The sequence below is a fragment of the Musa acuminata genome, chromosome BXJ2-6, assembly GCF_036884655.1.
Source record: "Musa acuminata AAA Group cultivar baxijiao chromosome BXJ2-6, Cavendish_Baxijiao_AAA, whole genome shotgun sequence".
Classification (NCBI taxonomy): domain Eukaryota; kingdom Viridiplantae; phylum Streptophyta; class Magnoliopsida; order Zingiberales; family Musaceae; genus Musa; species Musa acuminata.
Window position 1 is genome coordinate 39,350,082 of NC_088343.1, and position 282,619 is coordinate 39,632,700.

The following is a 282,619-nucleotide window of genomic DNA, read 5'->3' on the forward strand; positions in this document are numbered from 1 at the left end:
GAAGAACACAACAATATGACAAGGACATGTTTATATTAGTCTTTTACACTTCCATGTGCCTGTATATCTATCTAAGAACCAACAACCATTCAAATTCTCATCCACTTGACATCCCCTTGCAAATGGCAAGCGGGTGTAAGAGAACCAGAAACATGGTATTTGGAGATCAAGTCCTTGTTCTTCTCCATTGGCTAATCCATGGCGTGATCTAGCCGGATATGCCGAGTTTTCCACGCGTTGATGGAAAGAATGCACACAGTAGACCGAGTCCTTCACCCCTTGACTTGCAAGTCAAGATTCCTCCCTGCTACCAACAAGTGAAGAGTTTCAGGAACTAAATCATATTGCAACCAAAAATAGACTACACTGAACAAGATAGTACAAACACGCATTCAGATATAATATCTCTGGACTGGTGATTCTGGCAATTGAACAAGTCCTATTTAGCTAGAAAAATATAATATCTCTGATGGGTAGTCCTTTTTGTAGGAAAGACACCTCTGCAGAACACAAAATGTAAGATGTACCATTCAGATAAGCCAACTGAATTGTTGGTCAGTTCAAATGACAAACCAAGAGGGAGAAAAATGTTGACCAAATGAGCAGGATCCAGTTTTAGTATACTGAGTCCGATGGAAGATTTGGAAAGCCCTGGCTTCAGATCCTTTTGACAGAGGCGAAGGGACTAAAACTTCTCACCGGCAATTAGGTTAACTGGTAGCTCCACTCCTGCCTTCAATTCAAATCTTATAACAGGAAGAGAACTTATGATAGACTAGAACAACAATCACGTGTTAAAAGAAAGTTCACGCAAATTTCCCCTCTTTTATAGCTTATTTATTCCTATTTTCTTATGTCACAGGAATTCCAATTTTCCAGTCTTACCATTATTGGTCACGGCCACTCTATAATTCCTTCCTCATAGACAACCCCAGACTCCAACCCATACTAATTCACACACACGTAAACGTAATTCAACTCAAATTTTAATTTGAGCCCAAAATCTCAAGTTTGTTCAGGGTTTGGATTGGGGATCTCATGACCAAAGTCAAGCTAGGTCGGGTTTGGCCAATCGGTTACCATGGTTGGAATAGGGTTGACGTGCAATGCATTAAAAGGGGATTGAGAGAGATGTGACAAGCAAGAGGCAGTAGTCGAAGAAGAGAGGAATAGGGTTAAGACACCAGAGGGGTCCACACCGACCACTGGCAGACCCACTCAGGAAGGGCAGTGATGGAGATGCAGAGGGCAAGAGCCAATATCGAAGCAGAGAATAAAGTATATTATTAGTCATAGAAGAGGCTACGTAAATAACATGAGGTACAGCGTAATATGCCTGCATTTAGGTTTGATTGGTGGGTATCTGAATGTCAAACCTGATTCAAGTACCTACTTTGCTACCCAATCTTAACCCAAACCCAAATAAACAGCAACCAAACTGGGTCAAACAGGTCAAGTAAGAGTAGGTACTCGAAAAACACTCAATCCAGTGTCATCCCTCGATTAGGGTTAGAAGAGGTGTAGCCTGACCCAACCAACTTGAGTTGATCCCTGATAGACTCCTTCAATTTTTGTTTGTTCATCTCCTCATTCAATAGTATCACTTCTTCTAGGCAATTTAATGGATATTGAATGAATTGAATCTTTATCATGGACCTATCATCAATAAACAACATATTATATCCAATTAGATCAACTAGATGCACCAAAATGACCCTCTCTCTCTCTCTCTCTCTCTCACACACACACACACACACAAAGTTTATTCACATGGATATAAACATAGAACCATGTAACATATAAGGAAAATATAACAAACCATATACATGGTGGTAATATACATGTCTATAATACCTTAAAAATCCAAAAGCAATTGTGGAAGAATCCTCTCCAAATGGGTCGGTTCAATTTTATTTATACCCTCTGCCTCAGCAATTATAGCAGTACGTTCGATAGCCTCTGTAAGGAATGGAAACTTTCTTTACTACTTTGTTAAGACCTAATAAAAAAATGAGTGCACATACCTGTTACAAATAGCCGGAGAAGTTCACAGCTTACCCTTAGAGCACTAGGATTAGCTGCATGGAAAAACATTTGAAAAACAAAATTGTTAGAGATTCATTTTTCTTCAGAAAAGAAGTTATAAAATTATCATATAAATGAACACAGTTGAAGCCTTGAAGGTAAGTTCAAAAAGTCTGTTATTGCAAAAGTACAATCAAAATTGTTATTGTCACTGGTTTAAAAGGTGAATCTGAATTCTGAAGTTCCACTCAAAATTAGATTCGACTTTTTTTATCTTGGTTGTGATACCCATGACAGCTTCAAAGTCACTGTTCCTACCATAATGTATTGTGGTGACTGTAACCCTAGAGTAGGGCATGCACCTTAATTATGAAGTCATAAAGAGGAATACAGGAAGAACTTTTAATTAATTTCCCAAAATGGACTATTTCCAATGAACCTGTCGGAGCCTACTCCTACAGTGTTTAACAACTCTTCATATACTTGGTGCTATGGTAGAGAACACAAGAGGCAAAATTTAATTGTCTTATCTCACTAGAAGAAAAAGATTTAGCACACGTTGCACCACGATCAATCAACTCTTGTTGATTTTGATCAGTTCTAGCAATTTTTAACCATATGTATCATATCAGAATCAGTTGATACCACGATACAACCAATACCAATCAACATTAAAGGGATCTGCTAGGACATTTTAGCTACATCCACCACCAAGGCCCCTGGTGCCCTTTTAAGTTTGAGCCAAGAAACAGCTCAAATAAGAATTATGACATTTTAAGTAATGCACATGTGCAAGTATTTTCTTTTTTTTATAATGAGCTACAGGATAAAATGTTGCTTTAATTACTTGGCAACATTAATGAATATGTTGGTCCATTATATCTTCCTTACTATGCTTGTTTCTAGCCATGGTGCATGCCATTTTACTTATTTTTTCTTTTACTTTAATTGATAATAAGTGTTTTATGCAGTATCCTCCATTGAAACTCATCTAAAGGAGATTGAGGTGAAAATTTAACATTCTAGAATTATGATTGAAATGTCCAATATTAAACAATAGATGACAAGGACTCCATCTAATGCAATATTTGGAAATGTGATGCAAGAAGACTACATATGACATACTGCTGGGTTTTCTTTAGAACTTACAAATTGATATGAACTGTTCATATTTATTCTTTATTTATAAAAATGAATCTACAAATCTTATATTATTTCTGAGATACTCTTGCGACTGTGCCTTCTGCCTAAGCCTTCATGAAGTTGCTACCTAACTGCCTATGCATTTGGACAACTTTGCTGCGTTGCTTCAATGAACTTTTTGTTCTCCAAATGTAAAATTATTTCCAAGAAAAATGTTAGAGTAATCCTCTCTTTTCTCCTCTATTTTTTAACAATAGAAAACACAATAGTTTCCTCATATTCTTTTACTCATCAGGTTACTCTAATCTTATTCTAAGTAATCAGTCAATGAGTCAAAAAAGTGCAAGAAATTTAGCAAGAGTACATATATCTTGCAACTGATTTAATTGCACGATATTTTCCTTTTAGCCTTCTCGATCTCAACTCTCAAGGATAATTTTTTGTAAGATAGAATTAAATAAACTTAAAAAAATTTGTAGCAACAGGAGAAGTCATTGGAACTGCAAATTCTAATGATTGTAACATCTGTGACAAACTAACAAGTACCAAATGGTAACCCTATAAAAGCATGACTTCTACTAGAAATATGTTCTCTCATTTTTAATAAGTTTCTCCCATCTTCCCCAAGTCAAACAAGGATAGTTCATTTTCCAAAGCTAATCACGTCTTTCCTTGCTGTTCTAGAGGGAAGAACTATTCATTCAATAACCCAATGAGAAGCAAAAATTAGGGAAAAGACTGAGGTACTTGTTCATTATAGAAAAGAAAGAACAATTTACTGCAATACATAACAAGTATAGGAAATATGACCAGCTGCAAAACAAAGTAACAAACATAATTCCTATATATATGTACAGAAATGTGCAAGTAGAAAATTAAAGAAAAACACAAACAGGCATCAAGGACATACTTAGGATTGACAAATAATGTCATATGACCAAAAAAAAGACCAAAGATAAAAATACTTGAAAAAGTAATATACAAGCCCAAAAAAGAAAGCTGGACCATCCAAATCATCAATCCCATCAATCTCACATCCCTTGACTGCTGCCACAATTTGTGCTAGATAGGGTGTGTTATTTCAATTTTGTTTCATGGGTTTCGAAGGTGTCACTAATATTGGAATATCTAGACAATGGGTTATATCTAGATGTGAAATTCTCGAAGAAAAGAAGACTCAAGTTATAATTAAAAACAGAGTCTATTTTTATGTGCATATGAATCAATTAAAAATGCAAATATCTTCTCAAAGCAAGCAGCTCTTTGTGTAGACGAGAGGATTTACAGTACCTGTAGTCGGTCGACTTTTCTTGGATGTGCCAGCACCAACCTAACAACTAACATGGAAGTTATTTATAAATCATAATTGTGATAGGAAAACAAACTGTATGTTAGAATTATAACATGCACCAGGTCCAAGCAATGATTTTATAAAGCAGATCATTTACAAAATCAATTGAACTTGAAACATCAGGTACCCCTGGAAGTGTAACAAAATTTATTATGCCTCCATTAGTTTTCATTTGTCTGCAGACGGCGATTGTAATAACATGAACCTTTATGCAATTGCATACGTGGAAATCCAGAAAATGCTTCACACATCTTTCTCTTTTTTATTGTACAATTAATAAATTCACTCAGAAAAGGTAACAAAACAAATAAAAGAAAACAAATTAAGGTTGGGAGCTAGAGACCATTGGAAGTGCATGCACCTAAGGGAGTTTGAATTCAGTGATGCATGTCAAAAGTCTGAAGAACAAAAGATTAAAAAAAAAAAAGAAGGTATGCAAAGACAAGTTAAGAGACTACTTCGATATAACTGGTCACCAATGGGTGAGGAGTTGATGGCTGACTCTTTGTTAGGAGGTGTGGAATAGAGCATCACACTATCATGTATTGCTGCTGCAGCAACAACCATGCAGCGGTATTGCAACTGTTCAACAACGACAATCCTGTTTGTGCAGCAGCCAGACTTTTCAGTTCGTTTAGGTTTTCTTATACTTAGTGAGGCCTGTGGAAGCCTAGAAGTCTCATTTTGCTTAAGGTTTCAGCCTTGTAAGGTTAATGAGCGGAGTTGTCGAGTGGTCATTGCATGGAAGCAAAACCAGGACAAAATAGTTATTTTCTGCATCATTTGCAAGGCATTGGGGTCCAATAGCATGATGTCAAAACATCAGCCATCTTAACCCTCTTAAACCCCCAGGTGGCACAAGACTAGATGGGGTTAGGTGATGTTGACATATTCGGCGAGGTCACTTCCCATTTGTCACTAGTGTTTGGCATGTTTTCAAATTTCAACTATCAGTATTATCTCATAAATGGTAGATTAATAACCTACTTTTCTTGCACTTTATCCACTGGTTACATTACATTCTTTGATTAGGAATAAACAACAAATATTTGTTCTCATCCTACTCTTACTCATCTTAAATTGTTGTTTACATTTTCTCACTCATATTTGTTTGTTTGCAGAACCATTTGATCATTTAGTATGAGATACAAGAAAAAAGATGAACAGAAAGTATATTCAGCAGACCAATGTGTATAGAATTCTTTTTTTTTATGCAAAGGGTAAATGACGAAGGTGGGATTTGAGGCTAGGACCTTACAATGTACTGTCAAAGTTTTTACCGGCTACACTAACCGATACCTTCATGTGTACAGAATTTCATAAACATTGTTAACAAAAAGATGACTCTGTTGTATAACCCTAAATCTATTTAGTTTTTTTTCTCTCTCTCTATGTGTATGCTATGCCCATTGATTCACATGAACAATCAGTTATACCCAAATACAGGGGAGATTCAGATAAATGTTTCCAAATGCTTGTCCAGTGGTATCCTAAAACTTCAATTAAGGCATAGCATCTTTGGATCCCAAAACTAACATACACAAAGGCTTGCATGAGAAGAAGACAACACCTCCACGGTCAATCATCAACTTAATAAACTTTTAGTGATCCTTTTCACAAGAAACCTAATACAACTATAGTTCACTTTCGAACATAGGAATCCGTACCCTGTTAAAAGGCCTACGAAATTAGTAGGAAGGAACGGCCTCCACAGGGTTCCTGTTGTGTTTAGGGCACATCATTGTTCAATTAAGAGAAAAAATACACAGAAATTCTTGCATTACGACTAAAAAAACAGATAATTGGCTTTTTAGCATTCAACTTGATGATAAGGCCCCATTTAGGGTTTTCCTTTCAAGAAAACAAGTAATAACACCATAAGAAGCCATTTTCCGACCTGGGGGTAGCTAACGACAACAAATAAGTGAGGCTGATCGGCAGACAAGAACACAGAAAGACATAGAGACACACCTCAACGTCGACAACATCGATCTCTTCGTTCCGCTCGGCTCTTCTGCTCCAGACCATCTTGAAGATGGCGTGAATAAGATCCTGAGGACAAACAAAAGAGCAATGCTTGGCGATCAGGAGCGAAAGGAATCGAGAATCAGAGGCGGCAGGCGAAGGGGCTTAGGGCTCACGGGATCGAAGGTGGCGTCCATCTCGAACCGAGGAGGAAAGCGAGAAACAGGGAGGCAGGGGGTGGAAAACAAAAACCATAAGTTTTCCTTAAGATTCGTGCTACATCGTCGTATCAATAATCACACGGCTCACAAATTCCAAAATTTATTAAAAGAAACTCTTTATTAATTTATGAAAAATGGAGAAACACGTTTTGCACAAATCAAAGTTAATATGAATTCAAATCTTGTAAATCCAAGTAATCCTATTATTAATTCTCTGGATTCATCATATCCTCTCCAGCTTTTCTTTCTGGACGACGGGGTTCGCCTTGGCGAGCGCAGCACGGCCGAGCGTCTTATGGTCGAACGAGCAGTCGTGCGTCTCCGACAGCCGGTGCGCGGCGCAGAACGCCCTCCCGCAACGGCACTCGAACCTCGCGCTCAGCCTCACCTTCTTGTGGCACCGCCCGCACCGCTCCACCACCTTCGCCGGCGCCTCGCCCGAGGAGAGCGACGGGTTCGCCACAGAAGACGCCGCGCCCGCCGCAACTTTCCGGATCTCGGCCTCGACCTCCACGTCGGCAACCGACGGCGCCAACGTCTCGGGCAACTCCTTGAGGCAGAGGTCTCGGTAGCACTTGGAGCAGAGGCCGCGCGTGGCGGAGTTTCCGAAGAAGCCGCAGCCATTGGCGCAGAGCGGCGGGCTATGGCAGAGCTCCCTCGATTCCATAGCGACTGACAGCTGAGGTCTCTCCTACTTTAAAGCATTGCGAAGAGTGAGAAAAACGAGAGAAGAACATTAGCAGCTTACAAGCAAGATCTTCAATGTATGCCTGTGAGGAGAAGGAAGAAGCAGCAGCAATATCTGTAGAGGTTTTACCAGTAGTCCGTAGTAGATTAGAATTCAGTCGGATGAAAGTTCCTTTCCTTTTCTGTGCATGTCCAAAAGACCTACTCCAACTCGGAATCAACAGCTCGAATCTAAACCAAATCTAGTCCAGGATTTCAGCAACTAAATACGTTCTAAATCTTGTCGGACTTGGATTGGGAGGGAGCAAAAACCTTGATACCAACTGTTGGGAACGAATGTGCCGAGGTTGAGCAGTCATCGTGGCTACGTTCACCGGTCAATGTCGGGAGCTTTTTATGGATGATTCGAGCTCTCAGGAAGGAGTGCTGGTTGGCGTTGATCGGGATCAAGGCTGATTGGTGATCCATTGGTGTCGGGCAAGTCGCGCTCCCGTGTCGAGTCCCTCACCGTCAATGAATGATCGCCCTCCTGCAAAATGACTTTCGTCGGGTGATACCCGATCATAGCCCCTTCGACGAACAAGTTAGTAACGAGAGGGATTGCTCTTTTCCTTTTTTTTTTCCTCTCTAACCGGAGGTCAGCCAGGGATTTTATATTGTGGCGCGAGGGCTAATGGTGCGTCAGACAATACCGTCCTGAGTTCCCGAGACGGGATGAGACGTGTGGCGCAGGATTCTGACTTGACGTGCTATGTCGACTGTAATGTGTTCAGGCTACTAAAATATATCATATCACCAACTACAAGCTTGATCCATATTGACAACATAATCTTATGAATTTAAAAGATACAAAGTTATAGTTATGAGCTTATCGACTCAACACAATTATAAGTTTGATTAATCTATATTCTTAACAACAATAACAAACTCATAAATTCCTAAGCCACTCCTCTAGTATCATTACGACCTTCTGATCAATAAATGATTCTTATCATTTAAATTTTTATTTTTTAATCTTTGTTGTCTCTCCTTATATTATTAATATTTTATTTTTTTTATTAAAGTTAGATTGAATTATCCATAAATAAAAAAAATTTCCTATCATTTCTAATAATTATGTTCTTCCATCTTAGTCTTCTTAGTTGTAGCTTAACCACCTGACATTTAGATTCATAAATCATCTCACAACGGTCATATAGATTTATTTATTTAGGAGATACATTATGATAGCACAAATTAATCCAATGCCTGATATGTTGACTTGGATAATCTCTTAGAAACTATAACTACACCGACCAAATGTATCTCTTGAATCAATCTCCTTTACGTATGAGAAAAAGTAGGAATTTGTTTCCTCTAACTTTCAGTGAAAACAGTGAGACTATGTGTTGGGTGTTTTTAATTATCTTCTTCCTCCCATGCTTTAGAAAATGTCATTCGTCATGATTGCCATGCTTTTCATGAATAATTTATATCATTCTTATCATTTATTTAGATAAAAATGACCATATCCACTGCGAATTGCCTCCACACACACACACATCGGATTGAAGTTAATTTCCTAAAAGAAGGTAAAAGAAAAATGAAGAAGAAAATAGAAAAATAGAAAAAGGCAATTTCGAGCTCGCAAATAAATAGGCGTCCCCGAATCACCGCCCCGAGTCTCTCACAGGCCAGACTCGTGGGCCCCAGAGCCCTCTCCACTCATTCGCGAGCCTAACGCGCGGGACCCACGCGGGAGGCCACGTCGGACATGTCGTGCGAGCGGCTCTTGACTACATCTGCAGCGATTTGACGTGAACTCTCCGCATCTCCTCCTCGCCTGCTCCCGAGGAAGCCGGACTCCTCCCGATCCCTCCTCCGTTCCCACTCCTCCTCCTCCGCCTGCCCTCCCCGTCGCCGATCGTCGCGAGGTACTTTTCTCCTCTCCCCACCGGCGCCCCCCCCCCCTCGGCTTCCCCTCTGCTCGTCCCCTCCTTGTCTCCTTCCTCCCTTCCCCTTCCCTCCGTCGCCTGTAGCAGCAATTAGAACAATAAGGGCTCTGTCGGAGGGGAAACCTTGACTATTAGAATTAGAAATCGGTTGGGTGACAAAGGATCTGCGTGCTTGGTTCGGATCTGCTCCAATTACCTTGGACTGGAATACTCCAGGAAACCGGTTTTGCATCGGAGCTTCGCCGATGCGATGATTGTGTTTTTGTTTTATTTGTCTTCTATTATTATTACTGTTACTACTATTACTGCTACTATTTCCTTTTAATTTGCAGACTACTGTGGCTAAATAATAGCTTTCTATGAACGTGGCATGTATGAGGACTGATCTCGTAGAAGTACCAACCCGAACGATGGATGATTGAAAACATTAATCGAAAAAGCCTTTCTTTTCTCCAAATATATATAGATGCGGGCCTCTTGTTCTAGGACGAACATGATAACTCGATATAGTTGTGTATGAAGAACTTACAAAGACCATAACTTGCGAACCCTGGTCTCATATTAACAGTATGCATTTTCATAGAACGTTCCAATGACTGTATATGTATGCATCACTTTTGATAAGGAGAAGTTTCCAATTTTCTGTGACTTGTAATGTTTAATTTTCTTACCAGGTGATAACTAGGCTAGGCTAGGCTTTTAAGTCATGTGATTTTAAATGCTTCATAGGGCAGCTTCAGTTGACGAAAGATTTATCATCAGTTTAAAGAATCAATATTCTGTTGTAAGCTGAAAGATCAGAAAGATGAAGAGGGTGTTAGCTGCAAAAATATAAAATAAGATGCTACAAGAAGGGTGTTTATTTTATATGGAATGAATAACTCAAGGTTTTGTTTTGAAACGGATGCCCTAGTTGTACCACGAAATTGTAATGCTCCCCTTGTACAACTTGTCCTCTTCATTGTACCGAGTCGAACTAGGGATATCTGTTTCAAGACACTGTTTGCTTTTGCATTTTTGCTTGATTAGTTTGTTGATAAACCCTGCTTATTGTATTTTGGTTATTATCTTTATCTCTGCTAAGCATTCTGAGAACAATCTCCTAAATTTTTAATCCTACCAAAAAGTTGCTTCTTTTTATCTCCTTAGCTATCTCCAAATCAGGCCTTGGGACTTCCCATATTGCCACTAATAATTTTATTCTTTTTTATGGGTATTTTTAGTTAACCTTAAATTTGTGCAGATTAGCAGTTACTGCATTTAGATTGTCATAAAAGTTTTATTTATGTTTAATTTTCAATGTAATATTTGTTTGATGTAATTACCATGCCGTGTAATGTTATTTTGATGTACTTAACAAGTTCTGTTATTATTCTTCGAATATTATGATTGATGATGATTAGCTTATTTGCTGGCCATGCTATGCTTTGATTTTAGTACTTGCTATATGATACATGTTCATCTTGTTTGATCATATTTGTTTTGATTGTTTAAGCCACTGGTTTTCATTTATTTTGGAACCTGTCATCCAACAACTCCCTTCCAATGGTTGTTGCTGATATTGCTGGCCCAGATATAGTACATATGGCATTAATGGGGTTGGAATAAAAGGGTAAAATTGGTAGTACACATCATGCCCAACACAATTTTATTCATTTGTAATTAGTGAACTTTTCCCTGATTTTATTAGTCCTCCATCTCTCTACGTCACTTGCTATTTCAGTGTAATATGATTTTTCAAAATTTGCTGTTCTCAACCATTACTGTAATACAGTATGAATCGACATCTGACATTCTTGCATTTTCCAGTCCTCTACCAAATGATATTGACTCTGATTTTTAAGTCCATTTAAGAAATATGAGTAAGTGTATGTTCCGTGATGTTTCTTGCATATTTTAATGCTTCTGTGTTGTTTCACTCAGTTAGTTTTTGTTATGCTGATTGAGTACAATATATGCTGTCAAAATTAACAGCAGGAATGTTCAGATAACAGACTAAATTATGGGTTGGCTGAGCAAAATTTTTAAAGGCTCGAGCCACAGAATTTCAGAAGGGCAATATCATGAAAAATACAGGGATGATGGAGTCTGGAATGAACCATCTAATTCTTTGGTAATTGCTATGCTTTAGAATTGCTGGTTTCTCTTTTGTTACATTTTCAAGCACTGTCTTTCAGGTTTTCTGTTGCTTCTTAGGAATCATAATTTTGTCACTGCAGTTGTTCCCTGGGTGAAAGATGTATGCAGGATGGAGAAAATAAAAAACAGATGCAAGCAGGAAAATTTAATATAATTCTAACTGCAACATGCCATAAGGAGAAAAGAAATCTACATAGTGGATCACTTAGTATTTATTAAATAGCTGGAAATTGCTATACTTGAGTGTTAGCCTTTTTTGATACTCAGTGTTGCTTCTTGTTATTCTTTGATACCATCAGATGCTAAAAAATAAGACGGTCTGAATGAGCCTGTATTTTGTCGGTGATCTGCTATTACTAGAACTTGTGCTGCTTCTCTGCATTCAGTTTCTTTTCAGTAGAAGAGATATGCTTTGGCTCAATGTGGAAGAGTTACTATATATCATATTCAGTATTAGTTTTTATCAGATCCCACAACTTTTAGCATATTTGTTATAAAAAGACTCTCTGATCTCTGTGCTAGCTGTATAAACATTGCTTGCACTACTTTATCAAAGAGTTATATCATGTATTACATTCTTTTCTCGTGCATATTTTATTTGTTACTTTTGTCTCTCTTGGTGTAAATTTGCCAAATTTATTAAATGTGGAGCTACAGACAATAATCTCCACTTCATGCTGGCCTTTCACTTTTGCAAATGCTATTTTATATAATCAATGTACCACTGCAAGTGTTTGACATGCAATTTATGCTATTTAATTCATTTCTTAACTAAGTGTGTATAAGTACATGAAAACAGAGTATGCTTCATTTCTAAATTGGTGATGAAAGACATGAATTCTCTGATGATGTAGAAATTTCTACTGAAAAATAAGCAGCTACTCATGTCCCGCCAATTGAAAATGAATCATGATATATCACAACCCTTTTGCATTTTTTATTGTATTTAGTGATATAGCAATATCATCTTAATTTTTTTATGTAATGTATGATAGACATCACAATAACATAACAGTGGTTTCAAGTTGCTAGAAAAATGTATTTTCTCAGTTTCACATTCTTTGATGATGTTAAATGTCAACACTTCCTATTTTATTCCACAATTGAAAAAATTAGCTAAGACAATTTCTTATATCCTGACTGCAGGATACACTATCAGAGTATGAAAACGACGACATAGACCATGCCATTGCACTTTCCCTCTCAGAAGAAGAACAAAAAAAAGCAAAGGCTATTGGTTAGATCTATGCTATTCCCAAGTGCAGATGATAACATATTTTTCTAGAAAATAATTCATTAACATCTTTCTTAAATAATTATTCATGATGCTGTTCCTAGATGCAAATTTTTTTATTTGTGTACCTCTCTCTCTCTCTCTCTCTCCTCTCTAAACAAAAGCAAGCCAGTATAAATCCCATGTTCTTTTGCAGTTTTGCTTAATGGCTTTCTACAATGTAATGACTTACTCTGTATCAAGCCTTTGATTTTTCTTTCCACAATCTTTGGCTTACTCTGTATTTCAACCTGCTTGATTTGACAGGAATGCTTTTCTTAGGATTAGAATGCTTGAGCATTCTTACTTCCATGATTTTTTAAAGTTATCTTGTTGTGATTATGTTTTAGAACAATGATCTCTTTGGTAGTTTTTAAATTGCTTCTTTGAAAGATTCTTAGTTTTATCAAATTATTGATTATGCATGGGATCTGGCTGATCAATTGTTGCCTTATATTAGAAAATGCATCTACCTTGGAGGAAGATGAGCTACTTGCGAGAGCTCTGCAAGAAAGTCTTAATGCAGATTCCCCTCCTCGAGAAAATGGCCATGCTTATCAACCAGTGCCATTTCTCTTCTCATCAGGGTTCAGGTGATTTTTCCTTTAAAAGAATTTTGCTTATCTATTTTATTAAATGCCCAAGAAAAATTATTCATCATATTTTATATTTGTATCATCTTGTTGATTTTTCTCAAGGAATATTGCATGAGGAAGTCTCAAATGTATTAAAAACAAGAACATTAAGGGCTTCACTGTGTTTCACATGCAAGAGCTGTAATTTCATGAACATGTAGTGATTTGAACCATTCATGGACTTTCCCATAGGATCTATATACCTCAGTGGCATCATCTAAAACTTGTTGACCACATAAAATTAGTTGGTTGGCTTTTGATGTTTCTAGGTCAATATAACTTATGTTTTTAATTAATTATCCATAGAAATAGTTTTGCATTATACACAACAACAACAAGCCGTAATGTCCTAATAGCCGAAATAATTTGGCATTATAATAAACTAAATTGTTTCTATTAGCAAAAACATCACTATATTGTAGCCCTAATGCTTCTTTTTCTTGGCTGATAAAATGCTGGCAGCAGTAGTTCAGAAGATCGGTCGCTTAACATATCATACCTTTACCATAAAGTTAAATAATCTTGCAATGACGAAATGCTGCAACAGTTCCTAGACTTCTTGGCTGTAAACTTTGTTGATTCAAACTTTGAAATGGAGCTATTAAGATCAATGATCCTATGTTGAATTAGGTGGATAAGAATTGTAGAAATTGGCTATCGGGAATTATGGTTCTGTTATGACTCAGGTATGTTTGAATTTATGACCTATCAAGTAGGTTTCAAGGAGGGGGAAAAACCCGTAGTTGCATGGTTACCACATGTTTATATGTGAACAAACTTGGTGTTACTCTCTTATTGAATATTATCCAAATTCCATGATAAAAGAATGTCATCTAGTAAATCTGCTGCAATGGTGCTGAATGGTGTTTTATTCAGATTGAACCATGTATTATGGTTTAAGGGAGAAGCTATTATTATCTCGATTCTTTGTACTTATGGTTATGATTTCTTTGTTAAGAACTTTCCTGCTTTTGCTGTAGGATATGTGCTGGATGTAATACTGAGATTGGACATGGGCGTTTTCTTAGTTGCATGGATGCTTATTGGCATCCAGAATGTTTTCGTTGTCATGCCTGTAATCAACCAATATCAGATTATGAGGTAAAGAAATAAACATTTATCATCTTTGTAAAAAATTGTCAACTCTGAGACTTGTACTCTTCTCGATACAGTTCTCCATGTCTGGGAATTACCCATACCATAAATCTTGTTACAAGGAGCTTTACCACCCAAAATGTGATGTCTGCAAGCAATTTGTGAGTACTTATCTTGTTAAAAGATTATATATCAAAGTAATTTCATTTTGTTTTGGACTGCCATCAAATTGCCTGAAATTTGAATGACTTACTGATGAATTGTTGATGGACATCAGATCATTATTTATTGCTTGTAGTGCTTTCTAGAAATCAAGAAAAACTTAATGGGGTCATGTGATTAACCATTATGAATTGGAAAACATTTCCAGTGATGTATTTATTGTATGCCTTACCATGACAAAGGACTTTTTCTGACTTCTTATATGATATAAGATATTGACAAAATTTTAATTATACAATAACAACAACAATAAGGCCATAAGGTCCTAACTGCTTAGGGTTGGCCATATGAATCTTTCGCTGCAATTGAGCTCTATAAAAATCATATTCTTAATTAAATTAAGAGTATTTAAATCTTTATTCCTCTATCATTTCTCGTATCACTAATATTAATAGTTTTAAAACAACTACAGGTCTCTTTATCACATGTCCATTCTGTTTACAACATCTATAAATTGATATTTTGATTATGTAGTAGTCAAATGATTCTGACTTGTTATTCTACTTCAGTTTTTAGTAGATATTGCTAAGTGAGACTACCTTGTCCAATGAAACATCAGCAAAGCAATATGCTCTCTTGATGTTGAAAATTTTTAATTGCTTATCATCGAAATTCAGGTTTAGTAATGTTTGAAGTTTATGATTTTGTGACTTAGAACCTGTTTAAAGTTCAACTTGTACAATTTTCGTATGAATCAAGAGAGATACCAATTATAGTTTTTGTTCACGTTGTAACAACTGTATGGTGACTCAGGAATTATAAAAAATAGTTCCCTTTTAATCTAGAGGTTTTACCTGATCAACGTTATATGGTTGGATTTTTTTTCTTCGAAAAATCACCATGAAACAACTTCTGGAACATTATAGTTGGATTACATTTAGGGCGTCATAAGGGCTGTATGCAACTTAAGAGAAAAATTTGCATTTGGACACTTGAAACTCGATCTTGGTTAGATGTTAGAATAAACTCGGAAATTGGTTCAATTCAGGTTGCCTTACCTGGGTATGTGAAGTCGATACTAGTGTCTTAGTTTTTGCAGTATGAGTGCTATACAATGACCTGCTGGTCTATTGCACAGGAATGAAGTGTAGATGTTCACCACCTAAACAGATGAATGTATATTTTTTTAATAGATTTTTTAACAAGCGAAAAACCTGGCTTTTGGAATTAAAAGAAAATTCTGAATTTAACAATGTTTATTAATGAAATACTTGAAATTTATTCAGCTTATAAATGTCCTTAATGATTACTCTTTTTCTGAACATCTGACCCATGTTTGATTTATCATCATGAACTCTTTTTCAGATTCCAACAAATATGAATGGCCTTATTGAGTACAGGGCACATCCTTTCTGGATGCAAAAGTACTGTCCTTCACATGAAATGGATGGTACACCAAGGTGCTGCAGTTGTGAACGAATGGAGGTTGGTTTAAATACTTAAAGATGAGCCTATAGGTCTTAGAAAGTTGGTTCACATCCATTATGCTTGACTCTAGTGCAGGTCATTGGCTCTCCATGTGATTTAGGATAACTTTTTATTTCTTAATGAATTATGTGATTCAATTTTTTAGTCAGTGGTGATGCTTTTTTGCCTGATTTTCTGCAAATTTCCAGCCCAGAGACATAAAGTATGTCACTTTAGATGATGGGAGGAAGCTCTGCCTGGAGTGTCTAGACTCTGCAATAATGGATACAAATGAATGCCAACCACTATACCTTGATATCCAGGAATTTTATGAAGGCTTAAATATGAAAATTGAACAGCAGGTTCCCTTGCTTCTTGTTGAGAGACAAGCTCTAAATGAGGCCATGGAAGGAGAGAAGAATGTGAGCCAAACGCATGGAAAGTTTTATCATTCACACTTCATTTTTGCTAGTGATTTGGTAACTTGTTTTTTCTTGGGTGTAGGGGCATCATCATCTCCCAGAAACGAGAGGCCTTTGCCTATCTGAGGAGCAGACTGTTAGCACGGTGAAAATCTACATAATATAAATTAATTTGAATTGTCATGTTTGTTAAGATTCTCTTTCTTTTTCATGGCTTGAACTATTGATCTAAACAGTTTTGAATTACCAAACCTAGATCTTAAGGAGGCCAAGGATTGGTGCTGGAAACAAAATCATGAACATGATCACAGAGCCATATAGACTTACTCGCCGATGTGAAGTAACTGCAATTCTCATTTTGTATGGCCTCCCAAGGTATTGTTTAACTATTGACTTTTTCTTAAATTAGAAATGATTTTAATTCCAATTAAAAATTTCTACATTTTACAATACACCTGAAAACTTTTAATGCCAAACATTGATGTACTTCTAGCAAAAAGCTTGTCATTAATGCTCAGATATTTATCAACTCTTTGAGTTCTATATGTTTTGCAATCATTTTTTTATACATTTTTGAATTCTTGTCTGTACAGACTGCTCACAGGGTCTATATTAGCCCATGAGATGATGCATGCGTGGCTCCGGCTTAAAGGTACATATCTAAATTCAGAGGTCGTTAATCTTTATTGCCGTGTTGTCCTCAGTTGTCTATTGTTGTCCTCATTTTTATGTATAGGTCATCGATTTGGTGTATGATCATATCTGTAGTTTTTTTTTCAAATTTCTCCTTCTTGGTTTTCTGTTGAATGAGCATGAGAGCACTTAAGATAAGTAGCTAGCATCTAAATTCATGTATTAGTATGGGAACAATATCGTTGCAGCATCTCAAACTCCAAAAATTGATTTTTTTAGGTTTATTGCTTTCCTGTCCTTGCCATGATTATTAGTCTGACAGATAACGACCATCTCATAATTGATTTCGAGTGATTGTTAGAACATTTCATAGAGACACTTGACCAGGCTTTGTCTTAAGGTTGATCTGACATAGGTTGGTGGGTGTAAATAAAACGGACCATGAGTTCTTAAGTACAAAGTTTCATAATTCAAGGGTCACATTCTTTAGTACAAAATATCTCTTGTTTGTTTCATGACTAGTTCACAACATAATGCATACAGAGACTACTGGTGCATCGGTTGAATTTTGCTCTACTCTTCTGGTTGTCTTTCAGGCTATCGTTCTCTTAGTCAAGAAGTTGAAGAGGGCATCTGCCAGGTTCTAGCACATATGTGGTTGGACTCCGAGATTATCTCTGGGTCTGGCAGTAATGTCGCATCCACCTCTTCATCCTTTTCAGCATCAACATCATCAAAAAAAGGTTCAAGGTCTCAGTTTGAGAGAAAACTGGGAGATTTTTTTAAGCACCAGATTGAATCAGACACATCACCGGCATATGGAGATGGATTCAGAGCCGGTAACCAGGCAGTTCTTCGGTACGGCCTCCGACCTACTCTTGATCATATCAAATTGACAGGGACATTCCCGTGCTGAACATGGCATGATCTTTTATTATATTAATACACGATTTATAACTCAGCCCTCAGAGTAGATTTCAGGGGATGAAGCCTTTGAAGAAATTATGCTGATAAAACCAAAAGAAACTTTTAGATCTGATATTTGTAAGCTTCATCCACTAATGATTATTCTTTTTTTGTGTACACTTGTTGTTGACTATACCGAATAAGTTTGATCAATTGTGCAATTTCAGAGTAAATACTCAAAAAGTATGGCTGTACTGCTTTGACTTGATGATATGACTGTAGTTTCATTGTTGTCTTGTGAAAAAAGAAAGGAAAGAGAATTTGCTGCCCACAGGACAAAAAAACAGAGCAGAGAACATTAAGCAGTTACTATCAGTTGAAGGTGATGGGATTCTGAGACAAGAAAACAAGAAAGAATGCTACATAGAGAAGATTTGGTATGAAGATAAATAAAATAAATTGAAGAACAAGGTGTGTGTGTCAATGTTTTCTCTCACTCGTGCTTGATTCGAAATATTACATAAAGCAGAGGAATGTTCTATGAGTATTTCCAATGATTCATTCATTATACATACTGTTTTACATTATGGCCTTTGGTTGCTCCTAAATGGGTTACTTATGTAGTCTACCCGTAGAGTTCACTGTACATGATCTAAATATCTACATGCAGGAAAAGTAAGTCAAAATTGGATTTAGATATTGCTTTTATGCATTGCGTCTTCAGCTTCCAACCTCTCCACCAAGGCATGTTCCTTGCTCTGTTTGCTTCAACCTCTGTGGACCGCGATTGCAATTACAAGTATCAAGTTGTAGATGAAAAAGATGGAGTATTTGCATTACGCATCAGATAGCATACATAAAACTAATTGTAGGTGTTTTTAATTGCAAGCATCCAAAACAAGTGTTGTTTTGGGTCTGGCAGTTCATAAATGTCATGGTAATTGGAACCAATTTTTTGACAGTATCGATCCATAGGTATTGTTTGGTAGAACTAGGGATGCTAATGGGCCCTCCTCTTTATCCTATTCCTTATTTAGATGGGACAAATGTGGCGAGAAACTCGTGTGTTTTTCATATTCTTTTAATTAGTTTAAATTAATCAATAGTTATAAATAATAATTTTATATTTTTTTCAATTAATTTAAATTAATTAATAATTATAAATAATAATAATAATAATAATAATAATAATAATAATAATAATAATAATAATAATAATAATAATAATAATAATAATAATAATAATAATTGAATGTTAAATTTATTTATTTTGACATAATAAATAGGCTGTGGGAGAGCGAGAGTGTTATTGTTGAATATTAATATTATTTTATTTGATTTAATTAAATCAAATAATTTATAATTGATGTACAATCGAGAATCCAGTCTGACCTGAATAAGGTGAGTCAGATGTTCGGCTCTGATATTTGGATTTATATATTGATGGGACAAAAACTATTACTATTGGAGAGTGCTTTATTTTGTCCTATCCAACATCAACATAAATAATGAAAAGAAATCGCTATCCGCGTTCTCGACCACGTTTTCTCTTGAGAATCTACTCGGACATTTGTCCAATTGGTTTCTGGATGCGGTCGTAGTCACAGGTGGATTTAGTAGTAGACGGATCCGCATAGACCATGAGTCAACGGTCAACGCAGGTCGGAGTCTTACATCGCCAAGGACGCGCAATGTAGTATACGAATCGATCAACGCAGCTACGGAGGTTGAAGTAGCTTGGATTCGCTTACGGTTCGTGCCTTGAAGTGCCCGGAAATCTTCCTTGCTCGATCGTGCCGCGTTTCCCTGCTTTTCCTCACTTCTCGACTTCATCTCAGCAGCTCGAAGCAGCCTTTCCGCATGGCCCTGATCGCCGTCGTCGCCCCCGCTCTCTACGTCGTTGCTGTAGTTGGTGTCCTCTTCGTCGTCAACATCTACCACCGTGGAGATCCAGATGAAGATATCGAGGCGGTGATCACCAGAGCCGACGATAAAGCTGCCGACTCCGGCGAGAGTGAGCTGCAGGTTGGCGGCGATGGCCAAGTGGGTTGCAGAACCAAAACCTTCTTGTTCTCGTCGTTTCTACAGGTACCAAGGCACTTCTTTGTTTGCTTGCAGGAGAGCGGGGTGGAGACTCATGTCAAGACTATGCCGGAAAAGGTCGTGGAAGCCGGCAACCCCGAGGGCCGGGAGGAGCACCATCGACTGCCGGATGCAGGGGCGGCTCTCGTCGCCCAAAGGCAGGAGCAACGGATGGGTAGGAACGGCTCTCGCGGCAGTGGAGAAGTATACAATCTCTTTACCCCTACTTCGTCTTCCATTCCAATGACGTGTATGAGAAATAAAAGGTTTCTTGTTCTTTCTGTATAGTTGGAGAAATTTCAGATCACTTCTGCTGAATCTGATGAAGCAAGATTGGGGAAAGGAGCAGATTCTGAAGCAAGGGTATGCATGCATGTTTCTCATTCTCGTCACGTTCAATCGTCTCGAAATCCATGAATTGACCTGCTATTGATAGATTTTGTGGATTTTGATGAGGGGTTCTGCCCTTTGATCTCTCATTACTATCGATTATGCCCTCTTCTTGCTTTTTCCCAAGTCCAACAAGTTGTCTACATATCGGAGCTGCAGGAGCATGAAAAATCCATAGAACAAATGCCAACATCTAATGTTGTTGTTTTAGAATGGTTCATTGCGCATATAAATCGATTGAATTGGACCGAAAGATGGGTTGGATATTCACTATGAATGAACAGAAAGCAAACAATTATTTGACTTTCTAAATGGTTTATGTAAATTGTTTGTTCACATCAACCACTTGTGATCTCATTTTCTTGCATGGCATACACAGAGATCTTTTAACCTTATCATATGTTTCTTGGAGTAACATTTCCGAAAAGGAAGTCTTCATGCTTTCTTTCAGCAGCACATAAATGCAAATGCTAAACCAGCTTGTGGGAGTGATGATGAGAGCCCCAGAGGTCCTCTGCAACAAAAAGTCCATGGGAAACCGAGTCAGAAGCATGATCAAGTGAACAGTGTGTCATTGGATCGACTGGCTGAGGTAAACAATATGCTTGTCGCCCCCTTTACTAACCCAACGATCATCCTTGTAGTCTAGAGATGAAATTCCTGAAAAGAACTACATTGAAACAGCATCTCCAAACAACTTTGGGAGCTTCAGGTGTGATCCAACCAGCTAATGTTGAGACGGCTATCGACGTGCAAACACTGTTGGTACGGCAACTCTGTAACTCTATGAAATAGCAAATGCCATCCATTTTCTCTTCATCGTATCTGTTAGAAGATGACTACTCTGCCATCGACTATTATCCCAGAAATAGGATATATTTTCTAAATAATCTTTCGATTAACAGTGTTATTGAGAGACGTATAAATTTGTTTCTTTGTTCAGTTTTCATGTAATTAAACAATAAACAAACCAAACAAAAGCTAAATGTGCATATGCATTACTTTAAATGTCATATTAATTAAAATTATGATACTACCATCGGTATGCTAATCTTGGCCTATGGTGATTATAACTCAGATCTCTTAAGTATTCATTTCGCAACCAAGTGTATCGGTTGCTGGTAGTGTCAGAAACACTGGTGGTTTCTCCATATATAAGAAAGTGAAGTGACCAAGTCCTCGTCTCTTAAATGTACACAAATGTGAATTGATGTGACATGGAAGCAACGATGTTCCTAATGGTTATGGTGTTTGAGAGAGTTTTGTTGGCCATAAGATTCAAAACTTATACAGGACAACTAGCAAGAAGTAGATCTTTTGATATTCTGAAATTAGATGATTTTTTAATGTATAAGTTGAAAGATCATTGATGCAGTTAATGATCCCAAGATAATATTTAGGAATGCTCCTTTGCGTGGACATTCACAGGAAACAAAGAACATTAGACTCAAAAATGTCATGCAGAAAACATCTTTCAGTGGCATGACAGTGAGCTTCTGGAATTGAAATATAATTTGAAAAAATGAGCTAGCTATCTTAGTTGATAAAGAAGATCACTGTAAGGTTCTTCGATCAAAACTCGATGTTCATCACTTATCCTTTGTTAAAAAAACAAAACTAGAAGGTTGTATATTATGATATCGTTGGCAGAATACTTATTAACTTGGTTACTGATGATCTGCTAAATTTTCATGACGTTTCTATGAGCATGGAAGCAGTGGATGTTATTTAAAGATTTATTGTATCTTGGCTGAATCTAAGATGGATAAGATGATGGCATGGATTTGTCTGGATGGTTGTTTGGTAATTGAGGATCTGTAAAAAAATGGTACTTATAGAAGCTTGAAGACTGCGTCTTAGAATTTCTATTGATCTAAAATCTTTGAGGTACTTGATTGTTGTGTTCATATCTGCACAGCGAGATGTTTGGTACTGAACATAGTTTCAGTTTAGTTCCTCGAGAAAAATTTTAATTTTGACAGTTTTGAATATTCTGATCATGCTTTTGCATATCGGGCTAATCTGAATTCATAACAAATTGTATGAATTCGAAATAAACTTGTAATTTCATATGCTCATCAGACAGCTGAAATAAGCTGATGGGAACTTGTTTGAATTTTTACTTTTGTTTACGAGCACATCGTTTAGCTTATCGATAACCAGATATTTGTTTATATTGTCTTTCAAATTGATAGTGTAGGTGTTGATGTAGAAACCTATTACAAAAATTGGTAATGACAGAGAGTGTGTTGACAAAACATTGTCGACCTTCTCATTACACGTTATCTTTAATTTTTAGCATACATGGACCTCATTTTGTGTAAATGTCAAATAAATTGAAATTGACAGCCCCTCTGGTTTTGCTTATGGCAGAATCAACCGACGGATGAAAGAGTAGTGCTGCACAGTCGCAGAGAAGAAGTGATAAAAAGTGCCATGAAGTTTTCATACATGTCAATCGGCATTTCTGGTGGTGCATTGGTAACTATCTTCTTTGGATACTACGTAAACCAATGGGGGCGGATCCATAGTTTTCAGCTCAAGATCTGCACCTTGATCATGCTCGCATCCTTTGTTTCTGGAGTCAGCATCCCGCTGCTTAATTTTCTCCAACACCACATCAGTGTCTCTCTACGACTCTTCAGAAGCCTCAAGTGCACAGCCTTTGCACTACTTGTCCTGGCACTGCTCGACGTCTCCATTCTTTTTATGAAGATACTTGCACTGTTTGCGTTCGTCCCAACAATCGCCGTGGTTGTGATCGTCTATGTGATTGCATTCCGTGAGGCGCCGACGACGAGTGATGACCATCATCAGCAACGCACGACTTGAGTATAGATATATGGTAACTGTTCTTAATTCATTATCATGAATTGTTTTATTTATTACGATTTAAATATTTTAATTTTTTATTCATTGTAAATGAATCGTTATTATTAAATATTTTATTTAATATCATTAAAATTTTTTATTATGGTTCAAACGTTACAAATTTGAATTACTTCTTGAACATTACGAAGTTGGTAATAATAAATGTTCGAGAACATCTATATAAACGAGGATTTTGGTCTTCGAGCTCAACATCTCTTTAAAGGTTTAAGGATTTTTTACAGCATCTAAAGCGAGAGTTCTGAACCGAAAAGTGCCAAAATTCAAGAAGAAATCGTTGCTGAAATTCTTAACAACAATGACCGGAGGTATGTAATTTTGTTTTCACATTAGTTTTTCTTGTATTTCTATTATAATAGTTTAGAAACACATTTTGATATTAAAATTTCTAACATATATATATATATATATATATATATATATATATATATATATATATATATATATATATATATATATATATATATATATATATATATATATATATATATATATATATATATATATGATAGTCAAGAACCTCTGATACCATACATCTTTTTTGTACTCTAATTTTAGAAAGATGACCTGATTCAGTTGGATTAAATCAGTTAGACATTGCGGGATGCGGACACAATCACTTTGTATGTTTAAATTGTAATGTTGATGTTGTTAACACTTGTTTAGATGGATTTGGTTACACTCTTGGTTGGATTATTTTCGGGGTTACATATTTTTCTTGTCATTCTCCTTATACTGCTTGCTTAAATTTGTTTTTGTTTGTTGGATTATTTTCGGGGTTAATGATTCAGTTGGATTAAAATTATTTTTGTTTGTTAATTTACAATATCATAATGCTCTCATCAAATTAAGAATCTGATTATGGTGAAACATACGAAGGACGTTAGGGTACATTACGGATGGCATTTATTGGTCCGATGTGTGTCGTTCGATATATGCACAAGTGGTAAGTCTACCGAACGATCGATGATCCATCTTTAACATCTTTAAACTAGCAGAATCTTTTTTCCTTTTTCCCTTCTTTACTCTTCTTGTCACACACCCTTCTCTTACTCTCATTGCACTCTAAATGTCATTGCACTCTAAATGTCTTCCAAAGTTTTATCAATTCTTTTATAATCATTCGAAAATTCATAGGGGAGGGTTTTTTTTTCTCAAGAAAAAAATTCAAGTTGAATTCTCTATTTTGATCTTAATCTCTAAGCTTAATCTCTAAGCTAATTTCATGCATTTATATCTATAGCTTACTATTCACAACCTCCTTTCTATTGACAACCCCTACAAAAATAATAAAATATAATTATACTATCAACATACCCTTAATTACCAATCATATCCTTATTCCCATAACCCTTTATTTCATCTACTAGTCAATCATTCTTGTGAGCACTAATATCAAAACCCTAGTTACTGTCACTTGTCGTCCAATGCTGCTTGTCACTAAACACTGCTTGACGAAGAGGAAGATGCCACTCACCACTAGTCATTGCTCCACATCGGTTGTTGCTTGACATTGTTCGATGCCAATAGTTATCGAACATCACTTGCCACTCATTGTCGTTCATCATTGGATGTCGCTTGCTTGTCGTTGGACGTCAATAGTTATCGAACATCACTTGCCACTCACCACTCCTCTAGCATGATGTCATTGATACCTTGACATCATGTGATCGATAACTTGACACCATATGACTAGCACGGTATCATTTCTCACAAGATTAGTTTTTTGTGCTCATAAATTGATTTTATTATCAAAATATGAGATTTAATTAATTTTTATCTTTTTATGAAAGACTCTACTTGTCTTGATGGCAGAAGATTTAATCATGGGTATAATGAATATAAAAAATTACATTAAATTCAAGAGATATTAAATGGAACATAACTCTACAAGAATCACATAAAAGTTTGTAATTATAGCATCGATTCATAGATTCTCTCCCATTGTCATCAGCAAAATCATTGCTAAAAGGGAGAACACAATGATCAAAATCATCATCATAATTCATCTCCAGTAAAAGGTTCAAAAATAACAAGAACAAGTTATGAAACATTGTTAATGTACAAGTCATAAATACCCATGATTAATAAGAAAAACAAGTCATAAATAATATTTCCTACTTAAATCCCTGATTCAATTCCTAGTCCTAATTCTTCGAGTAGTTCGAATCTATTTAGAACTTCTAAAATACCTACCATTACACCAAAATTGATTAGGTGACAAGCGAGCGTGCATGGGATCAAGGTCTCGCAGTGTTAACAATCATGAGCTCTCGGTGTAGTAATGCTTGGATTCTTTTTCTTAGTCTAAAAAGTCCCAACATGTCAGGTTTCTTCGTTGGATCCTCACATGCAATACGCTCTTCTTCTCTAAGCCCTGTCAACAGTATCATCAGAGAGAGAAAGAGAAAGAGATGTGTTTAGTAAACAGTCTTAGACAAATTCCAATTCCGGTAGTATCAGCACACCTTCACTTGCTGCCTCTAAAACCAAATGGACCTTTTTCCCCTTACAACCAGAATGGCCGAAGACTAACAGGTAGAGATTGGCATCGTGAGCTAATCATGTAGTACATGAACAAAAATAAATGAGAAACACTATATATATATATATAGTCTGCATTGCTTTGAGCTGGTCATGGTGGTCGGGGTTCAATAATGAGATCCTTTCTTGCATGGGAGAGTGCTGGCTGGTGGGGACGGTGATGGTATTGACTACAAAGGACGACTTGTCGCCCAAGCTCAAAGCCTTCTTCGTGTGGCTCGACCCTCACTATGGCTAGTCAAGAACGCAAAAGTTGACCCTCACTAGTCAACATAAAAAACAACAAGAGCACTAAATGCGCTTTAACCCCACCCACCATATACAAGAGTTTTTTAGTGACAAGAATAGTCCTAAACCTAACAGGGTGAAATCGACCAATTCTAATTTTTAGATGTAACTCAACATCCTTCGTATCTCACTCCCTTGATAGCAGAATCCAACTAAACTACATTGAGAATATGCTCAATGAGGCTCTTGGATATACCTATCTCAAAGGAACACTAACTTGATGGATAGTGACTAATGAGAATATGCTCAATGAGGCACTAAATGTAACTCAACATCCTTCGTATCTCACTCAGAAAGTCTTTGGCTCATCTTTAAGCACACTATCATCTAATTCGAGATATATAGTGATGTCAATGTTCAAAGAGAATTAGACTCATTTTTTTTCTCTCTTTTTATTCTTTACAAATCACTATGATCGATGGATTTAGGGATAAAGGGGGTATGAGAAAAGATATATGATTTCTCAGTGAATAGTTCATGTGATGGGAAGATGAAAGAAAATATATAATCTCTCAATCATGTCACATATCCACGCATTCGTATATCCGCGTATCCAATTATTATGTATTGTATTATTTTAAGTCCCTAAAAAATTTTATTTATTTATAAATTGAGAGTAAAGGTTTTAAGATAAACAATTAGGAGAGTCTCTTCCATCACATCTTTTAAGAAATCCTATCGACTTCCTTTCCATCAATCGATAACCATGATCAGAATTCAATCATATTCATAATATATCTTACTTAATTAGATAAAATCATATAAGTATTTCGAATAATCAATTATGTATAAATAATTATACATATTGTTTTCTGTCATTAATCTGAATATCTACATGTGGGAAAAGTAAGTCAAAATTGGATTTAGAAATTGCTTTTATGCATTGCGTCTTCAGTTTCCAACCTCTCCACCAAGGCATGTTCCTTCGCATCAACCTCGATTGCAATTACAAGTATCTAAGTTTAGATGAAAAGATGGGGGTTTGCATTGCATTATTGGCATCAAAAGGCATACACTATCGACAGTTCGTATAAAACTATGTCGATCGTAGAAGTTTATTATCTGTAAAGTAATTGTAGGTATTTTGAATCGCAAGCAACCAAACACTTTCAAGTATTGTTTGGGTCCAGCGGTTCATAAATGTCATGATAATTGGAACCAAAGCTTCAATTTTAAGTGTATCGATCTATAGGTACTGTTTGTCTCATCTTCCTCCCTCATTTCTTGTCTTCCTTCTATTCCCCCGTTTAGATGGGGCAACGGTGGAACGGGAATCTCCGATGGGAGGCAATAAACTTATCGGTTTCTCGTGTTCTCTCAATTAATTATCATCATCCTAGTGCATGATAAAACTTATGAGCGTTCTATCTAATAGGGTATATTTTGGGTCCCTGTCACGTTACAATCAATGTCACGTCACGGTACAGTCAAGGGGAGCACCCTCACGCGCCGAGTCAGAATCTGTATCAATGCATTGTTCGATATGTCCTGTCATGAAAGCTCGAGATGGTGTCATCTGACGTCGTTTTCGGGTGTCCCAAGACGACAAAGATACCATTTCACTCCTCGAGGATCGACCGTCACACCAAATCCACGTACGACTGACCCTCGTACAATTGTATAAAAACCCATGGCCGGCATCCGGCCAAGGGAGGACAAAAAAAAAGGAGAGAAAAACATCTACTGACTTGCTCGTCGGAGGGGCCAAAGTCGGGAATTACTCGACGAAGGTCATTTTTGTAGGAAAGTGACTACCCTCGAGCCGCAAATGTCTCAACCTGGGGATTGCTAACCAGCGAACTAAGGCAAGCTACCAACCAACCTGGAGACCGAGAAATGCTGATCAACACCCCCTTGCGAGAGCCCAACCTACCTTGACATCCAGCTCAACCGACAAAAGACTCACAATATTAACCCGTGGATCAAACCATGCTGACTCACCTATGTGCAATATTATACCTATGTGCATACTAAAAAATATCAACCCTTCGACCAATATTATGCTGACTCACATATTAACCGGTGGACCAATATTATACGTATGTGCATACTCACATATGCCGACTCACATATTATAGCTATGTTGACTCATACCTATGTTGACTCACATATGCTGACTCACATATTATACCTATGTTGACTCATACCTATGTGCATACTCACATATGCTGACTCACACCTATGCTGACTCACTTATTAACCCGTGGACCAATATTATACCTATGTGCATACTAAAAAATATCATCATCCGAGTTCTTATCCCCATTTATTATCTCAATCCTCAGCCCATTAAGGGTGAAAACAGTTTTCTCGATGATCTACTTGCCCTGTATTCAACTGGTGGCTGGATACGGCAGTAGATACGGAAGATGATGTTGATGATCAAGAAAGAGAACCCGCGTAGACCGTGAGTCAACGGTGGACGCCGGTCGGAGTCTCACATCGCCAAGAACGCAGCTACGGAGGTTAAAGTCAGCTTGGATTCGCTTACCGTTCGTGCCATCTAAGTGCCCGGGAACCTTCCTTGCTCGCTTGTGCCGCTTTTCCATCTGTGTTCGTCGCTGTTTCCCTGCTTCTCCTCACTTCTCGACTTCATCTCGTTAGCTCGAAGCAGCCTTGCCGCATGGCTTTGCTCCCCGCCCTCGCCGCTTTCCACGTCCTTGCTGTCCTCGCCGTCGCCTACGCCGACCGCGGCGGAGCTCCAGATGAAGATATCGAGGCGGTGATCACCAGAGCCGACAATAAAGCTGCCGACTCCGGCGAGAGTGAGCTGCAGGTTGGCGGCGGCCATGGCCAAGTGGGTTGCAGAACCAAAACCTCCTTGTTTCTGTTCTCGTCTTTTCTACGTGTACCGAGGCACTTCTTTGTTTGCTTGCAGGAGAGCGGGGTGGACACTCGTGTCAAGACTTTGCCGGACAAGATCGTGGTAGCCGGCAACCCCGAGGGCCGGGAGGTGCACCTTCTACTGCCGGGCGCAGGGGCGGCTCTCGTCGCCCATAGGCAAGCGCAACGGAGGGGTAGGAACGGCTCTCGCGGCAGTGGAGACGTATACGATCTCTTTACCCCTATTTTCCTCTTCCATACCAATAACCTATGAGAAAGAAAAGCTTACTTGTTCTTTTTGTATAGTTGGAGAAATTTCAGATCACTTCTGCTGAATCTGATGAAGCGAGATTGGGGAAAGGAGCAGATTGTGAAGCAAGGGTATGCATGTTTCTCATTCTCGTCATGTTCAATCGTCTCGGAATCCATGAATTGACTTGGTATTGACAGATTTTGTGGCTTTCGATGAGGGGTTCTGCCCTTTGATCTCTCAATACTATCAATTATGTCCCCTTCTTGCTTTCTCCCAAGTCCAACAAGTTGTCTATATATTCATAGAACAAATGCCAACATCTAATGTTGTTGTTTTAGAATGGTTCATTGCACATATAAATCGATTGAATTGGACCAAAAGATGGGTTGGATATTCACTATGAATGAACAGAAAGCAAACGATTATTTGACTTGCTAAATAGTTTATGTAAATTGTTTGTTCACATCAACCACTTGTGATCTCATTTTCTTGCATGGCATACGCCCAGATCTTTTAACCTTATCATATGTTTGTTGGAGTAACATTTCCGAAAGGGAAATCTTCATGCTTTCTTTCAGCAGCCCATATATGCACATGCTAAACCAGCTTGTGGGAGAGATGATGAGAGCCCCAGAAGTCCTCTGCAACAAAAAGTCCATGGGGAACCGAGTCAGAAGCATGATCAAGTGAACAGTGTGTCATTGGATCGAATGCCTGAGGTATACAATATGTTCGTTGCCCCCTTTGCTAACCGAACAGTCATACTCGTAGTCTAGAGATGAAATTCCTGAAGAGAACTACATTGAAACAGCATCTCCACACAACTTTGGGAGTTTCAGGTGTGACCCAACCATCTAATGGCGAGACGGCTATCCAAGTGCAAACACTGTTGGTACGGCAACTCTGTAACTCTATGAAATAGCAAATGCCATCCATTTTCTCTTCATCGTATCTGTTAGAAGATGACTACTCTGCCATTGACTATTATCCCACAAATAGGATATATTTTCTAAATAATCTTTCGATTAACAGTGTTATTGAGAGACGTACAAATTTGTTTCTTTGTTCAGTTTTCATGTAATTAAACAATAAACAAACGGAACAAAAGCTAAATGTGCATATGCATTACTTTAAATGTCATATTAATTAAAATTATGATACTGCCATCAGTATGCTATGAATTTATCTTGGCCTATGGTGATTATAACTCAGATCTCTTATGTATTCATTTCTCAACCAAGTGTATCAGTTGCTGGTAGTGTCAGAAACACTGGTGGTTTCTCCATATATAAAAAAGTGAAGTGACCATGTCCTTGTCCCTTATATATACACAAATGTGAATTGATGTGACATGGAAGCAATGATGTTCTTAATGGTTATGGTGTTTGAGAGAGTTTTGTTGGCCATAAGATTCAAAACTTATACTGGACAACTAGCAAGAAGTAGAACTTTTGATATTCTGAAATTAGACGATTTAATGTATGAGTTGAAAGATCAATGATGCAGTTAATGATCCCTAGATAATATTTAGGAATGCTCCTTTGTGTGGACATTCACAGGAAACAAAGAACATTAGACTAAAAAATGTCATGCACAAAACATCTTTCAGTGGCATAACAGTGAGCTTTTGGAATTGAAATATAATTTTAAAAAATATGCTAGCTAGCTTGGTTGATAAAGAAAATCACCGCAAGGTTCTTCGATCAAAACTCGACCTTTATCACTTATCCTTTGTAAAAAAATAAAATTAGAAGGTTGTATATTATGATATCGATGGCAGAATATTTATTAGCTTGGTTACTGATGATCTGTCAAATTCTAATGGCGTTTCTATGAGCATGGAATCAGTGGATGTTATGCAAAGATTTCTTGTATCTTGGCCGAATATAAGATGGATAATATGATGGCATGGATTTGTTTGGATGATCGTTTGGTAATTGAGGACCCATGAAAAAATGGCACTTATAGAAACTTGAAGACTGCATCTTAGAATTTCTTTTGATCTAAAATTTTTAAGGTACTTGATAGCTGTGTTCATATCTGCACAGCGAGATGTTTCGTACTGAATATAGTTTCAGTTTTGTTCCGTGAGCAAAGTTTTAATTTTTTTTTACAGTTTTGACGGTTCTGATCATGCTTTTGCATATCTAGCTAATCTGAATTCATATCAAATTGTATGAATTCGAAATAAACTTGTAATGTCATATGCTCAGCAGACAGCTGAAAGAAACTGATGGGAACTTGTTTGAATGTCTGCTTTTGTTTATGAGCACATCGTTTAGCTTCTTGATAACCGGATATTTGTTTAGATTGTCTTTCAAATTGATAGTGTAGGCGTTGTTGTAGAAACCTATTACAAAAATTGGTAATGACATAGAGCGTGTTGACAAAACAATGTCAACCTATTCATTACACATTATCTTTCATTTTTAGCATACATGGATCTCATTTTGTGTAAATGTCAAATAAATTGAAATTGACAACCCCTCTGGTTTTGCTTATGGCAGAATCAACCGATGGATGAAAGAGTAGTGCTGCACAATAGCAGAGAAGTGGTGATAAAAAGTGCCATGAAGTTTTCTTACATGTCAATCGGCATTTCTGGTGGTGCATTGGTAACTATCTTCTTTGGATACTACGTAACCCAATCGGGACACAGCAACAATTTTCACCTCAAGATCTGCACCTTGATTATGCTCGCATCCTTTGTTTTTGGAGTCAGCATTCCGCTGCTTAATTTTCTCCAACACCACATCAGGGTCTCTCTACAAGTCTTCAGAAGCCTCAAGTGCACAACCTTTGCACTACTTGTCCTGACACTGCTCGATGTGTCCATTCTTTTTATGAAGATACTTGCACTGTTTGCGTTCGTCCCAACAATTGCCGTGGTTGTGATTGCCTGTGTGATTGCATTCGATGAGGCACCATCGACAAGTGATGACCATCATCAGCAATAGCCTCTCTTGTAATATGCTGATGCTGAATAATATATGATAGGATGCACAACTTGAGTATAGATATATATGATAGCCAAGAACCTCTGAAACCATACATCTCTTTTGTACTCTAATTTTAGGAAGATGACCTGATTCAGTTGGATTAAATCAGTTAGACATCTACGGGATGCGGCACAATCACTTTGTATGTTTAAATTGTAATGCTGATGTTGTTAACACATGTTTAGATGGATTTGGTTACACTCGGGTTGGATTATTTTCAGGGTTACATATTTTTCTTGTCATTCTCCTTGTACTGCTTGCTTCTGTCCATGGAGAAGAAGATGCTGTTCGAGGCAAGATTAAAATTGTTTTTGTTTGTTAATTTACAATATCAATCTGATTATGGTGAAATGTATGAAAGACTTTGGAGTATATTATGGATGGCATTTATCGGTGGTCTGATGTGTATCATGCACGGGTGGTAAGTTTACCTAACGGTGACCCAATCATTAAAACCTTTAACCCAGCTGAATCTTTTTCCTTATCGCTTCTTTACTCTTCTTGTCACACACCCTTCTCTTACTCTAATTGCACTCTAAATGTCTTCTAAAATTTTCTCAATTCTTTGGGAATCATTCAAAAACATGTAGGGTATGGTTTTTTTTTTTCAAGAAGAAAATTCAAGCCCAATGCTCAATTTGATTTCTATTTTAATCAAGGTAAATCTAATCTTAATCTCTAAGCTAATTTCTGCAATTATATCTAAAGCTTACTATTCGCAACCTCCTTTCTATTGACAACCCCTACAAAAATAATAAAATATAATTATACTATCAACATACCCTTAATTACCAATCATATCCTTATTCCCATAATTACTATTAATTAATTAATAGTATCTTACTCCCTTGATAGCAAACTCTTCATTAGTTGATGGATCCAATAAAACTACACCAAGAATGTGCTTAATAAGGCTCTTGTGATACACCTATCTAGAGGAAACACTAACTTTGACAATTGTGCAATGTCTTAATCAAATCAAATGACCTATTTGTAATTAATAAATTTTCATGGACTTAAATATTTATTAGAATATATTTTTTAAAGATGTTTTCTATCAACACCAACCTAATCTTTTACCACCTCATCATCATAAACAATAAGATTTGGATAATAAAAGAGTAGTTGAAGAAAGAGAACGAGAAGAAGGAAAGAAAAAAAGAAAAAGAGGGAAAGGAAAAAAGAAATAAGTAGATTTTCTAATTTATTTTTTTTATATTAATTAATAGTTTTATTAGTCTTTAAATCTATTAATCTAATGAATTAATTAATTAATTAAGATGATTAAAACTAGCCCAAGTCTATGGGCTCGTAAGCCTCACATTTTGTCCATGAGCATAAGCCCATAGGCCAGCCCATGACATAACATAGCTAGTCGACGAGCATATAGGCCAAGGTGGGTGCTTAAGAGAAGTCATTCTTTTACGGGCTATTGAATCTAATTCTCTCGGGTATTAGTGAAAATATTTTGTTTAAGATATCATGTTGATTCGATATTGAGGTGGTGGTCACCATACTGATTGGGTAGGTTTAAATGGCGCAATATCGTGATTATACTAATTGGCTTCCATAGCTAATTAGGTGACATATATCATATACCAATTGGTTATCTATGTTTTGATAGAATTTTGTTACGAGTCAAATTTTGATTATTTGTTAATTTAGCAATATAATTTGCTTCTCTATAGGGAAAGAAATCTTATTTATGCCAAATCACTATGTTAAGCTCAAGAACTCAATAGTGATTATATGTATCAATAAATTATTAAATAATATCTACTCGACGTAGAGAATATCAGGCATAAGAGACACACGATAGCATTTGGTCATATGACTTAAACTGCACATATAGAGAGTAACAAAGGAAGAACATATGCATGGGCCTTAAGGCATCTCAACTTCAACTTCTCATGTAGGGATTTTTAAATGGAGGAGACATGAGATCGGGATTATGGCATATTGACTTAAACTACTCATGTAGGGATGGTGACTTGAATTGCTTGTGTTATATATTTCAATCGTATGAGACATATGAGGGATAAAAACTTGTCACTTGAAATATCCATGTAGTGAGTATCAAACACAAGAGATGTATGAAGATACCAAGATATGCTTACTTGAATTACCCATGTAGAGAGTATCGGATCCATGAGGGAATTAGAACATATCATGTATAGAGAGTGTTAGACTCAAAAGACGCATGAGGCCATTAGGACATACTAACTTAAACAACTTATGTCAGGAATGTTAAACATTAAAGATGCAAGAAGGTATTGTTGTATACTGACTTGAACTACTAATATAAGAAATCATAGGAGATGTGTAAAGACATTGAGATGTGCCAACTTAGATTGCTTAGGTAGATAGTGCAAAATATGGAGACGTGCATGAGTGTTGTCGCATAACAACTTGAACTACCCACATATGACATGTTGGAAGTAGGTTTCATGTAAGGGTGTCAGAATATGTTGACTTGAACTACTTATAAGGAGAGTTCAAATACAAAAAGATGTGTTCGACAAGGGTGATTGTTCGTTCGTTTCTCACTCCCTTAATAGCAAACTCTTCAAGAGTTGAGAGATCTAACATAACCATGCCAATGATGCACTCTGACAACTCTCCTCTGATAAATATGCCCCAGACGGACACTAGTGTAAGTTTCTAGCTTTACAATTGTCCTACGTCCTCAATCAAATCAAAAGACCTATTTGGAATTAATAATTTTTCAAAAACTAAAAAGTAAAATTACATTTAGAAATGTTTTCTATCAAAACTAACCTAATTTTTTACTACCTCATCACCTTCTATATAAAGACCTCACTACCACTGAATAGACAACAACATTCGGATAATAATAGAGAAGAAAATAAAGAAGAGACGAATACTAATAGAGAAGAAAATAAAGAAGAGAGAGAAACGAAAGAAATGAAAAGAAAAAAAGAAAGAGAGAGAAATGAAAAGAGGAAATAAGTAGATTTTCTGATTTCTTTTCTTGTTATTTAATTATTATTATTATATTTATTAATATGTTTATTAATTTTAAATTAGTTAATCTAATAAATAAATAAATTAATTAAAATAATTAAGACCAACATAAGTCCAAAAGCTTGTAGCCACATGCTTAGTCTACTAGTATGAGCTCATGAAGCACATTAACATAGATAGCCCACGAGTATGTATGCTAAATTGGGTACATAACTAGATAAATTGGGTACATAACTAGAGAGACTCTCCTTTTATAGGTCATAGAATCTAATCACTTATTTTAGATGTTATGTCGATTGGATACACTAAAGCGATGTCATGTTGTCACCACATTGATTAGGTAGGCTTAAATGACACCATATCATTATTATGCAAGGTGGCCTCCATGGTTAATTAGGTTATGTCAAGCACTTATTAGTTATTTATGTTTTGATTGAAGTTTGTTATAAGTTAAGATTTGATTATTTATTAATTTAGCGATAGCATTTGCTCCTCAGGTAGAAATATCTTATCTATGCCAAATCACATTGTCAAGCTCAGGAACTCAATATTAATTACTTGCATTTAGAAATGATTAAGCAAAGTTTACTTACTCAAATGTAGAGAGACTTGCGAGCACTAGGGTGCGTCGACTTGGACTTTCTACGTGGAGATATATAAAAATGTTAGAGCATATTGATTTTAACTATTGTACAGGTATAAGAGACACGATAGCATTGGTGCATCTAGAATTACACACGTGCATGAGGGAATCAAGAAGGTATCTCTATTTTAACCTGCTATGCTGGGAGTGTTAAACAGATGAGACAAGAGATAGGGTTGCAGTATGCTGAATTAAGTAATATCCAGGTAGAAATGTTGAATCGAAAGATCCATGTCCGGAGGTTCGTGACTGGAAGTTGCCGGGAACCTTCTTGCTCGCTCGGGCCGCCTTTCCCTCGCTGTTCGTCGCTATTTCCCTACTTCTCCTCACTTCTCGACTTCAGCTCGAAGCAACCTTTCCGCATGGCTCTGATCGACGTCGTCGCCCTCGTTCTCTACTTCGTCGTTGTTGTTGGTGTCCTCTTCGTCGTCGGCGCCATCAGATTCCGCCCCCGTCGAGATCCAGCTAAAGATATCGAGGCGGTGATCACCATTCGATAGAAAACATCTTTAAAAAAAATATAATTTAATATTTTAATCCATGAAAAATTACTAATTACAAATAGATTCCCTGATTTGATTATGGCATTGGACAATTATCAAGTTAGTAGTGTTCCTTTGAGATAGGTATATCCAAGAGCCTCATTGAGCATATTCTCGATGTAGTTTTGTTGGATTTTGCTATCAAGGGAGTGAGATACGAACTAAGAATTCTATAGGTCAATTTCAAGCGCATTTAGTGCTCTTGTTTTTTTTTATGTTGACTAGTGAGGGTCGACTTTTGCGCTCTTGACTAGCCATATGAGATAAGGGAAGGAAGAGCATTGTCGAGCCACACGAAGAAGAAGGCTTTGAGCTTGGGCGACAAGTCGTCCTTTGTAGTCAATACCATCACCGTCCCGACCAGCCAGCATTCTTCCGTGCAAGAAAGGATCTCGCTATTGAACCCCGACCACCATGAGCAACTCAAAGCAATGCAGACTACATATATATATATATAGTGTTTCTCATTTATTTTTTGTTCATGTACTACATGATTAGCTCACGATGCCAATCTCTACCTGTTAATCTTCAGCCACTCGGGTTGTAAGGGGAAAAAGGTCCATTTGGTTTTAGAGGCAGCAAGTGAAGGTGTGTTGATACTACCGGAATTGGAATTTGTCTAAGACTGTTTACTAAACACATCTCTTTCTCTTTCTCTCTCTGATGATACTGTTGACAGGGTTTAGAGAAGACGAGCGTATTGCATGTGAGGATCCAACGAAGAAACCTGGCATGTCGGACTTTTTAGACTGCCAAAAGAATCCAAGCATTACTACACAGAGAGCTTATGATTGTTAACACTGCAAGAACTTGATCCCAGGCACGCTCGCTTGTCACCTAATCAATTTTGGTAATGGTAGGTATTTTAGAAGTTCTAAATAGATTCAAACTACTCGAAGAATTAGGACTAGGAATTGAATCAGGGATTTAAGTAGGAAATAATATTTATGACTTGTTTTTCTTGTGACTCATTGGTATTTATGACTTGTGTATTAACAATGTTTCATAACTTGATCTTGTTATTTTTGAACCTTTTATTGGAGATGAATTATGATGATGATTTTGATCATTGTGTTCTCCTTTTTAGCAATGATTTTGCTGATGACAATGGAAGAGAATCTATGAATCAATGCTATAATTACAAACTTTTATGTGATTCTTGTAGAGTTATGTTCCATTTAATATCTCTTGAATTTAATGTAATTTGATATTCATGATACCTACCCATGATTAAATCTTATGCCATCAAGACAAGTAGAGTCTTTCATCAAAAAGATAAAAATTAATTAAATCTCATATTTTGATTATAAAATTAATTTATGAGCATAAAAAACTAATCTCGTGGGAAATGATACCGTGCTAGTCATATGGTGTTAAGCTATCGATCACATGATGTCGGGATATCAATGACATCATGCTAGACGAGTGGTTAGTGGCAAGTGATGTTTGATAACTATTGGCGTCCAACGATAAGCAAGCGACGTCCGATGATGAACGACGATGAGTGGCAAGTGATGTTCGATAACTATTGGCATCAAACAATGTCAAGCGACAACCGATGTGGAGCAATGACGAGTGGTGAGTGGCATCTTCCTCTTCGTCAAGTAGCGTTTAGCGACGAGCAGCATTGGACGACAAGTGACAAGTGACGTAACTAGGGTTTTGATATTAGTGCTAATAAGAATGATTGACTAGTAGATGAAATAATTATGGGAATAAGGATATGATCAGTAATTAAGGGTATGTTGATAGTATAATTATATTTTATTATTTTTGTAGGGGTTGTCAATAGAAAGAGGTTGTGAATAGTATGCTATAGATATAAATGCATGAAATTAGCTTAGAGATTAAGATTTGATTTACCTCGATTAAAATAGAAATCAGATCGAGACTTCGGCTTGAATCTTCCTCTTGAGAAAAAAAAAACCCTCCCCTACGAGTTTTCGAATGATTATGAAAGAATTGACAAAACTTTGGAAGACATATATCGAATGACACACATCGGACCAATAAATGCCATCCGTAATGTACCCCAACGTCCTTCGTTTCACCACAATCAGATTCTTAATTTGATGAGAGCATTACGATATTGTAAATTAATAAACAAAAACAATTTTAATCTTGGCCTCAAACAGCATCTTCTTCTTCTTCTTCTTCGTGGACGGAAGCACGCAGTACAAAGAGAATGACAAGAAAAATATGTAACCCCGAAAATAATCCAACAAGAGTGTAACCAAATCCATCTAAACATGTGTTAACAACATCAATAATACAATTTAAACATACAAAGTGATTGTGTCAACATCAACAATCAGGTCATCTTCCTAAAATTAGAGTACAAAAAAGATGTATGGTTTCAAGGGTTATTGACTATCATATATATGTTAGAAATTTTGATATCAAAATGTGTTTCTAAATTATTATAATAGAAACACAAGAAAACTTAATGTGAAAACAAAATTACATACCTCCGGTCAAGAATTTCAACAATAATTTTTTTTTAATTTTGATATTTTTCGATTCAGAACTCTCGTTTTAGATGGTGTAAAAAATCCTTTAGACTTTAAAGAGATATTTAGACCGAAGACCAAAATCCTCTAGATGTTCTCCCATCAAGAACATTTATTATTACCAACTTCGTTTAAGAAGAAATTCAAATTTGTAACGTTTGAATCATAATTAAGAATTTTAATGATACTAAATAAAATATTTAATAATAACAGTTTTATTTATAATGAATAAAAAATTAAAATATTTAAATCATACTAAATAAAAAAATTCATGATAATGAATTACAATATATCTATACTATCATATATTATTCAGCATCAGCATATTACAAGAGAGACTATTGCTGATGATGGCCATCACTCGTCGACGGCGCCTCATCGAATGCAATCACATAGACAATCACAACCACGGCAATTGTTGGGACGAACGCAAACAGTGCAAGTATCTTCATAAAAAGAAAGGACACATCGAGCAGCGCTAGGACAAATAGTGCAAAGGCTGTGCACTTGAGGCTTCCGAAGAGTTGTAGAGAGACACTGATGTGGTGTTGGAGATAATTAAGCAGCGGAATGCTGACTCCAGAAACAAAGGATGCGAGCATGATCAAGGTGCAGATCTTGAGGTGAAAAATGTGGCTCTGCTCCCATTGGTTTACGTAGTTTCCAAAGAAGATAGTTACCAATGCACCACCAGAAATGCCGATTGACATGTATGAAAACTTCATGGCACTTTTTATCACTTCTTCTCTGCGACTGTGCAGCACTACTCTTTCATCCGTCGGTTGAATCTGCCATAAGCAAAACCAGAGGGGTTGTCAATTCTAATTTATTTGATATTTACACAAAATGAGGTCCATGTATGCTAAAAATTAAAGATAATGTGTAATGAGAAGGTTGACAATGTTTTGTCAACATGCTGCTCTATGTCATTACCATTTTTTGCAGTAGGTTTATACATCAACACGTGCACTATCAATCTGAAAGACAATCTAAACAAATATCTGGTTATCGATAAGCTAAATGATGTGCTCGTAAACAAAAGTAGACATTCAAACAAGTTCCCATCAGCTTATTTCAGCTGTCTGAAGAGCATATGAAATTACAAGTTTATTTCGAATTCATACAATTTGTTATGAATTCAGATTAGCTAGATATGCAAAAGCATGATCAGAATATTCAAAACTGTCAAAAAAAATAAAAAAATTTTCACGGAACTAAACTGAAACTATATTCAGTACTAAACATCTCGCTGTGCAGATATGAACACAGCTATCAAGAATTTTAGATCAATATAAATTCTAAGATGCAGTCTTCAAGTTTCTATAAGTGCCATTTTTTCACGGGTCCTCAATTACCAAACGATCATCCAAACAAATCCATGCCATCATGTTATCCATCTTACATTCGGCCAAGATACAAGAAATCTTTGCATAACATCCACTGATTCCAAGCTCATAGAAATGCCATGAGAATTTAACAGATCACCAGTAACCAAGTTAATAAATATTCTGCCATGGATATCATAATATACAACCTTCTAAACTTTTTTTTTTTTTTGCAAAGGATAAGTGATAAAGGTCGAGTTTTGATCGAAGAACCTTGCGGTGATTTTCTTTATAAACTAAGCTAGCTAGCACATTTTTTAAAATTATAATTCAATTCCAAAAGCTCACTGTTATGCCACTGAAAGATGTTTTGTGCATGACATTTTTGAGTCTAATGTTCTTTGTTTCCTGTGAATGTCCACACAAAGGAGCATTCCTAAATATTATCTTGGGATCATTAACTGCATCATTGATCTTTCGTCTCATACATTAAATCGTCTAATTTCAGAACATCAAAAGATCTACTTCTTGCTAGTTGTCCGGTATAAGTTTTGAATCTTATGGCCAACAAAACTCTCTCAAACACCATAACCATTAGGAACATCATTGCTTCCATGTCACATCAATTCACATTTGTGTACATTTAAGAGACAAGGACTTGGTCACTTCACTTTCTTATATATGGAGAAACCACCAGTGTTTCTGACACTACCAGCAACTGATACACTTGGTTGAGAAATGAGTACATAAGAGATCTGAGTTATAATCACCATAGGCCAAGATAAATTCATAGCATACTGATGGTAGTATCATAATTTTAATTAATATGACATTTAAAGTAATGCATATGCACATTTAGCTTTTGTTCGGTTTGTTTATTGTTTAATTACATGAAAACTGAACAAAGAAACAAATTTGTACGTCTCTCAATAACACTGTTAATAGAAAGATTATTTAGAAAATATATCCTGTTTGTGGGATAATAGTCAATGGCAGAGTAGTCATCTTCTAACAGATACGATGAAGAGAAAATGGATGGCATTTGCTATTTCATAGAGTTACAGAGTTGCCGTACCAACAGTGTTTGCACTTGAATAGCCGTCTCGCCATTAGATGGTTGGGTCACACCTGAAACTCCCAAAGTTGTGTGGAGATGCTGTTTCAATGTAGTTTTCTTCAGGAATTTCATCTCTAGACTACGAGTATGACTGTTCGGTTAGTAAGGGGGCAACGAACATATTGTATACCTCAGGCATTCGATCCAATGACACACTGTTCACTTGATCATGCTTCTGACTCGGTTCCCCATGGACTTTTTGTTGCAGAGGACTTCTGGGGCTTTCATCATCTCTCCCACAAGCTGGTTTAGAATGTGCATATATGGGCTGCCGAAAGAAAGCATGAAGATTTCCCTTTCGGAAATGTTACTCCAACAAACATATGATAAGGTTAAAAGATCTGGGTGTATGCCATGCAAGAAAATGAGATCACAAGTGGTTGATGTGAACAAACAATTTACATAAACTATTTAGCAAGTCAAATAATCGTTTGCTTTCTGTTCATTCATAGTGAATATCCAACCCATCTTTTGGTCCAATTCAATCGATTTATATGTGCAATGAACCATTCTAAAACAACAACATTAGATGTTGGCATTTGTTCTATGGATTTTTCATGCTCCTGCAGCTCCGATATGTAGACAACTTGTTGGACTTGGGAAAAAGCAGGAAGGGAACATAATCGATAGTATTGAGAGATCAAAGGGCAGAACCCCTCATCAAAATCCACAAAATCTATCAATAGCAAGTCAATTCATGGATTTCGAGTCGATTGAACGTGACGAGAATGAGAAACATGCATACCCTTGCTTCAGAATCTGCTCCTTTCCCCAATCTCGCTTCATCAGATTCAGCAGAAGTGATCTGAAATTTCTGCAACTATACAAAAAGAACAAGAAACCTTTTATTTCTCATACACGTCATTGGAATGGAAGAAGAAGTAGGGGTAAAGAGATTGTATACTTCTCCACTGCCGCGAGAGCCGTTCCTACCCATCCGTTGCTCCTGCCTATGGGCGACGAGAGCCGCCCCTGCATCCGGCAGTCGATGGTGCCCCTCCCGGCCCTCGGGGTTGCCGGCTTCCACGACCTTTTCCGGCATAGGCTTGACATGAGTCTCCAACCCGCTCTCCTGCAAGCAAACAAAGAAGTGCCTTGGTACCTGTAGAAACGACGAGAACAAGAACAAGAAGGTTTTGGTTCTGCAACCCACTTGGCCATCGCCGCCAACCTGCAGTTCACTCTCGCCGGAGTCGGCAGCTTCATCGTCGGCTCAACCAACCTAATATTTTATCGCCTCATCACATTGTATATAATGACCTCCCTACCCTTTAATAAACAATAAGATTTGGATAATAAAAAAAAGGAGAAGAAAAAAAAAGGAAGAGAAAAAAAAAAAAGGGAAGGAGGAAAGAAAAAAAAAAAAAGAGAGGAAAAGTAAAATTTACGATACATACATTTCGATATTGCTCAGTCTTTGGCTCATCATTCACCACACTATCATCGAATTCGAGATATATATAGTGATATCAATATTCAACAAAAACTAGACTCACTTTTTTTTTTCTCTTTTTATTCTTTACAAATCACTGTGATCAATAGATTTAGAGATAAAGGGGGTATGAAAAAAGATATACGATCTCTAGATAGTTCACGTGACGAGAAGATGAGAGAAATATATAATATCTCGATCATGTCACATATCCACACATCCGTGTATCAACATATCCAATTATTGTGTGTTGTATTATTTTGAGTCCCTAAGAAAGATAAACAATTAGGAGAGTTTCTTCCATCACATCTTTTAAGAAATCCTATCGATTTCCTTTTTATTAATCGATAACCATGATCAGAATCCAATCATATTCATAATATATCTTACTTAATTAGATAAAATCATATAAGTATTTCGAATGATCAATTGTGTATAAATAATTATACATATTGTTTTACATCAAGGCCTTTGGTTGCTTGTCTATCTTCATCCCTCATTTCTTGTCTTCCTTCTATTCCCCGTTTAGATGGGGCAATGGTGAAATGGGGAATCTCCGATGGGAGGCAATAAACTTATGGGTTTCTCATATTCTCTCAATTAATTATCATCATCCTAGTGCATGATAAAACTTATGAGCGTTCTATCTGATAGGGTATATTTTGGGTCCAGGTCACGTTACAATCAATATCATGCCACGGTACAGTCAAGCCAGCAAGGGGAGCACCCCCACGCACCGAGTCAGAATCTGTATCAAGGCGTTGTTCGATATGTCCCGTCCTGAAAGCTTGTGACGGCATCGTCTGACATCGTTTTCGGACGTCCCAGGACGACAAAGATACCATTTCACTCCTCGAGGATCGACCGTCACGCCAAACCCACGTACGACTGACTCTCATACAGTTGTATAAAAACCCATGATCGGCATCCGGCCAAGGGAGGACAAAAAAAAAAAGAGAAAAACATCTACTGACTTGCTCGTCGGAGAGACCAAAGTCGAGAATCACTCGACGAAGGTCATTTTTGCAGGAAAGCGACCACCCTCGAGCCGCAAGTGTCTCAACCTGGGGATTGCCAACCAGCGAACTAAGACAAGCTGCCAACCAACCTGGAGACCGAGAAACGCTGATCAACACCCTCTCGCGAGAGCCCAGCCTAACTCGGCATCCAGCTCAGCCGACAAAAGACTCCTAATATTAACCCGTGGACCAAGCCATACTGACTCACCAGCCACGACATATTCGTTCACCAACCCTATCTGTCCCATCTTATACCTATGTGCATACTAAAAAATATCATTATCCGAGTTCTTATCCCCATTTATTATCTCAATCCTCAGCCCATTAAGGGTGAAAACAGTTTTCTCGATGATCTACTTGTCCTGTATTCAACTGGTGGCTGGATACGGCCGTAGATATGGAAGATGATGTTGATGATCAAGAAAATGGATCCGCATAGACCGTCAGTCAACGGTCGGAGTCGTACATCGCCAAGGACGCGCAATGTAGAACGAATCGATCGACGCAGCTTCGGAGGTTACAGTCAGCTTGGATTCGCTTGCCGTTCGTGCCATCTAAGTGCCCGGGAACCTTCCTTGCTCGCTTGTGCCGCTTTTCCATCTGTGTTCGTCGCTGTTTCCCTGCTTCTCCTCACTTCTCGACTTCATCTCGTTAGCTCGAAGCAGCCTCGCCGCATGGCTTTGCTCCCCGCCCCCGCCGCTTTCCACGTCCTTGCTGTCCTCGCCGTCGCCTACGCCGACCGCGGCGGAGCTCCAGATGAAGATATCGAGGCGGTGATCACCAGAGCCGACAATAAAGCTGCCGACTCCGGCGAGAGTGAGCTGCAGGTAGGCGGCGGCCATGGCCAAGTGGGTTGCAGAACCAAAACCTCCTTGTTTTTGTTCTCGTCTTTTCTACGTGTACCGAGGCACTTCTTTGTTTGCTTGCAGGAGAGCGGGGTGGACACTCGTGTCAATACTTTGCCGGACAAGATCGTGGTAGCCGGCAACCCCGAGGGCCGGGAGGTGCACCTTCTACTGCCGGGCGCAGGGGCGGCTCTCGTCGCCCAAAGGCAGGCGCAACGGAGGGGTAGGAACGGCTCTCGCGGCAGTGGAGACGTATACGATCTCTTTACCCCTATTTCCTCTTCCATACCAATAACCTATGAGAAAGAAAAGCTTACTTGTTCTTTTTGTATAGTTGGAGAAATTTCAGATCACTTCTGCTGAATCTGATGAAGCGAGATTGGGGAAAGGAGCAGATTGTGAAGCAAGGGTATGCATGTTTCTCATTCTCGTCATGTTCGATCGTCTCGGAATCCATGAATTGACTTGCTATTGATAGATTTTGTGGCTTTCGATGAGGGGTTCTGCCCTTTGATCTCTCAATACTATCAATTATGTCCCCTTCTTGCTTTTTCCCAAGTCCAACAAGTTGTCTATATATTCATAGAACAAATGCCAACATCTAATGTTGTTGTTTTAGAATGGTTCATTGCACATATAAATCGATTGAATTGGACCAAAAGATGGGTTGGATATTCACTATGAATGAACAGAAAGCAAACAATTATTTAACTCTCTAAATAGTTTATGTAAATTGTTTGTTCACATCAACCACTTGTGATCTCATTTTCTTGCATGGCATACACCCAGATCTTTTAACCTTATCATATGTTTGTTGGAGTAACATTTCCGAAAGGGAAATCTTCATGCTTTCTTTCAGCAGCCCATATATGCACATGCTAAACCAGCTTGTGGGAGAGATGATGAGAGCCCCAGAAGTCCTCTGCAACAAAAAGTCCATGGGGAACCGAGTCAGAAGCATGATCAAGTGAACAGTGTGTCATTGGATCGAATGCCTGAGGTATACAATATGTTCATTGCCCCCTTTACTAACCGAACAGTCATACTCGTAGTCTAGAGATGAAATTCCTGACGAGAACTACATTGAAACAGCATCTCCACACAACTTTGGGAGCTTCAGGTGTGATCCAACCATCTAATGGCGAGACGGCTATCCAAGTGCAAACACTGTTGGTATGGCAACTCTGTAACTCTATGAAATAACAAATGCCATCCATTTTCTCTTCATCGTATCTGTCAGAAGATGACTACTCTGCCATTGACTATTATCCCACAAATAGGATATATTTTCTAAATAATCTTTCTATTAACAGTGTTATTGAGAGATGTACAAATTTGTTTCTTTGTTCAGTTTTCATGTAATTAAACAATAAACAAACCGAACAAAAGCTAAATGTGCATATGCATTACTTTAAATGTCATATTAATTAAAATTATGATACTGCCATCAGTATGCTATGAATTTATCTTGGCCTATGGTGATTATAACTCAGATCTCTTATGTATTCATTTCTCAACCAAGTGTATCAGTTGCTGGTAGTGTCAGAAACACTGGTGGTTTCTCCATATATAAAAAAGTGAAGTGACCATGTCCTTGTCTCTTAAATGTACACAAATGTGAATTGATGTGACATGGAAGCAATGATGTTCTTAATGGTTATGGTGTTTGAGAGAGTTTTGTTAGCCATAAGATTCAAAACTTATACTGGACAACTAGCAAGAAGTAGAACTTTTGATATTCTGAAATTAGACGATTTAATGTATGAGTTGAAAGATCAATGATGCAGTTAATGATCCCTAGATAATATTTAGGAATGCTCCTTTGTGTGGACATTCACAGGAAACAAAGAACATTAGACTAAAAAATGTCATGCACAAAACATCTTTCAGTGGCATAACAGTGAGCTTTTGGAATTGAAATATAATTTTAAAAAATATGCTAGCTAGCTTAGTTGATAAAGAAAATCACCGCAAGGTTCTTCGATCAAAACTCGACCTTTATCACTTATCCTTTGTAAAAAAAAAAAAATTAGAAGGTTGTATATTATGATATCAATGGCAGAATATTTATTAACTTGGTTACTGATGATCTGTCAAATTCTAATGGCGTTTCTATGAGCATGGAATCAGTGGATGTTATGCAAAGATTTCTTGTATCTTGGCCGAATATAAGATGGATAACATGATGGCATGGATTTGTTTGGATGATCGTTTGGTAATTGAGGACCCATGAAAAAATGGCACTTATAGAAACTTGAAGACTGCATCTTAGAATTTCTTTTGATCTAAAATTTTTAAGGTACTTGATAGCTGTGTTCATATCTGCACAGCGAGATGTTTCGTACTGAATATAGTTTCAGTTTAGTTCCGTGAGCAAAGTTTTAATTTTTTTTTTACAGTTTTGACGGTTCTGATCATGCTTTTGCATATCTAGCTAATCTGAATTCGTATCAAATTGTATGAATTCGAAATAAACTTGTAATTTCATATGCTCAGCAGACAGCTGAAAGAAACGGATGGGAACTTGTTTGAATGTCTGCTTTTTGTTTATGAGCACATCGTTTAGCTTCTTGATAACCGGATATTTGTTTAGATTGTCTTTCAAATTGATAGTGTAGGCGTTGTTGTAGAAACCTATTACAAAAATTGGTAATGACATAGAGCGTGTTGACAAAACAATGTCAACCTATTCATTACACATTATCTTTCATTTTTAGCATACATGGATCTCATTTTGTGTAAATGTCAAATAAATTGAAATTGACAACCCCTCTGGTTTTGCTTATGGCAGAATCAACCGATGGATGAAAGAGTAGTGCTGCACAGTAGCAGAGAAGTGGTGATAAAAAGTGCCATGAAGTTTTCATACATGTCAATCGGCATTTCTGGTGGTGCATTGGTAACTATCTTCTTTGGATACTACGTAACCCAATCGGGAGACAGCCACAATTTTCACCTCAAGATCTGCACCTTGATCATGCTCGCATCCTTTGTTTCTGGAGTCAGCATTCCGCTGCTTAATTTTCTCCAACACCACATCAGGGTCTCTCTACAAGTCTTCAGAAGCCTCAAGTGCACAACCTTTGCACTACTTGTCCTGGCACTGCTCGATGTGTCCATTCTTTTTATGAAGATACTTGCACTGTTTGCGTTCGTCCCAACAATTGCCGTGGTTGTGATTGCCTGTGTGATTGCATTCAATGAGGCACCATCGACAAGTGATGACCATCATCAGCAATAGCCTCTCTTGTAATATGCTGATGCTGAATAATATATGATAGCATGCACAACTTGAGTATAGATATATATATGATAGCCAAGAACCCCTGAAACCATACATCTTTTTTGTACTCTAATTTTAGTAAGATGACCTGATTCAGTTGGATTAAATCAGTTAGACATCTGCGGGATGCGACACATTCACTTTGTATGTATAAATTGTAATGCTGATGTTGTTAACACATGTTTAGATGGATTTGGTTACACTCTTGCTTGGATTATTTTCAGGGTTACATATTTTTCTTGTCATTCTCCTTGTACGTCTTACTTCCGTCAGACGAAGAAGAAGATGCTGTTTGAGGCCAAGATTAAAATTGTTTTTGTTTGTTAATTTACAATATCAATCTGACTGTGGTGAAATGTATGAAAGACATTGGAGGATATTATGGATGGCATTTATCGGTCCGATGTGTATCGTTCGATACATGCACGGGTGGTTCGATACATGCACGGGTGGTAAGTCTACCCGACGGTGACCCAATCTTTAACACCTTTAAACTAGTTTAATCTTTTTTCCTTTTCCCTTCTTTACTCTTCTTGTCACCTTTCTCTTACTCTAATTGTCCTCTAAATATCTTCTTAAAATTTGTCAATTCTTTCATAATCATTTAAAAACATGTATAGGATGATTTTTTTTTTCAAGAAGAAAATTTAAGCCAAAGGCTCAATCTGATTTCTATTTTAATCAAGGTAAATCTAATCTTAATCTCTAAGCTAATTTTTACAATTATATCTAAAGCTTACTATTCGCAACCTCCTTTCTATTGACGACCCCTACAAAAATAATAAAATATAATTATACTATCAACATACCCTTAATTACCAATCATATCCTTATACCGTTAATTACTATTAATTAATTAAATTAATTAATAGTATCTTACTCCATTGATAGCGAACTAGTTGATGGATCCAATAAAACTACATCAAGAATGTGCTTAATAAGGCTCCTGTGATATACCTATCTAGAGGAAACACAAACTTTGACAATTGTGCAATGTCTTAATCAAATTAAAGGATCTATTTGTAATTAATAAATTTTCATGGACTTAAATATTTATTAGAATATTTTTCTAAAAATATTTTCTATCAGCACCAACCTAATCTTTTACCACCTCATCACCTTGTATTTAATGACCTCGCTACCCCTCAATAAACAATAAGATTTGGATAATAAAAGAGTAGAAGAAGAAAGAGAAAGAGAAGAAGGAAAGAAAAAAGAAAAAGAGGGAGAGGAAAAAAAGAAATAAGTAGATTTTTTAATTTATTTTTTTATTATTTAATTTTTTATATTAATTAATAGTTTTATTAGTCTTTAAATATATTAATATAATAAATTAATTAATTAATTAAGATGATTAAAACTAGCCCAAGTTTATGAGCTCGTAAGCCTCACATTTTGTCCATGAGCATAAGCCCATAGGCTAGCCCATGACATAACATAGTTAGCCAACGAGCATATAGGCCGAGGTGGGTGCTTAAGAGAGGTCATTTTTTTACGGGCTGTTGAATCTAATTCCCTCGAGCATTAGTGAAAATATTTTGTTTAAGATATCATATTGATTGGATACTGAGGTAGTGGTTACCATACTGATGGGTAATTTTAAATGGTGCCATATCATGATTATGCTAATTGGCATCCATAGCTAATTAGGTGACATATGTCATATACCAATTGGTTATCTATGTTTTGATATAATTTTGTTACGAGTTAAGTTTTGATTATTTGTTGACACACGATAGCATTAGGTCATGTGACTTGAATTGCACATATAGAGAGTAACAAAGGAATGACATATGCATGGGCCTCCATCTCAACTTCAACTTCTCATATAGGGATTTTTAAATGGAGGAGACATGAGATAGGATTATGGCATATTGACTTAAATTACCTATGTAAGGATGGTGACTTGAATTGCTTATGTTATATATTTCAATTGTATCAGACATATGAGAGATAAAAGCATGTCACTTGAACTATCCATGTAGGGAGTATCAAACACAGGAGATGCATAAAGATATCAAGATATGCTTACTTGAATTACCCATGTAGGAAGTATTGGATGCATGAGGGAATTAGAACATATCCTGAGAGTGTTAGACTTAAGAGACGCATGAAGCCATAAGGACAAACTAACTTAAACAACTTATATCGTGAATGTTAGGCATTAAAGATGCAAGAGAGTATTGTTATATGCTGACTTGAACTACTCATATAAAAAATCATAGGAGATGTGTAAAGACATTGAGATGTGCCAACTCAGATTGCTTAGGTAGATAGTGTAGAATATGGAGACGTGCATGAGTGTTGTCACATAACAACTTAAACTACCCACATATGACATGTTGGAAGTAGGTGACATGCAAGGGTGTCAGAATATGTTGACTTGAACTACTTATAAGGGGAGTTCAAACACAAAAAGATGTGTTCGACAAGGGTGATTGCTTCTTCGTTTCTCACTCCCTTAATAGCAAACTCTTCAAGAGCTGAGAGATCTAACCTAACCATGCTAATGATGCACTCGACAACTCTTCTCTGATAAATATGTCCCAGAGGGATACTAGTGTAAGTTTCTAGCTTTACAATTGTCCTACATCCTCAATCAAATCAAAAGACCTATTTGGAATTAGTAATTTTTTAAAAACTAAAATACAAAATTACACTTAGAAATGTTCTCTATCAAAACCAACCTAATCTTTTACTACCTCATCACCTTCTATATAAAAACCTCCCTTCCACTTAACAAACTCTCTACCACTCAACAAACAATAAAATTTGGATAATAACGGAGAAGAAAAGAAAGAAGAGAGAAAAAGGAAAGAAGGAAAGAGAAAAAAAGAAAGAGAGAGAAATGAAAAGAGGAAATAAGTAGGTTTTCTGATTTCTTTTCTTGTTATTTAATTATTATTATTATATTTATTAATATATTTATTAATTTTAAAATAGTTAATCTAATGAATGAATAAATTAATTAAAATAATTAAGACTAACATAAGTCCAAAGGCTTGTAGCCCCATGCTTAGTTTACTAGTATGAGCCCATGAAGCACATTAGCATAGATAGCCTAGGAGCATGCATGCCAAGTTGGGTACATAACTAGAGAGGCTCTCCTTTTATAGGCCATAAAATCTAATCCCTTATTTTAGATGTTATGTTGATTGGATACACTAAAGCGGTGTCATGTTGTCACCACACTGATTATGTAGGCTTAAATGACACTATATCATTATTATGCAAGGTGGCCTCCATGGTTAATCAGGTTACATATCAAGCACTTATTAGTTGTTTATGTTTTGATTGAAGTTTGTTATAAGTCAAGGTTTGATTATTTGTTAATTTAGCGATAACATTTGCTCCTCTATCAGGAAAAATCTTATATATGCCAAATCACAATGTCAGAACTTAATATTAATTACTTGCATCAAGAAATGGTTCAGCAACATCCATTCAAATATAGAGACACTTGGGAGCACTTAGGTGTGTCGACTTAGACTTTTCATATAAAGTATTGAATGTACGAGATACATAAGAATGTCAGAGCATATTGATTTTAACTATTGCATAGGGAATAAGAGACACAAGATAGCATTAGGGCATGCACCTTGAATTACACATGTAGGGAGTGTTAAATGGAGGAGACATGAGATAGAGTTGCAGTATGCTGACTTGAAATATCCATGTAGGAAAGTTGACTTGAATTACATATAAGACATATGTGGGCATTGGAGCATACCAATTGGAACTATTTATGCAAGGAGCATCGAACATAAGAGATACGTGAGGACATCAGAACATGCTCACTTGAATTTTCCATGTAGAGAATATTTTATACATGGGATGCATAAGGGAATTGGAACATGTGGAATTGAATTACTTACCTAGGGAGAGAGTTAGACTCAAGAAACATACGAGTTCACTAAGAGACCTGAACAACCCATGTTGGGAGTGTTATATATTAGAGATATAAAAGGATATTGATGTATGCTGACTTGAACCACTAATATAGGAAATTGTAGGAGATGCGTGCGAACACCGAGATGTGCCAACTTAGAATGCTTATATAAGGAGCGTCGAATATGGAGACATGCATAAATGTTACGACATAACAACTTAAACTTTCCCATGTTAGGCACGTATTAGATACAAGAGACATACAAGTGTGTCAGAACATATTGACTTGAACTACTAGCAAGGGGAAGTATAGAATGTTAAATGATGTGCTTGGCAAAGCTAACTACACCTTCGAATCTCACTCCCTCGATAGCGAACTCTTTATAAGTTGATGAATCCAATAAAATTATGTCAAGGATGTGCTCGACAAGGCTTCGATGATATTTGTCACAGAGGGACACTAATGTAAAATTCTAACTTGACAATTGTCCAATGTCCTTAATCAAATTGAAGGACCTATTTGTAATTAGTAAAATTTCAGAGAATAAAATGCTGAATTATGTATTTTGAAAATGTCTTCTATCAAAACCAATCTAATCTTTTACCTCCTCATCATCTTCTATATAAAGACCTCCCTACCGCTTAATGAAAAACAAGGTTTGGATAATAAAGGAGAAGAAAAAGAAGAATAGACATAAGGGGAAGAAAGAAAAGAAAAAGAAAGAGAGAGAGAAAGGAAAAGAGGAAATAAGTAGGTTTTCTAATTTATTTAATTATTATTATGTTAATTAATATTTTTATTAATATTTAAATTATTTAATCTAATAAATTAGTTATTTAATTAACTAAGATGATTAAGACTAGCCCAAGTTCATAGGCTCACAGGCCCCACATTTAATCCACAAGCATAGGCCCATAGGCCAGCCTATAAACAACAATAACATAGATAGCCCACAAACATACAGGTCAAGGTGATTCCATAACTAGAGAGGTCCTCCTTTTATAGGTCATGGTATCCAATCTTATATGGTACCAGTGGGAATATTTCATTTATGTGATGTCATGTTGTTGTCATATTGATTGGGTAGGTTCAAATGACACCATATCATTATTATACTAGCTAATTTCTATGGCTAATTAGGTGGCATATGTCAAACACCGATTAGTTATATGTCTTAATTGAATTTTGCTATGAGTCAAGTCTCGATTGTTTATTACTTTGGCGATATCATTTGCTCCTCCATTGGGAAAAAATTTATCTATGTTGAATCATAATGTCAAGCTTAGGGACTTAAAAGGTGATTACTTGTATCAAGAAATAGTTAAGTCCACTCGATATATAGACACTTGCGAGCACTAAGATGTGACGACTTAGACTTTCTTTATAGAGAGTGTTGAATGTAGGAGATGCATAAGAACATTATGACATTTTAATTTTAACTGGTGTATAGGAAATATCATGCATGAGAAACACATGATAGTGTTGGGGCATGCACCTTAAACTATATACATAGAGTGTGATAGATGAAGGACATGTGCGAGGGTATCAAGACATCTCAATTTCAACTTACTATGTAGGGAGTGTTAAATGTAAGAGACATAAGAGGGAGTTATGATATACTGTCTTAAACTTCCCATATAGGGATGCTGACTTAAATTGCATGTGCTATAAGTTTCAATCACAAGATATATATGAGTCCGTTGTCGACTTAAACTATCTATATAAAAAACATCGGACATAGGAGATATATGTGGATATCCAAATATACTCACTTGAATTACTTATGAATGAAGTGTTGGAGACATAAGATGCATGAAGGAATTGGAACATGTCAACTTAAATTACTTGTATAGGGAGTGTCAGACTCAAGCGATACATGAGGTCATTAGAACATTCTAACTTGAACATCCAATGTTGGGAATGTTGGACTTTAAATATGCACAAGGATATTGATGTGTGCTCACTTGAATTACCCATGTAGGAAGTCATAGGAGATAAGTGCTAACACCGAGATGCACTAACCTAGATTGCTTAAGTAGATAGCGCAAAATATGAAGATATGCATGAGTGTTATGGTATAACAACTTAAACTACTCATATAAAACATATTGGGTACAAGAGACACGTGAGAGTATCAAAACATGTTGACTTGAACTACTCATGAGGGGAATTCGAATGCAAAAGAGCATGCTCGACAAGAGTTATTGCTCATTCATATCTAGACTCCCTTAATGGCAAACTTCAAGAGTCAACGGATCCAAAATAATTGCATCAAGGATGTGCCTGACAAGATTCTTCTGATGCATTTGTCTCAGAGGGACACCAGTGTAAAATTTTAACTTGCCAATTATCCCACGTTCTCAATCAAATCTAGGGACCTATTTATAAATAATAATTTTCTAAAGAAAAAAAAATACAAATATACTCTTTCTAAAAATATTTTCTAGTTAAATCAATCTAATATTTTATCAGCTCGTCACCTTCTATATATAAAGACTTTCCTGCTCCATAAATAAACAACTAGATTTGAATAACAAATAAAAAAAAAAAAAAAGAGAGAGAAAGGAAAGAAGGAAAGAAAGAAAAGGTAAGAGAAAAGGGAAAGGAAAAAAAAGGAAATAAACAGATGTTCTAATTTCTTTTCTTGCTATTTAATTATTATTATGTTAATTAATAGTTTTATTTAATATGATGAATTGATTATTTAATCAATTAAGATGATTAAGAGTAACCTAAGTTCATAGGCTTGTAGGCCTCATATTTAATCCACGAGTAAGAGCTCATAGGCGAGTCCACGAACCACGAGACTCTTTTTTTTATAGATCATAAAATCTAATCCCCTAGGATATCGGTGGAGATATTTTCTTTTAGATGTCATGTTGACCGGAGACGATACAATGTTATCACCATATTAATTAGGTAAGTTTAAATAGTTTCATATCATTATTATACGATCTATCCTGGCTAATTAGATGACATATGTCGAGCACTAATTGGTAGTCTATGTTTAGATTGAATTTGACTGTCTTCTTCAATTAGTATGTAAGCAAATCAGGACACAGCTACGGTTTTCACCCCAAGATCTGCACTGTGATCGTGCTGGTGTGCTTGGTTTCAAGAGTCAACATTCTACTGCTTAATTTTCTAGAACATCACAACAGTGTCGCCTTATAAATCTTGATGGACCTAAGTACCCAACCTTTAATCATCCATCGCATAGGTGCTTAATTGGTTTCTCTCATTTTTGTTGATATTTTAAGAGCTTTTATAGTCTAATTTAGTCCATTTTCATCTTAGTTTTATACTGAATGTAGCACAGATCATTTACCAAACTTTCACGATAAAAGAAAACATGATATAAATAATTATTCTATTATTTTTTTCTTTTTAAAGTAATATTAGGGATTTTTAATTTCGATTTTGCAACTGATGAACTGATTCGCTTCATATAAGCTGAATTATCTAAACTATTTTTAATTATATAAAATTATGAATCAATATTGTCGACTTGAATTGACTATATTGTTATTTTTTGTCTCAAATAATAATATTCATTGTGTCATATATTTGATAAGATGAGGAAAGGAATCAGATAATACAACGCACATCAAGCAAGTGTTGGAGTAGATGACTGCACGGAGGGGCCAATCATGCTCGTGAGGCTCACGTGACATCGTCGTGTCATGGCCAATCGAGCCACCAAACGCCGAGGAGTCATCGTCTCAAAGATTCCAGCTGTTCGAGCTCCCATCCAAATGCTCACATGGTGGGTTCCCATGCACATCAACTTCATCCCATCAACACCAACTACGTGAGATTGAAACCCCAACGGGTCGGATGGATAAGTACTCAAACTACCCAATACATCATAAACCTAATTGAAATATGCATCTACAACTCCATTAATGGGTTGGATAGACATCTACAACTCCATTAATCGTTCTCTTATATTTGATAGGTAGAGTATGTACGAGTAATTGCTCAATTGTCATTCTGATGTGATTTTGCCAGAGGAATCAAAATTGGAGTGGTGTTTATCATTTGGTGCGACGTGCAAAAAGAAATAAAACAAAAACATAAACGAAAGTAAAAACAAAGTCCCCTAATTCCAAATTAGGTGTTGACCCACCACACATCACATCAGGATTCGGGAATCACGGTCCAGATCCTCCGAGTTGACTTTTGGTACATCATGTTAGAAATAGGAGGGGTGCCGCAGCACCAGCTGCGAGATTAGAGGTGCTTTAACCGAGGAGAAAGTGGTTATGACTCTGATACCATGTTAGAAATAAAATACAAAAAAGATGTTATAGAGTTTGATATGATACTCCTTATTTATACACGTTAGGAGGAAGGATTTTTCTCAACAAAACTATGATATTTTCTCGTGTAGTTGAAAAAATTATGACTATTGTTAAAGCTGTTTATCAAGGAAGATCTTAGTTGCTATCACTTCGGAAGGAAGCTTATCATGAAGTAATTAAGTCTCTAAATTTTGGAAGGTCTCTTCCTTTCAACCGTTTTTAGAATTACTAATTACTCAGCTTTTATCATAGTATAATAGAACTAAACATAACTTGTCATCGTAGCTGATCATGTGTTCAAAATATATGTACAATATCTTCGCCTTGTTTGGATTAATACTATGCATTTGGGTTTGATTCCTCATGTCAAACATAATCCAACTTTTAAGCTTTTGAAATTATTATTGAGTCAATAAAGTTTTTACTTTACAAGGATATATCTTTCAATTGCAAGCTTCCTTCTCCCTTCGGTATTGTTTGATATATAATAAACTCATGTACATGTCATGAGAGAGAGATAGAGAAAGAGGCCAATTGTGCTGACAAGTATGACTTTACTTAAATATATATCTTAGTGTTAAGGTTCTGTTTAATTAATAGGTAAGAGGGAAGAGACAAAGGAAAGTGGTCACTTCATCTTACAATTGTATTCTTCTTAATTCTCTTGAACTTGGTTGCATTCAACTGAGAGAATCTACTACTATTTTTTTTATATCTCCCTCTTATAATTATTTAACTATTGAGATTGGCATGTAACTATGAATTACTTTTCATTTATGGTAAATTTTACTTGGTTATTTATCTTATGATGATGGTAAGACACCAGGATAGATCCGGCCAAGTTCTTCCACTGCTGACCTACCTTGGGAGTTAATGTGTGTGTTCAGGCAGTGAGTCAAATGCTGGGATGAAAATGACAATCTCCATGCTGCATGTGGTAGCATTCAATAGGACTATTGGGAAGTTTTGGTGGTTGGCATGGAACAGAAACGTCAAAATAAGGTTGATGAGGGGAACAAGGAAGCATGAAATGGGATACAGGCCTTGCAGTGTCGGTCTTAACAATCATAAGTTCTTGGTGTGATAATGTTTGGAATCTTACTGCAGTCTCAAAAGTCCAACATGTCAGCCTCATCCGTCGGATCCTCACATGCAGTATGGTCCTCTTCTCCAAGTCCCATCGATAGTTTCATCACACAAAGAGAGAGAGAGAGAGAGAGGTGTTGAATAGGCATTCTTAGACAAATCCCAAGTCAAGTAGTATCAACACATCTGCACAGGCTGCCTCTGAAACCAGATGGGGTTTTCCACTTTGAACCCAAGTGGTTCACAGATTAACAGGCAGAGGTTGGTATCGTAATGGCTAACCATGCAGTACGTGAAAGAAGAGAAATGAGCAACGATAAGAGAATAAATATATATAGATATATATATCGGCATCGCTTTGAGCTGCTTGTGGTGGTCGAGGTTCAACAGCGGGATCCCTTCTTGCACGAGAGAACGCCGGCAGAGACGGTGATGGTCCCGACGAGAGACGACGACCTGGCCCCCAAGCTCGACGCCTTCGCGTAGCTCGACGAAGCTCCGGCCCCGGACGGCGTGAAGAAGGCTCCGTTCAGCATCTGGTCCCCTTCCGACCTCCAGTTCCACTTCTTCCACTCGCTCTCCTGTGCGTCCTCGCGTTTAGTCACCTGCACATCCATCGTGCTGCTTAGAAGTCGTTTCACAGGCCTTATTCTTTCTACTACGTACGTTTACTTGCAGCAGTGTCGAAGTACTTGCTTTGCTACCTTGTACTCTAAATTATCACCTTATGCATATATATATAGGGAAAAAGGGTAAAAGGTAAAAAGGATAATGTAATCTGCTGCACCTTTATGCTGCACTTGCAAGAACACCATGATGAGACAGCTTTATATGACCTACCTTTTCTCTTTCTTCCTTTCTTAAGGATTAAGATGAAGACAGAGATAAATATATACACCGTACTGACCAATATTATTAGAAGAAATAGTAGTTATAGTTGTCGGTGATAAATGAAGGTCCCATGAACGCACTCACCTCTTTTGCAAACCGATCATTGGGCGCAAGAAATCTGTTGCCTTGGCTGTTTATAGTGGGAGCAGCACTCCCACCAATTGCGTACATCTCCCAGTGGGTGTAGTCATTGTTCACCACGTGGAAATAGCCATGCCGACACCTGCATCCTTGGTTAGATGTGAATTCCACCATGGATTTGCTGATGATTACCTCTATTCATAAGAACGGTGGGTCGGTGCTCACCTTGGCATCCTCTGAACCAGGTCTTCCCCGAAGTGGTTGAAGGCTATGGTGACCTGCATGCTCTTGTCGGACGTCAACTCGTCGCTGTGACCCAGCAGCATGACCTTGTCATGGTGGCTCAAGTAGTTGTTGGAAATGGTGATCGCGGTGGATCCATGAATGGCGTCGATGAGGCCGTCGTGGCAGTTGGACAGCGTGCAGTGGTCGACCCAGACGTGGCTGCCGCCGAAGATGGACACCCCGTCGCCGTCCGACACCGTGCGCCACCCGTAGTGCCCTGGGGAGTCGCGCACGTACGCGTTCCCGCCCTGCTTGCAGTCGTGGATGTGGACGCCGTGGATGATGATGTTGGTGACGTACTGGATGGTGATGCACGGCCCGCCGGAGATGTGGACGCTGGCGCCCCGGCCGTCGATGGTCTTGTGGGAGTTCATGATGAGCTCCTCCTTCAGCTGGATGACCATGTCGCGCTTGAAGATGATCCACAGCGGCTCCTCCTGGATGACGGCGTACCGGAGCGTGCCCGGCTTCGGATTGACGGGGTCGTCGTCGCCACTGTCGGTCACCACGTATATCTCGCCGTCCCTGCCCCCAATCGCGTTCTTCCCGAACCCGATGGCGCAGTCCGCGAGCCGCTGCCGGTTGTCAGCCCAGTCAGGGTCGCACCGCCAGCAGTCGTCGATCGGATTGCCGGTGCCGCATGACAAGTAGCCCAGTCGCCGCCGCGACACGTTCAAGCTTCTGTGACAACAGCGGCGTCGAGTTAGAATGCATGCATCAACAGCGCTACATCATGTGAAAAAGTTGACCGAACCTGCATGGATACTCTACCTTTGTACTTCCTGTACTACTAATTCAGGGTCGCGGACAGCTGCCGACGTTAAGGGTGCACGAGAAGAGTAGATGGGGGCAGTGAAGGCTGCGATGGTGAGGAAGAACAAGAATGCTGCCATTTTTGTTCTCCGGTAAGTTGAGAGTTGTGAGTAATGGGAAGAGGAACGAAGGGATTTAAAGGCAGAGGATGCTATGGATGAGAGACGGAAGAGAGAGGAAGTCGTGTGAACAATCTATGCCGGTGGGGTCCAAAAAGGTACGTGATTTGGGGAATCTTAGAAGCTAAAGATAATGGGAAACGTGACGCACCTTTGTCCACACATACTCTGTTCCTCTCCGTTCATCTTTTGGTAGATTTGACTGCCAAACCACCATGCCCTCAAGAACAAAACACTGAGAGAATAATTATTCACATGCATATATACATTACCTCCCATTGCCATGTCTGTTCTATTGTCTTCTTAACAACCAGAGACATGATACTACAGTAAGCTTTGGTAGCACAACATCAGAGAAGACTCTGTCTCGGGGCTGAAAGAGGGCATGGAGGCGAATTGAATTGCCCAGAGTATTAATGAATGAGAACCCTAAGTTATCGAGGAACGGAGAACAGTTATTGCTGCTGGTGTCTCAACTTTAGCCCTCACATGGCGAGTGTCAGGCAGAGTTGAAAACCCCCAGAATGGATTGTGAACGCAGACAGTGCAGCGAAAGATTGAACTGCTGGCGTTTGCGCATTCCAACCACTGCCTTGTTCCAGAGAGAAGAGCAGGTTGGTGCTGTGGCTCAATCTGGTCCCGTAGCATTGATGAAGTCCCAAGAGTCTCTAGGCAACTTAGCATCCAATTCACGGTTATTACTCTGCTAGCAAAGGTGAACGGGGGTAATTGCCATGACCAATACCTGGGATCTCGGCACGCTCATCAATGCGTCCTCTTTGGGTACACCAAACTCGTCCATGATGCAGGAGCTCCATGGATTCGGAGTCATGATCTTGTTACTGTGACGACACATGCCAAGGAAGAAAGGGATACAATAGGGGTGTTCACGGCACTGCACAGCACATGGGATGGCTTTCAGCCGCAGAGCGCGGCCTGACTTGTATCGATCGAGCCCGCTGCGATTGTGCCATGTCAGCGGGTGGGCTTCCACTCGTCTCTGTTGATGATGAAGATGAGGTGGGCGGCAGCGCATGTTTCTCCCACGTGAGCTTCCCACCATTCCCGTCGCGGCGTGGGCCCCGTCGGTCGATCTCGGGGGAGTACGTGGGCCGTCGATCACGACATTAGGACGATCCCGTCCGTCCGCGACGCGATGGGGGAGGGAAGCAGAGGTCTCTTTTCGCGGCCCACATGGCCTTTTTGATGCCCACCCTCTAATTGTGTTGGATAGTGTGATCGCTCCTCCCCAACTGTCATCTCTCTCTCTCTCTCTCTAGCTTTCCATGGTCACAGGGCAAAACCCATTCAAAGAGCTTGACAGTCTACCATCGTGTTATAGCTCTTACAAGTTGCATCCAACTTGCAGTATGCAGCATATCACGCCATTGATGTGCTAAGCGTCAACAAATGAATTCAAAGTCAAAGCGTGCACTTTTCTTCCCTTGAGATTTATAGTACAATGTGATTGAAAGCCATGGAAACAGTTTTCAGAGGTAGATATGCATATCATGTGGTAATGTCGCATTAAGTAGCCCTGCCTTCTTAGGAACAATCCCAAATCCTTTACTTGAAGCTTGAGGAGAAGCTGAAGAAGTAAATAGCTGCTAGCTTCTTGTTGACAATATTATCTTTTGCTGCAACTAACAACTGGTGTAGTGTTCTGCTGGTTTTGAGTCTAATTATATATCTTCGGATAAATTTATGAGAAATCATGTTCTAGTTGTTCAATGAAAGTATTGATTTAGCCATATCATTCTGCATGATTGAGACAAATAGGCAAGAATAAGTACATTCTGTCTGCTGCTGAGAGGATCAAGAGCAGCCTATCTTGATCAAAAGTAATGCATGTCAGCTGCTTGTTCTAATGTCATCATATTGTAGATAAAGAGTCTTGTGTTTCATCAAACACCAAGGTTAAATCCTGCATATCTATCTTTATCATGCACTACAACTTGTTCTATCGAAATGTCGATATCCCATTACAATGTCACTGCTTGAATGAATCTTTAAAGACTATAGATAGTGTCATCAGCAACATAAGCAAAAAAAAACAGTGATAATGATAGTGAACAAAGGGACATTGTAGCTTCTATTGTAGCTTTGTCATACATCCAATTCCCTTTCACCACTTGCACAAAATTATTGTGATGAGACCCTTAGAGAGCACCAATTTGCTCTGATCTCTTGGTCAGAGTGACCAACACTGAAGCCTATGATATTGGTGCTAATAGAAGCATTACTATCAGTAATGCACTACTACTATAGGAACAATTGTAAACACCCTGAATCTTAGTTGCTTAGATCCTTGGGTCTAAAACTTAATTATATTAGGATTGATAATCCACACAATAAAAAATAGCAACAAATGACCACAGAGTGAAGAAAACAGAGAATGGAGAGAATTTGATGTCTTATGTCTAGGAGCAAATATGAAGATAATGCACTATATCAAAAGATTAGAAGTACTAGAGGATTATCACACACAACCATATATAATCATCAGTACCATCGAAAGACGTCTTGAATTTTCTTGAATTCGATTTATCATATGAATACTTCAATCCCTTCTTATAATTGCTTCACTACAAGTCCTGTTTTTGAACTTGAGAGATCAACCATCCCTTTGTTCTTGAGGCAACAAATGTACTTCCTTTGCCTTTTAATTGCTTGAAGTCTTTACATTCTTTGGTAAACAATGTTCTCTATGCAAGACTAACTGGTTCTTTTCAATCGCCATTTTTCTCTCTAGATCACTCGATAGAATTTGTTGATGCTTAGAAGGCTATGAAGGTTCTTAATGCAACTCAAGAACAGGAGATACCTGTGCAAGTTATGTCATGTCAGCATCCATGGTCATAGGGAAAAATCCAAGCAATTAGCTCTGGCCACAAGTTACATCAAACTTGCATCATGCAAATTTGAAGAGGTTCCAATTTGGATGCTTTCTTCCCGTAAAAGCAATCTCATGTTGTCAGCTTGCCCTATATTTGTCTTAGGTAATGTTGCTTATATTGGTGTAGCACAACTGGGCGATATACACAGTTCTATACAGGTTTTTTTCCTTTCCTTGTCGACATATTCAAAAGCTTAAGCCGATAGATAATTCACAATTTTGTTGCCTAACAGTGTCAATGGATCAAGCCTAACATGCACAACTTGAATTAAATGGAGATAAAACTCAAACACATTGCATTGAAGAGCTCTAAGCCACTGAAGACTTTATCAGCAAGAAGCATTTAAGCTGGTTCCCTGATCCTGCTACATGAGTTCTGTGATATGGCCTCAATTGTTTGCCCGAAGCACATCAGTGAAACACATCAGGTGCAGTGTGGAGATTATGCAAGCATCATTGTCGTGCAAGTCACCTTCTTCTGTGTGAATGGTTGAGACATATAGAGCAAACGAAGGCAAGAAAAATAGAGGAGATACTGCTGTGTCTGCTGCTGAGGGGTCGAGTCAGTGACCCATCTTGATCATAACCAAAGCATGTGATCTGCTTGCTCTGATGCTCTTCTTTTCCTTAATGCATTTGATGTTCCACTCACCATGAATGTCAGTATCATCTCCTCTCTGATCATCTTTTCGATCGAGATGTATAACCGATAAATTAACTAATCCAAAGGATCTCAACTGCAAAGTTTGATCATAATGATAGTACAATTAATGACACTACAGCTGATTTCTATGGCCTTCTTAGCATTTCTGCACAAAACAGCATTTGAAAGAACATTCAACTGCAAAGTATCATCATTTGCTGTTAGATCATCATAGATTTCTTAGCCAATTAAAGTGAGAATAAAGGGAAGTTCCTAAGCTTGATATGTCTTCCATTCTTTCTAGGAGTTGCTTATCCAGGAGTCCTGTTTTGAGACTTCAAAGACCTGGCAGCATTTGTTCTTGCAAAAACAACTGTACTTTCTTCAATTCCTAGTTTTCCATCAGTACCAGTTATTTTTTTTACTTTTGAGGTATTTCCTTGACTAAGAAAGCATCATATTAGCAAGTAAAGATTCAAGACAGTTGAGACTTACTTTGGTCAATGCAGGTTGAGAATCTAGTCCATAATCACTGAAACAAAAAAGACATGTCTGCAAGCAGAAGAATGTTGATAATTATTTGAAAGAAAGAAGGAACAAAGATTACTGATAATTTAACTCCCACATCCAAAAAAGCAGATGAAGTTGTGTTAAAGAGGTGCTTGCAGCTTTGATTCTCTTCTCACCAAGCATGTAACTTCATGTCTTGGTGCCATATTTGCTTAGAGAAGAGAAGTCAATCAAGTAGTTAGCTTCTTTTTTCAGATGTGGGAAGGGCTTGATGACTTTAGATTAGATTGCTAAGCCTTTCCCCTTGGCACTGCAGAGTTTTAGTGAAAGACACAGAATATTTCATCAAAAAGAAAGCCATTGAGACTTTTTCTCTGATCAAGACATGATACACAATGTCTGCTATAGCAAATACGACTCTCAAACTCTCCACAACCAGGTATGCAACTGCTGTGTGTATAGGTGAATGGATGCATTGCTTGTGCATACATCTTTTGTTCTAAATGTATGTGTGTTTATATGTACCAATACATATGCCATGTTGCTTAGTTTGAATCATAATCATATATATGCATACATGTAGACTTGCTTTTTTTCATATTCTTATGTGTATAAAAAAGCTTTTATTTATATATGCATGTATGTAGTTTGTGATATAATCATCATAATTCATTTCAAATATTTCTGATTATTTTCATGTTGCTACTACAAAAGCCAAGTACAATTTAATATACAGAAGTTAAAGAATTATGGGACTCAGATGCTTCATTTACTTTCCCACATTAATCTGCAGGCACTGGTGGCATCACAGAATGTGTGTGTTTGGCAGGCATAGTGAGAAGAAGTCCAATTGATGCAGTTTGGTTTGAGAAGTTCCACATCTAATGACATGGCTTTGGCATGAGCATGAGAAGGTTGAGACTCTGAGTTAGCAGATTAAAGACCTAAGCATGTACTATCCATTATAATATACACATTAATCAACCTCATATGAATCATCTATTTGTATGATTCATGCCAAATCTAAAGCTAGCATTCATTGCAGCAACACATTTGAATCTCCTCAAGTGAATTAAGAACATATGAAGAAAGGATGTTGCCAGACCAAGAAAAAAACCATATTACACAAGGATAGAACTCAAGAAAAATCTTGTTTGGTCATGAATCTTAACAACTTGGTATTGTTTTATGACACTGCTCAGATTACTTTTGCTGTGTACAATTTATCTGTAAGTTTTCAGCTGACTATGGTGTTTTGATCCATCCTTCATGTCAACCATCAGTAGAGCATATTCTTCAGTTCATTGCCTCGTTGGTTGCCTGAGAAGGATCCAACCAATGAGGTGATAAGAAAAGTTGGCGTGGGTTCTGAACATGAGGACAGTATCTCTCCTAATGTAATCCTCAGATAAGGTGAGAATCTAACACACATCACCCCATTGGATGCCTGAAATCTAACTTGCCCCACCCACAGCTGCTTCCTCAACATTCTCATCCCACACAGACTCACCTTCTCCCCAACACAAGCCTCATCTCCTCGTCTTCCCTGAGCTCCTCCCACAGCAACATCCATCCATGGCAACCATAGCAACCGTGGCCATGCTCAACGCGAAATGCCCTGCTCCAAACCATCTTCCCTCCTCAAAGTCAGCACCAACGAAGCCAGTCTCGCTCCTCTCACTCCAAAACCTTCCCAAGGGAGTCCATCTTTCCAAACCAATCAACACCAGCAGCCCTTCTTCCTTGAGCGCGGCCGCCATCGCCGGGGCCTTCTTCGCCAGCCTGAGCAGCTCCGACGCGGCCTTTGCGGCTCAGCAGATCGCCGACATCGCCGAAGGCGACAACCGCGGCCTCGCGCTCCTCATTCCCCTCGTCCCAGCCGTCCTCTGGGTGCTGTACAACATCCTCCAACCGGCGCTCAACCAGCTCAACAGGATGCGGAGCGAGAAGGCGGTGATCGTCGGGCTCGGCCTCGGGGTCGGTGGCGGGCTGGTAGCCGCGGGGCTGGCGTCAGCGCCGATCGCATCGGCGGGGGAGCTGATGGCGGTAGCCGACGCCTCCTCCTCGGGCGACAGCAGGGGGTTGCTGCTGCTGTTTGTTGTGGCTCCGGCCATTCTTTGGGTCCTCTACAACATTCTGCAGCCTGCGCTGAACCAGATCAACAAGATGAGGTCTGGGTGATGATCGGCTGCTTGAACCGAAGGCTTCAATCTAATAGCATCTCTTCGATATGTATGCAGAATAGTATGTGCCATATTAACGACGCTGGTCTCCGTTGACGACAGAGATCGTTTTCTATCTGTTCATTTGTGGCATTCACTGTGGTCAATATTGGTCCTGTTTACCAAGAACCAAATCTAAACCATTGGATCACGATGCGACGGTCAAAATTATTTCTATTAGGTCTAAGACCTTTTTTCTTTTCAGATTCATCATTAATTCGCCATATATTTTGATCTAATTTAAAATTTTATTTTTCTTTAATTTGCATATGATAGTTTTAATTAAAATGCACCATTGTTTGTAATACCGTACCGTATCACTCACACTCACAATACATACCGATCCGATATACGATCGATGCAATACTACATGGGTATATATCATGTATCGATATGTTTGACATAATTCGATATATATCATATTAATAATTCGATATGTTTGACATAATTCGATATATACCATATTAATAATTGATCGATACATTCATATGGTAAGATATTTTTGTTTTCATTGGTTTATTTTATTTTAAACTACCAATGACATTTGGAAAACTATTGAAGTTTGTTTCTAATAAGGTGCAACAATTCATCTAATTCCATCAATGAGTTGACCAACAAGCTTTGTTGGTAATGCTTCCAAGGATGTGCAATAATTGAGATACCAAACCAACAATAATAGATTGCATTGTGATGATCACACCACCAAACATGATTGCAGTGACTGTTTCAGGTGTTGTCCTGTGCATGTTGATGCTTAGGTTTCAAATGGCAATGCATTGCTCTTAGATGCATGAAATTTGTTTTAAAAATCTAGATAATTGTATTGTATTTGAATAAAAAATTTAAAGAGGCTGATTCCCCCCAAAAAACAAAAAAATTTCCCTAAGAGGTGCTTCTTTCATATACTATTAAGACAATCAGATGTTATATCCTATGAATCAGTCTATTTTTTTAGTTATAATATTCTTAAATAAACTTATATAGTTTTGATGGAGATGTCAAAAATATTATAATTGGTATAGAAATTTCTTGTTTGATTATTCTTATTCCTAGTTCAATAAGAATATATTTAAAATTTTATTTTTAAATACAAAAAATTTTATCAGCTAAACTAGTCAGTAATTTCTTTTATATAGTATTATGATCCTATTAATTTACTTTTGGAGGATTTTTTTAGAATTATCAGGGAAAAATATTTTCATGCCCTAACAAAATTATGCTGAGTTAAATATCATTATATGATGGAAATAAGATATTTCTCATAAGTTACAATTGGCTCATGTTAAAAAATTGGTATATGTGTCAAGAGTTCTTTATATAATATTTTTTTAATATGACAGCTAGCATAATTGATAAAGATTTTAATAGTATATAAAAAGATTTTGGCTTTGAATCTTATCTTCATCTAGCATACCTAATTTTTCCAAAGTTACTCTTATTCGAATAATATCATAAAATATCTTTCACTAACCTCAATTATATTTTTTTCCATCAGTTACACTGTCTTGATCTATTATAATATTTTAGTCACCATTATAATTGATATTATAATGATTTATGAGTAATGACAACCAAAGAATATCATTTATATTATTTTTTTAATGGTTTTATAGTGGTTTAAGTTATTAAGTGAGTCAAATTGAATTAAAATATACTAGAAATAATTTGATGTAATGATATTTATAATAGTTGAGAACATTACTCAAATAATATTTTAACCATCACGATAAAAACCCTGTAATACCCACTATAAATGACTCAAATGAACTTTTAATATCAATCAAACCAACTACAAGCCTAAAAATATAGTATCGTGATGCTCGCTCTACGAGTTTGATAACTAAAGAAACATAATATGATATTACTTATATTATTTTTAAAATAATTTTATAGTATTCAATTTCTCAATAAAAATACTATAATGTTATTAGAAAACACTATAAATTAACTAAATTGAAAATATCATAACAGTACAAAATTGGTGAAAAAAAAAATAAATGGAATTGGTGAGGAATATTTTGAGCATTATTCAAAACAAAGGGTACCATTTGGAAATAAAAATATCTTTGTAAAAAAAAAAAAGATATTTTTTTCATTTTTAATATAGCCACAACGGTTAATAAAACGACCGACTGTCCTTCCGCCTCCAGTCGTAGCCACCACCTGCTCTCCTGCCGTGTACGGTGCGGTCTTCAGGGAATCCCGCTTGGGAGGAGTTTGGACTGGAAGATACGTCTCGAATGTTCCTTCTTCTTCTTCTTGTTGTGCGTTAGGGTCTGGATTTGGTGCTTCTGGTGTGGTTCGATAGGTTGATTCCGGTGCTGCTGCGGAATCGGGACGATGGAGCCTCCGAAGGGCTTCTGGGCGACTCTTTGGAGTTTCCTTTGCTTCCTGCCCTTCTTCCTTGGGTTGTTGCTTTTGGGCATCGTGAAAGGTGAGTTCTTGCTTCTTGTTCATTTTGCTCTCCCCCTTCCTCTTTACCTCCATCAAGGTCGGGTCTTGCCTCTTCGGAAGGTTCCTATTTACTTGTTCTTCCTGGATTCCTTTTACACGATCTTTTCGGCTTTCTTGCGCTTCTTGCTCTTCTTTTTTCGGTTTTTGTTGCTTCTGGCCATTTCCATAGGTAAGTTCTTTTTGTTCTGTTGGTTCTCTGTTCACTTGTTCTTCCCAGATTATTTTTTCCTTGCTTGTGAGCATCATTAGATCCTTTTATTTCATTTTTCTTTTGTTCTCTCGGTTCCTATTTGATTGTTCTTTCTTGGTTTGTTGCTTCTCAGACACTGCATTAGCGGAAGCCTCAGACATGGGTTGCCCTTTTTTGGCTCAAAATATTAGCACAATTGAATATTATCACCTAAATTACTAACAGGTCATATAATAAAATATGGAAAATGTAGCCAAGGAGGAGAGGTTATTAGTAAAAGGAGGATTGACTGTGTCATTTTGATGTTTAGCAATGATCTTACATCGGATTGACGCACGTAGGTGATCAGCCGAGACCTTTTTCAGATTGGATTAGCTTGCTTCTAGCTCACCATGTTTCAGCAAAACGAAGTACTTTGAGATATACTCTCGTATTCTAGTTGTGTCATCACCTCTTAGATAAGTATTGTTAATTTATCCATGTGGTCAATTTATATGTTAGATTCTAAGACATAATATTAAGAAACTTAAATCTACATTAACTTAGTAGATTCAGGTGACAATCTATTTTCATCAACTCCTCTTTTTCAGGTACTCTGCTCTGCCCATTTGTATGCCTTATTGTGACATTAGGAAATTCTGCAATCATATTGGGTCTCTGGCCAGCACATGCAGTTTGGACTTATTACTGCATAGCGAGGTAAACATTTGTATCCAATTTAGACATGCAAATAATTTTTTCTGTTCATTATAAGTTTATAACATATTAATCATTTTCATTGATTTCTTAAAAGGCAGAACCAAACAGCTTCGGCCTGTTCTGAAGCTTATTCTTGCTGTTGGTGTATCTCTCATCTTAGTTTTGTGGCCACTAGCTGGTATATTTGGAAGCATCCTCGTAGGAGCAGGCTATGGTTTTTTAGCTCCCATCATGGCTACTTTTGATGCTGTTGGAGGAGGAAAGGAAAATAATCTCATACATTGCTTCTTGGTATATCTGATTTCTTTTTTGTTATTAATTATTTTTCATTCTTTTAAGCTGAGTTCTGTTCTCATATTTACAAAAATTAATCTGTGATCCCCAAATAAATACAGGATGGAACTTGGAGCACAATCAATGGAAGTTTTACAGTGGTCAGAGACTTCAAAGATGTTTGCTTTCATTCATATTTCTCGATCATGGATGATCTACGCCTCCATGATCCTCCAAACGGAGAGCCCTATGAGATTAGGTCAGCTACTGTCTTCATTTATTTTGTACTATCTTGTCTATAGTTTATCTGAAAGCTCTTTTAAAATCAATACATATATTTTAAATACTTTTATTATCATGTCACTCATATATCAACCCATAATCCTAGCTTCAACTTGGTGATTGCTGGAAAAAGTAAAGATTTGTCCCTTTGGTTTAGTTTGACTTTCATATCTCATGGTTGACATGTAGTTATATCATGTTGAATTTTTTATTATTTGAAATAGCTCATTCTTATGCTAAGATGATTTGAATTGCTTATGTCCATATTTGATATTGAAATGTTTTCTTTGAACTTAAACAACCTTGGTTGGACTTGGTTGAATATATCTGGTTATTGGACTTCATCAGTTTTGTGTTTCTGAACCTAAACCATGTGTTTATACTAGAAATTTTGTAAATTCAATTATAGCGCATGAGACCCTTTGTTTTTGGCTTATAACATGGTTTGTAAGAGTGTGCAATCATATTTAGCTTGTCAATCTGGATCAAGGATGCTTTGGTCTTGATCCTGATTCTGTCAACAAATTGGGAGCCTCACTGTAAATTTGCTGAAGATTTCTATGAATTCATTGGAGAAATCATTGGTTGATCTCAACAAGATACAACATGCACTTTCATGTGTAGATGAAGAAGATGAGAAAATTATGAGAATGGGAGGAACAACATGAGGGAAGGAGTGTGTACAACGACAAAAAACTTGCAATGGCCACTAGCTGTGCTGCTCTTCAGCTGCTGTTGCTTCTTCAGTGTTGCTTGTAGGATGATGAGGGAATGGTAACATGTGCATTTTCAAGGGAAGGATGCTAGAAGAGGGGAAGGAGAAAGAGAGTGTAGGTGGCAGCTTATACATTCTTGATCTTATGCTCTATGCTGATGTTTTTAACTTGTGTAAGTTATTCTAAGTAGTCAAAACCATGTGTCATATGGCCTAATTTGGATCTTTATACTTCAATATAGGGAAGGCCCAGTGAAGAAATTTCTATAGTAAAGATGTGCTTCTCAACTTTCCATTTGGAATGATAGCTCATTCTACTTAATCCAGAGACTCTCTCAGCGACAAATATTTTTTCGTTTCCAAAAAAAAAGTTATATTACTAAATCAAACACATACAACGAACCCCTCTCCTATTAGAGGCAATCAAAACCTCGGGACAGACATTCCAAAAACTGTCACTTTGGTTAGCCACTAACATTTAGAACAGAAATCAAGTTTTGTGGTTTTTTGCTTGTGTGAAGGTATGTGCTCTAGAAAAACGAGAGGTTCTAGTTTGCTGGTTCAAGAATAAATTCATAAATTAACATAACATGATTAGCAGTGAGGATGATTACAACCAGCTTATCTGAAAATCAAATTTAGCAAATAAATTAATTGATTAAAAATGTCATTTCTCCCTTTCTCTATATGAGCACGTGTTTATGTGCAGATGAGCATGTACCCACATGCATGTGCCAAACCATAGCTTGACGAATAAATCCAAAGGTATTAGAAATTGCATTTCTTGGGGACCAAGGTTCCAATTAAGAGAATATCCTTTGTCAAGAGAAATAAGGCTGCCTTGATTAGCTCATTCTGTATTGGTAAGAGTTGTGAAGTTGATATCACTAGATCATCCTTTTTTTATTTAGTAAAAGATACATTCCATAAGATCTAAAAGGTTTTCTGGTGGATGGAAATTGGATAGACATTTATATTACAGTCTAAGATAATGCAACTTGAAAGCACAACAACCTTGAGGGAAAGCCAACAAAACAAGACATTCAGTGGAATATTGATCTCAAGGCCTAAAGGTTAAATTATAGGACACATCACAAAACACGATTCAATGGTTTTTCACATTGAAAATGAACTAAGTCTTCTTTGAATTTGTCCATGATACTCTATATGTTCAAAAGTCAAAACTATGATGTGAAGTCAAAGAACTGTGTATAAAATTATAAATGCCTTTGCTCTTATGATCTAGACTTGTGTAACTCATGTCGCAACATGTCTTGTTTAATGTCTAGCTCCTTGCTCTATCTTCTGTTGGAAGTACTTCTATGTTTTTTGTAATTATCAGTTTAGTAAAAGACTTGACTTGTAGCATAATAGCTACTTTTCTATGTTACACAGGAAAAACTATGATAGTAGGTAATATTTTTATCAAAATATTTTTAGCATCATATCATTTTTTTCATACTATTGTTGTTGCACATCGCCTTTTGATCTGTTACAATGTGGTTCTCTTAATTTAATTTGAACTGATGGTAAGACTACTGAGAATCTCCATTAATATGTGCCAGATTCCGTGATATTCCGGGTGCCTGTATGATTGGTCTGCTTGGAATTATGGTTGACATGCCAATTATCACATTAATTGCTATTTGCAAGAGCCCATGTATGCTTTTTAAAGGATGGAATCGTTTATTTCATGATCTTATAGGCCGAGAGGGCCCATTTTTGGAGACTGCATGTGTGCCGTTCGCAGGTCTCGCCATTCTTCTCTGGCCATTAGCAGTCGCATCGGCAGTTGCTGCTTCCATAATATCAAGTTTCTTTTTAGGTGCATATGCAGCTGTTATCACATACCAGGTCTGAGTTGGTTTCATTGGCAGATATGATTTTGGAGAAAGTCCTGTTACATGATTTTAGCTACTGCATGACATGAATCATCAGTAATCATCAATATCTAACCAGAATTTCCTTCTCTCTTGACTCTGCAAGTATCAAGTTTGTCTCACATATTAAATGTGTTCCATGAACTTCTCTTGGATTTCTTAGGAGACATCAGTCAAGATGGGGATAGCCTACATCATCTCTTCCTTGTCTATGTTTGATGAATATAGTAACGATGAACTTGGCATGCGACAAGGGTCATGCTTTCCCAGGTAGTATGAACTTCTATTACTTAAGTTAAGCATTGTATTAAAATGCTAAACTTGTTGTTTAATTCAAATTTTCTAGGCATCGGTATCGAAAGAACGAATCACTGCATGCTAGCTCTTTCACCAGGCCTGCCTCTTTTCAACGAGGAAGTCAAGATGGAAAGAACCCTCCTTCACATGCTACCTCATTCAAGAATGGCATTCTTGAATTGAAACCATTGAAGGTAACAAAGTTCTTATGTTATGTCCAGATATTAGCTAATTATATGGGGTATAAGAAAAAGGTTTACTGCTTGGGCTACATGTCTGGGAAATCTGGTTGGTGATGAAAGCAGAGTGATTAGTTTCAGTTCATAGACCCAAATTAACTTTTTCAAACAGCTAACTGAAGTGTTTACAACTCTGCACTATTATGTCTGATAAAATGCCATTACCTTTCAAAATACAGTGATAGGTATAACCTGACCTTCTCTTTCATTATCTTATTTGTAACTTTGATATGAATAGCTTTCCTTTTTCCTTACACCTTTCTCTTCTTTGAGGCTCCTTTGAGGTCTAGAAAACTTGTGAAGGGTGTTTTCTGCATGAACTAGTTGCGCACATTGTTCTTGCCTAAACTTGCCTTCAGTTTAATAGTAAACATGTCTGCAGGGTTATTAACATCAGATTAAGAGCCTGTCATAACCTTTTCTTTTAATCGTGCTGTATAAACAAATATCATGATTGTCGGGACAATATGGCTTGTTGTTATTGTTGTATAAACAAATTTAATATGGTTCAGTAATCAGCCACTCATTTGAGGTTTTCATTATCTAGGGTAGAGGTCTAAAATTTATTTGGTTTATTATTTTCCATGCTGCCCTGATATGATTAGCTGATTTTGGTTTCCAAATTGTAATTGATTGGTAATTGAACTTTGAAATTGGTGAGAGCTGAATGACTATATTTCTTGTGTAGTTATTAGATCACCTATTCTCAGAGTGTAAGCACCATGGTGAGACATTGGTTGCTCAGGGTGTCATACAATATGAAGACATCAAAGAGTCTCAGTCCAGTAAGGGTGGCAGAAGCAGGATCATAAACATTGGTTTGCCGGCATACTCCATACTTCAGGCACTCCTATTTTCTGCAAAGGCCAACTCTGATGGTTTAGTCTTAAGTAAGTAAATAAAAGGTATCAAATCTCTTTCAATTATCAACCAATAAATAGAAGCTTATTTGATTGTTGAATCGTAGTATTTGATGAGTTAGATGGTCGGCATTATAACAGGTGACAACACTGAGATCACGACAGAAAACCGACCCAAGGATAAAATCTTTGGTTGGTTCTTTGATCCTTTGATGATCCTGAAAGAGCAGATTAAAGCCCAAGATTTCTCAGAAGAGGAAGAGCAGTATTTGTCCAAATTGGTGCTGCTACTTGGTGATTCCAGGAGGATCAATAACCTTGACAATCAATCACCACCTCTGGATCAACGAAAACGAGCTGAGATAAATGCGTTTGCTCGCAGGTAACTCAGACTGATCTTTAAAATAAATTTAATAGTAAAAATATATAAATCATGACATTGATAAAAAAAATAAAAAAAGAACTTTTTTCTATGTTGCTTCTTGTGCTAGGTTGCAAGGCATCACCAAATCACTCTCAAGGTACCCAACGGCCAGACGACGTTTTGATGATCTCGTACAATCTCTCTCGGAGGATCTTGAGATGAAGTTAGGGAGCACTCAATCTGCCAATAAAGCTCAAATGCAATATGTAAGAAGTGGCATTATCAGAATTTTCAGCCAGAGGTCATTTAGGACGAGTAAAATCACAAAGAATAGTCGCAGAAGTACAATTGGTTAATAATGTTCTCCAGTTGTATAATTAATGTTTTTGAAGTATTTATATGTTTAGCCAATGTCATTTGATTGCTGCAACATTTTAAGATATACCTGTATTGTCACAAACACATTGTTACAAGGCACACCAGTGCCTCCATATTTGCTTTAAAATGTAATAGCCATCATCTTGGCTTTCCTAATATTTAAGCTGAAGATGGAATGTGAGGATGCGTGTTGTTCCTATATTGTATATAGATGAATATCATAAGAAGTCTTTATTTGAGTGATCCATAGAGTTTTCCTTTTATATGCAATATCTGGAATTCGAGAATACCTAATGATATTATCTTAGGCAGAGTTCACCAAAGGTAAAAGATCTATAAAACTGATCGCAAATAGTCCATTGTATTTACTATTATCTTAGGCAGAGTTCACCAAAGGTAAAAGATCTATAAAACTGATCGCAAATAGTCCATTGTATTTACTATTATTAGATTAATTATCGACATTGATAGCAATGCTCAAGATCTCACGAGGTAACTAGAAGTCTACTTAACAGCATATTCCATGGACACATGAGACTGATAGTTGTATATCCATAAAACCTTGCAAAGAAACATTGAGCTCATACTGTTAGTTTGCTACAGTCGGATTTCAAAAACACCAAAATTGGACAACAAAAATCTGCAGAATCAATCATTTCTAATCATGAAACCATGAAGCACCAGGCAAAATTGTTGGAAGCAGCAATCTTCATGGACAGCCAGTGCCTGTCAAAGAGGGATGAAAAAGGTTTGACCACAATGGCTGCACAAGATTTGTCGATGATCCTGTGTCACCTCCCAATTTAAGCTTTAGAAGTCCAAAAAATCACATGAAAAGCTGCAAACTAGCTGTCGGTCAATCAGATTCCGGCTGCGTTTCCGGTACGACATCTACAGGTTGGCTCTCAGAGTCTTCAGCTTGTGATTGAGAAGCAAGAAACTTGGCCTTTTTGTAGCTGCTCGAAGATCTTAGTATTGTACCCAGTGGCATGCCCTTTCTGGACACACTCAATGATCTGATAAAGATGGAAAAGAGAATGAATGCAATGGATTCAGTGCTAGCAATTAACAATGGAGCAAAGTAGTTATTTATCTGGAGCTATTCCATCATGAACTCATTCAGAAAATAAAGTAATTTAATACAGAACATAACTGTGAAACAGATCACCAGAAAACAGGGAAAGTACAGATGAGTTGTAGAAGCAAAGGAAATTTGCTTTAGAACTGTGAAAAGGTCCATTTTCTGGAGTTTTATATCCCTTCCGCATGTCCTTGTGTTTCAAGATGGATACAGATGCTGAGGTTCTAAAGGCTTGTTGGTCAAGTCCCTTGAGAGGATTTTGATCAAAAAACAGAACTCTAGGCCTCTGCCACTGTCCAGCTACTCTGGAGGGCAGGCTGTATGTCATAGAAATGAAGAAACCACCATCTTTTCATTGTGAAGTACCAAGCATTTTAGCTGTCATGGATAGTCAATGTTCCACAATCTATAAGCGAGTAGAAGTGGAAGAATTCTATGATCCACAAGATCATCTTTTATCTGAGTCACTCTTTATCATAGAAGCTAAGTAGTGCCAAGACAAGAGCAACTAATGTGAGTCTTCAATTTTAATCAGAAGCAGAATATTTATAATAACAAAATCTCATACTACGCTTCTTTTCAATTTTACAGATCATCAAACGATGAGGCTATGCCAAATTACTTAATAGGAACTGGACCCATACAGCTCCTGGCCCAAACTGGTACGGGTCGGAGCCATATTGGCATATTATGTGTAGCTATGTTGGTACATACAGTGATACTTCCAAGGGAGGGAGAGGAGGGGGAAAGAAGAAAGAGAAGGAATAAGAGAAAGAAGATGGAAGAGGAAAAAGGAGATGAAGTGGAGGCAGTGGAGGAAGCGGGGAAGATGTACCGCACCATGCAGCAGGCAGTATGTGCATGGGTGGCAACAGGCGATGGGCACGCGAGCATTGGTGGTGGAAAAGAAATGCTTGTGAGAAGCCACGACTCAAAATGCTTGCGATGGGCATGTGAGTGTTGGTGATCGAAAGCAACCACTACAGTAAGTGGTTACCAGTAGGGGCCGGTTTGGGCTACATTATATACAAATACATAGTGAACCGAACTATCCAGTTTGGCCTACTCCTTGAACCGGTCGACAGTCAGGATCAGTAACTTGTAACCAAACCATGCTAATCAAGTCAGTTTTGCAATCCTTGATCCCAACCACAACATACCATGGTGTTTTCTTACAGTCACCAATTTCGTAGGTGCCTTCAAGAATTAGAAGGCAACAAAAATTTGACATTCTATAATTCCTATTGCATAATTGGCACAAGTGCATTTAACTACATATCTAACAGTCCATGGATATGCTATAACAATAGCAGTTCTCAATAAAATTTCTCATAGGTGTACACTACTGTTAATTGCTGGCTACATCAGAATTCTAATCTTAGCTGGTGCAAGAATGCTCCAAAGGGATTGTAAGAATATTAGACCAGATACCATCAACAACTTTCCAGAGAGAGACTAATATACTCAGACAACTAGAGAGTCTGGTGTTGTACAGTGGAGCAAAGACAACCAAAGGTAGATAGGCAAGGATGTAATTCACCAATAGTTCCCAGCTTTCCATCATGTGGAGCCTTTAACATCTTAGCCATGAGGGACGGTTGGATCAGCTCTTTTAACACTGGAGAGTCAAGATATGCTAGGGTATTCTGGGAATAAGAAATCACAATTGGCATGAAACCAGAGCACAAACGTGATGTATATCGGGTAGTAGATGATAATATGTACAAACACTAGCATGAGCCTATACATATGTACAAGGATTTATCTATGAGTTGTCCTTTCCATTGCCGTCTGCCTTAGATGATTTTAAGAAAAAGATGGTCCACACCAACCTATAAGACTAACTGTATCCATTCATCTACAGTGGGAACATAAAAACATATGACCACACAAGCAATAAAACTGGTACAACTAAAACCAATAATACCAACCTTCGATTATAAATGCCACTGGAAGGCAAAGAACATGGAATCTCATATTTTAGTATTAGATTTCTTGATTAAACTTACTGTGACAAAGTGATGTCTCCATCAGATCCCTCATCTTTACTTCCATATGCTGCAGATTTAGGTCCTGTTACAGAAATTGATGGCACAGTTATTAGCTCACAGAAGATCATTTTGAATAACTCACGAGAAAAATTTCTTGCATAAAGACTTTAACCAGTGAACTTTTGTACAAAACAGGCAAAAGTATAACAAGATTCAGCTGCTTCAGAAGGAAACCATCAGTGAAAAGAAATTCGAACCGATAATTATTAATAAGTAAAGCAAAGAAGGAAAAAAGAAAGCCCTAGAGGTATGTAGGCTGATAATCATGACCATTGAACAACAAAATACAAAAAAAGCAAGTGATGAAGCAAACGGTTTAAACCATCTTGATAGAATACAACCAAGATATGATACTAACAGTTGTTTGTGTTGCAAGCAAACCAAATGGCATAGTACCTATAAGAAATGCATCTCTACAGGTCACACCTTTAAGCGCGTAATCATTCATGGTTTGAGAACTAACTCAGGTGGTGGCAAGCCTCAGACGATGTCTAGATAACCAGTGACTTGTGAGAAAGGAACAAAATATAGTTACAAAAGCATGTAGATGTACTCAGGAAGGAAAATTACACTATTTGATCCAGATGTGAATGGAAAAAAGGTAATAGTCAGATAACTACTATCATGGAGATGTTCCCTGATCTGGCAATAAAAGGGATAAACAGTGTAAAGAAAAAAATGAATAAATGAGTTAATCCTTGAAATTCCATTCATAAAACTATGTTCAAGTTCAATCTTATATATGCATATCATGTAAAGCCAAAGTTTGACCTCCTATCCCTATGACAATGACCTCAAATTCTACCATCAAATCAGTTGCAGAACCAAGTGAAGCAACTGATCACTAAATTAATGCAAAGCCAAAGAAAGTGGTCAAAATACCTGATATCTTTCTGTTCTCAAGGTCACCATCAGAATCAGATGATGAAGCTGAAGAATCAAAGGCCCCTAACTCAGTGACTTCTCTGTTCCTGAACTCAAACTCATCTTCAGAACTATCACTTGTAGCAGCATTAAAAATGGCACCTGGGGTAAATAAAGTGCTCTCTTGTTTATTACTGTTTGAGAACTCCCCAAAATTTTTGCTTGGAACTTTCCTAACTGCAAGTCTATATTGTTTAGCTTGGACTGGTGTATCTTCCTCCGTGCTGTCAGATGATGCTACAGGATCAGCCAGAGTTTCCTTGTGAGAAACTCGAGAAGTCTTAGATGGACTCTGAACTGCATGAGCACCTACATTGACAATTACATTTTTCTCAGGTTGGCAAGTTTCATTTCCTAAGTCAACAGAGGCGTTAGCATGGTGATGGTCAGGAGATTTAGCTGCAGCCTTCGAAGAAGATGCCTTCTCTTTGGAATTATAGACATGTTTGCTTTGCTCATCGTGTGATGACAACCGGAATGTGTCAGGTTTGTTACCTTGAATCTTCTCTTCAACATTGCTATCATGCAACCTTGTTGGAGGCATAAAGTCAGACGTGGCAGCGCCAGCATTCACATCACAATTTGTCGTCCTCTTGGCAGCATCATCATGTGCTTTTCCATTACTGAATCCCTTAGAAGTAGGCTGGCCAATTTGATCAGATAAATCCTGGTTACCAGAATCACATATTAGCTGTCCACTATTTACCATATGATGTTTATCCATTTCTGAAGGGTATACCAAATCACAAGCCGAATCATGCTTGTTTGATTTTCTTTTCTTCTTAGTCTTGCGTTGTTTCTTGGGTTCAGTGTCAACTGGTGTAGAAACATGTGCAGAAACAACAGATTCATGCTGGACAATAATTGGACAGAAAGCATCAACAAAGTTAATTTTGTCATTGTCAAAATCTGGAAGTTCTCTAGACTCATTTGCTTCAATAGCTTTGTCAAAATTTCTATGAGCCATATGCAGTGGAAATTCTTTAACAAGATTAGCAGAAGTGCTGACCAAAGCTCCCTTCAAATTCTCTTCGTTGTCTGTTTTTGCCAAATTGCAGGAAAATTCACATTTATTGGATAAATTATTAAAAGATCCAGTCGAATGCACATTTAATCCATTATCATGAGATGCATTTTGCTCAGTTTTATTTGGAAGAATAACATCATCAGAAGCACCACCAGGATGTCTACTGATGATTGTGGATGTTTTCTCAAAATTCACTTCAGTAATCTGACTTCCTGATGTGTCATGGGACGAATACAATTTTCCTGACTTTCTCTTGCGGCGATGTGTACTTTTACCTTGAGAAATCGAACAAATTGCTGTATCTACTTTTGTAGAGCCTCCAAGTACTGCAGCTTCTCCATTATTAGCTAATGAGTTCGATTCTTTACCTAGTTCTTTATCATGGTTATTCAGTGTTTTCTTGGCCTTCTCTTCAGCAACTTCTCCAACCAGAGCGTGGGCAAAGTTTTGTTGGGTGGATTCGTGATCCTGAAGTTCAACCTTAGCAGATCTTTTCTTTTTTCGTTGTGATTTTGTATCATCAGGGATGGAAGGACACATGGGATCCATAACTGCAGTATTTGGAAGAGACTTAATTTCTGTAGTGACAACCAACTGCTGTGGTTCTTGGCCATCCAATTTCCCTTTGCTGTGCTGTTTGTTTGCTACATTGTCCAAGGAAGAAACAGGTTCATAACTATTAGTCTGGAAATTGGTCAATTCAACTTTCTCAGATTTTCTTCTCCTCTTGCGATGTGGCGTTCCAACATTACCAGCAGAAGGATTTTCAGAATATAACTTTGCAGTATCCTCATGATTGGAAGTTCTTGTATGTGATTCTTTATCAATGCCTCTATGATCTCCATGTTGTTCTTTGGGATTCCCTTCATCAGCACATTCTAAAGAATGACTAGGATCATTGCTACCTGATAATGTTTTGGGTAAGTTCTTCCTGGATCTTTTCTTTCTGCGGACATCAGTTGGAATTTGAGATTCAACTTCTGCAGAATTTCTAAATGGAGCTGCTTCTTTAGTGCTGGGTGCAAAGTTAGACTCTGTGATGCCATCTTTATGGTTATCATCCAAGGGAACTTCATGAGTATCAGCCTCCACTATATTTTTACAGAAGTCCATGTCTGAGATATGATTTATATGTGAACCTTTTGCCATATTCTCACTGCTGAAATCCAAGACATCAATTTTTTTAGAGTAAGTGTCTACTTGCAATGAATCTTCACCAGCAGCATTTTCAGAAGCTTGCTTAGTGGCAGCATCAAACTGTTTGTTCAGATCTTTGTGCTTGTTTACTAATGCTCCTACATGATTGCCTTCTTTAACTTCTGGTCCAAGACCACTGGAATTCTTCCCCAACAAAGGTACGTGTTCAACATATGGTTCTTTAGTATTTTGAGGCAAAGCCATGTCAGGATCATTTGATTGCATATCAGAAGCCGCTTCAGTTTGTTGAGACTTGGAAGAGTGTCTTCTCTTTTTGCTTTTCTTTTTATCATCAGTACGATGTTCTATCAAATTAGGGTCACCATCACGTAGTTTACTGTACAATTCTTCTGGAGACACCAAAATAGCTTTGCCTGCAACCGTATTAACTTCACTAGGAAGTTTTCCCATTGTGGAAGTCGCTTTACCACCAAGAGCTCCTCCAACATTATATGTTGATGTATGCTCCTCAACAGAGTTTGCTTTCCTCTGATTTCCCATTTTGTTCCCTGAAAGAACATGTTCAGAATTCGCATTGATGAAATGATCATTCCGTTCAACATCATTCCTTTTTGTGGATTTACCTTCCGTACCAACAGGAACAGATTCACCATCAAAATCTCCAAGTTCTGGAACTTTGTTTTCTCTGCCCTCCTTATTTGCTTGATCAAAAGACAGACCAGAATTAGGAATAGCAGACAATTTGGTTGCTTCTTTGACCCTACCATCTGATTCATGCACCTGGTTTTCAACGTCAATTTCTGGCCTCTCTAATTGATGAACCTGTGTGGATTGCTCAACATTATGATTATGTGTAGCAAATTGATCACAAGAAGTATTCATGAGACATTCAATCTGGCAACTCCCAGGTTTTTGTTTTGACAAATCAACATGACCAACCAACTCAGCATGCTTCTCGTTCACATTGGACATATCATCAACGGAAATATCCTTTCTACCAGGAAGCCTATCCTCATCCAAGTTCCGGCTAGGATCCACAAGAATTTGATGACTGTCATCTAACTGCTCCATAGTCTGATTTTCAAAATGCTCTGCAGTTCCTTGACATTTCGAGATAGATGTAGGTACAACATCAACATGAAGAAACCAAGTTGCCTTGCTACCATCAAAAGCACTTCTGACAAGCATGGTATTTGATAAATGATAGAATGCACCTCTTCGTTTCACCTATAACGAGCAAATAAATTGTTTAAACTTCAAATGAAATATATCACCTTAAATTAAAGGGGAAAACTGTTAAAATAAGAGAAGGCATTCAAAAGTTCCTACCTTTAATGCCTGGACAGATACTTCGCCAACATCCGGAAAGCATAGTGTGTGTTCGATCCTTATTTTTCCTGTTCAACAAATCAAGATGAACTTCTGTCAAATGATTCTTCCAAGTACGCTTAGGTTTGCCTTTCAAACGTATTCGGGTCTGCTTGCAAACTACAATTCCATGTAACAAGAACCGAACACAAACAGATTCTTGCATTAAGAGAAGTGGAAAAGGCAAGGAAGGGAACAATTTTTACAACCAAATCGAACAAAAAAGAAGCAACCTTGCAACAAAAATATCGAGTGCACTTGACGAAAGTTTGATTGCGATCGAAATCGAGGATTTTAGCCGGAAATAAGAAAAGGGCAGCGGGTTGAAATGATAAAAGATGCTTACTCTTGAGATCGGCGACGGTGTCGTCTGGGGACACGGACATGGCGAGGTTGGTGCCGAGGCTGGAATCGATGAAGACGGGGAAAGCGGTGGCGTGCGGTGGTTGATGCAGAGAGGGGCGATCCATCGCCATGACGAGGCGGCATTTGTGGGAGAAATCACGGTGTTCAAGTACAAAGGCAAGGGTTTTTGGGCGGCCGTGGGACTCCGCTCGAAACTGGGCTCGAACTGGGCTCGACTTGGGTACAACTTGTGCTCAAGGGAAGTGAAGACTAGGACCCACAATCAGAACGCACGAAGATTTCGGGTGAACGAAGCGGGTAAAGAAAATGTCTGCATCATGTGTGGAAACATCATGCACTCATCTTACAGGAGGCTTGAATCGTCCTCACAATTCGATCAGGCGATAGAAGATCGAGTCGTGACCCGCCAACTCACCTTCCTTGCTAATGGACGAGGTGTGGGTCCCAGAGCGAAATAAGCGGTGCGATCACGACGCAGGGAGACGTTTTGGTCAAGATGAGGAATAGAGGTGCGATTTGCATCACGTGTCTAAACATCATGCACTATCTTACAGGAGGCTTGAACGGTTCTCCCAATCCGACCAGGAGAGAGAGAGAGAGAGAGAGAGAAGAGACGTAGCAGTTATGGGATGCGCACCTCCTCCTACTCCGGCAAGGTTTCTCCGAATGTTGCATACCTCTACAAGAAGAGGTAGATCGCTCTGACCACCGAAGCTCCAAATGCCATCAAGCAAAAGCCGAAAAGATGCGCCGCCAAGGCCGCCGGCACGGGTTGGTGAGGACTGCCGCCGTCCTCCCAGCTTTATCCCGCAAGTCGCGAGTGCTGAACCAGCTCGACCACCGTCCCCGCCCCCGCGCCCGCCGGAGTCTTCGCTAAGGTTCCTCGAAGTTATATTAATATCGTCCCTAACTTAATTGAGGTTAGTACCGGTCTATACTCCGGGATACAATTTATGTACGTACATATTTATCTTTGATGAATGATCCTTCACAATTTAAGGAATAAATATAACACTATCATTGACCTTAATTAAGTTAGGGATGATATTAACGATAGTTTTGTTACCCAATAAACTAATGCCATATCGGTATGGTCAGATATCGAAATCATTATTGTCCTAAAGTATGAATATAATCATTTTTTATATATTATATTATATTTAGTGGCTTCGTCAAAATAATATCAATGATTGGTTTAAAATTTGAGTCAATCTATTGAGTTCAGATTTAGGATAATTATATATTATCCCTCTAATATCTCTTTCATATTAACCTTTTAGTATATCGATTCTTATACTTCAAAACAATCTATATTAAAATCATTATAATTATGAAAATAAAGTATTTAATCATATTTATCTAACACAATCGATTTTACTAATGAAAAATATAAATTAGATTAAAATTATATTTTTACCTATCATTTTTGTATCATTCGTAATATCGATAACATCAACCGCTATGTCGTTCTTGCTAATCATCACCATAACAACCACCTATGATATTACTGTCCGTCACCATCATTAAAATTATCTTTTTACCCATTATTTCATATCATTTATGCACGTGTTATTTTGTATTATATTTTTTTTAGTAAAATTAATGATGATAGGATAAATGAGATTAAATATTTTATTTTTATAATTATAAAAATTTTAATATAAAATTTTTAAGTGTATGGAGATACTAAAGAGATCTGACTATAAAGATTTCTATATAAATATTTTAAGTCTAAAATCGAGATATTAAAAAGATCTAACTACAATAAAAACATTTGATTAGCATGTTGGGATTTGTACTAATTTGATTCAGCTGGACCAATGATCAAGCTGGGCCAGCGTACATGCCTTTACACATTCCACAGGCATACAATACTTGGAACACCTACCATTGACTTTGAGAAGCGTGTTACCTATGATATGGACCGTGCAGGATTGCTTGCTCACCAAGAACAATGGCAACTTCTTCCCCAAGGATTCAACGTCCATCCAACAGCATGCACAGTTGCCATGCATGCATTTATATGAGCAACGCCAACATGCTTCGCCCTCGCCACCCGAACTTACCTCCACAAGCCTTCAAGGCAAGCCGAAGAGATGCGTCGCGAGGGCCGCCAACACGGGCTGGTGAGGACTCACATCCTCCTCCCACCTCCTCTCCAATCAAGACACAGACCCAGACCGTTGCACCAGCTCCACGCGCCGCCGACCGCCGGAGTTTTCTCCAAGGTGCCTTCGAAGCCCACCAACCACTCCAAGTTCACCGGCCGCTGCGGCGGCGGCAAGCCGATGTGCGCGGCGCGCCATGCGAAGCCTGCGTGGAAGTCGAAGGGCAAAGCCAAAGGGAGCTCCAAGCTCAGAGATGGGCTGGCCATCCGCCGAGGAGCGTCCGCGACCGAGGCTGTAGGCGTTTTGATGGACGGGATCGATGAAGATGACTGGTTCGGAGGAGATGATGGCATGAAACATGAGGCGTTGGCAGGCGAGGATACTTCACTGAACCAGACAGACTGTGCATCAGGAGATGGAGATTGGTTCTTGGTAGGGGAAGAAGAACAATGAGTGTGTCTCATTGTTGTGGTCTTTGAGTAGACCATGAAGATGGAATCAACTGCATTCTATTGTGATCAAAATAAAGTGAAAAACAGCAAAGAAATTATCAGCCTTGTATCTGAAATCTTATATGTACCCATGTTCTTGGCATTTGACTGAGGAACATATTTTCCAGTAATATTAGTTATTATTATTACAAATGTTCCTTATGAGTAAACTAAGGGTGGATTATTGATTGTTCACAATTCTCTCGGAACATTTGCAGAATTAATTTGATATTTTTCTGAATTCCAGAATAAGTTAATCCCCACCAAAAAATACAGTAAAAGTTTTCCTGTGTATCTAATGAGAATTTTGTCTCACATACAAGGAATGCCAAACTATGATCTATATAGTTAGATAAAATTGGTGTTACATAAAGATATTACATTCTTGCATGTTGTGATATAGCATGTAAAATAAAAAAGAAAATTTTTAGATAAAAAAACCTTTAAAAACGTTTAGATATTTTTAAAAAATAAGGATCAGATGTTTTTTTTTTTTTTTGAATGAAGTCACATTGTTTTTTGATATGATCAAAAAAATAATATAACCCTATTCAAAAATATTATAACTTAGGCCCTAATTTTTATTTTCCATAAAACTTTAGGAAATCTTCTCTAGTAATATTTTCCATAAGTGGTTTCTAACTCAAAGAGAGTGTTAATTTCCCTTAAATTTGATAAAATTTAAAAAGACACAATTTCAATTTTATAAGGGTTGAAAAATAAAAATATTTATTTTAGAATATTAAAAATAAAAAATAATCATTGAAGTCTTTGTAAGTCTTTTCTAGCGTTTCTTTAAAATTTAAAAATTTTATTAAAAAATGATAGGTGAGTCTTATTGTTTTTAAATATAGTTATATTTTTATAGCATAATAAAAAATAAGTGTAACTCATGTCTCTAAAATATTTTTCTCAATATTTCAGAAAACCTTATATGATAATATTCAAGTAGTTTTTGACTCAAATGGTTGTAAATTCGTCTTAAATTGACTAAAATTTAACAAATTACATAATTTCAACCTTTTAATGATTGAAATAAATAAATAATATATTTTAAAGGCTTGTTATTAGAAATTTTGATTATTTAAGCCTTTAAAAATCATATCCAAGATTAAATTTAAAAAAAAAATTTGAAAAAAAGTGAGATGTGAACTACATTATTATTGAAGGGTTATACTCATCAATAAAAACAATGTAATTCAGGTCTCCATTTTATTTTTCCCTCAAAGATTTACAAAACCTTCTCTACTAATATTTTTTAAATGGTTTTTGGCACAAAGTATCAATTCACCTTAAATTGGTAAAATTAAAAATGATATAATTTCAAGTTTTAATTTTACCAATTTAAGGTGAATTGATACTACATGATAATTTGAGCCTTTAAAATTATTTCCTAGGTTTCATGAAAATTTTAAAAATGTTAAAATTAATTGTTAACATTTATTAGTTTATATAATGAATTTGTTGTTATCTATATAAAATATATATATATATATAAATAGTATTATTTTATGTTTTATTTGTATTAAATAATATGATTTTTATTTTTATATCATGATTTTATTTTCATAACACTATTTTAAATTTTAAGATTAATTTTATAATTTTTGTGTTCTCTTAATAATTAAAAATATTTTAATATTATGTGTTTTTGTTGTCTATTATTTATTTAGGACTGGTCTATTGTTGATTTAAACTGGTTGGAAATAAAAAAGACAAATAAGATCTCTTGGTTCATTTGAAACTGACTCAAAATTGAAGGAAAAAAAGATAAATAAATAGGTGTTGGTACTTTTGTTCAACTGAAAAATGTAGGGGCTCTCTACAAGGAAAAAAAAATTTATATTTTTTAGAGAATTTGTCCAAACAAATTTTATATTTTGAACAAAATGAGAAGGTTGTTCTGTAGCTAATTGGTCATTATCAAGACCAGAATCTGTCATCATCATAACATTCTTTAATAAGCTGTGGAATTACCATCATCTTCACCATTAATATAATATATATATATATATATATATTATTTTAATTTATTTATATAGACAATCATAATTTTTATTAAATAGTACTAATAAGAAACTAGAAATAAAATGATGTTGGAGCAATTTTTTTTATTTAAATAAATTTTATTAGTTTAAGTATGTCTTGTATATGTCATAAGTAACTAAATCCTATTGCAAGTTGATCTGATTAAGGTCATATAAAAACTATATTGAGAGCATGTTGGACGAAAAATTCTTCGTTAGTATCGGAATAATAATAAAGGGTTTGGAAGGTTGGAAAACTTAAATAAATTTTAACCTTAAATACGTTAGAGAAATTGAAATTTGAATATATTTTAACCTTAAGGAAAAAAAATTAAAATATAAAATTTTCGATTAGCCTCGATATGATTATATTTTCTTCTCTATACTTTTTTTTCTTCTACTTAGTAGATTACAATGGAAGATCATAAGAGAACGGATCAATAATTAGTTATTTCTCACGTTAGTAATGTTTATTATTTTATGATATGATTTTATCATCGACATATGAGACGTATAAATATTCAAGCTTCAACCTAGATGTTTTCTTCTTGAATCAGAACGGTATGATAATTATCATATTATTTTTATTATTATTTTTTTCCTTCCACTATTGTCAAAAAAAAAATTCATTACTATTCGTCATCACAGAATATATGAACTGTTAAGAGAGATAAACAAAAAAATTCGGATACTGTTCCATTTAATATTGCAGGTAAAGAGTCTTTCAAGAAGATCAGCATGGGTCAATTTATGAGACATTTCAGTAGTCTTTTCTTTTGTTTATTCTTGGTAGATGATTCCATCTGATATGCTAGAATTATTCTATATATGTTTCCATTGAATATATGCAATTAATTCTCTAACAAAAGAAATTTCTTTTTCGTTGATGTTTATTTGGTCAGAAATACTCTTTTTGTTCTACAGATATGCACTGCATATCTGCTCAAGTACATGACATATTGCATTTATTAATCATGTCATGTTTCCTTGCACCTTCTTCTTGCTTGCATCCCTTTCACAAGATACCAGTTTCGTATCAGATCAGCATTGGCTGCATTCTAAAAAGGTTTCTTGCCAGCTTCTCCAATCCACTAGTCTTCGGAAGCTTGAACTGATCAAAGACCACCAACAAAAACATACAAAGAAACGTACGTGAAAAGCCAACCTTTTCAGCAGTTGAAATCCTACAAACCCACTGCGTCTTCCTCCTCCACGAAGCAACAAGATGAAGAGGGAGGGGAGGCAGCATGGCACGGTGAGGAGCTCCGCCATCTTACCTGCGGAATCCGATCCGAGGCCTAATAACGCCAGGGTCCCCAACCACGTCGGCGCCCCTCCGGCCGCCGGGTTCTTTGCTAAGGCGCCGTCGCGGCCGACGAACCACTCCAGGTGCACCGCCAGGTGCCGCAGGGAGAGGTGTAAGGACTGCCATTTCAGTCCCGTGTCCAAGTCCAGGGACAAGGCCAAAGGAGCGCACAAGCTCCGGTCGTGCGATGTGGTGCTCAACCACCGGCTGGTGTTGTGGAGGGTGGTCGATGGCGGAAGATTGCCGAGCTCCAGAAAGATCTCCGCCAGCGAGATCGTTGACCATTTGTACGCTTCTAGTCAGCACGAAGGAGATGATTATGATGACCAGAACATGGAAGAAGGTGCAGGTTATGGCCATGGAGGACCTCTTTTGGAGGCTGTTGATCCAAAGGAGGGACACAGTGGTGCTAAATATGAAGAGACGGGGGAGAGCAGCACTGACAGTGATGAAGACAGTGAAATAGGTTTCCATATGATTGGAGTAACCCGGGAATACTCTGATGGAGAAGACTGGCTTGTGGTGGACGAGATCTGAACCTTCATAGTTTCTATGATCTACTCCATGGATTTCTTATCGTAATTGGACATGTAATCTCCCTGAACAAACAGTATTTGTGTTATATCATCATCTCTGAATAAACTATAATCGCTCTTCAATAAGATTGATTGTTCAGGGAAACTAATCTTCCTATTCAATAGCATTTAATTGTCTGTTGTGTTTGTGTGCGTGTATATATATATATATATATATATATATATATATATATATATATATATATATATATATATATATATATATATATATATATATATATATATATAAGCTGTTATATATGGTTTATGCAGCCGTTATATATATTGTGTGTAGAAGGGGGCGGCATTCATATTCTTCATGTCGAGCTTATCCTCCTTTGCGCATCCCTTGACCTCCATTCTTCAGCAGAAACGCGATTCCAACACGAATCACGATTCCTATAGTCGATCTCGCCCCAGTGCAGACCACCTGCCCGTCGGCGCCAGCACTAGAGCAGTAGAAGACCAAGCCTGCTCCTTGCTTCGCTCCTGTGTCTCCTTCCCCCGCCTCACCCAAATCCATGCCCACTTCGTCCGCCACGCCATTTACTCTAGCAACCTCGTCGCCGCGAAGCTCGTCTCCGCCTGCTTCTCCCTCGACCGCCCGTCCTACGCCGACCGGGTCTTCGCTCATGTCCCCCGCTATGTTGGCCTCGGCCGCCACCGCAATGCCTTGCTCGTTTAACGCCGGATGCTCGACTGCGGTTGCCGCCTGGACAGCTTCTCCTTCACTTCCGCCCTCAAAGCTTGCTCGAATCTTCTCGCCCTCGAGGAAGGGATGGCCCTGCATGGTCATGTCCTGAAGTTGGGCCTGGGCGCCGACATCTACATTGCGACGTCGCTGATGGACCTTTATGGGATGTGTTCTCAAGCACTGGATGCTCGTAAGGTGTTCGATCACATGCCTGATAAAGACGTTGTGGCTTGGAATGTGATGCTCTCTAGCTACGCTTGCTTAGGTATGATGCGGCTCGCAGAACAGTTGTTTGAGGAGATTCCCCTGCGAAATGTTAACTCTTGGACTGCGTTGATCTGTGGGTTCTTGGAATGTGGAGATTTAAGCGAATCAATGATCGCCTTTCACCGAATGCAGCTACATGGTTTGAAGCCTGACAAAGTCATGGTTGTCACAATGTTATCTGCTATTGCTGATCTAGGAATGCTGGATTCAGGTAAGTGGTTTCATGAGTATGTGAAGAAGAATGAGATTGCAATTGATGCTTATGTTGGCAATGCACGCGTAGATATGTATGCTAAATGCGGCAGTATCCAGGATGCCAGACTAGTGTTCGATGAGATAATTCGAAAAAATATTTCATGCTACAATTCTATGATCTTCGGACTGGCTGCTCATGGACTAGGGGAGGAAGCTCTTGAAATATTAACAGATGCTGAGAGAACTGGGATTGGAATAGATGACATTACTATGACTGCGGTTCTAACTGCATGCAGCCACTCTGGCTTGGTCGAGGAAGGTCTGAAGTACTTTAAAACAATGCAAAATGTTTATGGCATTGAGCCTAAGAAGGAACATTATGGATGCATTGTTGATCTTCTGGGAAGAGCTGGAAGATTTGATGAGGCAATGCAGATCATAGAGATCACAGAGGATGATTCTTTCATATTGGGAACATTAGCTGCAGCTTGTAGGACTCATGGAAATCTTGAGTTAGCCAATGAACTAGTAAAAAACATCTCCAAGTTGGATCCAACAAATTGTGGGTTTCTAGTGTTGCAAGCTAATGCTGAAGCAGCTAGTGGGAGGTGGGAAGAGGCTGTAAATGTTAGAAGACTGATAAAGGATACTAGAATCAAGAAGAGGCCTAGTTGCAGTTGGATTGAAGTGGGAAATGAAGTGCACAAGTTTGTTGCTAGTGACAACTCTCATCTAAATTCAGTAAAGAGTGCGAGGTATATATGTTGAATAGTGGCACAGGAAGAATGGTTTAGACATTGAATTTATTGACAAATAAAGCAGTAAGTGTTGATGCTTTGTCTACTGATATGACTCTGTTTTAACTAAGTACAATACTCTAAGCTGTAAGTTTAAAGAGGACAGACAAACAGCTAAATTCTATGCAAAAGAAGATAACAAAACTAACCTATTTAACTAGTCAATCTCGGAGATCTTATCAGCCTACAAATTGCAAGATGAAGATACTTTCCCAACAGAATGAATGAACATAGTTTAGCAATTTGGAAAAGTCTCCTTTAGTCGTCAAGGATAAGCAATGTATGAGATCATGAATAAGCTGCACCAATGATAGCCAAGCATTTGCAGTTGACTTTTCCATCTCAGTTGAAAGTGCACATAGCGTGTAGCAATATGTGATCCTAGTGCATTGGTTCCATAATGGCTGAGGAATGCCACAATTATGAAGCTCATAACTTGCCCAGAGACCTTATGATAAAGGTGGAGATGGGCAGGCTGCTCTGGACTATGGTTTATTTCCCAGAAAAAGTGGTTCTACTTCAATTCAACTGATGCATGAATAGAACTCACTGGATCAAATATGCTAGTTAGCAAAATGCAGCAAGGACCTGAATATCATGCATAATAATGCTAAACTCTATTTCATTTTCAGAATTTATTTTTGATATTTTATTATTCTGAGCTTCATGGTAGTTGATTGAAACACTTATTTGTTAGAATATTGTGATGTTATATCTTGACTGTTCTAGTATGCATCATGAAGCAGGTGCCATTATTTGAGTAGGTAAAAATTTGTATGTATCTTTCTGACCATCACTCGGTGATCTGATCTCATGCATTTATGTTCCTCAAACTGCTCTGTGTATTTTAGTTATGTGCTGTTTCAATTTTGCTTGGACCTGTTGTTTTGATACAATGTTACCTTTGCATGAATATAACATCAAACAATCTCTTCGTTCTTAACACTTTCAGGACCATGTTAACAACACCTCAAAGCGTTAGAACTTAGAAGATTAGCCAAGTGATCTGTGACACTGTTTGCTTCCTCAGGTATGTTCTTTCTTTCTTTTCCCTTTTTGTTCTTATCGTTTCAATGAGAGAGATTATTTTCATGGCTTTAATACCTGACGCTTGCATTGCAAAAGACCAACCTATCTTGCTACAAAACATGAGTTGAATATTAGAAAACCAAAGATTTATTGTAACACCTAGGCATGGTTGTATCACCACACAATGTAATGCAATGCTTATGTGTCTGTCACTTTTATATAATTTTATTGATTAAGCTTGGCAATTGAACACCAATCAAGGAATAATTCTGATAAAAATAATGTTTTCACATAAACTCAGCATCCCTTTGATTTGAATGCTCATGCTTTAAGCTATCTATTTATGAAATAAGGGAGAACATGCTTCAAAACCTATCTTTATGAATAGAATAAAGGAAGAAAAAAAAGGAGAAATCATCAACTAAGCCACATGTAGATCATATGAGTAGCCATGATCACTGCACATCTATGTTCAAAACCTTGCTTGATGGTGAAACCTTTGGGATGATAACATGAAGCACCCCTTCCTTCATCTCTGCCTTAATCTTCTCAGCATCGGCATCATGAGGCAGTGTGAATTTGGCATCATGTTGTCTCTCGGTGTGCCTCCTGTCTTCTTTCTCTTCTGCCTTTTTCTTGGCCTCGACATATAGTATTCTTGCTTCCACCCACACCTTCACATCTTCCTTGGTCACACCTAGCATCTCAAACGTCAACCTATGAAGTCCTCCATCGTCTTCCTCAATCTTCCATCTCTGTTTACTCCGACAACAGTCTACAGTTTCTTTGCTTTGTAGGTCGAGGAATGTAATGCCATTGCAGTAACAAGGATCATGCATGAATTTGTCAGTTGTCTCTAACATCTGTTGCAGTATCCACTTCAACGGGAACAACTCCCATATACCTGAAATCCAAAACATGATAATTATATATGCCTCTGTGATGATTATATTCTGACAGAAACGAAAACTCTGGTTTGAAACTTTGCTTTGTATGTTATTATGCTCAAATGGCAAACAATGTAACTGAGCTTGACATGCTGAAGCTATATTGAGGCATGCAATGATTAATAGGAAATACTTTCTACTTTGATACAGAATTAGTTAAGCTTATGTGATATCCTGACTGAATAAGGATGTAATTATGAACAGAAAGAAGACTAGATGAGACAAAATAAAAGAAGAGGCAGATGTAGATTGGCAAGGATGATGTTACCACCAAGTGATGAAGCCGGTGTTTGTCGCTGCATCGGTGTCTGGTTCATCTTGCTAGGTTTTTGAAGAGGTTCTCCAGAACTCCCTGTGTGCTGGGAAGCCATGGCCTTCATGGCAACGTATCTGGGAGCCCTGAGATGGCATGGAAGGAAACATTGGGTTGTGAAGCAACTGCTTCTGTTGCTGCTGACACCCCTCCTTCGGCTTAAGAGAGAAGAGAAGGTGTTGATGCTTGAAGTAGCCGACGACATTCTCTCCAGTACGTCGAGGTTGACGTCGGGGATCAGAGTTTAGTTTGATCTCAGACGTCTCTCTCTCCCCATAAATAAATAAATATTATATCTCAGGGATAGAATTTGTTGAGGAAAAAAACCTGAAAGATTTATATCCAAAGTTATTGAATTTTGTTGCCGTTTGTGACGTTCTCAGTATAATTTTTTTTGGATAATTTATTTAAAAATTACTAGTAATGAGCTTTTAATCATATTTAGTTTTTATTAAAGGATTTTTTTAGACTTTGATAAAATCATTAAAAGATGATTATCATTTGACTATATTTGATTTGATTTTTTTAAAATGAACTGATTCTTTTGAGATCAAAATTAAAATAAGTTAAGCTCAATTATCTAACTTATTTTAAAATTAATATTTTTTAGATATTTTTAGAATAATTAATTATCAAAACTTTGAGAATTCTACTAAAATATGATTTTAACAAAAATTACAATTTTTATATTTTATGACGAATTTAGAATAAATTTACATAAAAATTAATATATTTTTAATAAGTTTTGTAAGTGAGTGTAACTTGAATGTAAAATATAAAATTATATTTTTTAAAAAAATCCGATCAAATTTGAAGGGATCCGACCCGAAGCGACTTGACTTAAACCGAATCGACTCACGAATTGATTGAACTTAAAACAACTCGGTTCAAAGATATTATCAAAATATGTGGGTGTCATCCAGTAAAAATTTATTACTATGGACTTTTTTTCGATAAATCAGCTTTTTTTTTATTTTCTAGCATGATAATATACATCATGTACCAAAGGAGAACAGAACAAAACTGTAGTATAAGAAAATTTATGGTAAATACATCTAAAATATTGGATTGATGGTAACGAATCAAATCTCTATTTACGGCTTAAAATCTCATCTAACAAATTTACTAAAACACTTAGATTCAAAATATAATTTGATTTTTTATTATAAAATATCAATTAACTTAGTTGGTAAAAATTATTTCACGTATTTGTAAAGACTAATAACAGTACTCATTGATTAGCCAAATTTACTCGGTCTATCAATTTTTTTACCTCCGTGGCTTCTTCATCACTCGATGCCCAAAAGAACAGAAGAGAGGAGAAGGGAGAAGGCTGTCGCTTCCCCTGGCACAAAATAGCTCCCCCTAGTCGGAAACTTACGCCAACTCGGTAAGCTTCCACATCAATCTATCTCTATGGAGGCTGTGTCACAACAGTGGTGGTTTCGTCTTCCGCGACGGCAAGAGAACCCATGGGGATTCACGATCTAGATTTCTGCTGCAGGCCCCAACTCGTTGTCCCCAACATCTACTCCTACAATGGCGTCGACGTGAGCTTTTCGCCTTACGACGGGTGCAGTCGTTCCGCCATGCAAGGGAAGAAGAGACCAGTCTACTACTGCTTGACACCATCGCTCGTTCTTCGTCAGAGTCCTGTCAACCTCAGCCAGGCGATCTTAAGTGCAGGATTGCCCATGGTTAGGGTTGACGAGGATGTCTTCTATGAGTTGGTCATCGAGGAGAACCTACTCGAGCAAGAAGAGCGATGACACTCGTCTCGCCAAAGACAACATCGAGGCAGTTCTCACGGTCCCTCTCTAATCCAAAGAGGCTCCTCTCTTATTGTTGGAACGAAAAGGGGGACTGATGAGGAAAGCTCAAGAAGAAGGAAGGCTGCATTGAGTTCGAAGACCATGACTTCGAGCTCATACTGTTCGAGTCGGGACGAAGGATCTGCCCTGCGCTGAGCTTTAGGCACCCGTCCGATGTCGGACTCCAGACCATTAGGTCCCGCCGAAGGAGACTAAAAGGTGCAATCTCTCTCTCTCTCTCTCTCTCTCTCTCTCTCTCTCTCGTGCAGTGCTTGAAACATGATGGACTTGGGAAGAAACAGAGAGCATGTGAAATCAAGGGAGAAAATTCAGCAGATATTAATGAAAGATGGGTTTCAGTTGGCACCAACACAGAGGAAAGCAAAAGTGCTCTTTTGTTGCAGTTTTAATTGCCTTGTGCAATCATACCACTGACCAATTAACACTACAAACCAAGCTATTTTGTCGACGTTAGAGTTTAATATATATTGAGTTTTTCCTAACAATCTAACTTTTTAAGATTATTAATAGCAAAATATTTATCAACCCTATTGTTTTGCACGATGCTTAATTAATATTTTACCTAATAGCCCTTTTTTGTTTTGACTTTTTTCTAGAGCAGTTGAAAGAAAGAACAGTATCTAAGCGATGACAGCCATACATACCTGCAGTCTTCCAGACAAAGACCTTGATGAGCTAATTTGATTTGCTATTTTATTTAGAACAAGAAGTCTAATGTGACAGTCAAGAAGCTAACGGATCTCAGTTGAGCTATTGAAACAGAAGAAAACGTAAATGATCTGCAAACACATACCTCTTTTCTTTTTGATACTCCAAAGAAGAGACAGTAATATTTCAGCATGTATGATGCTCACAAAATGAGGCCCAAATTTGATGCTCTCCAAAGATGAACATCGTTCAAAGAAGCTGACAGAAGACAAATCTATGAATGTATAATGGTATTTGAATAATGGATCATTACAACACAAATAGTTGCTGTAAACTGAATAAAAAGTGTTGACCGTTTGGCGTACATTTATGTTTGTGAAGTAAGCGAGCTGGCATAGTTGAATGGAGTGCTGCCTCAGTGTCGTAAAAGCACGCATTTATATGCTGCAGTTGGCAGGTATGCCGTCGCATAGATACATGTTGATCCTCGAGAGCAAGGACCAGAAAGTACACTGGGCCATTGCGACAAGATACGCAGCTTCCATTTGATCATTTGGTATGCATTCAAACCCAAACTCTAATATTCTATTAGGGCAGCATCAGTTTCAGAGAGTGGTGCTGCAGAAGGATAAAACATTTAGTGTCACCAACTTGTCGAGCATTTCAGGAGAAATTCTAGTGGGAGGGAGTATTAGCAGCTTTAGTGACCCAAAGTAATCGTTATTGAATGACTAGAGTGCTACATATTAATCACATAGTGACGATGAGCAGCTTATTCTATAAGTTTAAACTACTGTTCCCTATACAAGACCCATATCAAAAGATGCATACTCTAGCAAACCAATGTTAGTGTCAGTGTCACTGTATAATTTAAACAGGAAAAAAAGAAATCTTACTACTAGATGCAAAGATATATAAATGTGTGGATAGCATTTATTGGTGAGAAAAATTTACCAAGCAAGTCCTCATAAGTATCTTGGAAGAATGATGATTCCATTAGCAAAGGAGGTGAGAAGACTTGATCCATAGCATCATCAATATCTGCATATGCTTTTCTTGAATTAAGAAAGGCTGGTTGAATTAAGCCTGTCTGATTCGTGTGTCCATCAAGTCCATATAAATTATTTGATATTGGAACAGAATCTAGCTGGCCCTCAGTATTAATGAGAAAATCTTTAGAACTGCTGGGAACATGAATATCTGGTGGAGAAAGGGCTAATTGTTGTTTTTTCCGAACAGGAGCACTATCTACCACTTTTACCGAAACTCCAGTAGATATAGGCATGAAGAAGTGTTCAGAACTGTCATCTTCGCTACTTTCTAATATCAATTCTGAGTTGTTTGATGGTCTTGTAAGTGCTGCTTCACGAACAGAACGCCTAATACTCTGAACATCATAATCATCATTTTCTGTGTAACAAGGAAAAAGATAATAAATAAAGACCACGATTTGAAAATTACTGTGGTTGACATCAAAAGGCTACAAATGCAAAATCAAGCATAACGGTTGCAGGATATCTATGAATAAATTGAAAGAAGAGGTAAGTTGGCAGACAATTGAAGATGCTAACCTTTTGCTGCACCACCTCTATAATCATTTGTAAACTGTGACTCTGCTGATGTTCCCACTGGCAAAGATTCCTGAATGGATTGAGCAGTTATAGTAGTCAACTTTGGTGTGTGCATACTTTTTGCTGATGAATTGGGAGCCAGGCTGATTAAATGAGGGAGTTTTAGAACAGGGCTTTTGGAAACATTCTCAAGCTGAAGAGATGAGAGTCTGGAATTTAACTTGATGACTTCATCAGCAACAATATCCTGATCAAAAGAAAAGTATTAGTAGACGAAAACAAAAGAAAAACAAATGATGATATAAAACACCCAAACAAACTAAATAATTTCACGGACAAAGACAGGATTCTTACTTGAGGCACTTGGGACTGCATACTTAATATTGATCTGGCATTAAACCCATCCATTGTAGATGACGAAACGCTTTCCACTTCTTCAGTGAGTTCTGCAATAGATTTTTGCATTGCTGGAATGGCTTCCTTTAGTTGACTAATTAGTCCCTGTGTTGCAGAAAGAAGAGTTACAATTAGAAACTAGCCACATAGGTGCTTAAATGGGTTTGGCCACCTAGTCAAACCCAAATTAAGTAGGATAAACTAAAGTCTCTGTTCAACACATTTGACACACAAATAAAGGCTCAATAGAAGATACTTGTCTGTAATAAATTGTCTGATAAGTCAATTTTTATTTTTTAGTATCTTATGATCACACCAACTCTTGAAACTCTTTATTAGCCTTTTGCTTCAACACCTCTTGGATCCAACACCAAAAGATTGAATTGGTAAACTAGCAGAGATTTTGAGCTTATCTTGTATTATTGTAATTTGCATGCAAGGACTTACTGTGCATTGAATGGATTAACTTTAGCTTTATCAACAATAAATTGTTGTGTGATCTTGGAATTAGGGAAATGCGATCATATTTACTATTATATATATATATATATGTATATATATGTATATATGTATATATATGCATATTATATATATATATACATATATATATATACATATACATACATACATACATATATATACAAATACATACATACATACATATATATACATATATACATACATACATATATATACATATATACATACATACATATATATATATATATACATACATACATATATATATATATATATATATATATATATATATATATATATACATACATACATACATATATATATGTGTGTGTGTGTGTATAGTAGTATGTTGCTCATCTTTAATCAACACAGTGACATCACACACTAGGTGATCCCCCAGATTCCCTAAATACAACTTTCCTTTAGGTGAGAACAACCACAGATTGGCAGCCTAGTGAAGGGCAGCCTTTGCTCCAGTCTTGAAGACACAATGAAGTAGAGGAACAATTCAATTACCATGGTGGATAATTTTAATCAATCACATTCTCAAAGAAAGTGCGCAATCAATTCCGCTTAACTATTAGATTCCACATTGTAAAGAAGATAGCAAGTTGATATCAAATTAGTCATAAAACTGGCATCCACTAAACAGAAAAGGCAAGAAAACGATATGTAACAGCAATGGTAAGTGTCAAATTTACCTGTATGCTAACTAAATGTTGGCGATGTTCTGCAAGAGTTGTAGCCAAGAACTCGGCATGCCCACTTGCATCATTTTCAGATGAAGTACGAAGTAGCTCTGGGCCCTCTCCATTGTTAGCCTTGACCTGCAATAGCAAAAGTCAGAAGCAATCACTAGCACACCAATTGTGAAGATTATGGATTAAGCTACAAATAAAATTGCACTCTACCTCTGGTATGCTGAAATAACTTAAATTTGACATTTACCCTGAGTTTCCAAAGATATCTTAGACTCTACATTAAATGAGAAGAGAAAAAGGTTCAGCAAACAAATTGGATGGATTTCCAACCAGCTTCATGCAGAATACACTGTTAGAGGGGGGTACAAGATTTCCAACAAGCTCAGCTGCAATCCTAAGTTATATGAGAAGGAAAAGAGGTCAAGCAGAATTAGTCAATAGATGGATGTTCTGTGAAACTAGTTTAGAGTAGACATGAGATTCCCATCTATCCAGGACAAAGAACAGGAAGATCTATACATCCTAAGAGAATACATCTGATTTTGCTAAAAAGAACTGTTGAATTGGCTTATAATTAGAAACCAGCAAAGTAAGAATGTTTTATTCCTTTTTATGCCTGCTGTTATCAACTCTATGAACCCAGGATTAGGAGATTTCCAGTAAATTGACCCCAGAAAGTCTCTGCTAGATGTCTGTAGTACCTTGATAAATAAAAATATATCAAAATATATTAATCAGCCAACTGGGACTTAGCTTAGGGATTCATGGTGCTTCCTATTTCTGAAGAGGTTACATGATCAATTTTGCAGGCAGGAAGAAGTTTCTTTTTACTTTACCAAGTATTGGGTGATGGAAACACTAGTGACCAAAGTGGTTTGTTAATGAGGAATTCGTTAGCCCAGAAAACACATTTGATTTTAGAGAACTAAAAGTTATTGCCTGTTGTCATTTGAAAATTATGTGCAATTGACACCAAAAGGGACTTTAAAGCAAATAAACTATTTATGGTTTATTATCATGGATAGCACTTACATATGCAAACATGAGTATCAATTGCAGCAGTATAATAGTAGCCATTGAAGAGAAATAAAGTGAAAAGGATATGATCAGGGAGAGGATGAAAAAGAACTCTTAAACAACGTACAGGAGAAAAACATATATCATCCCTTCATTCTTCAATCAAAACTTAATGCAAGTCACTGAACCCTTATTAAATTTGTAACAAAGATCCCAATAATAAAGGAAAGGAAAAAAATAAAGAGCCAGCTGTGTATAAAATAGAGGATGATGCTGAACATATTAACCTCCATGTGAGTTCAAATCTCAGGACTCTAATCTCTCCTGCCTTTCTCTTTGATTGGTAGCTCGTCAAATGAGCATTGTCAACCTGTTTATCTGCTGTCATGATGAATTACCGAGGTTGACAGAACCTAGAACTGGTATGGGCCTTTATAACTCATATTTTATTCTAACCATAGACCATCTAAAATCAAAATCTATAACTTCAAATTAGCATCTTAAATCTGGATTTATCATCTGATCACCACCAAAGAAGGAACCAATGGCATGCACAACCATTGTGCATTAGCAATTCAAATCAGGCACATGGTTCATAGTTCATACCCTTCATTCTGTTAGAGGGACGGGAAAAAAAAAGATGCACAAGAATCAAGGCCATTTCAAAAATCACATAATCAAGTTTCTTCCCTATGGTCTTCCTATAGCAGCACCGATGATGATGGCTCATATCATGAGAAATGTCAAAGACTTAACGGTCTGGTATAAGTTTATGATCAACTATAAACTCATAAGAAAGTGAGAAAATATTTCCCATCAGAACATACAAGTGTGCACTAAGCTGCAGGATCCACACACTACATTTTAAAACTAGGCAATACTGTAGAGATACGTAACTGAAAATCTTTTGCAATATGCATAATATCAACTCTGGAATCAGAATGATAAAAAAATAAATATATGTAATTATCTCACTCGAGTTCAATTGTTATGGCTTAAAATGTTTAATCTGAATTAACTTACCAAATAAAGAGATTGTTTATGAATACGTTGTAAAGCATGAGTCCAACGTCTAAGAATTTCGGCAACATCAAATGTAGGGTAAACTATTCCACCTCTGTCAACCATCTTCGAGAAACTCTCACTTATTCCTTGATTATGAGGTGAATCCATCTGCTCACGGATATCTATAGGCGAAGATATCTCACCAGAAGCAACCGATAGTACATCTGAATGTGGAACCTGTGAGCTTAGACCCATAGTTGCAGCCAAAGATGAACCAGAGATGCGATACCTAGCAACAGAAAGTAAACATCATCTGAGTATCAACTAAATGAAAGTTTATTTTTCTACAAATTATTGAACTTCACCTGTGCTCACGATGGGCTATCAAATCCTCAATTGGGCCAGAAGCTAAAACCTCATGTTGATCTGCATAACAAAGTGTTAAAAGTATGTCAAGAAACCAAAATGAGACAATTATCTATCGCATATTGAAAAGCTTGGAAAATGTTAAACTGACAAAGGAAATAAAGTGCTTAAAATATAAAAACCAATTAAAAAGTAAAATCATTAAAATATCATAGCATTACTTTAAAAAAAAGGAACAATCATCTAAAAGCTCATTGATCTTTCTCCAAGAGTTCCAGTGATAATCTAAATCAAAGAACTGGTCATCTTTAATCTCACTGATATGGGTAATTATTTCTCTAAGTTCTCCAATAAAAATCTAAAAGTTTGACCAAAATTTCAAAGCTGACATGATCTTGTATTGGTTGAAGACCTGCAATATGTAGCTCTGCTGATTTGGGCTAACATTGTATGTTTGTGGAAGCATCTGGAATGCAGTGAATGCTCACTTAAGGATTCTGTATATGGAAAGAAGACAAACATTTCTATGCATTATAGTCCTACCTTTTGACTAGTGATACTGCAAAATTTATTAACTTGTAAATGAATGTCATATGCATCATTAGCCATGTGGTTACTTCTCCGTGGTTTTTCAGATTGGATTCTCATGAATGATTCCTTGATGAAAGAAGAATATTTCAACTTCATGTTGTTACTTGGACCTTTCTTTCATTTGTTGTTAAACAAAAGGTTCTTGCTGCTTGCAGTTCTATCAAGGATGTTCATTTTGGTCCATATATTTATAATGTTTTTGACTGATAGTTATAGAACTACGACATTGAGCATCATTTTTATGTGATTTTGGTTTGATTCTTCAGATGTTGCAAAGTTATCATGAGTATCACATATACAGCATTGTCCATGCTACAGATACTGAGATCCATCCCATGTGTATCAGGCGTGACACCGAGTTAACACCTACCCATGAAAGAACAAAGTTCTATGTCAGAAGCATGCAGTCCCCAGTGCCATGAGAAAACCTTTGCAACTTTTTACCGAGTATTATTTCATGAGCCAATCAGGTCATTTAATAAAATGTAGCAAGGATATGAAAAGTATGTAGGGTAACTGTCCTACATTAAGCTTGGGAAAAAAAGTAGATAAGAAGCTGAACACTTTTATACAAAAGCAGAAATTTTGAGAAGCTATGATGCCAATTTGAGAAGAATTATGATAATATAAATAGTGAAATAAGTATTTCTTCTGCTTACCCCTCCGAGCTAGTAACGTCTCCCAAAGGCAAGTAGCCTTGGCTACCAAGTGCGAGTTCTGCCCAGAAAAACTGGAGACATGATCATCACACAATTCACCTTCCGTTTTAACTTTACTTCTTATGTCCTGCAGTTTTTCCAACTCTTGTTGCAAATAGGCCTAAGCAATTGCCGTTTGAAATAGTAGAATTAGCAATGTTGTCAAAGTAACACATACAAAGAATTTGGAGTGAAAGAAAAAGTCAAATACAGCAATTCTGTGGAAATTATGAACTACCTCTTCAGCACATAGACCACGGAACTCGGCAGTCATTTCATGGGCTAAGTTTGACCAAGTAGTTTGTCTATGAACAGCAGCATTTGCATTTTTCAGAAATCTCTGTCTCTCAAGAGCTATTCTAGCCTGCTCAACACAAGAAGTTTGTTAGGAAAGATAAACTCAGTCCAACAAAGTAAGTCCAATTTGTTAACTATGATGATCACAAATTTTTAAAATATTTTATATTACAAAAGAACATATTCAACGACCCATTTTTCCAAAACATTCACAGAGAGAGCTCTGCAAACAGATGGGCTTCGACCAAATTGTAGCCAGGGTTTCATCCGACCAAGAACTGGTATCGAAACATATAGCTCGATATCGGTATAATATAGTATATATTTTATTATTATTCAATCATACCAGAAGGTATAAGTCAATATGTCGCCTGGTATACTGGTACCATATCTTGTCTAGTGGATTACTGAAATCAGTGTAGGACTGTATTAATTTTGCTTAGGAGAAAGAACTAACTTGAATTTTAACTTTGCATGTTTGTATCAAGTTCAGTCTCTAAGCTCATTAGATCTGAGAAACTTGTGAAGTATATTAGAAAACAACTGCCCAAAATTTGGTTCGTAGTTTAAAGTATAGAGTTAGTAGTCAGGTTTAGATCAATCTAGCAGTTATTCATGTTCATTAACTATTAAATGACAAGTACATGGTCACATTTTGGGCTAGACGAGTAATTAAAAAAGGAAAATGGAGGGGATAATTTGGCAAACAAAAAGAGGAAAGATAAATTTCATAAAAAAGGATGATAATGATAACCAATCAGTGTTAAGTAAAATTGAAACTTAAGTAATATGGTCAAGGACTGTCAAATGGAAGAAGTGATATCTGGATGCAAATGGCCATAATATGGTCAAGGACTGCCAAATGGAAGAAGTGATATCTGGAGGCAAATGGCCATAATAACAGTTTCATTTGTGAGGTAACATCTAGCTTCTTGGGAAGGACCTTCACTCATTTGATACTTGCTCGAGAAATTCTGGGGACTGTTTTTCTAGTTTTCCCTTTTATTTCTAAGAATTGCAGGTGGCAGCCAAAGAATATCCTTGCCAAAAAAAGTTAAATCTCCAAGATAAATTGGATGGTAGATGCAATCACAATAAGTCAAGAAGGTATACTGGAAATTTACAAAATCCTCTAGTGAATGAAAAGACCAATTCATGAGATTACCTTAGTCACTGGAAGCAATGCAGCAGCATGTTGATAAGAAGCATCTGTCAGTGCAGGAGGCAGAGGATTAGAAGCCACATCAGCAGCAAATGTTCGTACATGAACCTCTCGCAAGGCATGCACAGAAAGTTGCCACAGAAGCTCAACAAATCTGCAATTATAGAATCAATAATGCTTTACATGTCATAAAGGTAGCAGCAGCCTACACATAATGGAATGCTGCTAAGTCCAACATCAGAAGACCGGTGTAATGATATTAGCAAAATCATTTTATAACAACCAAAGCATAATCTATTATTTTGGAAGAGCAACAAATATTTCAAGGTGAACATAGACTTCAGAATAACACAAGCAAGCAAGAAGATGCCATTAGCTTGAAGATTCCAGGTTGTGGGGGTGACAAAATTAATAGAATTGCAATGAGATCAGGTGGTACCCATATCTTTCACCAGAAATGCTTAGACAATGATCCTTAAAAAGATTTTCTATTAGTTAGCTCCACCTCAATAACATTGTTCTTAACTGCGGAGTAGTTTCTGTAATTTTTTGTGTGACCTCTTTTACCAAATTTATCACATAGTAAACCAAAATTCTACCATTTGACCTTTACCACTAGACTTAGATCTAAGGATTGTAATTTTGGTATGTACTGGTGTACCGAGCCCTGCTTGGTATGGTACGTACTGACAATACACTCAAAATCATAAAAAAACCTCAAAAAATACTTGAAAAATAGAAACAAAGTTAGATTAGGGTTTTTAAGTTAAAAATAAATATAATTTTAGTATAATTTTAGCAAAAGTAATGTAAATTAAAAAAAAAAGTGTCATATTTTTTTCGAGCTTTGAGAAGTAGCTTTATAGTATGTTCTGAATTATCCTTCCGTTAATATTTGAATTGTTAGATTATTTTTTACACAACTTAAACTTTAAGATTCAAATAAATTAAGTAATCAATCGATTGATATACCTAGTTCTACAACCAAAAAGAATGACGGGACTCCACGGGCGACGGCTCAGGATCCTCGATCCTATGTATCATATATCAATATGATATGTTTGTCAAACTCAATCCTGAAATTGATCTCACGACATAGTGTACTGATATACTATATGCCACTAGTGCATCAATGTGATGATGGTCGTAATCTGATCGTCTTGAACTACATGTCCGAGACAGCTCCTAAGGCAAGGATGAATGTGGCATGTATTGGTGCGAACCATAGAGAATGTCAGAACTTCTACTTTTGCTATCGATCTGCTGCTCCGTATCGTAAGATCGATCATCGTACTGTTACCTAGAGAAATATGACCAACTATTACCGCACTGCTGTTGGCTGTAAGATTCTCCATAATACGATGGTTGTGAATATGACGAAATCAATCTTTGTTTCTAAGCCTTAAACGATCAAATTGACTATTTGAAATAGGGCAATCTCAACCTTTGATCGATTATCAATCGGTACAATCAGTAATTGTCAGATTTCAATCGTTATCGCCTGGTACAGACTCCGTATCGCCCGATACGAGGTCAAGTGACCAGTACTACCTAGTAGAGGGCAATCCGTATACTGAAATCTTATCGGACTGGTATGCACCACCCATACCGGGCAGTATGCATCAGTAAAGCAAACCCTGCTTAGATCCCAACAACTTCAAAAAATTAGGATTTTTTTATTTTTGCTCCAAATCACTCCTAATCAGAATTAGGTGCAAATAGGATAAAATATATGGATGTGTGAAACTATGTGTTAATAATAGCACATGAATATCATGAATCATTCGCTACATGATTTCATAAACAGAAGCACATAGGTAGAGAAACTAGCCATGACACTGAAAATTATTGTTCAGCGACTATGTAATTGCATTTATAACAATAGGCTTTTAGCACCTTAGGTGTTGCATGGATTTATATTAGGCATATTCAAGGTAAACTTCAGACCTGCATATTATTTACTAATGATATTGTCCTGATGATATCTTAGCTGCATTAGTTATAAACTTTAAACTATGAAAATGGATGTTATAGACTACGGGTTTCAGAATAGATAGAACTAATGATGAATATCAAAAAAATGCAATTTTAGTAATATCAAAAGATGAATTGAGAGTTTAACTAAAAATGACAGAGTAAAAAGTTCTCATAAGTAGAATTTTCAGGTATCTGCAATCAGATAATTAGCAGGGAGGACAGATTGATGAAGATATAAGATATAACTCAAAGAGCTTATGTGAAATAATAAAAGTGACAAGGGGCATGAGGATTATTGCATGGTCGTCATATGCTCCTTAAATTAAAATAAAATTTTCCAATGAACATTTATAAGCCCGGCTATTCTTTATGGATCAAAATATTGGGTAATTAGAAATCATCAAAAGTAAGTGTTAGTAAGATAAAATATGTCAAGATGGATCCGTGAAGTTATTAAGAAGATGGAATAAAAAAATACTTGCATTGTAAAGAATTGAGCATTGTTCCAATTTAGGCTAAAATGAGGCTAGAACAATTTTAAATGGCATTTGATTAATGGTGTCAAAAGAGATTAGAATTAATAGTACATGGAGATATAAGGGAAATTAAAAAAAAAAACTACTTTATTGAAAACAACAAAAAGAGATTTGATTGCACTTGATTTGACTTGTGATATTGCCCTCAATAGAGCTTCATGATACAAGAAATGCAGCAAACCAGTATGGTTGGGTTTAAATATTCAGTACCACAAAGTATTAAGATCTCTTAAGCTTCGACAAGAAAAATCAGTTGGAGACCACGTTTCTACATCCATCAGAAACATTGAATTTGTTAAGACTTAGTTATCCTTAGTAAAGAGGAAAAGCTGAAAAGACGATAATACTGAGCATAGGCTCGTACATGAATTTAGCTTTTTAAACTGTTCCGCTGGTGGTGCAGCATTATGGTGATTTGTTAGTCAATGTGGAACTCAAATATCCTAGTTATGAGTAATCCACAGTTCTAGAGCTTTCCATTTCCAAAGTTCTTATAATGACAATGCCTTCTTGAGAAAACTAAATTGCTACATATTTCACCACCAAGAGGATTTTACATGATAAGAGCTGAAAATTTGTATTCTAAGTGGGAGCATAATTACATTTAATGTCGCACATTTATCATGGTGAACACAATAATGAAGCAAAAGTTTTCACATTCCCCAATTACAGGTTCCACAAAACCAAGCAAAGGCAACAAATTGCATATATCAATTTGCAGTAACTTTTCGTACGTACTGAAAAAATATAAAACTTACGGTGTTTTTCCAAGTGGAAAGGAAAATATATTTCTCATTATATTGCATGTCCAAATCGTGATACAAATAAAGATACTCCAATGAGTTTCCTAAACATCGCATTCCAAGAAAAAGCAACACGTATTGCAAGTAAGATCAAGAATTACTAACTTGACAAAAAAGGGACTCTGGGCTCCAATCTTTTGTTACGGGAAACTGAAGTTCGGAATCAGGAGACTAAGAATATAATGCTTGAAAGATGAACGTTTATGCTGACCTTGGCCCACAACAAGTTGCGAGAGATGAAACCCTAGAATTACTCCGCGGCAGCACCCCTTGCGACTCTAGCTCAATAATAATCCCTTGCACGATCTACGAAGAACCGATAGCAACATAATTATCCCTTAAAATATACATAAGGAAGCAAGAAAATTCGCATGAAATCAGCAAGGAACACAAACCTTTCGGAAGTCACGAGATTGGGCAGAATCAAAGATAGGCCAAACCTTATCAAAATCCTACACAACATCAGCAGATCCCGATCAGCTTCGAACAATTAAGGAAACCACTTAATAATCCGAATCAATCCGATCTCGTTGCCTTGGCGGAGCCGCGGAGGGCGCAGAGAAGGAAGTATAGTAGCTGCTCTCCCAACTTTGGATTGGAATGGCGAAAATGCCCCACCCTGGGGCTGCCGGTGCCCATGCCGAGGACGGCCGGATCGAGGCCGAGGAGGAGGCAATTGGTGTACATAGCGCTCTCGAGCTCCGCTTCCCTCTCCTTCTCTCGCTCCGTCGCCATGTCTCCGTCCACCTCTTCGACCCTCTCTCTCTCTCTCTCTCTCTCTCTCTCTCTCTCTCTCTCTCTCTTCGTGTCGTCTCGATCGCTCAAAAGATCTCCATGCGTAGGTCGCTCTCTCTTTTCGCTCGTTATATGTTTCTCCGCTTCGTTGCTTATGTTCAAAGCGTCAGGGGCCGAACCAACGCAGATAGGGCCCGCGACCAGCAAGAGAGCTGATTGCACTGTTTGAAATACCTGGGATGTGGGCACCACCTCAGGGGGGGCTCACATTTTTACGTGGTACCCACCAAAGAAGCCCGATAAGGACGCCATTGGCAGGGTACAATGTGGGGACGTCAAGAGGAGTGCTTCATCCAGACACGGAAAACGTTAGATGGACGATTAAAAACGCTTGGGTGTGTGATAAACATGCACCCTTATATACTTACTCGTCTTCATACCTTCTATGTCAACCGAGGATGAGATGGACCCACAGAGGGATCAAGGTGTCTGGACATCCCCGAATATGATGCTTGTAACATGTTACAATAGTTTGAATCCATAACGCCGTTGGGAGACGTGGAAGCGACGCACTGCGAGGTAGTTAGCTGAACCATCATTTCATATCGTTCCTCTTTGTTAATTTGAATCTCACGTTGTTTGATCTCTCTCAAGCCATGGTCTTCTACCCCCTCTCGCTTCAATATCTCCGTTTCAGATCACTCTCTGTCGTCTTGAATGCGTTCAAGCCATGGTCTTCGACCCCCACTCGCTTCAATATCTCTCCGTTTCAGATCACTCTCTGTCGTCTTGAATGCGCTGCCGCCATCCTGCACATCAAGTAGGGTTTCATTTTTGTTTGGCAAGGATGCCAACCACTAGAGATTGGCGATGCAGAAGTTTCGATATTGTTCAATGAGGCATCTTGATCTGCCTTGTGTGATTAGAGATAGTTTGAGCCTTTTCTGTTTAGGTAAGGCGTTAAAACTGATTTCTAGGTTTGATTTGGTTTTCCTACTTGGATGCATCTTTTCTGTATATATTTTCTTGTCCAATGGACTTTCCAGAATTTGCATTCTTACCACATATGTACATGTTGGTGTGACTGTATGTAGCCCTGTTCTTCGTTCAAAGAATTTAATCTGCATTCTAAATGTTTTCAGCCTAAGCTTTTAGCTGTGCAGGATGAACTTGGTTATGAAATCCGTGATTTTGATGACGCACCAGTCGAAGTTTCTGCTTCAGGTTTTCACTCTTTTCTAATTATGGATAACTACTTATTATCCATTTTTGTGTTGTCGAAGGCCCCTAGACAGACCATGGGGCGGTGTGTTTGGAACAAAGTTGATTGATTTCTGAGAACTCTTCTTGCCGCAACCTTCTTTTCAGTCATGTTATGACGATATTATTTTACAGAAGATATTTTCTGATATTGATCTACTAAAACTCTGAACTGCACAATCACAAACACTAGAAACCCACAAAATGTGGGAGGCAGAAGCAGCGACCCGCAGAGCAACAATGACCAAGGTACATAGTCTGACTGGATTAGTTTTGCATTTGAGGTCCTTCAATGTCGTAGTACGCAACTTGTCTTTCTTCTCTGCTAGTAATCAAAGACACTTTTCCTCTGCCTTTTTGTGTGTTCGTGTGTGTGTGTTTGAGAGAGAGAGAGAGAGAGAGACTCGGTGTTGAATAGACTTGTCTGTTCAGCTTCGTTTTTTATGTTGCTCTGCAGTCTTCTATATGTTTAATGTTCTCCCTTAAAATTTCTTTTTATCTTATATGAAGATCACTTTGCTCAGATTCTCTCTCTGTCTCTCTTATTCTTTCGGTAAGGGGTGACCATTCTGACTTATAAAGCTGAGAGTTTAAGCAGGATTTACAAAAATGACTTGGAACATATTAATATCAGGGGTTCCTTTGGAAGAATGATTATTGATAATTTTTATAGCAAGGACAGAAGTAGCACGATCAAGATAATTAAAGAACTTATTTGCAATGGAACAAAAAAAAGGCTCCAAAGGTAATCAAAATGGTAAAGAGAATAGTTTGTAGAAATGTCTATTGATGACATAAAAAAGAGTTTTAGTATAGAGGGAAATGTTGAAGTTTTTAAAGATTAATATGGAAGGGCTAGAAGTATATAGGACATTGAAATTGTTCAGATGGCACTTATCCATTTTTTAGTGATATGAGATATTGCCTATGATCTAAAATGTTAACTAAAGTTCTATATCTATGTGCTTATTTGTTATTAGATAGTAATAAAGAAAGTTTTAGATGAACGAGTGTTATTATGACTTTTTATAATCTGACAAAAGGTTCTCTTATTTACTTAATTGAATTATTTGCTAGCTATAGATAATTCCTATATTTTAGATTTTGTTTAGTTATTTAGCAGCCACTAGACAGTACTAAAAAGTGGTGAAGCCAATTTCTCAAATTGCATACGAACTGGTAGTTGTTTTAATCTGCATAATTCTAATGGTTGAAAAGAAGTAGCATGTGTGTTAATAGTGATTTGGCTTGGGATCTTACTCTATGTTCAATGATATGCTTTTTCTGTCTACAAAATCTTAAAGATTCATCACCTGTGTCATCTGATGAGATATTTTTACAAAGTTTGTTTAATATCTGTGAAACAAAATCACTTGCACTATTGCACAGTCCAATTAGTTCCTACAACTTCATATCAGTGTGTTGTCTGCTGATTTTTATCATCTGATTCTCATTGCATGTGGTAGTGCTGATACTAATGCTGTGTTTTGCAGAGGTTTGCCATTGATTCAAGTAATTTATGAATAAAAAATCTGTATGTAGTTCCTTTAAGTTGTATCAGGTTTCACATAAATTAACCATCCATGCCTTCTTCAATCTAAAAATAGTGCATTCATGTCTGATAAATGCACAGGATTACTAAAATTTCATAATAGTATTAACTGAACTTTTTTAAAAATACGTAGCTTTTGTCTTTGGTTCTTATAATATTGTATAACGCTTTTAGCATGACAGTCTTGTGGTAAGCCCAGGGTAATGAAGTCATACAATTCTGTGGAAATTAGCCTCGTCTAATAAGTATTGAAATAACTTAGGTGCATGTTGAAGCTCTGATGTATTTTCAATTTTTTCTCAGGTTAAATTTCTTATCTTTGTTATGTTTAATTATCTACTAGTCTTGTTTGATCATATTTTCTACATTCAGTTTCAGAACTGCTCAAGCACAACATCGATCTGCAAATTCATATACTAAAGAAATTTGATATGCCATTCATTACAAACTGTCTTTTTCTATTATATGGATCTTATGTTGATGGAACCATTACATCTGTTACTAGAACAGAACTATAGAGAGGAAAAATCTACTTTGTCCTAGTAACATGTGGAGAACATGCTATATGGGACTGGTTATTTACACACTTAAATGCAAATTTTATGGAGCACTGATGTAGTTCAATAAATTAAATTGAAATTCTTTAGTGAATTAGGATTTATTCCTATAAATATCTTGAGTCTTAAGGTTGTGGTGTAAGGGGGAGGCAAGACACATTGGATGCTTTTGAGAATATTCTCTAGGTTTCTAAAGGGGGTTGAAAGATGAGTTTTTCGAGCTTATGTAAGATGTGTGCAAGGAAATTTGTGCTTAAGTGAAGATAATTCAATAGTCTTATAATTGATATCATATATTGAAGAATTTGATCTTCTCCATGGAGGTAAGCAGGAAATTACCGAACCATGTTACATCATGTGTCGACTTTCTAATATGCTTTGGATTGTTGATCTCTGATAGAATTTTCTTTTGGTTTTGGAATTCTTTCTTCTTCCCCAACACCAAGTAACTTATGCAACATGATTTACCTTGCTTTTGGTTGCAGATCTAAAGCTTGATGGTCCAATTGCAGACGAAGGACCATTATATTGCTCAACTGACCGATTGGATCCTGTTCCTCCTGAACAAGAACCAAAAACAGTGTAGACCATCTCCTGTTTCTGATCCTAAGCCAGCAGCAAAGGAGCCAACCATGTGAAATGTCTTTCCAGGTACCTTTCTGCTTTCATTTTCCTGTTTCTTCCTTTAAAAAATTGAAATGACTTCTCTTCAAGAAAAAGATGAAACATGAGGGGATGTTTTGGACTTCGGAAGGAAAGATGTCATGTTTTCTGTCCATCACTTGCAATAATTAATACAAGCAAAAGATGATGTGCAAGACTGGCTATTTTGATCCTTTGTAGTAGATCTACTGCTGTAAAAATCGAGCACGTTAAAGAGAAGTGGAACAATATACAATTGGCCACAAATGGATTACACAGCTAAATTGGTATTAGTGGTGTCATAGAGAGTGAAGCACTTTGGATGCTGACAACACTGAATGGTGAGCTTCTAATAAGAGCCAATAAGTTTGTTCTTTTCTCGAGGTTTGAGGGATAATCCAGAGTTGACTTTATATGATCTGATGTGCAATGAACATGAGAAATTGTTGGATGAACCCAATCCATGGCTTTTTCAATATGTCAATTCCAATCCCAACACTAAAATATGGTTGATGTGGAAGTCTCATGAGGTGGAAAATATCCCAACAACCCCTTCAGAGGTTGGATTGGACCGGCATCCATGACTTTTCATTACACGTCTCAATCCAAAAGAAAACTGGAAATGTTTGAGATGGCCCGGCATCATCATGCAATAAACTACCAAGTCCGCCCAAAATATTATCATGGGACATAAAGACCCAAATTGGGTTTCCACCCAAAAAAATTAGGTGCATCTTGGAATGGAATTCAAATCCAAGATTTGAGGCTACGCTTGCAGATTCTCATGATAGTTCTGAATAAAATAATATGAGAACTAACATGGTTTAGATGCTGTTTTCTTCATTCCTTGCAGATTGATTGAGGAGAAGTGGAGAAGATTGCAACATCTACGTAGCATTTGAAGACTTCGATACTTGGAGGTTTGTACACATATCAACCACTTGGACTTGTGGCTTTAATTGTGGCAGGGAAAGTAGGCCTAAACTTGACCACCGGAAATTGATGGGCAACTACTGACTCACCTATTCATGGGAGAGCCTCTGCCATTATTTTCATGTCGCCTCCTGTAACTCCATGATTTAAACTACTCTCATTGAAGGAGACATTTAGTGACAATTTTCTTCTCCGCCTAAGATTTGTAGTGCTAAAAATTAAAACATATATAGGGCATGAAAATGTTTATTTTCATTACAGAAATAGCTTCTCTGCTTATAAGGGAACTTCGTATGCTGCAGTATAATTTTTATTTCTTATTTTGTGGTTATTACTTTTAACGAAACAGCATTTTATCATGTTAACTTTTAGTTATCTAAGACTTATCCATCTAAAATAATTTCTGTCAGATTTAGGAATCCTTGCAGTCTACGTTTTATGTTTATTCTTTTTGTTTAACGTGGAAAATTTTTGCTAATATTGTGAGTAGAAGTGGAAAAAATTGGGGTCACCGCATAAAGATTTTTCTTCTTATTCTTCCCTCCCGTCAATCATAAATATGGAAACTAACATTCAATTAATAAATATTAATTACAATGACATACTTATAATGTTCACTTAGTTGGGAGTGTTATATATGGTCATGACAACAGTTGTTACAGTACGATTCCAGTTTGCCTACAACGTCGGACAGGTGGCTACCTTCTCCAGCATTAAAAGTCGGAGCTGTACCCGAATCCGTTAGCTGCGGGTGGTAGGTGGAGCGTCCCATGAGTTGGGTGGCCTGCCCGGCGTACCCGTCTCCAGCCACGAAACAGACCCATTTCAACGGCCGTGATGGAGCGCAACTATCTCGGAACGCACAGCAGCCTTGGGTGGGACCCGCGACCCGGAGGTTTTAGATGTGCGGTGGCGTCACAACCAACCCCACGTGACCACCGGCGCGTCCGAATCGCCATCGGTAAGCGTTTGTTTATTTGGGCCCGCTCTTCCGCGCACTAACTTTCATCTACCCGCCTGTTCTCTTGCGGGTCCCACTTCCACCATGGTTTGCTGAGCTGAAATAATAGTCGGCGGCAGCAGAATTGGAGAACGTTCATATGGCCGCCTACTCATCGCGTAAAAGTTGAGGTAGACCGTTGGGTCAAAGTTTTCTGTCTCCATTCATTTCCTCTTAGTTTGGAATAACCGACTGTGGAGGGGTACATATGTAATTTACTATTCGTAATATTTTCCTTGTCCTTTCAATCCGGTAGTTGGTAAGAGAGAGAGAAAGGGAGGGGTAGGTGGTGGCGAGCACAGGAAGGCGCAGAGCGGCGAGCATAAAAGGGTTGCTGCCCCCATTCGTCCTTCACCGTCTGCAAGACCGCTGCTGGTTAGGTTTGTCCTTGGTCTTTTCTTTCATGATTTCTTCCTATGGTGCTTGTTCTTTCGCCCATGCCATGCGCTTGCTTGATCTTTTGTGGGTCTCTGCCCGTAACTTCCTTTTTCTTGGCGGGGAAACGGGTTCTCTTGAATGAAGAAAGAATTAGGAACCGCTTGTTTTTGGCTTATTTTGCTTCACCGTGGGTCTTCAGCCTTGATGAGACGGTCCTTGATCAAGAATTTTAATCATTGTTCTTGCACGAACGGTGCTTTGCTTAGATTGTGTGGACCTAAGCTCTGCTTAGATTGTAAGGTACTAAGCTACTTCTTGATTCAGTCTGTCGTATCCTGAGACTTATCCGATCGCATAGTTTAGGGCATAAGAGAGTGGCGATGAGCATTCTTTTGGTTGGAAGATTCCTTCTCGACTAGAGATGCATCAAAGCACTTATGGAGGTTAACTGGTCCGTGTGCTACATTAATTCATTCAGTGGCTTTGCAATACGTGGTGATGATGAATGCATATTTATGCTAGAGGGGCTAATAGAAGCCACTGCAGGAACAAGTAAATGCTATGTACCGCATAACATATGATATGATCATAACAGCATACGGTTCTTATTCTGCAAGTGCCTCCAAATGATAACGTTTAGTGATTAATTGCTTATGATCCAGACATCCTTAAGAATATCATGTTTCTGAGACTCAATGTTTATGTCTCTTAATTTTGCAAAGTTCCTTCCGATTTTCAGGTACTTTGAGGAGAGTGATATTAGTAAACTTGTTACATTGTCATGTCTTAGTAGACAAAGATGTGCCACGTAGCAAATTTCATTCCAATTTTTGGGAGCTTTTGAGGATATTGATTTTAGGCAACTTGTTACAGTGTTGTGTCTTAGTATGCATCTTTGAGTCTCAATATCTAGTTGTTTTGTGGTTAATTTTTTACTCACTCTCTCAGAGAGATATAAGTAATGTTTGTGCAATAATATGTGATCCATTCTCAATGTGCAAATGATCATTTTTCTATATAATTATTCAGGTTTCATTCAAAGAAGAACAAAATCATCATACTGCAGTTAGCCATGTCAACTGTGTCAGATACATCTTTGAGAAATGGCTCCTTAGGAAATAACAGTTTTAGGAGTGAATCATTTTCAGAAGAGAAAGACATGGGTCTTGTACGGGAGGCTGGTTGTTTATCCATAATCGTGCTTGGTGCTTCTGGTGACCTTGCCAAGAAGAAAACATTTCCTGCACTCTTTCACCTTTTTCAGCAGGTTCGTGGTGCTTATCTGTTTCATCATATATTGATTGATATGTATTATTTAACTATGTAGTTTTCTTTGATAACTAGAATGTGAAAAATGACCTCGTTATATGGCTTGTTTTTCTAACAAATCATTGTCCTCTTCTCTTGATGAATACTTATGGTTACATGTTGGAAGTTTATTTTTGACTTGTGTTTTATCAAACTTGTCGTTGATGTCTAAGCAAAAGCCTGCTGTTTATAATGTGATTTTTTTTGGCATTAGGTGAACTATTAATCTTCAGTTCTCTATAATTTCTTTTTGTCCTTATCAAGCAATATTTTTCTTGATAATCTCGGCTCATTTAAGTTCTTTGTTTGGTTTTGGGTCAATATGTTTTTGAGTTTAGCTTATTTGTTGGTTAATGCCATGATGAGAATTTCAGATGAATAATCTTGAGAAATTTTACATGGAAAGGAATAAAAGGTAGCTGCTCATTCCGTGTGTTGGCACATTATTTTGCTTTCCATGAATAGTAGTGTTCCTAAGAAAGCTTTGAGTTCTTTAGATTATGGATTGTTTTTTGTTAATTTATGCATATCTCAGTTTGCAAAGGGTTCTTTTGTGTTTTTAGTTGATTCTAGGTTCTTTTTTGGATTAGTGTCTTACAGCTGAGATTCATTTATATTATTATTTTTTACATTAATGTGTATTATTGTACATTTGAATTTACATGTTGAAATGTCAGATAATGTCTGTCTATTTATGCATCATATCAGTTTATGTATGCATAATAAGTTCATGTTTACAGTTGTAACATCTGTAAATTTTCTTTGTGATGTTGCATATTATGATCAATGCCATTCTTTTGAATAAAGATATCATATAGTATATGCAATTTCAGTAATGTACTCATGTTGCTGGAGAAATAAATAGGGATTCTTACAAGAGAATGATGTGCACATATTTGGTTATGCTCGGACAAAGCTTTCAGATGATGATTTAAGAGAACGCATCCGTGGGTAAGACACTATTTTGTCATAAAGCATCTTGATCACTAATGAGCTTCATCAATAATTTTGGCCTTAACCTCACACAAATTGTGAAATATACCGTCTCTGTCATTCCATTTTCCCTTTTGGATCATTTGAGATTTTGATTATGCATTGGATATATTTTGTTAAAATGTATCTAATCTTGGATGGTAGTACTTCCAAGTTCCAACTAATATTACAGTGATGTGATAAATGGGTCAAAACAATATTCAAATTTCAAAATTACTGAAGGAAAAAAAGAAACAAGTTATACGAAGCATGATTGTCCATTATAACAAAAGGGTTGAATCTCACACTTGAATGATCTTTAGTTTCTTCTAGCAGCATGGGGAATCAAATATAGAACATAGGTAGCATGACAACTGGAAATGTTACATCTACTGGTACAAACTGGTTGTGTCATCTGGGACAGTCGCCTAACAAACATCATCTGATAAAATCTTATTAGTTCACTTCCTCATATTTGTTGTTTTTCTGCAAGGATGTTATAATCAGAGCATTGGTAGGATTTGATGGGTCTGATTGTTGTTACAATTCATGTCTAATGAGGTCTACCTTTCTAGTGTGTGTTGTCACCCTCATTGTGAAATATATGATCCGATGTTGTTATTTGATCTGGGCAATTACTTGTGTGTTTCAGACATTCAGTAGATTTTTTTTATTCAGAAATTATGTATTGGTGGAGATTCCATACAATTGGTGGCTCAAGTATGTTTTATACATGGAATCAGGATTAATTTTTAAACAACTGATCCAAATAATTCATATGGACACTACATTTTCTCAAGTTTACTCTTTTTCTATATTTTTGAACTAACTCCATGATCAAAGATAACAATTAGAGAAAATTGAGCTTAAACCAGTGCATCTGATCCTTAGGCTATCAACAATCACGCTAAAGAATGACACTTAAGCAATAACACATGCTGCAGCAGTATTGAGGTCAAAGTCAGTAAAGTGTTTTGGAGAAAAAAGTCAGCAAACTCTTTTGGAAAAAAAGTCAGTAAACTGTGTTCCTCCATGCACTATGATCTTATCTGGATCAAAAAGTCATGAATCTCCACCTATATATAATTGTTTGGACTCTCCTTTTAGTTTCTTGGAAAATGCTAACTTTATTTAGCTAGAAAGGCTCCATCACCCATTTGCCTTATATAGATAGGTCTCTGGTTCATGTTCTCTAGTAGCCCACCCTTATCTACTAGCTTCATTTCACTTTGTTGATGAAATTAATGAGCTCATGCTCATCCTCTTTTCCTCAAAGAAAAATATAAAATAGAATTTGTGCTACAATAATCATGGGCAGAAGTTAATTTTACTTGGCAAGGAGCAATGTGGAGCCACCTGCCCAAAGTACCAAGTTCCTAATTGCAAAGTTCATAAGAGATATTGAAGGTTATATAAACATAGGAACTTTGCAGACAGATGCATGCAAGCATGAAATCTTGACAGCTACATATGCCAAAAAGAAAAATACTGAGTACAATGAGAAGTCATTGATGAGATTTGGAAGCACGTAGTTTAACTGGTGATATCGCACTCAGTGAAGCTCAATGACACAAAGATTCATGCTTCAGTGGATGGATTCCAAGAAAAGAATAAAAAGTTTGCATTGCATATTTTAACTGGTTGATTTCAGATCTTCAAATGAACCTCAGAGAAGCAATAATATTTAAAAATGGACTTTTCATTCCTTTTTGCAAGTACCTTTCCATTTGACATTTGGTTAGATGAAAATGAGCACAATAGAAGAGAACATTTTCACTATTACAGTGAAGATTCTGACCATTTTTTTTACATCTTTAGTTTGTTAGTGTTTTTCTGCAATGCAATTTTAATAATAGAACTGAATTTTGTCAATGTTGTTCAGATACCTTGGCAAAGTTGTGTCAACTGAAAATGTAGAGATTCTATCGAAGTTCTTGCAATTGGTAAACTGATTCTACCTCTCTTACTCTGAACATTTCTGAGTTTAGGAGGTGTAAAATTTATGATTGCTTTGCAGATTAAATATGTCAGTGGCTCATATGACAGTGAGGAAGGTTTTCAACTGTTGGATATGCAAGTTTCAGAGCATGAGACATCAAAAAATTCCCAACCAGGAACCTCTCGCAGGCTATTTTACCTGGCACTTCCTCCATCTGTATATCCTTCTGTCTGCAAAATGATAAGAAGACATTGCATGAACCAGTGTAAGCTTTCCCATAAATTTCATAAGATGTGATAATTAGGTTTGCTAGTATAATGTCACTGATGTCATTTAACATAGAATTTAGCATCTGTATGTACCTTATGAATTTGTATAATTCATGCTTGTTACTATCTAGATGAATGATTCATGATGTCTTCTTCTCTCTCATTCTTGTCAATGAAATGAACCAAATAGAATTTGAAGAAGCCATTGCAATCTTCAGGTTTACCAATGACATTTTTCAGTTACTAGTAGTTTTGGTAAAAATACATTACTAAATGAAAATATTTTCTACTTCAATGGCTGTAATTTTCAAAGTGTATGTTTCCCATGTCACTTTCCTTAAGAATTTTGTTGACTGTTCTTCATCTATTATTTTTCGTAATAAATATGTTACATTATACTTTCCTGCAGACTTTGTTATGGTTGCAGAAAATAATTTCTTTGTTAGTAAAAAGCTTTCAGAGTTAGTGCTGAACATTTGTGAAAAACTGCTTTTCTTTGATGAATTTGTAAACAACCTTTCCCTTTTGTTGCCACAGAGAGAGAGAGAGAGAGAGAGAGAGAGAGAGAGAGAGAGAGAGTAATTAATTATTTTCCTCTCATATATATTTATCTCATTTTCATTTGCTTCTCATTACACATATTTCATGATTATAACATAATAAAAGTGCATAGTTTTCTAACTTTGCCACAAAAGAAATGTTTCTGCAATAGGATTGGAAAGGATAACTATTATAACATTTTAATAATGGTTCGGGAGCTTCTTGAAGTTTCAATCATGTTGTATTGTGATAATGTGGTATTTGCATGGTTCTCATGCCATGCTGAGGGTATGCCAAGACCATTATTTGTTTTTTATTTATATTTGTTGGTAGACCTCATAGTGTTTCTTGTGTTGCACCATTGGCATAGGTCACTTGACAACAATTAAATCCTTGGTTCTAGTAGATGCAATATGTAGTATAAAATCTTGATAAATAAGTACACCAACATCATTCTGCATTAATCATTCACAAAGTACTTTCATATAAGTTTTATATCATTGTGTCAACTTAAGAAACATTCCCTTCTTTGTGTCTGAACTACAAAACATTTATAATATCTCACTTTTCCTCCTAAGAGTGCTAGTTGTAAAGAACATGGGTAGATTCATGAGCGACAATGATAACAGAAGAGTTACATCATGCATACTGTGGAAGGAATCTGTGTTATTATTTTGGCCTTTGTGTCTGAAAGATACAAATTTCTCTTCCTAATTTTACCTTCCTGTGCAACCATCTGTAGTTAGATTCTTACATTGTTTTCTCCTTTTTTTATTAGTCTTTTTCTAAAGAGTTTATAAATAAAATATGTCAACATCATTCTGTATAATTGTTAAGAAAATTTTTTCAATTAGTGCTTTTGGCAACCCACAATTGAAGATTTTGTACTTCCATGAATTGATTTTATGTTTTCATTATATGTTTCCTTCCAAAGGGAAACTTCTTGTTCTTCATATATTACAGGATTACTAGTTACACAAAAATTTTGTTATTTGATATATGATTATATCCAAAGTAATTTCTTATTGGCATCATAATGGGAGTCTTCTTCCTTTTTTATGCCGAATCTTACTAGTTCTTTAAATTAATATTTCTCAGCTGATCTTGGTGGGTGGACACGCATTGTGGTTGAGAAACCTTTCGGAAAAGACTTGGAATCTGCAGAAGATTTAAGTGCCCAGCTTGGAGAGTTATTTGATGAAAAACAACTTTACCGAATTGATCACTACCTGGGAAAGGAGTTGGTTCAAAACTTGGTAATAATGTGTAACTGGAACTGACATGCTTCTTTTTTGAAGGGATAACTGGAAGGGAGGACACCCCACCAGGCTTCTTTAATCTTCCAACTAACAATTAACTGTTTTCCTATGTCTGGTTTAATTTACAGCTGGTGCTTCGTTTTGCAAACCGCTTCTTTATGCCTCTTTGGAATCGTGATAACATCGATAATATACAGGTAATTTTTGCTCCTACAGGAGCTGTAGTTCAAGAAACATGGGTAAATTCATGAGCCAGGAGGATAATTTACAAGTGTCTATCATGCATAATTTTACAAGAAAATATGTTTTCTTTTGGGCTTTTCATCTGAAACATACAAGGCCCCATTTCTAATAATAGCATGCAATGGCTGTGTGGATTTCTTGTTCTCTTTTTTCTGGAAGCCTGAGACTTCCATTTCAGCATCCATAACTCGTTGGCACTAGCTTTTTTGATGTGTTGTTTCCCAAATCCTAACTACTTAATAACATTAATTCATTTTGCATTTTGATTATACACGTATCACGGGAAAAAGGCACTTTATGTACTATATATTATTTTATGGCCATCCAGTCATTGTATTTCATGAGTTTGAGAGGTGCCACCATTATTCTTGCTTCTAGAGTAACAGTTCAATATTTTGATATAACATAAATAATGACATCGTCCTTTGTATAATATTTTTTTGGAAAGCATGTCGAATTGTTACGGTCTTATCATCCAGAATATTCTCATTTCTAACATAGCAATAACTCTGAACCTGCAGATTGTATTCAGGGAGGACTTTGGAACTGAAGGGAGAGGAGGATATTTTGATGAATATGGGTATGTATATTTTATGCATTTTGAGAATTGGACGAAACATACCTTCCAAACTAAGGACCAGATCTTTTTCCTGGCACTGGAATCAGTTCTGAGAACTTTAGCAAAGCTTGATTGGTGGTTGGAAGAATATGCACAGCTCATGGTTTAGACTTTAGAGAACTTCCTAAGAGAAAATTTTGCATGATTTTAGTTAGGATTATGCCTGTGTAGTTCCTATCAGATATTTCCTTACTGGGGTGGAGTCTGTACATTTCTTTAAGATGCTCTGAAATGTACTTTATGTATTAAATTCAGACAACTTCATTAAGTAGAAGTTTTCCATGATAACTTGTTAATATTGTTGGAGGCCACACTGTCTGGTAACTTCCAAGGAGTCCAGTTTTTGCAATAGAGTGGATAGCTTCTTCTTCTTCTTCTTGAAAGAAGCGTAGGGAATCTTGTTTCTCTGTCTTACATTTTGACTGCAAATACTGGTGGTCATATTATATACTATCATACATATAAAATTAAGGTAAATAATCTTTGTTAACACTGTTTTGGTATATTAAATATTAAACTTTTTGAAGGCTAACCACATTTATCATTTTGCAGAATCATTCGTGATATCATTCAAAATCATTTGCTACAGGTAATGGAAAGTAAAGTATTGTTGTTTGTTTGACAGATTAAATTGTATACCTAGGACTATTTATTCTCTTAGAAAATTGATTGTTCACTTTTGAAGAAATGTGCAATATGACTATATTTATTCACCATTCATCTGCTTGTTTGTAAATTGTTTATCTTGTTAAAAGTAATGAAGAATGGAAGATGACGCTTAAAAACATGCATGTAATGCTACTGAGGCTAAATTGTCTCCAAATACCCCTCAGCTTCTTTAATCCTTTTTTGGCTTATTCTAAAACCTTTATTTTCCTTAAAGTTGTTTCCATTCTATATCTTTCCTTGCTATTAGATGTGATCTCCCATATCATTTACATTTAATTGATGCTAGAATTATATCTTAAAATTAGATTTTAATTGAAGATGTTACTTCTTTGGTCTCACAAAGACAACTATATCAGTTTGATCTACCAAAAGAATATACAAACATTAAACGTATGTCCTCAGTTGTTTATGGCATTAAAGATAGTGCGATCACATGGTTTGTTTTCAAAAAACTATTAACTTTTATGGCCTTATAGTGTCCCAAAAGTCTTGTAAAATTGACACTTTCAGCAAATATAGATAGTCAGTCATCCTTCTGTAAGCTGTTTTTTCTCTTGTTATTCTAGACTGATTTTGTTTTGTCTCAGTGTCCACACATGTGAAAATTAGTTTTGTCACTTCATTAACTCAGTTCTTCAGCAACTAGATTATATATATGATGGGCAGATTTTTTTTTAAGTTCAATATTTATGATCCACCATCCATCTTCACTTGAATGCTTAAGATCTTCTTGCTTGAAATAGGACCTTGTTCTTGCAGATTCGAACACTCTTCTTTCCATATCATGGTTTTAATTCAGTTTAGTAGCATTTTGTATTGATGTAGAACTTGTTATCTGCTAGATAGTCACCAATTGGCTAACTTTATTTTAAATAATTCATGAAGGCATGAAATGTATTGAAAGGCAGATGGGGGGCTACTTTCAGACAGGAGACTAGTTAATTATACATAATAGTCTTATTTTTAAAACAATTGAAACTAACTATACTTACATCATACATGAACACAGTTGTGTAGTCTTGATAGCAACTTAGCACGACCACAAATTTAAAAACCAGGTGATTGTCTTTTTCTTCAAATACAAAATTACAAACTGTCTTGACAATGATTACAAAGAAGGTCAACATCTCATGACATGCTGATTATGTCTAAAACTTTTTTTCATATTTTCCTTGTCCTTTAATTTATTGCACATTGTTAGACTTGAAGAAACAGCTGCTTTGATACTGTTGCAGGTCCTTTGTTTGGTTGCCATGGAGAAACCTGTTTCACTAAAGCCTGAGCACATTCGGGATGAAAAAGTGAAGGTCAGAACTCATTTTGTATGCACCAACTTTAATCGTGTCTTCATCTGCTTGCCATATCTTGCACATGGCCGTTTTTAATCATCCCAGTTAGTCCAACAAACAAACTACGATACATTCTTTTGCCTCCTTTATTTCAAACTTGGCCATCTTATCGTGGTGTCTTTTTCTAAATTTTTGTCAACCATCAGGTTCTTCAGTCAGTGCTACCAATAAAACCTGAAGAGGTAGTCCTTGGACAGTATGAGGGCTACAAAAATGACCCAACCGTTTCTGACAGTTCTAACACTCCTACATTTGCAACTGCCGTTCTGCGTATACACAATGAAAGATGGGAAGGTTTGGACCTGTCAATTACAAGTTATATTTCATTCTTTTGATGGTCATATCTTTTTGCTTCTGTACAAAGAACATAGAAGCAAGAAATGCCTTGCTGATCAGCGTGGGTCAACATGGTGCATGCACACCATACCAGAATGGTATTGGCTGCATCATGCCAACCTGTGCCAAAGACAATGGCAATGGCAATGGCATGCTATTTACCTTTCTTAGCTGCTGGTACTTGTGATGTGTCAACTGACACATCACGGTGTTGATGTGCCAGCAAGGTATCAACATGTCCTCATGTTGTAAAACCACAATCTTTGCGCTAGATTTTATAAAATGCTGTAAAATGACTAAAATCTTTTCCTAAATAATTGTTTTCATATTGTGCTTATCTGAATTCACTAACACTCTTGGATATCATGCAATGCAGGTGTTCCTTTTATTCTCAAGGCGGGAAAAGCTTTGAATTCTAGAAAAGCAGAAATACGTGTTCAATTTAAGGATGTTCCTGGGGATATCTTTAAAAGTATGGTTTTTGAAATTTCATTTAGACTCTCTAACAACTCCTTGACGTTCTCTCTTAAAAAGTTCTGTTTATCAGTCTCTAAGTCAAGCAATATTGTTCAACAACCTCAAATTTTGAATAAAAATTCACTTTAGACAGTGCTTGGGAAGTTAGAGACTGAAGAGAAATAACCATGTTGATACTTGCACAATATATTGGTTTCTTGTCCCACTCAATGTCATAATTTCTTTTCCACTATTTACTCTTGTAGAAACTTATATCGTTTTTTTGTTATTAAATGTGCTAAGGTAAGAAGCAAGGGAGAAATGAATTTGTCATTCGCCTGCAACCATCAGAAGCCATGTATATGAAACTAACAGTAAGTTCTTGATCCCTTAGTTAGTGGTGTATGGTACTGTGTCATCAGCACAGTCTTGTCTTGTAAACCATCTCATGGAATGTGTGTCTTAGTTATAAGCCACAGTTTTATCTCTGGTTGCATCATTTTGATAGTTGTTAGACTCGAGACTCCACCCTTTGAGTCTTAGTTTGCCTGCAATCATCTTGTTGACTGGCTGGAGGATATGGCTCTTTAAGTTCACTTTGAGACCATAGCATGGAAGATAGATGGTCATATCATATTCCATCATGATTTTCACCAGAATACTGGATATCATGCTAGGGGTATCATGACTTGTTTCCTGCTTCTGGAGCCTCCAAGGTGTTTCTTGCGATCGCATGTCCTTGTTATAATAATTTATTTTGTGATTACTTTATTTTCTTCTGCAGGTCAAGAAACCCGGACTACAAATGTCAACTATACAGAGTGAGCTAGATTTGTCTTATGGTCTAAGATATCAAGACGTCAAAATCCCGGAGGCCTATGAACGGTTAATCTTAGACACGTACGTTCGGTAACTTCTGTTAACTAGTATTTGCTACCCTTTATAAAGATTATATTCAGTATCTGTATCTTTCATTTGAATATAGTTTATTACGTATCAAAACCCATAGATGACCCAGAAACTAATATTTTCTGCAGTCTTGTTTTGCATAATGATCTTAACAGTGATAACTTATCCGGACAAGTACTTTTATCTTTATCTGAAACTTATGGTCCAATTTGCAAAATTTTGCATCTAGGTGATAGAAGTTTTTACAGATCACTGTTAACAGTAGCATCAATCCCAAGTCACGGTAGCTCCATCCTGAAACATTCTCAGTGATTATAAGGACCAGTGACCTAAAAGGATGTTTTTTGTAATGCTAGTACTTTTATGTTTGATCAGATGACCATCTGCATAGAAAGTACTTTTATGCTAGTACTTTTATATGTCATGCTACTACTTTTATGATAGATCATTAGGCTTTGTCACCAGTGATCATCTGTAGTTCCCAAATGCCACTGAGAACTTTGGTAGAGGCATAGTTCCAAAACCCAGAAGGAATACAGCAATAATTGATGTCTTAGCTAAGAACATGACTTGGAACTCGAATGCAGATATATATGGCTACTGAGGATGTCTGATTGTCCTAGTATACCCTGATATATGATGTCTGAATGAAATAAACCAACCAATGTCTTGTGTGCATGCTTCCCTTATGTACATCCTGAAATACATATATCAATGGAAGGAAATCATATACTTAACCAACCAACGAAATGAAGTGTGCGTATGAACTTCTCATGTTGAGGGAGCTCATTTTTTCTTACATAAAGCTTGTCATTTCTTGGCCACCTAATTTTACTTCACATATTATCAGAGTCCTAATGTCGATTTCACATTCCATTCACAAATTTGCAAACTCTTTTTTCTTGTTCGGATCGTTCATCTGCCTATCACTTCGATCTCTAATTTGTCGAAATATCTTCTTCACAGAATAAGGGGCGACCAGCAACATTTTGTGCGCAGAGATGAACTGAGAGTATGTCCCCTCATAATTAATTAATCTATAGATGAAATAAATGAGTTTGGTTCTGATTTTTATTGATTGTATGCCATAGGTCGCATGGGAGATATTCACTCCTCTTCTACACAGCATCGACGAGGGACAACTGAAGCCCATTTCATATAAACCAGGCAGCCGTGGTCCAGCAGAGGCAGATGAGTTACTTGCCAAAGCTGGATATGTGCAAACACATGGCTACATATGGATTCCACCTACCCTTGCATAATTTGCACTCGTTAGTTAGGTAACCCCTTTCGCGACCTACATACGCCTCACTATAATAGTATCTTTCAACAAACAATCTACTTCCTACCTTGCCCTTGAGCCTGCGTGTGTAATATGCACCAAAAGCCATGATGCATGTTTTGCATCAAATGACATGGCTTTCCTTGCGAGCGTGTCTCGTGCTTATGCTTGTACTACACCATGCCCTCGATTTTTGATATAAATAAACTGTTTTCTCCTTCTTGGAATCTAATGCATCATTGGTATGGATATGTTACTCCACTTAAATCCACTGATTTGTTGATTCTTTAAATTTTTTTTTTTTAATAAGTAAGATGCCAGGTATCTTTGTAGGTTGATCTAATTCTGGAATTAGCAAAGGAAGATATTGCATTTAACTGCTACAATTAGTTTTCAGACGTCATCACTTGTGGCCATTATGGCGTAGTAGTTTGTCAAAGCCTCGTACACCGGAAGAAGCATGACTAAATCTTTTGACAGTGATTTGTCATTTCCGCTGGTTTTGTATTATGTTTCTGCTTAACGTGAATTCCTAAAAAATTGGCTAATATTAGCTTTTTTGTCTCTGAAGAGCGCTTCATTTTCATTTTCTTTAACGTTATAATTTTACCCTAAAAAGGTGAGCGGTTATACTATCTTTTTTCAACTTTATTGTCTTTTTCTTAGCTTGGTTTGGACCGGTTTAGGTTTGATCAATAAATCTTATGCCGGTTCAAATAAATTTGAACCAGCTCCAAAATTTTTAATTAGAAGATAAATTTAATAAATAAAATTCAAATTTTAGCATTTAGATATTTATAATTCTAAATAATATTATAAGTAAATAGTTTAGTACAATATATAATTTTAATACTTTTATATATTCAAACATTTTTGTGCCCTCCAAAATGTTTTCTAATTTTTTAAATTTTTTAATGAAATTTTATATTTATTTTTTATATATTTTATTATAAATTTGGTCCAGTTTAATCCATGGGACCTGTTCTTAATGCATCGAACCAAAACCCAAAAAGAACTTATTGTAAAGAGAAGAGATGAAAGGGAAAGTAAACAGGAGGTATATTTAGAATTTTAAGAAGTGGACGGTCTGATAAAAGAAATAAAGATGGGATGTTCTTTGAAAAAGTCAAAACCAACGACTTCTTCCTAGAATTCGTCCATATTCAAATTCTTTATCAGCAAAAGAATTCTTCGACATATGTACTGATATCTCTTACCACAAAAGAGTAAGTAGGTTGGCATGCAGCTGATAGACATGAACATGATATGCGCAACCCTTCGTATTCACCGATCAAATTTGAAGAGCCGAGATGGCAAAACGACAATGAGAAAGCAACAGGGTCATTTTGCAGCCCACTGAATTAAGAGAGATCCGGCAGCGGGCTAATTACATATAGTTAGCTGTCTTTTGTTTAGATCTTTACACTTCAAAAAAATTACATGAAATATCTAAGTTTATTTATTCTAACGACGTCAGTTTTATCAACGAAACATAAAAATAAAAGATAAAAAAATAATTTTAACGTTGAGTGATGGACGATATCGATGGCGGACGATAATGCCAATACAGTTGCCTGGCCACCTCCGACGATAATAAGGTCCACTCTCATCACGATGATAATAAGATCCACTCTCATCACGACGTCGATATAGATATCGAACGACTGTTGTACTAGATGTTATGCTTGAAGATGGTAAAGGACATGGCCATCGACCTCCTCTACCTCTACCAGAGAAACCGTCGACTGCTTGCCAACCTCAAGCCCTCCAATGTCTTGCTTCGCTTAGACTTCGAGTCCTGTCTCATCGACTATGCTCTCATCCTATCCCTTTTGCCCCTTCCCCTAGCCTCACTCCACAACCTCGTCACCCCCTCCTCCTTCGCTGCATCCTCCTCACTCTTCTACCATACGCTTGAGTCACGCCTTCCCAAGCCCTCCTTCACTCTCTTCTTCAAAGTCTACAGCTTCGATGTCCTCCTCTTGGAGCCCCTCATTGGGAGGTCCCCCCTTCTAGGACCCGATGGAGGAGTATAGTGTCGATATCTCCCAATGAGTCCGCTCCATGCGCGAGGAGGAGCCTAGGTTATCCAAGAACTAGGCATCCAAGGAGAAGTTGATGGCACTATTGAACATCACGATGGCATGCATAGGAGTCAAGGCAGAGAAGCAGCTCATTGATGCGAGGGTGCTACAAATGATTAGGGAGGCACGGGTGGAGGTGATGGTCTCATCCAACAGTAGTGACCACTCACCGGGGAGGTGGTTGGACAATGTGCAAAGCTTGTTGAGAGAGCATGGATTCAGAGGGTGGCGATCACTCAACATTTATGTCAACGCCAACACAGATGCAAAGAGAGAGAGGTCGAGGTTGGGATCCGTCGACGAGTCAACAACGAAGCAACCACCATCTTTACCATAGACACTGTGGCGACTACCACCATATGCGTTGACACATATGCAAACAGTGCTCCTTATGGAAACGAGTGGCATCGTAATGAGAGCGAACCTTATCATCCTCGAAAGTAACCATACAACTAGTCGACATCAACGCTAACGAGACCGTCATCTGCCACCAAACATTAAAATTACCTTTTTTTACTTTTTATTTTTTATTTTTATATTTATATCGATAGAATTGATGTCATTATAATAAATGAATCTATATATTCTATCAATAAAATTGACATCATTATACTAAATGAACCTATATATTTTACTTTCGTAATTATAAAAATATCATGACCCAAATGCTAAAGATGATTAACTCCAGAAAACATTATGTAATTAGCTCTCCAACAACAAAAAACCCAATCTTTACTTGAGAATATTATTGAATATGCAGAAAACCAAATATGCCGCGTTATATATTAAAAATATTTTTAAAAAATCCTGAAAGCATGGACTCAAAACCCACCAATTTGGGCGATAAATCTCCAACAAGTGTTCTTACAGGTATTCAAAACCTCCATATTATGTGGGGAAGGCAGAAAATTCGGTAACACCCAAAACAACGTTACCAATATATATACTTCATCCGCTCTGCCAAAATTTGTAATCCCTAGTGACCGAACATCCACACTGCTCCAGCTGATCCATCCATACCACCTCACTTGCTATCAGTGAAATCAGCATCGATTACATCACCATTGTCGGGCCCCTTGGTAGATGGTCCAGCAGATCCAGCATCGGCTCCAGGAGCAGAACCCGGGCCAGCTGCACCAGGCTGGTTATAAAGCGATTGCCCGAGCTGCATCACCTCCTGGTTCAGGGCTGCCATTGTGTCCTTCATGCTTTGGGTTGATCCACCAGCAACAGCATCCTTGAGGTCCTTCAGCTTTGCTTCCACCTTTTCCTTGACTTCGGCAGGTACCTTGTCTCCGAGCTCCTTCAGTTGCTTTTCGGTCTGATAAATCACAGACTCAGACTGGTTCTTTGTATCAATGTCGTCCCTCTTCTCCTTGTCCTCTTTGGCAAATTTCTCAGCTTCCTTCACCATCCTGTCCACCTGGATATTTCCATGTAGCAAAAATTGGTAAAGTTGAGTCCCAACATGTGGATTTGCACCCAACTTCCAAAATTCAATACAAATAATTGTGGTCTAAAGTGGATAAACCTAATTATGACAAGTGCTAAAAAAACACAACCATGACAGCTTTGATCTTTTCCAACAATTTGTGCTTTTGCATAGTACTTGGATAGTATTTCATGGTAAATTTCAAGCAGAAGATAATCAACTGAAAGCACAATATGAAAAGCAACATTTCAAGATAAACCCTCTTGAGAGCTATGCTAATGAAAAAAAAAATTACATGTTCATTACAAGTCATAAGGAGGGCCAAAACGTTTAAAATATTAAATCAACTGGATATTTGGGTGACTACTATATTGAAAATGTTGACAATATATGGGTCCATCAAAAACTACATGCTCTGGTGCCATATGATAATTTTTTGAAAAGTGGAACCGCAAACAACTTTTAATCATTCTAATTATGAAACAAAGCATCCCTATGTAGTAGGTGATATACAAAAAACTGGATAATATGATGGTAGGTGATCTCACCTCATCACTGGGCAAAGTGCTGGCCCCAGTAATTGTTATGTCTTGTTTCTTCCCAGTGCCCTTGTCCACAGCAGTAACAGAAAGAATTCCATTGGCATCGATATCAAACTTGACTTCAATCTGTGGGACCCCACGTGGGGCTGGAGGAATTCCATCAAGACGGAAACTGCCAAGTGATTTGTTGTCTCTCACAAACTCTCTTTCACCTTGAAGAACATTTATCTCGACGCTTGTCTGGCCATCTGCTGCTGTAGAGAAGACTTCTGATTTAGATGTTGGCAATGTTGTGTTCCTTGGGATGATCTTTGTCATCACACCACCCAAAGTTTCCAAACCAAGGGATAGTGGTGTCACATCGAGAAGCACAATATCACTGACATCGCCAGCCAGCACTCCTGCCTGCAAACGTAAGCGCAGAAGTAAATGAACTACCCCATATAAAAGATAAAGAATAAGGAGGGTAGCTAGATCATTCTGAAAACATTAAAATCTGATCTCAAATGACCTAATTCTAAATTAGTTTGCAGATTACACAAAACAGAACTTCCTTTGAGGTTGCAAATCCTGAATATCTACCTGTAAAATCAATTACAGAAACACTAATGATTGATCGCAGAATAAACATTGGCACCATCATTACAGAAAAGTTAATCCAGAACTTGTTTGCACAAGGTTCTGTATCAGTTGACATGATAATCAGCAGCAGTGCATAGAGGTCAAGGCATAAAGGTCTTCCATCATAGAATTAAACAACTGATGTAGTTTTTCAATGCCAAAACTCAGCAATTTATGCATATAAACATGACCACAAAGTTACAGGTGCATGTAACTTGAAATGCAGATATCACCAAATTCATACATGACAAGTGATGAAACAGATGTCCTACAATTCCATTTTATAATGCTGGTGGTTTACAGATACATTCCATATATGTTATTATCAATTATAAAAAAAAGTGATTATTTTACTTGTATCATCAAAATTTTAAAGCACATAGTACACATCAGCTATTTATATAATATAAATAAAAAAACAAATTGATGTTCCATTGTTGCAAGGATGTTTATTCTTGCCCATACATTTATAAGCTTCTAGTGTAACATGGCTCATATTTGTCACTTAGATAGCTCAATACTACTAAAAGTTGAAATTTAGGCCTTATAGCATAAATTTTGGGAAAAAAATTGCATGAGTTGATGAACATCATTTTAAAAAACGAACCTGTACAGCAGCACCAAGAGCAACAACCTCATCAGGGTTGACAGTAACATTGGGGTCCTTCCCAGTCATCTTCTTCACGAGTTCCTGAACTGCTGGGATACGAGTTGATCCACCAACAAGGATTATCTCATCTATGTCCTTAAATGAAAGCTTTGCATCTTTCAGCGCATTTTCTACAGGAGTTCTAAGCCTGATATCACCAACAGGCATACAAAAGATAAGGATCCAACTCAGAATAAAAATGAAGCATGCATATACACTATAACCAAAAAAATTAGACATCAAATCATTTCCAAATTACAGAATTAACCAGAAATATCAGTAATCATAAAGTAGAATGATTTTCACATTTTCGACCAAGAGGCTTAAATCCACCATTTTCTAAATTATTATGTTCTGCATCCCAATTCAATAACCTCACATAATGGAATTTGGATATACCTGTCAAGAAGGTCTGAACACAATTCCTCAAATTTGGCCCTTGTAAGTGTTGTCTCTATGTGCTTGGGGCCATCAGCAGTAGCAGTGATAAAAGGTAAACTGCCAAAGATCAGGTACAGAGTCCAGATTAGAAAGGTCTAAAGATAATAAGAAAACAAAATTTAGAAAGATCATGATGATAAAACAAACAAATCATAGACAAAACAGAATCTAACCTCATGTTTGTTTGAGTCAAGGAAGACAATTCCATCTTAGCTTTTTCTGCTGTTTCAGTCAGTCTCTGAAGGGCTTGTTTGTCTTTCAAAAGATCAATCCCCTCATCTCTCTTAAAGTCAGCAGCAAGCCAGTCGACAATTCTCTGAGCAAGAATTAACTTTTATCACTCAACAGCAAAGAATATTCATGTACTTATTTACCATCAACAAATGAATGCATTAACAGTATGCACAATTTATGCAGCAATATAAGAACTTCAGTAAGCATATTTTAGCAAGAATGAATATGATTAATGAGTTCATCAGTAAAATTTTGCAAGCATTTGGTTGCTTAGGTGGAAGTACAAAAGATTCAATAATGACCTGAACAAACCTGTCTAGAATGTGCTGATAGAGAGATGCAACACCGACACATTATGTATAGAAGTTAGCAAGATACAGTTTAAAAAATGTTGGTTCAGTGAAAGAAGATCAAGAACAGTCATGCAAGTATTCTAGACATTAAAGAGCAATTGGTGACTGATACTTGTATGAACAAGAAAAAAGATGATAAATTATTGGGCACAAGTAAAATTCCTGAATTCATCAGAAAAGAAAATCTGTCGATACAAATATAAGTAGGTACTAAAAACAACCTACAGAAGAAGTACCAGAATGTAGAAACCAACAACAAGACTAATAGCATCAAACTTTCTTTCAGTGTAATCAGCTACTGGAATGCTATCCTTCCACAAAGTATCAAACAGCAGTCTTTGCAATTATCTTATCTAGAAATGATGATATGCTACTTCATGGGCTCATATGACAAAATAACCATCCCCCATCTCGGTTTATTGTGTGGTTCTTAGTGGATACCTGACAAACAAAGACAACCAAACTACTATGTGAAACTTTTAGAACTTGGCATTACTCCATGTGAAACATTAGTAACTTGGCGTTACTCAACCCAATGGCTGATTCTGTTTGATCAACTTAAGGCTTGGTAGCTGCAAATATAGGTGCTTTAGTAGAAGAATTAATTGCATAATGGGGCACCAAATATGCGCTCTAGGCAATATAGACCAAGCAAAAGGAAACACCAACAAAAATAAAAATATTGAAACAATAAAAGTTTGGCATATCAAATATAATTAACCTTGTCAAAGTCATCACCACCAAGGTGTGTGTCTCCTGATGTTGAGAGTACCTCAAACACACCATCTCCAACCTCAAGAACTGTAGAATGTTTTCATAAAGGCAGTTAGAATAAGATGGAAAAGAACTACATCTGAATAAAAAACAAAACGGCATTTAACCATGAAGTTAAAGTTGGAAAATCACATTTTGTGCTGCAGAAGCAACTGATGTATATAGAGTTTTCAAAGTGATAGTTATGTTGTCATGATTATTCAAAAACAAGGTGTCCATGGATGGTGGTGTCCATGGATGGTACAAGAAATGCTCAATCTAGCTTCCTCTTAACTCCAACAGCCTTAGCAGTTCTCACAGAATGCAAAACCACCCATGGTTTGATCTGACCATCCAATACGTACACCACTATATCCAGACTGAGGATTAAACTTTTCAATGGCTCCATAATTGCATGTGGTTCCACCTGAACCATCCAATACGGACACCACTATACATACACCATATCACATCGAAAGTAGTTGTACTTTAGAAGAATCAGTTCTGTATCACAAATATCTTTGTAATCTTTTTTCCCTCCACAGAAGTCCTCACCTATTCCAATATATTCACAAGATTATTTGTACAACAACCACATGATTTTGCTCAAATCACATGAATCTCACTCTTGTAACTCACTCAGTCTCTGAGGGTTCCATATGGACTTTTTAAATTTAATTGAACCTGTTACATACTCATCCACCAACCCCAACTTAATCAAATAAACAAGCATAACAATATATTTGATCAAGTTGTTTTCCTTTTTCTTCTTAGTTTCATCACTAAAACCAACCACTTTATCATAAAATCGCCTCAAATGCGATTGCTCTTATAAAACTTTCATGAAAAATCCCAGCAGGAGAAATTCGACAACAGTGCAACACAAACACGTAAGCTTGTACATATAAGTACCATCATAGGGAAATGCATATACATCAATAAATATATATAAATTGCATCTATGAAATTACATTCAGGAAGACCTTGACCAAACTTTGTCAAAGCTACAACTCCATGTTCAATCCAAAATTTCAAATATTTACACTTAATTCCATCCTCGTCTTTTCATTTATCTTATGCATTCGATTATTGATCAAAACAGCTATATACCATGAGATTTGTCTAAAATAAAACTCTTTTGCAACAAGATAAGCCATATGAATGGCAACACATGTTGTAATTTTTTTTGTAAATTATTTAGAAATTATTTTATTGGACAATTTCCACAAAATGGTCTACAATGAAGCTCTTCTATAATAACATAAATAAAATGAATGTTACTATATTGTCTATTTCAAACTTTTTGTAAAGTAGAAACTGAAACTACATCCTAGTTATACAAACTATTGAGACATGGAATTAGGTGCAATCCCAACAATCATGGACAACTCATATCTTTTGTTACTTACGCTTTAACAGGCCTAGTATATTATAACACCTTTGATATTAAAGCATAACAGTCTAAATAAAAAAGTAATAAGGAATAGCAGTGTAACTCAAAAGGTCAAAGCGAATTTATACAAATCTGATCTTACATTTAAACAAATTACAATCCTACGGCCAATATAAAAACATAAAGTAGTAATAAGGCCAACAAACAAATTACAAGCTAATTACAATCCTGCTTAGTATATAAAAACATAAAGTAGTACGAACAAAATGAGGCCAACAACAAGCAATGGACGAGATGCTACGGCCACACATACTAATGTCAAATTATCAACATCCTGCTATCTGCTTCTTCTTACCATAAGAAGCAGCCTAATGTAACAGATAAATCACCATTAATTCCTAAAAGTGATGGTTTTACAATTATCTTGAACTTTGAAATTCTCTCTCTAACTGCCTAAAGTACATTAAAAACGCACATTTGTAAGCTATCCACAGGTCAATATATAAGTGCAAGATTGAAAAAGAAGTATCAACTGATATCTGAAAATGATACTAGATACACAAGACAAACATAATAAAACTGGATGAGCTCCTATACCTGAAACATCAAAGGTGCCACCTCCCAAATCAAATACAAGAATGGTTTCATTGTTCTTCTTTTCAAAACCGTATGCCAATGATGCAGCTGTCGGCTCATTAATGATCCGAAGGACTTCTAAACCAGCAATACGACCAGCATCCTTTGTAGCTGTCCTTTGGGAGTCATTAAAATATGCAGGAACAGTAACTACTGCTTTTGTAACCTTGTCATTCAAAAACTTGGATGCATCATCCACAAGCTTTCTTAAGACCTGAAAAGACAAAGATATATTCAAAAATATGGTCAACATAGAAAATGCACCACATTAAAAGCATAAAAAGCCAGATGAACAATAACACATGAGAAGCTACAAAAGCACTAAAATTAACATCAGATACCTGCAACCATTGTAAGATTCATTCACAAGTTACCAAAATTTGACAACCTACAAGCTTTAAAAGGGAACCAACATTTCAAACTGCAACAATTTAACAATAATTTGTAATGCCAACAAATGGTAAACCATCTAAAATTGTGATTGGGATTTGAATAGCCACTGTAAAGTGTACTTTACATATGCCTACGGCAAGCAAGATCATTTTGTGTATTCCACAAATAAAAGAAACAGAAATAGAAAAAAAGGATGACAATGACAAGAAACCATACCAAAATATCCAGAGTTTACTGAACTTAAACTCTAATTGATCAGGTTATTACACATTATCCAACCTTCTGCAAGAGGAACTAAAAGAGAAAGAATAAAACAAAGCCAAAATAATTATCCCAGAAAGCTTTGTTGTTGAGACTTATGGCCCATGTAGCTGACCCCAAATGGTTGGGGCTTACAACTTTGTTGTTGTTGTTGTATTATCCCTGAAAGCTGCAAGTTTCCAGAGTAAATAACACATATCTTAGATTGAGGCATTAACATATGGCCTCTCCATATATCTGTAAATGCGAACAAGCAGGAAACTGGTCAAATTTGTCATGAAAACATGGTTCATGCATAGTGGCAAAGCGTGAACTAAATGGTAACCAAGAGTAAAATAAAGGTTAACATTCAATGTAGGATCCAAATAAAGCGACCTGAGCTGAGATCTCTTCAGCAGCAAACTGCTTCCCAATGGCAGGGCAATCGAGCTTGACATTCCCATTCTCATCCCTCAGCACCCGATACGATACTTGCTTCGATTCCTCATCGACCTCCGACATTTTTCGTCCGATGAACCGCTTGACTGAGAAGAAGGTGTTCTCGGGATTCACCACCGCCTGGCGCTTGGCGATCTGCCCGACCAACCGGTCGCCGTTCTTCGTGTAAGCCACCACCGACGGGGTCGTCCGCTGTCCCTCGGCGTTGGTCACGATGGTCGGCTTCCCACCTTCCATGGCAGCAACCGCAGAGTTGGTGGTCCCGAGATCGATCCCCACCACCTTCTCGCACACCACCCGGAGAGGCCCGTAGCCGGACCCATGGCCCCGCCTCCTCGCGCTAAGACGGGTCCGGCCAAAGCCGCTCGGCCGACGGAGGCCAAAGAACAGGGAGTTGGAGGCGGCGACGCGGGAAGACGGCAATTTGGAGGAGGGGAAGGCGGCGGCAGAGCCGAGGACGTGAATCTGCGCCGAAGAGGTCGCCATCGGTGGAAGAATAAGCCCTGGATCGAGGAGACAACTGTAGTACGCGAGAGGGAGGTAACCCTAATCCGAAGGCGAAGGAGTGGAGCGAGGTCGAAGGAGATAAGGGTTAAGGAGAAAGGGTTTTATTGGGGCACAAGGACACATGGAAGATTCTGGAAGGAACTCGGAGACGGGGACGGACAGCAACACGTGAACACAAGCGCCTCGAATGGACGGCAGATGGAGAAATAAGGTGAGAATCAAACGGTTGATAGGAATCCACGTCGCGCAGAAATGAGCACCGTGTGAAGGGTGCAACGGAACGACGTCCTCACGTGTTTTGGGTGGGTTTGTTGGAAGTAAGAGAACACGGGCGCGGTTTCTGTGTGGTGTTTTACGTGCAGCTGATCAACCAATTTACGTGTAGCTGATCAACCAATTGGTAAAATTACTTTTCGGTAAATTTCTAAAAAAAAATCTGAACTTTGATTTTTTTTTCAGAACATTTTTACTTTAAAAAATACCTAAAAATACCTCTATTTTTTAAAAATATAATACTAATCTTGAAAAATTATTTTATTCACATAGGATTAAATCAAATAAAAAAATTAATTTTAACTTGAATGGGTATTTTTATTTGTATATCACTATTTTATATTTATCAATCGATGTGACTTGTTTTGTATGACCTTTCGTCTTCGTTCACTATTTATTCTATCATTATTAACGTAACGTATTTCGCGATCTTCAAATATCATCGACTTCATACGGTATTATGTTTAGGGTCGAGTTCTATCATCTATACTCATTCGAGTTTTGTCATTAACAACACAAACTTCTTTGAACTTTTATTTTATCACTATTGTAAGAAGGGTCAAGTATTTTCTGCTTCTAGGGTTATAAAGTTTCGAGAATTTTGTAAGGTATACTTTTATTTTTGTAAAAATATTTGCCAGGAAATACAAACTTTATGCAGCTAGATTCATTGATGTTAATAATTCTAAACAGTGTTATAAAAACTTATTGTTTTACTATCAATATTTTGAGCATTCTTTATAAAAATAAAATTTTTATCCAGAATAATTTTTGTCTTATTTATTTTATTTTTAAAAAAAATATAATTCATCCATGTAATGTTTTTTCATATTTGAGTTTGTAAAGATGACCACCACATATGTAGAAAATTTGATCCAAAGAAATTTTTTTCTAAAAAATGGTATATCACATAGATACATTGATCTCCAATTTTTTAGAAAAAAATTGCACATGACACTTATGAATATATGTCATCGGTTGTTATTTTAGAGAATTTTTTTCATATTTTTATTTATTTTTTAGCATCTTGTGTCAATTTTTATTTTCTCCTTTTTAAAGTTAGATGATTTTTATTAAATAATTAACTCTAGTCCCTTTTTGCCTTAAAAAAAAATAATTATGTCATCAAACGCTTATTATACACATAGAATGTTCAAATCCAACTGCAAGAATAATGATTTACGTATATGTATATTTTTATTTATATAAATTATTATTTATTTTTTATTTAATTGTCACTGATAATTCTTAAATTTTATTTAATTGTCATGGATCATATCATTCTAATGATAAAGAGGTGTCGAAATGTCATTGGATAGTTTCATAATTAAATTTTGTGAATCATTTTCATCACTTTCTTATGACACCTATTAGGTGTAATCGAGGAAACTTGATTTTATTATGCTTGGATTTCCTAAATATCTTTGATATTTTTATATCTCACAAATTAATATCGATAATAATAGAATCATAGTATGAAAATAATAAGTTTGTAGTGAATGGAGCAAAACTATTTATGAGTCTAAAATCTATTGAAATCTTCTAATTATGTCACAAACACATGGTAAAAATATGGCCTTCTAAAAATACTTTCTTATATTCAGTGCACTATTTTTGGCCAAAATCTAAAAACTCTGCATTGTATAACAACACTTGTCAAAATGTTCTAAAATTTTGTGAGTACCTTTGCATCAGACCCATATGGACATATTTCAGTGTTTTTTTATTCTGATTTTAGGAAATTTTTGTGATAGTTTTTTATTATTTATTTTTTTAATGTATCAATTTCTTTTTTATTTTTTTTATAAAAACAATTGAGCTTTAATTAGGTCACAAGTACCTTGTAAAATTCTGACCCACTAAATTTTTTCTTATGTGGAATGTACTATTTTTGTTCAAAATAAAAAAAGTACATCACATGGTAATACTTGTCATAATGCTATGAAATTTTAAGGATACATTCACATACAATCCACATGGATATATTCCAATATTTTTGTTTTGTTTTTTTGAATTATTCAGTTCCTGTATAGTGTGTCTTTTTTTTCATAATTTTTTAAAATTTTCATAAAAAATATTCACCCAGTAATATTTTTTAACATTTGAGCTTCAAATTAGGCCACAAACAATTATTAAAAAATTGGCCCTAAAAATATTTTCTTATATGCAATGCACTATTTTTGGTCAAAATCCAAAAATAACATATCGAATAAAAGAATTTGTCAAAATATTTTAAAATTTTGAGAATACCTTTTCATTATATCCAAATGGACATATTTCAGTATTTTTCTATTTTAAATTTTTGATATTTTTTTCTAATTTATTTGTTTCTTGCATAGTTTGCCATTTTTCCAAACTTTTTAAAAAATTTTAAAAATATTTATGCACCCATATAGTGTTTTTTGATATTTAAGCTTCTAATTAGTTCACAAACACTTAGTAAAACTTTACCTTTCAAAAATTATTTTCTTATATGCGATACACTATTTTTTGATAAAATTTAAAAATAGTACAACAGATAGCAGCACTTGTCAAAATGTCATAAAAGTTTATGAATACCTTTATATTAAGACCCCATGGATATATTCTAGTATTTTTCTATTTTATAATTTTTATGATATTTTAAAATTGTTTAGTTCCTATAAAGTATGCCATTTTATTCTTTTTTACTCTCTTTTTTGTTTCACAAAAATATTATGCACTCATACAATGTTTTTTTTAACAATTGAGCTTCTAATTAGGTAACAAATACCTCGTAAAAAATTGCTCCTTAAAAATATTTTCTTATATACACTATTTTTAGCTAAAATTCAAAAATAGTGCTTCAAATAGCATAACTTATCAAAGTATTTTAAAATTTTTGGGATATCTTTGCATTGGAACCACATGAACATATTCTAGTATTTTTTTAATTTAAAGATTTTTTAATATTTTTTGATTTATTCAGTTCTTGCATAATGTTTCACAAAAAAAATACATGCACTCATGTAACATTTTTTGATATTTGAGCTTCTAATTATGTCATAAACATCTAGTAAAAATTTGGGCCTCAAAAAATATTTCTTTACATACGATGTATTATTTTTTATCAATATCAAAAAATAATACATTGCATAGTAGGATTTGTCAAAATGTCATAAAATTTTATAAATACATTTGCATTGGATCTACATGCACATATTCTAGGTTTTTTATTTTATAAAATTTGATCATTGTTTTACTCAATTATTCACCTCCTACATAGTGTGTAATTTTTTATTTTTCCAAACTTTTTATTAAAAAAAATCATGTATTCATGTAATTGTTGAATCTTAAATTTTGATGATGAAGTCGATTGTAAGTTGTTTGATCTAATTTATATGTTGAGAAAAGTGTACAAGATTAACTACGATGATAATAAAACATAAAGCAAGTGTTATGTCGGAGTCAAGATCGAGATCTCATTGGGAGTTTGAGAGTTTTTTATTTTTATATTTTTAGAAAAATCATGTACCCATGTAATGTTTTATGGACATTTGAGCTTCTGATTTTGTCACAAATACCTGGCAAAAATTTAGCCCTAAAAAAAATCTTCTTATATGTGATGCATTGTTTTGATCAAATTCAAAAAAACTCATCGCATAGTAAGACTTACCAAAATATTTTGAATTATTCACCTCCTGCATAGTATGCTATTTTTTAATTTCTGAATTTGTTGGACATAAGATAGTGTTTTTATGAAATTTTTTAGGATACATTTGAATTGCTTTTCAACTTGTAAAAGAGAGAATCTACTGAAACTTACAATTTCAATATAACTTGCTTCAACTTGGAACATATTAAAACTTATTCAATTATAAATTTATAAGTTCCTAAAAATAGACAATCGAAACTTCTATCTAAATATCATTGTCCTCGATCTCATGATAAAAGTGAGAATTTACATGATCAACAATTACGTCTAATTTATCTTACCATTATATGTTGATTCAATTCTTACTTTTTTTTTTTTCTTCTATCAATCTGCACTATGCTTCTCGGATGTAATATGATATAATCAAATTATCATCGTATCCAATAGTATTTACTTCTCGTAAATTAAATTTTATCATTATATGTTTTCTTCTAGGTATCAACTATATAAAATTCTTCATAAAATGAATAAGGATAAGCACCCTATATCCAATAATAGTCATTACAAGAGAAAATTTCTAAAATATCATAACATCAATACAAACAAGTTCTCTTCTCCAAATCTATTATAATATGAGTATAAAGAAACATATGTTTGTAAATTTAATATGAGTATAAAGAAAGATATTGTGGTATCGACTCTTGTCTTTCACTTTAGCAAGTTGATCCTCGATAATACTTGTTGTAATTAATTTTAAATTAATAATTATTTCATGACGAATATAGAATCATTCAATAACCTTCCTCCTACTCATTTCATTTATAAAGATAATAGATAAGCTACGAACATCGTTAAGTAATGAATTCATATTTTCCTATGCATTTAGGGTAAGCATTGTGTAACAATGGTTAGAAAAGAAATTACAAAAGTTCATTTCTCCTTCTTAATTTCATATATCTAAACGAAACTTTCTCTGTTATTTTTTCTCAATTCTCGCGTGTGTTCATTAACTTATATATTGTACGGGATCTAGTAATAATCCAAAATGACTTTGTAGCCCCTCTATCTCATACATGGCTCACAAAATTTTTAGATAGATGAACCATATAATAACTGTGATATGCTTTTTGGAAGATCTCTTTCATAGTCAATTGATGCAAGAACCACTCTTACGATTCCTACACTCAATCTCCATCACAGTAAATACAATTGAAAATAATCTATTACAACCATCAATAGTTGTAACCATCATGAAAGCACTAATAGGTGTGGAACATTGATAATAAAAACAAATCACATATATAATCTGAACCTTCTAAGACAAGCTTTGAAACCTAAAAAAAAATTTTAAGAATTTTTTTTTGATGAAATTGTTATTTATACATGAGTCACATAGTTACGTGATTTTAACTCTCTTAAAAATAAAACTATATTAATATATGATTTATCAAAATCATCATGAAATTCATTAAGAATAATTTCATGTGCAACATAAGCATTCTTTTATGAAACAACAACTCAATATGTTTTTTTGAATATCAATAATAATGTGATCTTTGATTTAATAAGTGATAAAAAGAATTGCATTCCTCATGATCCCTAATTAATCTTACAAAAATACAATTATGATCTTTATAAAATTTGGTATTTCGAAAACTATCAGTTTTATCATGAGCTATTATCATCCATTAACAATAAAAAAAATTATATTTTATTTTTATCTTATAATTTATAGTTGCAATATGTTTCAGCTTAAAATTTTTTCGAATGATATAGTATTTTAAATAATATTTTATTTTTTATGAAAAGGTAACTAATGAAAGTAAAATTTGGGTCTATCTGAGGATGTCTTATCAAAGTCACTTAAGTTAGATGGTACCTTCAAAAATATATTAGGTAATTTTTGAAACTCTCACTCTTTGATGAAACGGATTGTTCGATATACTATCTATAAAAATGTATAACTTATAATCATGATTTTTCTTTAATTTAAATTCTCTATAAATCTATCTCATCATACAAGAACCAAGAAAAAGGATTTACCATGTTTTAGCTCAAGACTCAATATCATGTTTGTCAAGATCTACAAATCTTTTGAACTACAAGTGTTTAATTGAAAGACACAAATCTTTTGAACTATAAGTGTTTAATTGAAAGATATTACCGAGGAACTATTGAACTTCTTTTTGACTCTTTCATCTCTCAATCTAAGATGTCTTTTCAAACTATTATATCTTAAGAATTGGATAATCAAGATGAATTCTAAGATCGACGTTCCTCAGAGTCAACTCTTCGAAGGTGATTCCTAGTGTAAAAAACAAAAGATATGTATCAACATTCTTCATGCAAAAAAAAAAAAAAAACAATCATTTTAATATATTCAGTCATAAAAAAATATAAATAATAAAAATATATTGAATAACTGAATGTAGAAAGGTCGAGAAAGATTCTTTATCATTGATGTGAGAGAATATACAAAGAAAGGTATTTAGGTTTATAATTTATGAACAGTTTATATATCTTATCTTCATCATTATTTTTGTCAATAAAATTCTTGAAATCTATTTCAATGAGCCTTAATTTTTTCTCTTTTCATTTGGTGTTTTTTTACCTCTTCCGAGTTGGATGATCCAAACCATTCAAGAAGTTGAGTCACATCAAATGGGCCATACAATTTTTGACTACTTGCTTATCTTGGATTATAAAGGAAAGACTCCTCATGCTTTTTGGTTCATACAAACACCATCTAATCATGTTTCGTTGGAGAAATTTCCTTATCATCAATGTTGCATTGCTAAAGAAGTTGATGCAAGATATTGGTTGAAGGTTGACATCTTATTGGTAGTTGGATGTCCCATGTCATTTTCTCTTCTTGACAACCTTTAGGTTATTGATTTGATGTTTGTTGTCAGACATAAGATAAGATGTTCATTCAAGCAATTGTACCCATTTGGTATGTTTCAAGCTTTGTCATTTACTCCCATCAAATGGCCAATATCATGCATGGATTTATTTCTTTTAGTTTTCATGGTAATTATGTTTGAATTCTTAGAACCAATGTCAGAAAAAAAATCTCTAATTTGATTTTTCTTTTCTTCTTCTTCATAGACAAATAAATAATATTTATGTTATATTAGTTTTTTTATTTATATTTGGCGAAGCAGAAAACACTGCGGAAGAGGGGATTTGTTGCAGGAATCAAAAACATGCACTGCGCTCGACGACAAGCATTCCATATGTTAGCGAAAATATGTACATACAGACACCTGCCTCGCTTCCCTGCTACGAGTACTACACGCTCAGACTCAGGGCCGCCTTGACGTCGAGCCTCCACGCGCAACCGCCGCCGTCTAGCCTCCACACGTCGCACGGCGCCGCCAGAGACGGTGGCCCCTTCGGCCGCTCCGCGTGCCTTACGCGCACCCTGCACGTGAACGCGCGGCACGTCCTCGCCGCCGGGACCAGCCCCCGCGCGACCAGCTTAACCCTCACCTCCTCCTCTTCTTCTTCCTTCACTCCGCCGGCCGCGGAGGAGGAACCGCTACCCTCGCCCAGCACCATCCTTCGGTACGCCTCGTTGGTCCAGGTCACCCCGCCCCACTCGTCCGACACGAACCCGGGGCACTCGTCCGCCGCCAGCGCCGCCCTGGCCACCTTGTCGTTCCTCCATGAGACCTCCCCCTCCCTCCACGTGTCGGTCACGCACTCCACCGTCACCCAGGACACCACCGCCCGGACCGGCCGCGGCGCCACCACCACGTCCGCCGCTTCTCCCTCCCCCAGCCCCATCCACGCCGGCGCCACCGCAGCAGGAGTAGGGCACCATTTTGGCGGCGCTCCGGCCGGATCGCCCTTCCTCTCCGGCGTCTCCGGCATCAGCGGCAGAGTCACGATGGTCGACGAGGAGAACGACTTCCCTTCATCCACGATCGGCGGCGGCAGCGGCGTCGCCTCCACCTTCCTCGGCTTCCTCCCTCTGGCAGCGGCGGCGGAGATGGCGGGTCCCTTCCGCTTCGGCCTCCTCGCCCCGGCGGACGCCTCCTTGGGGGCGGCGGCGACGACGGTCGGAGAGCCAACGACGGGCTTGGGGGCGATGGGCCGGAACTTGAGCATGATCCGGTCCACCTTCCAAGCGACGTTGGCGTCTCCGCCTCCGCCATACATCGCAATACAGCAACCGCCTCTCCTCTCCATCCCCTTCCTCCGCCTATTTCTTTATTATTATTTTCTGACCACTTCCATTAGCGATCGACTTGCAAAGGAGGGGCTTAAATAGCGGGAGACCGGACGACACGTGTCTCTCGCCGCGCTCCCATTGGATCAGAGCGACAGGTGGCAGCAGAAGAGGGAAAGTGCACGTGAAGGGCGGACGATGGTAGGGACAGCGGACGCGGGCGTACGGAGCCAATGAGGGAGCGCGGAGTGTCCCTCGCGGCGAGGCTACACGTGGGAATCGGAAGAGGTGGGAAAGCCAAGGGCGGAGTCGTGGGTATCGAGGGGGAAGGGGACACGTGGAGGAACGAGACTGGGATAGGGACCAACCTGGGCAGCGAGTGGTGGGGGAGCGGGCGCGTCCCGTCGTTGCTATTATGGGCACCTACGATTGGGTTAAAAGAAGAAGCGAAATGGAAACAAAAGCGAAGGGAGGGAACAGGGACGGGAGGGACACGTGGAGGTGCCGAGCCGACGTGGGCGCCACAGATGGGAATCTATGACGTCACCGCACTATTCGAAACAGGGGACCGTTTCGCAGGTACCCGTTCTACCGTGATACCCACGTCGCGGCATGGGAGATGCCAGCGCGAATCAAGAAGGGGAAGGGGGCGTTGCGCGAAGCTCAAAGCGAGATGGAGGGACGTGGTGCGAAGGAGCCGGAAAGGCCATCGATCGGCCGCCGCGTGGTCCGACAGGCCTAAGAGAGTGACGTGGACGGCCGGACTTCGTCCGTGCGACACAGCTGTCTTGGTTTAGAAGGTAGAATCTTCCGGAGAAGATAAAGGAGACGGGATGGTGAGCGTGACAAGCAAATGAAAGCCATCGGTTCGTCGTTTGTACGAAGTGGATGGGCGGCAGCGACAGGGCAACCAATGGCGAGGTGGAGGAGGAGATGGGGATGATGGGTTCGAATGATGAGGTGCGGTGGACTGTCGGTCCATTTAAAACTAGGAAAGACCATAATCCAAGGTGGTGATGTGGGTTTGGTGGTGGGGCCCCGACAAGGTTATGGATCTTGTGGCCACAGTGAGGTTGATTTTGCATTTTATATATATATATATATATATATACCTTTCTATTCTCTCAAATTAGGAAGTATATGTAAAATTATAAATGTCTCGGAAACTAATGGTTTCATTTTTATTTCTCGATTATTAAGTCCAACATTTGTAGTCATAGCGAGAGATAAGAGAAGGTATATAACTTTTGAACACAATCTATCAGCTCTAATATTATTTTAATTTTATATTATCATCCATCCATTTTTATATTTTTAACACTGTTTCACGAATGGCTGAGGAAGATCCAAACCTAATATGCGAGAATTAATTGATAGTTTTTAATAAATATGATATGAAAAATGTTTGATCTTAGGATCTTCGATTTTGATATGATCTATCTATTTACATTCTTAACAAAATCAATTCTAACTGACATTAGCATTTTAAAAATATATTTTACATATATTTTGAAGTAAAAATATATTTTAGATTCAAACCAAGAGTTTATGTCGAGTTGTTTTGGACGAATGTTGGGGGTATATGTTGAGAGTTGTAATCTTTGGTGGTACTCAGATATTATTTTATAATCCATATTACAGGAATTACACTATTTATAGAATTTGACAGTATAATTATGTGAAAACACTTAGAATAAATATATTGTCATAAGAAAACAGGTAACATTTAGTAATTAGGAATAGGGACGAAAGATTCATTTAAGACTTGCTATCATAAAATTCTAAAAGTAACCAAAGCATCACAATATGGTAAAATGACAAGCACGGAAAACAAAGAAATCCTACATGATATATCCGAGAGGAAAATATTATACACATTACGATGAAATCCTGCATCTTATATTATATATAATCAAAAGGGTACAACCATATATAATACGTTATTACATAAAAGCTCAATCAGGACAAAACATTGAGAGTAGCCAGTATAATATGGGCACGTGGTTGATAGCTCGGTTGCTGCACTTCATTTTTCATGTACAGTACTCATCAACCAAAAAGAACCCAATCAGAGAAACCAGATGACAGTGACATGACCACGCTGCCATCTTTTTGACTCGTCTCTCGGCAACAACCTTATCCATGTCTTCCATCTGCCATAGGCTAACTCATTCTGTGAGGGTAAAGGGTGGGCTTTGTGTGCCAACCCAGACTAAGCGAATTATCTTAGCAGCGCTATGAGATCGGGACCAAATCCGTACTCCTAAAGCTCAAAATGACACATTTACCCTTATTGTGATTCTAAAATTCTTTACTTATTCTCTTCTAATCATGATTAATGTTCATAATTTAAAATTAAAATCACCAAATACATTATAGACACGTGCAATAATATCGTTTCATCGTGGGTGAGTACAGAAGACAGTGATAGGTTTGCTATTCATGGGTCTAACAGTTCGCTGTAGCACGAGTACAGACGAATGGAGTCGAGGGAGGACTTGTGGTCGCGGTCCAACCTCCATAATTCGCATTAAAGGCAATTGCGCCGTGGTCCGGACGCAACTTTGTTTTGGCATGGGACAGAGGGAGGGACGTACTTGTTCCCCATTCAACGCCACGATGTTAGCCGTCGACCATGTCAGTGCCGTGCCAGATAAAGATGACATAGTACGCTGCCAACCAATCCTAAACGGACAAATTGGGTCGCCAGTGCAGTTCGTATAGCGGCCGGCCGATATTTGACCACGTATTGTGACCACCTCAGATATCACCATGCTTATTAGATTACCCACCCCCTAACATGTCATGCAACATCCCCGACTTAAATAACAATAAGACGTAAAATGAAACACTCGAGCATAACGTACCCATATTTGACCAATTAAACAGGGCTTTTGTACATCAACTGGATGCTGCTTGCAGAACTCTGCATTGAAGTTTGACACACACACTTGTCTCAGCTTAAAAGAACGTATGTAAATATGTAGTCTACAGAAAACATGTCCTTACTTCTACTAATCATACAGATCAGATCATATCTGATTATTACCAAACGAAAATCATACATATCTGATCACTAAATGCTCTTCATTGGTTTCTTGGATTTGTTTCTAGGACGCGTCTTCACCAGGGATTTCTCCAAATCCTGTTGAGAGAAACAAAAGTTAGAGTTGGAAGGATTAAATAAGGTTATGTTTTCTGAAGTTCCTATAGGCATATGGTTATATTAGCACAGACTAAATAAAGACATTTAGAGAATGAAGACTTGGTTTTCCTCGTGGATAACAAAACACAAATAGGTAAATTAAGTACTTGAGTGTACTGAAGCAATCAAAATCCATTAGCATATGATAAGCTGATCACCATAGTTTTATGCTTTATCAAAGTCATTCTTTTTTTTTCTGTGGCCATTAAAATTCATTAGCATATGATCAAAATTGATCATTTACGTCTATTTTCATTTAAGTTAAAATTGAGTAAGAATTCTCTAATGTTTTCCTTCACGTTTCAAGAATATTATAGGTGCTGTAAGCAGCCTTATGTCTTCAAAAATGTACAGCTGATAAAAAAACATAGGTGTGATATGGACAGCTAAACTGGATGCTGCAGTAACAGGCTACAAGATGACCATGCCCAAGCTTGCGCAGGGCAGAGTTTCCATTAGCCAGGCTCAGTGTGACCCAATTTACTTATCCTGATGTGGCTGCTAAAGCTCTTCTTTCTTCGAACCCAGCACCATAGCAGCTAGATGTGACTGATCACTTCAGAGATGGATGATGTGATCCACTGTTGTTGCAACTTTTTGTTTACTTTTTCTCTCTTGCTTTTGATTTAATCACCTTATGTTGACTATTGCCCATTCGAGATCATAGAATGTCATTCTCAATAGGAGAAATTCTGATGAAAGTATCTTCCAAATAGAATATATTTTATGCTAAAAAAAATTTATACCCAGTACATACATACAACCATCTTATTGCGATCTGGTGAAAATATCTTGCACATTTTTAAATATTTAGATGAAAGAGTAAAATTCCCTCTTTGAACGATTATTAACAGTACGTACCCCAATCTCTCCCAATTTCACCACATAAGTTCCCTAAACCTGTAAGGTGGACATAAATACCAGATAATCTCCATTTTTTAACTCACATTCTTTTCTCAGTGTTGACAATCTAATACATAATCAAATATGTAAATTTCTTTTTGCTAGAGAAAATGACTTGCTTATGAGCAGAGGGATCAGACAAATATTGTCAATTTATCAATTAGACAATTCCCAACTTGGTTGTTCGCCACTCTATCAACTACACCTCAGTGACTCAGTCAACTATCTTGCGTTGACACTGAGGATGAATCCACAACTAAATATAATGATTTGCTACTGAGATATATGTAGAAGCCTCGTTGAAACTCAACCAAGCAGTTGCACCACTCTCCTACCTTGACAACCAGTACCACTCCTTTAGTCCATTAAGTTTTCTAATGTTAATATTTAGTTAATCTACAATGTCTCAAACAAGCCAAGAACATACAGCCGATCTTGACTCAAAGTAAACATTTTATTTGTTTATATTTTTATTTTTAAAATTTTGTATTTGCTTCTGCCAGCCTAATTTAATCATGCAATAAGTGTTTGGATAAATGATTACAAAGATTAGATTATAAAACAATTGAACCAGAAAAAAAGGTAGCTCATAGCCTAATTTAATCACTGACTTGCCGAACTCACCTTTTAAAGGTTAAGGCTTGACCCAACCTAGTTGATCATTATAGTAGATGCTGAACCTGGCATGACCCATTACAATAGCAGACCATTTCAAGTCTAGGTCAGCATAAATCGGATCCAACATGCTTAGTGAACACAAGAACAACAAGCCTTATAAAATTTGGTCCAAATGCAAGGAAAGGCTTAAGTAGATTTCATCTGAATGCACTAGCAGCCTGCCGCGTAAATGGGTGAATAAAATTACTTTTTAGAGTCAGGAAGTCAAATATATCAGTGGTTATCACTTATACTTAAACTGGCCTTGCTTTGTTTAGTCTAGCTTAAGATGAGTTAGGTAGGGTGGAACTTCGGATTGGTTCAAGAATATACCACAATCTAATAATATAAAATTAAGGCCAGGGTTTTCCATTTCTTAAGCACTTTTGCAGGCACTTAGATGACAATTATTATTTGTTCTATCTGTCAATTTTTTTATTCTGAACTATATTTGAGTTCCAACATAACTTCAATAGATAATTACTATAGAAAATAAAAGGGTCTATACATCCCAATTTAAGTACCATCAGGAATCATCTGAAGCATTTTAGAGTAGCAAGAGCTAAAATTATAGTCTCATGTGTCATCCAACATAAATATTGTATAGCTTCCTACTGGATTTGGCTCTCTTCCATTGTCCAGTTTCTCCTTCCTGATTTCCACTATTTTCTCTCACTCTAATACCCAAATCATCAGAATCCCAGTCTCACTGGTACACTTGCTGTCTGCTAATCAGAAAATTCCAATTGCAATTTGATCGATTGGATTTGAACTTTTGATCTATATACAGCATGCTATTTTTCTATAGAGCAACAGATGAAGACCTACTATTAGCAAACTAGATCAATCCCAAAACTGATCGAATCAAGGTGGAACTTGCAGTACAATCACTAGATCACACTACTACAAAAAACCTGCCTGACACCTTAATCCTCATAGGAAAATCCTTGAATCTAAGGTATGCTGCAGCTGCCCTAGCATGCACTTGGTATGATTTGTATCAAATTTTGCTAAAAGATTAAGATGTACCTAACAGCCTATCTCTATACATTTTATCCTTCGTTCTATAAAATGGGACCAGAATTGTTGAATTGGAGTGGTATACACAGGTAGGACCAGAATCTTGTTCCACAATGGTAACAAAAAGCCCAAACAAACAATTCCATGAAGTGGTTAACACCAGCATTTATAAATCTAGTCTGTTTCTCTTCAACCTGTGTTTCCATGAATATTAAGATCTCCGTTTCCAACTAGTTAATACAATGACATGAAATAAGTTTTCAGTCACTAGGATTTACAAGATCTTGATAAACAAACTCCTATTCAAAATTTATAACTATATCAGCAATTAAGCACTTTGTCAGTTTACATAGTGCAACATGATAGAGATCGGCAAGCAGACTTATACTGTAAATTCAATGACATAATTTAAAATCAAAACACAGGCAGCCAAGTTTTGAAAGAAAAAATGAGAAACCAGATAAAAAAGCATTGTTACGAAAAGAGAGCAAAAGACTCACCAGGTTAGGTCCCTTTGGGGTCATCTCTGTTGTCCAGAGACTTTCGAGATTATAATATGCTCTAGCCTTCTCCTCAAGTGCATGAACTATAACATTACCTGGATGTTAGGAGGTTCGTGAAGAAGTTAGCAAGTTAAAACAGATGGCCGTATTAGAGATTTAGAACTATTTTTAGTGCTTATAAACCTAAAAGAAAAAACTGGAAATCAAGCCAGAGAAGTGAAATGATATGTTTAACCCGATAAACTTCACATAAATAACAGAAAGCATGAAAGGATTAATCAAATAAGTGAAATGAAAAACTTCTTTACAAGGAAAAATCACCAGAATCAATCACAATCCACTTTCCTCCTTCGTGGCCTTCGACACTCGGAAGCACTAATCGTTCAGCGCCTTTTTGCTTTTGTTTTACCTGGGGAATATTATGGCAAAGAAAACAAATTAATTTCAACAATAAATACGACCGACAAACGCTATGGAACGCATCATTCAGTCTCATTCTTCGATCTGATTTCATCAGAAAATGATCAACCCGTCCTCAAAAAAATACTCAAAAAGTCAACAAACCTACCTTGTGAATTAGGGCTTGGGCAATGTTGCGGACGTGCCAGGAGGATCGGCCGGTGGCGACGACCATGTAATCCGTCCAATCGCACTGGTCCCGCACCGATATCACCCTCACATCGTCCGCCTTCACGTCGCCGAGGATCTTCTCGACCTCCTTCAGCTCCAAGGACCCCGGATTTGGGGTGCCGGGCGCCGGCGAGGAGGAGACGGACCGGAGGAACCCTAGATGCCGCCATGGGCCATGATTGAGGAGAGGGCGAGAGGACGCGAGCGATGCGACCACTCGCGATTTCGAGGCCGCCAACATTGTGGTAGGTTTCCCGTAACAGAAAGTCGTGGCCGTCTTAGAAAGTTCTCGATAAAACAAAATAAAATATAATTGCAGGTAATTTTCATATTTATCGTCTTAAAGGTAAGTATATTATGCATATGTATCTGCTTATTGATATATATATATATATATATATATATATATATATATATATATATATATATATATACTTAAGTATATATATATATATAATGAAAAATATCAAACGGACTAAAGTATCCTTTGCGCATGATGCGCTGATGTAAGATCGAAAAGTATCCGAAGTATGTGATACTAGCAATGTATTTAGTTATGTGCATGACCGATAACATATTTTTTTTTATGCATGACGAACCCCAAAAAAAAAATCTGAAATAAGAAAGTAAGAATGATCTAAAATAAGAAAGTAATCTAATATCATTTGATCATTCCTTAGTGTAAATAACAATGATCTAGAATAAGAAATAGACATTATGCATTCTCAAGCCTTTTTGCAAGAATAGTCTGAATCGAGGTATGAAAATATTTTATTTATGAGAGAAATTATTGTTGTCTAACATCGTGACTCTTATATAACATAATTTTTTTTATATTTTGAACACGATAATACTTAAAATAGGTTAATCATGAACTTGTCTTATATAACTTTTAATCTTCTAAATACGACAATACTTCAAAAATAGATTAAGCTAGATCAATTATAAGAATCGTGAAATATATTATTTTTGAAAGATAGATAATTAAAAAAATATATTCATATTTACTATATATATATATATTTATATTCTCTCTCCAAGTTTGAAATTGTTCATATAACTTTTCATATAACATATTTGTATATACGTATGCCTAAAAAATTATAATATTATCTTTGAGGAGACGTTGGAAAGGTTTCTTGATCGTACATATGGAAGGAGAAAAACCTTTATAACATCATACCAAAAATAAAGAAAAAACTCATGCTGACATGGAAATCTACAATATAAATACACATGTTTAACTTTAAATCATGTTAACTTTTATTAATTATGATTTTTATAATCTAACCTTTTTAAAAATATTAATTAATGTAAAAGCATTAAACTAGAATTTTCTAATTATTAATGAAATCTCAAAAGAGTCATTATTTGATTTTTTTGAAAATATTACCTAAAAATATATGAAAAACCAAGCAATTATATATATATATATGATTTTTTTAAATACTCATTTTGGGTTATTTCTCAATCGGTACCTCCTTTTGTTTTTCTCAAATAGTATCTCTAACTAAAAAAAATCAAACTCTTTCTTAAAAAATGTTCTATCTGTTATAGTGTTTTTGATTTATTATATTATTTTGACCATTATAAAGCTTACATGAAAACAATATAAGTGAGTCAAATAAAATCAAAACACACTAGAAATCATTTAATATATCATTTAAATATGCATTTATAATAGCTTGGGAATAACATCACCCAAATAAAAATAAAAAATAGTTTGTTATAGTGTATTGGCTACCAAAATAAAAATACTATAAGATATACTAAAAAATATTAAAATAATATAAATAAACTCCTAATCTCAATCAAATCAAGTACAAACTTAAAATTATGATGTCATCTACGAGCAATGATAACTAAATAGATATAATATGATACAACTTATAATGTTTTTAAATAATATTTATAATATTTTTAATACCTAAATAAAAAATATAAGCATTATGAAAAATGCTTTAAATGAGATAAATGGTAACAATGTAACAATTTTATTTGATGGAAAAATAGGTAAACAATTGAGAAGAAGAGTTGGTAGGGATATTTAGATATTTTTTAAAATTACCTAAAATACCAAAAAACTTATATATATATATATATATATATATATATATATATATATATAACCCGTGATTTCTCTTGGCGGGAAAACATTTGCCTCCCAACAAGAAAAAGCGGCTGCTCTTCCCCTCCTCCGGTGGCTTCCTCTCTTTTCCTGCGAAATGGAATCCGACACCGACTCCGATGCCTCCCACATCTCCGCCACTCCCCCTCGAAACACCAATCGTGGCCCCGATCATCCCAAGCCTAAGTTTAGGGTTTCTTCTCCTTCCAAGGAGAGATCTAAATCCAAATCCAAGCCGGTCCCCCGAAATCCTCCCAAAGCCAAACCCAGATCGAACCCTAAGCCCTCCGATCCGCCGCCGCCAGTCTTCCCCTTCGCTGAGCTCTGCAACCCCCATGGCTTGTCCGTCGTCAACCTCCGACGGCCAGCCGAACCCAATCGCGCCGCCTCCTTTTCTCGGCTCGTGTTGTCTCGGCGGCCTTCCTTCGATCCATTCGAGTTCGAGAATGGTGACCAAAGCAAGCTTTGTGACGAGGTCGTTGGGAGTTCCACCGTTGGAGGGACTGTTCTGAAGGAGCCAGCGAAATCCAAGCGCTTTCGTCCTAATGTCGTGGGGTTTGATGAGCCGGTGCAGCAGCCGAAGCGGCTGGATTGCGGTAGAGAAGGCAAAACCAGATGCTGTGATGATGTCGTTGGAGGTTCCATTGGTGGCATGGTTTCACTGAAGGAGCAAGGGAAAGCCAAACGCATTCATCCTAATTGGGTCGGAATTAATGTGCCAGTGGAGTTGCCGAAGCCGCTGAAGTGCAGTAGAGAAGGCAATTTTGTTCGGTTGAATATAAATGGCCACGGGAGGAGGTTCACTTTCAAGAATAGAAGATCTTCCATCTCCTCACGTGGTCACAAATGGCGTCGGAAGCTTATAGCAGGCAAACGTGAGGCTCAGGTAGCGGATGATTTTGTTTCGGATGCTCTGGTTGAGCAGAGGGAGAGCTCGAGTAATAGTAATCAATTAATTGAAGAGGCAATGATGGTTGCTCGAGAGGATCCATCGGATGAAAATTTGCAAAGATTGCTGAAGCTAACCCATGGCTACGGTTCATTTCGTGAGGGGCAGCTAGAAGCCATCAAGAGGGTGCTTGCAGGGGAGTCGACGATGCTGATGCTGCCAACTGGTGCTGGAAAATCACTCTGCTATGAGGTCAGTTTAGCTCGATCTTCTCCTTTCCTGAGTAAGTGGGATACAGCGTATTGCCATTTCTAGAATATAGTGGCAATTGGGAACTCTATGGCTCCATTCTATTTCTTTTTTTACTTATAATTTTTAAGAAATAAAATTAATTATAATTATAATTTTATTTTTATGAGATTAATTGTCAATAACGATATGGCATGTTCAGCTGCCAGCTTTGATTTTACCTGGAGTGACATTGGTTGTGAGTCCTCTCATGGCGTTAATGGTTGATCAACTAAGGAAGCTGCCTTCCTCAATACCTGGTGGTCTTCTTTCCAGCACTCAGGTAGCTAAATGTTAGTATCTGTCTCTGATGTTCAAACAAGAATTTCGGAATTACCTATTAGTTAACTGTTACCAATCTTCTCTTCTTGCTTCAGACAAATGATGAGGCTTCTGAAACCCTAAGAAGGCTTCATGAAGGAAATGTCAAGGTGACACTACACTGTTCATTTCTTCAAAAGACATTTGCAGATCCATATTATGTAGAGAATCTCATAACCCCTTTGTTCTTGATTCAAACTCACAACCAAGTGAATCAAGTTAGGTGGCCAGGTATTAAATATTTTCTCAGTGGTATAATACGTTTATCTGGCCACGTGAATCAAGTTATCCACTATAAATCGGTAAAGCGTTAAACTAGAAATCATTAGTTTTATGACATGGTCTATGTTGACATATGTATGTCAAATGGTACTACGTTAGTGTTTTGGGGGTTGAATTTTAAGCCTGTTCCTTTTATCATGATGCTATTTTCACTGAAATATTACTTTACATCATGGTTTAAGATTCCATTCAGTACAGGGCATGCCACTCGATATCTTGGAACCATACTAGTCCACTGGTGTCAAGACCAGTATTTGACTGATCTTTAAAACCTTCTTATGGATCACCTTTTGGAAAGACAATATTGTCATCATATTTGCATTTTTCTACAATTTAGTTTCAAGATTTAAGCATTCAAGGTTGCTGATTGTTTCTTTCTATTCTCTTGATGATACCTATATAGCAAAACTATGGAATTCTTGTCCTAATGTTACAGGACATTCATCTTTCTAAATCAGGTACTCTTTGTTTCTCCTGAGAGATTTCTAAGTGCAGACTTCTTATCGATATTTGGGAATGAACTGTCTATATCACTTCTAGTCATTGATGAAGCTCACTGCATCTCTGAATGGTAAGTGGCCATTTAGTGCATTGGTGTCATCTTTGTACTTTTGACTTGCAACTAAATGTTTCAACCTGGTTTCTTTAGTGTTGTATCCTCTAATGTTGGTTTGCAATGCTTCCAGCCTAAATTTCTCTCTTCAACAGGTCCCATAATTTTAGGCCTTCGTATTTGAGGCTGAGGGCATCAATACTTCAAAGAAAACTTGGTGTTCAATGCATTCTTGCAATGACAGCAACTGCAACAACCCAAACTTTTCATGACATCATGTGTGCTTTAGAAATTCCACATGCTAATGTTATTAAGATGTGCCAAGTAAGAGAGAACTTACAGCTTTTTGTGACCTTGAGCGAAAATAGGCAAGTTTGATCTTGTTGATTAATTTAATTTGCAAATTTCCTTTTTATCTTGTCTTTTTCTCTATGTTGATTCAACTTACCATGCTTCTTGTGAAAACCTAAATCAACAGATTGAAGGGTTTATTGATTTTGATGAAGACTTCTCCTATGGTTAATATGCATAGTATCATTGTGTACTGTAAATTTCAGGTTAGGCTTCTTTTAACAATATATATTCTAAATATTGCTTCCATGTTTCTTTAATCAGGAACAGTATGTATATACCAAGCTTGATATGGTTTTCCTCATAAAGCAATTTACCTATTCGTTGACAAGTTGAACTGATCGAATACCTTGTGGTTTCCTTTCTTTTACATATACTCTCTGCCCTCATTCTTTTTTTTTCATCAGGGGAGATCGTAAGGACTTTGTAAAATACAAAAGCAATAATCAATAGCTTGATGTCAAGGAGATCTTGGATTTGCTTACAAGCAAAGACAAGAAGACATTCCCATTAATGAAGATGATAGTTTCCTCCTGCAAAATTTCTCATATTCTGATGCTCTCATGAGGCTGAAGTTTTTGGTCTTAGGCTGTCCTTGTTAACTGGAGGGTTGTGATTAGGATTGTGCTTAGTTTGTACAGCTTGGGTTTTGGGAATTTATAGACCAAACTGGTAAACAATATCTCAGAAATTCTCACCCTGAATCAAATCATTTTCAACAATATGAAACAAGCCAAACCAAATTGAATTGTCACTCTTTGGGTTTAACTTCAAAGTTGTTTATACAATATATTCACAAGACGTGATAGAGGTCTTTGCGGAGTCTTAAGAAGTTAGGAATAATGCAGGCAACAAAATATAAAATAGGAGGATTCAACTATGATTGTAGCTGTGGTTGACTATAAAAGTAGTGCTATGACTTATGGATTGATTGACCTTCAACATGAAGAGTTTCTTGAAGTTCCAATGGACTGTATACACCTATTCTGTTTCTGCCTTTAAAAATGGTTACTGTTTGCTAAAAACTCAAAAATAATCTAACTATCCTAATTCCTGTTTATTATAGTTTCTTGTACAACTTGTTTCTATACACTTTTAGCTCTTTTTTACTAATATGAAAGTACCTGATTGCTCTGAACTCAGCTGAAACCCCAACGGGAAGATGCATGATAAAAGTACCATGGGAAAGAACAACTTTTTTCTTTGTTTCTTTGGGAAGAAGGAAATGGACATTGAAATTATGAAGATTCACATGTACTTTGCAATATTAGTCTCAAGTTAGATATGAAAAGATGACTAGGTAACAAACAAATGATGACTAAATACTAGGTACTACCTGGAACAGACAAGGGGATCTACTGATGCTGGTTATTAGTCTTTTCCTTGTGAGACTAGACAATACAAAGTTAAGAAATATAACAGCTGAAAAATTTATCCCAGATAACAAAAAGGTTTCAGTGGTTGTTTGTTATGAGAAGTTGACAGCTGCTTGTGTCCCCATTGTGATTTGTAATTTTTTTATTATATTAGTCGTACACTGAAGAATCCCTTTTGCTTTTACCTTTATTTTTCCTGGCAGACTGAGACTGACATGGTGAGCAAGTTTCTTTGTGATAATAATATCCCTGCTAAGGTCGGTATTCATTTTTTACTTTATGACAGTTAGCTATTTCAAATGTCCCTGAATTTAAAATTTTATGCAAGTCAACTTCATAAACTGTTTCGTCCACTTAGGCTTACCACAGTGGCATCCCTGCAAAGAATAGGGTTCGTACACAGGAACTTTTCTGTTCTAACAAAATAAGAGTGGTAAGAATGATATTGTCATCACATTGTATTAAGAGCAAAACTTCATTTATATTTCTTATCAATGGTTTAGCCAATGCATGACCAATAAGAAATATTAATATTAAATAATGCTTGTCTTTATTCCTTTCCTTTTTCCATTGGAAGGTTGTAGCAACTGTGGCATTTGGCATGGGACTTGATAAGAGCGATGTTCAAGCGGTATGAGAAAACCATTGTGATGCATTCTCAACCCTGTAGTTATAGCATGAACCAGATTCTTTTTTAAATTTGTTCAGAGAGTGCTGCTAATTTGGTCCGCATGTTTTGGCAATTCGTTAGTCATTGCTTCTAGAACTTAATATATATTATGTGGTGGTTTAATCTTTCAGGTAATACACTATAGCATGCCTGCAAGTTTAGAGGAATACATTCAGGTTCCTATTCTGATATTCATCATTTTCAGTTAGATTGCAAGCAGTTCTCTTTTTTCTTTATAGTTCAAAATCCAAGCCCATGAACAATTTCCTTTATAGGAAACTGGACGTGCTGGAAGGGATGGGAAACTGTCTTATTGCCACGTCTTTCTAGATATTACTACCTACCACAAGCTTCACAGTTTATCATACAGGTATTGGAAGTATTAGACTTTGATTTCTAACTTGTTCTTGTATTATTGCTCTGACACAGCTAATTTGCTTGCATTCATTTGGTGGCAGTGATGGTGTGGATGAATATTCAGTTAGCAAATTTCTCTCCCAAGTTTTTTCCAGTGATGTTCACTTAACTGGACAAACTTGCTCCTTGGTTAAAGAGTCTATGTCCAGGAAATTTGATATGAAAGAAGAGGTTTTCTTTCTTCCTTTTTGATTTTTATCCATTTTCCTTTCAGCCTATTTCTTTGCACTTTCTGATTTTCTAATGTCCTTAAGTTGGATTATTTGTCATAGATTCATTCCTAGAGTTCCTTGGAGTATTTTAAACTTAATGCAATATAACTAACTTTTTGAGCCTCCTAGGCAAAATTTGTAATTTTCGTTGCTACACTTGTGTTGTTCCGGGCCATAGCTGGATCGATATGGGTCGGCCCATAGCTGAACTGATATGGGTCCAGTGTTTTGTGTGTCTATCTGTCAGAACATACGACATTACCATTGGGGATTGGAGAGGAGGGGAGGAAGAATGAAGAGGAAGAAGAACAAGGAAGAGGAGGAAAAAGAAGAAGATGAAGGAAGAAGAGGAAGAAAAAGATGGAAGAGGTCCAGAGGAGGTAGAGGAAGGGGTGGAGATGTATGGGAGCAAGTGACGAGTGCTCAAGCAGTGGGTATGGGGGTGGTGATAGGTGAAGACAACTGCACGAAGAAGGAAGAGGAGTCGCGTCGCACGAGCAAAGCCCTAGCACAGGTTAACAGAAAATAGAAAAATAATGAACTGCCTAATAAGGCAAAAGATTCATGTAGCACACCCCAAATAGTTGGGACTTTACGGCTTGTCTGGTTTTGTTATTATTGTTGTTGTACTGGATTTTCTAGTTTAGCTTGGAATGTGTACCAGCTGGCAGTTGGATCGGTGAAAACTGATCGAAGTGGACTGGACACTACAGTTTTGTAATCCATGCTCCTAGGCCTTGAATGCTTCTATGTAGCTTCCCAAGTGTTTATAGTTTTCACTATTCAATTTTTAATATACAAGGCATTCATTCTAGTTTTACTTTTAAGTTCTTGTAAGATCAATTTCTCAACCCAGTATATATATTTCCATTATATTCTGCATTATAATTGTTTGTATTTAATTAAGTAAAACTGCAGATTTATTAGTCATGTTGCTTCTTAGTTGCATGATGCTTTCCTACTTTTCATTGTGGACCTTACTGCTGTGTTGACCAATGAACTATAACTGATGTTTGCCTTAATTTGATTCAGTGAGTTATGGGTCAGAAGTATAGGGCAATCTACTTCATATAGATCTCTCAATGTGTCTTCTTATTTAAACTGTTTTTCGGGTTTTATAACTTTTTTCTATGTCCTCATGTCATTTGGTAAGTATGTACTACCTAACAGCTTAGTGTGCAAATCATATCTGGTGATTTTTAACAGTGTAGTAAATTTCTATATCTCACGGTGCTAATGTCCAATACCAATCTTATTCAGATTGAGGGGGAATCCAATTGGCTGATTCATGTCATCATTGTTGTTGTCGTCATTATTGTCATCTTTGTCATCGTATGCCATTGTATTACCATATCCCAAGTATTGGTTGCCACCTTAGATATAAACCTAAACAAACTGCTACAACATTTTTTAAGTTAGTACTCATTTAGCCTCCAACTCTCCATATTCTTCTGGCATCTGTTCAATTTAATTTTGCAAATAGCTTATAGGTTGATTTTTATCAAATAATGTGTTATTCATTGCAGGTACTCTTAACAATCCTTACACAACTTGAGATCGGTGATGAGCAATACCTTAGCCTACTTCCACCGCTGAATGTGACTTGTTCATTGTATTTTCACAAGGTATTCTGAAAAGTAAATCTGCTGAACCATATCTTTTATCTAACTGTTAAATACTTTTGCGATTCAGTGCCTTACTATTTTCCATAAAGTCTTTTTCTTCAGCCTAATCTTGCAATGTTTCCCTGAGCTGACCGGATCTTACATGCTCCTATGTAATTATTGTGATGATGCCAAGCAGAGAATTATTTATGTTTTGTATCTGTAATCATGATACATCTTCTAAAACTGAACTTATTGCACTAGTGTTCTTGTAAGCACTAGCATATTAACTACAATACATATTATATGTTTGAGAGGACATTGCCTGTCAATTTCATGCTTCTTTCATGCCTCGACATTTTCTCCAAATTGCAGATACCTAAAACAAACTGAGGACTTGAAGTTTATTTAATGAAAGCTATAAAAGGATATTTTTAGCTCTTATAATATAAATGTTGCTTATAGTTGAACATGAAAATAACCTTTTCTTTGTAGGGGATAGTCGATGAAGTTGAGAATGTGCTCAGTTTAATAAGAGAAAGTGGGTAGCTTAGTGTCATGCTTAGAAGTTAAAACAAATGCCTTCTATGGAAAACTGAGGAGTATTAATTTTCCCAGATTCTGAAAATTTTACCAAATTTAAGAATTGCCTTTTCTCTTTCCTCTTCACTTAATAATATTGAAAGATCTTGTAGATACCAGGGTCAACAGTTGTCAAATCACAAATTATTATACTATTCTTTTGATTGGACTGCTACTTATAGTTTAATTTCCTGGTAAATGAGTCAGCAAATATTGCATTATGCTAGTTTTGGGTGAAAGCAATTTATTTTGTTTCAATATCCTACATCTAGCTCCTAAAAACTAAAACCTCAAAATTCCTATATTTCTTTTGCTTCTGTGGTACATATCACTTATAGTCAAATGGCCTATTCGATTCAAACGAGCTTTGTTCTAATCTGGCTGAAATCCAATAATCCACATACTAAAAATTAAGGTTTGCCGGCCCTACAACTGATTTACTGCTTGGGCATGACAATTTTGTTTCATATTCACCTTGTTTTTTAGCATAGATGTTATATATTCATTATCATCTTAAAGCTTCTATAGAGCTTTGAATTCTTTAGTTTATCTTTCAGGTTCTGTCCTTTATCTTACTTGAAATGTGTGGGAGGAAAGTCCTTCCACTACATAGAGTTCGTTTCATGTCAAACTTAAGACCTAACCCTCAAATTTTTATTGAAGCCTCAATAATATTTCCCCGATGGAAAGTTGACATGCCACTAAAATTTCTTACAGACTCTTATGAAGACTTCATCTTATATATGGATTGACAACAAGCTACCTTATGACTTTCTGATTTCACTTTCTAATGTTACTGGAAGCTATCCTACATGGCATTACCTACACCTTCATCATATTATGATCAGATGGATTGCAATTTCACCATGCAACATATGATCACATTTTGTTAATTTTTGTATCTGATTTAGGTTCTTTTTAAACTTCTGGATCATTTTGTTGTCAACAATCCCCATATTTTTTTAACTTAACTTGATGCTAGTACAACAGTGATCTAAATAGACCAGATTCTCAAGTTTTTAGCTAATTCACTAACCAACTTGATATATTGGTTGATGGCATTCATATTTCTTGTTAGTTTGTCTAATTATGTAGATGGCTAATTAGGTTGGTTTTACAATATGTCAAGGTTCGCAATTTCGATCCGTATTGGTGTACCGAGCCTTGCTCGGTATGATATGTAATGAGGCATACCGATGGTACGTCAGGGCGTACTGAGTGATATGCTTAATATAGCTGGAAACCCTCCGAAAATACTTGAAAAATAAAAAAAAAGTTAGGATAGAGTTTTTAAGTTAGAAATAAATATACATTTAGTATTGTTTTAGTAAAAATAATGTAAATTATGTAAGAATAGTGCCACATATCTTTGAGAGAGTTTAGGAGAATGAAAATGTGAGAGTAAGAGATAAATTGTGAGTGAAAAAGAGTTTGAGTTTAAAAGATTGTGAGAGCGAAATGAATTGAAAGAGAGGGGAGGTGTCACGACCCGGGTATGATGAGCTAACTGGCCAATAACTCCATTTTGGTCCTAAACGACGGACCAAAATGCTTAAGCGGGAGTTAACGTAGTACACTCATCAGGCCCTTATAAGCTAATCATACACATTCCCCACTTCCGATGTGGGACTAATGGGATATTACACTATCCCCATCTTAATTAGCTTGACGTCCTCGTCAAGGTCCGACATATCCCAGATCGAACCCTAGCATAGTGCATGTGAGGATTAACTCAGTGGTGGCTCCACGCCGTGATGAGTTCTCTGACTCTATCCACGGGTAGCCCTTTCCTACTCGAGCCCTCTCACCCTGCCCTAATGCTAGGTCGGCTCCGATACCAAATGTCACGACCCGGGTATGATGAGCTAACTGGCCAATAACTCCATTTTGGTCCTCAACGGCGGACCAAAATGCTTAAGCGGGAGTTAACGTAGTACACTCATCAGGCCCTTATAAGCTAATCATACACATTCCCCACTTCCGATGTGGGACTAATGGGATATTACAGGAGGAAAGTGTTTAAAGACCCTTTAGGTTGTCTCCAATGGTCAAATTAACCGTTTGAAACCTGATATAGGTCGGCAACAGTTGGTTTTGACCGTTACTGCCTGGTACAGGTCGGTAACGATCAGATTTCAATCATTGCCGCTCGGTACAACCCCGTATCGCTCGATACAAGGTTAAAACTGTGGTACCGCCCGGTAATGGGCGATCCGCATGCCGAGAAGCTCTTGGACCAGTACGGACCGTCCGTACCGGGCAGTACACATCAAAATTAAAAACCTTGCAATATACAAAGTAACACTCTGCAATAGGATAGAGAGAGAGAGAGAGTTGGGTACATTTGATGCATCTACAGAGACTACTTTTTCTTTTTAGAGCTTAATGCATTCTTTCTGCTATGCAATAGGATATATATATATATATATATATATATATATATATATATATATATATATATATGTATGTATGTATGTATGTATGTATGTATGTATGTATGTATGTATGTATGTATGTATGTATGTATGTATGTATGTATGTATGTTTATGTTTTGTCTATTCTTTTTTACTTTTTCCTGCTTTTTAATAAATTTACTTTTTTTGCCAATTTGATCCCCTGATCCATGTTTTTTCTCCCCTCTGGTCCATGATCTGGTTGATCTAATCCAGGCCGGATCATTTTAGGTATTGTCAATCCCGATCACAATCCTGAATTTTCATTTTAAGATTTTGGATCCGGTGTTGTTACATTGTTACATGTACTCTTATTTGGATCTCATTCCCAAACATATAAAACATATCATTTTAAATCGGATTATTGTTTACCTGGTCTTGACTAAAATATGTGCAATATCATCTAGCTTTTTCTACTAAAAACAAAATTATGATGGCAAGCACAAAGCCTGGCATTCAGTGGCAAATCAGAGATGTCTGGTGGAGAAAATAGATAAGTTTGTGCATTTGAAGGACCTCTTAGATGCTTGAGGATGTAAGAGATGGCTAAAGCATGAAAAATCAATGGAAAACAAGATTAATATGCCAAACAAGAAGATGAAATCCAATGGTCATATACATGTTTTTGGTACCCAACCAGCCTTAATGCCAAGTTCAATTATGTTTTTAGTGGAAAAATCTAGATGAATTTTAAGGAGCAGACAGATTTTAAGCACGTGAAAGCTGCATTATGGGACTATGCCCCATTGGCTAGTGGTTTAATGAAGGTGGCAGCTTTGTTTATACTATAGAATCATTGACACTAGGTCTTGCATTCAGATGACATGTTTTTATGTAGGTTCAGCGAGATTGTTGTCCTCATTCCTTGTCTTTGACAATAATATTTAAACTATAAATCAACTGGTAACATTGCCAATTTGCCTTGTAAGTTGATCTTGTTTTTGAACTTCTTTATTTTGGTTGTTATTTCTGCAGACAACCCCAGCGTTGCTCTCGGGCAGGGATAATTTAGTGGCATCAATACTGAAGAAGTAATTTTTATTTGTCTAACTAGTCAGCACCATGTTTTCCATTATTTTTTATACTCTCCCAAACTTATGATTCTTTGAAACATTGCAGATCGGAAATAAAGGACGGGCACTATACATTTGACATGCCAACAGTAGCCAATAGTGTTGGAATTAAAACAGCTAACCTGCTAAATAAGCTGCAAAACCTAAAGGTTTGGTCAGATCTATTATACCAATTAATTAATGTGAATGAAACTTCTGAATTTGTTTGATTGTATGCTCAATATGCAAGTATCTCTGCTGGATTGGAGATTCTTCAAACATCTGATTTTCCTTTTGACCATTCACCAAAGTATAGTAATGTTAAGTGGTTGTGGGTGGTTTATAGTGATTTTGTTTGTGGTTATGTATAATGTAGAATTTATTGCAGACAAGTTCTTTAAATGGTCTCCTTATTATATCCCATTTTTCTTTATTCATAATTTGTACCTGCAGAAAATATTATAAGTTCAGACTCAAATTTCAGAACTCAAGTCTGGGTCCTTATAATTTGGCTTTCTACCCTCTCATGTCACTTGATTTCTTTTTGGCAAATAAAAATGCTGGTTGTATCTTTTAATTTATCTTCATATGAATAAAGAATAAAGGAACGAAAGACAAGGGATATCAGATTAAAGGTTATTTTGAAGGCAATACATGAGTGCAAGGTTTGGCTGAAGACTATAATGTGATCTTGATGTTGAAGATGGACAACTATTAAGTTCTAATCCCATTTTATGTAATAGTGTGATTTAATTGGCTTTCCTTCTCCTCTTAAAGTTTCTCTTGCTTTTCATCTTCTGTTCAGCTTTGCTACCTGCAGATTACTAGAAAGTACTTGATTCATTGTCGATTATTATAGAGCATACCATTTCTTTTCATTCTTTCTCAGGGAAGGCGCAAAAATACTCTCCAGAAACTTCAGTGTCTGCATCTCAAGTTTTTTTAAAATCAATCTAAAGCAGAAAGCTGTACTTCACTTTTTATTGTCTCATTTGTTTCTTTCTATGTCAGTTTCATTGACTGAATAACTTGGTTCTGAATTTTCACCTGCATAGTGACAATCATGTGTTCATGGTGTGAAGAATTCATTGTGTATCTTGTTCTTGATAGTTCTACAAATATGTCTACAGGTTTTCAAATCATGTTTTGTTCCTTCTATTGATTAATATAAAGAACTAATAAACTTTTCAATATGTTTCACATTGAACTCAGTCTTCGGGGGAAGTTACATATGATTTGAAGGATCCAGCCTTCTGTTTCACTATAGTGAAGAAACCAGATGACTTTTGCTCCCTATCAGCGAATCTAACAAAAAGACTTGCTAAGGTTGAAAGCTGCAAGGTGATTTAGCTTCCTTTCATTAACTTCATGCCCACTTCTGCTTTAGTGCATTAAATTCTGTGTGAAGTTTAAACTGAAAAAGAATGTCACTTGTACTAGTGCTTCTCAATACCTTTGCTGTTAATAGTTGGCAACACTTGTTCAATCGGTAACAAAAAATGTTTATGAATGTTTTCTCTGATTTAAATAGGTTCAAAAATTAGACACAATGTTCAGTGTTGCATGGTCAGCTGTGAAAGTGTGCAAAGGCACCGATGGTTGTTCCAATTCATTGCACTCAACATGTATTCAAAGAAGAATTTTAGACTACTTCAGCAGGAGGCATGATGTATTAGATGATACTAATATATCTTTTAAGACGGCACGAAGCAGGTTTTTGTTATCTAATGGATCTTTTATATTGCATCCAAAAACCAAAAATCCTGAGCTTGCTAGTCTTTTTTTTTTAATGCATGTGCTTCATCTAATTGAACTAATGTCATTGTTTATCTTTCTAGTCCATTTCTACGAGCAGATATAAAGGTTAGCCACCATTTCATACTTTTTACTTCTACTCAACTTAATGTCTTCATATTTTATTAAGAATCGAGGTTTTTTCCTTTTGTCAACAGGTTTTTCTGCAGAGTAATTCCTATACCAACTTTACCCCAAGAGCTGTTGCACGTATTATGCATGGCATCACAAGCCCAGCTTTTCCTTCTTCAACTTGGTCCAAAAGCCATTTTTGGTATTCTTCATCTATTACTAAGTTTATCAAATTCCATCTTACTTCACATTGAGGATAGTGTGATTCATATGTTTACATGTTTATGCATCTCATGAATATCAAGAAATATTCTGGATTTAGTATTGTTATGCATAAAGTCAAATTGTTTGCCAGAAAGAAACCGGTTTGAATATTAAATACCATTTTGCTTCTCTTACAGGAAATTGCTTAATGATTTTACATTTCTCGGCCTTGGAATAGCTTTTTTTTCAATTTTATTCTTTTGGGCAGGGGACGGTATGTGGAGGTTGATTTTCCAGTTGTTATGGAAGCTGCAAAAGTGGAGCTTATGAACTTCGCGGGCAAATGTGGCCACTGACTGTAAGCTCTCTGTTAGCATAATCATACCCATAACAACTATTCTCATCTATTACACTTGAACTTATAGGTCATTAATGGCTAATTATTCTTTTAGGTGCTCAAACTTCTATAATTTGTCTCTCATCAAGTACTTACCAACTACATCAAGATCGATGCCGATCAGTGGTTGATTGGTATAATTCTGATATGATCTGATATATCAACACTTGGTACAGGTTAGTACCATCTGGACGAGAGAAAAAGGTGAGGGAGGAGAGACGGAGAAACTTGAGGAGAACACTGAGGGAGAGAAAGTGGATGCGGTGGCTTGGGTGGCGATGTTTAGAGACGGGAGAGAGAGAGGGAGGGAGATTACTTCAATTTACAGCAGTGCGTAGCTGCCTGTTGGCTGCTGTGTAAACAGTAGATCACCGTAGACCCTCTTCAAAATACAAGTGGTTGGGCTGCCGCAGTGCACGAGTTTATATGTTTTGTAATTAGACAATTAGAAACTCTCCAAATTAACTATGATGAAATGTTTTCAGCATCTGCAGTGGATCTATCCACAGCTGTAGGATGGAATTATTGATTCATTACAATATGTATTGCTTGGACTGCTGTTGGATGCCTCTCTTCTTAGTTTATGCACAGTACTGGTATATATTACCTGTCGTTCATAGTGACTTAATGGTGTCATCTCTCAGTTGCATGTGGACATGTGATGCTCCTCTAATAATCTTGGTTATTATTTTAGGTAAATATGTTCTATCTAGCATTATTGTTTTGAGTATCAGATTTATTTTGGATGATTTGTTGATTCGATATGTACTAATTTTTATCGATATATCGACAGGGTATATCGATATATGTTGGTATTTTATAGATGAAGAAAAAGAGGAAGGGATGGTAGAGAAACATAAAATAGAAAAAAGAAGGAACAATGATAGGACTGATTTGTACCACCCATACGATATTATTTTGGGTGGTATAGCAGTCCTTGGCACTATCACTCATGTTAGATGTATGTGAAATGAAATTATATCAACATCTAGATCCCTTTTTCCAAATTATAGTGATATGTATGTAGCAGTTCTTTTTTGTAACGTTGCATTTGCAAAATTCTTAAATAGTCTTAAGGTAACGACAAGTAGATATGCATCTAGATCTCATATATTATTATTGCAAGGACCACTTAGATGGCCTTCTTAGTTCTTTGTTCGACGGTGCAGGGATTAAAGACAGCCTTTCTTTGTGTTTTTTTTCCTTAGCAACTATCATCATCTTGTAAATGCTTATGGAGGCAAGACAACAGAGGTGTACCCAGCATGAGATACATTGGCCCATCTCTTTGACAATTGGTCTGCTTTAAGCCACAACATACAACTGACCCCAGCTGGATCTGCCATGTCTCTGTTCATCTGTCCTTTACCCCAAGCTGAATGGGCCAAATCTTTAAGAACAAGACTCTCAGTTTCTAGCCCCACATTGGCTGCATTGTTGGAAAGAAGAAACAAGGCATGGCATAGCTGATGATAATAAAGTTAAAATTGTTATTTTTTAACCACAGATGTGGATCCAAATTTGAGGTCTTGGAAAGAAATATTGATTATAGAATACAAAGAATATGTAAAGTGATACAACAGGAGCAATGTACACACTTTGTGGAGGCACATGGAAGATCATATAGTGTATCTACAACTAGTTTTCATTATAGAAAACTAATCTATACAGTGATGGGGGCAAATAGTTATTTGTCTGTTTATTTCTTTGTGCATCATTATTTGATCTCATGGTCTCTCTTACAAAATTGTTATCTGGGCTTCACATTGATGCAGCAGCAACTATTTGACCTCAAAAGGCACACCAGTGCCAGTGATGGCACAGCTGATGATTGAGACACTCCCCAAAAAGGTCACTCATCTCTTATCTCTCTTACATGGCTGGAATTCACCCGTGTCCATGTCAAGCTTTATTTAGCTGCTCAGTCATAATATGACAGTGCATGAGATGGCTAGAAAACATATACCAGTGGTTGGATAATGATTTGTGTTCTGTAGTCCATGAAGAAAGCACTGCATGTGCTTCTTCTTCACGGCACACAGCTCACATGGAAACACCTTCCATTATGGCCATATCCTTTCACTGCTACTATGACACCAAAATTTATTTTTGATCGAAGTTGGATGGATTCAACAGAAAATAAGATAAAATGGACTAACGTCCATGTGCCTGGCACCAATTCCCATGCTTCTTTCTTCCCACAGCAGCTCTTGTCCTCTCTCTCTACCTTGCTCTTACCAGATCTTGACCTCTTGAGATGCATTTGAGTTTGTGTGCTTGCGTTGTTTCTGTACTCGAGAATGAGCTCCTGCTGCTGAAGCAGGCCATAGATTTGAGGAAATCTTGGGGTTCTCTGACCTTGACTTGATGATGACTTGCTTCCGTCTGTAGAATCTCAGAAAAGAGACGAGCTTTGTGCAAGCTCGATGTTCCTTTTACGTGGGGAGTTGGTGGTGAAGGAATGGGACAGTGGATGCGCTGTTGATCGCATCGGTTTCTGAGAGAATGAGGCCTGTAGAGAGCAAGGGGACATGTGCATTTGATTCGGCGCAGGAGGATAATCCCGGCAGCAACGCTTGCAATGGCGATGTCGGACACAAAGCTCGTCACTATCGTAAAGCGTTGAGCTCGCGCAGCAAGCCGGCGCCTTCGAAGTGGGATGACGCGCAGAAGTGGCTGGTTGGGCTGTCGGGCCGCGGAGCTCACCAGCACGCCGTGAGCAAGCCGAGGAACTCGAACGCCGACGATAGAAGGCTGCTCGCTTCACTGTCCCAGCGAGGACGGGATTCTTGTAGCAGCGCTGATGGAGTCTTGGAGGGCGGCGTCGTTCTTGCGATTACTGCGTGCGATGAAGGGGAAACGAAGAAGATGGATTACAACGAAGCAGTGTGGAGGACGAATAAGCCGGTGCAGGATTCGTCCATGGTGGTAAGATCCGTTTGCTTGAGAGACGCAGGGACGGAGATGACTCCAATTGCAAGCAAAGAACCATCGAGGACGGGCACGCCACTTGGTGCGTCGACTCCGGTGTTGAAGAGCCCGGTTTGTTCTCGATCATCCACCCCTGTGAGATGCCGTCAAGGTGCTCAACAAAATGACAGCTACAAAGAAGGGATGAGGAGTCTCGAGAGAAGCGAGGCCGTGCCTTTCGGCCCGGCCGGCGGGAGCAATTGGCCTTCGAGAGAAGAATCTGGGACTGACGGGGCCAGGTCATATGAGACCAGTGGCTCGGCGCAAGATCGGAACCCGAGTTCGCTGGAATCCCGAGCCACGGCATGGGATGAGGCAGAGCGTGCGAAGTACTTGGCAAGGTAATGAATTCTCTCTGGTTTACTCCTCATGTTCTCTCTTATTTAGTTTCTTTCCTTGCATTTATAAGAACTTGTTATTTTGCCAGCATTACCTGCTTCGGAGTGTGTTTGATGCATTCTACATTTCAGTATCTCTTGTGAAGTCATAATTTGTCGTAAAAGTTGCTCAATATTGTGACAAATTCTTATGGTGAAGAATGAGAACAGGGTATTCAGTGGTTCCTTTCTCTAAGAAAAGGTGACTTTGTAGTTCATTCCCTTAACAGTGTACTAGGTAAGCTCATCTTAGGATACTTGTGGATCGTAACTTTGTCAGTCGAAACCTAAAACTTAATCATGTGGTAGCATAAATGATCTGAAGTCCCTAATGATTATCCAATAAATAAGCATAATGCAAAAAGAGACTTTCCTTTTGCAATCTCCAAACTGGCGTGGACTGATCCAGGGTGAATGGATAATAATCCGACCGAAAAGCTTAAACCAATATATTATGAACCAACACTGATACATGTAGCCTTCGGCTTTGGAATAATCCAACTCTTTCAATATCGAACATTGAACAAAATAATTGTTCCTGTAAATCAAAGTGCAGCAGGAAGAGTGAGCGGTTGAAGGCATTGGATTTTGCTGTCTGGACTATATAATTCACATGTATATGTTGACCATACAACATTAGAATGCTTAGCTTTTCAGCCCAAGAGCTATGAGGACTGCAGTGCATGTTCATTGTAGTTCACAATTTGTGTGAATCTCCACTGAAGTTACAAGATGTATTCCACTGGTAAATGCATGTATGCAGGATATTAATTTCATGTCCTTTTGGGAATATATTTTGAACAACATGCCCAATTATCTCCTTATAGATTTCATGTCCTTTTGCTGCTTAGTTCTAAAATAAGCTTTTGTTCATTGCTGTATCAGAAGAATTCAATTTCTTTGACTCCAGCAATATTAGCATTTACTTATTTGTACTTTCTCAAGTGTTTGCATTATGCATCTTCAGATACAAGCGTGAAGAGGTGAAGATACAAGCATGGGAAAATCATGAAAAAAGAAAAGCTGAATTGGAAATGAGGAGGATGGAGGTACAGAACCAATACATGTTATTTCTCTTTCTTTTCTCTCTCTACATAAGCATTTGTTTCAAAACATCTTTGGTTAGAGCTAATTTTACTTTAAATTCTCATAATAGGAGACATGATGCATATGTCTTGCCATCCTCTTGTCAAGATGGTTCTTGGACAGTATTAAATGTTTCAAACGAAGGCATGCTTGGCATGAAACCCTTCTGTCTGACTTTTTTTGTTCGATACAAGTTAATTCTAGACAACTTTCTTGACTCACAGGTTAAGGCAGAGAGAATCAAATCACGAGCCCAAGAAAAATACACAAACAAGTCAGCTGCAGCAGGAAGGATCGCAGAGGAGAAGCGTGCCAGTGCAGCGGCCAAGCTGAACGAGCGTGCCGCAAGAACTTCCGATAGAACAGACTACATCAGGAGGACAGGGCACCTGCCATCCTCTTTTTTCTCCTTCAAGTTGCCTTCTCTTTGTAGTTGAGGGCCATTGCTGCAATCTGTGAGCTGGTGTTTTTTAGTGTTGCTGCCTTTGTTCTGCTCTTGCACTACTGTGTCAGTCGATGTTCATCGGGGTTGTATTTGCTCAAGGGAAATGCATTTTATGTGCTCCCATCTTCATTTGACTTTTCTTTAAATCAGAATAATTTATAGAATAATCTTAGCACAAGTAGCTGCAGCAGCTGCTGCTTCTTCTCAACTAACAACTATATTTCTTGTTGAAATTGCTATTTCTTATAATTTGTACCTTTTTGCTGATCAATTTGATGTTATGAGTTTGGCAGAGACAATTTATGTAACCGTGCTTAGCCAACTAGACAATCATGTTCCAGATCTCAGTAATTCAGATCGATCTACGATGAAAATGACATAAGGCTATAATTTGATCAGCAATGTTTTCTCATTGAACTCCATGTTCTGTGACAATCATGTATCTCCCAAAAATGACTGTGACCTTTCTAGATTTTTTTTTTTCTAGAGTTCAACTACATCACTAGCTTCAATTTTGCCATTATTTTTTTGAACTTCAATTAAAACTTTGTTTAAACTCATCTGACATAATTATCAATGCAAAATCTGTCTGATAAATCCATATTGACTGATAGGTCAAAGTTAAGACAAGTTCAACAAGTTGTAAATAAAGATTTTTGAACTATACTTAATAAGCCAAATAAATTTTCTTATTAACATTTATACCAAATTATCAAGTCGATTTTCTATAAGATTTATAGATGAAATTTGACTAAAATAAATAAACCTAAGAATTCAGTAAACACAGATTTTAAGGTCTACAGATCCAATCCAAGATTAATATTTTAGATAAAAAAATTATTGGATAAAATTTTTAGTTCTCAATTTTTCGGATATACGTTAGACCAATATTTTATATATAAAAAAATACACGACGCTTTAAATCCTTTTAAAAAATCGATCTTATATATCGTAATTTTTCAATAATTTAGGTATATATTTAAAAAAATATAAACAATTACTTCACACATAGTGCCAGTCCGAAAACTCAACTCCACCCGTCGTTTCTACCTGAATGGACATTGGACAAAGGATAGCCCCCACAACAGGCGTCCAACCCATAGACGCCTACTAACAGCCACCGACAAACGCGTTGCTACGTTTCCTTGACAGCTGTGCAACACATCGAGTTAGGTCAGAGACCGACTTGAAACCCGAGTTAGCTCGCGTCTGAAGGATGTGGCGGAACACATCGAATGGGACCCTTGGCTCGTTCCCCCACTGGACGTCTGCCACGTGTTTACGGGACGTCGACCAGCGTGGGGCGATGAGTCCGATCTAAACCGGTTCCAGCGGAGTAACAGAATCCTCTATTGTCCCCATCTATACACTCGCTCAAGCCGGGCAAGCAACCAATAAGTTCCCATTTCGTTGGCACTCTGTATCACACTCGCCTCTCTCAACTTGAAATGACCCAACCCTTCGATCCCTCCTCCTCTCGCGTCACCCCGTCATCGATCTCCGTTCTCTTCTAGGGCTGCTCCCGTGAGGATCGGGATGGCGAGATCCAACGCGTCGGGGAAGTACTTCCTGGTCCTGGCCTGCATCGCGCTTCTTGGAGTCGCCCTCGTTGGGGATTTCCTCTGGGCTTCCTCCAATTCCGCTTACTCTTCTCCGGTTTGGTCTACCAGATTCGATCTTTCTCTCGAAAGATCTGCCACCGTAGACGATCCGAAAGCCGAGACGGTGAGTGTGTGGTTCCGATCTCGTTCTTTCGTTTTCCATTTTGATCCTGCGCTTCGATTCTTTTGTTTCTAGGTTATCGGGTTAGGCTCTTGGATATCATGAATGATTCGTCTTGGAAAATCTTTTTAGTGATTATCTAGCTTCGTTAATTGATTTCAATTGTGATAGAAATGCTTAGGCAAGCTCATGACTTCTCACACTTAAATAGGTAAAAGAGAACGAGAATAGGATAACGTTGACAACAGTTGAGAATGCTGACTACTTTGCTTACATACTCGTATTCAAGTTTAAAGATTGAAGTATGAGGTTGTTGTTAAGTCATAGGATTCTAGCAAGTAAGTTGCATTTAATGGTGAAAACAAATATAGGAAGTTGTGACAAATCTGGTAATTATATGGTCAGTTAGTACTAGCCTCTTGCTAAATAGTGATTAAGACAATGCTTACTCAGGCTTTGGATACGATTTCTGTTTGAAGTAATATTCATTCTGATGTGGAAACTTTTGTTCATGATTTGTTTCTTTCTGTGTGACTTATGAATTATTCTTGGGTGAAAGGAAATATTGAATAAGGTAGAGTGCTAAGTTGATTGTGTGTTTTAGAATATAGATCCCCTACTATGATAACAAAGTTCATCCTAATGCATCCCTAAACCGTGCTAATACTGATTAGATAGTTGATCATCTTTTTCATGATGTCTACAAAAGCCATATTGGATCCTACATTCTCACGTTTGCTATAGGACTATACGTATGGAATGATATCTGTATTCTATAGGTATATGCGTGTTCTGTAGTTGCCAGAAGAAATGGGAAAAGATCATATTCTTGTGCTGTGCATATTGATGCGATAGTCTTGTGCTAGCTAAGACCGTCCCTCCAAGAATTAGATATAGAAGGATAAGATTTCGAAATAAATATTTGATCTTGTAGTTCAGCTTTGTTTGTTGAACTTACTAATATGTAAATAAAAAAAGCATGGGAGCTTATAGTTGAAGCATTGATATAAGATGGTGAATGATGAAATGAGCAGAAACGAGGCAAAAGAGAAAATAATCTTGTATGCACCATTTACACGGCCCCTTTTTCTATATCATAGATGCCTATCAACTTTTCTAATTATTCTTCCATTCATAAAGTTTTTAAGTTTTAATTTTTACATACTTCAATTTATTTTATATATGTGGAACTTCCATAAAAATATCTGAAGTTATTTTGCGAAGCAATCTTAGTACCTTGAAAGCTTATTGCTATGAGCTTTGATCGTTATCAAACTGATGATATGCAAGATAGATATTGGGAGAGGGTCGGTTATGAACAATACAATTCGTCTATCTTATTTAATAAGCCAAAGAAATAATTTAAATTTTCAAAAAAGATAACATGTATGAATCATAGAAATGTCAACTAATTAGAAAAACTAATAAAAAGTTGGAGAACATGAGGATATTATATATTAAAAGATTCTTTGAGCTTCATTTGACACAAGGTATTTAAGTTTAAAAGATCACTGAATTGAAAACTAATAAAAGAATCTCATTAAAAAGTTTAAAAAATATTAAATGGCTATAACAAAGATAGTATTTCTAAAAATAATAAAGAATAATTTATGAAAATTTAGAGATGCTTAATTTATTAAACAATCATATTATACTAGAAGTTGGACATGGTTTTGTAAATGATCTATTAAAATTTCATCTGAAATATTGTTTCTGTGGCATGCGATACAGTTCTTAAGAGACTATTAAATCTGAGAATCATGACTGCATAATGTATTAATCGTTTATACTACCCGTGAAATCTTCCTTATTTCTTTTGGTCTTATAGCTTTCGAAGTTCTTCATCTTTTTCTCCAGCATAAGCTTCATCCTTATGTTTTTTGTTTTCATATGTTTTTATGAACATTCCTTATGCAGGTTAAGAAGGACAAGGGTGCACAAACACTAATTTCAAAAGAACTGAATGCAACTTTTGCTGATTTACCAGCACCACAGTTACAATGGGAAGAGATGGCAGAGGCACCTGTGCCACGTTTAGACGGGGCTGCTATACAAATTAAGAATCTTTTATATGTCTTTGCTGGATACGGTACAATCAACTATGTGAGAATCTTTTTATGGCCTATAATTTGCTACAGTCCATATCTGCTTATTCTATTTGTAATACACTTCTATATCCCCAATTGTTTTGACTCTAAAATATATACATTTAGCTCGAGCATTTTGTACCTTGCGCTCGTTGATCTTCCAATGTTCAAAAGTTGTTTTCTGAAGCCAGCTGGTTTAAGTTACAACGTATTAGTTTCATTTCACCCATCCAAATTTGATCACATTTGCTGGCTTTAAAACGATTGACTAGTTTTAAGGAGTTTCCATATATATATATATATATATATATATATATATATATATATATATATATATATATATATATATATATATATATATATATATATATATATATATATATAGCACACATGGACACACACATACAAATACACCCATTCAGTTGGCATAGTTAATAAGTAGCCATTGTACTAATGATTGTTACTTTCTCACTTGGTTCCTATGATCATTTATGTTACTGGTAGTTAGAAAATTTTCTTTGATATGCTTGATGAAGCTTGCTGAACTATTTTGAAAATTATCAACCCTGATTACCTTGTGATTGATTTCTTGTTTTTTTTTGTTAATTGATTCTACTGCTTGTTAACACCTGCGACAACAAGAATCCATAATTTTAACCTTTTGGGGTCAGCTAATTTTCATTAACACCTGATTAATTAAAAGATAAGTGTTGCTTGTCTTAATTGCAACAATCCATAATTTCAAAAAGAAGTACTAGTCGAATGATTTCAGGTAGTGCAGCTGTTAAATATTGGGAAGTATTTTATTCTCTCTCTCTCGTAAATGTAAATATTATTTTTGCTACATGGTTAAGCAAGCTTTTACACTTGCAATTTCTTGTAGGTTCATTCCCATGTTGATATCTACAATTTTACTGACAATACATGGGGAGGAAGATTTGACATGCCACAAGAAATGGCACATTCTCATTTAGGAATGGTAACAGATGGAAGATACATTTATGTAGTGACTGGACAATATGGTCCTCAATGTAGAGGCCCTACGGCTCGCAATTTTGTGCTGGACACTGAGAAGAAAGAGTGGCATGATTTGCCTCCCTTGCCTGTACCTAGGTGAGTTCATCGAAGTTAGTATCTCAACAAGGTCATATTTATATTCCGTAGCATGATACTGTCACATGCAAGGGTTTAAATCAGACTTATGGAGCTTTATCTAAGTCTCCACAAATTTCTTTTTTATTATGTGTCTCAATTCTTAAACTTTCTGATCCTCTTTGTGTAAGAGTCTTGTGAATGTTAGTCAGTTCAAAATGTTCTCTAGCCATTTTACTGCTTTCTGCAAAATTTGGATCAAAATGTTCCAATCCTTGAAAAGCATTAATGGTGCATTTGTAGGTATGCCCCAGCCACCCAGCTTTGGAGAGGCAGACTTCATGTCATGGGTGGCAGCAAGGAAGACCGCCATGAACCTGGATTAGAACATTGGAGTCTTGCAGTGAAAGATGGAAAAGCCTTGGAGAAAGAATGGCGAAGTGAAATTCCTATACCACGTGGTGGTCCCCACAGGTCTTTGGGCCATTTACCTTAAGTTAGTGTTCTTTTGTCAAACTTTATCAATAACTTTGCCTGTGAGTAATATATACCCGATCTTTTATGCTTGATATATTCATTGGGATTGAAATGTGATTCTGCTTCTAATTAGTGTCAAATGTCAATACTTCTAATTTGTTTAATGTAATCTGAAGATACATATAATTCTTTATGATTTGTTTTCACTTTATATTTCTAATTACGAATTATATTCTGTTTCTGCAGAAGGGGGGGTTGTTATCTTATCTGTTGTTTCCCATCTCTTAATTTCTTAGAATTTAATTTGTCATTATAGGATTAAATTTATTTATCGAACATGCTCTTTCTGTTAGTAGTTTCTTTCTAGATAAGTGTTGCTCGTCATATTTTTTATGCCAGTAGGCACCTTGAACATTTGTTTTTCCTAAGGTCGGTATCCTTTGAAATATTTCCATGTATTTGATCATCGGAGTCATGTGGTTAATGTTGCTTCATCTAGTAGGGTTTGACATACAGTGCGTCTTGCCATACTGTGTAATCATTGTCAGAGTTGGGAGAAGAACCAAGTGTTCTGGTTCTTTCTTACCCTACTAAATGTATGGAAAAGAATTTTATAGAGGAGGATCAATGGTTGAAACAGAATGAAACAAAGCATTGTCAAACAGTTCAGTCACACTAATATTTATTTAGGCATTCTTTTATATCCTGCAATGTCATGCCAAGAGGAAGTATATAACGTGGGTATTTACCACTATGCTCATATATGAAGTTATGAACTAAGGCGCATGCCAAGCACTAGCACTTCATGGTGCATCATGTAATACATACATTTACATGCTACTAATGAAGTGGCATGAATGCTGCACTGGACTTGCCAATCCTTGTAAAATATGTTTTTACATTTTTTTATGCAGATAGTGATCGCTTTAAGGTTATTGTAAAATGAGTTCTAGATCTTTGAGTTTGGTTCCAGATTGAAGTTTATTTTTTCTAAAATAAGGCTATTTAAGCTTCTAAACATATTGTATAGCAGTTGAAGAGCTTGGTAAAGTTATCACATTTTTTTAAAGCTCTTTTGTCTGCTTATCAAGTACACTGGAGAAGGGGAAAAAGTATTCTAACTTAGTTTGACACTATAGTCAACACAAACAGTTAATTTGGACTCAGATGATATTCAGAACATTTGAATAAATTCCAACAGTTTGGTTCATTATCAAAAGGCCTATATGGCATGTCATAATTGATCAGCCATATTTGCATTATCTGTGTATAGATCCATTCACTGAGCTACATACCGGAATGGCATGATCATCAAAACATGATTAATAAAAGGCCCTCAATCATGGCCAACAGAGTGAAATTGCAGTCTGGAAGCCAGATTTCCAATGATTTTGACCGGGTAACACTTGAATGGAAAGACTCAAATGGGATATTAGTTCCACTTTGCCTCTAGAGAAACATGTATATATGCAGTTTTACATGTAGCTTTCCTGGGTAGAGATAGCATATCTGTATGTTCAGTTTTAGCTCACATGAAACAGAATTATGTAAATGTTTCTTTGAAGAAAAGAAGCACAGTGCCCTTTTTTTAAGTGCAAGCAAGGCATTCAGTGTCATAGGAGTTAGTCTATCTCTAAAAGTAGTTTAGTTTCTATTTTAGTTCCCTGGCGGTTGTCAAGATCTTAGCTTTCTCTTATTTCTTTTGCCTTTGGACTTGGTAATGTGATGCTGATTGAACAAAGCGTGTGCAACCATGTTATTTACATGCCCCAAATGGTAGGCAATCCATATGGTTTATTAAATTCTTCTCATTTATCAATTATTTCTTCAGCAACATTATCATACTTTTCAACAATTAGGGTGGACATTATGTATATATCTTGCATCATCAACCATCATCATAATAAGATATACTGTATAGTCATGTTACTTATAGATGGAGCTTGAGTTAATCAAGAAAACTATGGGAACAATTGACTAGCACAATTTTTCATTCAATCAATATCACATTAAGTTGCAAATCTCATGGCATAATCCTTAGTCGAAACATCTTTTATCATCAGGGCTTGTGTAGTCGCTAATGATCAGCTGATTGTTATTGGTGGTCAAGAAGGTGATTTTATGGCCAAACCTGGATCACCAATTTTCAAATGTGTCAGACGGAGTGAGGTAAGCCATCATTCATTATATTAGGGTATTTTGAAATAATTTTCATCATGTGTCTTACAGTACTCTTCTTTATTCAATTTCATAATCTGAAACAATTTTCATCATTTGCTAGGCAGTCCTGTAAAATCGTCTTAACGTTGTCCTTAATTTATCCATGGTGTGTGATATGACATTTCTGATGTTTCTTGCCCTGGAGGGTTATAATAAAAAAGATACGATTCCAGGTATAATAAACTTTATATGACCACATTATAGGAATCATAAATTCATAAACTAATTTGCATAAAATCCTTGCTCGTCTGTTTATTGGTTGGAAACTTGAACTATTTAGCTTGCTTTTTTGGTAGAATATATCCAATATTGTATTAGTTTATCTTGTAAGTTGGTGACTCTGTTGGACTAGTGTTGGAATGAATAATATGAACCAGTAGTCCTATTCAAGACTTCCGGTTGCATTCAAGTCCGCATGGACTTAGCTTACCTAAATAACAAGTTTATGTGATTGTTTTTTGAAAGATTCAGTGGGTTTTAAAATCTCCTTGCCTATTTAGAACACTAAATATATCTTTGTCACTTCCAACATACAGTACTAGCACTTGTGTTTTAATCAGTTTTTGGACATTATTCTTATCTTAAATTTTTCTCATATATACTGGTCTTGATACTGAATGCTGATGACTATGTGCTCCATTGGAAGGAGCTTCTTCCCTTTCTCATGCCAAGAGGGCTACCCCAAAGGGCAAAGCTAGCTTCTTGGTTTGCATTGCTTTTATTGTAGGACTCTAGAACATCACTCTGGTTTGGCACTTGTGTCGAGCCTCTTCTGATAGACGATTTCAGATTTTAGTCCATCTTATTTGATAAATTTTAAACTATTAAATCTTTGGAGCTGAGAGAGATGACCGTAGTTCTAGATTTTTCAAACTCTCAAGGCATGAATACTTCCCAGTTATTCTCAGCTATTGACATCATCTCCCGCAGAAGACTAGGCTGTCGACTCATTTTGGTAAAAGCAGTTGGAAGCTTTATTTCATTAGTGCATGGCTTGCTGGTGATGTTGAATGGGTTGGATAAATTTGCTAGATTGGAATTTGTACAGCCAATCCATAAAAGTGTGCTATTAAATTTGTCGCTTTCAACGTATATAAAAAGTGTTTCTGTCATCAAGATGAGAATGTTGATGTGGATGTATGAAATTATTAGGAAGGATAAGAAAAAAAATATTTCCATTCATCAGTAGTCAGTAGCCTTGATTATGATAAAATAAGAAAGAATCATCTAAGATGATACAGAAATATGCTTCGGAGTCCTATGAAGGTTGTAGTTAAAAAGGGTGAGATTAATAAATATTAGTGATTTATGGAAAGATAGAGGGACCTAAAAAGGTTCTAGTAGAAACTATAAAGCTCAATGACGGTAAAAGATTTATATAGCCAGGAAATACTTGAAATAGTATATACCTTGTTGTTTATCTACTTTGTCACTTCCCGATATCTTAGTTTTAGATAGCCTATCTACTTGGATAATGCATGCTTTGTGAGATTAAATTAAGTAAAATTGATGCTTCGACATTATTGTGTGATCTGGGTAAGTTCCTATCGTATGCTTGTGAAGTCAAAATTGATCTGGTTCTTGTTTGTCAGCACTATCTTTAGAACATCTGGTATATATTATATATAGAGGTTAAATTTTATGCCTTCAAAAAATTCATTTAATTCCTTTTTTGAAATCCATTGATCAAGCTGAATCCGATGATTCCCGGCAGATGGTAATTCTATTTTATTAGAAAACAAACTCAAAAAAATCTTCTTGTATGACTGACACCCAGAAATGAGGGAATATATACCTTGGATTTGGGAATCAAAGCCAGTATAAGATCTATATTTGTTTCCTGTCTTCTTATATGCCCCTGCAAAATGATTTGCACAATCTCATTTGATTTCTGTGTTAAGAATTTTTATTGTGAAGATTGCACAGAAAATAGTTCATAATAGTTTGATCAGATTCTTTGTGTTACCCTTGTAAAATATAGCAATCAAATAAGCAGATATTTAATTGAACTTGTATGGTTCATAGTTTCAGATACTTGATGGAAACGGTTGCGGTGCTTCTAATCAACTTTTCTTAATAAGTGAATACGAGTGCTTTCTTTTTACTTCTTAACTCACTATGTTCCTTACCTAGGTGGTCTACAGCGATGTTTACATGCTTGATGATGAGATGAAATGGAAGCAACTTCCACCCATGCCTAAACCAGATTCTCACATAGAATTTGCATGGGTTAATGTTAACAATTCAATCATTATTGCTGGCGGCACGACGGAGAAACATCCTATAACCAAAAAGATGGTGCTGGTTGGTGAAATATTTCGATTCAATTTGGATACACTGGTAGGCAACTTTCTCTCCGCTGATATAATCCCTTGTTTCAGTACCTCTTACATATCCGTTATCGATTATTCTGTTCAGACTCGATGATTCTACTGTCAGTTTTCCAACTTGGTATGAAATGCATGCGATCATCAAAGGCTAAGTTTCCATTAAAATATGCAGGAATGGTCAGTGGTCGGAAGGATGCCCTTCCGCATCAAGACTACCTTGGTTGGATACTGGAACGGCTGGCTTTATTTCACGTCCGGCCAGCGTGACAAGGGTCCCAATGATCCCGCTCCCAAGAAGGTTGTAGGATCCATGTGGAGAACTAAATTACACCTATAACTCCTAGCGAAATCTGAGCTTTTTTAAATGAAATTTTCCAGACGATTATTTGATGAGTGTAGCATGCATCAAACAGCATTTATTAATTTTTGGGTTTTCATGTTTGTTCTTGTTGTAGATTAGGCTCATCATTTTTCGTTCTTTTTTAATTTCTTTATGAGGGTGTCATTAAAATTCTTGCATTAGCAAACTTATATGATCAATTTCAAAAGCGATTTTGTGGTTACGTAATTCATAGAACTGCTGTTTTCCAAATTTTCTGGAGGAGTTCGATTTTTCTCAGTATCACATAAAGCCTCAATTTGCACGCCTTCTTAACATGGCCTTTACGTGACTACCGTGCGTGATGGAACAAACTCAGGTAAATTTTCTTCTTTTATCTAATTGACGAAGCTGGTTGCAGATGTACTATTATTGTATCTCTCACGATTGGCCGGTCTCAGCTTGCAGGATGGCGGCGGTAGGATAAGAAAAGAGACCAGCGTATCCTGGGAGATACAATGAATGTTCGCAAGGTAATTAATTATATACAGTCGTGTTCCGTAACGCACAAGCGTACTGCTTGCCACGTTATTGAAGAACAAAGGGAGTTTGGCCCGCTCCAACTAATCGACGCGGGGTTTGACCCAACTACTTGTAGGGTTTAGAGTCGTCGACTTCTTTAATGCGAGAATTCAGCAAGCGGCACGGCGGCGAGATGTCATCGTAAGCGTACACCCTTCCTCTTTCATTCTCATTCTATTATTCATTCATCTTTTCTTCAAGAGCAAAATCAATGCACGAGAGACTCATAAACACATAAATAAATAAATACTGAAATAGTTTTCTTTTATTAAATACAACAGAATTTTTATTACGAATTCCTAGGCCACTAATTCGTTCAATATTCCAATGCAAGCTGTTAATAATATCTATTGTTGGTGCACGGTCAACTTAGAACTCTTGGACTAAAAAAGAAACGTTGCACCTGATGATAACCAAATTGCTTTGGCTCTCCTATATTTAGAAGCAACCCACGTTTTGCCTTTGACCTGGTTGGTATAGGAAGGAAGCCTGACATCGGAATAATGCTGCTTGTCCGCTAGTGACTTTCTGCAACTTGAAACAAAAATCTCAAAGATTTAAAAATTGCACTTGATTCAACTCGCATTGGAAATGATCTAATTTGGGAAACAAAACAAAATTGTAATTTGCAAATGCATGTACTGTTTAGTTTTCATTAATGAATTCAACAAAACATATAAATGATAATAAAAAAATGATAGTGCACCTAACCTACTTCATAGTCAAAAGGTTAAGATTTTGATATCTCATTTGATATATATTTTTTAATTTGTTCTATGTGACTTAAGAGCAGATATCCAACACTGTCTGTCAATCTTGCTATGTGATGATGTAAGATCCTGGTGCTCCTCTACTATGTCATTAGAATACAAACCAACGCACCATCAGCTATTCTTGCAGCAGAGTCAAAATCGAAGGTCTGATCAAAATGTTTAAGCTGAAGTTGATAATAGTACACTCATCAAACCCTTATAAGTCAATTTTAATCTTACTTATTTTTAATATTAAATTAATTAGGGGTATTACAAGTTGTACACAAATAAACCACATAAAATCTCTCTAGCAGATGGGAAAATACTTTTTCATAATAGTACAAGCTCCAAAATACTAGTACATCAGGAATGTCTCATGTGAAGATAATACTACTGGTGCCAAGTAAAACTTCCAAGTTGACCATCAGTCTATTTTATGTTCCTTGGTTCTTTAAGATTGCCACGTAAAAGGACGTCTCTTACTTAGCAAGCATATAAATAGAAGCAAATGCACTAAACACTCAATGGTAATCATTCCAGCAGTGGTCTCTCTTCAAACATCTGGTTTCATCCACTTAAAAGTTTTATTGAAGATAATTGACAACATTTCACTTTTTAAATGCGTCCTCATTCAAAAGACAATATTAACTGATCTGGTGGCATAGTAACTGTTGTTAAGTGAACCAACTTTTAGGACAATATTACCAGAAATCATCAACTTTTAGGAAAAATATGTGAACCAACAACTAAATGAATATGACACAGTTCTTCAGAGAGTAAGCAATTAAGAGCCAAGAAAAGGTTTGGTTGGTTTTCAGATAAATAAATTTTTTAGTCTTTTCTTCTTCGGCCAAACTAACACAACTGGCATTTAAGTGGTCACATAATAAACTAATAAGATGCAGATAAAAATGCATGTTCAAGTGTTTCCATCAAAAACAACAATAAACAAAAGCAACCAATTATTCCAACTGCAAAACTAAACAATAAAGAAAGTGGTGGAGCATGTCAGATTATTTGTCAAATAGTCAAACAGTAAAGTGACAAAGTATATATATATAAAGAAACAAAACCATATTTTACTTAAATAATTTGCACAGTTTGTAATACTTATAATGAGCTCTATCACGACTAAATGTTACATTAGATTCTGTCAAAAAGAAAGTACAGTTTTTATTCAGCAAAGAGCATGTGCTTAGCTGGAAGAAGAACCAACATATTGGGCAAACTATGCAGATGTGTATTACAGAAATGTCCCAAGCAAAAAGGTCAGAGCCACAGAAGGATACTTAAATAGTATTTAAATTACCTTATCCTGTAACTTGCCCAATGCAGCTTCCAGGATATGTAAGACTGATGCAGAGGACCCAGCAGGATCTGCAGGTAGAAAGGTGATAAGTTATCCCTCCAGGAACAAGTAAAAGAAAAATTCATCAACCTGCCTCTGATTACAGTCAGCCTATCTAATGATCTTTATTGCACGCGGACACCTGATACATGATAGAGCTAGCTTTCCTTAAGATGGCTGGTAACAGAGTCAAAATAACAGTTAGGTGGCCAAGTACTCAGGAGATAATAAAGTAGCATTGCCATTATCATTTAGCTCAATTAACAGGATTTCTACCCATGACCCGTAAATCCTCTGTGCTACTAGGGTAACAAGGTGTCTGGCTGATCTATGGCGACAACAGTGCCAGACGTGCTTGGGAATAACCTGAATAAGTGCAATGAAGATATGAAGAAGTTTCGAATAAATTAAGAAATACACTTAATAGATGTGCAAAAATAGATCAAAGGATAATTTAAGGCACCACAAATAACAAGTACATCATACACCTACAATTATTGGATATTCAGAAAAAACCACGAAAGAGTGTCTGTTAATCACTAACAGTAGCTATGCAACTTCCAAATCTCCAAAAATTAATAGAGATAATGTTAACTTCATGAATCACATAAGTCATGATTCTAAGTCACATAGGTAACCCTCAGGTGTTCACGGAGGGTCATACCAGAGCTCATGATCCCGTAAACTGGATCTATAATCCATTGAGCCACTCAAGGCCCATAAGCAATTGCTGTTAATCCTTCACCTTTTGTCCGAGGCACTAATATAGTTAATGGATCTAATGATGGCAAAGAGTGCAATATCTGTCAAATAATCATACAGATCTGCTCATCCTTAAAGAAGAGAAGGACATCAGATGTAAAAGAAACTGCAACACTAAAGAAAACGCAAATGATATGTACCAGTAATCAGTATAATCTAAAAACTAAAAAAGGATTGCATAAACAATAATGTATTGGAAAAGTCCATACCAAATGAATGAAATTTCTAAACGAGTATTCATTTTGATCATCAATAATCCATTGTGTCTTTTTGTCTTTTTTTTGTGTCTGTGAATTCTATATTGCTTATATCACTTGAAATGTTAAAAATTGATAATCAAATTCAATAGCTATTTTTAAAACAACACAGTTTCAGATCACCAATAGTTGATGTTTACAGGACCCGAACTCTGACCTCTTAACTGCGCACACTACAACACCTTTAGCATTAGGATATCTCACCGGAGATCATCTATAGTCAGCTGAAAGAGTGATAATAAGAAATGACAGAAAATTATACACGCTTTATGGAAACACAAATCTATAAACTTCAGTATATGTTCAATTAAGAAACAATTAACAAGGTTTTGGTAAACAGGAATAATGACAATAAACAGATTTACCAAACCTGTAAAGCATCAGCAGAAGTTATATAACATTTAAATCGAAAATGATAGCAATTATCACAAAGAAAAAGTTAGATCTAACCTATGATGAACTAGGTGCTAATAATGAAGTAAAAGGGAAAATACAGTTCAGTACCTGATCATTGGAAAAGTAATTTGGATTCCCCAGCAGGGGTTGTACAACCATTAGAAGTTGCGATTCATGGGATAGAAAGAAGCTACAGTCTGTGCTAATATTCGATCATACGATAACAATATTACAGATGAATCAAATCTATATAAGGTCTTCAAATCACTACAAAAGGGCCTACCACCCAGCTGAAGCCATACAATTCCATGGACAAAGACTTGCATGGCATTGCGATTAAGTTCGTCTGAAGGCCAAATCCGCAGCCTAACTTCATCGGCGATTACTCTTCCTTCCCATAAACAAGTGGGAATTCATCTAAATGCTCTGAGAGATCATATCCATCCCCAATTTTCTTCAAAGTTTGGAAGACTTTATACATAGAAGGCCTCTCCTTTGGTGAGGCTACCACACAACCAGAAGCAATCTTCAACACCTGCATAATCTCGTCATCGTTGCCCTTCCCCCGAAGTGACAGATCAAATGCCTCATGAATTCTACCTGTGATAGAAAGCCGATTCACCCAATCCACCAAACTCCCCTTGAACCCTTCTCCTGCTGCATCACTGGTTATCTCAGTAGCCTTCTGCCCTGTGACCAGCTCCAACAGAATGATCCCAAAAGCGTACACATCCTCCTTGGTGGTCGGATCTGCATTACTAGCACACTCTGGTGCCGTATACCCGAACTCCCCAAAGTCCCCATTCAGGAACGGGCTTGTGTCAGCTCCATCCCCGGTTGATGTCCTCATCAGCCCTGTTAGCCCAAAATCTGTGATCCTTGCCTCGTAGTCCTCATCGAGAAGGATGGCCTTCAAGCTCAAGTTCTGGTGGAGGAACGGGATCTGGAAGCCATGGTGGAGCCAGGAGAGGCCACGAGCGGCGCCTATCCCGATCCTGACCCTGGCCGGCCAATCAAGCGACTCGAGGGCCGAGGAGAGGGCGCCATTGGGCATGTGCTTGTACACGAGAAGCCGCTCGTCCTCGACGAGGCAGAAGCCCAGAAGGGGTACCAGGTTGGGGTGCCGGAGCTGCCCGATCCGCCCCATCTCCGCGCGGAAGTGCTTCTCCGGCAGCGGGCAAGAGTGGAGCCGCTTGACAGTGAGAGCCGATCCGTCCGGCAGCACGGCCTTGTACGAGGTCCCAGTTCTCGGGCTCCCGGCGACAATTAAGTTGCTCGGGTGGAAGTCGGCGGTGGCCGTCATCAGATCCGCCAACTTCACCTTCACGATCGGCTTCTGGAACAACGAGACGGGCACGAGGCGGTTGTGCGCCATCCGAAGCCGCTCGGCCCACCACCTACCGTCCTCTCGGCCGCGCTCGGGAGACGCCCGCTTGCCGGACGGTGACCAGCACCGCCAGATCATCCAGGCGAGGGCGAGCGAGGTGGCGGCGCCGAAGACGCCGGCGGCGACGACAATTGCGATGGTCCGGGTGAGCGATCTGCCGCAGCGGGAGACGGGATGGCCGCAGAGGCCGTCGTTGTGATCGAAAGAGGAGGAGGCGAACTTGTCGCCGATCGGCGCAGGGATGGGTCCGGAGAGCCGATTGTCAGAGAGATCGAGGCGGGTGAGGCGGTCGAGCTGGGCAAGAGAGGGCGGGATGGCGCCCTCGAGCCGGTTGCCAGCGAGGACGAGGGTGTTGAGGAAGCGACAGCCGGAGAGGCCGGGGGGGATGGCGCCGGTGAGCTGGTTGTTGGAGAGGTCGAGGGTGACGAGGTAGGGGAGCCAGGAACAAAGGTCAGGGGGGATGGCGCCGGAGATGGCGTTGGAGGAAAGGTCGAGGACGTTGGCAGCGGCGCAGTACTGGAGATCAGAAGCGATCGAGCCGGAGAGCGACATGTCCCTAAGGTTGAGCCCCAGCACGCGGTTCTCCTGGGGGTTCCAGCACGACACGCCCACGAAACTGCAGACGAAGCCCACAGTTCCATTGGAGAGGTTCCAGGTCAGCCTGCCATCACGGTCGAGGGTAGCCTTCACCCCCCGGAGGCACCGCACGTCGTCCTCCGCCGCCGCCGCTGCCGCTGCCGCTGCCGCAGCCACAACATGTAGCACCAACAAGCTCCTCCACAATATCGTCCTCATACTGATCCAACGGGATGGTGTGGAAGGAGGAAATGGATTGGAGGAGGGTTGAAAAAGAAGAAGAAGAAGAAGAAGAAGCGAGTTCGGGAGGATGGGTAGCAGTGACCTGCCGACTTCACCTTCGAGGTGGGGAAAAGTAGAATGGGCAAGAAAGACTCGCGTAGTAGAGAGAGAGAGAGAGAGAGCAATAGGTGTAGTGGGCAAGGCAGTTCCTTCACCAGAGGCGGGTGGGGCCACAAAATTATTCACCAAATTACATATATATCCCTATATATATTAAAACTTAATTATAATGTAACATATATAAGGCAGGTGGGGGGCACAAAATTATTTGGTAAATTTGCATATACATCCCTATTATACATACATCCTAAAACTTTTAGATATATTTTAGATATTCCCTATTTTATATACCTACCATTTTAATTATTAGAATTACAAGGGTAATTGTGTGATTTATATCTTTATAAGGACAAACATGTAAAACCACATTGGATCTGATTTGACTGAGATGGAACTAAAAAGGCGTGGGCGGGGCCCGCTGCCTGGGGTGGGGGCGGACGTGACTGCGTAACGCGTAGCATCCACCGGTCGCCTTTTTGTGCGGCGTTTGTCCACTACAGGAACGCCTCCGTGAGTTACCGTCCACGTGACATGTCCTCACTACAGTGCTCGGCGAATCATGACGGAGCGGACTTTATTCCTCGATCCAAGTAACGGTGTCAATTATCCGGACTCGTAATAGATTATTTTTAATATAATTAATTGTTTTTTTAATATTATTATATTGGATTCTCTGTATTTATGAAAATAAAATATTAAGAAAAATAATTTTATAAAATTAAAAATCAAAAGAAAATTTTATTGGAACAATCAGATTAAATATTTCGAAAGATCTCAATACGACATGAATTGGATATAAAAAATTATATATGATAAGATATCGAATCGTTGATTTAAGATTATTAGTGTATGAGGATTACAAAAGACTTCTCGTGCTTTATTGGATGAGTGGTCATGCGTCGGGAATGGTTAATTCAGAATCATTTCAATCGTTGACTCGTCGCTCCTCTGACCAATGTGGGCCAATGGATCGGAAGGTTCATGATTCTTTATTATTATTATTTTTATATGTCAAAAGTATATTTAAAAGGTAAAATATCCATTCAAATTCCACGAGTAGTTGTACCTAATTTCTATTAAGACATTAATTTAATATCCATTCAAAAACATTGTATATAAATGAATAATCTTTGTATTTTTATAACAGGAAATTAAATAATCAATAAAAGTAACAAAAGATATTCTAAGAATCTATCAGTGTAGAATTTACGTTATTGTGTTTAATTTCCATTGAAACACTACAAATTTTGTTTGTTTTGTTTGGGTATTAAGGCTAATGTACTCTACATGTCAAACTTTCCGTAAGCTCATTATCTTGTAGACTTAATGCGTTTAGTGAAAACTCAAAGTGACTTTACTAATTCAATACACGTTGCAATGCGACATATATATAATTTTAAATGATGATGTTGTTCGATCCAAACCATTGACCAAGTGTTTTAGTTCAAGTCGAGTCGAATATGCTGATCAAAGATCAGATGATTGATCTTTACTTACTCAAGTTGGTTTGACACCGTCATGTTATTTAATTTCTATGATGATCCAATCTGATGCAATAATATTTTTAGAATTAAAATTAATAATAGTATATTTATCAGACAGTTAATTTGAATCTTAGTTCTTGATGTCAGAGTAAACCCGACACGGCTTGATGTATATGTTAAACTACTTCATAACTTATATTAACGGTGGTTATGTGCTATAGTAATTATTATTCTACTTAAAGTCTCTTATTATGTTTTAATATTGGATCAACTTTGATATCAATTGATTTGATAGGAACAAACATTTATAGAAATACTTGACATGCAAATATAGGGGATCCAACGGGCCTACGTTGAAGGTAGCCAGTATACATGACCGTTCGGAGAAAACTGGCATAGAAATATAGGGAAAATGAGTTACTCAAAGGAGCGGACATCTAAGATTGACATTCAGAGGAATGATTAACCCTTCGTGCAAAAGGGGAATTACTTACTCGAAAAATTTGGTACTCATGCAAGGGCTTATATGTAGACGATGGAATGTTCGTGGCCATCCCAATACGATCGAAACTCGGCACCATGGATCATTGAAACTTTCTATTCGACATGAAAAGGATATCTCCGTAGAAGGCTAAAGTGTGCTATGAGTTCAGCATGTTGCTAGGTCTTGATGGGTGTAGCATGGGCTGTATTGGAGAGGAGTCCCAATCTAACAAGTGCATTTATAGGGGCAAAATAATATAGTTTGTTCAGCAAGACGGAGTAGTCCAAGAGGGATGGTGGTCCCCGAAACTTTCAGAGGGAAGGATGTAAAGAGAGAAGTTGCTTTAATAGGACAGATACCTTGGAAGGATAAGTCTCAATTCTCCAAAGAGAGAATCATGTGCAATAGACCGCATATGTTGAGGAGGATTATCTCAAGACAACAACTCCACAAAGCTCAATGGACCGAGTAAGTGGCGAGGAGCCATCACATGATCTTGCATGAAGTAATGCATTGATGGGTGCATTATGAGATCAAGTGGGAAGTGATCTAAGTCAACACAAAATGAAGGCACACTTGGAGCCAATATGAAGATTAGACTCAATGGAGGGCTGACCCATGGAATGGTGGGTGTGAGAACCATCATCAACTCAATACAAATTGAGGAGTAGAGCAACTTAAGTATAACTTAGCGAAATACCCAAGCCGCATGAAGGGGGCTGACATAGAAGATGAAATATGAAGCAGAGGCATAGAGCTTTCCTTGGACAGAGGTCAAGGACATGAACTCTTGCAGAGGTAAGAGCGAGATCATGTCGTTCTATGGATCCTTCATTCTGATGGAGCAGACACATCTTGCATGGTGCTAAAGATGAAAGGAGCTTCTAGGCACATACACCTTTTCTCAAAAAAGTATTTGATAGAGGAATCAAGACGACTCAACTTGTGGAGGCGAAGTTGGGTTCAAAAGGCTTTAGCACGGGGCAAGAGGACGCAGATGTAGATACTCTTGAATAATACACCACAATGTTACCATTTAAGTTGCCATGAAAGAAGCGGTGTGCAACAGAGATTGTACTAGTAGGGACAAAGACCTAGGATCCAAACAATGGTGCATCAATTTTAGCGAAGTCGGTGGACTTCAAGAGCTACCAGGTGATGAACTGTCCTAGAGCTATGCTTCGTCTGAGTGTGACCCAAGAGCGGGTGGACGAAGGTTGATTATCAAAGGAGTGAACACAATCGAAGGTGGAAGAGACCCTATGATGTGTTAGCAAAGGCCACACATGGAGGGATCGCAATCCGAGTTCATCCCGCAATGATCAGAATGCAATGGAGATGTCATTAGGAGGTGACATAGTGTAGTGAATCATGGTGGAATAGTTTGTGGCAATGCGATACATATGAAACTAGTCCCGCGAGGGATTATATCATATGGAGGTATGATCAGGAGCTATTGAGAGCTCCACTTTAGTGAACAACATGATGATAAGAAGGGCTATGGATTCAAGGAATGAAGGCCATGGTACTATAGAGGTAAGTCTTTTGTGCGTGCATCAAATTTTACATCAGATGAAAGCCTTGGTCATCAGCATATGAGGGTTGTGTACCACCGAGGGAAAAGTTCGAATGTAAGTACCAGTGAGTCCCATGGGGAGGGTACTTGATCATGCAGAGGTATGATAAGAGCGGCTTGAGAGTTGGACTACTCCAAAGCTTATATTCGCTTAAGGGAGCTCGACAAGTCAAAGGATAAGGTCGAGTAAGCAAACGTTACTACCAAGAAAGTTAAGGAGAACATAATATATGTAAACCCTGTAACATGATGGTAGAGGCCATTCATGAGAGTTCTGTCTTTCCATCGACCAAGGAGAACTGCTTGAAGAACACAGATGTATTGAAGTAGAGGGTCGAAAGGGGCAAGGAAGCAACAACGAGTCCAGAGGGACTTAGCTACCCAAATACCAAGTATTGGTTAGAATAGAGGTGCACTCGGATGAGTGTCATAGAGGCAGATCTACTGATCGTGAATAAAGGGATACAGATGTGAGATGATAGATAATAGAGCCATGGGAATGGCAATGTCATGGTATCGTAGAGGCGGGACTTCCGTGAAGTCATTGATCCCTCGCTCTCATGTAGGGAGAGAGATTAGTCTTGAAGGAACTGAGGAGGTGGAGTTCAGAAGCAAACTCCAAGTACCGAGACAAGGTTAAAGGACAGAGACCAGAGAACTTCGTAAGATTGATGTGTATGAACTTCTCATCAAGATAGCCAAAAATGAAGGACTTCAGGTCAATGCAATAGTGCAAGATCAAGGAACGAAGTAAGTAGTACATGATGCTATACCTTTGTGACTCGGAGGAGTAGGCGATAAAGAAGATGAAGAAGATAATACAATCCTAGAGGCGACCAAAACTATAAGAGACTTGCTTCGAGTTGGGGTGAAAACTTCCTACATTCTAGAAGCTCGATGGCATTGAAAAGGTGAATCACAGTAGCTAACTCAACGCAAAGAGTGTAAACACTTCGAGTACTTCAAAAGTATGAGTAAAGAGCAGGCAAAGGCTAGTAACCAACTCGATGTATGGAGCATAACCCTTGAGGAGGAGGGCGAAATCAAAGTAACCTTTGCCTTCATAATTTTTAAGAGAATGAGTGAAACTGAATACCCCAATTCTCTTATCTATCCAGCAGAGGAGCTCTGCACATATTCAAATACTCTTCAAAGAAATTTAATGAAAGACTATAGTTGCTAAATCCTCACTAATAGTGATTGGTGCTATTGAAAGTCGATTGTCTGCTTTATTTCCTAACGGAATGCCAATCGAAAGTGGAATCGATACGAACATACTTGGAAGTGACAACTAAGTGAAAGAATAGTCGGTGAGCAAATTTTATGAAGGAAAACCCAAAAACTTTAAAGTCTGTAAGACGATGCTCGTTAAAGCTCCAACAAGCATCTATCTAGTTCAAGCGGCACGATGCATTTAAGAGACCGACATATACTAAGAATGATATTTTCCTCATCTGAATGATCCGTATGAACCAATAGGGATCAACACAACTCAGCCGACCACACACCAGAGTTAGAGTCATTGTTGAGTTGAAGCAGCAAGGTGGATCAAAGTTCGATTGCTCAACAACAACGATAGAGTACAACTGGGAGCCAAGAGGTGCATTATAACTGGAGCAGAAGATTATAGACTCAGTAAAGGCAAAGAGATATAGCATTTGCAAAGGCTTCGATGAGAACATCAAAGGAATAAGTGGGATAGAATATCATGTAACGGTTATTATTAAATATCTTATTTAATAATAACGTAACCGTTCTTATTAAGATTCATAATTCATTATCATGAATTTATTCATTTATTATGGTTTAAATGATTTCAGTTTCTTATTCTTTATGCATGAAATCGTTATTATTAAATTAAATATTTAATATCATTAAGTTCTTCATTATGGTCCAAACGTTACAAATTTGAATTAATTCTTGAACGTTATGAGTTGGTGATGATAAATGTTCTTGATGGGAGAACATCTATATATACATGAGGATTTTGGTCCCTTGGCTCAATCATCTCTTTGAAGCGAAAGGCTTTCTTACACCATCTAAAGCGAGAGTTCTGAGCCGAGAAGAACCAAAGTTCAAGAAGAAATCTCTGCAGAAATTCTTGGCGACAATGGCTGGAGGTACGCTATTTCGTTTCCGCATTAGTTTTATTGTGTTTCTATTACAATGGTTTAGAAACACAAGTTGGCTTCATTAAAATTTCTTTCATTTGGTATCAGAGCCGAATGACCTCTGCCTTGATATGAAAAAGTTTTCATTTTTATGCCATGAAAATGATTTGATTTTGGTTTCTTCTTGGAAACTTCTTGATATATTTTATTGAAAATCATGAGGAAATATCATTTTCAACATTTTAGTTGGTAAAATGCTCATATTATGTATGCATATTTAGTTATATTAAATTATGTTTATGAGCAAATTTTTTATGTTTAAAATGTCTAGTGATCCATATAATCTTAATTAATTAAGAATTAGCCACAGCATCCTTAATTAATTAAAATTATATATAAAGTTAAAATAAGAATCACATAAGTAATTAGACATCATATTGTGATTGATTATATTTCATATAATAATTGTTATCCCACAGGATATTTTATTATATTTAATATAATTAATCAGGATAAAATATCAGATTATTTTCATAATTTACCCACAGGGATTATGAATTGAAATATAATTTGATAGTTTTATCATAAAGACCATATGAATCTATTTGAATTAAGAATTTAGCCCACAGGCAATTTTTATGTCATGAGATTCATATTTTGACATGTTTCACATTGGTAAAACATGTAATTTAGTCTATTAAGCTTCAAATTTTGACATAAGTATGTTTGATTTTATGTAGTTTCTCAAACTGTTAATTTCTTTGATATTCGATGTGATATTCCCGAACTTAGTGGTGATAACTATAAGATATGGAAGGAGAGGGTTCTCCTCCATTTAGGGTGGATGGATATTGATTATGCTATTAGAAAAGATGAACCACCTATAGTCACTGATACCAGCACTCTAACTGAGATCGCGTTATATGAGCGATGGGAGCGATCCAATCGGCTCAGCGTGATGTTTATCAAAACTAAGATAACTGCTGGCATACGTGGTTCTGTTGACCAGCATGAAAATGTCCGAGACTTGCTAAAGGCTATCGATGAACAATTTATCACTTCGGATAAGACACTAGCAAGCACCCTTATAATGAAATTTTCATCCCTTAGACTCACCAACATAAAGGGTGTGCGTGAGCACATAATGCAAATGCGAGATATTACGGCTCAACTTAAGAAGCTTGAGGTTAATATGTCAGAATCCTTCCTGGTGCACTATATTCTGAATACCCTTCCACCTCAATATAGCCCTTTTAAAATTTCATACAATACACATAAGGACAAATGGTCAATTAATGAATTGATGACCATGTGTGTTCAAGAAGAAGAGAGGCTAGTAATGGAATTGGGTGAGAGTGCATTGATGGTAACCACTCGAGGGAAGAACAAAACTGACAAACATCAAGCCAATCAAAAAGCTTATCAGCAGGGAAAAGGTAAAATACCACCCCAAGCTGATATCAAGAAAGAAGTAAGGTGTTTCTTTTGTAAAAGAAAGGGACACATGAAGAAGGAATGTACGAAATTCCAACAATGGCTTGAAAAGAAAGGTAAACCAACCTCATATGTATGTTATGAATCTAATATGGTCAATGTTAATATTAACACCTGGTGGATTGACTCTGGATCAACAATCCATATTGCAAACTCTTTGCAGGGTATGCAAAACCTAAGGAAGCCAATGGAAAATGAGCAAAGCATCTTATCAGGAAATAAGATGGGCTCACATGTGGAAGCAATTGCAACATGCATTTTAACTTTAAGTAGTGGTTTTGTTTTAAAATTGGAAAGAACCTTTTATGTACTAAATTTCTCACGAAACTTAATTTCTGTTTCCAGACTCGTACCATTTGGATATTCCTTTAATTTTAAAGACACATCATTTTGTTTATTATATAAATCTGATTGTGTTGGGAATGATATTTTGTCTGACGGTCTTTACCGTATTTTATTACAAAATGATAATACTCAAGGTTCAATGCATGTTCACGCTGGCATTAAGAGGTGTAATATTAATGAGGACTCTTCTATATTATGGCATCGGAGATTAGGACATATCTCCATAGAGAGAATTAAAAGATTAGTTAAAGATGGGGTACTTAGTACTCTTGATTTTACTAATTTTAAGACTTGTGTGGACTGTATTAAAGGAAAATAGACCAATAAGTCCAAAAGGGGTGCTAATAGAAGTTCAGACTCATTAGAAATAATTCATACTGATATATGTTGTCCAGACATGGACATACATGGTCAGAAATACTTCATCTCCTTTATAGATGATTACTCACGATATATGTATATATATTTGCTTCATAATAAAAATGAAGCATTGGATGCCTTTAAAGTCTTTAAGGTTGAAGTTGAGAACCAATGTGGTAAGCAAATTAAAATTGTGAGATCAGATAGGGGTGGAGAATATTATGATAGATATACTGAAAATGGACAAGCACCTGGTCCTTTTGCTAAGTTTCTTCAAGAACATGGGATTATTGCCCAATACACTATGCCTGGTTCTCCAGACCAGAATGGTGTTGCAGAAAGAAGAAACCAAACATTATTGGACATGGTGCGGAGTATGCTTAGCAACTCCAATCTTCCTAAGTTCTTGTGGACTGAAGCATTAAAAACGGCTATGTATATATTAAACTGAGTTCCAACCAAGGCTGTCCAAAAGACACCATTTGAACTATGGAAAGGTTGGAAACCGAGTTTGCGACATATGCGCATTTGGGGATGTCCGTCTGAAGTTAGGATATATAATCCACAAGAGAAGAAACTGGACCCGAGGACTGTTAGTGGGTATTTCATTGGATATGCTGAAAAGTCCAAAGGTTACAGGTTTTATTGTCCATCTCACACAACTAGGATTGTGGAATCAAGAAACGCTAAATTTCTTGAGGATGATGTGATTAGTGGGAGCGATCATTTCAGGAACATAGTTTCCGCACATGATCATATAGAATCTCAACCTTCCACATCAAATGATAGATTGGTTATAGTTCATAGCACTCCTCAAGTACAAACTAGTGCTAAACAACCAATCATTGAAATTCCACAAGTTGTTGATAGTATTCTAATAGATCAAGCAGTTCAGGAATTATAACAAGCTCCTGAACAACTAGTTGAACCACAAGTTCCTCAAGGAACCATTGGTACAACATTAAGAAGATCTACTAGAAATAAAAGATCAGCAATTCCTAGTGATTATGTTGTATATCTACAAGAATCTGACTATAATATTGGAGCAAAAAATGATCCTGAAACATTTTCACAAGCCATGAGTTGCAAAAAGTCAAATTTATGGCATGATGCTATGAAAGAAGAGATGAATTCCATGATGAGCAATGGAGTCTGGGATCTTGTAGAGTTGCCTAATGAAGCAAAGGCCATTGATTGCAAATGGGTCTTTAAAACTAAGAAAGATTCGTTAGGCAACATTGAGAGATACAAGGCAAGACTTGTTGCAAAGGGATTTACTCAAAAAGAGGGAATCGATTATACGGAGACATTTTCTCCTGTATCTAAGAAAGATTCTCTGCGTATTATTTTAGCATTAGTTGCTCATTTTGACCTTGAGTTGCAACAAATGGATGTGAAAACAACATTTCTTAATGGAGATATAAAGGAAGAGGTTTATATGAAACAACCTGAAGGTTTCTCCTCTAGTGTTGGTGAGCACTTGGTTTGCAAGCTTAGGAAATCTATATACGGCTTAAAACAAGCCTCCCGCCAATGGTATTTTAAATTTCATGAAGTGATTTCTTCATTCGGATTTGTTGAAAATCTCATGGATCAATGCATATACCAGAAGGTTAGTGGGAGTAAAATATGTTTTCTTGTTTTATACGTAGATGATATTTTGCTTGCAACCAATGATAAGGATTTACTGCATGAGGTGAAACAATTCCTTTCTAAAAATTTTGACATGAAGGATATGGGTGAAGCATCTTATGTCATTGGCATTAAGATCTATAGAGATAGACCTCGAGGCATTTTAGGTCTATCACAAGAAACCTATATTGATAAACTTTTAGAAAGATTTCGGATGAAGGATTGTTCACCAAGTGTTGCTCCCATTGTGAAAGGTGATAGGTTCAATTTGAACCAATGCCCAAAGAACAATTTTGAAAGGGAATCAATGAAAAACATCCCATATGCTTCTGTCGTAGGAAGCCTTATGTATGCTCAGGTCTGTACTAGACCTGATATTGCATTTATTGTGGGGATGCTAGGTCGATATCAGAGTAATCCAGGTATGGACCACTGGAGAGCTGCAAAGAAAGTGATGAGGTATCTACAAGGAACCAAAGATTACATGCTTATGTATAGACATACAGACAATCTGGATGTGATTGGTTACTCAGATTCAGACTTCGCCGGTTGTGTTGATTCTCGTAAATCAACATAAGGATATATTTTTATGATGGCCGGTGGAGCTATTATTTGGAGAAGCGCCAAGCAGACCTTGACTGCTACTTCTACCATGGAAGCTGAGTTTGTCTCCTGCTTTGAGGCTACTTCACATGGTGTATGGCTTAAGAGTTTCATTTCTGGGCTTAGAATCATGGATTCTATTTTTCGGCCATTAAGAATTTTCTGTGACAATTCAGCTGCTGTTTTTGTGGCTAAAAACAATAAAAGTGGAAGTCGAAGTAAACACATCGACATTAAGTATTTAGCCATAAGAGAACGTGTAAAAGAAAAGAAAGTGGTCATTGAGCACATTAGCACTGAATTGATGATTGCTGATCCTTTGACTAAAGGCATGCCACCTCTAAAATTCAAGGATCATGTAAAGAAAATGGGACTTAGTTCCACTTTGTAATGATATTGAAACTCTTATATATTGTGAAATTTTCTCATTTATGTGCACATTATTTTGAGAAAATATATTGTTGTTGGACCAAGAATAAACATAAGGTTTATTCATAAAGTAATATTACCACATTAAGATTAAGAAACTAAATACATCGTGATACATGGATGATAATACTCGCTCTTAGAGGACTTATCGCTATGATTCATGTATTTATTTCTTAATAAAGTTGTTCGAGAAAGATTAATTCAAATTATTAAGATAAACGTATGGACCAAGTGGGAGAATGTAACGGTTATTATTAAATATCTTATTTAATAATAACGTAACCGTTCTTATTAAGATTCATAATTCATTATCATGAATTTATTCATTTATTATGGTTTAAATGATATAAGTTTCTTATTCTTTATGTATGAAACCGTTATTATTAAATTAAATATTTAATATCATTAAGTTCTTCATTATGGTCCAAACGTTACAAATTTGAATTAATTCTTGAACGTTATGAGTTGGTGATGATAAATGTTCTTGATGGGAGAACATCTATATATACATGAGGATTTTGGTCCCTTGGCTCAATCATCTCTTTGAAGCGAAAGGCTTTCCTATACCATCTAAAGCGAGAGTTCTGAGCCGAGAAGAACCAAAGTTCAAGAAGAAATCTCTGCAGAAATTCTTGGCGACAATGGCTGGAGGTACGCTATTTCGTTTCCGCATTAGTTTTATTGTGTTTCTATTACAATGATTTAGAAACACAAGTTGGCTTCATTAAAATTTCTTTCATATCACAGACAAAATTATAAATGAGTGTTCGATGTAATGCTTATATATGTCCGTGTCTTGGTTTATTCATGTTTTGCATAGCACGTAGAGGGATGATCTATAGAGGACCATTTTAAGCTTGTAAATAGAGGTTGTATCATATGGACACTTGTAGGAGATTTCGATCTATAGAGAACCATTTTGAACCCTTTGTTGTGTGATCGTTCAGAGTTTATAAAATTTATTTGTAATTTGCATTGGCTATGAAGTGTTTACTAAAATGATTACTTGTGGATCCTGAGTGAGATGTTTTCTCTAACCAGTTTTCTCTTTTGTAGGCCTAAGGGATCATAAGAGGTTTCAAGGAGGTTGACCTTTACGGACGGACACGCAAAGGTGTTGCACGACTTTGGCAAAACTAGCTAATTACGTGACATATGGACCTTATATGGTCTCATCTTTTACCGAGTGTCTCACTTATCTTGAGCACTATCAAATATGATTGCCAAAGTTGAGTCTAAATTATTAACTCAAAATACTAAAATTAAAATTAATAAAAAAAAATCAAATCTTTATAAGCTAATTACAATTTCAGACCTTTTTTGTTTTCACTCAAAACTCTAGGAAATGATGGGTAATCAACTCAATGACTCTATTAGCATTAATTATTAACTCAAAATCTTTAAACTTAAGGTTAATTATAGTATATTCATGTAATATTTATTTATTGGTCCATTCTAATCTTCAATTAATAAGGTTATATCTATCAAATTAATGGGTCAATTCTTTCATACTGCTCATGATAAGTCAACTACATTAATTTTGAAACTCAAGATCATTTTTACATTCATCAAATCATGAAATAAAAGAGAAAAATAGTTTGAAACACTACTATATTTTTATCGAAATCTAATTTATACGTATGTTATATCTTATATAAGGGGATTCCCACACATGTTATATCGAGATTGTAATTTACGAGATTCTTGTCCCAATATCCTAAGAAACCAAATCTCCATTCTAATTATAGCATGTGCATACCTATCAAAATATAGGCTAAATAAAAATAATAAGGTGACACACTAAGAACATCAAATAATATTTGGGATCTTTAAATATTTATCTCAAAGTTTCATAATAATATATTTCTGTCACTTGCCCCACCCTCTCGTATGGCGAATGATAAGGAGGGGGCACACGAAGACTATAACGATAAGAATATTATATGATTCCTCCGTAGCCAATGAACCATCATACAAGGAATATAGGCGATGATGAACCCTTGCACCAAAGTTATGAATAGTATAATTAGGACTATGTGCAAATTTTTTCATAAAAAATTATAGGAAGTAAAATGATTTTTTCATAAATTTTTTTAAACTTTAGGTGTTATATGAAAATTTCATAAACTTAGAAGATTTTTAAAAGAATTCAACATTAATATTCATCTAAAAATTCAACTCAATTATTATCATAATTAATATTAATATATTTAAATTAGAAACAAAAAAATATAAAAAAAATGTGATGTGTAGAGAAACACGATTATTGACAGCTCAATAGCATAGGTCCAACATCTCAACGATACGAGGACTTACTTACACATGATCAACTCTTCACAAAGCAAAGATAGACTCTTAATAAGTAGAATATAAAACAAACGTGTGATTCCCATAATTAACCACTCATAATTGAATAAGTTCCGGATTCATAATTACATCTTTTGATTCTTCCAAACATAATTTAATTTTCTATAACTACTGATTACAGTATATATAAAAGGGCATGGTACACACTGTCACAAAGGATACAATATATCACAATAGATCATCCTATATTATCTATTATCTAATATAAACTAGTCATTATAAATACTAATATTTATTAATTTAAATTTTAGAGAGATTTTATCAAGCACACGCAATATAGTTTTGCGTTCTCGAACATCTTAGAAAAAGTGACAACAGTAGGATTATGGTAGCCGATTAACTATATATATATATATATATAAATATATAATATAGTGGGATAAAAATTGAAAATAATTGAATTAAAGTGAGATATATATATATATATATATATATATATATATATATATATATATATATATATATATATGATTATGCAAATTTGATATATTATTTTGGTTCGGGGGTTGATTTGGTGAGTTCGGGTGGCAAGCAACCGAAGTTTGATCCATCAAACGACTGTTGATAATTTCCAGCAGCTTCTTCGCCTGTTATCGCCGTGTGCGCGGAGGAGGAAGAGAGAGGATTCAGCTGAGCCAGCAAAGGAAGGTCTCGGTGGTCGATCGATAGATCGACCGATCCGGGGATGGCGTCGTCGTTGATGAAGTGGCTCATCAACCCCCGTCGCAACCGGTTCGCCGCCCAGCACTACAAAGCCCTCTGCAATCGCCTCAAGAAATACGGTTATCTTGTGGCCCCTCGCCCCTCGCCCCCTTCCCTCTTCTGGATTAGGGCTCTCTGGAGTGGGTTATTTTGAATCTGTACCGATCGATCTTTATTGCTTCTGGTAGAGGGCTGATGTACGACGATCTGTACGATCCGATGTACGATCTGGACATCAAGGAGGTCCTGGCGCGGCTCCCGCGCGAGGTGGTGGACGCCAGGAACCAGCGCCTCAAGAGCGCCATGAATCTCTCCATGAAGCATGAGTACCGTCCCGAGGACTTGCAGGTCGGCCGGATCTTATGCATTCTCTTTAAGCTATTCTACGTTTTGTGAAGACAAAGGCTTGTTCTTATTGTTAGTGTTATCGAATTCGTTTGGGCTTTTTGCGGGGAGTATATCATTATTTCGGGAGTGTGGTTGTCGACTGCGTGATTGATTGACTAGATTGATTCTCTTGTTGAGTGAAATAAAAAAAAAGAGACTTTTCGGCTTTTCTGATAAAAGGAATCTGGCAGCAGGCAATGGCTTCTCATTGGTTTGTGTTGTTGCTTATATTTTTATTTTTATGGCACAATTGATTTAAGGCCTTTGTCAATTAAAATGGAAGTAAATCAGGTAGGAATTTTCATTTTTCAAATAAAGTGGAAGTAAACCAAGTGGGATTAACTTATAAGCTGGATTAACATCCGAAACTCGATATATCTCAGCACAACCTTTTGTTCTGAATTAAAAGTGTTGCTAATGTTTCTCATTTTCAAACCAATGCTCACGAAATTGCACCTCCACAATGCTTTTAATGTTCCAATAACTTAATCTGTCTACACATCTAAGTAGAGTTTGGTCTTCCTAATAAAACTTAAATTTTGCTTGTTTAAAGTGAAATAAATTAAAACAGTTCATCATAAATATCTTTACTTTTAGTAAACAAAATTTAAGTTTTGATACCATGAATAAACTCTACTTGGATTTGTCAGGGAATATAAATGTCATCTAGGGAAGACAAAAATAAGCTGTTAGAACATTAGGATGAAGGTTTAATATTGAGAGAATTGATTTGGTGATGAAAAACATGGGCACCATACCTTTGTTCAAAATAAAATTTTGTGCTGTGATATAAGGAAAAATGGATGCTTATTCAGCTTGTAAGCTACTTCCTACTAGTCTACTTCTATTTTATTTCACAATGAATATTGTTATATACACCTTTTTTATGTTATGGGGAATTAAAAATTAATTTGTCGTGGTCAAGCATATTCATTGATAATTATCTTTGCTACATGCTAAGAACATGCCTAGTCGATAAGAGAGGTGCACAACATTTAAAAGTCTGAATGAGAAAATGATTAACCTTATAGGCATATTCCTTATGCTTTTGGTTTGAAACAATTCCTATATTCAAGAAATATAGTGGAAATGAGTTGCAGGTATATAGAATTGAAATGCAGAATTTGTTGTTAGATCTGTATCAGTTTCGTTAGAGCTGACAGACTCTGCACAACATATATATTTCGGGAGGAAAAATATTTTAGGTAATCACTTGGTGTTGGTTGTGAAGCTGCATCAACATAACACAACAATTTGTTTGTTTGCTTTTGAATTTCGTAAAAAAGAGCAACACAACACATAATACTCTAGCCAATGTGGGCATGTACACAATGTTGCCTCTGTAAGCAAGGAGGCTATTTATATGAGCAGAACCTTGGTCACCTAGGTTGCAAAGGAGCTATCTCTTTCGTATTAGGAAACTAGTGTCACTTTTAATTTGTTCACATCATAAACAATGAATTACTTTTGGTTGTTATTACATTAAAAATCATTCTCATCCTTAGCCAGTTAAGTGCTCATGTAATGTGTTATTCAAGTCACATAGTATATGCTTGACATGAGTCTTCTCATGGTTATATAATAGGAACAGCTAGCAATAGGCTGTGTGCAGTTGTCAAGAATTTATTTGACAAAACTTGTTTCGATGTGCACTATCTATTTTGGCCGTGTTTGTTATGTAAAGCTTCTATGTTCTACCAGACAGTTTGTCTGATTATGCTGTCAAAACGTGTTTTGATGTGCACTATATATTTTGGCTTTGTTTGTTATGTAAGACTTCTATATTATTTTTGGACTCTTGTGGCGCTGATTTAACTTGAAAATATGTATTTCCATGCAGGCATATGCAAAGGTTGTTGTTACATCTGTAAATTTTTTGGCATGGATCATCCAACCCTTTAACTGTCACGACCCAAGCCTGATGGGCTAACTAGCCTATCAATTTTGTTTTGGTCCTTCAACCATGGACCAAAATGCTTAAGCTGAAGTTGATAGTAGTACACTCATCAGACCCTTATAAGTCAATCTTAATCTTGTCCACTTTCGATGTGGGACTAATCAGGGGTGTTACAATCACTCCCACTCAAAGGCTTGACGTCCTCGTCAAGGCCCAACATAACCAGATCAAACCCTAGCATAGTGCATGTGAGGCGTAGCCCAGTGGTGGCTCCACGCCGTGACGAGTCATTTGACTCCGTCTACGGGTAGCCATTTCCTACTCGAGCCTTCTCATCATGCCCAAATGCTAGGTCAGCTCTGATACCAAATTTCATGACCCGAGTCTGATGGGCTAACTAGCCTATCAACTTCGTTTTGGTCCTTCAACCACGGACCAAAATGCTTAAGCTGAAGTTGATAGTAGTACACTCATCAAACCCTTATAAGTCAATCTTAATCTTGCCCACTTTCGATGTGGGACTAATCAGTGGTGTTACATTAACAATGTATTTTAGACACATAGGTGATTAACTTCTGCCACTTTGTGTGGGCAACGGTGGCCTTAATTTCTTATTAAGGATTTACCTTGATTACCTTTTGTAACAATATTTTGTCTTTACGGGCATTGCAAACACTATTTAGAAGCTATCTAAAAGATATGCTGGCTTTTACGAGTAATTCTAATGAACAAATCTTGCCTTCACTTTTTTTATTCATTATATATATGTATCAAACCTTCCATAATGTTCATCTTCTCATTTGTCAAGTTTTAGTTCTTGAGCTTAGAGACTTGATGTCATCTGTACCCATGTGTTAGTGGTTATTGTTAATCTTAGTTGCTTCATCCTAATAATAAGTGATTCTAATTCTGGTGATTAGAACTATTCCATGTATTTACTGATCAATACACCGATTGCCAAATGTATGCTACTTATTGATTTCTTTTTTTCACACGATCTGATATTTGTTAGACATTGTATGCTAGGGTGTAATGGTTGTATATCCCATTTAACGTAAGATGTCGCTAAGTCCACATACTTCTGAGTTTTTCTATTTCAATTTGCTTAACTTTTAAAACATTCATGCAATATTAACTTGATAACTCCATTGACATCTTATTTTTTTTTATTAATGGGCTGGCTGATACTGCATTATCCAATATTTGTAGTGTAATTTAAGCAATATGTTGTGTCATTGCTTTATTTGGCATTCTTGTTTTTGACATTATACCATAGTCTCCAAAATGTCTTTCTTCTAGGACCCATGATATTCTATATATGATTGTGATTTGCTACCTGGGTAAAGAAGGGAACTTAACTAGTTCAAGTCTCCAGCTATATATCACATAAATTGATTGCTCTAATCGTATAATAAGAGCTTCTGTCTCCATCCTGATGCGACTTTACTAATTGTCTGAGACATTCTTCCACGTCTCATTCTCCTTGCATCATTTCTTGTACTTCTCTCTGTTCTTGTACATCGTGTTTAAGGTTAGTTCTTTCCAATTTTGCTATAAATGAGGTTCCATAATCAGATTATCTTATTCTTTGTTTATGTGTCTTTTATTTTTTTGGCAAATTGTATTTCTTTTTTCTTGTGTTTCTTAATCATTCATAGGTTTTTATTTTTATTTTTGTAATATATTCTTTTGGTTCTTCTCAACAGTCAACACCATGCTTATTTGTCGTGTTTCTTTAGCCATTGACTTTTGATCTTTTTAGGTAATAGATTCTTTTGAATTATCCTCCACAGTCGATACCATGTCTTTCTAATTATAATATCTTTAGCTTTTTTATTTTTCCAATGTTTGATATGGGAAATCTGACAGTTACACCATGTTCTTCTAATTGTAGTATCTATACATTTTCAAAATGTTTTCAATGCTTGGGATGGGAGATTTGCTCATTAATGTTGATTGTTATCAATTATTCTATAGTAACTTTATAGTAGTTCATCAATATCCTCAGCTGCCTTTAATTCCAGGGGACTGGCTAAGCAATTACGAGTTAGGTAGTTAGGCTCATCTATGAACTCGCAACATGCTTAACTCCAAACTGTTATCTGCTAAAGCTGTATACCGTAGAATTCCATAGGACCATACAGAGTGCTTAACACTGTCTATTCATTTTATCAACTGTAATAAGTGGCAGCAGCATTCTGTAGCTTTTTAGTATAAGCCAAACTTGTTTTGGAAAAAAGACAATCCAGTTGATTGTGCATGAACAGAAATTTTCCTTTTGCTTTATGAGTTAAAAAGTTGATTTCCATGGAAATTTGTGCAGTCAGATAAGGGGACAATAGATTGGAAGTTAGCAATATGTATATTCTGCTAGCTGGAAAATTGAGCTTCTCTCTCTTCAGCTTCCTTTTGTCTAGTTCTTAAATTATTAAGAATTACCAAAAAGCAGCAGCAACATTCTAGCGAAGATCCAGAAGTTGATTTTAAAGGTAATAGAAACTCTAAGGCTTCTTCTGGATTCATGCTATTATTAGGATTATCACCTCTGGTAAAGGCAAAATATTTGAAATCTCTGTACTTGTGTATGTGGGTATCCCTTTTGCTTAGGCTTGTCAAACATGATAGTCATTCATGATTCCACCATCTATGACTAGAATAGTATCCACCCCTCTGCATTAGCCCTTGAAAAGATTTTGACCACGTTCTATGTGTTGACTCTAATTAATTTTAAAAGGTTGCTAGATCAAAGAGCCAATTTTACCCCTATGCATTAGCCATGGAAAAGTTTTTGACCACCTTGTATGTGTTGATTCTAATTAATTTTAAAAGGAAGCCAGATCAAAGAGCCAATTTTACCCCTATGCATTAGCCCTGGAAAAGTTTTTGACCACCTTGTATGTGTTGATTCTAATTAATTTTAAAAGGAAGCCAGATCAAAGAGCCAATTTTACCCCTATGCAGTAGCCCTGGAAAAGTTTTTGACCACCTTCTATGCGTTGATTCTAATTAATTTTAAAAGGAAGCTAGATCAAAAAGCCAATTTTACCTGCTAAACCTGTCTTAGATATATTAAGACTTCATTGCTTCCGCTAGCCGTAGGATTACTAGAAGTTGTAAGCATTTCGGAACCAACTTTTCTGCGTTCAACTTGAGTTCATGTCAAACTTAAATGAGCTAGTGAATCTCAGAACTGAAAAATTAGCTTAGTAAACCTTGAGTCATCCACACAGCGGTTGCTAAAATTACTTGTGGTTATAAATGGTATTGGGATCATCGGATGAGGACTAATTTCACACCAATGATTCACCATTTCTTGTGCTCCTGTTTCATTTTCAAATATTACTTATAAGTACATATGATATGTCTCATAAGACTATTCCAAGTAATTTTATGATAATTTATGCATATCTTTCTTTTTCAACGAGGAATTAGGAAATTTGATTTAATCAATAGTGTAGTCAATTATAAGCATATTTTCACCTAATAGTCTACTACTATTGAGCAGGTAAACCATAGATTCCACATTACTATTTTTAAGCCATTCAAGGAGTCCTATCTTATCAAAAATGTCTGATTAGTTGCTGTAGAACTGTTTGTCCTTGACATTGTATCTCAACTTTGGTGATGGGATCTCTTTTACAATCACACTTAATAAACTGAGTCATTATTGAGCTAGTTGACTCTGTGATAACAAATGTTAACTTGTTTTTATGGCTTGAGCATTTTTGTCAAGGTATTATTTTAGCTAGAAAATGAATTGCAAAGTTTATCTCCTAGTTGTTGTTGTCTATTGTATGGGTGTAGTCTATTATATATACAGTCCACTGTTTTCTTTTTCTTATTCTGCATTTGGGTTTTTCTTACGTCTAAAGTAGACATCATAGATTAATGAAGTGATCTTAATCAGGACAACCGTACTTATAGCAGCGACTTGCAGGCTAACCGAGTGTCCAATATGATTTGTTTTGCATAGGCTGTTACATATTATAAGCATCTGGTTGGTTCAATTTTAGTTCTCAGCTTCTCAGAGTTGTGGTTGTTTTGCAGGTGAAGAAATAGAATGCGGAGCGTGAGGCATTGGGGAGCTCTGCCTCTCTATCAGCGCACGATTCCATAAGATATCCAACAAGTTTTACTTTTATTTGTAACTAAATTGTAATGGAATAAGAGTCCACCCAGTGACATGGTGGCTATTGGCTTTCCATGTAACCTGGATGATTTTTATTGGAAGTATCATAAACTATGATCTGTTTTCTGTTATCCCTTGCCGGCGTCAGAGTGCTAGAGCTGTGGGCTATATTCCTACATCGGAAATGAATTAGGACTTTGATTGAGTTATAAGGATTTGATGGATGTTTTATTATTCACTTAAGGTTAAACACTTTGAGTCAGTGGTCAAACTTGATCAATTTTTTATTAGAAAGATAGGACCGCATTTATTCCAAGTTGATTTCAATTTACCATAGCAAGTAATATATTATCTAACCTGGTTTGACTGCTAACAAGATATGTGACCTCTTTATATGTCGAAGGTAAGATGTTCTTGTAATTTGGTGGAAGATAATGGGTATTACTTAAATCTGATCTATGTTATGTGATTTGATTTGTTCTGTTTCTTGTAGGCTACATGAAGCAACTGGTTTTGATTTCTTACTGATCTGAGGTGAGCAGTTGTTCAATTGAAACGTATCCTTCTCTTATAAAAAAATTGCAGCTCAGAAGAACTAATTGGGGAAGAGAAAGAAGAGGAGACAAAACCCGTAGGTAAGATATTATTATTGCCCAACAAAATGGTGAGAATTTAGGATCAATAAGTAAATAAATACTACGAAGTAGGGGTGTTGGAGTTTGAATTGAACCTCAATTGAATTGTCTGAATCGGTTCATCAATCATTCGATCTTGAAAATTATAAATCGCTTTGATTTGGGATGTAATCGAATTGGTTTTAATTTAAAAAATCTTAATCGGTTTAAATCCATTAATCTGTCTAATTTTATAAATAACACAGGTTTAATTTTATAAATATCGTCATGTTGTCTAATTGGATTAAGATTTTGATTCGATTCAATTGAATTAAAGTTGTTTCATTTGAAAAATATATTTTTTAAGTTATTTAAAATTATAAATTAGATAATCAATTAACTGAAATTCGATTAATCGATCTTGAATCGATTTAGATAGATAGATAGATCTGAATTAATTTTAATTTAGACTATCTTATTTTAATCGAATCAAATAAAAAAAATGACTCGATTTGATTTGAATCGATTTTAACAATTGATAAGATCTCTCCTTGCCTCTCAGCTTATTATTTTTTAATAAAAATATAAGTGTTTTTTTTCTTTATTATCTTTCTTTCTTTAATTTTGATTTTTAGACAAGTGTATGTTGGATCGGTTCATTAAAAGCGTTTCATCATTCACTTACCAAATGTATCTAAATCATATATGATTAACCTAATTTATTTATTTATTTTACTCTCTTTTTCCCTTTCCATTTTAAACCCGATTATATGATATGGTAATTGATAGGGATAATTATATATTAACTCCTATAATTAATTATGATTAGTATCTTGATCTTTCTATGTTAAAAAGTAGTATTGGAATCCTCAACTGTAAAAGTGAAACATTTAATATCAATTCTCTTTATGTTGTTAATTTTCTCGACGAAAAAACATACTTGATAACATATGCACAAATGAAACGATAAAAACATAATTTTATTATTTTTAAATTATTAATTTTATATAAATTTTTACTTGCCTATCACCCATCACACTTGTCGCTCGTCGTCACTTGCTCGTTGCTCACTCGTCGTACTTACGCACTTACTCATTATAAAGTAAGAAGAATTAAGATTAAATATTTTTAAAATATTAGGATCAAGATGCTAATCATAATTAATTATATGAGGTAATATATAATTACCCCTAATTGATATGACAAATATGGTCAAGTCAGCAACCAGACGATAAGCCAAAAAAAGTTTGCAGATCATATTTAACCCATTATTATTCAGGATTTATTTGAAAAATATAATTAAGCTATCATTATCAGATATTATTTGGACAATTATGCTGATTATATATTATGTGTGTGCAAATTCAACAGCGCGTGCCTGCGGAGGACGAAGTAACAACCACTCGACGCCGAAAGCCAACCTGTGCTTACGCTCTTCGTCTCCGACCGTCTTTTGTCCGTTAAAAAAGGCTTTTCCTTTCGCGTCTTTACCGATAACAGCGTTTGATCAAGGAAACGACGGCCGGCTCGCCGTCGCACGACCGTGTCACCCACATACATCTGGAGCCGTAATCCAGTCTTCTTCGTCCACTGTCTCCGATCGAACCCTTCGAATCGGTCTTGTACGCGTCGATTCCCTATGGGATCACCGAAGGCGTCGGTCGCTACTCTCCCTCTCATCTTGGACATAGAAGATTTCAAGGTATTTCCTTTTGCATTTTTAGGATCTCTTTTCGGGTTGGATTCGGTTCTGTTTGGTGGTTGATTTGTTTCTTGGATCTTGTAGGGAGATTTCTCGTTTGATGCGTTGTTCGGCGGCTTAGTGAACGAGCTCCTTCCGTCGTTCCAAGAGGACGACGTGGATGCCGCCGATGGCGCAGGTGGGCAGGACATGTTTCCAAATGGGACTCTGCGGGGCCCGCAGGGGGCGGCGACTCCAATGTTTCCGGCGGTGGAGGAGCTCCTTGCACTTTTCAAGGATTCCTGCAAGGAGTTGGTCGATCTCAGGGAGCAGGTATTTTATCTTCCAAAATTTTCGTATCAAATGCTGGATGATTAGGCTGATGTGAAGTGATCTAAACTATCTACACTTTTTGGTTGAAGATCGATGGGAGACTCCAGAATCTGAAAAAGGAAGTAGAAATCCAAGATTCAAAGCACCGCAAGACACTTGCTGAGGTCAGCACAAAATGTTTTTTTGGATACAGTTCACTATGAAGAAAACAACCTTTGTTAGCGGCACTTGATCCAAAGGTTTCATGAATCATTTTAAAAAATTTTCCTATTTACCGAAGATCTCGCTTCTGGAAATCATTTTGTCTGCAAGTATATTGAGATTAACCAGCTCTGGACTTTTGAGACCCTTGGTGAAAGATGGATCTTGCATATTTTCCTTGCTAGTCGAACATGAAATCATTAGTAGTGTTAACTGTGTGTGTCACATGTATATTTTTGGGTGGATATTTGTGTTTGCTGCTATAGATTTCTGGTGCAGGATCATTGATGAGGGACAGAAATGTGATATGTATGAACGTAGCCTGTCATAATAGATTTTCAGCTTGAGCTAATTATGCATTCTGACAGTGGAAGGGAAGAATATTCATGTTTATGGTTTACTTTCGGCATATAGTTGCATGGGAACCAATGTATTACTACACGCAACATCCTGATCGATGTGATATTTAAGGTTTTTTCAGTCAAAATGGAGTCTAGAAAAGATTATTTAATGGTTATGACCATGTTTCCTGAATCATGCATGGATTAGAGGGAGGAATTTTATTGTTATTCAATGGAAAGGCTGATGTTGAAGTTTTAGGAATCTAGATAAGATCTTATTAATTCAGGGCAAAAATATGTTATAGTTCACTCATGGTCAAATATAAAGGCACATTCTATAAAGCTATATATTGTGCTGAATGTTCAAAAATTTTGAACTAGTTTGATCTGCATATAAGTTGTATTGATTTTATTGACATTAATTGCAGAATTTAATGCTTACCAGAGGTCCAGAACATTAAATTCTCCAAAGCAACCTAAAGGAAATTCCTAATGCATTCTCCTTCTGTATCAGACGTTTGTTTTCACAGTACTTTGAATGCTTTTTGAATATTTAAAGAGGGAAAACCAGATATAACCAGAGCAAGCATATAGACTTGTACTTTCAACTGAATATTATTGAAAGCAAACTTGTGCTAGCAGTGTAGATATTCTAGGCTCCACCTTATGTTTGGACTTTGGAGCTTAGTGAATTCAAAGTTCAAACACTACCATCTATGTGGTACATGACATGCATGGACAAGATTTTGTGTACATGATGAGACTAGATGAAGCTGCTTTTATTTTTCTCTTTTTTTGCCTAAGAAAATAAGTTCCAAGGAAGTCAGCTTCATGAAACCTGGAGATTTTCTTTTCTTCTATTTGCCTTTTACCACATAAGATGAAGTGCTCTTTCCCCCCATGTTAGCAACAACTACAGTGAAACTATACAAGTTGATCTTTGAAACAGTGATCATTGATATCTTATATGCATACCTGCTTGCTCTTGTGTTAAATGTTTCAGCTGGAAAAAGGTGTAGATGGTTTACATCAGAGCTTTCAGAGGCTGGACACAAGGATTTCCAGTGTGGGACAGACTGCTGCCAAGATTGGGGACCATCTGCAGGTAAAGTTCTTTGCATTTAATGGTTGATAAAGAAGCACTACTGAGAAAAATATTACTACTGTACACATGCTGTTTGTTCCCACAGAGTTCTAATTCCAAAAATGCCTGAAGCCTATGCATGACTTTTAGTTTAAGATTTACTAAAATTTCTATTTATTCTATTTTTTAATTGTTAGAATGCAGATTCTCAGAGGAAAACTGCTAGTCAAACCATTGAGCTTATTAAGGTAGCCAAGCAATTATTTGAGGCTGTTTTTGTTTGTGGTTTTTTCTTTTTGCTATTTCCATTTTCTGCTGAAAACCTTGGGTTTATTTATTTAATAATGTTTGCAGTACTTAATGGAGTTCAACAGCAGTCCTGGTGACCTCATGGAACTTTCATCTTTGTTTTCGGATGACAGTCGTGTTGCTGAGGCTGCTTCAATTGCACAGAAATTACGTAAGCTATTATTCTTTCTTTATTTTAACTTATCTTCATCTTTTTCTTTTTGTTGCCTCCCTGTTCGTGCAAAGTTGTGCTGCATTAGATATTCTTATTTGTCCATGTAGATGGTAATAGACATGGTTTTGAACTACAAGAATGATTGTTTGGAACTATGGAGTCAAAGCTGCATATGTCCAACCCTTCCTAGTGCAATAGTGGCTACTCTTTGTTCAATAGTTTGAGTTTTTTTTCTTAGACATTTATATTTTATCATTCATCATGATATCATCAGGTTAGTGCAATAATTTTTTGTTAGATTTCACCTGTATGGCTCCTCAGCCATCCTCAACTATAAGTGGAAATGGAATTTTGGTCACTTGTTTCTTCTTTTGTTAAAAAACAATGGAATCATGGTAGATACACTTGCTCCAATTCATTTCCAGTGTGTCTCTTTATATCATAAAGAGAGAGCTTCTAGCTGGAGAAATATTAACAGTGAACTAGCATGGGCTGAAATCTAATATTTCTGACAATATTTGTTTTAAGAATTCAGAATTGCCATCTGTCAAATTGTTCTTGACTTATTGTTAGCAGTGACTGTGATAGGACAAAAGTTTCAGCGAAAATGTGTTTGCCTGTTTGAGGCATCTTAAGCTTCCCTACATATCCAAGTAGGGTCAAAGAATTAAATGAAACTAACTAGTTTTCTTGTTAGCATTCACAAATTTAGTTAAACTGATTGATAAATGTGGGCCTGTTGTATTCTAGTGTCCTAAGAGCTGTACAAAGTTCTTTATTTGGTTCATTTGTGTGGTTCTTCATATTTCTCTATCTCATTGTTTTTACATGGTTATACATCTTGGTCTTTGTAGATTAATTTTGGTGGAACAAAGCATCTTAATTGTTTTGGTGCAACAGGACCTTGGTGGGTTCAATTATGATCATAGACTAGAAGAGAAAATGCATAGAGGACATGGTATTCATGTTTGGATTTAACTATGTACCAAGATCTTCATTTTAGCATTTTACCTTGTTTAATTCCCCTTTTTGTTAGACTGGGAGGAGTTGTTAAAGTGTGGACTTTTGCTAACCCTTAAAAAATATGATGTTCCTATTGGAAGGGTCAATAGAATTGACAGATTAGCTGATAACTAGTAATGGATGGAGGCCTTTGTATTGAAGTAGTTGATTTTTCAAGTGTTCATGTGTTGAGACCATTGTTTAGTAACAAGATAAAAGTACAAATGGAGAGGGTTGATTCTTGTTCATGATTATTGTGGGATAGTTTAACACAGATTTCCATTTATATGGTTATTGTGGTTGAATAGTACATTGGAGTGGGAATTGGATTAGAAGTGATTTTGCAACTTTTATTATTGTTGAGGATGGGTTTGCAGGGGAAAACAAAATATAATACCTTTCCAAGATTGTGTTTTTATAAAAATAGATAATACCTGAGTTTTTTCTTGTTGAGAACTTTTGGAAAACTAGGATGCTATGAAGGGGTCGGGGGGATGGTTTTCTAATTATTTTATTTTTATTGGTTGGGAACAGAGGGAAACTATAAATGCTGATCTTAGTTAATATACTACTTATCATCTTGAAACAATAGTGTTAATGATAATTTTGCTTGCATTACCTGATATATTGATGGCATGAGCTGCTGCACCGTGCTGACATAGTTGCATTGGTCTGGATATACTTGATCATAAAGTAGAGTATTTGGCCATGGTCGTACATGGAGATTTTACTATCCTTGAATAACCAAAGATGGAATAGATTTAAGAGGAGGTAGGTCTGATTGTCTTTTTTTGAGATAAACACATTTAGGCTACAATCTTATCTTGTGAAAAGCATGAAGTAAATACAAAAAGAAAACAATGAAAGGAAAGAAAAATAGATTGCAAGAAGAATAACAAGACCACTCAAGTTGAGGATGAATGCTCATACATAGAGTATAGACACTCGAAATCTTTAATCATCGAGGTCAAAATAATTAATCTGAAGATGTTAAACCGTGAAGGATTCTGATGATATAAAGTGAAGGGCTGTCACACAAGCTTCTAAAGATTCTATTGTTACTTTCCTTTTACATGTAATAAACAAGCTCAATATGGAGTTCTCTCCAACCAGAGGGGAAGGCAGAGACTACTCTTTAGAAGTCCCGAATGTTGTCCAGGGAAAGACTAGGTGTTGGCCTATAGCTAATATGGCTCCTTGATGGGTTGACAGTTGTTTCCTCGGAGTTTACATGAACTGCACATTTCTCCAGAGGGGAAGGCAGACTACTCTATAGAAGTCCTGATTGTTCTCCAGGGAAAGACTAGGTGTTGGCCTATAGCTAATATGGCTCCTTTATGGGTTGACAGTTGTTTCCTTGGTGTTGACATGAACTGCACATCTCTCTCTCTCTCTCTCTCTCTGTGTATATATATATATACATACATATATATATATATACATACATATATATATATATACATACATATATATATACATATACATATATATATATATATATACATATACATATACATATATATATATATACATACATATATACATATATACATATATATACATATATATATATATACATATATATATACATATATATACATATATATATATATACATATATATATACATATATATATATATATATATATATATAGTAGACACTTATGGTTATGGGTCCTCTTAGCTATCATTGTTGACTTCTCTTGGAAATGATAGGATCATTTGCTGAAGAGGATGTTGGAACACATGGAATAAATATGCCCTCACCAGTGGGTGCTGCAAATGCTAGCAGAGGTCTTGAAGTTGCAGTTGCAAATCTTCGAGACTATTGTAATGGTGGGTTTTGGAAGCACAGACTAAGCTGCAGTTTTCAAGTCATCATGTTACTTTGATTTTCTTTTTTGGCTTTTCATATATAATCTTTAACTTTGTCTTTTGTTTTAGAGTTGGAGAATAGATTGTTGTCACGGTTTGATGCAGCATCACAGAGACGAGAATTATCTACAATGGCAGAATGTGCCAAAATTTTATCTCAGGTATGTAGCTATTGCCGATAGGCTGTTTTTGGCTTGATAAAATGTAACACCAGGATAGTGGGTTTGAGTTAGCTTTACATGCATTTGGATCATAATGGGTTCACCCAATAAACCCGATTATTGAATGGTTTGGGTTTAGGTTTAGGAGTTGACACAAGTGGTGGAAATAACCTAATTATTAATAACATTAAGTGTTTTCAACTGTCATTTTGCATTAAGTCTATCATGTGTCTTTTAAAAATAGGTAAAGTAATGGAAATACAGGGTTGATTAGATTGTACATGTCGATTTTAAGTTTCGTAAGTAGGTCAAATGTTACTGAGAACAAATCTTACCATGCTTGATTTGATTTGATTCCTTACTAAATGGTTAATTATGTTCGGTAAAGTTTTGCTTACATTAGTTTGGTTAGATTTGGGTTTAATTTTTTGACATATTAATCATATTGTTTGGGTTTGAGTTGAAAGTTCTCTTTTAATATATGCATCCCAAGATGACACAAGCAGGAATATACTCAACCCATTGACACCACTAGCATAGACCATCAGAAGAGCATTTTCTGGTCAGTTTGAAATCTGAAAAATTATTGTTTATGATTTGGTTTGATTTTTAAAGAAATTTTTGAGACCATTTCCAATTTGCATACTGCAATTATTTTATCTTTACTATTATATTTTATTATTCTAAAACTTTAGCTATAAGCATAAGTTAAAATGTTAAATTTAATCTTTTCTTCATAGCCTACATGCATCTTTGTGTAGCTTCACATGGAGAAGATTTGGCATTTTATGAAAATAGAAACTATAACTTGAGTTGTGCCACCTTCAAGTTAGGTAATAGAAATAGCGTATAAACCAGTTTTAGAAACTGAACCAACCTTAATGATTTAGTTTGAATTGGTTTTGCTCCAGTTAAATGATTTTCTAACCTGAAAAATTTAGTCACATATGACCATTTGGTTTGACATTTCTCATAAAACAGATAAAAGTTAACTTGGTTGTTGGAACTTGGAACCACTCATCACAATAAGAGGAAAAGAAGAGTAGGAAAACTGTGCTGAAGGAGGGTGATGGGAGTGACAAAACTTATTTTCTATGATTCCGTTTTTATGATTGATAATAATCAGTTCTCTTTTCTTTAAGATTTAACATGACATGTATTTAATGTTAACTTAATGTTTTAGCTACAATGTTTTGTGGAGCATGCCTATCATGAGCTGATGGGTCAATACCACTTGTTTTGAACCTCCCCTGATTTTCCGGCAAATCAAGCTGTCCTGATCTTGACTTATGTACCTGATGTGCCAATTTAATTAGGTTGTATTAAGTTTGTCTCGGTTTTCCTCGTGGGCTCTAGAGATTAGCACTCTTGAATTCATACACTCGAATAAGTGAACTAGCGGAGGGGAAAAAAAAGGAACAATTGGCAATATATAAACCAAGGTTTGCTGTACCGGACTGTACCGCTTGGTACGGGTGGTACGTACTGGTCCGACAGGCTAGCGGTATGCGTATCGCCCTGTACTGAGTACTGTAGCACTGTACTGTAGACTGTATCACTGCTACAGTGCTCGGTACACCTGGGTGTACCGAGCGGTATATCGTACCGTACCGATACCGAGCCCGGGTCGAAATGCCGATACGGTACGGTACGACAAACCTTGGTTTATATATTGCCACTTAAAAACAAGGTTCGTCGTACCATACCGTACCGTACCGGCGTTTCGACCCGGGCTCGGTACCGGTACGGTACGGTATACCGCTCGGTACACCCAGGTGTACCGAGCACTGTAGCAGTGCTATAGTGCTACAGTACACTGCTACAGTGCTCGGTACGGGCGGACCGGTACAGGGCTGTCGCGTACCACTAGCCTGTCGGACCGGTACATACCGCCCGTACCGGGCGGTACAGTCCAGTACGGCAAACCTTGCTTAGAAATATGATGTGTACTGTGCTGCTAGTTAGGTTAAACCAGCAGAATCAGAAAATAAACCGAGAAACAAATTGACAGTCTAGAGTTGGTGTTCATGCAATTGTGTCTAAGACAAAATATACTTGTTTGATCACACACCTGAGCATAATGTACCTATCCTTTTTCATTTATTGAAAACAGTTTGATATTTCTTCTTATGTTACGAAGATTCTTGGTTTTCAAATAAAAAAGCATACTTTTACTTTAGGACTTTCCAGAATCAGATCTTATTTGCAAATGGAAAACTATTGTTGAGATTTAAAGTTTAGACGAATAGAACATTCCACTAGAGAATTTAGCACGCATGGATCGGTAATTACTAAGATTAGTTAAGTTGATGTTTTTTGTTTTTAGGGTTTGTCATTGGCTGAAATTTCATATATCACAGACTAAGGTTCATTATACCATGGCATGTCGTCCTACCACACACTTAGCTGGTTTTTCCTAAGTCGTGCAGCATTTTTGCGTGTTCTTTTGCAAATAGTTTGTTTTTCCGAAACCTCTTATGGTCCCTAAAGGACCTGCAAAAAATAAGACGAATTAGAGGAAATATTTAACTTAGGATTCTATAAGCAAATATTTCAGCAAACACTTGATAAAAATGTAAATTACAAACATAGACTGCGCAAGTTCTGAACGGTCGCGTAACAAAGGGTCCAAGGTGGTCTACAACGGTCAAAAGTCCCCACAAGTGCCACATGACACTGTTGTGGAACAAGGCAGCGAACCAGCCCTAGACACTACCCCAAAGTCCCATCTAGTCATGTGCCACCCATATAGCTCAAAGGTGTTGTGCTAGCTGACACTCTGCATCACTTTGCGGAGCTAGAAAACCTCCAAAATAACTTTCTGGATGACCTATTTTTGAATAGGTTGCGTGTACAATGACTGTATGAAACCTACGTTTACAGGACTAAAACAATCACAAGAGCAAACCAAAATAGGGTTGTGAAGCTTATTGCAAGCCCTCTACATGCTATGCAAAGCATGAATAAAATCGAAAGACACGAATATTCACAAACATTACATCGAACACCCCTTGTACTGATTCGTTCGTGATAGCCCGATACAGACGGTATGTACAATAGGGGACTAGTATGGGTGGTATATACCAGTTTTTCGGTACATCCCACCATATCATGTGTCGGTATGTTGGTATGATTTGGTATGTACCATACCGATGGCTGGTTGATACATCGGTACAGACCGATAAGGCAAACCGTGCCATAAACTAACTTTTGATATTATGTACTCATCATGTATCCCATGCTTGTGCTTCTCTATGATGACTTTGATGTTGTTATGTGCTATTGTTTTTTGTTTCATTTTCTTCTATATACGCAAATTTTGCTTTTTTTTTTTGCCTATACAATTTTCATTTCTCTTGTTTTTGTTTTCTTTTTTCCTTTTAAATTTTATTTTAACGAACATGTTGCTGTTTCTCTCATCTATATATTGTTTTATATCATATCTTATTTACAGATTTGGACAGAGACTATTGAGGTTGAATTTGTAGCTTAAAGAACACTATTTTACAGATATAAAATTTTAGGACTGTTTCCTAAAGTGATGGCCTTTCTCTTATAAATCTCACATATAACTTCTGCGTTTGTAGTTTAACAGGGGGACTAGTGCCATGCAACGTTATGTAGCATTGAGACCAATGTTTATTGATGTAGAGGTCATGAACACAGATATCAATTTAGTTCTGGGTGATCAGGGTTTACAAGCTGGTGCTAACAACATTGCACTAGGTCTTTCTACTTTATACAAAGAGATAACAGGTTCTAATTGACCTTTTTCCATTAAGTTGTAAGACAAGTTCATAACCTTTTGATGGTCTTATATTCATTTTGATTGTAGAAACTGTGAGAAAAGAGGCAGCAACCATAATGGCTGTCTTTCCATCACCCAATGATGTCATGTCAATTCTTGTGCAGGTATGGCACGGAAGTCTGTGATTCTCATTAATGCTAAACTTGAATATGCAGTTTTGGACTTTTGAGACAACTAATGTATGGCTATTTATGTTGCTCATGTTTCAGCGGGTTTTAGAGCAGAGAGTAAGTGCAATTCTAGATAGATTATTAGAAAAGCCATCCCTTGTGAACTTACCACCTGTCAATCAAGGTGGCCTTCTTCTGGTAAGATGTGCCGATAGTCTGTGCATTTTAATTAGATATTAGAAGCTTTAAGAGGCTCATGCTAGTTTGCATTGGTGTTGAAATTGAATTGCAGTATTTAAGAATATTTGCACTGGCATATGAGAAGACAGAAGATCTTGCTAGGGAGTTACAATCTGTTGGTTGTGGAGACTTGGATGCTGAAGGTATACACAAACACAATAGTTACATATGCTGAGTTTTTCTTGAGTCACCGAATTTCACCTTTCCTCGATGTCACTAGAAGAAGTATCATAAATTCAATGGCTGAATTTTCCATTATCTGAATGAGTTGTTGCTAGCTCTCTCGGTGATTTCTTTTAGTTGCTAGCAAACATTCTTTAAGTTCTATTGCCTACTTGGAGAAATAGAACTTGTCGAAAATGCTGAACCTTTCAAACATAGGCAAGGTTTTCCATGTCATTGCATGGGGGCTCTGCTGTTACCATTGGTTCTATTTCATCAAAATGACCCTGTGCTGGCTATTACAGGCTGGCCGAGCCATATATTCACATCTTCTCACATGTTTATGTGGCATATTTTGGCAATCCTTAATTTTGAGTTAGATTATTTCCTATTTACACATCCAAATAAGATAAAATTTATTGAATCTATTCTCATTAGGAATATTTTTTTTTCTCAAAAGCCATGTAAGTGGATCATTTTGGATCTATATAGTTGCCTTATGCCCTTCTCTCTTTTCTTTAATATTCAATTATTCATATCTTTCTTCACTTGTTTTCCTAACAGCTTTATTCTCTTTTCTGCTGTGGTTAATCTATAAACTGTTATTTTACATAGGCAGTAGAAATGATCATTTTCACATTCTAAACCCCTCTTGGAAAACAAGAACAGTGAGAATATTTTGATGATTTCTTTGTGATTTCATAAATTAGCCATCAATTCATCAGGGTGGGTGGATTTAATAAAACTTTACCCGACTGGTCAAAAGTTGAACCTGACACGATCTTCATACATTGAACCAAGGTATGCAGTTTCAAATAATACCGTCTGTACCAGGCGGTACGTACCAGTCCGTCAGTTGACTGGTACACGGACCGCCTGTTACCGGACGGAATATATATATATATATATATATTAATATATATATATATAATTTTATATATAAATACTTTTTTAAAAGGTGACGTCGCCCCGCGTGGAAGAAGGAAAAGGCGACGCAAAGTTACCTTTTATAAAAATATATATATATATAATCTTATATATATATATATATACCGAGCGGTATACCGCTCGGTATATAGTATCGTACCGTACCGAGCGAATGTCGAAATTCCGGTATGGTACGATATTTCAATCCTTGCATTAGACAGCCCTTTTGCCAGGAGCATGCAACGTTCATCTCAGTCATCTCTTCAACCAGAAATTCTGAAAAAACAATACATCCAATACAAACATAAATGGACTATCTATTTGACTATGGCCGCACTCCACATAGTATCACAAAGGAGGTGAACAGAAGAGACTCCACATAGTATCAATCCCTGTTGTCCTAATGCTAAAAAATGCACAACAAAACATCTTCACAATTGATGTCAAGACTTGTGATCTTGCTGCTGCTGATGAGGATGGGGTTCAGCCAGAATCAGGTGATGGATGAGATAATCAGATATAGCACCACTAAGATCAAAATTGGCTCTTGTGTCTTCGACTTTAAATTGAGTGGGAAGGAGGAGGAAGGATAGTCTGAGGAGAATGGTTGTGAATCAAGAGTATTCTTTGAACCAAGTTCTTGACTATAGCCAAATCAAGGCTGAAGCATGTTTCTATCCGATGAAAGCTAAGTTGACCTAACTACTGTAATAATCAGGTTGGCAGTTTTCAGAGTTCCCGATCTATCTGCAGGGTCCTAATCAAAATGGTGCTGTTTGGCTTGAAACCTTTAGTTTGAGTTTAATGTCTGATATGCTTATATACAATGGATATTTTCAAGATTCAAACAATGAGATACTAAATATGTATTTTGGCAAATAAAGGATTTTGAGAATGTGTTAAAGATTGTCAACCGACTCAACCCAACCTCTGATGAATGTTCTTTTGGAGATGGGCTTGCTGTGTAGCAATTTCAACTCTTTCCAGCATAAAAGAAACCTTTGCAAGCATTTGTATGGATGTACAGTTTTTTCTTCACTTTACCTATGAGACTACCCTACTCAAGAACATATATCCTATCTTCTTCAGGTCTTACAGAATCACAGTTTCTTTCGCACAAAGATAAATATCCAGAATACGAGCAAGCTTCTCTAAATCAGCTGTATCAATCGAAGGTTCTATGTCATATGTGCTGATAGAAAATCATTATTCTGTTTCAAAATTAAGGTTTTTTACTTGTCCATAAGTAGTGTATAAGTACTAACAATTCTTAGCTTGTGCTACAGATGGAGGAGCTGCGTGCAGAAGCCCAGCAACAATCTGAATCAATGGGGACCATCTCACGTTCAAAAGCATCTATAAGTCCATCTGCAAGCCAACAGATATCTGTTACTATAGTAACAGAATTTGTGCGGTGGAATGAAGAAGCAATATCCAGATGTACTTTATTCTCTTCACAGGTTAGTACTAGATTGTGCATTCAGTTCACTTTATTTTAAGTGTAGTTGGTGATGGCCGATGGAAGTTTCACTTAATGGATACTGGTAATTAATGAAGTTCAGTGTGTATCGGAGTCTGATGGTTTCATTGTCTTATTAAATATTTGTAACATGATCAGAAACTATATTTGTTGGTCAACTGTCTGTATTTTCTACACATCCTATACCGGACTTTATGTCTGTATTTTCTTCACATCCTATAGCAGTTTGTGCAACACCAATGATAAAATGAAAACTGTATTTGAAGGTAAACAAGACATGTTAATAATCATTTAACATTATATTCAAAATGTCTGCAGGATTGTAGTCTGTGAATTAGGTTATTCTTTTCATAGCAGTTAGCATTGGTCAACTGCTTTAGTAACAGTCATCCTTAATTGTTAGCCTTTTTTTATTCTAAATTTTTTTCCAATTCATTAAAGTCCTTGAGAGAAATAAAGTTGTACGAGTCAACAATTGTGGGTTTTTATGATCACAGTTTCCCCTTAAGGATAAGAGAGATATCCTTGTTACATTTTAATATGTTTGCTGGAATTGTCTTCATGGAAAAAGGATTTTCACTAGAAATATTGGTGAATATTGGAAGAGAACTTTCATGTTGTCTTCTAACACATGTTTGCTAGATTAGGCAGTTCATTCCTCAAAGAGTTATTCCCTTGGTGCCACAAATTAAAATGTCAACACAATTCAAATATCAGTCAATGGCTAGACCTGATATTGGTAATGAACTATACCATGTGTCAGTTTGGTCCTGTACTGGTTGGTATCGGTTGGACTAAGTGGGCTGGTTCCAAACCAGCCAGACCAGTTTCAGACTTCTTAAATCTAATAGAATTTCTTCTTTCCGTTTGTTGCTCAATAATGATTCGAAATATGTCATAAGATATATTGTAAATGATATACCAAGAAACATGCATAAAAAGCTTCTAGAAGTGCTAGAGCAGGAAATTAATTGAATATTTGAAATACTTGTAAATACATTTAAAAAGTAAAAAAGAACATACTACCTTATTGATGACTAATACCACGGAAGGGATCCTTGTGATTGAGCAAGAAGTGGATCATGGTCCATAATATCAATCAATTGTGTTGATGATAATTGTAGCTTGAAAAGCCATGCATGATACTACTCTCGCGATATTCGATATTCGATATTGATATACAATTTGTCACTCTTGAATCAAACTAACAATAGTGGCAACAATTTGATCATACATGGGTGACGTATCGTTTGTTTCAGTGATTTAAAAAGGCGCTCGCCTAGGCGCTCGGGCGAGGCGAGGCGAGGCGAGGCCCGAGCGCATCGCTTCATTTCTAGGCGGTGCGCTTCAAAGAGGTGCCCGCCCGAGCCCAGGCGCCGGGCACTTCGGGCGAGCGCTTGGGTTAAACCAAGTGACCGAACCAGCTTTTTAGGTCTGGTTCGGTCTCCGATGCTTTAGTTGGTTCAATCAGACCAACTAAAGCACCGATATCAGTGCGACTTCCCCAACCCTAACCCTGCTCGTCGTTCATGCTACTGCTGCTCGCTGCCACTGTTGCCGCTCGCCGCTACCACTGCCGCTGCCACTGCCATTGTCACCGCTCCCGCTGCTGCTGCTCGCTGCTGTCGCTGCCATTGTCGCCGCTCGCCGTTCCCGCTCCCGCTACTCGCTGCTACCGCTGCCATTGTCGTTGCTCGCCGTTGCCGCTACCGCTGCCTCTCCTGCTTTTCTCAGTTAGCACCGTCAGTCTTCCCTTACACTCTTCTCTTCTCTTTCGCTTCTTCTCTTTCGAAAGTATACTGTTGATATTATACAGTATACTGTTAACTGTATACTAGTAACAAAATTTGTATTTATTGAATTTTGAAACTTTTTGTTAATGTGACATTGTGATTTTGTATCTTAGATTTTCTTAATTTAATAACATATTTTTATTTAAAATCTTAAATAATTATATTTATTAATTATATTATATATTTTTATATTTTAGCGCATCACTTCGCTCGGGCAAGCGCCTAGCGCCTCAAGTGTTTTTGGACCGTGGTACCTTTTGGCACCTAGCGTTTTTTAAATCACTAGTTTGTTTAGGTCCTCTCTTTTGCCTTTTGGCTTTAAGAGTTGTTCGAGCATCCAACACTCCCTGGAAAGCCTCTAGGGTGACCTTTATGTATTTGACTATGTCACAAAATCTATATTATGATCGTAACTTGTCTCCATACTGTGCTTAATAATATCTCATTCCTTGATTTGTTGATGGCTAATTGATAGAAAACATTGCTTTTGCAGCCAGCTACTCTTGCAAGTAACGTAAGATCGATGTTTGCCTGTTTATTGGAGCAAGTATGTTTGAGGCCTTAATCATGTTGATTATGTTGGCTTATCTCCTCGATAATTGTTTTGATAGAATGCTGACTTCATTACAGGTTAGCCAGTATTTAACTGGGGGACTTGAACGGGCCAGGGAGAGTTTGAATGAAGCTGCAGCTTTAAGGGATAGATTCGTTATTGGAGCAAGTGTCAGTAGAAGGGTCGCTGCAGCAGCTGCTTCTGCTGTATGGTTATCCTTATTTTATTTTTCTCTTCATGCTCACCTTTTTCTGTTTGTCATTCATATTCTCCATTATTCCATTAGATGTATTTCAATGGCATACACTAGTATATAAGACTAGCAAATTTTCTTGATTGCAGGCCGAGGCTGCTGCTGCTGCTGGTGAGAGTAGTTTCAGATCGTTCATGGTTGCTGTGCAACGGTGTGGTAGTAGTGTGGCAATACTTCAGCAAGTATACCATCCAGACTATCTTAACTGCTTATAATAGTATGTAAGATGTGCACTGATGGTTGCTTATTTCCCTCAGTATTTTTCAAAAGTTATCTCTCGGCTCCTACCTCCTGATGCTCATGCAGCCTCCCTTGAAGAGATGGGCACAGCTGTCTCTAATGTTGAGGGTGCTGCTCAGAAGGGCCTTCAACAGTGTATCGATACTGTCATGGCTGAGGTCAGTATTTGTCCAGGTCTTATTTCCGTTGTTTTCCTGTATGGTAGTTGAACCATCCACCTTTCTCTATATTTCTTCGGACACAACTTTGATTATGAAAGTATTAGGTTACTGAGGCATTAAATAAAACATGGGTAGCATTGATTTTATGAGGATTGAATTGAAGTCAAATCATGTCATTTTGGATCAGATTTAAATGGAATTTGTCCATTTCACTGACATGTTATAAGATAACCCTATGGTTCTAAACAAGTTTATTTTTCTTTTCCATTGAATCTTGGGGTGTATTTTGGACAGAGATAGTTACATATAATATATCTTAATGCACAGTTTGGGTCAGTTTTGCTTGTTTGTCATCGGTGGCTTGTGTTCCAATTGTTAAATATCAATCTGGCTTATGATCGGGCTGCCAAATTCGACCTAATATTTACTTTTCTTGACTAACTGATTCAAGATTGAAGTAATCACCAATGTAGGAAAACAGAAGACACAAGTAGACAGCTCCCAATTACTAAGGGTTTCATTGAAGTAATAAGTTTGAATCATCACATTTTGTAATTGACTAATTAATTAGGAACAATCACAATTAAGCTCCATAGTGTATGTTGTTTATTGATGAAATATTTGATAAACTATTAGTAAGGATAAACTTTAGATTGGAGTGAGATAAATTTTTGAAATTGAGGCTTCCAGATTGAGGACTAAGACCACATAAGTGGAAGGCAACTTTAGCAACATCAAGAAAATTATTAAATGAACAGTTTAAATTAATTTATTAGAAGTTCCTCAAAGTAAAAGCCCTGGAACTTTAATAAGTAGGAATTGAAAAACTAAAATTGCTCTTACCGTCCTGTAACAAACTTATACTGACTTGTACCAGATGGTACAGTCCCTGTACCAGATGTACTGGGTGGTACAGGCTCTGTACCAAACGGTATAACCCCTGTACTGGGTGTACCACCTGGTTTATCTTGGTCCACATACTGATAGACTGTTGGACTGATAAATACCACCTGTACCATATTGCATTGCATCAGACGGTATTCAGAACCTTGCTATGCAGTGTCAGAATCATTATATGATTTCTGGATTTCTGTCTTCAGCATAACCGCTCATGTCTTATGTTTTCCATTTCTAATTTTCACATGGAAAATTGTTCACTTTCAAATTCCATGGAAATGTTGCTATCTAATTTTGTTAGTCTCATATGGACCTTATACAGGTTGAGCGATTGCTATCTTCAGAACAGAAGACCACAGACTACCGTTCACCTGACGATGGAAATGCTCCTGACCACCGACCGACAAATGCCTGCATGAGGTGCATCTGAGTTTATGTTACCTTGTGGCAGCTCATGTATGACTATTTATGTGTCTCTTGGTCATCTTCAGAGTTGTAGCCTACTTGTCTCGTGTCCTTGAGTCTGCATTCAGTGCTCTAGAAGGTCTCAACAAACAGTCATTTTTGACAGATCTGGTAAGTCTATATATCTAATTCAGAACTTCAGGTGGGAAATCTTTAACAGTTATTTCATACTTTGACTGAACAATTGGTAAAATTTGTCAAAGTATGATAAGTGCTTTGCCTCATTCTTATAGTATTTAGTATGCCAACACCCAATCTCTTTATTTGTGTATGTCCTGCATGTTTGAAGTTGAAAATATCCACCATTTTACCTTATAGAGTATGATTTGTAATTCTGATATAATTAAAATATTTAAATGGTATGAACCTCTCTTTTCTCTTAGAATCTGCCTCATAATACTTCTGCTAAATTGTATTTAAGGGCTAACATGATATATTAGCATTATAGAAAAAGTTTAAGCAGAATTATTAGTTAATTAATAGTTATCTAATAATAGACATGCCTAAATTGTATCATAGGGAAGAAGATTCTGGGTATTCAGTTAAACAGACATGGAAATGCAACATGTTGAATGCTGATTATGTGCTTATTTTCAAGATCAGTGAACACGATAATACGATTGTAGCCTGCTCAATTATTGTGTCATAAATCAGCATATGCCTTTGTGTTATATGCTTTAATAATCAGAGATTTTAATGTCAATACATGATAAATGAGTCTCACATTTAGTAGATATTGACTTGTGACATGGAGTTCTGTAACTTCAGGGAAATCGCTTGCATAAGGGGCTACTTAGCCACTGGCAGAAGTTCACTTTTAGTCCAAGGTAACCATTGAAGTTGTTTGTTTGTATATGTCATTATTATCAGTAATCATTCTCTTGCTTGCATATGGGAACTCCGTAACCATTGGCAGAAATTTACTTTTAGTCCAAGGTAACCATTTAAGTAATTTTTCAGTACATGCCATTATTATCAAAAATCATTCTTGCAGACAATTCTACCTTCTGCGAGAAAGATGAGACAAAGATAGGTCTGCTAAAACCTATTTCTGAGGTTTGTGAAAAATGTGACCATCCCATCCAAGGATTATAACCACCAGAGCAAATGCAAGATGATGATGTAGCAACAAGACTATGAAATGCTTTATCTTGTTTTGTTTTTCTACAATCAATCATCTTCTTGGTTTCGCATTTTAGAGGTTTCTCATTCATAATGGTCATTTCATTGTATATTGTTTATCAATCATGACACAGTACCTGCATCCCATTTTAGAAAGAAGCTATGTCTTTTTTAATGGTTGTTTAAATAAATAAGCCAATATAACAATCAATTTCTTTGTTCAATATATAAACCAAATTTCCCAGTTACAATGTTATAAGACATTATATATGTTTAAGGTGTGTCATTCTTATGTTTATAACTGTGCATATGGTTATTTGTGCAAAAGGCAAGCTGAAATTAGGTTTATCCAAATGCCACATCTTCATCACTTAGTTCTTGGAACATGTAACCCTCATTAGTATTTTTTATATTTATCAGGTTTACTAGCATGACTTAGATTTAATTTCTTTTCTAGCATCTGTGATATATGACTTCCAAACTTCTTTTTACACACTTCATTCCTTCACTTTTGATTCTCAGCGTCCACTTACATTGTCTCTTTTGCATAAGTGTAGCTTAACATATCTAGTGCTTGTAATTTTATATCTGATCCAACTTTGTGAGTTGGTTTTCTTATCATTTACTTTCATTTATGCCAGAAGATATGTGCATCTGATTGTAGACTGCATTAGGTCTCAATTGGCTGTCAGGTTGCCTAGTGCAGTTCTTTTTTCTGGTCTTGGAACCAGCTATGGAGAAAATTTAACAATTAAGTATTCACAAATAGATTTGACCTTGCTGACATTAAATTGAATTGATTCCAAGAAACTGACTACAACAAAAATATATGATATCTGAAGTCTGAACCATTCAGCTGGTTACATGATTCTTCTTACATCATTTATCTGTGTTGAGGCCCTTGAGGGCAATATTACATTTAGTGAATTACTCTATTGAACTTTAGGATTCTTGTGCTCTTGTAAATCTTAAAGCTTGTTATATAAGGTAGTATCAGTATTAACCCTTTTCTCCTCTCCATACACATATGTCCCTTATTAATTATTCAAGTTCTATAGGCCTGCCTACTTTCTTCATTTTCTGAAGGCATTATTAACCTTCCTCTGTTTTTTTTCCTTCACAAACATTATATGATTTCTATTAATGTTGCGTTATTAGAATGCTGTTTTTTATTTCGTTATTTTATTCTAGAAAGTTTGGTCTTCATCATTTATGCATATAATTATATGTGATTTTCTGTTCTTACCCCTCTGATCTAAATATATTTCTAGCCATTTATAATACCTACATATTAGAGAAATTTATTGTACTTCCATAATTAACCTCTCTAATTAGCATATATTTTTTTTCTAGCACTTTAGCGCACTCAAAATTTCAACTATTTCTTTATTTCTTCTGAATATTATGATTTAGATTATGCCTCTTTTGTCCTAATTCTGTTAGCATCATTATTGCACCCATTATCACCATTAGATTCTTAAGTTCATTTCTGTAATTGTATTAGTTCCACATGGCCTTCTCTTCACATTGAATAAAACCATCATCCTAAGCCGCTTGACCAGGTCGTTGTGACCCTGGCCACATGTTGCCCCATTCATAGTTGGCCATCCAATTCTTTCCAAGAGGCCTTCAACAACATGTTGTTTGTCCACCACTTTGGTACATTCTTCTACTTATCATCTTGCTTTGAAAACAGCATCTATTTCCTACATGATATCGATAATAAACAAATGTTCAGCCTCTGGATGCAAACCAGGCCAATGGAATATGATTCTGTCCCTTCCAAGTTCTAGCCCGAGGATGCTTAATTTGAGAAACAGAATTATAAAGTAGGGTGTGTTGAACCTTTGAAATAGAGGTATAAGTAATGAAAATTCCTTTCAACTGAGTTGGAACCTGATCCTGAAAAACGATACATTATTATCATGCACTGAATATAATTAGTGTGCATTGTAATCAAACTTCTTTTATTCTAAATATACTAAGGTGGTTTTCGGTCCCTAGGTGTCAGAATGGTCATTTCTATGACTGGGTAATGACAACCATAACCGCCTGATTAGGCAGTCAACTTTTTTTGTCATCAAACTGAATTTTTAATGCCAAAATGTCCCAATATTCGATCTCTAAAGTTAGTCCAAGATATCTCATAGTTTTAACTCATATAAACTTTGTTCTTCATCATAACTTTTTCACAGAAATCTCTTTTTTTGTCTGTGATTCAAAAGATCCTTTGCTATGAGCTTGATCTGAAGTTGGTTATGTTGTTAGTAGCTTACAAACTTTTGATGTAACAGGTTCAGCACACACTAAAAATTTATCAAAGCTTAAATTATACACACCAGGACACTGCCTTGTGCCCACTTTTTGTCTAATAAGTGGAGAGATGTAATAGACTTCTAAGAAGCACATGTGCTTCAGTTGAATTATTTAAAATATCAGAATTCAAATGTCAGTAAACTACATGCTCATAGGATCTTGATTAAGTTTGAAAGGGGGTTATCACATAGGACTGGGAGGTGTTTGTTCATTCAGCAAGCTGAAATAGAGAAGCTTTCTAACTGGAGAATCCAACTTACCGTCGACCATAATTGTCTGTTTTGGTTCAAGAAACCAGAGCAGCTTCAAAGGCTAAAACTTTACTGCAACAGGTCTCTCTTGTTCGGTAAAACAGTTCAAGTTAACAGCTGGCCATTCATCTTTACCGTGTTTTCTAGTGCTTGTCATGCATGCTATACCAAGCCAGTGCACAGCCTTCACAATGTGCACCAAGCATAACTTCCTTCCCAAGGCCTTGGTTGGTGCACCATTTTGCACCGTACCAACCTTACGGACAAGGCTCCGGCACATCAGACATTAAACCTTTATTCTAGTAGGAAAAGATTGTGTGAAAGGAGGAACGTCTCAAATTACTTGAATCTAAATGTCTTAAGGTTGAATTTTTCTATTTGATTCTTCAATGAATTATCTGAGGTTCTTGTTCCCAACACTTGTTCACAGTGGTGGACTGCGGTTGAAGCGTGACATCACCGAGTATGGGGAATTCGTACGCAGCTTCAATGCTCCTTCCATTGATGAAACCTTTGAATTGTTGGGCATGTATGTCATACCTCCTTATCATTTGTTATTTGCTGGTATTGTATGATACACAGCCTAACACATTATCATTTGCAGAATGGCAAATGTCTTCATTGTGGCACCTGAAAGCCTTGCTTCCCTATTTGAGGGTACTCCAAGCATCAGAAAAGATGCGTCGAGGTATTCACTTCCAGCTTTTGTCACTCGGATCCTTTTCTAAGCAAGCTAGATTTGTTCATCAACGAAACAAAATAGTTATTAATACTCCGCTTCTTAACAATCTATATACCATTTCCAGGTTCATTCAACTTAGAGATGACTTCAAGACTGCTAAACTCACAGCTATGCTTAACAGTTTTATGTCGGACTCGTAGTGTAGAAATAGTGGAGGTAGAGATTGGTCACCATGTTTCAGTTGAAGTTTACTTGTTTGCTAACCCGAGCAGTTTGAAATGTCGATTACTAGCTTGTTAGTAGTAAATTGTAATCACACTCAGTTCCTTCTAGTATTCATTGTAATTATTTTGGCTACTTCGAGTTAATTTTTAACTGATAGTGTATGTTTACTGGACAAGCTGTGCCTTTATATATATATATATATATATATATATATACATACAAGGGCAAAGATGAGGAACAAAAATTACATGGATTGGTAGATGCCCCATTATAAACAATTTATATATTTGGCCTTATCTCTTTCCAACTCATTTTAGCCAATAGGAAACCTACCTACCTTGTCTTCATGAAATGCATAACTAATCTATATTAATAAAAATGTTACTAAAATATTCGTGAAACACTTCAGGGCACATCATTTTGTGCTATAGAGACTCTTGAAATAATAGGATTTTTCTTTAAAGAAAATCTATGTTGAAAAAGATTCATGTGTGAAATGAAAATAGATGAACATTGACTAGAGTTTAATCCATATTCCTAAATATTAGAAAACTTGAGGGGACATATTAGAGTTAGTCACCACTTACCAGCTTAAGTTTTTAGCTTGCGATGCTGATAATGTTCCATCTCCATGTATGATGTAGTCCTAACTAGTTCAATTTAGAGTCATTCTATCAAGTAATTTAGTTCAATTTTGTGTGCTCAACGATGGGTAGACACGAATGAGTAGCAGTCACTAGTTTAACGTGATTATGATTATGATGACTAATTGTAACCAAAGCAATATAGTTCTCTCTCTCTCTCTCTCTCTCTCTCTCTCTCCAGGCTCAACATAACAAGGAAAATTTGTCTGCTGGGGTGCTTTGAGCTGCTCATGAATCAGTCCCTTCACTGTTACCTTGCTTAGTGTGTTTGATGTTGAGACCTATTCTGTTCCAAAGCAGAACCAGGATCTGTGCTTTCTTGGTGGAATTATATGGCTGATCCACTGATGTCTATGACATCTTCTGTGGTAAGATCGAGTTTTATTTGCCTTCTTGGAATTTGAAGCAGAAGCTAACAAGTAGACCTGCACCTGATTCAATGGTGCTGACTTTGATATAGATGAGCTATTAGAAACCATCTGTAAATTGAAGAGGCACCAAGAAACATGGAACATGATCGAGTGACTGATTCAAAGCTGCAATTTGATAGAGTAATTATCACTGTTATAAGCCCAGACAAGAATCATCATTGAGAAATGGCACATAGATTGACACAAAAGAGTGCAAAACCAAGGAACAATTTTAGTTCATCCCAACTGGAACAGTGCGGATGTTTTGCCATAACATGAACAATATACGTACAAATAGGTTGAGCAAAAGCAATCTCTCATCTCTCCTCTTTTACTTCACAGGCATTCCACAAACTAGTATAAGCAACACACATCAGGTAGCTCTGAGAAAGATCCTTTGTCCTACGAAGAATAATCTCGTGAAGTAGTTCATCACATCATATTGATATGCTGTTTGGGATCCCTCGCCCTGTCACTCCTGGGCCAGATAAGGGAAGAAGAAGTTCATATGGTGGAACACCTGCGCCGCTCCTGTTCTTCAGATAAAAGTTCTTGTTCCTTCTATTTATGATCTCCTCGATCTCTTCCAGCCTCGCAGAGAACTTCTCAAAGCAGCTCGCGATATGCCTGTTGTTCGTCCAATGTGCATGTGACTCGATCACCTGACCGAGGTACTCCTCATCTGGGGAGTGTGTTGATAACGTATCCTGAACCGCCATTATTTGAGTGGCTTGCAGCTGTGATGGCAGAGCCGATAGGAACATGTACTGAGGATTTAGAAGGAACTTCTCGTACTCTGGTTCGTCCTCTTGAGGAATGAGCTTCTTCATCAGCGTAGGTCGATTTGGCATGTAACCTCCGAAAGGGTATTGGCCAAAGTTTATTGCTGCATGTTGCCCGGATGCAGTCCACACAATTATAGTCAGTATGTGGATCAAGTCTTCCTTGGTGTTCAGGTTAGGCCACCATGGTTCATTTCTTTTGTCAGGGTGACCTTTGTTCTTTATCTCATCCCACCATGCTTGGAGCTCTACATCTGAAGTCACACTACTGTCATCTGAATAGTAGTGGGTGACATAATCCTTGACCCAGTCTTCAATTGCCGACCATACAAGGAGACCGTCCGCAGCATAAGGATAGTCCTCGATGACCAACTTTACTCCACAAGGCATCGAAGGATCCTCAATAGCCATGCCTCTGAATTTCACAGTTACAAGAATCATCACATCCGAGCAAGATTGTTCCATAAGCACAAACAATTCAATGAAATGCAAGGAAATTAAAGGGTTCAAAGTATTACCCGTAAGATTCTTTTTCTTTGTTCTAAACAACATGCCCATGAGCAGATTAATGTTGAAGGACTAAAAGCCAAAGTTTGCTTACCTCCGAATAAGGTCAGCTGGAAGAGCTTCCATGTCAAACCGCCAGAGACTCTTGTATGCAGCTGAACTCAGCTCCATGGAGTACTTCCCGGGACTGAAACAGTTTTCGATGATTCCTCCACCATTGATCAGACTTTGGCGAGCCAACGCATTTATTTCCAGTGTATACCGCATGTGAGGATGCAACAGCATGAAAATTGGGTGCATCGAACTAAGCTGTCTACGAGTAGCAATGATGTAGGGCTCCATGGCAGCATGTGTCCTCAACCTAAAATTGAAAACCATATTCTTTTAGGAACACCAATTGAACACATCACACCAGAATTTAAACTATGACCAACCATGAAAGTAATCATATGGGTGTTTGTGCATCTACATTTTTCGACAATTACTGTGACTGTGAGGGATGTGTATTTTGCCTTAATTTAGTCAACATGTACATTAGTGGTCTAAATTTTGCATGTTAGTTTTTGATGCTTAAAGTAGTTTTGGTTTTTGATCAATTATCAAAAACACATAAAATGTCACTGAATATGGAGCAACACATGTCGCACATAAACCGACATTCATATCTGATTACTCTAATCCTACTAATATTAACCTATCCTAAATTGTGAATATGCTTCAACACAAAAACAGCTCACCAGTGGTTCACTAGCTGATGGACACCAGCATCATTTGCGCAGGCATGAGCTTTGGCTAATTTCCAAATCCAGTTTGTTGTTGCATCATGCCCATGAGTGTATACCCTTTTCCTTGAAGCTGATGGAGTAGATGGCAGGCTAAGCTCAATTGCAATTGGTCTGAGTATGCCACTACGTGTGTGGAACAAAACTGTCCTTGAAGCATACATTTTCCTTTCTTTCAAGGAATTGATCTTCTTAACATATGGCAAAAGGATGTCATGGTAATCTATTATAAATAGTCTGTCATTATCCATTGCCTGCACGACGAGTTGCAAAGAGAACCATCATGAGAGGACAACAGCATAAGAACCAAAAGAACAGTTTATAGGCTCCATCATTACCTCCTGAAGGCTCATTCCATTTAGTTCATGCTCCAGGCATTCCTTAGTTATTGCAGACTCTGGTGATCCATAGGTTTCAGGATCTAGCTTACTACGTATTGGAAATTCCTGCAACCAAGAAATACCATGTGAGTAATATTAAAAGATTTTTAGTTATTTTCTTTTCTATTGCCTTTTTCTATTATTATTTGGGGTAGGAAGCAAAAAAAATGAGGTTTTGGCATAACAAAGCAGCATCCTGAAAATAGCATGTTCATACCCTTAATCTTTGAATATCTACAGGATTAACACCAGCTAGTGTCTGCCGAGCGAATTCATTGTCCCTCAGCCAAGAAAATCTGTCTCCTGAAAATAGTCATGAAGCAAAGATATTTCATCAAAGAAGCGGTTTATAAGATAATGGTACTAAAATGAGACATCTTTTAGGACAAAATATAAGCTAATATTTTTTAGTCACTTTAGCTAGGATATGAGTTTACGCTAGTAAATATTGCCATTATGCTTACTTGATATGATTGATGGTATGTCATATTTCATCAGTTTTTCACCCATGCTCAACAAGTTGCCGAGAACCGTAGGAAGTAAAAGTTTCTGAGTAAGTTTTTGCTCTTCGCTCTTTATAAGCAAACCATCTTTGTATAGCCTGTCGATATCAGAAAAGCACTCAAATTGGCTATCTGAACTAGATAGTGCAGCCATCAAAGCTGGTATCAGATTGTGAAACAATGCTTTCAGAGCTCCAGCAGAAAATGTATTTTGCTTGATTTCCTCAAAAGTTTCATCACGCGGAACATACACAGAATGAGGTTTCTCTACTCTATTCTCAGCACTTAGATCTGCATTTGAACACATCATATGTACATGATAAGCTTGTGTTTTAAGTTGGTAGCATTAAACAAAAGGAAGATTTTCCAAGCTTTAATCATTGACAAGTAGCAGAATTGCTAAATCTATAAAAAAAAAGGTCGACAATGCATGTAGAGAGTTATATGACCTGCAAGATTACCACAAAATAAAGTTAAATTGATTGCCATCAGCAAAGATAAACATGAAAAGACTGCCACTTCAACATAGTTGATTAATAAATCTTTTGCATACTGTTTATAAAGTTAAAATGAATGTAATTCATGATATAATAGTTCAATTAAATTGAATAAAGATATCAAAGTGCCATTTATTTTGCAGTCAAGGCAAGGTAATTGAAGATTTCTATCTTTTTCTCCCTTCTTGCCATCCTCAATGAAGTCTATGATTTCAAAGATTGATATGGCTGCTTTAGCTATGTTACAGGTGGAATGATATTGAATTTGACCTATTGGTAGAGGTTTAGCACCTTACTGAAGCATATAATATTTTTTCGTAAGAGAAAAAGATACTCAGAACTAAAAGGACCGTGCCTTTTCCATTTTCCTCTCATTTTTCTCATACTTGCTAATTCCTCCTTTACTTGAACTCAGTTAATTCATTAAGTTCTCTGGATACTCATGCATGGTTGGGTTGTTATATCCTCTTGAAGACATGGTGGGGAGGAAAGTGGATGATCTTGCCATGTTATGATGTTTTTATGATAAAATTGTTGGGAAGCCTTTCACACAAGCAACAAAACCAGTCCCAAGACAATAAATCTTTTAGATCAGATAACATAATTTTCACCATACTCCTATTTCTTTACTATTCCTTAGCATATCGGTGTTAGGAAAGAGCGGCTCTTATTGCCATTTCCATAGCACAGTCCGATTTGAATTCTTGGAGTGTGACAGTGATGAGAAATGAATTTTTTTTCCATCCCCAGCTGAGAATAGGATTATATTGGAAGTGTTGGATATACTAGTTAAGACAAACCCATCTTATAGTCAGACTTGAGAAACCAACTTTGATTTCTATATAGTATGGGTTGAAGTGATGGCAGTGTATGCCAATGTGACAGTGCAGTGTTACGCATGCACTACAGAGCGGTGAGTGCATAAGCTGCTGTTGGCACAGGGTTCACTGAGGTTTCTGCAGGCCCGATGAGAGTGCTCATGAGGATGTTTTGAGTGAAGAAGAGAAAGAAAGAGAAGAAAAGGAGAAATATTGATGGTAGGAAGTTTTTGCGGAGTAGGCAAAACAGAAGTCACACTAGATTCTATTGCTCAGATTACTCAATTGCAGTGAAGAGAAGGATGAAAATTAAGCAGGCTAAAATTATTTTCTTTGTTCATTTTTTGAAGGAAAAGTTGGAAAACACACCCTTTTGAGAAAATTTGGCCTATTTGGCATGGCTAAATTACAGTTGCTATACTCACTTGCAACAAAAAGTACCTGATTTTGTTGGTGGTCTACCCGTGCGACAGCGTCTGGGATATGGCCTTTTTGAACCACCTAGGACTGGTCTAGCAACATCTGGATCCTTATCAGGATTGCCCAAGTCATTATACAGAGCATAGTCATATATCATTTCAAATTTCTTTCTCTCGCCTTTGCCATTGCCACGCAGACCGAGTAAGATGTCCTGTCTGATGTTCTTTAAACCATCTGGGGTTTGTGATGGTAAATATGCCTGATCATATCAAGAATGGCATCAGATAACAAAATCAGTAGGTAATACTTACAATTAATTGCATCTTCGACCAGAGAAGAAAGCAAACTTCTTGAGTTTTTACTTCCTAGCTAATGATTCAGTAATTGGCGTTGCAAAGATCGTACATAGATATTGTTTCTACTCTGTGTTTAAGCAGAATTTATCACCGCAACAATGTGATTGTTTTTTTATGAGTACAATGCTTACTTGCTTTCCATCTCACCTGATTGCTGAATATTATCCGGCTCTGTGGATTATCATTGCGAGTGTGGATCCATGTATTTGCAGGGAAGAAAAATGGTCCATCATTAAAACCATGAACAACAATCTCCACCAGGTAGAACTCCTTTTTGTGGAGGTTGGTGATGCAAATGGCTCCCGGGCGACCAAAACCAGACGGCACAGTGAAATTGGCTGCATACTCAACAAGTGATGGATGGTTTGATGATCTTGGCAGAAAACCCCTTACAGCAACCTCTGCACTCCTTTTTCCTGATTCAGAATCTGACAACAACAAGGTACATGGATTAATCATCCGACACGGATCCTGAGTGTATCTAGATATTTTTCTTGATAATGTCAAAGCACACAATGAAAACCTTTCATGTTAGGTCACTGAAAAGTCAGAAAAAGCACCCATTTCATTGTCGAAGGAAAAAAATTTGTGTAAAACAATCCATATAATACCGTAGGACAATTAAGTTTTGTTTTACAAATCGTCGAGTCTGATAACACACTTGATGAGATTATTATCCCATGATAGCAGAAAAAAATTATATATCAACACCTTCCTAATACTACAAGACTGGTTTTCTTAGCTCTGCCTTTTACCTTTTGGCATCTGAAACTTAGTGAAGGCTGAGCTCTGAATCACATATGTGTCGCATCACATGCATCTCGGCAAAACTACTCAATGAAGAAAAGAGCAAAAAAACAAAAATGCAAAAGGGAATGACAAAGCTGGAAGTGGAATTCTACGGGTGGAAGCTTCATCAGATAATGTTGCCCTCCACTTGATGAAAAAGAATCACTTGACGAGAAGTTTAACCACAGTACTATGATTGAACATTCATCACCTAACAAGCATAGTTTTGACTTGCGTGAAGCCGTCATTTCCTCAATCAGAACTCATTCATGTTTGACACTCTACTGCAAATCACATTTCAGTAACAGTATAAAAGAGTAAAGAACTCAGTTCTGCGCTAGAAGAGAAAGGGATTGGCACTTGGAAACCATAACAGTGTCAGCTCAGCACCAAATATAACTATTCCCTACAGGAAAAGAAACAGTCCTACAGAACTATCACAGACAAACTGAAACACTCCAGCATGAAGCTGGCCATATCTGAAGTCCAAATCGAAAGGCAAAACAGAACAAATTTCTACCCTATTTAAACAATCCAGACATGAATCTGATCATTTGAAATGTTCGATTGGCTCACCGGGATCGATCTCCTCGCTGACGAGCTGGACAGTGATGCCCTGTCCGATCCCATTGACGAAGTACTCCAACTGGTCCCCAATCTTGCTCACCAGCTTCTCCTTGATCCTGTTCCTCACCGTGAGTACCACCCTGACGTCGATCGAGTCCCCCGGCGGCGCCGCGGCCCTCAGCGCAACGCCGACGGCCGCCGGCTGCGACGGGAGCGTGCCGACGCTCTTGTCGTCGCTGCTGATCACCGCGCGGACCGTCCGGCTGGCGATCGATCGCCGGCAGCTGCCAAGGTTGACCAAGCGAGTCCTGCTGCTCCTGCCGGCATTGAGCTGCGGGGCGATGGCGGGGAAGAAAGAGGTTGACTTGGCGGACAGCATCCCGGAGGCCAAAGTCCACAACCACAAGTGAAGAAAGGAGGGAACTTTACAAGATCTAGTGAATGTATATATCAGTCTCAGATAAGAAAAATCAAAAAGGAGGAAGCAGAAGAAGAAGAAGATGAAGATGAAGATGATGATGAGGAGGACTGAGGAAACGTCAGAGTGGAAGAGAGAGAGAGAGAGATGGAGATCGCAGTGGGTGTTTGATGGAGGGGAATTATATATTTGTAGCAGGACAGTATGTCGATGGAGAGTACACGCGAAGGTTCGCATGGAGATTGATGCATGTGAAGGTTTGTATATTTGCAAGGTTTTGAATTTTCAAAAACTTTTATGTTAAACTGAATTATAAAGAATCACATACAAAAATCATTTATTTTGGGGATGTATATATGAATTTTTGCATGCTTTTGCATGTAATAAAAATATTTTTATTTAATTTTATTTTTTCTCATTGATTTTCTTAATATAAATATAGATATTCTAATATAATTTTTAAAAATATAAATATCGTAACATTAAAATAATTAATTACATAAATTAATACATAATTAGCCCTGTTGAGTCGGCATCAGCTTCGACCAGCTCCCAATGTGTCTGTCGGTCGAGAGACCAAACACGTAGTAGGGAACTCTCATTGGCCTCCACAGCAGCGCCGTTGGGTCTTTCCATGGGACCCGCGACTGCTGACCAATGATAAGTGCCACGTGGCATATATGGTGGCTTGCCTGACCCATAGGATCCGTTTCCCACGTGACGTTTCAACTCGAAAAAGGTCCTTATAAAGCTTATCTGTCGATCATATATATATATATATATATATAACGCACAGAAAGTATTATTTATAGGTGGAAAAAGGCACGTGCGTAAGACTATTTGCACGTGTAGACACATCTAATTAAGGAAAAAAAAAGGCTATGATTAGGTGTATTTCTTAGAATTTTACTTAGGAAGGACTTAAACAACGAGATACTTGTCATATTAAAAAGGAATAAAGGGAGGACTCAGATATAACAATAATAGGTAGGAAATCCAAATGGTATTTTCGATATCTTCATAAAAATGTTTCTTTTAGCCACTTGGTTTCCTGGGAATATCTATATTTGCCCTTTTCATCAGTACTTACCCCATGCAAATGATTTGGCTGCCCCACTTGATTGCAGAACAAACTTGACCACCTGGTGCAAGTCATCTCCGAGCTGTCCCAGTCCTTTCAAGATGACAAGTGCAGCTCATTTTTCTGTTCTTGAGATTGTTCATTGTGGTCATCATCTTACCTTTTCCTCTCAGAAATGCAGCAGTAGAAATAAATACTGGATTTCACTGATTGAACAACGACCTAAGTTCATACTTGGATATGCTCCTTTTATTTTAGCATGAAATAATGATATCTAATGCAAACTGTGTGGGGAAATGATTGTGCGTATTATTCACAGAGAAGGCTGTGAGATTGCATTGCTCCGATCATCTACAGTAAGCATTCCTCAAGTACTCAGACCATTCTACGTGAACAACACCTGCAGTTGGGACAGATAACTTTAAGCTCTCAGGTCTGTTACAGCACTTGCTTTCTGCAGCAGCCAAAGAAATCCATGGCCAAAGCCATGGAGGCTTAAAGGAGTCTGATGCTAATTGCTCAGCCGAGGATGGATGGATGGATGGATAGAAGCATGATGTGGTGAGAAAGCAAATGACGTAAAACTATGTTACATCAATTGGAAGATGTCTTACTTTATGGTGAGATCATTTCAGAAAAATGGTGGCCAGCAGAACAATGTCAGATGTGGTCTGAGTTATCTTTTCATGTCTAATGATTGCAAGCAATGGACCCACAATCAGGTATAGAACTCATAATTCAGCATGTCATTTGTCAATACTGATAATGTTAATAACATTAATATTATAAGAAATTTTTGAATGTGACGCATGATGTGTAGTACAAGAACAGCAACATAACCTGTTATAGTCCTTCCTGATCATTAAATAATGGAAATAAGAGTTGTCGTAAACACCTTCTTGTACATTCTATTTGTCATGATGTGAATTCATTGGTTTCTTCCTTTTGTTTTGTAGCATTATTTTTTCTTTGCTGTTTTACATGTGAATTTATATTGTATGGATCGAAGGAGTGTCAACATGATAAGAACCATACTAAATGGATGACAGCTTGAACCACATGCCGTGAAATGACAATAAATGTGAGAAGCATATGAAACGAAGAATTATTTTCATAATATGCCCAAGACCAGAAGAACAGGAAGACAATCTGATCTTGATTTGACCACTCTTAAATGGCACATCAAGAAAAAGTCAAGACGATGGGTAATTATAAGTATTTGAACTTGTTAGCATCACAATTTATATACCTCAAAAATTTATATTAAGATCTCTTTAATTCTAAAAGTAAAATAAATAATCTTATTTATTCGTCAATTATATTGATAAAAATATAAATACATGATATGGAGCAATACAAAAGTAATAAGTAAAAAGATAATTTTAATGTTTATATTGGATCGACGTAAAAGTAATGAGCAGAAATATAATTTTAACATTCCTTTCGTTTCTAGCAACAAGTAACTTTATGAGTGTGTCGTCGATCATGGAGAAAAGCTAGATGATATTGAAGATCACCTAACCAAAGATAACCTCTATAGAGTGGTCGACAAAGCAAAGGCTTTCATGAAAATGAGGAGGCCCAGTTGCCCTGTTAGTCTGCCTTGCTCTAGGCGTAGCAAGAGTGGTCACTATCGAGAAGTTTAGTGTCGTCGTCACCCAATTGTTAATGTTGGTGATGATCAACGATAAGAAGAGTGCCTAGAACTTAGGTGGTGATAAATAGGGCGACAAAGAAAGCATAGGGCAGAATCCACTTACATTACTATATGCCTAGCCAAGAGCCAAGCAACAAAGAACAAGAGCTAAGAGCTTATGTTGCAATTTGATGTCATGCATTCCATTCCATGGTAGCATGAGCTAGGCCACCTAGAAGACTGATTACATTAAATTTGACAATAACAACTAAATTAATTCTGCAAGTCTGAAACATGATCCAATCTGACCTAGGTCCCTCCATGATATCATGTGGAGAGGGAGTCATTTGTAAATGGGAGGGTTGGGGAAAAATCAAACAGATAGCCTTAAAAGTCCAAGTTGCAAATATATAACGCAAGCAAGAAGGGAGTTTCTCAACATGGCAGAGAACTGATTTACTGTATGACCTCATCATGTTATATTGTGCTAAACTCTCACATAAAAGTTGCAGGAATATGAGCACACAAATAGTCAGACAAAAGCAGAAACCATAGAGAATTATGCCATCCACCATGAGAAATTCCAAATTTTCCTTACAATGAAAAATTTATAATACAAGAGACAAAAACATCAATGAACAGGTATAAAGAAATATCATACAGGTTCAGTTTGTCGGTGGAAGGCTTCAAGCCTTGACTTGAGCATTTCAACTGTGTCATCCTTCCTTTGGATCAAGGGTTCTCCTGACACCTTCAGAGAGCAAATAACATTAAATGTATAAGATGACTTATGACACTAGGACATAAAATACAAGGTTCCCAAGACCTGGCATATCTGATTACAAGAAACTTCGCTAGCATCAAATGCTGGAGTAAGTTGCATAGGCAATGAATGTAACAGCAAGTACATGACAGTCAAAGAGCTCAAAAATGACTCTGCTATTAGGGTAGACTGAATCAACCCAAATAACTGTCAGTGCCATGTCAGTTCTCATAGAACTGATGAGTTGCTTAGGTATGAGACAAAGACAAAATACAAGGTTCCAGAAATCTGAGGACAAGAAACTTAGTTAGCATCAAATGCTGGACTAAGTTAAAGAATGTAACAGCAAATACATGACAGTCAAAATAAGCTTAGTAAGGTCTCTGCTATTTAGGTAGACTGGATCACCACCAGAAACTGCATAGGTCATGTCAGCTCTCATAAATATGACAAGTTGGACCCATACTTGTCAGTGTGATACATCAGGCACATGAGTAATGATATCGCACCTCGAAAACTTATCAGGGGAGATTCAGTCCACCGAAATAGCAATTACACCTCAGAAGACATACTAACTTGTGCAATTTACAAAGTAGTACTATGAACCATAGACAAGCGTAAGAATTTTTGCTTGCAACAGTCAGTAATTAGAACATACAAACCTTCTGATTGTGTACATTTGTAGTATTTATTTCCTGACAGTCAACGGTACCTTCTACCACCAATACGAACTCAATACTGCAGGTATTCCTTACACACTGCATACATGCACATTTCTCCACATATACATAAATACCTCTATGCATGTATATAGATGCATATAAACGTACATGTATATGTGACAAAAATCTGATAAGATTAACCATTAATCTTAATACTACATGGTACATAGACTATGAGTAGAAATCTTTAGCCCAACAGGAAACAAATGTTTTACTACTGATTCCTGGATTTACGCAAACACTATAGCTTCCCACCTGTCTCTGCCTATGTCCCCAGGTTAGCCTAGGACAGTTCTTAGGTAAAAGTAACCTTTATATGCACTGGTTAAATCAGGTGAGTCAATTTTAGTTAATAGCACAAAGAGAGGAAGAACAAGAATTGATGGAACTATACCAGAAACAAGAAAAAGATATTTGATGGCTATTAGAGTGAACAGAGATATTCCCCGTCGCAAAGCTCAATGACAGACTTCAGACCTTAAAGCTTCTTATTGATGTTGTTTTGTTTATATAAGACATCTGAACACTGAAATGTTCCTTCTTTATATAGACAAAAGTGTGTGCTTCCAAATTACCCAAGATATAGTAATAAAGGCAGGAAAAAGTGCCCATAATCTGAATCAAAAATCTCAAAGATTTTCATTAAAAGCTAAAAATATAAAAGTTACAATTCGATGTTTTCAGAATACCTCATGGAGTGAAACGATAAAGGGAAAAAATTATTTCTCGAATTCAGCTGTACATTAACCATTGTGTGTGCTAACCATCACATGAGTATCCAGAAATAGCAAATGAAATCTGCCTCTATAGTTAAATTTGAAATAATGTTCTCAAATATAAAAGTGAAAAACATTTGTTGGCTCACAGAATGGAAAATTTTCAAGTAATGTTAATAACATAAAACACCAACAATATCTACATGGGTACTGTTGTTCACAGTGTCCACGTTGGTAGAGCATGTCAGAAAGCATCTTGGTTACAGAATGCTTAACTAGAAATTTTGTATTTTTTATGTCTTACTCACATCATCAATTCCAGGACCTTTGAAGGAGCAAATTTGGTGTGATAAGTCCTGCCATCATCAATTGCAAAATTGAGCACTTTATCAACTTTGACACCTTGTTTTGCCAGCATCTCATCGAGCTGCATGAAGAAGTTAAGAAATTGTAACAATGCTCCTGAGCCACAACAAAGAAATACTTAAACATCAGATAAAGCTCTCTTGTGCCTATCAATGTGAAGAGTTAACTTAGAATTAGGGTGAAAAGAAACAAGATTTTAAACTTTTCAGCTTGGACAACCGTCCTTGGGAATCCATCCAGAATGATACCCTTTTGGCATGATAGTTTTTTCATTGCCTCATCAATTATTCCAACAACCAAGTCATCATAAACCAACTTCCCTAGAAAATTTACAGCCAAAACAAGTAGTTGATCTTTAGAAGGTAGCCTTGCCATTTGTTCTCATTCCTTTTATCCTAGTTCATCAAGTGTTGTTGCCTGGATGTTATTGACTGGGAGTCGGCATGGCTTGGTCTTGACCCAAAGGCACGAGGCTATTCAAGTAACCCACGTGGTAGTCTCGCAAGGCTATTGATGTGGCGCCGAGGTGGTTCCGAGATGGCCTTCGGAGGGACTCCGAGTGTCCAAGGTGTCTCGAGGTGGGCCCCGGTCTCTTCGGGAGATCTTGCACAACGTTTAGTGTCAGAGGGATGTTTATACTCCTCTGACGCTCAAGTTAGTTTTATGGTATTGTGTGGGTATAAAAGATTTTCTCTGAGAGAGCTCCCACTCCTAGGCAAGCATCGAGGCCGACTTTTATACCTGGGCGGCCAAGGGGACCATCTGTAACCGTCGCAACACCCTCCCCTTGGCATTTTGTCCACGTGGACGACAGACCCAAATGGTCCCCTGCGGCCTATCATCCACAAAGGCCGATTGAGGCAGAGCAGATCCGATCGGCCACCCGGGGACCACTGTCCCCGACGGTCGACAGGATCGGCCCGAACAACCTCCCGTGGACTGTTATCGACGGGGGCCGACAGGCCATTACCTCTCCCATGTTGCTGCCGAGTAGGGAGGTGACTCAACCTTTACCTTCCACGTCGGTGCCTTGGTGGTGGCCAACTGTCAGGCTGGTTTAGTCGCCAAGATATTACCTATCATCAAGCAATACCTTAACCAATGCCTATTTAATTTTAATTCCAAGAGGGGTTTTGGCTGCAACAGCAGCTCGCAACATATCACCAGTTGCCAAATGACACAAGCAATATTCATCCTTTATAATACGTGACCGAGTGCCCTTCCCAGACCTCGGTGGCCCTGACAAGACTTAGAAGTTCATCACCGTTTTCTTGTCTTCTGTTTGAGGAAACCAAAAGTTTATTTCTTGTAATGTACGGTCTCAAAAGTGTGCTTCCTTATGATCATCGTATTCACGTCACCAATTTCAAGAACTTACCCTAATTATCTCGCACAAGATTCAAAATATTGATGCTACGTGACATCAATGTAAGAACCAGATTCAAATTGCCGAGACAATGTGTCGAGAAATAATTTTCCGAAGCCGCTTTTCTTGAATACGCAACATTAGACAGCAAATTACCGAAACAATAGGCGCATCAAACCCTAACTACCAGCAAAATACTTGACTAAACAATCTTTCATCCTACATTGCAACCAACAGGAACGATGCTAAATTCTGACGCCAAAAGGAAAGGAACTGCATAATGGAGAAATCCAACGAGCGATTGCCGGAGAGATGTAGAACCTATGAGAATGAGGCGCTTGTCAGGCTTGGAGGCGCACTTCATGCGGTGGAGGACCTCCGTCATGAGATCCAAGCGCTTGTCAGGCTTGGAGGCGCACTTCATGCGCTTGTCCTCGAGATCCACTTGGCCGCCGCTCCCGATCTTCTTTCCTCCACCAATCTCCTCCGACGAAGCGCAGAGGTTCGCAGAATCGATCGAACTCGACGCCGCAGAGATCAGTTCGAGGACACACTCGTGGCGGTTTAGGGACGGACGCAGAGCAAGCGCTTCAGAATCTCGACACGTCATACTTTGCAGATGACGTAAGGGATGCTTCGATGCCTTTACGCTTGCGGGACCCGCTGTCGTCCCAATGCCTTTAGTGTTGATTGTGCAATTTATTTTAAGAGGGGTTTTTTTTTCTATTTTTATTTTTGAACGATTTTACTGAAAAACCTTCTTTTTTATTTTTCCAAAAGTACCCCTATTTTTTATTTTTTCCAAACTATACTCATATTTTAAATAATACTAAAAATATCTCTCACTAGTCTCAATGTTTTTTTCCTTTTAATTTTGGGGACATCTTATGGATTGGTCCATAAGGTGCATTGGCCCAAGTGGATAAACTATTATAGTGTTTTTATTTTACTTATCTATAGTATTTTATTAAAATACTAGAAACACTATAAAGATATTAAAAAATACTATAAGTGACATAATATTATGATCATTTCATTTTGCTCATCTATAGTGCTTTTTATTAAGATATTAAAAATACTCTTTAGTTGTTATTGTTTATAGATCGTTACGGTATCATATTTTTATGCTTGTAGTTAATTTGGTTGAGACTAAGAGTTCATTTGGATCTAAGTACATCTTATGGTATTTTTATTTTGATGACTAAAGCACTAGATCATTATGATATTAAATTTTTAGACGTAAATTTAGTTTGATTGAGGTTATGAGTCAATTTATATTTTTATTATGATGTCTAAAATCATATAATAAGTCACAACATTTCAACATTCATTTGGTTCAAAATTTATTAGAAAAATATATTGATGGTGAAGGATATTTTTAACATTATTCAAAATAGAAAACATCATTTGAGAAAATAAAAAATATATGAAATCTTTTCGAGGGAAAAAAAAAAAGAAGGGACTTTCTCAGGAAAATCATCCTTTATTTTTATCACATAATGATCTAATCTTATTGCTTATTGAATTGATTTAAGAGGAAAAAAAAATGAAAAAGTGGACTGATCACTTAATTTGTTAATCCCTTAAATGATAAAAACAATAGCTTTCTATGATAGCAAGCCAAAAGGAAAGGCTTTTTTTTTTCCTATAATTTTCTCTAAAAAATAAACTTCTATCATGCAGAATTAGTTGATCAATTTGTCGGTAGATGAGTCTACTATACTAAGGTTATAAACTCTCAACCATTAGTAAGTGGATATAATATATTAATTTTGATATCGATATTCATATGCAAATAAGAATTTATTGATCAAATATTCCATTTCTGTCTCCAAAAGAGAATTACTCTAATTTTAATAATGGGATTGGAGTTGGTGGGTTGATTAGGATGACAAAGACTAAGGAGTTGGAGTGAGAATTAGAGAAAGGGAAGAAAATAAGGTTTTGAATAGGAGTTAATTTTATATTGTGATTCAAGTTTAATCTGAGATAGAGACAACTCACTTGTCTCTCACCACCACCAACCATGCATTACTTGTATGGAATGCTGAAAGAGTCAGGTTTGTTGATTAAAGTCAATATCTAATGCACATTTGATTAGAAATTTTGTCCCTAAGTTGTATGAATCATTGAATGTGTGATACTAAATTAATATTATGTTTGAAACTTGGATCCGAAGAACAACTTCCTTGATTTGGCCATTCATATTTGTATTCCTACATCCATCTTTTTAACACCACTATCATTATATCTTGTTACCACACCCACAATAATGTTTTGCTCTATTAATGAGACCAGGTTCATACCAACAAGGCAAACTATCATCTCTCTCTCTCTCTCTCTCTCTCTCTCTCTCTCTCTATGTGTGTGTATATATATATATATATATATATATAGAGAGAGAGAGAGAGAGAGAGAGAGATTTATAAGCCTTCAAAAAATTAAAAGAGATCAAATATCAAATAATTGACTAAAGTAATAAAAAGTATAATTAGTAGCAGTTAAAACTGGCATCTATCATCTAAATTTGTAGAGAAATATATAGATGTATACATAGGAGTTAGAGATTAAGGATAAAAATATATTATGAATAATCTGTGGTCTCATCCTCTAACTTCTATCACAAATTATGATTTCTACAAGGATAACCATTTATTGGGTAAAAAATTTAGGGTTGTTGATCATCACATTACTCATAATCCATAATCTAATTCTTATAACAAAGGAGAGATGTTGATGATTCATGGCACTGATCTTATTGGAAACAAAAATGGGAGAAACAATACTTGTTTCCAGCTCATCACATCAAAGTAAGTACATCATGGAGGGCATCACTAAAGCAAATGCTTTAGTTTGTCTGGAAATAATGATGCTTGGCATAGAGGACCCACAAATAATAATAATAATAATAATAATAATAATAATAATAATAATAATAAATATATGTGTATAATAAAAATATATTCATAAATGAATCTAATAAATTTTATCTAATGGGACATCCATATTTTATACATCATAGGCCTATCAATGTTTAAAATATTGAAATTTATAGTATTTTTGTAATGAGTTATCAGCAATACCAAAAATATTATAACTAGAGTAAAAAAAAGAAGAAAAAATATATTATTCTGCTTACATCCATCCACAGAGGATATGGAAGTGCCACCAGCCCCTTGAAGACACTAACATTTCATCTGCCTCATGTTGTGCTTGTTGTTGCTCACCTCATGGTGTTATTTGCATGACCATTTGTTTATTTTGTTGCTTAGAACATTACAGTGATGTACAACCCAATGAGAAGACAAAGGCATGGTCCTGTGGTGATCATTGAAGAGGGGCCATCAATTAACATAGCCAATGGAGAAATGGTGAGGCACCATCATTGGGTTAGGCTCAGGACAATGAACACTCACCTCTCACCATCTACCTTGAAAGGTCCATCATAATGATTCTAAAATAATGTTACACCTGCAATTACCTTATCAACTAATTTTATCTCTTTCAGTGTTAGAGTAAACTCTCCATTTATGTTTACAAAAGATAAAAAAAATTAAAACCCAAATGGTGGGTTTTATTACTCAGTGGATCTCATCTCTCTACGATCGATTATATGTTCACATATATAATTTTTAATGTAATAATTAAGATATAATTTTTAAAATTATTAAAAAAATTTATCAAATTAACTACTTTGAAAATATAATAAATATTTTCGATGAAAGATCAATCATAAATACTCGATAATATCATGATATATTTATGGAAAAATAACATTCGCTTGATAGAAAGTCAAAGGTATCGAGTAACTTAATTGATACATAAAATTTTAAGATCAAATCTTAAGGACAAATAATTTTATGAGCAATACTAACTAAATTAAAAAAAAATATTCCATAAATAAATTCAATTAATTAGAAATATTTGTGGTGACAACAAAATGGACCACCAGCCACAATAGACAGCCGACACCGTGGACTCCTTCCAACGAAACCCACCAACCCAATCACCAGCAGCAGCACGTCGTTACCCCTCCGTCACCCGTTCTCCGATTGGCCGAATGCCGACGGGCCCACGGGGTGGCTCGGTGGTTGTTAAGGTACGTCTTTTGGACGGACGAGAGGCTCCTCTCGCGGAACTCCACCGTGGAGTGGGCCCGCCGGTCTTTTCCACTTGCGCATGGCGGAAGTTTGAACCGTCCGATGGGGATCGGACGGGTGTAGTGGTATCGGGTCGTCTCTTTCGGCTGATCTCTCTCCCACTCATGCCGTCGGCGAATACTTCCAGAGCACAAACGCATCCCCCTCTCTCTCACCATGACCTCAGATGGAATGCGCTCTGACTAAATTAATATCCTATTCCTGCAAAGGCAGCTTCTTTTATTGAAAAATCTATTCTTCTTCTTCTTGGCTCGTCTCTTTCTTTACTCTTGGAGGGCGGCCTTTGCTCGCCATTGTGCTCTGACCACCGACCTATTGGCGGAGGAGATATCTCGGAGGGAATGCTGAGAGTTGGCGGCGATCCGCAGCTATCGTAGACGATTTAAGTCCCTGTGCGAGGTGACCTTTCCTCTCTTTCCATGTAGGATTTTTTGGGGCCTTGGGTTGCTGAAAGATCTGATCTTTTTTGGTCTCTCCATTGCGTTTCTTGTGATTGGCTAGAGAATCTCCAGCTTGCGCTTTTTTGCTGGCCTCTAAATCACAGTGCTAGATGACCTTTACTCTCTCTGTTGTTTCAATAGGATATGTTTTGGTAGAAACTTAATATTTCTTTGGTTTTCGTAAACAATTGTTTGAATGAGATTGGATCCTTTGGATTTCTTTTAGAGCTTTTGTCGCATTTTGTGAATTCTCGGTTTTCTTTTACCTCAAAATTTGTTCTTTTATCTCTCTAAGTTGTCTTCTCCTCTCCTCATTGATTTGGTGTGTAAGCTGTGAAGAGTTGAATTGGATCGGCAACGAAGTAAGAGGTTTAGTCGTTACAGTTACACAAAAAAGATGGATTTCTTCTTTCTTTCTTCCTTTCTTTCTCTCTTTTCTCCTTTACTCATTTTTGTGGAGTTAGAACCATTTGGATGTGGGATAGTTCAAAACACTGCTCTTTTGCGGGTAAATTGGACACATTCTTGTGATCTCTTCATTTTGTGGCTGTGTGAACTAAAATGAGGTTTTCTTTGTGTTAACTTGGTCAATAATTGATGCCTTGTGTGAATGAGTTCTTAATCTATTGTTTAATTGGATCTATCACGATCTACTGAATCGGCTAAGTAGGACTGTTTCTTTTAATTCTTGAGTTTCTAACATCGTATAACTTCTCCTTTCAATGTTGATATCTCAGAGGACAATTCTTGATCTGCATTTCCGGTGGCATTTGCCGAATACACCCTCCCACCATCAAAATCCAGTCTTGCAGCCATGGTGCTGGGCCTGCGGTCGAAGCACAAGAAAGGCGCTTCGGTTCACGTAGATTACATCATCCACATACTAGAAATAAAGCCATGGCCACCATCCCAATCCCTGAAATCCCTGCGTTCCGTGGTCCTGCACTGGGAGAACGGGGACCGTAGTTCTGGGTCCACGAGCATTGTTACTCCTAACCTTGGATCAAGTGCGACAGAAGGCAGGATTGAATTTAACGAATCATTCAAGCTTGATGTCACATTATTGAAGGATGGCTCAAGTAAAGTCAATGACAAGGGTGCATTTCAGAAGAACTTGCTTGAATTCAACTTGTATGAACCCAGGAGGGATAAATCAAAGGGGCAGCATTTGGGAAGTGCTCTGATAGACTTGGCAGATCATGGTGTCATTAAAGATACTATGAATGCTGGCATTCTGGTGAGCAGCAAGAGGAGCTTCAGGAACACAGCACAGCCGGTGCTCTATGTTAGGATCCAACCCCTCAATAATGGCAGCATTAGTTCCTCATCCAGAGAGACTCTCTCAAAAGAGGCGTCATTAGATGGAAAGGAGTCAGTATCGGACTTGATGAATGAGGAGTATGCCGAGGAAGCTGAAATTGCATCCTTCACTGATGATGATGTGTCTTCACCTTCATCCCTTGCTAACTCATCATCTGCTCTGGAGGCAAATGCAGATTTCTCAGTTCACAATGGTCCTGATGTAGAAGACTACGAGGTACTTAATAAATGTCCTATGAACATGTACACTAGGAGATGGCTTTGGCAAATTAGTCACTGGTTCCTGATTGCTCTGGAAAATACAATTTGTGCCCCCATCAGTTTTTTTCTCAATGTATTTCATGCATGTCATTGCAATTTACATATTTGACAAAACATAATTTTTGATATGGTTTGAATATTGATGTTTGTATTTCAGCCTTGAAATTTCAGTTAAATATTTGGATGAGAAATTATGTACCTATGTGTTGGTTTTACAGAATGTGCACCAGAAAGTGAAGGAGGATGAAGAGGTGCATGACAATGATTCCAAATTACTTTTGACATCTGAGCCTGCAAAGGTAGATGATGATGATTCCAACTTACTTTTGGCACCTGAGCCTGCAAAAGTCGAGTCACAAGTGACAGAAGTTTCCTGTGCAACGAATGTTGTCATCGATCAAAATGTGACTTTGCCTGATTCTTTGTTGGTAGGCTCATCTAATAATAACAAAATCTTAGAAGATTGTGATGGATCTGAATCCAGGTCTTCTCAAGAAAGTTCAATGCTCACCATGGAGAAGTCAGAAGCCCTGAGCATGGTGTCTTCATCTTTCACTCATATTATAAGTCCAGAGGGAGCAACTGGATTTCACACTGTAAAAGAGGCTGCAGATGAGAACCTTTTGATGCAAGAAATCCAAGAAAAGTCGATAGATTGCAAGAGCACGGAAAACATTGTAGATGTCCTTGTACAGAATGAAGATAATAGTGTAATCACAAACATAGTTGAGCCTTCAGATTTTGCTTTTCAGATGAACAAGTCAGACATCTCTGAAGCCAAGCAAAATTTTGATCAGGAAGGAAAATCAGAAGAGAGTAGAAATGAATCAGAGGAAGCTGATCATGGTGCACGTTACATGTCTGCAGAGACCGAAACTGAACCGTCAGTGGAAGCAAATGAAGTTGAAAGTCATCTTACTGAAAATGAAAATATAACTAGTGCCCTTGAGAATACTTCTATTGCTACAGCTGAAAGTGCTGAACATATTTCAGTCATTCAGCAGCATAGTATTTTGCAAAATACTGGCACCATATCCACTGACTTGGCTATATCTAGCCGGAGATCTTTTGGTGAGAAACATAGCAACACTTATACCAGTGAAAGACTGAAGACTATGAAACTTTCAGTGCGGTCACCTCCACGATTGATGGGAAGTATTGCTTATGGTGCCAGTGACCAGTATAAAGAAGATGTTAAGGAAATTGACATCCAAGAAGATGCATGTAATAATGGCACAAACTCTAGCACAGATGATGGAAGGGATGACAATGAAAGCACTAGCTCAGGTTCAAGTAAAGTGAAACATGTTTCTAGAGTTAATGGAAGGGGCTTTTCCAATAACAAAGTCCATGAATTGGAGTTCAGAGTAAAGTTACTTGAAGCCGAGCTGAGAGAAGCAGCTGCCATAGAGATAGGCCTTTACTCCATAGTAGCAGAGCATGGGAGTTCAGCACATAAGGTCCATACTCCTGCTCGACGGCTTTCTAGGTTGTATAATCATGCTTCAAGACAATGGTCAACCAAAAGGAGGGCAAGTGCAGCTAGAAGTATTGCATCAGGACTAGCTTTGGTTGCAAAAGCCTGTGGAAATGATGTAGCAAGGCATGTAGAATATTCCTTTTTGTTTAACAGAAGCAATTATCACTAGAAAATCAAACTGCAAAGTATAAAATAAATAATTTAATATCTAAATTCTGGAAAAATACTACCATAGAGACACTTAATTTCTGGCTTTCTTTTGTTTGTTCAATTATTCTATTGTTATTAGACATGCTGATTTTTGGATTTACCAAATTATGCCTTACATGTTAATTACTTGACTACATCATATATTAATAATTTTTTTATTTCTGGTCAAAACAGGTTGACTTTTTGGTTATCAAACACAATTGTGTTGAGAGCCATTGTGACTGAAACCAGTAAGCATCCAGATATTCCAAAATCTGCTAGTATTCGCTCCACAAACAATGGTTCTGTAAAGTTACCACAGAGCAAATCTTCTCCATTGAAATGGGAATCTATTTCTCACAAGAATGAGAAGTTTTATTTCTCTGAAGAGTTTGGCGATTGGGATGATCCAGATACGCTGATATCTGCACTGGAAAGGATTGAAAATTGGATATTCTCTCGAACTGTTGAGTCCGTCTGGTGGCAGGTACACACTTATTGGCTATGAACACACGAGCCTTATAAGATATATATGTTGTAAATTCCTGGACTTAGAATCTCTTTTTGGGCCTCTGACATATATTTCCTTTTGTTTCAGACGTTAACTCCATGCATGCAGTCTGGCTATGAAGGCAGTGATCAACAGTTGGGTTCATACTCACAAAAAAGCTATGGAAGGACACCAAGCATGGGTGATCAACAACAAGGAAATTTGTCTGTAGAAATTTGGAACAGGGCTTTTAGGGATGCCTCTGAGAGGCTTTGCCCCCTTAGGAGTGAAGGACATGAGTGTGGGTGCTTACATATGTTAGCTAGATTGGTAAGTACAACAAATATTATAGTTACTGGCTACGCTTATCTAAGTGGTTGTATTGAGACATTTCTTTGGCATAGCTCACTAAAACCAAATTCATTGTTGGTGGCTAGCTATTATACAATGACCAAACAAGTTTAGAAGGTATATCCCATCTTAACAAAAATTTGATCTTGTCTATCTGAGCATTTAGTAGCTTATCCTGACTATAAATTTCAACCACAATTCAGGGTATGATAAGAGTGCCAATGCGCTCTACAATAGCTTAGATATACTACTACATGCATGATCATTTATAATATCTCTTTGGATCAAATTCTTAAGCTTCGTGTGTGGACAACAACATCCTGGGGTGGCAACAAGAAATTGCGTAAGTTCCAAACAAAGCAGGAAGCTTGAACCTTTTGTTTTAACAATAAAGCCCAAGGTTGTTCCAACCCCTTGTCAGGGGATATGCCAATCATCTTTCCTTTCCATGAACATTTTTTTATTTTTCTTTTTTGTTAACAGAGAACAGAGCCATGGGAGAAAAATCTTATCTTGCAAAGCTAAAATAGCGAATGAGATTTTATTGAAAAGATTTTAGACTATTTAAGTAGATATTTTAAACAGTACAGAGTCCATCTGGAAATAATTTTCTTTTTGTGATTTTGTCTTAAATTCAATATAATCTGGCGAATTTGGTGTTGATTCACTTTACTTTAACGGCAGGTGCATATTATTGGTCTCTATTTCATATGTACTGATGTGGGGAAAACATGGTGATACAGTGGCATGAAGTGTTGGTTATTCTGATCTTTCTGAAGTACAATATGTTTAGTGGTGCTTATGTGTGTTTAATCCATATTCTGGTCATTATGTGCAATATGAATGGAGCAATAAGGTTATTATATACAGTCTCCACAGAAGTACCAATTGGAGGTTGTGTTGATACAGGAGTAATTGCCCTAACAAGATAGTGGATTCATCTGACTAGTGTTTTCTCCTATTTTTGTTTTAGTTTTCTTGTGTTCTAGTCCTCGGACATGAAATTGCTTAAAATAAACAAAGTAGTCACTTTAATAATCAAAGGAACTTTTACAATTGAATCATCATTATCTAGCTATTTAAGTGTTGTTATGGTCCTTACCAGGTGATGGAACAATGTGTAGCACGACTTGATGTGGCTATGTTTAATGCTATCTTGCGTGAATCAGATGATGAAATTCCAACAGACCCAGTGTCAGACCCAATTGGTGACTCCAAGGTTCTTCCTATTCCTACTAGTGAATTTAGCTTTGGTGCTGGAGCTCAGCTGAAAAATGGCGTAAGTAACATCACGGCTTTATTATATATCTGCGTATTCTGCTCATATAGAGAATTGACTTATTTTCAAAGTATTGTGCAAACAATTATAAGGCAATTAAACTTTATATTCAATCCTGTCAAAGATTTTTTTCGCTTTTTTCTTTTTGTATTTTCTCATTTGTGATTGGTGATATTCTAGAACTTTGGCTCGGTATCTTCTATATCACTTCTCTGAAAATCTAGTTTGAGCTTGATCTTGGTTCTTTTCTTTCTGTGAATAGATTGGTAACTGGTCTAGATGGCTGACTGACCTGTTTGGCATGGATGTGGATGACTTTGATACCGAAGAGAATGATCAAGATGATGACAAGATTCCTATCTCAGTGTCCTTTAAATCCTTCCATCTCCTGAATGCACTAAGTGATCTTCTCATGCTTCCAAAGGATTTGCTTTTGGAAAAGTCTATCAGAAAAGAGGTTTGTATACAAATTAGGACCGTCATCTATATTTCTAGAAATTTTGACTTTACCATATATTATATACTTTAATTGAATAATGTGTCCTATTTTGTGTTTGTTGTTGCTTTGTGAAGGTATGTCCGACATTTAGTGCATCAATGATCAAGCATATACTTAGCAGATTCCTACCAGATGAATTTTGTCCAGATCCAATTCCAGATGCTGTCCTACAAGCTCTAGAATCTGAGGTTAGTACTAAAGAACTTTGCCATACTCCAATCATGCCTATCTAAATAAACATTGCAGCCAGTTAAAAAAAAAGCCCAATGCACAAGGCAATGCAGAGTTTGTCGAGGGTCAATGGATGCAGTTTTATCATGTAAACAGAGGGATAAATCACTTTGGTCACTTAAATGGCAAAGGGAGAAACCTTACTATGACACCAAAGTTTATTATCATTACTGCAAGTTAGTTGATGATCATCATTGTTGTGATTTAGACCTTTATTTACTAGGGATAAACATCAATGAATGATGAGCATAATAAGTTTCCATACATTGTTGCTCATACTTGACCCTTGATTTGCAAAATCCCGTCTGGCTTGTGAGTTGCTCATCAGATAGTTTAAAATGCATACTTATTTTATGCTTTATGATTTCTGGAAATCCTTTCATTCTGATAAAGAACAATTAGCTTTTTCTTGCATGGCGTTCTGTTAAAATCACCACGTCAATACTATTTAAAGCTATTAGTTAATAAATATTGAATTAAACATTGCTGGATTCAAAGAAGAAAATTTAGTTAGTCTATGTACACACTGCATCTCTTTAGGACTATATGTAATGCAGGCTTATTTTATATGTTCTTGATATCTTATGACTGGCTCTGAGAATTTTTGTTCTTATTTGCAAATATCATTAGGAACCTTTTGAGAGCAGCCAAGAAGAAATAAGAAATATCCCATGCGATGCATCTCCAGTCATTTACTCTCCACCATCAGTTACTTCAATAAAGAACATCGTTGGAGAAGTACGAAGCACATCTTTTCTGAGGAGGATTGGATCATCTGTGCTACGGAAATGCCACACGAGCGACGACGAACTTGAAGAACTGGATTCACCCCTTGCCACCATCATCACCGACAATTTCTCTTCTCCGAAGATCGAGACCAAACATGCCAGTTCCAGCTTTATCAGGTACCAGTTGCTCCGAGAGGTTTGGAGAGACGATGATTAGTCTCTTCTTTTTCTTCTTACATCATTTTTTCTTTTTCTTTTTTTGCTTCTTGTATGTAAAATTCAAGCGAATAATCTTCTCTTGTGTATATTGTGCTTTGTGTCAACTTGAGTTGCAGAGAAATGCATGCTTTGTTTAGATTTGGCATAGAACTGCTATGTTGCTCTCAGAATTGGACAGATTCAAATGTATCCTTATTTGCTGTTATGTAGAAGCAGAGTTTTATATTTAGGTAAAAATAATAATATAAATTTTGGATACAACACCCTAATTGATATTATAAAAAAAATTATTTCTAAGCTATTGAATCCCTCAGATTTAATGCTTAAAAGTTTTTCCTCAATTTCCATTGTTATGTGGGAATCATGAAATGTAGGAATAAAGAGGTTGAGCAGTATTATGTCTCTCTTGCATTATAATTATTTATTTTGTGACACCAACATTTTCTTTGTAATTTGCATTTTGCATTATATAGTAAAATGATCAGATCAAAGTTAATCTCTAATAAGCAATTACTGACAAATCACAGAAATCTACTCCTAAAATTTAGATTAAACACAGAGTTGAGATATTTTTAGAAATAGTATTATTTGGGTCTACTTTTATATCCCACAAAAAGGGTTAAGATATTTTGTACACCACTAACTCATATTAGCCTTTTACTATATTTAGGTCCTCTTATTGGGTCAAGCTTTGGTTGACCTAATCTAAATATGGCAAAGTCCAAGTAACTCTAGCAGGGGTAGTTTCAGTATTCCGCGCTCCCTTAGAGGTCAAATCCGTCCGATTAAGATATTTAATGTCGGCCGGCGCCGACCACCGTCGGTTCGAGTCGGCGACGCTTGCCCGATGGATCGGGAGAAGACGACCCTTTCTCCCATCGTCGCCGCACACGTGGCTCGATGATGCGATCTCTGCCGTCCGATCCTTAAAGTCGCGATCCCGGACGCCCGTGACGGGTCCCTTAACTCCAAGCCACAGGAATAACGAGGGGCCCTTTCCAATCGACGTCCGTGATCTCGTCCTTTTGACCCAACCGACGGCTGCGATCCGTCGTGGGTCGGATTTGCTGACGCCGTGCTCGTCGCCGACCGATCTTTTCGAAAGAAATACTCTTCCTGACCGTGAGTCAAATACCCGTAAGTCTTCTACATTGGGTCCCGCATGGATCCGGCGTTTACATCTAATGATAAATCAGGTACATGAGCGGGTGGAAGACAGGGCAGACTGTGGAATTATTATTTTATATAAACGCAAGGAATAATTTCTTTTTTAGCAACAAGAAATGCGCTTAAATATATTTCTTTTAAGTGTCGTATAAATATGGCGATCCGTCTCCGTACGTCCCGATCCTAATCTCCTCCCTTCTCCCGAGAGATGGTGGAAACTGCTTTGCTCCGCGGATTCCGGAACTCCAATTTGGGGTCGCCCCAGGAGCTCCCGGTCTCGATCCTTTTTCCTTGCCTTCGGCACATGAATTAACGTTCACGGGCTGATTTCTGAATTGCTTTTGGGGTAGGTTTAGGATCGAATTCGTGGTTCGAAGCATTCATTGTTTTTTGGCTCATCCTTTGTGTGTTTAACGGCGTCCGAGCTGTGGATATGGCTTCGATCGTCATTCTCTTTCCTTTTTCTGGTGGTCGGTTCGGTGTCGCATCAGATGGATGAAATCTCAATTCTCAAGGTGCTTTCTTTTTCTAACCAGGTCTTCTTTTAATGAGATTCTTGTAAGGATGACATCCGCTGACCTAATTGGGATGCTGGCGTGTGTCGCACTCGTAGAGGCATTGGCGCGGACTTCTTCTTTTGTTATCTCCAAAATTCAAATGTGAGATTCTCTTACCGTTGATTGGCTGTTGTGAACTTCATATTTCCTGGTCTTCCATTTCAATTTCATATTGTCTCTTGCAATGCTTTTGGCCCGAAGATTCCTCGATGGAGTCGATTGCCCCTTCCGTTCCTTTTCTGAGACTGGTTCGACAAGGTCTTATATTTTCTTCTCGATGCTTTCAGCAGAGCGTAAGTTTCTTTGAGGATGATCATGGATTCGATTGAGGCTGAGGAGAACCTGTTTGCCGTCAGCGATGCAAAGGTTAAGACTAATCTGCTCTTTAGTTAGAACCGTCATGGAAGGTTAACTCCTGCAATGCCTAATGAATGGAGATTATAATTGCAATGTCAACAATTATTGTCACTGTAGGCTTGTAATTTTTTTTTATTTTGTTGTCTCACCATGCAAACTTTTTCATTCGATTTTTGTTTGTTGTTATTCTTATGCAAGCAATACAAGCTATATACTGACAATTAATCCTGTATACTGAAAAATATGTTCTTTATTTTTAAAATTTTCAGTTATTTTTCTATAAATCATGGAGGCAAATCTATGAGACCATTCCTTGTTAGGTTTGGTAGATGAGGAAGTAACATCTGAGAATAATCTCCTGCATCCTAGTTAGTGTAAAATTTATTGGAGTGCTTGTTTGGAAAGTGTTGGTATAACAGTTTTGCATGGTCTACAGTTGCATGGAGCAATGTGTAAACAACTTTCAAAAATTGTTTATAAAGTCTTGGGAATATTTCCTGTGCTGGAAGCAGCAAGGCCTAGAAGCAAGTCTGGAATACAGGCATTATGTTCATTGCATGTGGCTATAGACAAGGCCAAGGGTCTTCTTCAACATTGCTCAGAATGTAGCAAACTTTACTTGGTGAGCTTTTGTTCATAATCTTCATGTTGGCTATTTTGATATGTTTATTTTGAAAACTAATTTATTTCCACTATGGAAAGAGATGGTAATGGAACATGATTTATTTTAACGTAAGAATAGAATTGTGATAAAATAAAGCATAGGTAAGAAAATGCTTGCAAAATTCTGTTAGCACACTACTACAAATTATAATTGTCGTTATAATCTTTTTTAAATATCTTATGCTCTGAATCTTCATACACTATTCTTAGTTGAATAACTTTATAGCTATTATACTGTAAGTTACACTAGCAATATTGTGATTATGGTCGCATTTAATATGATAACTAGTATGTTAAGTCCAGAACTCTAGCCAGCCTACTTACTTTGGTTTAAACATATTTCAGTTTACCGAAAGCATTTTTAGGTCCAAAGAAAAGACAAATGAATAGCCACCACTGAAAAGTGGTTCGTAGGGGTCTAGGCAGCTGAGGACTTAACAAGCGCATCTGCACCAGCATTGATTGATTAGTCCAACTTATAATGACTATTATGTTATATATTTTTAAAAAGGATTCAGTACCTCTTTCACTTCTTTGGTAGCTAGTTCATTGAGTGGTGATGACCCCAAATCCAGGTCACAAGTCCAATTGCATGAACTTCAGGTGATTCTGCAACCACTGAAAGTCTGAATCGACATAAAAATGCATGTTAGGGATGCCAATAGCAGCCTGTCTTGTAGGCAATTGTTACCATCTCTTGTTGAACAACCTATAAATATATGTTAGTAATGTCACTATCTAGTATCGGACACATTACTTGGGCTTGTAACAGCCAGCTACATGCTACATGGCAACCAAAAAAGTAACAATATTGCCATAATTCAAATAAGTTTAAATTAGTCTTTAAACAATCTAAAATGCAAGGTATGTAAAACCGTACTGTATCGGTGTTTCGAGATTGACTCGGTACGGTATGGTACCGGCGTACCAAGCGGTACACCCTAATGTATCAAACAATTTTATATATTTTTCTTTATTACTGTAGCACTGTAGCACTATATCACTGTAGTGGTACCGGGCGGTCCACGTACCGGTACACCATCAGACCGATACATACCTCCTGTACCGGGCGATATCATTCAGTACTGCATACCATGCTAAAATGTACATTGGTAATGTGGCTATGCACTATCAGACACATTACTTATGCTTGTGGCAACCAGCTACATGGCGAATAACAAAGTAATAAAGTTGCCAAAATTCAACAAAGATTAAACTAGTCTGGACTTATGAATATATCTATCTACTGCCCTCTATCTCTCCTTTGCATGTTCCTTTGGCTGACACCTTTTCTAATTCTTCAAATATGCACATAGATTTGTAGTTGATAAGATTACCAGCTTATTTACTAACATTTACTTTTCAACTTGCATGTGTTTTGGCAACCAATTATATGAACCAAGGTAATAATAGATTCAGCAAAATGTTAATTTAAGTTGTTGATGATAAAGGAATGTATTCCAAAAAACAAATCATAACAATCATTTGGCAATAAATTAAAATGGAACTCATCCTCCTTATATCATGTTAAACTATTGACATTGGTAGATGTTTGACTGGTTCAAAGTAACTAAACATCTCAACCATCCAAAAGTTAAAGGTCACTTTGTTTCCAAGAAATCAAAAATCCTTTCACGAGTGGTGTATTGGATGTTTGTGCTATATTATAAACCCTTGCATGGTCTTGATTTTGCACTTATGTGGTGTTAACATGTCAACACCAGGTTGGTGCTATATTGTGACATTATGTTGGCACATAGGTCACACTAAAATGGCATCTGAGTTGTGACCATGTGACACTTGCATGGTAACTATGTGGCTTATGTTGCAGGAATGTGGTCTCTTTTTTTGTATTGACATACCACTTGTCCTTTATGTGCATACTTTACAATAGTCTGGTGATTTTTAGGATTTTGTATGCAATATAGATTTTGCTACATGCAAAAGGTTAACATAGTAATGTCAGGCCTAACCAGAGGTGGGTGTTCTTTTTACTAAGCCTGAAATTTTTTAGAATGTCATATATTATATTGATTATATGCTTGATTTAATAATTATAGCCATAAGTAATAAGGATTGTGGAGGGTTCCTTGTTCTTTGTATAGTTGGCTTGCCCACCTAGGCATACAAGGTTCTTTCCGCCTAGTGATTGCTTGAACATCTACATAACTTTAGTTGGGTGGTAATGCTGGTTTACAACTTGCATTATAGCTTGGGTCTGTTCCACTAGTTTAAATCAGCTCCACAGACCACAAATATGCGGATTATTAAGATTTAGTACAACATCGCCTCAGTTTGTAATTCTGCTCTATTCTGGCATGCAATGTCATTCATGTTAAGCTATTGCTCCATGTCCTTCGAATGAGGAACATGTGGAATACTGGCCATCTATAAGGGAATGGAAAGATCCAAGCAAGCAGGATTCCATAGGGTGCTGGTCAGAGTGGATGCACCCAGTGTCACAAATTACATCAATGAACATGTGGTGTACCATGGCCCCTAAATGCCTTAGTTGCTGGCATCAAAAAAATGACAGTGACAGTTAATGCAATTAGACTTTGTTTCATACTCAGAAATGCAACAGGATGGAACACTATTTGGCCAAGTTTGGATGCCTATGTAGAACTCTGTAGCTAGGGAATGGACTTTAATAAACACGTTTTGGGGGACCTTCTAATTGATCTACAGACAGACAGTTAACGAAAGTTTCTTCTTCTTAAAAAAATGATTAGAATGAGCAAACATTATAGAAGTCCTTATTGGTTACAGTGTTCTATTGGTAAAATTTAATTGCAATATGTTTTATGCACTCTGATATTTCTCATTTAAATGAGACAATATGGCAATTGAAACTTCATGCTTCACAAATAACTGTATCTTTATGTGCATCTGTCCTTTAATTTACAGGCTATAACTGCGGACTCAATTCTTGTAAAATTTGAGAAAGCCAGAGGTGCTCTTGAACAGAGTCTTCGGCGAGTTGAGGACATAGTTCCACAAGCTATTGGTTGTCGGGTATGTCAATGACCTGTGTTCTTTGTACTCGTAAAGCACTCTAATATTCTGATCCTTGCTGCTGGTTACCATTCACCTCTTATAAACAATCTTCTACATATTGTATATACTACTTTTCTTCGTTCTTTTTCTAGTTTGTATGTCAAAGGTTCCCTCTGGTACCTTTCATTAGTTACCTTTCATCTGTGTTCTCTGAACAAATCTTGGTTGTCCCTTCCAGAAAACCACCAGTGATCCAATGTTCTTTGCCTTTGATTGGCATGCATGATGCATTACTTTGTGGTCTTATTCATTCTAGAAACCACATGTGTAATCTGATGGAAAATCCTTGCTTATGGAAAGCACATACACCAGTAATGTCAATTACTTGTATGTATGTCCGACAAGTCCCTGCAAGGTTGGACAGTTCTCAAATTCCTAACTCTTTTATGGCAGCACACGTCTTGTAAACTCCACTTTTAGCAGTAGTCCTTTTTACTAGGATGGTTTATTTTGCTAAGTGAAAGCTGTGTAACATTCCATTTTTTGCTCTTTTTTCTGTCATTCAGTTTGGGTCAGTTTTTCTTCTTAACAAGCTTCCCACTAATGAAATGAGGAAGTGACCTGCATCCATTTAAGGGTATCCTCTCATTTGTATGATCTTAAGATTGTGCACAGGCACAAATCACGAAGCCTGATGGAACTTTTAGTTATCTTACATTTATCTGTACGTCTCTTACCTTCTTCTAGTCTTTCTAATGTTTTTTGTTACTTATGAATTTCTTTGTCATTTTTAGGTTTAGTAAGAATGTTTTTTATCATCATCTATAAGGTTCAAAGGTGTCATTAAATGATGCTGGGGTGTGGGTATATCATTTGTCAGTTATATTTTATTATGTGCTTGTGTGGCTGTGCTATAGTATTTTTTACTTTCAAATGTCCAATCATTCTGCAGGTTCTGTTGTTTAATGTTTTTTTATCAGTTATATCTTGTTATCTCATGGAAGATTAATTTTTTGTTTCTTCTTCTGGTTACTTATGTGATTCAGATTATAGAGATCATCCGAGAGTTGGAGGTGACTGTCTTCACCTTGGATCAATCAGAGAAGCAAGTTGGTGATGAAGTGATCTCACTGCTGCAAACGGAGAAAAGATTTAGCAGTAATTCCAATGATGGTGAAGAACTTGAAGTTTTCCACCAAGCTGCCTTAAAGCTGGGCATTATGTCATCTAGGGCAGCTCTGACAGAGAGAAGGGCTCTAAAGAGGCTGATAGAAAGGGCACGTGCCGAGGAAGACAAGAGGAAGGAATCGATTGTTGCATACTTATTGCATCTCATGAGAAAATATTCAAAACTTTTTAGAAATGAGGCAGCCCAGGACACTGACTCCCAAGGTTCTGCTCCATGTTCACCCACTGTCCTTGGTTCTATTGAGGATGTTGGCAAGAATGGCCAAGTGTTTGAGAAGCAGATATCAAAAGTCAGTTCTTTTGATTTCAAGAAAAATGGTGTGAAATCAAGTAACATGCCAATACCTCCTGAGGAGCTAAGATGTCCAATCTCCTTGCAACTCATGTATGACCCAGTCATTATATCATCTGGGCAGACATATGAACGGGTATGCATCGAGAAATGGTTCAAAGATGGACATAATACTTGCCCAAAGACCCAGCAACAACTGCCTCATCTCAGTCTTACACCAAATTATTGTGTTAAAGGCTTAATTGCAAGTTGGTGTGAACAGAATGGCGTCTCAGTACCTGAAGGTCCACCTGAATCTCTTGATTTGAACTATTGGAGGTTAGCATTATCAGAGCATGATGCCACATACTCGAGATCTATGGGAAGCAGTGGTTCTTGCCAAATGAAGAATGTGCAACCAGTTCCTATGGGGGAGAGTGGTGTAGTGGAGAAACTGAAGGTGGATCAGAGTGCAACTGTGGACAATGGCTCGTGTGAAGATGATGAAGTGGATGAATTTGAAAGATATGAGAACTTGCTGGCAGTGTTCAATGAAGGTGGAACAGTGGAGAAACGGTGCATAGTTGTCGAGCAGATAAGATTCCTTCTGAAGGATGATGAGGCAGCTAGGATCTATATGGGCGCAAATGGGTTTATGGAGGCACTTGTCCAGTTTTTGAGGTCAGCTGTTCATGAAGGAAACACAAAAGCCCAAGATTCTGGTGCAATGGCACTCTTCAACCTTGCTGTCAACAATAACAGGTGATTACGCCACGCCATTCATCCTCAAGTTCTGCCAGTATTTTGTTCCAATCTTTTTATTTTTCTTCCTAAATGCTAGCTCACACAGGTCAAATGTCATTGCATAAGGGTCTGTTTTCCTTGGGATGGCTAACATAACATCCTTGTGTGTTCTACATTCAAATTGTGGAAGACAATTTTTTGGTGAATTCCAACAACAATTACTTGCTCCAGTATATTCTTACTGGTACTTGACCTAGTAATGGTAGATCTTTTCTTTTTAATATTTGTCCTCATGGCTCTATCATTCTCTGTGTACCATCAGGAACAAAGAAATGTTGCTGTCTGCCGGAGTGATACCCCTGCTTGAGGAGATGATTCAAAATTCTGATGCATATGAGGCGGCTGCTGCCCTCTACCTCAACTTATCATGCCTTGACGAGGCCAAGCCTATAATTGGCTCGAGCCAAGCCGTCCCTTTCCTCATTCAGCTCCTGCAGGCCCGTCATCATAGAAGATCTTGCAAGCACGACGCCCTCTATGCTTTATACAACCTCTCAACACACCCTGCAAATATTGCTTCCCTCCTTGCTGCTGGCATTATAAACTGTCTTCACTCCTTTACAGCTCCTTCAGGTTCCACTGGTAACATATGGTCTGAGAAGGCCTTGGCAATCTTAATAAACTTGGCATCAAGCGTCGAGGGAAAGAAGGAAATAGTCTCCACTGCAGGTCTCATTGGAGCAATTGCAGGGATCCTGGACACTGCAGCACCAGCTGACCAAGAGCAGGCTGCGTCGTGCCTCTTAATTCTATGCGACGACGACAAGTGCATCCACATGGTACTACAGGAAGGAGTGATACCAGCTCTCGTGTCTATCTCAGCCAACGGAACACCGAGGGGGAGGGAGATGGCACAGAAGCTGCTGAAACTATTTCGAGAACAGAGGCAACGCGAACTGTCACCCATGCAGGAGCAACTACACCAGGTGTATCGAACAATGTCTATTGGTGGTGCCAGTGCTCCTGAAGTGAGGCCACTGAGCAAATCAAGATCGCGAAGACTTGGGCGGGCGTTGACTTCAATGTGGAAGAACAGGAATTCTTCATGGAATCACTGCTAGAACCGAAGAAATCACCCGGGTAAACTTTGATCATTAATCCTCCTGTAGCAGTTTTCCCCTTGCCTTCAGCGAGGTATAGGAATAAAACCCGGAAATGTACAGGTCTCTTCCATTTGGGAAGTTGTAGGTATTGCTTGTATATCCCTCACTACTTGTACAACAGTGCAATCTTTCCAATGCAATGTCAGTTCGTCACTTGTTGCCACTGTCAAATGCCGCCTTCTGTTCTATGAGGATTACACAGATTTATGGAGATAAATATTGACTGGTTCGCATTTTATAGAATTATTGAATCCAGATTGTAAATTCCTGTAAATTAAACAGTCACATACGTTGTATACTGCGCTCTCTTTGATGAGCTATCGGATGTAGACCGAGGATACAAACCGATCCGAAGAGCCTCTCTGATGGACAAAATGGGTCGGGTTAACGGATTATTCGAATCCAAAAGTTATCAGGAGCGAACAGTGCGGTCTAACTCTAACATGGGCGGAGACCCGATAGGCTCGTTAACCATGTTTACGCACTCTGCGGTACGGGTCGGATCTTTTCTGCCTTCCCTCTCAGCCAATCCCCCCTCGTTTGGCTCCTCCTCTTTCCCATCTAGGGTTTCCTGTCGCTGCTTCCGATGCATATTCTCTGTCTTTATCGTATCTCGTTTATCACGAAGCACGATTTGAGTGGTCGTCGATCGTTTCCCTCGATGCCTGGGCGCACCGTCGACGATCTCAGCGAGGACCTCTTCGCACCCCCTTTCTTTTCAGCTACCGGCCTGTTCTGATGTGTGTCCATGATGGGTTGGTTAGCTTTCTTCTTGGCGGCGCTCCCATTGTTGAGATTGTTGCTCTATTGTTATATTGCATCTTTTCTATTGGCTGTATCAGATGGACGCGATCCAAATGGTGAAGCCAGTGAAGGGGACGACCACGGTCTTCTTCGTTCTCAAAGGAAGGCGTCATTGTCGCCTCCGATTCTCGCGCTAGCATGGGACGATATATTTGTAAGCACTTAGTGTATTGGATGCTAATTGCATGCCTTTTCCTTTCTTTTCTTTTTTGTTTTGTTGTCATTGTTGTTTATGCCGACCTAGCATCTGGGAAAATATGGTTGTGCTATCTGGAGATGAACACAGTTGGCCATTTGGGTGGTCTACCTTACTGTTTACAGAATATGAATTTAGTTACTTCTGGTCAATGTGTCAACTTGGAAGAAAGGTGGTATATGGTATTGCTAAATGCATGGAATTATGTCTGTATGAACGGAAAAAAAATTTTGGACAAAGATAAAAATTGCAATATCAGAGATTGTAAATCATACTTTTTTGTTTGTATAGATGAGCCCATAAAATATGATATTATGTTAACTCTGATTTTGATCTTCTTTAGTTGTCTTTCTTCAGTAAACTTTTTCTGAAGTGAGTGCATTAACTTGCATGTAGATGTTCTACCGTAAACACAAAGAAACTGTAACCCCCAAAGAGTGAAAAAAATGTATTCTTCCATGACCAAGCTGAATGAAAGATGGAACTTCATTTTGAGAAATAAAAGGAAACTAAGGTCAATGTATGAGTTGTCCTTATGTAAGCTAGTATATGATTATTGCTGCATGGTTGACATAGAAACTAACTTATTTGACATTGATATTTCACATAATACTATTAAGATGACTAATTGAGTTATAGACAGGTATTGTGTTGTCTGCGTATATTCTGTGCTGGTGAAGAACTGGCATGAAATATACAACTGTGGTGAGCGGACGATGATGTTTGTGAATGTTTCCATGTGTGCCCACAGTTGCCTATACTTTGCCTTTTCATGATGGACGCAAAGTTGGCAAGTTCTATGTCACTGTTTGGATCCATCAACTCATTCTCGTTATTGGATTTTTAGTCTGAGGAGAATTTACTTCTTTCTCATGCTTAGTATTTTTCAAAGTTTGCTGCACGTGTTATTTAAATTTGTCTTGGGTGAGTTTTGGTGTGGAAATTTTGCATATTCTGATACATGCTTTTTATATGTTTAATTTTGAAGGACTTCAGATTTTCTAGCATTCCTCATTGAGCTGATTATTGTTTAATGAATTTTCATGTGAAGAGTCATTATTAGTGTATGAATTAGAGTTCACCATAAGCTTAATATGGAATGCTGAAATTGATTTCTGACCCATCGGTCGTGTTCTCAACATGATCCTTATTCCTCTTCTTAATAGTTTATTTACATTTTCTATTTTCTACATTTTTTTCCTTTTTTGTTTGTTGTGAAGCTCATGGGCTAGTTTGTATATATTAAATTGGACCAGTCCCTTAATTTTTGATAATTGGCATTGCCTTCATCCCCTACCACTCCACTTCCATCATCCACTCCATTATTGCCTCCCTGCACTCCCCAATTGCTTTGTGGATCACCACGCTCCAATCTGTGCAACCTGCTGCAGCCTAGCATAGGCCTGGTATTATACCAGCCAATCTTTTTATTGTTTTCATGACAATTATGGCCAGAAACTCATTTAACTGTGAGAAAATGATAGAGAACTAATAGAATAAAAAGTTCCAAAGAAGAGGAGAAAGTTAGGATGAGAATCAGGATGAATACAGGCCCTTGGCCTGATAACTTCCATTAGTTCTTATAACTTATTGGTCTAGACACAACTATTCTCTTTTATAGCATACCTACCAACTATTTACCGAAGTTAGGTTTTATGAGTTATGACGTATTTAGAATGTCTCAGAGCTAATCTAAAGAACTCTTGCGAGTTTGGGTGGGCTCAGACTTTCCATCCTGCAGTTGGAGTTTCTGGGTACTGCCACATACATGTAAATGTTGGTGAACATTTTTCATAACATGATTGAGATAATCTACATTTTTATCATAAATGCAAAGTGAAAAAGAACCAACACCTAATATTTTGCGTCATGATGTACTTGTACATTACTTTCAGTATCTTCCTGTGGCACAGATTAGTTCGATAGATCATTCCTAGACATCACTATAAGCTTTTGCCTTGTCTCTTTTCAGGAACTTCTAATTTGACTGTTGCTCGACATTATGTATATAAGACATGCTTAAACATATCATTTATTCCTTGGTGGGACTATGACTTGTCAACATGCTTAAAGTGAGTGATCAATTGGACGAGTACCAAGCTGCTTAACAAACATTGTTCACTTGACTAGTTTTCTTACTGAACCTTTTTAACTTTTTGTCTCTTTCATCTGCGCCTTCTCAGAGTGTGATGAAAATAATCGAGATCAATCCATGTATGCTCGGTACAATTGCTGGAGGTGTTGCAGATTGCCAATTCTGGCACAGGAATGAAGGTATCAAGGCATTGCTGTTACCTGTCCACACATATTTGTCTACATTGTACATTTGATAGTCTGTTTATACAATTGTGATTTCTACCTTAGTTATGCTGTTATTTGTCCATGACTATTGAAATTTTGGGTTATAATCCATTAAATCTTTTAATGGTCATCATTTTCATCCTGTGAAGTGATGCGTACATGAACTGGCAAACATGAGAATGATCTCAGTTGCAGGTGCTTCAAAGCTATTAGCAAACATTCTTTACTCTTCATTGAGGAATGGGTACTGAACTCTTATCGCGGAATGGACCCTTCAGTAGGGACCATGACTGCTGGATGGAATGAAAAGGTGTAAGCTAGTTGTTTGTTTCTTTCTCCTGTTTCCACTTAAGCTGTATTCCTGGTTCTCTTTGATTTTAGGGGCGGATTGTACTATGTTGACAGTTAAGGTGGAAGGCTCAAGGGAACACACTTTTAAGTTGGCCCAGGAAGTCCATATGCTTATGGTGTTCTGGATAATGGGTAGGCATTTTATTTTCATGGTTGTTTAAGCTCAGTTAAATTTTGTTTATTTAATATTTAGACATCGTTATGACATGACAATCCAGGAAGCTGCAGAACTGGCACAGTGGACCATTTATCGTGCAACTTTTTGTGATGGTGCTAGTGGTGGAGTGGCCAGTGGTACATCTTCAAGACACAAGTATTTTCTAGATTCTGTCAATGGACTTGATCTATTTTTGGTGATTCTGTTTTTAACTAAGCTTATTTGTTAGAGATTTACTAGCTTGATGCATTATTATTTCCTATCATTGTCACCATCTGTTGATAAGGGTTTCCTTGGTTACATTTCACATATGGTAAAATGACATTAACTGGTTATTCCATGATCTTTTCCACTGAAATTCTGATACTGCTTCTATCTCGTCATTCTATACTAGATTTCAGCCTCATTTCCATTTGAGACACTGGTGCTTTTAGTACAGTTTACCATGCTGAGACTGATGGTTGGAAGAAGCTCTCTGGAGATGATGTTGTTGAGCTTCATTACAAGTATCATCCTGTGGTCCAAACCCCCCTGTTAGCAAGAAATGGCAAGACGAACCAGCAGCCTGAATGGCCCAGCCTTTTGCTTTGTCAACTTTATGGAGGGGTGTGTCTCCAGCAGCTTGAATGACCAGCCTTTTGTTTTGTCAACTTTATGTTGGGTGGGTAGTTGATTGAGCGAGCCCTGGCAGCAGCTGAGCATGCATATAATCTGGACGAGTTGTTGAATTCTGATAAGATTTTGTTAGTCTTTCATTCATGCACGAGAACAAGAAACCTGCAGCATTAATGGCCGGCCGTTACTATCAAACCGTCGATGAATTTACTCATTTTATGATCAGCCATTTTTGTTGAAGCACAACACAGTCTCATGTAGAAGTCAGAAAGAAGCTGGATGCCATTTTCTTGTCTGTTGTCCTCAAATTGATGTTCATGTCTTAGCATTATGCCATGGTCGACCAGCCTGATCATCTTCGGATACCGTGTTCTGATGCAGTTGTTTCCTGGATGCAGATGTTACCATCCGTTCAACCTTGCTGCAGTAGATGATTCAGAATGGATTGCGTGGGTTCAGAAGCACCAACACAGGTAACGCCCATGTTAGTTCCTCTACTTTCTGCTCTCAGTTGGAACACTTATGTATTGTAAACAATATAGCCTACACCAACTCAAGAAGAGTTGGAAAGCCAACTTTACATGCTCCACCGGCAATGGATGGCTCATGATGCTAATGAGAGCTACACAGATCACGGAGAAGACAAGCGTCTCCGGCCATGACATTATAATAAAGTCGATCCAGAGCTGGAAACGTGATCTTTACTCCATGAACAGCGCACCGCAAGGAAAGCGAGGCACTAACAAAAGTATACCGCGGGATCGCAGGAAACTGGAAAAAGGACCATCACTTTAACATCCAAAAAAGTAGAGCCCAAGGTAAAGATATCACACCGTCTCCACCCGACTACTCTCCGCTCCTCTTCTCGTGGTCTCCTTAATTACAACACCAAACCATGCCCCACCCTCCTCTTCCTTCATAACCTTTGCTTTCCTCAGACTCCCCTTTGCTCCCACGCGTACCACAACCATCGATGGCTTAAGAATATGTATGCAACTCTTCTTCTCCACCCTGTCCTATCGCCACTTCGTCGGAGCAGCAGCAGCAGAGAATTGAATGCACTGAGATTAGATGAGGAGGAGGAGGTATCTCTTCACCGTCGTTCTTTTGGTAGTTCATATAATTCATGTGGCGAGGAGATGCCCGGCATTGTCGTCCGACGGGGTCTCCCTTCTCGCCTTCAAGGCTGCGGTATCCGACGACCCGTGGGCGTTCCTCGCGGGGTGGAGCGAGGAAGACGAGGACCCCTGCCGGTGGCCGGGCGTCTCCTGCGTCAATTTCACCGGCTTCATCCACCCCCGCGTCGTCGGCGTCTCCGTCTCCGGCAAGAACCTCACAGGCTACATCCCCCCCGAGCTTGGCGCGCTCCCTTTTCTCCGCCGCCTCAACCTCCACGGCAACCGCCTCTCTGGCACCATCCCGCCCCAGCTCTTCAACGCCTACTCCCTCCGCTCGCTCTTCCTCTACGACAACTTCCTCTCCGGCCCCTTCCCCGCTGCCGCCTGCGTCGTGCCACGTCTCCAGATCCTCGACCTCTCCCAGAACGCCTTCTCAGGACCGCTTCCGCTGGCGTTGCGCGGCTGTCGCCAGCTCCAGCACTTGCTGCTAGAGGAAAACCGATTTTCCGGCGAAATCCCCGCCGGGGTCTGGGCGGAGATGTCGAAGCTCGTCCAGCTTGACCTCTCTTCCAACGAGTTCGAGGGGCCTATCCCGCCGGACCTTGGCGAGCTCGACTCCCTCGGCGGCACGCTCAACCTCTCGCGCAACCGTCTCTCCGGCGCGATCCCCAGCGAGCTAGGGAACCTGCCGTCGACAGTCATCCTTGACCTGCGCTACAACAACCTCTCTGGGGAGATTCCCGGGGCCGGGTCGCTGGCTAACCAGTACCCGACGGCGTTCCTCGACAACCCGGGGCTGTGCGGGTTCCCGCTCACGATCACCTGCGAGGGGCCGGTAGGGGCGCCCTCAGCGGCGGAGGAGGAGGAGGGCCGAAGGGGAATGAAGGCAGGGCTGATCGCGGTGATCTCGGTGGCGGACGCGGCCGGGGTGGCGCTGGTGGGGCTGGTGCTGGTGTGCGCGTACTGGAAGGTGAAAAATCAACAGAAAGGCCGAGCGAAGCTGGGCCACGGCGGCGCAGGACTTGGCCGGCGGTGGTGCTTGTTTCCGTGCGGGGCGGCGATGGCTGAGAAGAAGGATGGCACGTCGTCCTCGGAAGAGGAGGATGATCAGGGGGGAGGCGTCGAGGGGGAGCTGGTGGCGATGGACAAGGGTTTCAAGGTGGAGCTGGAGGAGCTGCTTCGGGCGTCGGCGTACGTGCTGGGGAAGGGGGGGAAGGGCATCGTGTACAAGGTGGTGGTGGGGGATGGGATGGCGGTGGCGGTGAGAAGGCTGGGAGAGGGCGTTGGCGGAAAGTACAAGGAGTTCGCGGCGGAGGTGAGGGCGATGGGGCGGGTGCGGCACCCCAATGTGGTGCGGCTTCGTGCCTTCTACTGGGCGCCTGACGAGAAGCTGCTCATCACCGACTTCATCTCCAACGGCAATCTCGCCGCCGTTCTTCGCGGTCAGTAGCATCTCCTCGCCATCTCTCTCTCTCTCTCCCTCCCATCATAATTAAACTGTATTAAGTAGCTATTAGACACTATAGCTTCCCCTCCACACGGATCTTAAGGCGGGGGAACGCGATTGAATTGCCCATATGCACGAATCTGGATGCAATAGATTATTGTGTCACCTCCAGGCACAAATCGTAAGGCGGCGGACAGTACACCTCCGATCCAATACAGCATCTGTGGGAGTTAATTAGAAATAGATAATGCTTTATAGTTAATTTTATAATGTCAATCTTGTGCTGCTCCACTGACTCGAGTAGTGGCTGTGTGTGTGTGTGAGTGCAGGCCGGTCGGGGCAGCCGAATTTGTCGTGGGCGGTGCGGCAGCGCATCGCCAGGGGCGCCGCCCGCGGCCTCGCCCACCTCCACGACTGTAGCCCCCGCAAGCTCGTCCACGGCGATCTCAAGCCCTCCAACATCCTCCTCGACGCCGACTTCAACCCTTACATCTCCGACTTCGGCCTCCTCCGTCTCCTCCCCCTCACCTCCTCCGCCGCCACCAACCCCACCTCGGCCCCCTCCTACTCCTCCACCGCCGGCCTCTTCGGACCGGTGCCGTCCTCCGTCCAACCCACCCTCCTCGACCGCCCCAACCCCTACCGCGCCCCCGAGAGTCGCGCTACGGGCCACCCGACGCACAAGTCCGACGTGTACTCCTTCGGCGTCGTGCTGCTGGAGATACTGACCGGTAAGCAGCCGGAGATGCCGTCCTCTTCGGCGGAGCAGGTGGCGGGGCTAGTGAAGTGGGTTAGGAAGGGGTTCGAGGAGGCGAGGCCGCCGTCGGAGCTGGTGGACCCGGCTTTGCTGCAGGATGTGCGCGCGAGGGAGGAGGTCGTGGCGGCGTTCCACGTGGCGCTGGCGTGCACGGAGACGGACCCGGACGTGAGGCCGAGGATGAAGGCGGTGTCGGAAGACCTCGACCGGATCGGGTCATGGAGGAAGTGATCAAGAACACATATACCATCCAGACAAGGAGGAGAAGTGTTCTTGATCGTATATAATACTAGCAGTAGGGTCAAAATGTATTCTTTCCTTTCTGGAGGAGGTGGGAGTGAAATAAATATTGGAGAAGGTGATGATGTCTTCCATCTCTTCCATCTCTTCCGTCTTCTTCTTCGTACCTTCGGCAGGGAAAGACCAGTCGAGTCAGAAACGTAAAAGCAGAGTCGCTGGTGGACGAGGATGGACAGGAAATGCATGAACGTGCATCTCCTACGACTCTCAGAAACGCTGGTGGACGAGGATGAACAGGCAATATATATATAAAGATTCTCAGAAAAAAAAAAAGGACATGAAACATAATTGTTGTCTTCCAAAACTAATTATGTTTCTCTCGTCTTCATAATGCAGCTTGGAATCCAGAGGCAGATGACCTTTTGCTCCTGGAAAAGGTAGAGAGAGTCCTTCCAAATGTAGTACAAAAAGTAAACAGGGAGAAGAAAGGGGAAAATATATAAGAAGAGGGAACACTGCTGGTGTTGATAATATCACGGAGGACACAACCGTTGGATCCTGATCCAACGGATGGGCATCACTTGCAATCTCACACGTCAATTGTGATTTGGTTTGGTGTGTCATGTGCGGGTGGGAGTTGGGTCAGAAAGGATGGCTGATGGAGCAAATGAGCACACCAAGATCACAAGATCCACTCAGTGATGGGTGGCTCCGATTCAGCCATGTCAGTCCCAACGCTACCATAAATATTGTTTGTGTTTAAAGATATATATATATATATAAATATAATATTTTGGAGTAATTGTTTATTAGGATTTTTTTGGCACCGCGTTCGAAGATGCAACCTTTACCATTCCTTGGCCCCTGTTTCGACCCATCCTCTCGCCATTCCTCTGATTTCTCGCTCCGATCGATCGAGCTCGATCGGCGTCTACAATTTTAGACGTTCTCCAGCTTCGATTTCTTGGAAGCATGTGGAAATTTTTTATCCTTTCGTCCTGATTTCGGGTTCGGGTCGCTGTTCATCGGTCTCGTTTCCTCTGGTTTCTTCTCTGCGATCCGACCAAACAATCCTATTTTTCTTCGTTGATTTCCTTTTTCACTGATCTGTGGAATTTTCTGGCGTTGATTCGTACTTCTTTGATGTTCGCTTATTGACAAGTTTGATTTCTCGGTGGTGGATCGGATATCTTTCGAGAATTTCTCAATGGCTCGAGAAAGCTGTAATCTTGACAAAGATGAGGCGGAGATCTTTAAGGCCTCCTCCTCCTCTTCCCCTTCTGCTTCGCCACCCTCTCCTCCATCATCATCATCACCACCACCACCCCCATCTTCCACCGGTCTCCTGAAATCGTGCGAGGAATCCACTACTGAGAGGCGCGAGAGGCCGGAGATCCCGGCTCCTGCGATGACATTCACGGCTTCTTCGTCCTCGAAGCTTGACGAGGAGTCGGAGTCGTCGAAGCCAGACGAGGAGTCACATACTCCTGTAAGATTCAGTAAAAGGTGTTCCACTTGCCGCAAAAAGGTCGGTCTCACCGGGTTCCGGTGCCGGTGCGGCCACCTCTTCTGCGGTCGCCACCGCTACTCCGATGCCCATGAATGCTCCTTCGATTACAAGGCCGCGGGGAGGGAGGAAATCGCCAAGGCCAACCCTTTAATCAGAGCTGCCAAGATCATCAAGATCTGAGGTATAAAGCTGGCATCTTTCTCGCTTTCTTCTTCATCAGAGCTGTTATTAATTTGCTCTTCATCATTAGAACAAAAAATACACATTATATTATTTGGGTTTGTTTGACCCAATTATTGTTTTAATAGATCCTTTGATTTTATTTCTTTTTGATAATTCATTTTCAGCAAAATCAGCATAATAAGTTTAGATATAGCTTTTTTATTTGGAATAATGTGTTTGCAGATGTTTGATGGTATGAATTCTGAACTAGGATGAGTTTTCTCTTGAGTTTCTTTTTTCCTTTTTCGAAAAGGGAGGGTCAAGAAAATTGCGGTGGGTAAGCCATTAGATTCATTCTCTTCAGCATGTGGCTTCAGATTATCTGTAGCTTATGAGATAATGCATCATGTGTGAAGCTAATTCTCTTGAAAATTGCATTCATTGAATCATCAATACATTTGATTATTTCATGTAGATCCTCTCAAGGGGGTTTGGTTGAAGAGTCGATATAATTTATGTAGTTCTGAAGGGAATAAAATTCCTTGTTCTGATATCCAGCAAGAAATTTTAAATTGGCATATACAGGTGGAGGAAAAGTGAACTAACAAATAGAAGACAGTGAGTTCCACAATCTGGTACTGGTGGTAAAAGAGCAAGGGTTTAGAGAAAATTATGTGGAACATGAGTTTCATGCTTCTTTATTATTCATGCTAGTGTCTTTTTCGCCAGAGCTTAACTTTATAGAATTAGCTTTCAGGCAGAAGCAATCAACTATGTAACTTTAAAGTAAACACCGATCGATGCATTGTTGTATTAGGTTCGTGATACATCTTTGATAGCTACTTTTTCTTGTAACATTGTCACATAACAAGTAACTGATCGAAGATATTGTTTTTCTTTTTTAATCTTGCTCTTTGGCTAAACAGTGGAAGACTCATGAAAGTTTTACAGATCGGTTCTCCATCAAGGTAGTCTAACAAATTGGGTGTTAATTATGCCTTTGCACCTAACTGTATGTTACTGGGATCAATTAGCTCTTAAAAGAGAAAACATGAAGATGCTGCCAATATCGGATCTAGGGAGGATCAAATGGACATACTAGTCCAGCTCCTGCAAATAGTATTGTTGTCTCCACAAGTTTGTACCCTAATCACCTAGTCAGGAAATAGCAACCATTCCATGAAGCCAAAGCTTTCTGTCTGAAACCAATTAGCTTTGCAACTTCGAAGTAGCAAATCTATGGACAATCGAATGGTCATCTGCACTTTCTCATGTACTTTGTCGCTGTCAAACTAGTAGGTGGTAGTTCATTGACAGAGATATTGTGTTGATTTTTCTACCTTCCTTTATTATGAATCATGAGTTGGTTCCTCAACTTTATTGACATGGCCAATTTCTTTTCGTTGACATGCAATGTAGGTTAGGTGATCATAAAGTGTGTGTGGAAGGCCAACCTGGAAACTACTTCAAGTGGGCTCAAGCTACCCTGATGACGTGAAACAAAAGCTTTTGGAAGCATGCTTCTCTATGTGGCAGTCTCAAGAAATTGCTGCACTTGCTGTCCTTTCTCCTGTCAAAAAACAGTCTAATTTGGAGGCTATTAAGTCGTGATCTCAAAAGCTCAGGGCTAGCAAGACCAGATCATAGTCTTTCATCTCCTCTCCCAAGATGGGTTTGGAATTATATTTCTGCTGATGAATTAAGCAAATGAACTTTGGTCTAACTTTCATTTACTTTGACCATCAGTTGTTCTACCATTCTCAACTTTTATCTGGTGTCTATTGGACTATACACTGTTGCTTGCCTCCTGTATGTTGGCTTTGTCAGCTTGTGGTGCTATTAGAGATGACTTATATCTGCATGCACATTGACATGATCATGAGACAAGCTATGCTTGTAATCATGGATATGACATGGTGTAGACTTTGCATACCAAGGCTGGGATATGATTCTGAGATATATAACCTGTGCATGAGAGTCTACTTCATTTCTGACTTCAAACAAACAGGCTTAGAAACAACACATCATTGAGATCTTAATAATAACAAGTAGATGGTGATTGCCAATTCTTTTTAGTTTGTCAAATGAGAATATTTTTTTCATTTTTTTAAAGATAAACATTGAAGACAGAGTATATCATAGTCAAAATCTTTATCGATTAAATTAGTGAGGTTTTATTATCCATAGTCAAAAATTTTATTTAAGATATTAAACTTCAATTCATCATCATTCATGATATTTATTTGAAATCATTATAAAAAAAGGAAAGAAATTATATATTTGGATGACATGTTTGTCACCAGGAAATTAGTATACTTGTTTCGTAGTGGATGATTTGCATTGTTGAATCATACAACCTCATGAAGCTTTTCAATTGATCCCATTCCATGCATTCAGAAGCTTCCTTTTAAAGATAATATAAAATATCAATGTGTTGCTAAGTAGCAGCTTTAAGATTCCATAAAAAAGAGCAAATAGAATAAGTTAATGAAAAGCTGGAAAGTTACAAAGACCATATCTGAGGAGAAATGTGTTGTTGTTTTCTTCAAAGAGTGGAAATATTTTCACAGTGACATGACATGACACTTTGCAGCACTCTGACAATTATATGCTTCTGAGCTTCTCAGGAAAGAAGGGATATGGCAACGCATAAAGCGAGAGCCCGATTTCATGCCAAAAAAGGGGGACTCATTTTCCCACCCTTTACTTTGATTTGACTACTCTTTCAAAAGGGCGAATATATATATATATATATATATATATATATATATATATATATATATATATATATATATATATATATATTCGCCCTTTCGAAATTTGAGTTAATTCCAAGAAAAAAAGAGTTTTTTTTATTTTAAGATATTTTATAATTTTCATATTTCTCAAAAGATGATTTTTATTTATCATAATCTCATTGACAATATAACTTACAATGACTTATTGTTGTTATGTTATGGATAAGTCTAATCCACATATATAAAATTTACGATATCACTTATTTTAAAATAAGATTACAGTATGTTTAATATTTTTCATCAAAACACTATAATCTATTAAAAATACAAATGTACCCAAAACCCAATAGAAATCCGTTGGTATAAAAAAATAAGCCTATTTGTTTAAAAACAAAAATAATCAAATATGAAGAATTATATATCAGTCACAATGTTTTTTAATATACTTGAATTTTTTAAATAATATAAATCTATTCAAAAATATTAATTAATAAATTCAATTGACTCACTAAAGACCAATTGGGTGTGACCAAATAATATTCTAACTATTTTGTGAGGGAATATGCACTCGCGTCAAAAGAAGCTCCTCACGATAAGAAACATAAGATAAAATATATTCGAAACGTATGAGTTGAGAAAACATGATATGCGTTAAAAGAAACTCGTCATGACGGAAGGTGCAAGACAAAATGTGTCTGAGACGCGTGAGTTAAGAAAACTTGACCCGTATCAGAAGTAACACATCACGACAAGAGATACAAGACAAATTGTGCTTAAGGTGTGTGAGTTGAGAAAACTCAACCCGTCATGGTGAGAGGCATAAGACAAAATGTGCCCAAGGCATATGAGTAAGGAAAACCTAATCTACATTAGAAGAAACTCATCACGGTGAGAGACACAAGACAAAATATGCTCGAAGCACATGAGACTGAAAAATCTGACTCGCGTAATACCCACCACACGAGAGGTATAAAGCAAAATATGTCCGAAGCACGTGAGTTGAGAAAACCTAACTCGCGTACTAAGAACACTGCCATGGCGGAAGGCACAAAATCAAATATACTCGAGTAGCACAAGTCAATAAAGCCCGACCTTAGTAAGAAGAAACTTACCATAACGAGAGGTATAATGCGAGATGTGTCGAAGGCTCATGAGTGGAAAAACTCGACCTGCATAAGAGTAAGTCTACCACGACGGGTAACATATGGGAAAGAATGTCCAAAGTAGGGAGATAGAGTATCGACTCCCTCCTTTACTCAAAGTGGGTAGGTCACTACCCAACGTAGCTCATCACTCCAGAGGCCCATGAATTATAAAAAAAGAAAGAAAAAAGAGAGAGAGAGAGAGAGAGAGAGAGATGTGGGTGCCTCGAGTAGAAACTAAGCCTCCGCATAATAAGAAAAGAGATACGAATCCCACCTTCGCCCGAGGTATGGAGATCAAGAAACATAACCCTCGCCTCTACCCAAGGTATGGTGGTTGGGAAGCTAGACCCTCGCCTACGCCAAAGATGAAGAGGTCAAGAAACTCAACCCCCACCTTCGAGAGGTATGGAGGTCAAAAAACCTAACCCTCACCTTCGCCAAAGATGGGGAGGTCAGGAAACCTAATCCCCATTTTATGCCAAGGCATGGAGGTCAAGAAGCCCGACCCCCACCCCCGTCTCCACCAAAGATAAGAGATCGAGAAACCTGACCTTTGCCTCTGCTTAAGGCAGAGATGTCGGGAAACCTGACTCCCACTTTCACCGAGGCGTGGAGGTCGAGAAGCTCGACACCTACCTTCACCAAAGACGAGGAGGTCAAGAAGCCCAACCCCTACCTTCATTGAGGTGTAGAGGATGAGAAACCCAACCCCATTTGAACTAGATGTATCACCACCAATAATGCTCAGGTATAATGAACTAGACATGCCGAGCAAACTAGGCCTGCCACCAGGTCAACAATAGATCGAAGGGGTATAAGCTTGATGTCTCGTATGAATTAGACGTCGCACTTTGAAGCCCTCTCACGAGAGTCTCAAAGCACACATTAGGAGGGATAAATGATATAGAGTACACCATCAGTTAATCTTCATCCGACACGTGGTTACCATGTGGTGTCCAGGGTGGATGGAGAAGACAAAGGTCACCCTCTACTCGACTACCCACATGGGCAAGGGTCCAAGGCAAGCAGTTATAGGTTATCCCTCCTTGTCGTCCACGTAAACAA

At 37.3% G+C, this 282,619-nt stretch overlaps 29 protein-coding genes, 3 long non-coding RNA genes and 1 other non-coding gene across 59 annotated transcripts; 19 read left to right on the forward strand and 14 right to left on the reverse strand.

The window, feature by feature from the left end:
• Window positions 1–16: 16 nt before the first annotated feature.
• Window positions 17–6,746, reverse strand: LOC135615538 (protein MHF2 homolog). 2 transcript variants are annotated; one of them, XM_065114175.1, is made up of 6 exons: window positions 6,661–6,746; window positions 6,491–6,571; window positions 4,459–4,498; window positions 2,025–2,078; window positions 1,855–1,959; window positions 17–307 (listed from the first exon to the last, which is right to left on the reverse strand). In XM_065114175.1, the coding sequence occupies exons 1-5, from the start codon at window positions 6,679–6,681 to the stop codon at window positions 1,856–1,858; spliced, it is 300 nt and encodes a 99-aa protein (XP_064970247.1). In that variant the 5' UTR covers window positions 6,682–6,746; the 3' UTR covers window positions 17–307; window position 1,855. The 2 variants fall into 2 exon arrangements, with proteins under 2 accessions (XP_064970247.1, XP_064970246.1); XM_065114174.1 differs by having other exon boundaries at window positions 17–304; window positions 6,661–6,735.
• Window positions 6,747–6,928: 182 nt separating this feature from the next.
• On the reverse strand, window positions 6,929–7,372 carry LOC135613973 (zinc finger A20 and AN1 domain-containing stress-associated protein 2-like). The gene has a single exon (XM_065110969.1). It carries the CDS (start codon window positions 7,370–7,372, stop codon window positions 6,929–6,931), a length of 444 nt encoding a protein of 147 aa, XP_064967041.1.
• Window positions 7,373–9,183: 1,811 nt separating this feature from the next.
• On the forward strand, window positions 9,184–18,326 carry LOC103989301 (protein DA1-related 1). 4 transcript variants are annotated; one of them, XM_065114176.1, is made up of 13 exons: window positions 9,227–9,305; window positions 11,136–11,188; window positions 11,301–11,439; window positions 12,612–12,702; window positions 13,199–13,331; window positions 14,354–14,474; window positions 14,546–14,629; window positions 15,996–16,115; window positions 16,307–16,519; window positions 16,602–16,664; window positions 16,776–16,894; window positions 17,113–17,171; window positions 17,749–18,326. In XM_065114176.1, the coding sequence occupies exons 3-13, from the start codon at window positions 11,329–11,331 to the stop codon at window positions 18,066–18,068; spliced, it is 1,434 nt and encodes a 477-aa protein (XP_064970248.1). In that variant the 5' UTR covers window positions 9,227–9,305; window positions 11,136–11,188; window positions 11,301–11,328; the 3' UTR covers window positions 18,069–18,326. The 4 variants fall into 4 exon arrangements, with proteins under 4 accessions (XP_009406379.2, XP_009406380.2, XP_009406381.2 ...); XM_009408104.3 differs by lacking the exon at window positions 11,136–11,188 and having other exon boundaries at window positions 9,184–9,305; XM_009408105.3 differs by lacking the exon at window positions 11,136–11,188 and having other exon boundaries at window positions 9,204–9,305; window positions 11,304–11,439.
• Window positions 18,327–19,816: 1,490 nt separating this feature from the next.
• LOC103989832 (uncharacterized) lies at window positions 19,817–23,802 on the forward strand. 5 transcript variants are annotated; one of them, XM_065114182.1, is made up of 6 exons: window positions 19,817–20,083; window positions 20,177–20,344; window positions 20,429–20,503; window positions 20,982–21,122; window positions 21,215–21,295; window positions 22,904–23,802. In XM_065114182.1, the coding sequence occupies exons 1-6, from the start codon at window positions 19,919–19,921 to the stop codon at window positions 23,360–23,362; spliced, it is 1,089 nt and encodes a 362-aa protein (XP_064970254.1). In that variant the 5' UTR covers window positions 19,817–19,918; the 3' UTR covers window positions 23,363–23,802. The 5 variants fall into 5 exon arrangements, with proteins under 5 accessions (XP_064970254.1, XP_064970253.1, XP_064970251.1 ...); XM_065114181.1 differs by having other exon boundaries at window positions 19,817–20,101; window positions 22,904–23,801; XM_065114179.1 differs by having other exon boundaries at window positions 19,817–20,344; window positions 22,904–23,375; window positions 23,644–23,799.
• Window positions 23,803–28,556: 4,754 nt separating this feature from the next.
• LOC135615540 (uncharacterized) lies at window positions 28,557–32,540 on the forward strand. 2 transcript variants are annotated; one of them, XM_065114184.1, is made up of 6 exons: window positions 28,557–29,048; window positions 29,130–29,297; window positions 29,381–29,455; window positions 29,909–30,046; window positions 30,139–30,219; window positions 31,835–32,540. In XM_065114184.1, exons 1-6 carry the CDS (start codon window positions 28,875–28,877, stop codon window positions 32,282–32,284), a joined length of 1,086 nt encoding a protein of 361 aa, XP_064970256.1. In that variant the 5' UTR covers window positions 28,557–28,874; the 3' UTR covers window positions 32,285–32,540. The 2 variants fall into 2 exon arrangements, with proteins under 2 accessions (XP_064970256.1, XP_064970255.1); XM_065114183.1 differs by having other exon boundaries at window positions 28,560–29,048; window positions 29,906–30,046.
• Window positions 32,541–39,266: 6,726 nt separating this feature from the next.
• On the reverse strand, window positions 39,267–42,710 carry LOC103989302 (uncharacterized). The gene is made up of 6 exons (XM_065114185.1): window positions 42,602–42,710; window positions 42,353–42,520; window positions 42,194–42,268; window positions 41,579–41,716; window positions 41,407–41,487; window positions 39,267–39,794 (listed from the first exon to the last, which is right to left on the reverse strand). Exons 2-6 carry the CDS (start codon window positions 42,488–42,490, stop codon window positions 39,345–39,347), a joined length of 882 nt encoding a protein of 293 aa, XP_064970257.1. The 5' UTR covers window positions 42,491–42,520; window positions 42,602–42,710; the 3' UTR covers window positions 39,267–39,344.
• Window positions 42,711–44,226: 1,516 nt separating this feature from the next.
• LOC135615542 (uncharacterized) lies at window positions 44,227–48,227 on the forward strand. Of its 3 annotated transcripts, none has more exons than XM_065114187.1 (6): window positions 44,227–44,747; window positions 44,829–44,996; window positions 45,079–45,153; window positions 45,607–45,744; window positions 45,837–45,917; window positions 47,536–48,227. In XM_065114187.1, exons 1-6 carry the CDS (start codon window positions 44,304–44,306, stop codon window positions 47,983–47,985), a joined length of 1,356 nt encoding a protein of 451 aa, XP_064970259.1. In that variant the 5' UTR covers window positions 44,227–44,303; the 3' UTR covers window positions 47,986–48,227. The 3 variants fall into 3 exon arrangements, with proteins under 3 accessions (XP_064970259.1, XP_064970258.1, XP_064970260.1); XM_065114186.1 differs by having other exon boundaries at window positions 44,229–44,747; window positions 45,604–45,744; XM_065114188.1 differs by having other exon boundaries at window positions 44,229–44,726; window positions 45,604–45,744.
• A 9,214-nt stretch (window positions 48,228–57,441) lies between these two features.
• On the reverse strand, window positions 57,442–59,494 carry LOC135615545 (probable pectate lyase 18). The gene is made up of 4 exons (XM_065114192.1): window positions 59,335–59,494; window positions 58,504–59,244; window positions 58,282–58,420; window positions 57,442–57,911 (listed from the first exon to the last, which is right to left on the reverse strand). The coding sequence occupies exons 1-4, from the start codon at window positions 59,454–59,456 to the stop codon at window positions 57,690–57,692; spliced, it is 1,224 nt and encodes a 407-aa protein (XP_064970264.1). The 5' UTR covers window positions 59,457–59,494; the 3' UTR covers window positions 57,442–57,689.
• A 5,520-nt stretch (window positions 59,495–65,014) lies between these two features.
• Window positions 65,015–65,850, forward strand: LOC135615543 (photosystem II reaction center proteins PsbY, chloroplastic-like). Its single transcript, XM_065114190.1, has one exon. It carries the CDS (start codon window positions 65,120–65,122, stop codon window positions 65,723–65,725), a length of 606 nt encoding a protein of 201 aa, XP_064970262.1. The 5' UTR covers window positions 65,015–65,119; the 3' UTR covers window positions 65,726–65,850.
• Window positions 65,851–67,918: 2,068 nt separating this feature from the next.
• Window positions 67,919–74,553, forward strand: LOC135615544 (uncharacterized membrane protein At3g27390-like). The gene is made up of 10 exons (XM_065114191.1): window positions 67,919–68,200; window positions 69,001–69,109; window positions 69,208–69,400; window positions 69,505–69,641; window positions 71,945–72,233; window positions 72,423–72,529; window positions 72,606–72,750; window positions 73,484–73,685; window positions 73,797–74,037; window positions 74,147–74,553. The coding sequence occupies exons 1-10, from the start codon at window positions 68,107–68,109 to the stop codon at window positions 74,373–74,375; spliced, it is 1,746 nt and encodes a 581-aa protein (XP_064970263.1). The 5' UTR covers window positions 67,919–68,106; the 3' UTR covers window positions 74,376–74,553.
• Window positions 74,554–74,935: 382 nt separating this feature from the next.
• LOC135581055 (uncharacterized) lies at window positions 74,936–82,553 on the reverse strand. 2 transcript variants are annotated; one of them, XM_065114193.1, is made up of 5 exons: window positions 82,353–82,553; window positions 81,968–82,035; window positions 78,412–81,865; window positions 77,488–77,551; window positions 74,936–75,413 (listed from the first exon to the last, which is right to left on the reverse strand). In XM_065114193.1, the coding sequence occupies exons 1-5, from the start codon at window positions 82,480–82,482 to the stop codon at window positions 75,254–75,256; spliced, it is 3,876 nt and encodes a 1,291-aa protein (XP_064970265.1). In that variant the 5' UTR covers window positions 82,483–82,553; the 3' UTR covers window positions 74,936–75,253. The 2 variants fall into 2 exon arrangements, 1 of the variants encoding a protein (XP_064970265.1); XR_010488052.1 differs by having other exon boundaries at window positions 75,276–75,413; window positions 77,410–77,551.
• Window positions 82,554–88,102: 5,549 nt separating this feature from the next.
• Window positions 88,103–89,029, forward strand: LOC135613661 (uncharacterized). The gene has a single exon (XM_065110698.1). The coding sequence runs from the start codon at window positions 88,224–88,226 to the stop codon at window positions 88,839–88,841; it is 618 nt and encodes a 205-aa protein (XP_064966770.1). The 5' UTR covers window positions 88,103–88,223; the 3' UTR covers window positions 88,842–89,029.
• Window positions 89,030–89,183: 154 nt separating this feature from the next.
• Window positions 89,184–91,862, forward strand: LOC135615548 (putative pentatricopeptide repeat-containing protein At5g59200, chloroplastic). Of its 2 annotated transcripts, none has more exons than XR_010488058.1 (2): window positions 89,184–90,856; window positions 91,785–91,862. XR_010488058.1 is itself a non-coding variant. In XM_065114196.1 (2 exons), exons 1-2 carry the CDS (start codon window positions 89,571–89,573, stop codon window positions 91,819–91,821), a joined length of 1,257 nt encoding a protein of 418 aa, XP_064970268.1. In that variant the 5' UTR covers window positions 89,184–89,570; the 3' UTR covers window positions 91,822–91,862. The 2 variants fall into 2 exon arrangements, 1 of the variants encoding a protein (XP_064970268.1); XM_065114196.1 differs by having other exon boundaries at window positions 89,184–90,790.
• Window positions 91,863–91,893: 31 nt separating this feature from the next.
• On the reverse strand, window positions 91,894–108,059 carry LOC135615546 (AUGMIN subunit 6-like). Of its 6 annotated transcripts, none has more exons than XR_010488055.1 (16): window positions 107,736–108,059; window positions 107,597–107,653; window positions 107,413–107,507; window positions 103,889–104,039; window positions 102,665–102,790; window positions 102,388–102,547; window positions 101,137–101,197; window positions 100,790–101,060; window positions 98,750–98,875; window positions 97,527–97,673; window positions 97,173–97,419; window positions 96,556–97,011; window positions 95,967–96,219; window positions 95,747–95,859; window positions 93,080–93,448; window positions 91,894–92,765 (listed from the first exon to the last, which is right to left on the reverse strand). XR_010488055.1 is itself a non-coding variant. In XM_065114194.1 (13 exons), exons 1-13 carry the CDS (start codon window positions 107,934–107,936, stop codon window positions 96,179–96,181), a joined length of 2,139 nt encoding a protein of 712 aa, XP_064970266.1. In that variant the 5' UTR covers window positions 107,937–108,059; the 3' UTR covers window positions 95,866–96,178. The 6 variants fall into 6 exon arrangements, 1 of the variants encoding a protein (XP_064970266.1); XR_010488054.1 differs by having other exon boundaries at window positions 93,077–93,448; XR_010488057.1 differs by lacking the exon at window positions 91,894–92,765 and having other exon boundaries at window positions 93,003–93,448; window positions 97,188–97,419.
• Window positions 92,317–93,188, reverse strand: LOC103989834 (small heat shock protein, chloroplastic-like). Its single transcript, XM_009408779.3, has 2 exons — window positions 93,077–93,188; window positions 92,317–92,765 (listed from the first exon to the last, which is right to left on the reverse strand). The coding sequence occupies exons 1-2, from the start codon at window positions 93,186–93,188 to the stop codon at window positions 92,317–92,319; spliced, it is 561 nt and encodes a 186-aa protein (XP_009407054.3).
• A 517-nt stretch (window positions 108,060–108,576) lies between the features above and the next one.
• On the forward strand, window positions 108,577–113,173 carry LOC135613662 (uncharacterized). Its single transcript, XR_010487349.1, has 3 exons — window positions 108,577–109,445; window positions 111,791–111,956; window positions 112,801–113,173. It is a non-coding gene; the product is annotated as an uncharacterized LOC135613662 (long non-coding RNA).
• Window positions 113,174–114,140: 967 nt separating this feature from the next.
• LOC103989311 (glucose-6-phosphate 1-dehydrogenase, cytoplasmic isoform) lies at window positions 114,141–126,635 on the forward strand. Of its 2 annotated transcripts, none has more exons than XM_009408118.3 (16): window positions 114,141–114,260; window positions 115,288–115,525; window positions 116,432–116,517; window positions 118,421–118,481; window positions 118,556–118,742; window positions 120,385–120,542; window positions 120,674–120,742; window positions 121,310–121,368; window positions 121,960–121,996; window positions 123,312–123,383; window positions 123,572–123,719; window positions 124,138–124,233; window positions 124,521–124,591; window positions 125,002–125,117; window positions 126,093–126,138; window positions 126,218–126,635. In XM_009408118.3, the coding sequence occupies exons 2-16, from the start codon at window positions 115,331–115,333 to the stop codon at window positions 126,386–126,388; spliced, it is 1,572 nt and encodes a 523-aa protein (XP_009406393.2). In that variant the 5' UTR covers window positions 114,141–114,260; window positions 115,288–115,330; the 3' UTR covers window positions 126,389–126,635. The 2 variants fall into 2 exon arrangements, with proteins under 2 accessions (XP_009406393.2, XP_009406394.2); XM_009408119.3 differs by lacking the exon at window positions 114,141–114,260 and adding an exon at window positions 114,432–114,558.
• A 2,612-nt stretch (window positions 126,636–129,247) lies between these two features.
• LOC135615549 (stromal 70 kDa heat shock-related protein, chloroplastic-like) lies at window positions 129,248–137,220 on the reverse strand. Its single transcript, XM_065114197.1, has 8 exons — window positions 136,576–137,220; window positions 135,508–135,760; window positions 133,486–133,565; window positions 132,351–132,493; window positions 132,136–132,234; window positions 131,695–131,884; window positions 130,473–130,871; window positions 129,248–129,915 (listed from the first exon to the last, which is right to left on the reverse strand). The coding sequence occupies exons 1-8, from the start codon at window positions 137,122–137,124 to the stop codon at window positions 129,517–129,519; spliced, it is 2,112 nt and encodes a 703-aa protein (XP_064970269.1). The 5' UTR covers window positions 137,125–137,220; the 3' UTR covers window positions 129,248–129,516.
• A 7,023-nt stretch (window positions 137,221–144,243) lies between these two features.
• Window positions 144,244–145,281, reverse strand: LOC103975117 (uncharacterized). The gene has a single exon (XM_009390024.3). The coding sequence runs from the start codon at window positions 145,223–145,225 to the stop codon at window positions 144,323–144,325; it is 903 nt and encodes a 300-aa protein (XP_009388299.2). The 5' UTR covers window positions 145,226–145,281; the 3' UTR covers window positions 144,244–144,322.
• Window positions 145,282–148,049: 2,768 nt separating this feature from the next.
• Window positions 148,050–152,399, reverse strand: LOC103989314 (protein Iojap-related, mitochondrial). Of its 3 annotated transcripts, none has more exons than XM_065114199.1 (5): window positions 152,062–152,399; window positions 151,815–151,902; window positions 151,491–151,588; window positions 148,271–148,350; window positions 148,050–148,131 (listed from the first exon to the last, which is right to left on the reverse strand). In XM_065114199.1, exons 1-4 carry the CDS (start codon window positions 152,362–152,364, stop codon window positions 148,282–148,284), a joined length of 558 nt encoding a protein of 185 aa, XP_064970271.1. In that variant the 5' UTR covers window positions 152,365–152,399; the 3' UTR covers window positions 148,050–148,131; window positions 148,271–148,281. The 3 variants fall into 3 exon arrangements, with proteins under 3 accessions (XP_064970271.1, XP_064970270.1, XP_009406396.2); XM_065114198.1 differs by having other exon boundaries at window positions 148,255–148,350; XM_009408121.3 differs by having other exon boundaries at window positions 148,050–148,350; window positions 152,062–152,398.
• A 1,885-nt stretch (window positions 152,400–154,284) lies between these two features.
• Window positions 154,285–168,367, forward strand: LOC103989315 (ATP-dependent DNA helicase Q-like 5). Its single transcript, XM_018827204.2, has 21 exons — window positions 154,285–155,392; window positions 155,592–155,711; window positions 155,806–155,859; window positions 156,490–156,602; window positions 156,740–156,952; window positions 157,063–157,141; window positions 158,515–158,568; window positions 158,670–158,744; window positions 158,889–158,942; window positions 159,113–159,157; window positions 159,257–159,351; window positions 159,440–159,569; window positions 161,137–161,235; window positions 165,226–165,281; window positions 165,370–165,472; window positions 166,515–166,643; window positions 166,834–167,015; window positions 167,141–167,165; window positions 167,255–167,370; window positions 167,641–167,730; window positions 167,825–168,367. Exons 1-20 carry the CDS (start codon window positions 154,349–154,351, stop codon window positions 167,726–167,728), a joined length of 2,874 nt encoding a protein of 957 aa, XP_018682749.2. The 5' UTR covers window positions 154,285–154,348; the 3' UTR covers window positions 167,729–167,730; window positions 167,825–168,367.
• Window positions 168,368–169,776: 1,409 nt separating this feature from the next.
• Window positions 169,777–172,825, forward strand: LOC135615550 (uncharacterized). Its single transcript, XM_065114200.1, has 3 exons — window positions 169,777–171,080; window positions 172,084–172,165; window positions 172,427–172,825. The coding sequence occupies exons 1-3, from the start codon at window positions 170,275–170,277 to the stop codon at window positions 172,637–172,639; spliced, it is 1,101 nt and encodes a 366-aa protein (XP_064970272.1). The 5' UTR covers window positions 169,777–170,274; the 3' UTR covers window positions 172,640–172,825.
• A 1,229-nt stretch (window positions 172,826–174,054) lies between these two features.
• LOC135615551 (kelch repeat-containing protein At3g27220-like) lies at window positions 174,055–183,138 on the forward strand. The gene is made up of 7 exons (XM_065114201.1): window positions 174,055–174,372; window positions 176,287–176,472; window positions 177,340–177,569; window positions 177,852–178,022; window positions 180,089–180,194; window positions 182,379–182,585; window positions 182,748–183,138. The coding sequence occupies exons 1-7, from the start codon at window positions 174,184–174,186 to the stop codon at window positions 182,910–182,912; spliced, it is 1,254 nt and encodes a 417-aa protein (XP_064970273.1). The 5' UTR covers window positions 174,055–174,183; the 3' UTR covers window positions 182,913–183,138.
• A 3,936-nt stretch (window positions 183,139–187,074) lies between these two features.
• Window positions 187,075–189,337, reverse strand: LOC135615553 (probable inactive receptor kinase At1g27190). The gene has a single exon (XM_065114202.1). The coding sequence runs from the start codon at window positions 189,171–189,173 to the stop codon at window positions 187,374–187,376; it is 1,800 nt and encodes a 599-aa protein (XP_064970274.1). The 5' UTR covers window positions 189,174–189,337; the 3' UTR covers window positions 187,075–187,373.
• A 13,333-nt stretch (window positions 189,338–202,670) lies between these two features.
• On the forward strand, window positions 202,671–209,427 carry LOC135615554 (uncharacterized). Its single transcript, XR_010488059.1, has 3 exons — window positions 202,671–202,963; window positions 203,072–203,231; window positions 209,215–209,427. It is a non-coding gene; the product is annotated as an uncharacterized LOC135615554 (long non-coding RNA).
• A 1,869-nt stretch (window positions 209,428–211,296) lies between these two features.
• Window positions 211,297–232,886, forward strand: LOC135615555 (exocyst complex component 5-like). Of its 3 annotated transcripts, XM_065114204.1 has the most exons (24): window positions 211,297–211,612; window positions 211,697–211,924; window positions 212,014–212,088; window positions 213,470–213,571; window positions 213,748–213,798; window positions 213,905–214,010; window positions 216,732–216,851; window positions 216,960–217,051; window positions 220,639–220,807; window positions 220,887–220,963; window positions 221,069–221,167; window positions 221,262–221,352; window positions 223,388–223,473; window positions 223,585–223,758; window positions 226,065–226,118; window positions 226,202–226,330; window positions 226,467–226,559; window positions 226,635–226,775; window positions 227,998–228,095; window positions 228,167–228,251; window positions 228,909–228,967; window positions 232,260–232,358; window positions 232,434–232,517; window positions 232,636–232,886. In XM_065114204.1, the coding sequence occupies exons 1-24, from the start codon at window positions 211,550–211,552 to the stop codon at window positions 232,709–232,711; spliced, it is 2,451 nt and encodes an 816-aa protein (XP_064970276.1). In that variant the 5' UTR covers window positions 211,297–211,549; the 3' UTR covers window positions 232,712–232,886. The 3 variants fall into 3 exon arrangements, with proteins under 3 accessions (XP_064970276.1, XP_064970277.1, XP_064970278.1); XM_065114205.1 differs by lacking the exon at window positions 226,065–226,118; XM_065114206.1 differs by lacking the exons at window positions 211,297–211,612; window positions 211,697–211,924; window positions 212,014–212,088 and having other exon boundaries at window positions 213,481–213,571; window positions 213,755–213,798.
• Window positions 232,887–233,969: 1,083 nt separating this feature from the next.
• On the reverse strand, window positions 233,970–240,768 carry LOC103989321 (lipoxygenase 6, chloroplastic). The gene is made up of 9 exons (XM_009408129.3): window positions 240,201–240,768; window positions 238,983–239,263; window positions 238,501–238,738; window positions 236,706–237,035; window positions 236,459–236,544; window positions 236,200–236,307; window positions 235,817–236,115; window positions 235,174–235,440; window positions 233,970–234,987 (listed from the first exon to the last, which is right to left on the reverse strand). The coding sequence occupies exons 1-9, from the start codon at window positions 240,568–240,570 to the stop codon at window positions 234,228–234,230; spliced, it is 2,739 nt and encodes a 912-aa protein (XP_009406404.2). The 5' UTR covers window positions 240,571–240,768; the 3' UTR covers window positions 233,970–234,227.
• A 3,132-nt stretch (window positions 240,769–243,900) lies between these two features.
• On the reverse strand, window positions 243,901–247,826 carry LOC135613663 (uncharacterized). Its single transcript, XR_010487350.1, has 3 exons — window positions 247,581–247,826; window positions 245,836–245,954; window positions 243,901–244,077 (listed from the first exon to the last, which is right to left on the reverse strand). It is a non-coding gene; the product is annotated as an uncharacterized LOC135613663 (long non-coding RNA).
• Window positions 247,827–251,588: 3,762 nt separating this feature from the next.
• Window positions 251,589–259,111, forward strand: LOC135615556 (uncharacterized). The gene is made up of 9 exons (XM_065114207.1): window positions 251,589–251,818; window positions 252,597–253,396; window positions 253,659–255,043; window positions 255,305–255,596; window positions 255,708–255,929; window positions 257,056–257,229; window positions 257,492–257,686; window positions 257,803–257,916; window positions 258,590–259,111. The coding sequence occupies exons 2-9, from the start codon at window positions 252,674–252,676 to the stop codon at window positions 258,902–258,904; spliced, it is 3,420 nt and encodes a 1,139-aa protein (XP_064970279.1). The 5' UTR covers window positions 251,589–251,818; window positions 252,597–252,673; the 3' UTR covers window positions 258,905–259,111.
• LOC135616029 (U6atac minor spliceosomal RNA) lies at window positions 256,282–256,406 on the reverse strand. The gene has a single exon (XR_010488258.1). It is a non-coding gene; the product is annotated as a U6atac minor spliceosomal RNA (small nuclear RNA).
• A 1,083-nt stretch (window positions 259,112–260,194) lies between the features above and the next one.
• On the forward strand, window positions 260,195–268,176 carry LOC103989325 (U-box domain-containing protein 7). Of its 4 annotated transcripts, none has more exons than XM_009408133.3 (7): window positions 260,195–260,419; window positions 260,610–260,732; window positions 260,921–260,996; window positions 261,424–261,609; window positions 264,558–264,665; window positions 265,694–266,868; window positions 267,173–268,176. In XM_009408133.3, the coding sequence occupies exons 3-7, from the start codon at window positions 260,940–260,942 to the stop codon at window positions 267,969–267,971; spliced, it is 2,325 nt and encodes a 774-aa protein (XP_009406408.2). In that variant the 5' UTR covers window positions 260,195–260,419; window positions 260,610–260,732; window positions 260,921–260,939; the 3' UTR covers window positions 267,972–268,176. The 4 variants fall into 4 exon arrangements, with proteins under 4 accessions (XP_009406408.2, XP_009406407.2, XP_064970280.1 ...); XM_009408132.3 differs by having other exon boundaries at window positions 260,240–260,419; window positions 260,918–260,996; XM_065114208.1 differs by lacking the exon at window positions 260,195–260,419 and adding an exon at window positions 260,458–260,588 and having other exon boundaries at window positions 260,687–260,732; window positions 260,918–260,996.
• A 328-nt stretch (window positions 268,177–268,504) lies between these two features.
• On the forward strand, window positions 268,505–276,136 carry LOC135581094 (receptor protein kinase-like protein ZAR1). The gene is made up of 8 exons (XM_065114210.1): window positions 268,505–268,768; window positions 268,856–268,971; window positions 270,986–271,085; window positions 271,197–271,797; window positions 271,884–271,978; window positions 272,836–272,910; window positions 272,980–274,997; window positions 275,332–276,136. Exons 7-8 carry the CDS (start codon window positions 273,509–273,511, stop codon window positions 275,988–275,990), a joined length of 2,148 nt encoding a protein of 715 aa, XP_064970282.1. The 5' UTR covers window positions 268,505–268,768; window positions 268,856–268,971; window positions 270,986–271,085; window positions 271,197–271,797; window positions 271,884–271,978; window positions 272,836–272,910; window positions 272,980–273,508; the 3' UTR covers window positions 275,991–276,136.
• Window positions 276,137–276,802: 666 nt separating this feature from the next.
• Window positions 276,803–279,483, forward strand: LOC103989328 (zinc finger AN1 domain-containing stress-associated protein 15). Its single transcript, XM_009408139.2, has 2 exons — window positions 276,803–277,690; window positions 279,091–279,483. Exon 1 carries the CDS (start codon window positions 277,207–277,209, stop codon window positions 277,687–277,689), a length of 483 nt encoding a protein of 160 aa, XP_009406414.2. The 5' UTR covers window positions 276,803–277,206; the 3' UTR covers window position 277,690; window positions 279,091–279,483.
• Window positions 279,484–282,619: the final 3,136 nt, after the last annotated feature.

Excerpts from the sequence above, each read along its gene's own strand:
- LOC135615538 (XM_065114175.1), bottom strand. The coding sequence starts at position 6,681 with ATGGACGCCACCTTCGATCCC. Across the intron at positions 4,499-6,490 it reads TCGATGTTGTCGACGTTGAG|GTTGGTGCTGGCACATCCAA; the intron begins GTGTGTCTCTAT and ends GTTAGTTGTTAG. Across the intron at positions 2,079-4,458 it reads GAAAAGTCGACCGACTACAG|CTAATCCTAGTGCTCTAAGG; the intron begins GTACTGTAAATC and ends TTTTCCATGCAG.
- LOC135613973 (XM_065110969.1), bottom strand. The coding sequence starts at position 7,372 with ATGGAATCGAGGGAGCTCTGCCATAGCCCGCCGCTCTGCGCCAATGGC.
- LOC103989301 (XM_009408104.3), top strand. The coding sequence starts at position 11,329 with ATGGGTTGGCTGAGCAAAATTTTTAAAGGCTCGAGCCACAGAATTTCA. Across the intron at positions 16,895-17,112 it reads ATTTTGTATGGCCTCCCAAG|ACTGCTCACAGGGTCTATAT; the intron begins GTATTGTTTAAC and ends TTGTCTGTACAG. Across the intron at positions 17,172-17,748 it reads TGCGTGGCTCCGGCTTAAAG|GCTATCGTTCTCTTAGTCAA; the intron begins GTACATATCTAA and ends GTTGTCTTTCAG.
- LOC103989832 (XM_065114178.1), top strand. The coding sequence starts at position 19,919 with ATGGCCCTGATCGCCGTCGTCGCCCCCGCTCTCTACGTCGTTGCTGTA. Across the intron at positions 20,345-20,428 it reads GCTCTCGCGGCAGTGGAGAA|TTGGAGAAATTTCAGATCAC; the intron begins GTATACAATCTC and ends CTTTCTGTATAG. Across the intron at positions 20,504-20,981 it reads GAGCAGATTCTGAAGCAAGG|CAGCACATAAATGCAAATGC; the intron begins GTATGCATGCAT and ends GCTTTCTTTCAG.
- LOC135615540 (XM_065114183.1), top strand. The coding sequence starts at position 28,875 with ATGGCTTTGCTCCCCGCCCTCGCCGCTTTCCACGTCCTTGCTGTCCTC. Across the intron at positions 29,049-29,129 it reads TTGGCGGCGGCCATGGCCAA|GAGAGCGGGGTGGACACTCG; the intron begins GTGGGTTGCAGA and ends GTTTGCTTGCAG. Across the intron at positions 30,220-31,834 it reads TCCAAGTGCAAACACTGTTG|AATCAACCGATGGATGAAAG; the intron begins GTACGGCAACTC and ends TGCTTATGGCAG.
- LOC103989302 (XM_065114185.1), bottom strand. The coding sequence starts at position 42,490 with ATGCCGGAAAAGGTCGTGGAAGCCGGCAACCCCGAGGGCCGGGAGGGG. Across the intron at positions 41,717-42,193 it reads GAGCAGATTCTGAAGCAAGG|CCCATATATGCACATTCTAA; the intron begins GTATGCATGTTT and ends TTCTTTCGGCAG. Across the intron at positions 39,795-41,406 it reads TTCAAGTGCAAACACTGTTG|ATTCAACCGACGGATGAAAG; the intron begins GTACGGCAACTC and ends TGCTTATGGCAG.
- LOC135615542 (XM_065114186.1), top strand. The coding sequence starts at position 44,304 with ATGATGTTGATGATCAAGAAAATGGATCCGCATAGACCGTCAGTCAAC. Across the intron at positions 44,748-44,828 it reads TAGGCGGCGGCCATGGCCAA|GAGAGCGGGGTGGACACTCG; the intron begins GTGGGTTGCAGA and ends GTTTGCTTGCAG. Across the intron at positions 45,154-45,603 it reads GAGCAGATTGTGAAGCAAGG|CAGCCCATATATGCACATGC; the intron begins GTATGCATGTTT and ends GCTTTCTTTCAG.
- LOC135615545 (XM_065114192.1), bottom strand. The coding sequence starts at position 59,456 with ATGGCAGCATTCTTGTTCTTCCTCACCATCGCAGCCTTCACTGCCCCC. Across the intron at positions 59,245-59,334 it reads GTAGTACAGGAAGTACAAAG|AAGCTTGAACGTGTCGCGGC; the intron begins GTAGAGTATCCA and ends CTGTTGTCACAG. Across the intron at positions 58,421-58,503 it reads CTGGTTCAGAGGATGCCAAG|GTGTCGGCATGGCTATTTCC; the intron begins GTGAGCACCGAC and ends CCAAGGATGCAG.
- LOC135615543 (XM_065114190.1), top strand. The coding sequence starts at position 65,120 with ATGGCAACCATAGCAACCGTGGCCATGCTCAACGCGAAATGCCCTGCT.
- LOC135615544 (XM_065114191.1), top strand. The coding sequence starts at position 68,107 with ATGGAGCCTCCGAAGGGCTTCTGGGCGACTCTTTGGAGTTTCCTTTGC. Across the intron at positions 69,401-69,504 it reads ATCTCATACATTGCTTCTTG|GATGGAACTTGGAGCACAAT; the intron begins GTATATCTGATT and ends AAATAAATACAG. Across the intron at positions 74,038-74,146 it reads ATAAATGCGTTTGCTCGCAG|GTTGCAAGGCATCACCAAAT; the intron begins GTAACTCAGACT and ends TTCTTGTGCTAG.
- LOC135581055 (XM_065114193.1), bottom strand. The coding sequence starts at position 82,482 with ATGGCGATGGATCGCCCCTCTCTGCATCAACCACCGCACGCCACCGCT. Across the intron at positions 81,866-81,967 it reads TATCTGTCCAGGCATTAAAG|GTGAAACGAAGAGGTGCATT; the intron begins GTAGGAACTTTT and ends TGCTCGTTATAG. Across the intron at positions 75,414-77,487 it reads GGAGACATCACTTTGTCACA|ATCATTGAGTGTGTCCAGAA; the intron begins GTAAGTTTAATC and ends CATCTTTATCAG.
- LOC135613661 (XM_065110698.1), top strand. The coding sequence starts at position 88,224 with ATGAAGAGGGAGGGGAGGCAGCATGGCACGGTGAGGAGCTCCGCCATC.
- LOC135615548 (XM_065114196.1), top strand. The coding sequence starts at position 89,571 with ATGCTCGACTGCGGTTGCCGCCTGGACAGCTTCTCCTTCACTTCCGCC. Across the intron at positions 90,791-91,784 it reads AATTCAGTAAAGAGTGCGAG|GACCATGTTAACAACACCTC; the intron begins GTATATATGTTG and ends TAACACTTTCAG.
- LOC103989834 (XM_009408779.3), bottom strand. The coding sequence starts at position 93,188 with ATGAAGGCCATGGCTTCCCAGCACACAGGGAGTTCTGGAGAACCTCTT. Across the intron at positions 92,766-93,076 it reads ACCGGCTTCATCACTTGGTG|GTATATGGGAGTTGTTCCCG; the intron begins GTAACATCATCC and ends TTTGGATTTCAG.
- LOC135615546 (XM_065114194.1), bottom strand. The coding sequence starts at position 107,936 with ATGGCGACGGAGCGAGAGAAGGAGAGGGAAGCGGAGCTCGAGAGCGCT. Across the intron at positions 107,508-107,596 it reads AATCTCGTGACTTCCGAAAG|ATCGTGCAAGGGATTATTAT; the intron begins GTTTGTGTTCCT and ends GGTTCTTCGTAG. Across the intron at positions 101,198-102,387 it reads GACGTTACTAGCTCGGAGGG|ATCAACATGAGGTTTTAGCT; the intron begins GTAAGCAGAAGA and ends TTTGTTATGCAG.
- LOC103989311 (XM_009408118.3), top strand. The coding sequence starts at position 115,331 with ATGTCAACTGTGTCAGATACATCTTTGAGAAATGGCTCCTTAGGAAAT. Across the intron at positions 118,482-118,555 it reads TATCGAAGTTCTTGCAATTG|ATTAAATATGTCAGTGGCTC; the intron begins GTAAACTGATTC and ends ATTGCTTTGCAG. Across the intron at positions 123,720-124,137 it reads ACACAATGAAAGATGGGAAG|GTGTTCCTTTTATTCTCAAG; the intron begins GTTTGGACCTGT and ends CATGCAATGCAG.
- LOC135615549 (XM_065114197.1), bottom strand. The coding sequence starts at position 137,124 with ATGGCGACCTCTTCGGCGCAGATTCACGTCCTCGGCTCTGCCGCCGCC. Across the intron at positions 135,761-136,575 it reads CTGAAGAGATCTCAGCTCAG|GTCTTAAGAAAGCTTGTGGA; the intron begins GTCGCTTTATTT and ends TTGTCTTTTCAG. Across the intron at positions 133,566-135,507 it reads TGGCACCTTTGATGTTTCAG|TTCTTGAGGTTGGAGATGGT; the intron begins GTATAGGAGCTC and ends AACATTCTACAG.
- LOC103975117 (XM_009390024.3), bottom strand. The coding sequence starts at position 145,225 with ATGGAGAGGAGAGGCGGTTGCTGTATTGCGATGTATGGCGGAGGCGGA.
- LOC103989314 (XM_065114199.1), bottom strand. The coding sequence starts at position 152,364 with ATGTTGGCGGCCTCGAAATCGCGAGTGGTCGCATCGCTCGCGTCCTCT. Across the intron at positions 151,903-152,061 it reads CCCAAGCCCTAATTCACAAG|GTAAAACAAAAGCAAAAAGG; the intron begins GTAGGTTTGTTG and ends AATATTCCCCAG. Across the intron at positions 148,351-151,490 it reads CCCCAAAGGGACCTAACCTG|GATTTGGAGAAATCCCTGGT; the intron begins GTGAGTCTTTTG and ends TTCTCTCAACAG.
- LOC103989315 (XM_018827204.2), top strand. The coding sequence starts at position 154,349 with ATGGAATCCGACACCGACTCCGATGCCTCCCACATCTCCGCCACTCCC. Across the intron at positions 161,236-165,225 it reads GTTCATTGTATTTTCACAAG|ACAACCCCAGCGTTGCTCTC; the intron begins GTATTCTGAAAA and ends TTATTTCTGCAG. Across the intron at positions 165,282-165,369 it reads GTGGCATCAATACTGAAGAA|ATCGGAAATAAAGGACGGGC; the intron begins GTAATTTTTATT and ends GAAACATTGCAG.
- LOC135615550 (XM_065114200.1), top strand. The coding sequence starts at position 170,275 with ATGAGGCCTGTAGAGAGCAAGGGGACATGTGCATTTGATTCGGCGCAG. Across the intron at positions 171,081-172,083 it reads CGTGCGAAGTACTTGGCAAG|ATACAAGCGTGAAGAGGTGA; the intron begins GTAATGAATTCT and ends ATGCATCTTCAG. Across the intron at positions 172,166-172,426 it reads TGGAAATGAGGAGGATGGAG|GTTAAGGCAGAGAGAATCAA; the intron begins GTACAGAACCAA and ends CTTGACTCACAG.
- LOC135615551 (XM_065114201.1), top strand. The coding sequence starts at position 174,184 with ATGGCGAGATCCAACGCGTCGGGGAAGTACTTCCTGGTCCTGGCCTGC. Across the intron at positions 178,023-180,088 it reads CCACGTGGTGGTCCCCACAG|GGCTTGTGTAGTCGCTAATG; the intron begins GTCTTTGGGCCA and ends TTTTATCATCAG. Across the intron at positions 180,195-182,378 it reads AATGTGTCAGACGGAGTGAG|GTGGTCTACAGCGATGTTTA; the intron begins GTAAGCCATCAT and ends TTCCTTACCTAG.
- LOC135615553 (XM_065114202.1), bottom strand. The coding sequence starts at position 189,173 with ATGAGGACGATATTGTGGAGGAGCTTGTTGGTGCTACATGTTGTGGCT.
- LOC135615555 (XM_065114204.1), top strand. The coding sequence starts at position 211,550 with ATGGGATCACCGAAGGCGTCGGTCGCTACTCTCCCTCTCATCTTGGAC. Across the intron at positions 211,613-211,696 it reads TGGACATAGAAGATTTCAAG|GGAGATTTCTCGTTTGATGC; the intron begins GTATTTCCTTTT and ends TGGATCTTGTAG. Across the intron at positions 232,518-232,635 it reads ATCAGAAAAGATGCGTCGAG|GTTCATTCAACTTAGAGATG; the intron begins GTATTCACTTCC and ends TACCATTTCCAG.
- LOC103989321 (XM_009408129.3), bottom strand. The coding sequence starts at position 240,570 with ATGCTGTCCGCCAAGTCAACCTCTTTCTTCCCCGCCATCGCCCCGCAG. Across the intron at positions 238,739-238,982 it reads GGATAATATTCAGCAATCAG|GCATATTTACCATCACAAAC; the intron begins GTGAGATGGAAA and ends TGATATGATCAG. Across the intron at positions 236,545-236,705 it reads CATACCATCAATCATATCAA|GAGACAGATTTTCTTGGCTG; the intron begins GTAAGCATAATG and ends GACTATTTTCAG.
- LOC135615556 (XM_065114207.1), top strand. The coding sequence starts at position 252,674 with ATGGTGCTGGGCCTGCGGTCGAAGCACAAGAAAGGCGCTTCGGTTCAC. Across the intron at positions 255,044-255,304 it reads TGTGGAAATGATGTAGCAAG|GTTGACTTTTTGGTTATCAA; the intron begins GCATGTAGAATA and ends TGGTCAAAACAG. Across the intron at positions 257,917-258,589 it reads TACAAGCTCTAGAATCTGAG|GAACCTTTTGAGAGCAGCCA; the intron begins GTTAGTACTAAA and ends AAATATCATTAG.
- LOC103989325 (XM_009408133.3), top strand. The coding sequence starts at position 260,940 with ATGATCATGGATTCGATTGAGGCTGAGGAGAACCTGTTTGCCGTCAGC. Across the intron at positions 260,997-261,423 it reads TTGCCGTCAGCGATGCAAAG|TTGCATGGAGCAATGTGTAA; the intron begins GTTAAGACTAAT and ends CATGGTCTACAG. Across the intron at positions 266,869-267,172 it reads CTTGCTGTCAACAATAACAG|GAACAAAGAAATGTTGCTGT; the intron begins GTGATTACGCCA and ends GTGTACCATCAG.
- LOC135581094 (XM_065114210.1), top strand. The coding sequence starts at position 273,509 with ATGAGGAGGAGGAGGTATCTCTTCACCGTCGTTCTTTTGGTAGTTCAT. Across the intron at positions 274,998-275,331 it reads TCTCGCCGCCGTTCTTCGCG|GCCGGTCGGGGCAGCCGAAT; the intron begins GTCAGTAGCATC and ends GTGTGAGTGCAG.
- LOC103989328 (XM_009408139.2), top strand. The coding sequence starts at position 277,207 with ATGGCTCGAGAAAGCTGTAATCTTGACAAAGATGAGGCGGAGATCTTT.